Source organism: Falco biarmicus, chromosome 1 (genome assembly GCF_023638135.1).
Source record: "Falco biarmicus isolate bFalBia1 chromosome 1, bFalBia1.pri, whole genome shotgun sequence".
NCBI classification, from domain to species: Eukaryota; Metazoa; Chordata; class Aves; order Falconiformes; family Falconidae; genus Falco; species Falco biarmicus.
This window is the reverse complement of record NC_079288.1, coordinates 114,197,339-114,481,291: the sequence shown is the minus strand read 5'-3', so window position 1 is coordinate 114,481,291 and position 283,953 is coordinate 114,197,339. Positions and strand designations below refer to the sequence as shown.

Here is a 283,953-nt window from a genome sequence, read left to right as displayed (position 1 = left end):
TTGCTCTAACAAGCTTTCTGCTTTCATGCATCATTAGCCATTTTAAATTTTTACTGGATGTCTTCAGAGAACATTTCTCTCTCTTACACTGCCTACTGCAGGACAGTGACTGGGCTTCATTATACTCTAGATGATCTTCCTAGCAGTAGATATCAGGCATTTGGATAAGGTAACATCCAAAATCCCTTGGCTGTACTGTATTTTTATCACTTGACATAATTTCTTCTTAGGACCTCATCCTCTACTACTTTATGTCACTAATAAGTTACGAAGGTATACCTGGGACAACTTAGAATCCGTTGCATTTCTGAAATTGTTCATAAGTTTTACGTTCCCCAGCTATGACATATAAGGTGCAGATATTAACTATTGGCTTAACAACATAAAGGGGTTTTTTTGCCAGTTTAGTGTCCCCCTTTTTTCCCTCGTGGTCTTCTGAAAGCTCTGATAACTGGATAGTTTACGTTTGTTTCAGCATTGCTGAAGGAATCTCAAGCAGATAAACTTCCACAAAGCAGGCATCAATTGTGTCAGCAGGTGGCACATAAGCTTTTCCAGATATGTGCTTGTACAGGATCTCTGTTTTCTGGTGACTGACAGTAATACCAAGCTATGGAAATGATGCCTTGTCCTCCTCAATGCATGGGAAAAGGACACAATTACCAACAGCCAATGGCTCCTGAAACAGTTCTTTGGAAGTCAGAATTTCTGACTGTGCTGTGAAGCTTCTAGAAGTCTCATTAGCAAGTGAGTAGGATGGTGGTGATAGCTATCACTACCATAGAACATGGGGTTTATGCAGGTTCTTTTCCTCTAGGCAAGCTGTGTTAAAATAACAATTCCAAAGTCCTGCTTTCCTGACTTTATCAAAGGCCTCTGTGCCTATACAAACAAAAAGAATGCGTAAGGAATTATTCCTTGGCCCCAGGGCCAACTGGCACAGCACAACTTATTTGAGGGTGACCACATGAATGAATGAATCTGCGTCTAGTGCCAGAAAGCAAGGAATATTTTTAAGCTGCAGTGACATAAAGAAACAGCACAAAAATGATAGTACCACTGACATCTATGCCATAAGGAGTCACAAGGAAGGGGTGAAGGTGTAGAAAGTAATTTTTTTCTTCCTCTGGTCTTTCAAGTTATTGTAACCACTAAATATTAAAGCTGACAAGATTTGGAACTTAGACACGCTGGTATTTGTGACTCCTCTCACTAAGCTGTTGGCTACACTCTCCAAGACTGCAAATCACGACCAACTCAAGGTGTACGGTATGTTGATACCAAAGCCTCCTTTCTTCCTGGCCAGCTACAAGGAGCATTTCAAGTGCAAACCATCTTGCTAACAATGATCTCTAACACCTAAAGGTATTCTGTAACCTAACAATCAACAAAACCCTGGGAAATTGAGAGATAAAAGAATAATGCACAGTTATTTCCTTAGCTGAATATCATATCTGTGAATGCTAAGACTGGCAAATCTCAAGGTTCTGGGAAGCAGAAAGTAAGAATTAAGTAGCATATGCATTCAGACACTGTTTTCAACAAACAGCCCATACCATGAATACCTTTGTTTATGAACAATATCAAACAAGATCTGCCTTTCCCTTCCCACACTAAAACACTTGCTTGCTTCATGGTATAAAATGTTATATGTGCTTCATTTTACAGCCCTCTTCTCCTTAAGGGTGTTAGACTTTTCTTCCCTCTCTCATTAAACACTTAAGCTACACTCATTTCCAACCTAATTGCTGTCAACAGCAAGGCCACATTTGGTTCCGCTGCTGAAGCAGTACCGAGCAAGAGACATATTAAATCCCTTGAGATGCATATCCACTCCTTTCTTCTTGCATTCCCATGCAAGAAAAAAGTTTCACTCAATTCCATCACAGTGAAGTCCTTCCAGACTGCACCATTCCCACACTGACCAACTGCTTTAAATTAAGCCCTCCAATATCACAACAGCTACGCCTAAGACAGTGAATACAGCTTCAGTGCAGGCAAATCTCCTTTGGCTATGAGATCTGTAGTGCTTAAGGTCATCTGTGCATTCCTGGTCATCAGAGTGAGTTTTGTTGAACAAGCGATTCCAGAAGGGCATGATTATGTCTCCAGCCAACTCTAACTCTGTATCAAAATTTTCTGTTAATAAACTACAGGGTATCAGATCAGTTATAACTACAGTTATAGCAAACGGATCTTGGAATTAGTCAAACAAAGCAAAAAGCCTTACAAATGTCTTTTATTGCCCAAAAAGGTGAAACTATGCTCAGCCAAAAACTTGTTTTAACTCTTTAGACACTGCCAGAAAGTATTCCAGGCCAGGTTTTCACAATAGTTAGGACACTGGGACATATGTTGTAACTTGAACAGTGCAGCTGGACAACATTTCTGCAAGGAAAAGATGTTTACTTTAAATAATATTCACCCACAGCTGTTTCTGCAACAAAAGCATATCAAGAGACCTCAGAAATCTATTCATGCTAAAGATTTTTATGGTCTGTTTTCTGGTTGTAAGCAGAGTTACAAATTATTTTTTTACTTGAAAATATTGTCTAACAGAGAAACTTATTAAGTCTTCAGAAAGAGTATTTTAAGCAACTTCTTGAATTACAGCTTTATTGTAAGACTACTGACATCCCTGTGAGAAGAGGATAACAAGTGTATTTCAAAAACTGTATTGAAGTAGTTTGCATTTTTCTCATGCCATAGGATAATACTGTGTGCAATACTAGCACTTATAGAGAGTATATAGATTACACTCTTAAACTTTCTCAGGACTTCAGGGAAATTTACAATGTTTTTTATTCTGTATTCCAGAAAGAATTTCTGAAATTTTCAACCTTCACTATCTAAAAAAAATGCCAACTTAGTTAGTCTGAAATGGCTCTCAATTAATCCAGTAAGATCAGCTCAACAGTAAAAATCTTGGCAATATCTAAAGTGATTAAGAATTTCCTAAAATACATTATTTGTGTAAAGTTAAAACTACAAACTCTTTTAAATACAAGACACTGTTTCTGTGTGGGTTTTTTTCAAGATTGCTCAAATACTGATATGTACCTTTGGACCTACTTCTATAAACTCATTCTTGTTTTGCAAATATAATGGTGAAACTCACCTTATGCTTGAGACTGCCTATATTTTTCCTTGATGAAAGAAGTGAAAGTGTCTTTTACTTATTAAAGTCAGAGAGTTGAGTCCATATATGTACCAGTGATCTTAGAATGGAGTGAGTTTTTAACCCCGTTTTTATCCCACCTAAAAATAGTCAAAACTTTCTCAGAATATATTCTAACAGGGAATGTTACTATAAAACTTAGGTCAAAATTTCTGTAATTTCACTGTAAGCATCCCAACTGTTAGCAATTAAATACATTTCTGGGAAGAAACCCTACAACATCCTGGGTGAGGGTAGAGGGTTAAGTAAAGAATGAAAAGAAAATGTTTAAAAAATAATTTATAAGCAAAGTATATTAAACATATCTCAATTTGAACGTGAGTCAGATGACTATAATTTAATTCTATTATCTTGCATTTTGTACATTACTTTTATGTCTATCACCTCCTTTATACTCCCCCTCCATTTCTTTCAGTTATGGATTAGGCTTTTAAAGAGAACTCTTAAAATGGATGGTTACACCTTCAGGGTTAGACTGTCTCCAGGACACAGACTTCAGTTGGGGTTGTAGAGAATGCCAAGATCCTGCTTAGCATAACAAGGAAGATGTAAAGCAGTGAGGTGAAAATTCCTTGGGTTGAAAAGCAGAATTTACAGAAGGCTGTGCATCATCTCTGCTCTTCTGCTGTCATCAACAGCCTTCAACTGCTGTGGACAGCTTAAAGTAGAAAGTTTGATAAGTTGATACATTGTTTCAGTCCCTTCTTTTCAGGAATTTGAAAGAACTTTATGAAAGTAAGAAGAAAAGATTATGAGAGAGAGTAACCGAAATGAGGCAGTGTTAGCAACTCTTATGCTGTAAGGCTACAATTTCAGACTGAGATACAACTCTCAGTTAAAAGGATGATCCCAACTACAAAAAACCGGGAAACTCACTTGTGGCCAGACTCTTCATCCTAGCATCAAAAGAAGGGACAACTAGTATTTCCATTAATTAAAATAATTATTTTTTCTTTGCTATTTAACCTCAAAGATATTTATAAAGGTCAAAATTAGTCATCATCTGTGTATCTCTAATGATATATGTACATCACTTCCCTACTTATTCTAATAGCCATTCTTTGCAATACAGAATTGATATATGTGTAAATTCTTTCTCGGAGATTCATGTAAACATACATGAGAGTCAATATTAAAGGACAGACAACAGATAAATCAAATACTAGAAGTTCTTGCCAGCTGTATACTAGCTGTAACCAATTAACAAAGAACCACTAAGCATCTTTAATCCCTTGCTATTAAAAAAACCTAGCTAGCTCTCCGTCCGTCTAGCTAGATAAGAACCTATATTTCAGGTAAACAGTTTTTTAACTTAAATTCAGATACATTGTTTAGTTACAAAAATAGGGCACTAAAACCAGTTTTATACTAGCACCAAATTTAAAACCTGGCATTTCTGACCCAGCAGTGCTACAGATGGAAATTTCAATTAGTGGTTGGAAGAACTTCCCCCTTTTTTAAGCTTAGGACTTGCTTCTGGATCAAAAGTCTCATCATAGAGGGGACTACTTCCATGGTAGAAACTGAGTGGATAACCTGCAGACCATCTTCTAAGGATCCTTTCTGAGCCCATCTGTACGGTTCTCAGGCAGGACACAGCTGTCCAGATAAAACTTGTATCTTGGGAGGGCATGGGAAATCCCCATGAAACTGCACCTAAACTTAATCTCATTCCTTCCTGCCCTGGCAACTTCTCTGCTCTCTCTCCACAGATACTCTCTCTGCAGATCACGTGATGAGCACAAGTGGGTTGTGTGCCCATGGCAGCTGCTGTCTGGCCAGCTAAAGGGCTGCCTCCCTTTGCTGTCCCCTCCCATGCCTCTACAAAATGGCAAGGCAAACGAGGTACGCAAATTTCACACAACTTTGGTAACATCAGCAGCACAAGCACTCAATGCATAGACGTTTTCTCTACCTCTGCAACAGACCCACCACAGGCTGAACCCATCATCCAAGTGTGTGGCACCTCTTTGAAAACATATTTAAGAAAGAGGAGGGAGGGAAAGACAGGGAGAAGGGAGGTAGGAACAGAAAGCATGAGACACAGCAGAGGGAACACCAAGGTCAAAGAAGGAGGAGGAGGTGCTCTGTGGCACAAGTATCCCCTGCAGCTCATGGAGGGCCCTACAATGGAGCTGCTGGATGTTTCCTGAAGGAACTGTGGCCCATGCAGAGTCCACACTGAAGCATGTTTTTCCTGAAGGACTGTAGCCCATGGGAAGAGTCCATGCCAGAGCAGGGGAACAGTGTGAGAGGGAAGGAACAGCAGAGAGAACCCACTATGCACTGACAATCCTACCCCCAGGCACCTTGCCGGCTGCTACTCATGGGTGGGTGTAAAGGAGTCCAGAGTGATGGAATCAAGTTGATTATGGTAAAGCGGGGAGGAAAGGTGTTTTAAAGTTTGTATTTGGTTCTAACACTGAGATCTATTTTAATTGGCAATAAATTAGATTAGTTTTCCCCAATTTGAGTCTGTATTGCCCTCTATAGTAATTGGTAAGCAACTTGCCTGTCTTTATCTTGGCCCATAAGCTTTCCCATCCTATTTTCTGTTCCTGCCCTGCTAAGGAGGGGGAGTAAATGAGAAGATGGGGGGAGTTCAGCCCTTAGCTGAGGTTACCCCACTGTACCCGTGCTATGCACTTTCAATATAGAACTGTTGCCAGTAGGTATCTGAGCTCAGAGGCATGCAAATTACAGAGATCCCTAATCATACTTCACTGCACACAAATGACCTTTTAATTTATTATTCCATCCTCGACATGTACCAATCAATATATTCAGTGCACTAAATACATTTGGGAGTTGCTGTGGATTAAAGATTAGCTGTGACAAACTGAACTTTTCAACCGAGTAACCAAGGGGGAAAATACTAATTAAGCAATGCTGTAGTTCCACACAGACAAAGCATGCCTTCAAGCAGCTGTCCAAACTACATGGCCAGAAGTAATTCCTAGGCTCTACTACTAGGTTAACAAACTGAATATGGATTTCCCCCTGTGCTCCTGTTTCTATGTGCATGCAGTCCCAAAGAGGGCATCTTTCTGTAGCCAAAGAATCAGGGTTAATGAACAAATGTGTGCAGTCCTTTCCTCCCTACAGAGCCATCACACTATCACAGAAGAAAACACAAATGATTTATGACTGTGAGTATCCTCTGACTATCAAAAGAAAACCAACTCTGAAAGATTAGTCTGTTCTAGCTCTCAACAGCACTTGAGGCTTAAGAAGTTGCACATTAGAGTTTAATAATTTCGTAGAACAGTTAAAAAACCCAACAGGCTATGTTGGAATAATCCTAACAGGATTAGGATTAGGAATCAGTTTCAACCACATATATAACAGAGGCAATATCAGCCAGAAAACTGCTCAGTTGTAAACAGTGACTAATACTTCCCTGGAATATTGTATTTTATAACAAGAACTCTTCACGTGCAGATCTACTGAGTCCTCTCTTCTGTGCAAAAAAGGTCAAATTCTGCATTAGTGTGTCATTGACAGGCATTTACACCAACACAGCCAAGACCAAATTTCAGCTCAGTGACTTACCAGTCAAGTATAAAGGCCCATTTTATGTTGAATATAATATTATATGAAAATTCATTTACAACTTAAAATCAATGCTAGTACCTATGAAAAAAAAATGTTTAATGTTAGATGTATTGTAATGCATGATGAAAAATAGCTGGAAGAGACATTATTTTTATCCAATATGCTTAGTGTCTTTTCACAAATGACCCGCCTGAAATAAATTTTTAAATCTAGGGTAGTTCAAGATTGCAAGACCTCACCACTTGCTTGTCTGTCATGGGTGTGTAGCAAACTAGAAAAAATAGTATTACCAGCAAACACTGCACCCATGTTATGTCAAAGATTTCATTGAAAGGGAGAGTTTAAGATGATCTGTCAGAGAAGACAGACATTTTTACCAGATCACAGGACAGAGATGAAAGGGCTCACAACCCATGTTTTTAGGATAATGTCATGCTCTAAGGCCAAGCTAAACAGAGGAATTTAGACTTCTCTTCCAGGAAAAGAGACCAAAGAGAAATCAGCAGTCACCAAAGGAAAACCACTGCCCCTCACCAACCCCCCAGTTGCTTTAAATATACAAAATAGGTCTGTAGAAGAGAAGTAGCTACCACCTGATTACCTTCTAAGAGATTTTGGGGGATATAATGACAGTGCTGAAGTAATACTTAGAAGTTATGACACAGCAGTAAGCACCAAATATTGTGGTAAGCCATTTTCAGAGGTTTTGGTATATCTTTCATCACAGAAAATTAGATTAAAAGATAAATTATCAGTCAGCAGTAATAGCCATTTTTCTTTTAAATTCTCTGCTTTGCTGCTTCGTGACACTTATATGATTTATAACCATAGTCCTGTTTATTACCAAGTCCTCTGTTCAGAAGTACGCTACATACCTTCTCTGTTGCACTTGGCTATAGGCTTACTACAGAAGCCCATGAATAATTCTAGAGCAAGGGATTTTGATAATGAAGTGATCCTCATAGTATATTTTTCAGAGCACAGTTTGACTTCCTAATGATGCAGATATTCTGCAAATCGCAATACCACAAGTAAGATATGTATGTCTCTGAAGAAATTTCTGAAAAGAGAAGTGGGGAAATTTAATGGCACATTCATCACCAACAGGTCTCTCTTATTCCAGAGATGGCACTGGCAGTTCCATAATTACATACACTTGAAAACCCATTTTACATACATAGAGCAATAATTCAATTAGGAAAAGAAAATCAGTGTTTCCAGCACAAGGTCACATTTTCTTTAATATGGTTATCTCAAAAACATCTTCCTTGAAGCTTATCAGACTAAACTTTTTCCAACAACATCTAGACCTAGGACAGGGACCCCAAACAAGAATTGGCACTTTCTGAAGTAGAACTTTGTCTTGATCTTCCAACAGAATCTGTGCCTGATGAGCAAGCTGTCTTAGTTTTTGTTTTGGATTTCAACAAAGGGATCAAAATTCTCCTTAAACTTACAGTTGTAAGTCAAAGACTGAAAATAACGCTTGTGTTTCAGTCCTCACACACTTTATCTTTTCCTACTATTCCATTTTTAGCATATGCTTCAGCTGCTCTGTGATAGGTGACGAATTCCCAAAGGTGTGTGCAGTGCTGTACTTAGTAGAAGTTTCATTACTCAGTAAGAATTTTCATTACTAGACTGAATTTCTGCCGGATCAAAGTTCTCATGAAAACTCATTTAAGGTAATAAAGAACTTTATAATTTTTTTTTTTAGCAAATTTTAATTAAAGTTAATAAAAATACAATTTTTTTTTAGTTGTATTGGGCATGCAATAGCAACATGCAAGCCTTATAGCTCTGCAGGTGTAAGCAAGCCCCAGAGCTGAGACTTTTTTATTGTCTGTAGAGAAGCATATAAATGTATTGTCTATCTAATAAAGCATGCAAAGGAAGCAGGTAACTATCACAGGACTGGACAGAGAAATTTACATCTTCAGAGTTTGAAAATGCCATGAAACATTTGTCTGTTAGCCTTCAAGCATAACAAACATTTGTCTTTCAATTCCATTTAGGTAAAGGCTTCATCTTCATAAACTCTGTTTTAGGAATCACAGAATGGTTGAGACTGAAGGGACCTCTAGAAGCCACCTGGTCCAACACTGCTGCTCAAGCAGAGGCATCTAGAGGAGGTTGGCCATAACCATGCACAGTTACCTTTTGAGTATCAGGTTAGTTCAACTGTAGCTAAGAAAGAACTAGAGCTGCTAGTGGATAGTGTCCTGGTTTAGTTCTGTGGTGATCACCGAGAAATTATTCTTTTCATGCAGGACAGGAAAACAAATAGTTATACTTTGTGTGAAATTTGTCCTGATTCCTACAGAATCCTGGAAACAGCATTCTGACACACTCTGGTCATTTAGCTTAGCCTAAGAACAGTATGCCAACATTGCTATGACTGTGGATACAGTAGTATGTGTGTGATACGTGCTCTCAATTTTAAGGAACAGGTTTTAAGAAAACTAATTTTTTCATATCATATTCTATGCATTTTAACTAGGCTGCACATCTGCTTGATGGTCAATAAAACCCGGTATAAAGAATTTCAGATTTTAATGGTCACACCTGGATTAATATTTTGATAGAGAACTGCAACATTTTAAATGTAAGGGTAGATCGGAAATTCACCATTTAATAGCTTAGCATAGTCTTTCCAGATTCAGTCAAAACCCCTTGACTTTGTTAGGTACTTAACAGCAATATGGAAGTAAATAAACAACAATATTAAGCAAAATGGAATAGTACAGAGAAAATAGCTCACTGTGCATTAAAACACAGTGTAGGAATCAAAGACAGAATGATCTATAATTTCAAGACGGTTCATTACTAGAATGTAACCAACAAACAGTTGATACTTTATATCTGATAATGGAATATTCCACCTTGGCATAAGTTCCTCTAGCTAGACACTGGGAAGAGCTTCCTTTGGGATCACACTTAAAACTGCTCACTTTTTCCATGTACTTTCCTTTGAGCAAGCTGTACTTGAGAAAACTTGAACACATTTCATCATAAGATAACTTTCCAGTCACACCCAAATAAAAAAAAAAAAGTATTTACTGTTCAGCAAACACTTACTGAGCAAACAAGAAATGCCTTTACCCTTTGCTAGCACTCTATTTCCCTGAAGTCTGATTTAAAGAATGTTGAAGGAATAAGCAGCTCTTAAAAGTATTTTTTCAGGATCCCTATTTTCTAGCCTGAAGTCAGCCTGTAACTCCTTGTCTCCTATCAGAATATTTCTTATAGTAGGAAAGAAGTTAGCAGAGTGTTTTAAGTACCATACGTATTAACATTATGATTCCCCACTTAAACTCTTGGATTACCTTACAGCAGAGAAGACTCAAAGCTGCATAGCTATGAAAGTAAAATTGAATATTGCTGTCCTGAGGCAGAAAAAGGATTGTATTTTTAAGGGGTGGAAGAGATGGGGGGACAGAAAAGGCTGGGACAAGTCAGAAGAGTATTAAGAAGGTACTTAGATTTAACTGAGTAGCCCTGGGAGCAAGCAGTCAGATATGGGGAAAGACTATATGTAAAAATGGAGGCTTAGGTCTTACGTCTGATGGACACTTTGAAAGATGCAGAGAGGGACAGGGTTTTTCCCCCCCTCTTCTTCAGCCTACTCCCCTTCTGGCATGTTCTTTTTCCACTCCACCTCATGCCATACCCCCCAACCCATCCAAGACACAGAACTCCACCCTCCCCAACTCAAAAGGCATCTTCCTAACATCCACCTCCCATTCCCTACCTCAGATAAACTAGTTTTCCTTTCCAGCAGCTTCCCTAACAAAGGAAGGGCAAAGACAGACTCTTGATAATATGGGTTGAAGACAAGATAGGACCAGAAGCAGAACCCAAAGGATCCGGAGATCCCAGAGAGTGAAGTTTTCTGACCCTTTCTTAGCAGATCTGAAGCAGATGTAGTGACAGAGACAATGTCTACTTTGGACTGGGGCTGCTTACATGGGCTGCCGTTCTCTTCCTCATCCTCACATAAGGTGACCCTCTCTAAGCAGCTGCAGATGGGGTAAGGATGGATTGTTCAGATTATAGCAGTCCGTCTCTGCTGCCTCAGCCACAAGCTAAACACAGTTTGCAGCATCCTACGGACTCACATTGTAGAAAATTATGATAAAACCTTGCTTGGGAAAACTATTTGTATATACAAGATGTTGTTTTCATCCTGAAATAGTGTTAAATTTTCTCATTTTATCTTGGGAGAGGGTGACTGTTGAAAAGTAGTAGTGCATGGAAATTTGATAGCAACTGTATCACATTTCAGGCCTTGAAGGCAAGCACGCATACAAGTGTGGTTATTATTAAGGGAGTATGTTACCATGGAGAGGTCACCTAAGACATATACTGACAGATGTCATACTTGCTTCATCAGAAATAAATAATAGACATCAAAACCCATTAACAATTGCAGACAATTGTATATGGTCATGGTAAGTGTCCTTGACAAACACAGATTCTTAAGACTTGAAGTTCAATATGTGTTACTCACTTTGCTTTGACAGCTATTGAGGATCTCTGCCCTGGATTTTCCGGGCTATTTCCTTTGATAGCTGGGTGTGTGTCTGAGACTGAAGTCTGAGTTGCAAAGAGCTCCAGGTGAATCCAACCTCTGAGTCAGTTTTTGCCCTGTTCCTAAACATTCCTACCTAGGGAATCAGCTTTCACCCCAAATGGGCTAGAGAAGGGGCTAACATGCAAACAGCAGACATGGCACAGAAGCTGTGACCTGAGGCACAAGTCTACGTGACAGTGGAAGAGTTGCCTCAACATCACTATCAAGTTGCTTCCCTGAAAATTGTATCACTGCATTTTGTTTTTCTCTAGTGACTGAAAGATGGAGCTACATGGTTCACTTCAGCAGGGGTGTTTCTGTATTGCGCTGAACAGGCTTTCCAAAGCTAAGTTTGGATATTTTCCTCTCTCACTCCCAAACACTGAACAATATCAAACTTCTTTCTTAGTATTTTAAAAATACTGTGTTGTGGCTGCTAAAGCACTTCCTGGAATATGAAGAAAGCATGATTCCTGTTAGAGCTATTTCAGTTTTCTTTGGTTTGCTATTTAGTTAGGATAAAGATTACTGCAGCATAGCAAGACAATTAACAGAGAAGTTAGGAAAGTTGGTTTCAGGAGGATGTGTAGGTTTACCACTTATGCTTTTATTTCTCTCAGACCTTGTTTCCCATGTGTTCAGATGTGAGTCTTGCCCTCTTGTCTTCAGCACTTACAGCTCTGCTTCATAACATGCCATTCTCCACTCTGTCCAAGCACAGTTTCAGGACAGGCAGAGAAAAAGCTCATCACATCTGAAGCAGGATTTAATCAGGCATCTAACTTGGGACACCCTGAAAATTCTCAATATTCAGCACTGAATGTAACAGTTCACTGAAGGGCAAAAAAAGACAGCAAGAAGTAAGAAATTATTCTTTTTGTGGGAGAATGAAAGAGATATAATTAACAGTAACGCCTCTACAGTACTTTGAATATTTAAAATGCTAGATACTTTATTTATTTATGAGATTGACTAAAAAAATCACCAGCAGAACAAGTAATGGAAATGTTGTTTGCAGACCAGTCTCAAAACTTGGGACTCAAATTCTGAATGTCTACAAATCATGGTCTGAGTCTTGATTTCATCTTGGTCTCCTATGAACTTGCTCACCAGAGTACCAATAAGACTGCTTGTATAGGGAAATGTACTCCCATTTAATAATGATTACATATTATTTATTGTCAGTATTGATGCTATTACTGCTATAATTATGCAAAGCATGTTCATGAATTTAGAATTCACAATTTATAGTGATGATATTTTGAGCCAATAGGCTTACTTCAAATGTATTTGTGTCCAGGCTTCCACAATAACCTTCTAGACTTCAGCATCAGTAGAACTCATGGTTCATTACCTGGTCTGCTAATGCCCATGACCCATTTTACTCACCTAAGTGACACAAATGTTAGAGATTACTCTCCTCTATTTTAGGACTGCACTACCTGCCACAGAGCCACATAAATTATAAATAGCAAACGACCTTTCAAAGGTCTTAAATTTTACTTTTAGCAGGGGACTCCTTTTCAGACGGAAGAACAGTGCTTCTTGTTGCTGTCAGTTCTCATATTATGGCTAACGCAGTGATAATTCTGAGCCTTAGTGATGTAATTTTGTGAATTGTGCCAAAACTGGTTACAAGAAGGAAATATGATGGAATCATAATGATGTTACTTATTTTGTATTGAGCTAGCACTGGGAAGGCAACCAAGGATAGAGGTACATTATGCTACGTGTTATGCAAATGCACCACAGTAGACAGTGACTGCCCTGAAGAGATTACAGCCAAGATTAGAGTAATTGATATTGAATACTATGATTCTCTTTCTGGATTTATTGATACAGGATGACAGTATATCTCATCTAACTTATTTCAGTTGATGAAGAAATACTTCAAATCACTAATGCAAAGGAGAGAATTTTTGGTGATCCAACAATTCCTAAACTTCAAGCCCCAGTCAACACCTATCACAAAAAATGCTGTTTCTCATACAGAACAGTTACTGTTATCTTCCAGCTTCTATTCAGGGGTGAGTAACTGGGAGATATGCTTAAAATAACTTGTTTAACATCATCAGTTACATTTCATGCTTTCATTTTTCAGCAGACTAGAAGGCCAACATGAAAAAGTTAATAGCTCATTTCAAACATCTCTGTCCTAAAGAGAACATTGCTAGTCTCATCAACCCGCTTACATCTGTAAAAAAGTTTTCTATCCCTTTTCTGTCACCTCTAGTATTATAAACAGCACTGCTAGTACAAAAAATGCCATGTTTTGTTTGAAATACAAATAGAGGAAGGTCACATATTTTTTGTACAGGAAGTTTGATCAGTGCCTCATGTGTAAAGGAAAACAGCCAATACTGCAGCTGCAGACGGACCACAATGTTGTTAGACTTCTTGAAGATCACAGTTACACCAATGAAACCTTTTATTGCTCATTACATACCTCATTGTTTTCCTCATAAATAAAAAGCAAACAACAACGTGAGCAGCTGGGCCTGAGCACACGACCTTATGGTCGGTGGGAACTTTGCCACTGACATTAGTGAGCCCAGCAGGAATAAATCCAATGCACACATGATTTCTGTTGCTTTTCACTCCTTACCACTGAAGCTGCTGGTATCTTCTTAAACACTGTACAAATCCGAAACACTGATTTCCCTCAGTTCCTAAGTCAACATCTGTAATGACTTAATTACAAACTTACTCTCTGAGGAGTTTTCTGTCAGTGATTATATCCTCCTGCTCTGTTATTCCTCTTCTCACATCTTGAGCTGAATAGTGACCACATCAATGCAATAGTTCCTCTAGAAACCTAAAGAAAGTAATAACCTTCAGACTTCTAAAAACAGAAGTTTCTAACAATATCATCATTCTCTATTAAATCAAACAACATCTATAGAAAATTAAATTTATCTCAGATGGTCTGATTCTTTACTGAGGAATAAGGTTCTCTTCCTCTGACTTAGCTGCTTCTGTTACCTACAGACAGCTTAGTCATCATTTAAGTATAACAGTTACAATATCCCTACTATGGCACTATGCATTTTGTGAAACAAGTGAAAGATGGAAATTTCACAATTTGTACTGTTTTGTCTCTCAATCTCAATTGCTTTCTTTATTTTAAAATACGTTTGACTATCTTACTAATATCAAATCATCATCATATCAAAGACATCAAATTAAAAAGAGCAATGAGGCTGTGAATAAACTGCATTGCTTTGCTTTTCATGTGCCCACAGCTGAATTCTTCAGAAGGTCCCAATTTCACAGTCAGGCTTAGCCTCTGCCCTCATTCATGTCACCAAACACAGCTGTGTCAAATCCAACGAAAAATTCTTTATTTTATCCCTTTTGAAAAAGAAACGTGTGAGAAAATTAAGGGATGGTTTAACTTAAGTTTAACCTAAGATTTCTTGGCAAAAACCTGCAAAAAAGTTATAGTCAAAAGCAAAAATCAAATTACCAAAACAAAAATTTTATACTAATCTGATATGGATTGTTCTTACCTGAAGCAAAAAGCTACCATGATTTTCAATGCGGTCATGTTTTGAAGGAAAACAAACCAAAATATTTTGAACTGAAATATAAGGGAAACCCCACAACTTCTCTCTCTCTCCTTATTGGGCATTAAGCCTGAAAGTTTCCTCAAAAAGATAAATCACAGACAAAAGTCTGACATAGGCGAAAAAACCTGCATGTGGGTTGCATAGCAGGAACACATAAAACCTATAATACTCAGTGGATTATGACTCCTATTTCTTCAAATGTTCCAAAAAATATCATAAAGACCCAAGAACATACCTAGAATACTAAAAGATGGAATTAAAAAAATTAATGGTGTGCTCAAGGAAAGCTTAGTTAGCTGTTCACTATTATTTTTAGAAAGCTTAAGTTGCTGAACCAATGTGGAAGAGCTATTCTTAGTAACCCTTAACCCACTTAATCTAACAAAAAAATATTTCTCATTACCATAAATTTAGCTCACTGACCCTTGCAGGGCCTAACTTTAATCATAACCCTGTCTGTCCAGAAGGTTTTATCAGAGTTGGAAAAGTGTATCATAACACCAGGTTTAGCCAGAAGCTGCTGATTCTTCCAGCCTCCCTCTGTCTCAGTGTTTACCAGTAGCTACTAGCATCAACACTAGTCTCAATCCTAATAGCATCCTTAACCTTATCAAAAAAGTCTTTTGGAGCCACATCCACACCTAACTAGACAGCCTATGTCAGATCAGTTCTGAATTTAGCCTGGCAGCTTCTTCTGGACCATAATTTACTTTTGCTTTGCTTGGAGTCCTACCCCTAAAAGGGAGAGGCAAAACAGAAGCAAAAAAATATCCATGTGGGGTGGACCTAGTTATGAAAGTGAGAAAGCTCATATTGGAGGGAAATGGGTATTTTTTTACTCAGCAGTATATGTCAAGGCCCTTTTAACCCATGCCCTGTGGAAAGAGGAAAAGTATTCTAAGGGGAAAAGCAGTCCTTTGAATAAAGCTGAAGGACCAGCAGAGTACCTTCTTTGGAATATATGATATGGAGACAACTCGCAATTTTTTATAATCAAAATTTGAACTTTTTTTTTTCTAACAGTTTTGTATTACTCAAATTCCTCTGCTTGTAGAACAAATTCGACATTCACTGATGCCCTGTTTAAGAAAAAACACAACTCACCCACCCCACCCCCATCAACATGAGGAGGAAGGTGCTGAATTAGCTCCCATTATCCTTGAACTGGTAGTTTCTCTTGTGATAATGGTACTTAACTGGCTGCAACTGTGTATCAAGATATCTGTAGTCTGAAAAAGTCAGCTGTAAACTACACTAATCCTGTATTTCCTCTTATTTTTGTTGAAATAAAACAAGTAGTAAGAAGAAGCCTTCCATCCCTAAGGAAACGAGAAAGAGCATACTAATACATTAGTAAAAAAGCATATTGTTTAATCTTGCATTCTTTTATGATACAGTAACTTTATGATACAGTAATTTTCTGAGCTATTGTGAAATGATGCTGGAAACAGGCTATCTGATCTCTGACGTTTCCACAGACTTTGGGTCTACATGCCTCTCTAACTGGGATCTTAGTCAAGTTCATTCACTGGATGCCTGCTAAAACGTAAGTTTTGCAGCTGCATCTGAGAGGTGAGTGAATGGTAAGTCCAGCCCTATTTGTAGTCACGTATCAAATCTGAGAGGAAAAGCAGCAACTCTCCATAGAGGGGCAGTTAAAACTGCCCTCCCACTATAAGGGACAATGAGATCATAACTCCCTTTATCAGCCAGAGAGGTTAGCACATCATTTTGCACCTGAGCACTGGCAGAGGGGTGCTAGAAATGTAAGTTCACACACAGTATCGTACTGATACAAGCTCAGACATCTTGGCAAATGACACTCTATAAACAGTACTACTGCTTTATGAATGTGTGTTGCCTTAGCTATGTTTTCAAGGACGGCATGTTTTCCTGAATGTACTCTACAGAAGCAATATAGTCAGCTCAGTCAAGTCTGTATTCAGAGAAAGCAGTTTACACAGACTACATTAAATCACTTGAAGAAAGGCAATCCTTTGAAGCCCGCTGCCAGCTATATAAAGTCTGCACCAGAGAGGATCAAGAAAGTTTCCAGCAAATCAGTCTCTTACTTTCTTACCCCCACAGCAGGAAATTCAGGCAGATGGCTAATATTCATCCAAATATCTTACTCTTACAATATTCATGTATGAAATCTCTGTTCTGTCTGGGTAAGGAGAAAGCAGAATACAGGGTCTAGAGGACTCCCCATTTTGCTCCCAGAAAGTGCTGTTCGTTATGCTCTGTCTTGAAAATCACAATGTGTTCTGGGTTAAGGTTCTCAAATTCAGTGAATCCTTTGACTCTTCCTTGTCCAGAGGCTGGAAAGCATTTCACATTGCAGAGAAGTCTGATGTTGTATAGCAGACTTTTACAGGTCATAAAATAAATCTGTAAATATATTCCCCACTTCTAGGGATTACTGTGCTGATTCTGTGCTACCTTTCAAGTTGAAAAGTGATGACATTCTGGAAATAACATACTTCCATGGTCCCTGAATGAATGACAAAAGCCCTTATAGAAACCAGAGGCCTTAGAATAATCAATGTGATCTGAACTATTTGCAGGCTAATTTTATCCTTTGCAGCTTTCCAAGATTAAGATAATAGGAGACTTATCCAGCCTCAGACACTATCCTGCTTAGATTGATTTTTTGTTCTTCAGAGAATCTGAGGCCCTGTCTCTTTTAACTGCCTTTAAAAATAAAATTATTGACTTTATCTCATAAAGAAGAAAATGCTTATGCTTATTTACATCCTCTAAGGATCTAGGCCAACATCTTGTCTAAAAAGTTCACTTTATTCTAGCTGGAAAACACTGTCCGTTTAAATTATCTATGATTTTCTTTGCTATTTCACTGCTTAACATATTTTCCTATGAAGAGATTTTGGGGGGCATGTGGTTTTTTTTCTTTGTTCAACTGAGTTCGTGGTAATAGCAAAGTACCTGTTCCATCTGGTGACAACCTCAGATAATTTCAGACAGTAGTAAAGGCAAGGGTCACAAGTTTATGCATCAATTTTCTTTTTAAGAAAAGTGTTCTCCCAGAGCCATCTTCTAAAAATTAATACACATCAATTATGGTAACTGAGGGAAATAGGGAACATTTCTTGAATAACACCAGTTTCTCTTAATTTCTGTTTTACACATAGATGTAATGCTTTCCGATGTTATTAGCATGGAACTGTATTACTGTAGTATATGATAGAAAAGTCACTTAATGATGAAAGTTTAAGCTTTCTTGTGGAAAAAAAGACTATTGGCATGAAAGTGAAGGGGGTCTTTAAAAAAGGAAGTTAAAAGGGCATTGTATTACACTCCAGAATGGTCTTAATGATCTTAATTTTTACCATCTTAATGCAGTTCTTGAGATTCTTACACTTCCCTCTCCATTCCCTCTTCTCAGAAGTACTCCCTCCTGTGAGTTTCAGAGTCCTGCTGTGTTTTATCTTCTACAATATCCATTTTTTCACAAAATGTCGTGTCACAGCATTTGCTTCAAATAGATAGGCATATTATCAGAGCTTAATTAATAGAATCAGGATAACAAGTATATAGATCTCAGCAAGACAGATAATGTACTGGAATTGCCCTTCAGAAACCTGATTTAATGCTTTCCAAATTATCATTCCCTTTATGTTTCAGAAAAGTAAAAATCATGATAGCTTGAACACATGAAAACTCTGGGAGTTTCACTCCCAGAAGCCCTCAAGCAGAATGGCATAAGCCCTGCTTCAAGTCATTCTTTAAAGGAGCTCAGTTATAATCTATACCAGCCAGATCCCTTCCTAACAGAAGAACCATGTAGGTATTGTAAATGTAATCCAAAGTTGTTTTTCTTTTAGAATTTAACATGCAATTCACAAATCTCCTATGTGAAACTGAGTTGGTTGTATGAAGTTCAACAAGAAGTGCTGGGTCCTGCACTTAGGTCACAACAACCCCAGGCAACACTACAGGCTGGGGAAGGAGTAACTGGAAAGCTGCCTGGAGGAAAAGGACCTGGGGGTGCTGGTCGACAGCCAGCTGAACTTGATGAGCCAGCAGTGTGCCCAGGTTTCCAAGAAGGCCAACAGCATCTGGGCTTGTATCAGAAACGATGTGGCCAGCAGGACTAGGGAGTGATCGTCCCCCTGTACTCAGCACTGGTGAGGCTGCACCTCGAATCTTGTGTTCAGTTTCAGGCCCCTCGCTGCAAGACAGACATTGAGGTCCTGGAGCGTATCCAGAGATGGGCAATGAAGCTGGTGAAGAGTCTGGAGCACAAGTCTGATGAGAAGTAGCTGAGGGAACTGGGGTTGTTTAGCGTGGAGAAAAGGAGGCTCAGGGGGGACCTTATCGCTCCCTGCAACTCCCTGACAGGAGGCTGTAGGCAGGTGGGGGTTGGTCTCTTCTCCCGAGTAACAAGTGACAGGATGAAAGGAAATGGCCTCAAGTTGTGCCAGGGGAGTTTTAGACTGGATATTAGGAGGAAAGTCTTCACTGAAAGGGTGGTCGAGCATTGGAACAGGCTGCCCAGGGAAGTGGTTGAGTCACCATCCCCGGAGGTGTTTAAAAGATGTGTAGATGTGGTGCTTAAGAACATGGTTTAGTGGTGGACTTGACAGTGGTATGTTAAAGGTTGGACTCTATGATCTTAAAGGTCTTTTCCAACCTAAACTATTATATGATTCTCTGACAAATAGAGTAATTATTATGTTGATCGATTTGGTTTTGATCTCTAGTGTGAGATTTTTTTTCTCATACTAGAAGGAAGTGATGCTACACCTCTTGAAGGAATCCTGGGTTGGTTTTTTTCCCCCTCTTTTTCTTTCATGTATTGTTCCAAGTGCAATAATGGCTTTTCTATCCTAAGCTATGGTTATTCTAGACAGGAAACAAGAAGAAGAACTTTGGCTTCATATGTTTTGTCCTTGTCATGCTCAGCTGCTAGAAGCTGTGTCAATACTGTGACCCACACAGCCAATCTCCAAAAATTGGGTGATCAGTCACCCAATCTCCAAAATACTCAGCTGGGATTGCAAAGGGAAAATATTTCAAAAATACTTACTTCCTGCTTCCCTACCACTCCCTCAGCTTGGGGTTGTTTCACTTACCTGGCTGTTCCCCAATCTGCTCGACCTAACATAAAATAGAGCTGGTAACACACAACAAGAAATGAAAACAATCTGTTTTCTGCTGCTTTTGTGGGGCAGTCCCCAGGTCTGACCAAGATTTTAAAAAGAAGACCATTGAAGCAAAGATAGCTGCCCATATTCTATGCAGGAGGAGGACCTGGAAACACCTCTGCAGGCTGTTCTTGGAAGAAAGTATTTCCACTTAGTCCTTGACAATTCAGAAGGCAAGGAGGAGTCTTTCTAAAAGATACCTGGTATCTGTTCCTCCTTGTCCCCAAGCAGTGTTTTTTTTTTTTTCAAAATGCCTCACAGTCTCAGCAGTTGGGTGGCCAACACCGGGAAGCTGGGTAAGTCTGAACCTGCACCAGAGCTCCCTTCATTGTACTTGAAGAAAATTCTTCTGAGCTCTAAAACCTAGGCAAGAAATTTAACAACAGCTTTATCTTCCCAGCTAAAGGCAGAATTAAGTAAAAGGCAAACTCCCAACTCGAAGTCTTAATTACAGTGCTATGAGCTGTAATTCAAGTCCCCTGAAGGCCCTGCTGGAAACACTGCAGGATTGTTTTCCTGCCTCTAGATAGCAGAGGAATCTAGGAATAAAAAAGTTAACAATCTGTCATATATCAGAAGCCCCATTCATATAAAAGGGATACTGGCACTGTGACTCTTTTTCATTACAAAAATAAACCTCAGTAAGGATCACCTGTTGATTAATTTATATCACAGCTGGTTGCGTTAGGCTTCCAGAATAGACCAAGCTTTGTGGAGTTTTTTTCCACTCTTCATTTACAAATTAAGCAGACACAAATGGAGCTGCAACATGCCACCTGACAACATCCTTTCTCATACTATTGGCCAACCCTAAGAAAACTTTATCACCTACAGTTTTCCTATCATTTGTGGCAAGTCTCTTCTCTTTTGGGTGGTCTCAACTCCTAACTTCCCATTTAAAATTGTAACTGGAGCAGTCATTGTCATTTTCTGACATGAAGTGGTCTGCGGAGCCAGTAAAACATTAGAAGATGACCTACATAGAAAACCTGCAGAGCCAGCACAAGGGCACAGCTGAATGCTTTGACATACCTGTGTCAGTTCTTGTAAAGGAATTGGTGTTACCACTTCACATGGAGTTAGTGTTTTGCAGAAGCAAAGGCGCACACATCATGCAGAACTGGGAACAATTTCTGTGGTGAATTATTATTTGCCTTTGCTTACCTTAACTGAAAATCCCTGTTTGATGACTTGCTGGTACCTACACAGAAAAAGAATATATAGGGTAAGCCCTCATTCAGCCATCCCTTTTCAGAATCAGGTGTGCTTAGGGTCATAGAGAAGAGCAGACCGCTGCTGACAGTTACAAAAAACTAAAATGAATCTTCAGTGAACCTTTTCTTTTCACTTTTCGACAGGCACACAACTTGAAAGGAATGCTAGTGCAAGCTAATCTCTTCAGGTGAAGTTATTTGTGTGACACGCCTTTTCCGGTTGTCAGCTTCTCATGTGTCAGAGGCAGTAGCTTATATAGGGAAGCACAGGCTGTACGTTTGTGTGGGATATGGGCAGCCCCCTTTGCTTTAATGCTTTTCAAGAATGTGTATTTCTTTTTAGAATATTCATCGGACTTGGAGAAAATCCAAAACTATTTATTGGTACATTCAACAAGGTATTTGTACTGAATTATTACTTTCCTCTGTAATACTAGTTTCTATATGAAAATATTACATGAAACTGAAAATCAAACCCCAAAAACCCACACTAAACCCTGAAACATATATTACAAATTGAAAGAAAAATGTTTTCTTTATAATTCTTCTATCGATTGCCTAATTTATCTATTAATCCAGTTTAGACAGTTCTTGTTTTACTCTGAGAGGCCACCAGCAGAAATTTTTGTGCACTGGTCAATCATACCTACTCTTGGAAATCTTTGGTGAAATCATGCAGGGAAAAGAAACTACCCACAAAATAAAAATATTTTATGTATTTACCATAGGTAAATGAAGATGGATTTTTACATCATCTTCATGGAATCCTTTCTAAAACCAGTGGGTGCTGGAGAAACACAAAGGTTTAGTTGCACAGATTGAACATCAAAATGGAGTCCCAGTGCTAGCAAGCAGAGAAAAGATGAAAACACTTGTTTCTGAATGTTACTCTACTCTGACTCCTTATTAATTAATAAGGAGAAATACAGCATTGTTCAGATAATTTTCAGTAAAAACTATCACCAAGATTCTGTATCAATAGGATCACATGCTGTTTTTTCTATTACATGAGGAGTTTTTGTAGCCCATGTGTTATATTGATTTTCTCCTGAGAACTCATATTGTAGCTTTGGTATGACATTGCATTGCACTGATTTTGAAATCAATGTGTAAATGAATGGGCAATGATTTGCTTTGTCAGTGAACCAAGGTTGGACGACTTACTAGCCTTACTAGGATCCAGAGAAGGATTGATGCAACACATTAGGTGATGATGGAACACAGTTACTGACATTTTCTTGCTCATATTCTTTTCTAAAAAGAAAATATTTTCTAAGCAGTGACAATTGGATGTTCTGTATCAGCTTGGCATGTTTTGTGAAAACAGATGTTATGGCCATGAGATTAAAAAGACATAAATCTAGTAAGCCATAATAACCAAATGGATTCATTTCATCTGAAAGATAAATGGTAGCATTCACAGAATAATTAACATAATATATATATTTTTAAATACCCATTCAAATAATCAAAATTACCATCATAGAGTTTGCTGCAGAAAAAAGATGGAGTAAAATTAATGTGATTTAAAAAAAATAGGGCCAGGGAGTAAACTTGAAAACTGTATTGAAATGCTATGAAACACTCACAGTTGGCGAATAGGACAAAGATTTTATATGAAGCTGTTTCTTTTTACATTAGTTTTCCACATGAGGATCATAGCTCCTCAGTTGATTAATTTTCATTTTATGATCAAAAGCAGCACCCTGTATGATTTTCACAGTTATTTTGTCCCCTCGTGGTAGGCATGGTACTAAGTGATGGTTTTAGCTAACATTAGGAATTTGCTGTGATAGATCCAAACCTTTCTAGAATATAGCACATTCTTCTTTTAAGTGCACAACCTTTGAGACACCATAGAGAAATATCTGTTTGAAAAATGTAGATCTGATAGATCCAGATCTCCTTTTCCATTGGGAAAATAGATTTTTATGTTTCTTGTAGTTCATGATCACAAGATGGATATTACTCTATTAACAGTTTTTTTTAACTACACAAGAAAGTTCTATTGCATAACCAATGGTGTAGGGCCAGGGTAAACTGCATAGGAGAGCTTTGGCTTCCAATTAAATAAAGCCTGAGGGCAGTGCCAGATCATCAGACCTGACCTCTTCACATGCCAGTCAATTACCTATTATGGAAATGACCCGTAACTTATCTAAATCTTCCAGTTATAGCAAGAATGTTAGTCCTTAAAAAGAAAGAGTGGCCACGCTGTTGGTAGACAACAGGAAAGATGAGACCTGAAAGCCTTGCAAGATTAGGAATTTACTTGAAATATACCAAGATAATCCCAGAAAAAAATACTATATAAAAAGCCAAAGGCAACTGAGTACCTCTGTGGATCATGGCTCTAAAGATTTTGAGAGACATGTATCTTTGGATGGATTCCTTGGTGCCTGCCACAATGGTTGCCACAGAGAAAGCTCTCACTGGTGAAAGCAACTTCTGCCACTGCATTCTTCAGCACTCCATGTTGTCCACTGGAAATATAACACAGCAGAGAGGAAATAGTCTAGGAGGTTCCTGGAGTGTGTGAAGGATAACTTCCTGACACAGATGGTCAGCGAGCCAACCACAGGAGATGCCCTGCTGGACCTGTTGTTTACAAACAGGGAAGGACTTGTGGGTGATGGGGGTTGGAGGATGTCTTGGGCATAGAGTGTTTTCAGTTCTCAGAGAAGCAAGGAGGAAGGGCAGCAGAACCATTACCTTGGACTTTCAGAGGGCTGAGTTTGCCTGTTTAAGAGCTTGGTCAACTGAGTCCCTTGGGAGACAGTTCCGAAGGGCAAAGGGGTCCAGGAAAGCTGGACACTCTTCAAGAAGATAGTCTTAAAAGCACAGGAGAAGGCCATCCTCATGTGCCAAAAGATGAGCCAGCAGGGAAGACCGCTGGCCTGGATGAACTGAGAGCTCTGGCTGGAACTCAGGGAAAAAAAGGAGTTTATGACCATCAGAAGAAGGGGCAGGCAACTTGGGAGGACTATAAGGAAGTTGTAAGGTTATACAGGGTGAAGACTGGAGAGATGAAAGGCCAGATAGAACTCAAGCTGGCCACTGCTGTAAAAGATAACAAAAAATGTTTTTACAATACATTAGAAACTAAAGGAGGGCCAAGGATAATCTGCATCCTTTATTGGATGCCATGAGGAACATTGCCATAAGGGATGAGGAAAAGGCTGAGGTACTTAATGTTTTCTTTTCCTCAGTCTTTAATAGTAAGACCAGTTAGCTACCTTCAGGGTACTCAGCCCCCTGAGCTTGAAGGCATGGATGAGAAGGAGCAGAATGAAGTCCCCATAGCCCAGGAAGAAACAGTTAGTGAGCTGCTGCTCCACTTAGACATGCACAAGTCTGTGGGGCCGGGTAGGATCCACCCAAGGGAGCCAGCAGAAGAGCTTTGCCAAGCTGCTTTCCATCATTTATAGACAGTCCTGGCTAACCGTGGGGGTCCCAGAAAACTGGTAGTTAGCCGATGTGACAGCCATCTACAGGAAGGGCAGGAAGGAGGATCTGAGGAACTACAGGCCTGTCAGCCTGACCTTGGTGCTGGGGAAGCTTACAGAGCAGATCATCTCAAGCACCATCACATAGACCATGCAGGACAACTGGGGGATCAGGCCCAGCCAGCAGGGGTTTATGAAAGGCAGGTCCTACTTAACTACACTAATCTCCTTCTATGACAAGGTGACTTGCCCAGTGGATAAGGGAAAGGCCGTGGATGTGGTCTACCTGGACCTTACTAAAGCCTTTGACACCATTCCCCACAGCATCCTCCTGCTTGTGGATTGGACGGGTGTATGCTACTCTGAGTTAAAAGCTGGTTGATGGGTGAACCTAAAGAGTTCTAGTGAACGGAGTTAGGTCCAGCTGGTGACTGGTTACGAGTGGTATTCTCCAGGGCTCAGCACTGGGGACAGTCCTTTTAATATCTTTATCGATGATCTGGATGAGGGGTTTGAGTGCACCCTCAGTAAGTTTGCAGATGACACCAAGTGAGAACTGTTTGTGAGGAGTGACTGAGGGAACTAGGATTGTTTAGTCTGAAGAGGAGAAGATTCATGGAGGACCGTATTGCTCTCTGCAGCTACCTGAAAGGAGGTTGGCAGGTGGGGGTAGGTCTCTTCTCCCAGATAGCTAGTGACAGGACAAGAGGAAACAGCCTCAAGCTATGCCAGGGCAAGTTTAGATTGGATATTTCCAAAAAATTCTTCACCAAAAGGGTTGTCAAGCATTGGAACAGGCTGCCCAGGGAGGTGGTGGAATCACCATCCCTGGAGGTATTTGAAAGGCTTGTAGATGTGGTGCTTAGGGACATGGTTTAGTGATGGACTTGGAAGTCCTGAGTTAACAGTTGAACCTGATCTCAAAGGTCTTTTCAAACCTAAATGATTCTATGATTAACCCAGTTGTCCAAAATCCATAGAAACTTAATGTCTCTGATACTACGATTTTCCTGTCATTTCACTAAAATTAGCCAGTAACTCCTAAACTTATTGGAGGCAAAAACCTGCCCTGACTACAGAAACCTTTTTTTCTTAGGGAAGTAGACAAAAACATTTTAAAAGGTGCCTGGCAGTCTGACCTGTGGAAAAAACCCTAGCTCAGGCATTCAAGGTCACTGAACATATTAGTAGGGCATACAGCCAAGGCATTTGAGAGAGGCCTCTGTCCCATCTCCCAGCTTGCTTGCCCTATTCAGTATGCTATCTGCAACTCTAAGTTATCTTGGATATTTCAGAGGAAGAAAAACAAAAATACAGAAGCCAAGTTAAGCATGACAGGAAGGAGGATTACTTCAGGCACCTGACTGAAGTCCTGACACATGACAATTAATTGCAGTCATTATTTCAATGTGGAGACAGAAGAGTTTCATCCATGGTCAAGACCTGTGAAGAAGGGGAATGAGCGCAGCTACTCAAATCCTCCATACATAGCAAAGCAAGTAGAACCATCTTAGCCTCTCTCCAACAGGAGGAATAAACTTGTCTAAGAGATTCCAATAGCCGGCAAGATCATTACATTACTCTGCAGCCCCAAGATATTGCTAGGCTCCTGTTGAGATCAAAAAGCCCATCCTTCTCCCTTGACCTGCTATAACGTATCTCTTAACTCTGTAGTCAAAGACATCTACATATAATAAAACTCTATCCAGCCTTATTGATAGATGAGAAATAAAGCACACTGAATTCTGTAAGATTCACATAGCTCTTCTTCTGCCTAATCTGTTAGCCCAGAACAGAGCCCTGCATTTTTAGTTTATGCTGTTCACACAGACAAGGCACTTCCATTGTTTCTACCTAAAAATTTCTCATGTGTTCATTCCAGGATGGCAACAGATCTTTTCCCAGAGCATTGCACTGAAAGCAAATGTTGAGGTGATTACCTACAACGACTTAAAGAAAAAAACAAAGCAAAACCCAAACCCAAACCAAATGTTTCCACATACCCTTTTGCACAGTTCCAACACTGCAGGTTTATAAGCTGATTCAAGTAATTCATGCAGCACACAATCTTGTTCAGCCAAGCCCTTCTCAAGTCCATGACTTCAGAACAATACAAGTCAAGATGAACAAATAAACTGAAGCAAGATTCAAACCTGCACAAAGCATGCCTGCCAACGTCAATTGTCACCAGGTGCCCCTCCAAGTCAACATACCTGATTTTCAATTATGGAATACCATCATCTTTACAGCACTTATCAGAGTCAAAGTTCCACTGCATTTGAGAATCTGAACTTTCTTCTGCTATGTGTTATACTGAAATCAGTCTGTTTCTAGGATGGGTGCTTTCAAGAAGACAATGTATCAAAATGAGATGAATGGAAAAAAAAGTTAAAGAACTTTCTGTTGGCATTAGAGGTGAAAGGGGAAAATGTGTTAAACATTTCATCTTTACACTCCAAAATTTGTAGTATTTTCTTAGCTTGCGTTCCTTTGGTATGGAATCTATCTCAACTGCTTACATACTTCATTAAGTCAGCATGTGAGAGTTCCCCCACCCCAAGAGCTTTCATCTTAAAATCCCTGTGAGAGTAACAGAAGAGTCATGCCAGTGGGAATATTGGCACAGAAAAGGCTACCTGGCATAAGCTTGCAAATAGGAACAAAAAATTTTGAACCTAACTGTCTCGGTTTTGTCTGGGATGGAGTTAATTTTTTTCTTGGTAGCTGGTACAGTGCTGTGTTTTGGGTTTAGTATGAGGATAATGTTTATAACACACTGATGTTTTAATTGTGGTGAAGTAGTGCTTACTCTAAATCAAGGACTTCAAATTTCCCATGCTCTGCTGGAGGACAGGTGCACAATAAGCTGCAAGGGAGCAGAGCCAGGACAGCTGACACAAAGTAGCAAAAGGGATATTCCATACCACAGAATGTCATGCTGAGTATGTAAACTGGGTGAGTTGGCCAGGAGCTGCTGATCGCTGCTTGGTAACTAGCTGGGATCGGTCAGGGGGTGGTTAGCAGCTGTACTGTGCATCACTTGTTTGGGTTTTTTCCCTTGGGTTTTATTTCTCTTTCTCCCTCTCCTCTTCATTACAATTATTATTGTTGTTGTTATTATTAATACTTTATTTCAATTATTAAACTGCTCTTATCGCAACCCACAGGTTTCACCTTTTTCCAGTTCTGCTCCCCATTCCACCGGGGCAGCAGGGTAGTAAGCGAGCAGCTTTGTGGTACTTAGTTGCTGGCTGGGGATAAATCATGACACTAACACACAAAGTGAGGTGTCGTGGTTTAACCCCGGCCGGGAACCAAGCACAACGCAGCCGCTTGCTCACTCCCCCACACCCAGAGGGATGGGGAGGAGGATCAGAAAGGAATGTAAAACTCAAGGGTTGAGATAAGAACAATTTAATAGGTAAAGCAAAAGCCACACATGCAAGCAAAGCAAAACACGGATTTGCTACTTCCCACGGGCAGGCAGGTGCTCAGCCATCCCCAGGACAGCAGGGCTCCATCACGCATAATGGTTACCCGGGAAGACACACGCCATAATGCCAAATGTCCCCACCTCCCTCCTCCTTCCCCCAGTTCATACACTCAGCACGACGTCATATGGTATGGAATACCTCTTTGACTAGCTTGGCTCACCTGTCCTGGCTGTGTCCTCTCCCAGTTTCCTTCACCCCTCCAGCCCTCTGGCTGGCAGGGCCCAAGGAACTGAAAAGTCCCTGACAGTATAAACATTACCCAGTAACAACAAAAAACATCAGCGTCCTATCAACACTGTTCTCACATCAGAGCCAAAATACAGCACTGTACTAGCTACTAAGAAGAAAATTAACTCTATCCCAGCTGAAACCAGGACATGGGGCCACAGTAGCAGAACGTAGTAACAGAGACAAGAAAACAAGAAAATCAAAGCACAGTCTGTATGGCAGCACCCCAGGCGTGTGAGCTGAGGCGTTGTTTATGGAGGGTAATACTGTTCTGCTGCAGATTACTTATAGCTTTGGAGGCAAGAAATGGGAAAAGATGGTTCCTTTCAACTCAGTTAGAGCAACACTGAATAGTTTAATTGTCTGAGCTGTAAAACAGTCCTTTTGTCAAAAGCACTTCCAACTAATTACTTGCCTGCCAAAAATACATTGCTCATTCCATTCTTTGTCAGATGTAATTGATGCAAATTCAGTTTTATACCAAAGTATTTGTTGTATATCTTTTGTGACATCTCAGTTTGACAGCATACTATTCAATGACAAGTGCTGTGGTATAAATGGAATAGTTATAATGAGTATTCATAACCTTTGTATAAACTTATCATATCTGAAGCCATATATTTTGGAGAACATGAAAATCATCTTCTTTCACCTGCCTCCTATCAAACAGAGATCTGAGCCAGGTGAGTAGTCAGAGTCACTGTCACAACTCGTCAAGCAGAGGTTAATGGACTCAAGGGCACAGGAATGCCTTCTTGCACTCAGTTGTCTGCTGCTATGAGGGTTGTCACTTGGGAAGCATACTGTGATGATCTCTAAACTTTTTTGTCTCAGTGTGTCAGTACAGTGTATCAATGTGTGCTTGGCTAGGGCTTACTGCCTGTTCACAGCATCGTGGGCATGTTTCCCATACAGCCTTCTGCCCTCCTGTCAGGGATTACTCTGTTGTTGGCCTGCTCTTAATTTTTTCTAGGCCTGTTCTTAATCTCTCTGTAGCTATTCCTGTCCCATGATTTCAGAGCTTAGTCCTTTTCCATCACCCACATTTGATATTAAAATTTTCCACTTGACACTTGCCATCTTTTGAAGAATTCTCACCTGCCCTGCCTACAGCCTTCTCGTGTCTGTTTTACTTGATTCATCACCTTCCACTCCAGAGAGTAATACTATTAGTGCACTGTCTGGATAAAGCTTCTTTGATATCAAATGCAATGCTTTATTATACTGTGATTTTGTCAGTTTCTGCAGCACTTAACAGTTAAGAGGTATCTTTTTCTCATCTCTGTTGGCTGAAGCATCAGAGCTTACCAAGCCCCCTGGATGCCCCCATGGGTCAGTCTTATTCTGCTATTTTTTGGCTGAGGCATTTCAATATCCTATATTTTTTCCTAGTTGCAACCACTTGATCTTCTTGATGCTTATAGTAAGTACAGTAATCCAACTACATGATTTACTATCTAAATCGAATCCGGTTTTCTAAGAATTATCACAAAGAATTAAATGTGTCTTTAACTTATACTTGGGGATTGGTCCAGCTTTGATAACTGGAATAGAAGACTAGAAAGAGAGGAGAGCATAGGCTGAGTTCCTAGCTGGTGGAGGGATTTTATGTAGTGAGGAGGTGAGAATGTGGTACAATACAGAGTTATATATTTTGTTTTAGAAAATGAGGGGGTACACATGTCCAATAACTAGAAGAAACACCTGCTGCTGCTGTTGCCAGTGAAAAGAGTATCTATGCAATCTGAGTTTAAGGTTTCTCCACCAGCTCATCCAACACCACATTCTCTAACCTGCCCACATTTCTTTCTATATACTTGCAGAGTACAGAGAAAATCCAGTTTTCTGGATTTTCAGAAATCTAATCTAATAATAACAGAAAATCTAATATCACATCAGATCAATCGTATCACACCAAACTTTTCAGCTGTTGATTTTTGCCTTGTGGTTCTACTGGCCCTGCAGTTATTTCTTATAGTTTTTTGTACCAGTAGTGATCTTACTCAGAAGACATCCTATTGCTTTATTATTTCTATAGCACACCCCACCTGAAGTGCATCCAGAGAAACAAGATCGCAAACACCTTAATCTTCATTCTCACTTTTAATCCTATTCAAATCATGATGCTGCATTTTCTTTACACCTGCCCCTCTCTATAAAAGACTATTTTACTATAACTCCTTGATAATGACTTTCATAAATTTTAAAAAATATTAATACTGAACTATAAAGATAGACACCTGTATTATTTGCATCAGCAGAAACACTACCCACACAGTTAGCACAAATGTTGCTTTTTTCTAGCCATCCACCACTACTTCCTGATCTTCATCTTTTTTATTGCCTGAATTCTTTATACTTTGTTTAGAAAGGTGTTCCATGCCTGCATTAGACGATTCATCATCTTCCATCACACAGAGAGAATGTGGGCTTCTGGTTTCATCACAGGAGGCAGTGTGTTTTGAGAAGGATTGAAAACAGATACACAAGCAAGTACATATGATTCAATGCTTTGCTAATGTTTATCTAACTAGCTTTTAAGAATTCAGCTATTGTGGTTTTACCCTGTTTTTAACTTCTCCCTTGCTCTTTCTGTTCTTTTTTCTGATAGTGGAACAGTATTGGCAGCTGCTCTGTGCCAGGCTGCTCTGTTCATCTAGCTGCACAGCAGTAATTTGCCTTCACCTCACAGAAAAATCTTGCTTTTTGTCAAAATAGTGACTCCTTTAGTATTCATCAGAAGTCTTTCTTCCTTAACCATTTGCATTACTAACAAATGTTTGAATACAGTCTAACTTTTTGTATGTTTTAAGACCTTGATTTCTTTCCTGTCTCCTCTAGTCTGTTGAGCATCACCTTCCTAGCATCAGCTTTGGTGGACCAAACTTTTTTCTTTGCAGCTTTGTACGATGTTTGAGGAATTTTCACTTCCTCAGGAACGCTCTTTGCTTATTATTTGTGTGCTTTCTACCCCAACTGCTTCCTCTGCTACGTTATGTGTTAGACTGCATGTTTTTATAACAATACATGTATTGAGGGCAATGAGTGAGGCTTTGGCAAGTTAGTACTCAAAATGGCTGCATGATGCTGGTGGTTAAACAGGCATTACCCCTCATTGCACAGGGAGGCAGGGCAGGTGTTGAAAGAAAGCTGGAAGGGGTTGAGACAGGCCCTACACACAGTGGATAGTGGAAGCAGAATGAGAATTTGGAACTCCCTGGCTGCTAGCTGTCTGCTTGCTCTGACAAGCCATGGTGCTTTCCAGCTATACTGGATTACACTAGGGAGACTGAATGGCATCGTTAAATTGTGTACAGTTGAAGCAACTGTGGGACAATTACCCTCAGCTGTTGAATCTTCCAGTACAACACTCCCTATCAGCACCACTGCACATGTCAGCAAGGTCCCAGGAAGGAGGTAGAGACAGATCTCTTAGTACGCCATCCTCTAAAAGAGACAGGGAGGTGGTGAGTTAGGGCATTCTGAGTACCTCACATCCCCAGAGACGAAATAAACCTCAAAAGCTAATCGGAAAAGGAAGGTTTTTAAAGTCATTTTGACCTTTGCAGAATACATGCCGTCAGTACAATTGCTTCTAACTGAAAGCATCAAATACAGTTTATACCACAAATTGTAATTCCATTTAACAGCAAAAGTTTTGTCTCTCTGTAATGCAAAATGGAAAAGTAATTAGCTTGTCATTTTTAAAATTGAAAGGTATTTACTAGGCAATTGCTTCATTTAATTAAAAACTACAATGTTAAAAAGAAAAAAAGAAAGAAAAGAATTTGTCTTAAAAGTATGAAGCTATTCATTGAACATCTGTTTCTCAAAGCAAACAAAACCCTGAAAATGAGGTCAAATGCACCAGAATTTTGTTTCATAATGCTAAGGAGCCAAATGTTCTCACACAGTTCTTGAAAAAAGTTGATCGTTTGTGAGCAAAAACTTAGTAGGCAGAAGTAGCATGCAAAATAGCAAATACAAAATAGATCCTGTCATTCCTGGCTGCATGTGTTTATGCTGCAGACTGGAAAACCAGAGCTAGTTGTTAATTGGCCAACTTGAGGAATTCCAAACTTCCAGTAATCTCAGAAGTTATTTTAGTGGCTGGTCATATTTCAGGGTAGATTTCTAAGATTAAAAACTGTAGCCTACTATATGAAACAGTTGTAAATTGACAGGCAATCACTGAGAAAGATGATCCTATATTAAACAATTAGATAGCAGGTTACTTGGAAAAACGGGTGATAAAGCAGCAGGATCAGAAAAAAAAAAAAGACAAAAAAAAAAGAAAAAGACAAAAAAAAAAAAAAAAAGACAATGCATGCCCAAGTTCTCCAGCCTGCACTGAGAAAGACTGTTTTCGCCTCCAGTGTTCATTTGATCTGGTAGACAGGCCCTGAAAACAATCTGGTAGAGTAATCTGTAGAATTTGTGAAGTTCCTAATTCAAAATACAGTTTCAAACATTAAGCAACTAAGATAAGTATGTCAGTGATATAGGAAGCTCCTGAGAAGAGAAATTTTAGGTGATGCACCGTGGAATGGAAGGATTGGCATTCCAAAAAACTTGGAAAAATACTGATCTTGAACCTCAGAACACCGAAAAATGCACTTATTAGCTACTTTGAAGATACTTCAATATGCAGAATTGGTAAGGGATTTCCTGTCTTACATCTAAGGCACAGAAGTGTTATACCAACCAGAAAAATAGCATAAGAGCTTGTTCAAGACTTGCTGTGCAGAAGGTCTACTACAAGCACAAACATTATTGCTTTCTCCAGCAACACCTCCAGAAAAACTTGCAAACAAATGTCCTGATTAATCTGTTGTGAATTCTGTAAGAAATTTAACAGTGACAGAAACCTGAAAAATTCCTACTCATTTTGGGGGCATCATTTGGATCAAACCATGCTCAGGCATAAATGGGAGGAAAAGGCAAACTGTTCACCTGAAGAGCATTACATGCTTTCTCATCCCTCTCACCATAAATCAAGCAAAGAGTTACCTGACTTGTACTTTGAGACCTCTCTACCCAACAGTAGTTACAGATACGTCAAAAGGTAAGTGTGCTTGACAGAAAAGGAGCTTCAGGGAAAGCAGTCAGCTGTATCCTGACATGTGTCAGATCCCTTATAACACTCTTGGGTATGCCAGCTCCATGCATTAATTACCTGCAACAGACAACTGCTTCTCAGAGGTTCCAGCCGCCTTCCCTACCACTCTCCACAGACTTTTCAACAAACCAAGAGAAGGAAACCAGAAATAATTGTGCCCACTGTTATGTGGTTTCTCATCATAAGGGTCCAACAAAGAACAAGAGCTTTCCTACGAACCAACTACCAGCTGTAAAAAGGATAAGCTGCTGAGTGGATACTGCCAACAAAATCAGTTTGCCTGAGGGAATGACAATGTCAAAGTCAAAAGGAATATAAAATGTCTAGACTTAAACACAGCCTGACCAACACTGAATGTCTCCAGGTATTTCATTTGGAGGAAACACTTGCTCATAATATTAGACTTGGCCTGTTATTTTAAGCAGAAGTGCCAGCCAGGAAGTCCAAAGAGCTAGATTTCTCATAAGGAAAAATCCACTTTTCTATCCTTACTCCTGGAAACTCTGCTTCCCTTTCAGTTTAGATAGGCTGAGTAAAGATGGAGAAAACTACATAAGGAGTTTCACTAATGGGCTTTCAAGGTAGTTACGCAGATTTTCAAGAAGACAGCTTCTCAGCTAGCTCTTGTTAAGAGGCAGAACATCAAACAGAGATTACTGTACTGAGGAGTTACTGAGGTACAGAGCAGGCCCTTGAAAGTCTTCTGCCCATTTAACTCATTAGAAAAATAATTCCCACTGCTGGAAAGAAGATAGACTGTTGCTTTTTCCAGTGCTGCAAAGATAAGACTGCTGTTTGTACAACTCCATGACTGGGTAAAAAATGCCACTGCTTACAGCAACTGACCTATTGCCAGTCTCACTTTATCCAAGAAGACGGAACACATCATCCCAGGAATCTTCACTTACCCAATCAGCTTTCTGAAATGGATTTTTTAAATGGCACAACAGCAAGAGTTGAAATAGTAGAGTTATGCACTATGGAGCAGCTTCCAGTGGGGGAATTAAGCAGACAAAGTAAGGGGAAAATTCCAAATAGTTTAATGCAAATTTGGGACAGATCCAGCCCCAGTATTATCATTCTGAAGCACAAGATTTTCCTTGTCCAGTGTCAGAGGTATGACTTCTTTCTTCTCAGAAAATACTTAGTCTATGAAAGCAGAGGTAGATTCAAGTTGCTCAGCAGTTCCAAATAGCAGACATCAGAGAAACAGCTGCTGCTTTACACCAGTTAATAATAAAAGACCCATGGATGCATTCACTTCTGTGTCCCTCATACATTATGGCTTGCAAGTGATTCTTTGGCAAGGTTTCTTAGTCCTCCTACCTTTTAAAGTACAACGGACTCCACAGAGCAATTAAGAGGGGTTAATTAAGAAGTCCTATGCAAGCATTCAGCTGTTTTATAAGATTCTTAAATGCACATTCACCTGTGAACTTATTTCAAATGCAGAAATATCCTGAGCTGGAAGTTAAGCATGATATTTTGATAAACCACCGAGTCTATTCCTCTGGCATCATTCATGCAGATGAAAAGCAATCGTTATTTCATACCCTCCATGGAAGGGCAGTGCTGCTCAAGTGTAAGCCAGCTTTTACCTCTTACTGTCAGCTAGACATGGGGCAATGTCCAGCCCCACGAAATCTGCCCTCTGACACTCCCAAAAGCCTGTAACCCCTGCACGTGCTCCTCAGATCTCAAGAAAGGTCTCAAGCTGCACTCAGGCACTGAGTTTTCATGCCAGTGCTGGGGTATGAGTAAGCTTATTATTCCAAGAGGATTAACTTGGTATTATTAACATTGCGATTACTCCTTAGATAATGTTCCTTTTCAGTATGCAGAGTTTCTGTTTGTGGATTAGCCTGATTTTTTATTATTATTCTTGCTGTTATGGACAGCACTATTTAATTATTTTTATTAAGTCTCCATCTCAAAGGTCCAGAGAATACCATAATAAACAAATAATACAATAATAGTAAATCCATATACTATTGGGAGTACACGATACAAATTTGGTTTATGTTAGAACATAAACCAGCATGCTACTAACAACAATTAAATTCTAGGATGCTTTTCTAGACTCTCCAACATATATTAGTACCAGGGAAACTATTAAATACAGGGTTAATTTGTAATTAACCTCTCAGTCTGGGCATTACAGTCGGTGCAAGTTACATCTAACAGCTATGGATTTACTGGCAGAGGACTAGGGGAATGCAGTCTCATTTCCTGCCGTCCACCACTAGACACAGTACTAACCTGGTTATGACACATGGCCAAGTAATGAAGTGAGAAAATGGTTTTATGAAATCAAAGGTCGTAAGACACCGACCGATCCATTTCATGAGATTTACAGTTTACTCTCTTCCCTTCCTGTTGAAATTCAGGACTTGTGAAAAAAACTCCCTATCCATAAAATTCAAATACCAACCCATCCCCCCTTACATTCAAGTACTGGAAAGGTACTCCAAGTTTTTCAAATTCAGCACAATGTATATTTATTAATCAATGTTCCATATGGAAACCGTAAATTCTCATACAAGCTCCTGGACAACACTACAAGACATTTTTTAAAGCTGACAGCTATATGCATTCTTCACCCTTTGTTCCCCTAACTTTTAAATGAGTATATCAATTTTAGCACAACATATTTTCCATGTTAGTTCTTCTATGTAACCTTTGAATGCCCTGTACTGAAACTTCATATTCACTCTATTTTATGGCATGCAGTGATTCCTTTCTACTATTACAATACAATTGGAGAGAAAGTGAATACAAACTTACTTTCATGAATGTTGAGAAATTAGCAAACCAGAACTTGACAGAAATGCACTAACTACAACACAACTCATGCTAAATTGCAAGAACTCATTATCCTTGGTCTTTATTAAAAAAAAAAAAAAAAAAAAAAAAGCCACCTTAAATAAAGAAGGAATGCCAAATTAGCGGAACCATGCCCAACTGCTGACAGACTGTATCTGTTCTATGCAGTTTCATGCTCTTTGATGGAGAAAGTCTCAAATCATCCTACAAACATGCTTCCCTGCGAGGAACAGAAAAGTCATAGCGCTTTGATGAAAGGAGTCCTGAATTTGGTACTGGTGTCACACCACTTCTACATAAGATGCTCCTTTCAGCTTGAGGGGGAGGCGGTGGTTGGTGAGGCCATGGGGAGAGAGAGAATACAGCAATCTTATTTATTTGATTTAATTACACTCCGTCTGGGAGTTACTACATCTGGTCAGTCTCTTCACCATGGAAATCCATCCTACAAATGCTTAAAAAAGAAGTGGAGAGGACTATAACACCAAAAGAGTGCCTGTCAAACCAGTGCCACTTAGTTTGGTTTGTGGCTAAACAGGAAATCATACACAGGCAGGGTGATGGGTTTATGTATTGTTCATTATCAAGTGTATCATTATAAAAACCCAACACCTTCAACAACTCAGAACTGGGGAAGTAGTTTTTAGAGATTAAAATTGTTATGTATGTTTCAAAACAAATACTTTGAAAACAAAAATTTACAAAAGAATTACAGTATTTCCTTCTATCACAAAACATCAACATAGACTGAACAAGAGAAAAACTTCATCCCAATGTTGGACACCGTGACCAGTCAAGTCAGTTAGAACCTGGCCTCACAATCCAGTTTGTTTTAGCACCATTTCTGCAGGCTTTTTGGTACAAGGACTCTCTCTTTATTATATATAAAGTATAAAGTGGTAGGAAAAGAATGGTCTTAATTTCTGAGCAGGGTCAGTAGGAGTTACCACACTACAAATAAAAGCAGCTGAATTATCTTGGGGGGAAAATGGTGGCATATTCCTCTGGAGTTTACTTGATGATTTAGTTAAGTTTTATTTAATGCTGGCACATCTGAAAGTCAGAACCAAAGAATTTTCAACTGGATACTGCTCAGACATGGCTACATTTTTTTATAGTCCATTTATGTGGGTGGATACAACAGACACTTATATCAGACTTTGCTGGCTGTCAGTAGCCAGTTTAACATCCACACAGCTCTACAGGTTTTACACAGCTATAGCTTATATTAGTGGAACCTCTATGCCCACAGGTTCTGGTAATTCTGAATTTACATATCTGACTCCTGTGAAATTATACCATACTGTAAATAAAAACCCTAGTCCCAGAAAAATAAATTAAATAGAATATTATATATGGGAAAGGAAGAGCCAGGATTTACAGTTAAGAATAGACTATCAGAAAATGCTACCCTGAAGGGAAGCAGCAGTTGATACAGCATACTAGAGACTCTGGGAAACAAAGTGGAGTAAAATGACCCAAAGATAGCACTGACATTACAAACTGTCAAAACTCGGCAGCTTCACTGCACAAAGACAGTAGTTGCTAAAGTGAATAACTTTCTCTGTTGACAGGTGACTTCCTGAAGAACATGTTAGCATCTCGTAAGGACAGCTTTCTTTTCCAATCTCCTTTTTTTCCTTTGGTCTCCCTTCCCTTTTACTAGGACTCTGCTAAAACATCAGGGGGGTGTGGAGGTGGGAATAAAACAGTTGAGATAGATAACATACCAGTTGCATGTGTTCTTACCTTTCTTTTTTACCCTTGGAGAATATTTACATAAAAGAAAGTCTCTCTTTGTCCCAATAATGGCAGCACTTCAACAAAAGTATATAATGGTTCTAGTTTGTCAAACAGTGTAATGTATTCCCATTCTAAAAGGCTGTTTGCTTACAGTTCTCCACAAAGTCTTTGCTGTTCGTCTCATACAGACCATTAAAACTCTTGATTGTCACAGCATAGACAACCTTCAAAGATAGTGTTTGTTCTTAACTAAAAATAATGTTTAACAGCTTAGCTTATTGTGTGGTTCTGTTTCTGCTGGTCAAATCTTTATATCCTTACTCACAAGGTAACTCATTTAAAAGCCATGATAAATTTACATTTAAGCTTTAAAAGGTAAAAACCTGATGCCCTTGGTAATTTTTTATTCAGACTTTATTCAAGAAAGACACATATACTTATGTGTAGAAGAAAAAATCCAAAATCAATTAAATAAAACAGAGTAATCACTGTATAAAAACTCCCACTTCATTGAAAACTATTAAAATTGTGGCCCTAACTGGTTTTACTTACTGATCTGAAACCACAATAAGGCTGGCTTAAAATGAGAGTACACATAGCCTTCCATGAAGGCTTATCTGTATCGGTTAAAACACAGCTCATGCTGAGTAACAATCTGTGCAGGAGGGCCTGTAGCCTATTAAGGAAACATCCTACCTGAAAGTGAATGTAGCACTTGAGGAAAAGAATGTACTGGCTACACAATTTCAGCCGCATCAGGAACCTGCTTGCTTCCATCTGGGAATGTGTTTAAACCCACACTGACAAGAACAACATAACTCGGGAAGGAGGTTCAGTTCCACCAGCAGCTCACCGCTCTCTATCTGGTACACTCCTGTTTTGTCCTATATTGGAGTCTGATTCTTCTCTCTGACATACTTGGGTACTAAAAATGACTCAACTGCTTTGTGCCATGCTAGGAAGTTTGTGCATCAATCTCCCTTAGTGCAGGCTAGCAAGGAGAAGGAATCAGGTGCTCCCACACAAAAAGGTGTATTTGCATTTTACAAGGAAACATTACCATTAGCTGGTTATTAGGGCTTATGCACTGAGCGATAATAAAAAGTATATATAGAAAAATGTTGGACTACATTTAGAGCAGTTTAGTTAGTGCAAGGAAATCCAACTTAAATTGTTTATTCAGGAAAAGCTGCCAAGAGAGAAAATACTTAACTATATACACCATTAGCAAATATCTTTTAACCAGCTCCAGTTGACAGCAGCTATAGAATACCAGGGATATTTTTGTTGCCATTATTTATTCCTCTAAGGGAACCGGTAAGCTCAGAATGCATCCTATCCTAGTCTTCTCTCCTTTTAACACCCTTGAAACTAGAGTGAACTTTCTTGCAACCTCTTTGTTTTAGCTTGTGGCAGCTGAGTAGCAATAGAGAATATGACCTCCTGTGCTACATTTTCCCTCCAAACATCCTTCCCAGGCCATTTCTGCTGCAGCTCATTTGTTCCAGGAAGATTCAGGTGGACATTAGGAAAATCTTTCCAAGATTAAAGATAGGAAGGCACTGGGATAAATTTGCCGGGATTTTTTTTTTGGCGGTTTTATTTTGGGTGTGTGTGTGGTGCAGGATGTGAGGAGGGAGGCTGCATTAGTTTTTTGGATTTTCTTCCTTCTGGAATCACAATGATATGACAGTGAGTTAAACATCACTGAGGGGTGAAACCGGGAGGGAGATGGGCTCTGTAAGCCCCGATTTTCTATGATTCAATATGTTCTCCCATCCAAATGAGAAGTTATTCAAGGAAGATTCGCAGCTGCTTAGCAAGGATAAAAATAGGACCAATCTGCAAAACTCAGATCCATCATTTACATACTGCAAAAGCTAAAGTGGACAGAGATGCAGAAACCTGGGTTCAGGGACCCAGCTGTAAGAAAATTTTTGTTGTATGATATCAAGTCCTACAAATACTAGTATCAGTTCAATGAAAAACCCAAAACTTGCAGGTAAAGGACATATTTTTATGGCCCAGAACCAATTGGGTAGAAAATCAAAATGTTCCCAGTGGCCCTAGATAAAAACGATGAATGAGCTGTACTAATCAGCTTTAACTTACAAGTGCAAATCAGGTTAATTAAAAATAAACTTTACTATGTTACAGCACTGAACACATCCCTTTTCTTAATTCAAGTACAGATGAATGGATACAACAAATCTGATCTATATGCATTCACTGGGTTAATTAAAAGTCAGGCATTCATCTGCAGAACCAGACAGAATTTTTTATTTCTACAAGGGCTGTTGGCAACTCAGAATTAAGAAGAAGATGAAGAACTAAAAAAACATCTGATCTCTGTTGAAATTAAAAGGTACTTTACACCCACCAGGAAATCTAAAACGCTGATGTGAGAAATGTTGCCTCTCAAGTAAAGGAGCATTATAGCCTGCCACACCCCTTTCTCTGCACTGTCTTTTTTTTTTTCTTTTTCTGCTGAGGCTAATGTGTCTACGGTATGAACAAGTTTAATTAAGCATGCTGAAGTAGCCTAATATCAGCGCAATTTTACCTGTAATACACTGAGCTACAACCTGCAGAGGTTCAGCTGCATCACGCACAATTAAGAGCCCTGTGGCAGGGAGCTCAGGCCACAGACAGGGCAGACAGCTGGATGCAGTGCCCTCACCACCCCCTCCGAGTTCGTGGGCTCTTGCTGAGACACGTCACTACTGTCCACTTGAGGAAAATCTATGCTCCAGACTCAGCCTTTTAGCTGTGAGCAGCCTTCTTGCCAGGATGCTGGAACTTGTCTTTGCAGAGACTCTAGCACGCAGCTGAAGCAGTTTTGCTACACTTTGTTCTTATTTCTGCACCACGGGCATTTGCCTGCAGGCATAAACCCATTCCTCAATTACTTTATTATCAGCCTCTTGCTTAGGAAAGTCAGAAATGCTGGATGCAAAATGGCCAAGTAAATCTACATCATTTTTAAGATTTTTACATTATCTTGTTGGCAGAGGCTTTAAATACACCTTCACAACTACTGGATTCTCTCTCACCTTTCCAGGAATACAAGCAATGCATTCCCTAATGTGCTACGTAATCTCTTCATAGGGGAATTGTGTGTCAGGAAAAATGTTAGACAGATCTCCTCTATGTGGGGAAGCCCTTAAATCACCTATTTGGGCAAAAATTTAAGTACAGCCATGTCTTAACTGGCCTCACTTCCCTCCAAGGGAAAGCTGATCTAACAGAGGCAGCAATTTTATTATAGTGCTTCTGCAACCTTCCCCCCTAAGTGCACGAAATAGTAACTTAGATGCAAGAAAACACAACCTGTATGATTAAATATTTTTCAAGAATGCATCCTCCATAACAGTTTTGACAAATACTATGTTGTGCACTCACACTGGTGGGCTCCAAGGCAGTGCCAAGCAGAACATCTGAACATTTTTGGACAAAGAGGCTGAAGATGGGTGGTTAAACTGGGCTACTACCTAGGGGTCCCCCATTGCCTTCAGTCTGAGCAACTTAATGCAACAGTCAAAATGGCGAAATTCACATCTAGAACTGGAGACCGTGCATTCTGGCTGGATTTTTGTCTTTATAATGTGGATGTCATTATAATGCTCAAAGTACACAGGAACGGGAAATCTGCATGAGGTCAATACAGTGTGAAAGCAAGAAGTTGGCTTTCTGTGCAACCTGCTCTGGGAGAACCTGCTTTAGCAGGTGGTTGGACTGTGGATCTCCACAGGTGCCTTCCATCCCTGACCATTCTGTGATTCTGTGATCCGTAAACTCTGTCCCAAGCTTAGTGATTCCAGTGGACTATGAGGGCTCTGTCCTGACAAGGATACAAAATCTGTGCTAGTTTATTTATACAGCTGAAAGAATTAAGCAATAATTCCTTTTATATTTCAGCCCCTACTTTGCCTATAAAACCTGCTGATTAATTTAACGTACCCCAGAATGCAGAAAACCAGTGCAAAATAACCTTCTTTAAAGTCATACCCTTCACTTAAAGGAAATATATTGGGGAGTACAGAACTAATTCTATCACTAAGTACAAGTGAAGAACAAACTTAATTATCTCACTGTTACAGTTTTTAATAAAGACTTATTAGCAATCAGTTAGCATGACAGCAGGTTCCAAATATTCCAGTGCTGACGTTAGGACAAAGAAATCTACAATCTATTTGATTCCAAGGGAAAAAAGAGAATTTTAAACAAAATCATAGGTCCAGTATACCCTGCATACCCACAAGCTGAATTTTTTTTAAAAAAAGACACACGCACACCCCCCACATACAAGGCAACATAGTCTAACTGCAAGTACCTGAATCATGAGTATACTTAAATTGTGTGTTTATCATTAGCAACCTAAAGTTGATAACCTAAAGCTAAATAAATAATGTATGTGGGTTTGCAGCATCTATTTTGAGGGAGAGTCAAACTTGTTGGAACTGAACTTTATCACGTTTGGGAGACAGATTAGATCATGGTTTCAGGTAAAATCTTTCCTCATCAGAAAGCACCTGACATTCCAAATTAACTCTGTATCAGATTACATCAACTCAGCATTCAGCGCTGAATTTTGACTTATTCAGAACTCATCACTTCAATGCCAAAACAAAATCACCTAGCTAGGTTCCTACTCACGGCAAGTGAGTGAGTGTGGCTGAAACTGTTCTGAAAATTCACTGACAGTGTATTTTGGCATTAATAGACATCTCTTGTTGAAGACATTCTGATTTCCTTTCACACTCCTGTCTTGCTTTTATGTCAGAGGAAGAAATATGCCACTGTCAGATTGGTAACTGCAACTTTGTTTCAAGAGAGTGAATGCAACTAAATTCTGAGAGAAAAGCCTTATTTTTGGTCAAATTACATGCAATTCTAAGAGACAGAGAAGGAAACTCTATAGTCTAGCCAGTCTATCTGCAAAATCTATAAAGCAGCATTGCAATTTTTTCAGAATTTCAACTTCAGAATTATAAATATGTGAAGAAGTGATCTATTTTGACATGTTTTAGAATGTGGGTTTACTTGAAGCAGATTCTTATTTACCTTTTGATGTGGAATCATTTTGAACTGAAAGATGGAAGAGTTTGACTCTATCACACTTGCTGAGATATGAATACGAGTAAGAGAAAGGGGGAAAAGTGACACAGGAATAGTTTCTCTTCCATCCTTTGGAAGTTTTAACACATTTTAACACTTCAAGTAAACTACTGTGTTTGTATTATACCTGAATTCTCATTTGCAATCTTGTGCTGAGCAGTTCCATTTGCATCTTCCACAATGGTGATACCTCCCATTGTATTAAAATATCAAATAATAATAATAACTAAAAAGTATTTTGCTGTTATTAAGACACTGGACAAGGGTTCGGTGTCATTTCAGCCAGCTGGTCAGGAAAAGCAAGAGGAAGTTTATCTCTGTCTCCTCCCATTACTGTCTATTCCCCAGAAGTTTTGATCTTACTGGAAGGCTGGAGTTGTCCCCTTAAAACTTCCCCTACTGGAGACAGCAGCCTAAGGTCCTATGGGAATCAGTCACAGGAACAATCTTTCCCCCACCCACTTCTTCTCTGCAACATGAAGACCACTCTGCACCTCTGCTCTGCTCCAGCACTTAGTGGAAAGAGTGGGGTGTGCTTCCAGATGGCAGAGCAAAGATGGAGCACGACCAACCAGAAGCCCCGTCACAAGCCCTCTGCTGAAGCCGAGAAGACACACAAGCAGCATTGCCCTCCTCTGAGAAGGAAGTGGTCAAGGAAGAGGCAGAGAAGAGACAGGCAGTGAAAAGCAGGGTCAAGAAATGGATATCCTGGTAGCATTGGCTGCAAGTGTCATTGCGTATAACTTAGAAATTTAAAGCTGCAGTAATTTGTGTAGTGGCAGGATATCAATGCTGCCACACTCCACTGGTTACCTAGAAGAAATTTGCTTAGTTTATACAACACTGGAATATTCACTGACATGGGGGGGAGAGAGGTGTGTGAAGCAGGCAACAGATGTGAAAATCCTGGCTCTACAGGAGTTACGGATGCCAAATTCAGGCTTTAGGAGACTCCAGACTTTGTTATTGGTTGAAACAGTTGTAAAGACATTGGAATATATAAAATATAAAAATACCTTAAACCCCCCTACATCTTGATCGATTTTTTTTTTCCAGTATAGAGATCTCAGCTGAGAGAGAAACTGCACTGTGGAGCTCACTATTGGTCTGTTGTTAATAATTGATTGTTGAATTAATTGTTGTTGATTTTATCTTTAAAATTTAAATACTTAATTTATTGAATCAATATCAATTAATTACAATAAATGATAATTTATAATAATAATTTATTATAAATAATTAACAAGTATTTGTATCTTAAAATATATAAAATATGCTTACTATACGTATTATTAATAATAAAATAATAAATAAAATATATTTATTAAATAAATATTGATAGTTAATGAATTATTATTAATAATGAAATTAATATTTCAAGTAAAATATTTAATTTATTAAATTATTTAAGAATATGATAAATTTTTAAAATAAAAATTAATATTGTTGAATTAATGCTCACTTCTGCTTCAGCACTAGAGAAGTGTGTGACAGAGCACTGGCAACAGATTTTCTCTTTTGAAATAGCACTATACAATTTCACTAGGCTAAAGACCTCAATAGCATTTAAAATACAAATGCATTCACATTTAATTCTTAAATTATTTCCTCACCAGGCAATTTTTTCTCTAATGAGAACTTCAGAAACAGTTATGCAGTCGTTATGAATGCTTTAAACAGAGGAGAAATGCCAGGAAAGGTAAAGTAATTAGGTCCTTGGTGTGAAATTAGCTGCTAGACTGTAGCCATGGAACAAAGGAGAAAGTAAAAGTTCTGGACAAAGTCAATTGTCTCTCATATGCAGTGATCAAGGATAAAAGCTCCATAGCACCAGGTGATAGAAAACTTCAAGCTAGTGGGAGTAAAAAATACAATGATCGTAACTGCTAATGACATATCCATCTCTATATGTGAAACTGAAGGCAGAGAAATTGCTGCCTTAATAGTAGCTCACTCTAAGGAAGAATGGTCAATACCAAACTAAACTATCAATTGTCAATTATCTGCTTAATTGTCCTGTATGTCTCACTACATACACCTTTTAAAGGGTTGCAAACAAATTTTTGCCAGTTGTTTCCTTCAGCAAACAGACCTGTCTATGTCACAACACATTTTCCCCTGGTTTTCACTGCCTTTCATACAAAGTAATAGTTAAATTTCATAGCTCGGGTGACTGCTTTCTCATTTCTCTCTCCTCCACAGCTAACGGCAAATTCTTCATTACTTATACGTGATAATTGAAACAAGCATCTCCATTGTCTGTTAAATACAGCAACACACATTGATCGATAATTGAATTAAATGAGAATCAATTTTCCTTTGTTTGTACAGATAAGTAGAACCAAGAACTCTTCTGAGAAAAGCAGAAAAGATTTCTAAAGGCGATGAGAAAAACAGTTAAAGTGGCCCCTCAGGACACATTGCAGCTTCAGAAAATACTCTTGAACTGCTAGACTCAATAGGATATTTTAACAGACCTCTGCACAGGCTTCATGAATTTCTAGCTGTGTAGTCTCAAGCTATGCTGTGCATGGGGCATGGAGGGTGCACAAAACCAAGGCTGCACAAAACCATACAATTAATGTTGTAGAAGCCACGCTACAGAGGCTACTTCTGGAATTCTGTGCACAGATGTTAATGTGCACTTCCCCTTTTCCCAGCATGTCTGTACTTCCACTTGAAAATACTGTCCATTGCAAATTTCTGTGCTTGGTTTGCATCTCTGGACCTGAGACTGCTCTATCCTTAATCAAAAATCGTGATGCTACAGTACCAGTGCTATAGTTGTACATTTGCCTATTAATGTGGGTCACAGCATCAAGAACTTTACACACTTTAAAGACCTGCATGTCTAGTACAGGCACGTTTTCAGCACATACTGTGTTCACTGCACATGTGTAATAAAATTGTTTTATCAGATATGTTAGCTAAGCATGTCACAGCATGGCTGAAAGGAAAATAACCATTGATAAATGCTAACTCTAAAATGCCTTAACTTTGTAAACCTGGTGGCATTATAAAGACTATTTCATTCCCATGAATAGTCATGGGGTTATACAGAGTCCTCAGACCCAGGGCACCTGAGGAATCCTTTCATTCACTGGTGAACTCTGGTGACATTGCCAGAGCTCTGGTAGTCCACGTGACTAAAAGCCATTCCAGAATCTTGGCCTAAAAGTAGCGTCACACAGCAATTGATCATAGATAACAGCAGAACAGGAGATTCTCAAGCACTTCTTTTCTGTGACCTCAAATTCCTGAGCTGCTGCCAGAAAGGGGTACCAGAAGTCTTCATTACATCAGAGTCCTCTGAACAAAATAAGGACAAGATTGCTTCCAGATCAGCAAGGGTTTACAACCATTTCAAGGGAGAACAAAAGGATAGATAGCACCATTGTGTTTAATATACCATCACTTTGCATTTTTATCACATAGCCCAGCAATGTTTTCAAACACAAGAATCTTAACTTGTGAGGGTGCCTAACTTGTATGGTAACTGCTGTCTAACTACAGTGACTTATTTGCTCTTATGCAATTATGACAGCCTGTGCATGATAAGAATCAGTAGTCAGTGTAAGAAACTTTCAATGCATTGCTCTGTTTTGCACTAGAATACAAACTCTGGCTTCCAGCCCTGGAAAAAGTTAATCTAATTTCAAGAAAGCAAAAATTAAGCCTTAAATATTTGTTCTAGATTCCATATATTTAAGGTCATTACAGTTTGTATGTCATACAGTGATTTAATAGACTGTATATGCAAAAGAAAAGGCACCACTATACAGAAATGTTCACTAAATTCTAGTGCCTGAACAAACATTTTATATAAGTTTTACATTTGATATGTCACATGTGTGTTCACCTGAGGCAATATGTCCAGGAAATGTGAAAAAACAGCATAACAGTGTTTAAAATCCACATACCTTGTCAGGCAACAATTATTCTGTAACCAGGCTTACAAGGAACTAAAACCGAGGACCACCACTGCCTGAAGAGACAGATAGGGCTATTTAAATCCCACATGCCAAAGGACCCTGATTTGGTTCCTGACAATGCAGTATCAGGAAAGTGGCAATAAGATAACATTTTCCTCTACAGTGCTTGCTGAAACATGATGCCCTGCTGTTAAGCTACAGACCAAGTGGTTTCAAACACAAAGCAAGTACACAATAGTCTGATCCGGAAAAGACTTTGCCCAGTGTAAACTTTTCCTTGCCTTGATATGTAAATGCTAAGTGAACCTTCACCATGACACTCAAGGAAAAACTGATTCATCCAGGTAACACAATAAGTGCTCCTGTGAACACTAGAAACTCCGGAGCATGAAATCAGGGTGGAGAAAAAGTTACAGATCTAGAGATTTTTAAGCACTCAATCCTTAACAATAGTTTCCTTTGCCATCTTGTATCTCATATTTGTTGGGTAAAGCAAATATTTGAAAACCAGGGTGCAAACAATGTCAAGGATGCAACATTTTCAGTTTATACTTCCTGATGTAGCATATTTGTTGGAAAAGAGCCCATGGACCATGGCAGGAGAAGCTGCCAGGTTTTGCTGCAAAAGCCAGCAAAGTCTGTAACCCTGCGAGGGTGGTATTCCAGTAGTTCAAGAAACTTAAATGCTGCTGGCTTTGTAGCCAAAACTACTACCCACCTATATATATTTCTTTGAATCTCCCATAGGCAGGTTGCTCTTGATTGTTCTTTTTCATTCTGTAAGAGGGTTTTAAAGAAGGAAAGATATGTAAAGGTACTCACTTTTGCATGCCATTAAGTTACAAAATGAAGGACTCTGAAGTTGTGAAGCAAGTCAGTTAGTTTTCCTTGCAGCGTTGCCATCCACGACCGAGCTGCACAAGCAGGCTTGATGCAGATTCCCTTGGGAATGCTAACTCCCTGCTAAAATGCCCACCTTCTGACCCCACAGGGAAGGCACAGACCCCCCAGGGAGAGCAGCTCTGCACCCCCCCACCATAGCCAGCCCCCCGACCCTGTCATGGCTCTGAAGGGGGGCCGGCGGCCTGCGCCTCCCCTCAAAACAAACACCACAGCAGCAGCAGAAAGACCTTGTGCCACAAGTTTCACTAGAAAAAGCTGGGGTTTTTTTGGTTTTTGGTTTGGTTTTTTTTTTGTTTGTTTGTTTGTTTTGTTTTTTTTTTTTTAAATAGAGTACTTAAAGCTCTGATTTTTAAAGCCAAAGGAAGAAACAACATTGAAAAAAGATCTCCCCTTCCTGCCCAGTTGGTCCTGACAAGATGGACCCTTTCCCTCAGTGATCATACCTCACTGATGGATGGCCATTTCCTGGGCGGGAACGCCTCACTGCCCTCCCGGCCCCTCCAGGGAGAAGCCTTGTTCCTGTCACAGCCTCAGAGGCTCCAGGCCTCCTGCAGCCCCCTGCCCCAAGTCTCGGAGCTCATGCGGAGGAGCTACCTCACGCACACGCACACACACACTGCAGAGCTTCCCGAAGGTTCCCCCCACCTCCCCCTGCCTTCCAGAAGGTTCTCCTGCCCCTGCAGTGAAACAGCCCTGAGGAGCTTTGGCAAGAGGGTGACAGCTAGGCGTGCCCACCTGCAGGGTGCACCCCTCAGCGAAGAGTAAGGCTGAGCTTTGGAAATCCCTCTCAGCCGGTCCCTAACGCACAGTGCCTGTCTTTGAGAAAGGTGGGTCACAGAGCTCCCCACGCGACGGCCGCTATGTGCTGGGGTAGGGTGGTGCGGAGGAGGGTGAAATGTCGGCTAGGAGCTTTTTCTTTCCATGTATCTGATGACCTCTCAAGCTACAAATTAATTTACCAAGGTATATCCGAAAGACACCAGCTCTCTAGAAATTAACGACGTGCCTGCCTGCTCGCACTGTCTATGGCGAGGCGGCTCTCCATGAGGCACTGAGGAAAGCGCCCGCCTGGATCAGCATTTTTCCTCCGCTGTGCCACTGCCTCTGGCACTGGACCCACCATGCTGTGCTCCGGTGGCCCTTGCGGGGATTAAACCCAAGGCTGCTTTCATTAGTGATTACAATTGAAATATATCTGGGAGAGCTAAGAAACAAAAACAGCCCCTACCCTAACAAAAAAACAACCTTTCTGTGTTCAATCCCAAGACGTTTAATATTCCTAGAGGGAATTAATTCTAGGGGGAATTGATTTTGTTTGGGATTCTCGCTAAAACCCCCTGTTTCAATAGCTATTCCACTGCTGTTCCAGTTCTTAGCATTTAAACAACTAAGAAGTAGAGGTCATTAAAAGAGGTTTCTCAGAACTGCTGAATATTCACTATTTCACCGACAGGCAGCAACCTCCAAAAAGTGAATCTCCTCATTTATCTTTCTTCCTTCAACACGAAAGGAAGCCATTTTGGCAGGGCACAGGCCAGGGGAGATTTCGGGCAGCCAACCTGTTGCCATATATTTGAATGCCACCGATTTTTATGGCTGTGCAGATATGAAAACTGCCAACAAATTTCTTGTTGGCACTGCTGTAAATATCCTATAATTTCAGTGCAAGTCTAGCCAGCTTCTTACTCTTCCTGGAGACTCAGAGAAGTAGGTCCCCAAGGAAAGGAATTCAGTAAGTGGTATTCATGCAGCTGCTTTATTTGCTGGTTTAATCTCACAATCCAGACATTTAAAGCAGTGTGGCTGCTTGCTCTTTCTCTTAAAATGGCGGTGATGCATTCCCTCCCACTGCCTCTCAGGGTCGTGGCACTGGAGGCGTCTGTCTGATCACCATACCTGCTGTGCTGTCCACATAACTTTCAATAACAACAATTTTTAACCTTTACAGGTTAAAAAGCTCGGCATTACAGCTCGGCACATGCTTTGCTGTTGAATTAGCACACAGAGAAGGAGCCAATAGAGTCCCTACATGAAACTGAAAAGCATGTATTAGTTTATTTACCTTTCATTTGGAAACTGCCTTTCACTGAGTAAAAATTAAAGTAGATAAGCAGTTTGACCAATACCCAACTTTCAATGTCTTGTCTGCAAACGGATTAAGGGCTACAGTCATAAATTACTTATTATTAATGTCACTCCAGAGTGAATGTTGTTGCTGGCTAAATGCAAGAAGTGCTTCCTGATTATTAAAAAGGGATTTTTGGTACTGAATTTTTGCAGACTAGCAATAGAATGCAGACTTATCCAGACAACCCCATGTTCACTTCCTTAAAACAGTGTTTATCTTGCTTTTCCATACCTTCAGGACTCTTGAAAATACCTATTCTAATACATTTTAGGCTCCTCCTTGCTTTTTTAATGACAGATTTTCTTTTTTTTTTTTTCCTCCCCACAGCTGAACAACACTGACAGCTGGCAGTTGCCATGGCTAGGATTCAGACACCCTAACTTCGACTGCAGGTGTCTAATCTAAACAATTTTTCAGAACTCTCCATCTAGTCCCCTCCTAACTAGGGAGAGATCAGCATCTTTAGAGGACAGTTCACACATTCCTCAGAGAGTCTGATTTAGTGTGTTTGCTGTGGCCATTTCTCTCCTGGGAATGTAAATGACAACTAGACTAAAATTAGATAAAAGTTAGGTGACATAAACCCATGTCTCAGTCTCCACTTTAACATAAACCCCTTGATGATGTATTTCAATTTGTTGGTTTTGAATTACCTATCCCAAAACTAAGGGTTACCTCACATGAACCTGATCTGAGCTATACTGCCCAGTGCTCCTTCCTTTATCCAAAGATGGTCAAGCTTCAGGTCCTGTTTCTTATGATAAATAGTTTGGATTCAGTAGTCAACACTGAATAAAATAACCATGGCTGGTAAAGAACAGTATATGGGACCTATGCTCTAAGAATGCTCACAGGTGCTTCTTAACATACTCCACTAATGAGCCTTCACTCACGCATGGGGACTCATTCATGATCAGATGGGAATTTCCCTGGCAACGGCCTTCAGATTTTTCTTGCTCTCTACTATATGGCATTATCTGGGCATATTTTACCTGATCTATGACATACTACATCAAGGGCCCAAGGCACTTAAGATAAATGCTGAGTGTTACAAACAGTTAATTTTATGTTTCTGAAGAGTAAAATCCTTTAGCCTAAGTAAAGTATTTTGGTTTAAAGTAGAAGTACACCTTATAATATAAAGCATGGAGGAGTTAATAATGTCTTCTGGCTTCAAGCCCCAGGAAACTCTATAAAATAAAGCTGATTTTCTTGAGTGGGGTTTTGTACTTGGATAACCAGATTCTTCAGCAGTTACGGAGACTATGATTAATTCAATCATTCAATTATTTTTATGATTTAACTTCAATCCAGCAACAAGTTACTGTAAAAGGGGTTTGATCATGGTATTGTTTTCAGTCTAGAGTAATTATAACAGTAGAATACCTTCACAAATATGCTTTCTTGATTTTACCATTGCTTTGTAACAACCAGCTCCTTCCAGACAGGTACGGTTGGATTATAAGCATTTACTTTGACCTTCCCCACTTATGGACATAATGGAAAACTTGTCAGTTTTGCTTAAGGTAGCTGGATACACATGTAAAATTAAATCCTTTGCTTTTAATTTATGTTCTTCTATCAGTTGTGATAGCATCCAACAGGACATAGAAGAAGTTCACAATTTTTTTCCCCATATCTATTTGAACTATCTTTTGACTTGTTCTCTTTGTTGTGATTAGTTCAGATATAAATAACCTGTTATAAAACTCTCTTCAGGGAAAAGAAAGAGTGAATGAGTTATCAACTACCTACAAACATAACTAATAAAATAAGGAAGTATAATAAAGAAAAGATCCATCTTAAACAAACCATGTCATTTAAAAATTTGATAGTCTTAATGATACCTAATTTATCATTGAAAGAAATGCGAACATCTAATTTTCTTTTGGAAAACTTATATTGATGTGTGGAATTCACATTTCCTTCAGCTGATCAAACAAAATGAAGTAACATTAGATTTATATTGCAGTCTCAGAACTGCGATGGCAATATATTAGATCTTGCATCATTTGCAAATTCTCAGTACAGTTAGCAACTTGGAAAACTGATCAGTAGTATTTTCACTGCTGAAGTCTATATCTCAACCTCAAGAATATATCATCACAATGATGGTAATTTGCTGTAGAATAAAGCACAGAGAAAAATGTGTGGTGTCTCTGTATTCCCACTGGTGTACAGAATATATATATTTATATACATAATTACGAAGGAAAAAAATATATTACTGTGCACTACACTGATCCCCTTATACTTTTTGTCCTTTTTCTTTATGTCCTTTTCTAGACAGTGGAAGAGGATGAAAATTATCAGCCAATAAAAACTACCAAATACCAGACAAAGTAATAGAAGAGTTTAACATACCACCACCATTCCAAGGTCAAGCTCCTGTGACATGGATTGCTTTAGGAAATCAAAGTTGTGTAAGTACAAATACCCAACTGCTTAAAATAGCAATAGATATAACACACTTCTATCTACCTTGTGTGCTGAACTAGAATTTAAGTTGCCTTAATTGCTATTCATCTTCATTTTGGTGTTTCAATAATACATTACACTAATAGCAGATATTATGACACATTTCCTTGTCAAACATAGTCATGTACTAAGCAGTGCACTGAGAGAAAATGATTGAGGAAACTGTTGAAGTGGAAAAAAAAGTCTTTACTACCCTGCAAGAGGGCTGAGTTTGCTATTCTAGTTTTCAAATTTTGAGTGTGCTGATCAAAAATGCCAACACCCAGGATACTCAAAGTTTTCCTGATAGATTTGGCTAATTTTCCTAACTTTTTTTTTTTTTCATTTGTTTAATATCTGATTTCAGATGGAATGAGAAGTGAAAGGTTTTTTTTCCCAAGTAAGAAGTACATTAGGTATAAATTCTCCACTGACTTACAGCTCTATCACAAATTGAAAATGGGAAGTCTACCAGAAAAACTGTAACAGTTGTCCCCCACCTGTAACACCACCACCACCCCACCACCCCCAACAAAACCCAAACCAAAACAATAACTTCCAAAATGAAATTTAGGACAAAAATAGAATACTGAAAAGTGACGTACCTTGTGTTCCAAAATTTACATAAAGACTTCACCAAAATCCTGGGTTGGGTTGTGTTACAAATAATATTGTAAGAATGCTGTTTACAAAGAGCTTTTTTTTTTCCTGTTGTCATATTTATTGTACTATTTGTGTACCATAAGCATAGATTAATTTCATATTTGTGGTTACACACTTTATTCTTACAGCATATGTTACTTCAAAATTTTACTGGAGGACCCAGTAATTCTCTACTAAAGGGTAAATGAAGTGTGCTCCCACAAACATGAAATTTATCTATGTTCATCCTGCCTTGGATGCAAGATGCAAGCCTGAGTTAAAAAAGTGGAACAAAAGTCAGAACAAAATGTGCTCTGTACCTGATAGATAAAACAAATTCGCATTTTGAAGAAGGTAAGTGGCAATTTTACCTGACATTTCCTGAACTGCATTTGATTATCCTGCAGAAGATTATGTGAATAGTTTCTGATCTTTCTGGCTCCAATTTAGAGTAATTTTGTTACGGGTTCCAGGCTTTGGTTCTCTCACTGGAATCCACATCATAACCTTGCCTTCTTAACAAAGTTTTGTGAAAACTCATTTTAAAACAATTTTTTCAGGCCTTGGAGAAGCAGGTGTTCTACTTAACATAGTCTACATCTGAAAAGGCTAATCTTTTATTTTTAAATAATAACCATATTATGCCTACATTTTACCGAAGCCTCCTATATTTGCAGTTGGCTAGGTATATCAAAAGCAAAGCGGTCATGCAGAATTTTCTGTTGGTGAATTTTATCTCTGCTTTGGAGGTGTCACCTAGTAGCATGACTTGTACATAATATTCACTGAGCCCACATTTACTGAATTTTTAAAGAGCACTCTCTTGAGCAGTTCTGCAAGGGCTCAAAGGGCAAAGCTTGTACAACAGTTCTCCTAACCTGGTTCTCCATCTAGGTCCCCAAGTTATTACATGAATAAGAAACAAAAGCAGGAAGCTAGATTATAAAATATTCCATAGAGGAAAACTAGGTACAAGAAGATACAAGTCGCATCATATCCCTGTATTGCTGACAGTGTTTAGGTTTTACTGAAAGATGGATGATTCAGATTCAGACTCACCAGAGTATCTATTCAAAAAAGGTACAAAAGATAACCAGATACCTGAGAAGTAATACCATCTTTTCTGAGAACATGAACTCATACTGCTTGAGTAAATCATTAATTAAAAATAAGCCAAGAGAAGGCAGAACAAGACAAAAAGGTCAGGATATTTAGCAGACCACAGGGTTATGACAGCTTTTACAATCCCAGGAGGTGCAATCACGAACTGTGGAAATATTCAAAGATTACTGGATCCACACAGTTCCAGGCCCAGTTAATATGCCACCACCCTTCTCCCAGACCTGAGCAGGGCATGCAGAGCAATTAGTTAACCTGTGTTCAAGCCCATAGTCTTGTTTACTGCCATTACTGAGGCTCCATGACATCAGTGGCTCAAGGGCCTTATGCAATCCATCTGCTTTTGCAGGTATTTAAACCCTCGGTGCTCAAACTGATGCAAGGATCCAAACAGGGGTCTGGCTGCTGCAAGTGGAGCACACCAATGAGAACAAAGATCTGTTCATAGGGTCCTCACTAAATAGCACTGGACTACTAGTTTTCTAACTAAAAAAAAAAAAAAAAAAAATCTACTGAAGTATAATCACAGCATGATGAATAATTGAAATATTTTAAACATGTTATGATTATCATCATAGAAACATGTAAGCAGCATGAAAACCCTAGTCCCAAAGAAATGCATTATTTATGTACAAAACACTCTATATGGACTTGGCAGTCCTGGGTTAATGGTTGGACTTGATGATCTTAAAGGTCTTTTCCAACCTAAATGGTTCTATGATTCTAAGTAGTAGTTGGCTGGAAAAAGAAGCCATAGTTAGGAAATGTGCCTTTCAGGGCACTACTTGTAGTAAAGGATAGTTTTGAGTTAGTGTCACTGTAATTTCAAGACAAATCCATTGACTCAGTCACAAAAGCTTCCCTTCAAAACCTGTCACTTCATAGCAGTCTCTTTCTCCAGGCATTGAACAACCATGGTAACTGGAAGAGGCACTTTGAGCATAGAAATTAGTGAGTTACCTGAGATGCTGACTTTCCCTAAGTCAGTATCAGTCTGCTTTCTGGACATTTTTCTTAACTCTAATATTTGCCTTTGTGTGAATGGCTATTTCTGTGTGTGCGTATACGGACAGTTAACAACCTGACAGGCATTTTAGTGCCTTAGTACTGCTAGCTGTTGTAGTATTTTCTTTTTAATGATGTCCGAACAAATTATCTGTTAAAAATAAACTGCATGGTAGCACAGTGGGAAACAGAATTTAGCAGGCGGAAGATCAAAAGGAATTAAGTGCCAGAGCCCTGGCCTATATGCTTATAAAAATTGATTTGACTTAATAAGTTTAATGCAAAAGGGAATTGCATTGTGTGCACTACTTTCCTGTTGATTTTTAAAAAGTGAGGGAGCACATCTTCCCTGCTGATGGCTGTTAACTATGCCCATGAATATATAAATATAAACTGGGTGTTTATTTTTTTTTTAAACTAACTTATCAGCATTTTATAGATAGGCACACTAACTGGCTTCACACAAAAAACATGTTAACAGTGCTACTTTCCACTCATATGAAATGCTCACTTTTTTCCCCATATTAATATTAAAAAAGTAAAAGCTCTTATTTTTATTTTTATTTTAAATCACCCCCTGTTTCAACAATGTGGGGAGGTGGTCTGCCAAAAGAAGGTAAAGGTAGCTGGTGAAAGTACTGTTTAATATTACTTAATGGTGTTTTGTGAGTTTTGGGGTTTGGGTTTTTTTCAGGGTGAAAATTAGCTTGGTTTGGATCAAACATTCCTCTGGAACAGTGTTAATATTTAAACAAGGAAGTACTTTCTGTTTCTATTAGGTCTTGTAATGAGTCTCTGAATGGTCTTTTAATCTTTTGATGTGAAATCCAGAGACACAATGCATCTCAATCATAAAAGGATTGCCTTGATGCATTCTTGCACTCATTTCTTACCTTCTCAGTTAAACACTGTCTTGGTTCCTTGCTTTTGCGAGACTCTTTGAAGCGGTATGACCATTTTCTGCAAAATCGTTTTGCCTGTGTGAAAATGTATGTGCATGATACCTGCTTGGCCGAGCAGCCACGGCTCTTAAACAATCCTGTCATTTATTCAAGGACATTTTTCATATTTATGGTGATAAACCAGTAGTCTATTTCCACTGTAGCTCCCACCACCATCACGAAGCAACAAAGTGTTCCAACTCCAAGAATATTTGAGGTAAAGATAAAAGTTGAATGCAGTCTAAAATGCAGAGCTCAGGCTAAGACATGGCCTTCCTTATCTGTCCCTGCCTAGTTGGAGATGTCTTTGCTCCTTGCTTTTATTACATCTGTTTATCTGATGGGTGTTTGATATACATCCCATAAATTTAACTCCAAGTTCTATCACTTAACCATCTAGCCATACAGCTGCTATACCTAATGAGAATCCAGGTACCATGAGACAGTATTGGGGCAGGGGGGGGTTGTGCTTGCCCGTTGCTCCCCAACACTGAAATGTTACGCATGGCAACGAGTGGCAAGAAGGGTGGGTTTATTGAGAAGTTTCTTTTGGGATTACTGAGCTCCAGTTGAACCTGATTGACAGCTGCTGTATTGCAGAGCAGACAGCAGAATTCAGCTGCTAGAAATCATCCCTGTGCACGCCACACAGTAGCATCAGTCTTATCTTTGTCACAGAAACTCTTAAGTCTTCATCTGGAAACTGAACCAAGTCAGATGATGCAATTTATGAACATTCTTCTGACACATCCTTGTCACTATTTCCTGGTATTCTGGTCTTGTTTGAAAAATACTAAGAGCCAGACTATAACATTTCATTAACCTGGGCTTCTCAAACCTTTCCCTTAGTACCTGCCATACCAGAAACTAAATTCAGATAGAAAGTGTTGAGAATCTACCTGGATTTAAGTAGCACCAGGGAAAACAGAATTAAGCTCTTACTTACACAATGTATTTCTTCCTTTGATAAATGCCCAAACAAGTTGGAAATCTGTCTCAGTATCAAAACCAGATCCCATTCAGATGCTTTTGTTTTACTGCACATATCCCTTCTAAAGAGACCGTGTTAAAGGCATGTGTTTGCTTCTGTGTGCAAGTTCATTAGAGAGCAAGCTATTTAATATAATAATTTACAGGAAACTGCCATCAACTTTTATGTGTACTAAAAGTATTCACATGTCCACGACCAAGAATCTTCTTGTGTGGAGCCTCGTAAAAACAAAATGTTTTTGTCATTCACAGTTCTGAACCAAAGTCCAGGAATGTGAATGCTTCTGCATCCTTTCTCAAAATCTTGCCCTTGGAGTTTCTCACCTGAAGTGCCCCATTTCTGATCCTTTGCTTGTGAATAATAACTTCTGGATCAGACCTTAAACTTTTCTGTGTTTCAAAATATGTTAAGCTTTACACTGAAAGAAATTCTCTAAGGAGTGATATTACCCAAGGGGCAAATTCTGCTGTGGCAATCAGTGCTTATGTATGACAGTTGTTCTAATTCTGTTCAAGTCAGCAGTTTGAACTGCTTTGTCCTGTAAATTACAGCAATCACAAATTATTCTTGCATGAAAAATGGATATCCACATGGACTTTGCTAGGGAAAGATAAAAAGAAAACAGCAGGATTTTCCCCTTGTTCTTATGCTGTTGTTCTCACAGCCTTGCATCTGCAGCCCGGTACTGTTAGGGCGGGTGCTTAGAAGAACTGATTGCCACTGGCACAGAATTCACCCCTTCCCCCTCTTCCTGCCCTTCAGTTGCAGTCTTCGGTGTTCATTGCAGACTCAAAGACACACAAGCACAAAGCCTCACGACCTGTCAGCAGACAGAACTGCCCTCATCCCAGCCCACTTTGGTCAGTGCCAACAGCGTTACAAGCAGGAACAACCTGCCAAAATTTGAGGTCTTAGGGCTCCTGGCAGGAATGGTGACAGTCTGGGAAACACCCCCCAGTGAGAGCCACTGGGAAACATCTTCCTTTTCCCTTTTCTTTCTCTCTCCATTTTTTTTCCCAGAAATAACTTTAACCATTAGAGTCAATGTATGCCATCAGGCATACTACAGACTCTGCTAAAGCTTTATTCCTGTGAACCTATCTTTTATGCGACACTTCCAACAGCAAAAAACTGTATTCAACTGCTAGAAACATAACGAGTTCAATTTTTAACTGATCTTATTTAACTGTCTTTTCCCATCCTACCATATATAAATAATATGCACATGTGTATATAATATGCATGTGTATACATATATATATACACACATATGAAAAAAATCTCAGCTACTTTTTCCATTCAACTTCTTATCCCAGTTTATTTAGAAGCAGTTTACATCACCTTCACTAACAATGCCAGAAATCTTCCCTGCTGCAGAGAAGCGATACTTCTCATTTATGTACTGGGCTAGGACTGCACGAACAGCCTACACAGAAATGCAGAGGGTCTGCTTATATGGGCAGAACAAGCAGCATGCAGGCCAGTTTGCATCTAGAACCCTACTGCCCTTAATTCCATTAACAACAGCTGCCACAGAACCACTAAAGGCTGTGATCCGTACAAGATTCAACACAAAGTGCACAGGAGAGCTCTCGCTGACTTGCCCAGCAGAAGCAGCATTTGTGAACACACATTCTCAGTGCCAGCAATGGACAGCCTAGCGCAGACCACTGCAGCCTATGGTTCAGAAACATCAGGTCATAGTTCTACTCAAACATGTCCCAGAATAACATTGGAAGGGGAACTGGTGAAAATATATTTTTACTATCATACTATTCTATCACCTCATTACAATTGTACGTTCTTTCTCCTTTTCTCTCTTACGCTGTCATGAGAAAAAAGTGATTCCAAGTTGACATGGAAGATAAAATTCTGTAAGCATGTAAAGTGAGACAAAGTATTTATTAAAGACTGTCACTTTTATTAGTAAGAGACAAAATTCCTAGGCTGAATGCTAACAGCTTTTTAACTTATATCCATAATAACCATTAGTTCCTAGTGCTTTCTAAAGGTTATCAAGAACCTTGCAGGTAATTAACATGTCACTGAATATATCACAGTAACACAACTAAACATACTAACAGAAAAACAGAGAAGGTAAATTATGCAACAAGCTTTAATCATAGCACTAATAACAGAGAAGGCAAGCCACATTTTATCATATACCCCAAAAGAAGGTCTATTTGCTACATTTCAGCCAACCACAGAGAACTTACCTTTCATTGTAATGACAGATTATATAATAAATCTAGTTATAAACAGCAGCTCAAAAAACCAGAACAGAAGCAATCCTTACTTATTTCCCAAGGTCTAGCCTCCAGCATTAAGATGATGAAGACAAAATACTAGCCAAAGCGTGCCACCTCACCTTTCTAATAGTATTTATTATGAAAGATGTTGATTCCACCTCTGTTACCTTGAATAACTCTCTACAGATCAATAGTTATGTGAATGGGGTTTCCTTATAGGTATGTGAATGTTTTGTTTCTTTTTAGTTAGAAAATTTGGGACCCACCTGGTTCCGAGATGGAAGTTGTAGTAAGACTAGGAACAATAGGAACAAATTAACTTATGGCCATTGCAGGCTTTTTACTCTTGTATCACAGCTTTTCTTAAATACTTGCTCCTAGCAGCGATGAGACCTGTGGATGGGCTTCATCCAAACTGGATCCTTTAGGAGGGAACCCACTCTCAGCATCGTGTACAATCTGCCCTCTGGGCAACACCACCATAATGAAAATGAAAAATGAATAACAAACAAAAAAGTCAGAAACATAAAAAATAAACATCACATTTATTTAAATAAAAATATACACACAGTGTACAATGGACATGGCTTACAGACAGCAATGAAATAAAAATGCTAAATCCTGAAATAGAAAAAAGAGTTGAATTGCTATAGTTGTGCTTCGTTTCTCTGAACAATCACATACTATGAAGTCCTGTAATGTTACTTATACATAGCCTCATGTGCTCCAGAGTGTGAGACAGGAACATTACAAGGAACAGCTACACGAAATGAGAACAAGTACCAAAGTAATTTGGGATTTTAGAAATTGTAAAGTCGGACTGTTCATAAGCAAAACAGAAGTGCTGAAAACTTTTGAAGTACTTTGCATGCACGGAACGAGTACAAAACACCACTGCCAATAGTTACAGATCTAAGTTAAGAGCAGCATGGTCCAAATCTCACCACTCCAGACTCCACAGATCCAGGGCGCTCTATTATCACAGTCAGGTTTCCACCATAACTCTTTCTCCCTGTCAGCACGCAAACCCCATACTTTATGTTTCAGCTCTTTGAAATATGGATACATTGGTTCACAAGTGTTCTCCATTTTATTTATTCTGATGTATTAAGCTTCATGCTTATTTGAGCAAATGCAAGTTTTTAATCTTGGATCATGAGTATCATGCTGAAATTCATTGTTGTTATGTTATATTATTCAGCAGACGCTATGAGAAAAAGAGCAAATAAATGTTTGAGTGCTGCAGAGTGTAAGCTGAATGCTTTGGCAACACAACAGTTGATGTGTTACTAAGGAAAAATGTTCTAAAGACTGAAGTCTGGGATTTTTTTTTCCTTTTTGCTTTACAAAAACATTTGTGTGTGTGGTTTTTTTTTAAACATGCAATTTACAAGGTAGTTTTGTGTTTTGAAGAACAGTAAATTATTTCAAAGCTCTCTGATTGTGAACATTTGTTTTTAAGCTTCAAATAAGTGAAAAGCAAGATGCAAATTCATGTCTCATGGCATCACCTGTACAGCACACTTCTTTACAATACAAAACCCCCATAAATATAGATATCAGTGCTTTCAAGTTTACAACATAGCCAACTGAAAAAATATACATTAAAGACTGTTAACTGATTAGATACATTATTTCATGCAAGTAATTTTTCTGCATAGTTTTAAATGCAATTTATTTATTACACTTGTTGATGTTCAGCACATTTTCTGCTTTTTTTAAGTGGACCATAGGATTTCCTGGAAAATGTGTTTAAACTAGAAATAAAAATTAGCTTATTTTCTGAAGCTCTTTATAGGCATATTATACAGTGGGCTTCAAAATGATATGGTGCACTTCTTTATACCTAAATTACTCATGATGATTTATAATATCATTACAATGCATTTCACTGCAAATAAGTGCATTTTCATCAGGACTGAATGATTTAGACACAGAAAGTGTTTGTTAATTTCCTTATTTCACTTACGTAATGCCAAAATTCAGACAGTACAAAAATCAACATTGCAAAGGACTTCATTAAGGCTCTTTCTCGGTTCATATTTTGTTTCAGCTGTCCTCCTACATTATTTGTTCTTTATGACACATACATTGCTAGTACTCCATCAAAATACACAGCTTCACATACACAAAAATCAGATAACATAATTAAAAATTCCCGTTTCCTAGTTGCTCCATAAAAGCCAAAGTACAAACATTAACAAGAATGTATTTCAAATTCCCCAAAAGAAGACTTCAGAAAAAAAAGACTTGCCTCCTTAATAATGTCAGGCCTATGCATGTTATGTATTATAACAGTATTAATCTCTGAGAAAAAAATTACTTTAACCTTCTGTTCCTTATTTTTTTTTAGGTATTTTATACCAGCTCTCTACTTAGACACTGGTCTGTGGTACAAAACCCCCATATAAGCACATAATGTATTGTACAAATAGTCAAAGCTAGAAGCCCTTATTTCAGGATTCCTTGATGCAGATCCTGACGACCTTATTTCTACAAATAATGTCCTCTGTAAGACAGGAATTGGCTTTAGATGCCAGCTATATTTCTGAATGTTCATCTTCTAGCCCTTGAGAACTGCCCTCCCCTCAAAGCAGCTTATTTTATGCCTTACAAAAGTTTTAAGAGAGAAGATATAGAACATTTTTCTGTGCATCCGCCATCAAAATCATTATGCTTCCCATAACCCTTTGCAAAACAAATTGTGTAGCTTGCTCATAAAAATTCATTTGCTTAATTTTGCTCCTTTGATATTCACAGTGAACTACAAGGATATGTGCAAGACCTTTGGGATAATTTAACTCCTCTGTTAGGTATTCAAACAATGCACAGGGTTTGAAGCAGCTTCTACAAAGAGTAAATGTACTCCAAGTAATGTAACTATCAACCTGCAGCAAAACCCTCTTTGTTTCTTCATAAAAGGCAAACCAGAAAAAACACTAGTTTTGAGTCCATGCTTAGCTGACACATCAGCTTTGATGATGCAGCCTTTGCCGGTACAGTAGCCCACTGAAGGCAATGACCAAACAAGGAATCATTTGAGCCTGTTTCAGTACTGAAGCAACACAGCTCTTCAAGCAGGCTTGCAACCACACCACCGGGTTTTACAACGGTCTTGTATCCTACAAAAAGATGTTCCAATCAAAAAACTAGCTTGAAAAAGTTCAGCCTTATTGAGCACAAAACTCAGCCTACTCTTCTGTAATGGCCCAAGCTCAATGAAGTTTCACTGCAGCACACTGATGTGGGTTTTGGTTTTTCTTCTCAATTATCTTTAACAAATAACAGATTATTTAATTTTACAAAATCATACTGGGATTGGCTGCTAAAACAAAAAGTATAGTAATCCAATGCCTATTTTGCCTTCATCAAAAAAGTGGCTTTGACATGGAAAACATTTTCAATATAAAAGTAACGTGATAGTGACAGTGGCAATTTAGAACCCAAGTAGGATTGAAATGCTGAGAGGAGATCTTGGAAGACTATTTGCCTGATAAGAAAGTCTATAGAATTTCATATTTTGAACTTGAAAGAATGTCCACGGGACTAAGATAAGGAATTATAGGAACCTATAGTACCACCAGTGAATACCATCCCCACGTAGACTTTTACAGATTGTTTCAGAATAACTGTAGGAAGGGCAGCATTCTCTGTCATACTTCTGTGGGATTAGTTCAGAGGTGCATGAGGAGTTTATCACTATTTCTAAACTGTACATGTAGGGGTTTTTTAAGCTAATGATAAACGTGGCAGATACCGAGGGCTAGTGCGGCAGTCTGACAGAACAAAACATCACTTTCCTAGGCAGATTTATGTTCTATAAATCCACAAAAAAGTTTTGTACAGAACAGCTCTGTTACAGTTAAAGACTCAAACACAAATTTATGCAAGCATTCAACCCACCCAATGAGTAATACCCACTTCTACTGGTACACACCAGGAAAAAATCAAGGCATTATATTCTCATCTACCTGAGCTCATCTGTGATGCAATGCTAACTCTTCTGACATCTATTGCTGAAGTAATACATACCAGAAGGACAAATAAGTCATTCATGATAGCACATAACTGAAATAAACAACAAATGTACCAAAACACTATTTAAATTACCTACTTTACTTTCAAAAAAAGTTTGAATTAGTTAGATAAATATGTTGTATAGGTGAATTCCTGGCTTCACTGAAGTACATGATCATTGGGAATGAGGATTTCTCTAAGGCCCAAAGCCTGATCTTGCAAATACACAAGATGGGTTTAATTTTATTCACACAATAGATCATTTCCATGCAATCACCCAATTAGAGTTTTCAGAATCAGGCTCTTAAATATGTATTTTCATTAGTATAGTTACAGATTTATACCAAGTCATGGGCTTATGGATTAAAAAGAACAAATTGTAACTCATGGTGCATCAAGGTTTCTTTGACTTTCATAGGAGTAAGCAAACATTAACTTCTTTATCCATGGCAATTACAGATGCTCAAATTCCTAGTGCAGTTTCATTAGGATAAAATTCTCACACTTCTGCTCTAGATATTTTTTTCTCAAAATGAATGCATTACATAAAGGTCAGTAACCAGTGAATACTTGAGGTTTTTAAACTGTATTACTCACTGGGAGGCAGAAGGCGGCAATAAATAGATACAATTAGAAAACACAAATGTTCTTTACAAGACAAATTTCAGGACTAACACAAGCTGGCAGAAGCATTAACATTCATTTTTAAAGCTGATAGTTCTTCATCGTAGAGTGTCTACACACAGCATTACAAATTTGATATAAATCAGCTGCAGTGGCTAACTAGCCCTAATACAGTAGGTTACTCGTAATATTTATCTTAGGCTCTGTAATAACATACATGTTTTTATAGCCTAAAGATACTTTAAGTCCTCTATATACAACTTATTTTCCCTACCACTAAAGAAAATTTAGTTCTAAGGGTTTACAAAAGATGGGAGTATGACAGGTCAGGTTCAGGTCACCTTACTTGAAGAATTAATTCCCCTGATTTCAACGTGATTTATGTGAAAGTGAAGTGAAATAAGGGGTATTTGACTGTGGTACAGAAAGCCAAGAATGACACATCCAAATGAACTGCAAAGAATCAGAATGGAATTACTGATATTACAGGCTTTAATTACTAAAAACATATTATGAAGTTACCATTCTTATGTAAAGAAGCTAAATACAACTACCAAAATCATATTTAGCCCAGGTATTAACATGAGCATCTTTCATAAACACTTCTGTGAAGGATTTAATTGTTAGTGATCAAGACCTCAGTGCTATGCTGGCACCAGAAAAAACTATTTCCAGCAGTAAGAGACCCCTTATATCAAATCTCAGGTTTTGGTTTGGAGTCTGAATGCCACCTTCCAGATGGCTAACCTCAGTTCCTACAGCAAACGACATCTCCCTTCTTAATCTTTGATCAAACAACCCAGATAACTAATTCCAGCTGGCTTATGAGTCACTAAGCTTCAACTTCACAAAGAACAGTTGAATATATTTGGTTTTGAGATTATCCAGTCCATTGCTTTTTCATGATATTTTATTCCATAAAAACTAACCGGACTTATTTTAATGTAAAACGATAAAACCTGATAAAAATAATACCTCATCTGGTTACACATTCCCAATTAATAAGTCATAAACAGTGAGTTTTATATTCACTAATTAGCGTGATGTATGTTCCTGATTACACTTTTGTTAAACTTAGGTGTCAGCTTTTCCATATGTCCCTTCTGGAGGTCTGTAGTACTTTGGGAAAGCCATCAGCTGTATCATGTTGAATGCATACTTTCTGCATTTGACATTCTTCAGTACATTCTCTATGCGGCATCCTTCTCTAGTGAAAGGGGGAAAAAGTACAACTTCATGAAACACAGAATAAATAAATATGCTTTATTTGTTCATTGCAGAGTTTCAGCAACAGTTGAAGTAAAAATAACAAAGATTCAACTCTACATTTTTGTTCTCCACAAGTGATGATACATCTTACAAAATTAAATCCAAGGCCAGGCCCAGTACAGTTATTGCCCTCAGAAATAGGTGATAAGATTTTTTCCCCCCTAATATATTTGTCCTTGAGGTTTAAAGTTTAGTTTAAAAAAATTAAATACTTTAATGATACATTTTGTTCTAATTCCAGAAATATATTTGCCTTTTAAACCTTCTCATACTTTTTTTCCAAATTGTTTGCTATATACGTGAGAGTACACTTTGCTCTAAAAATGCGTATTCTAGGAATAAGGCATTTTATTAAGTCTGGCCCTAGAGATCTGCGAATGAAAGTTTCATCTCTGCTTCATTTCCCATATGTTCAGCTTTGCAATGAAAAAAAAGAGAGAATGGCTTTTCAAACAGCCCAATCCAACTCTCTGCTTTATAAAGGAAGGATGTTTGTTCACATACAGTACAAAAGTCACAAGTGCCAAAGTGGTGCATCAAGACATAAACAGGACTTTGTTAAAAAGAATATAAAAGTGTCTTGAAAGCAAAAGAAACTAAAGCAACAATTACAAACAGGTTAATTTCATTACAAAACAGAACTTACTCTATTCCATTTAGTTACTTGACCAAAGAGGGTTAGTTGTAGCAAAGAAATAATCATTAGTTAAACAAAAAAAGATCCCATCAGCTAGTAACAATGAAAATAACACAATGGAAGTTAAGTCTCACAAACCACAACCCCGTAATATTTATCTAGGGGTTAGTTCGCTCTGTGCAATTTTTTTTTTTTTTTTTTTTATTTGTCAGACTAATTACTCTGGAAAGAGGGGTTCAAGCATTCAGGATTCCACATCTTCTTGTATACAGTGACAGCATTGTAAGTGGGCTTTCTTTGAGCTAATTACAGTGGGAAAACTTTACCATGAACAGAAAGAGCAAATCAATTCACTCAATGCATAGTATACTTCTTAGAGTTCAGAAAAAAATGATCAAAACATAGTACATTTCAGACATTTGTATCTTAAGGATGAATCCTTGGGGTCTGAGATTGTAGAAATATTACAGCATAATTCCTTTTTCTAAAGTTAATTTGTTGCTGTTTGTAGAAAAGAAAGGAACACAAGTGAAGTTTATTGATATTTGGCTAATAGCAAAGCAAGACTTAAAATAAGCCACACAACCAGCAAGTGTGAGCTGACAAGCAGCAAGGCGACAGGATAGAAGTGTCGAGAAGTTGGCTTGTTATCAGTTAGACAGCCTGTTTCGGGATCATCCGATTCATTCAGTGCTCCCTGGGTTTGTCTGCTGTTAAACAGGGGAAGTTAGGAACAAATAGAAGAGCATTTAAACAGCAAAGAAAGCCAACACGTAGGTATTTTGACAAAGTGAAACTATATAGTAATTTCGATGAAATAGATATATGCTAAGTACTTCCAATATCTTTATTGTGTTCTACAGCTGACACGAGAAGCACGATGACTAGGTGGCTGCTGTTAAGCTTTCTAGGTGTCTCAGAGCAGCGTTCATAAGTTAATGTTAAATAACTTATGAGATGAACTATACTATCACTAAAATGAACACGCACACCGAACAGAAATGAAATTAAGTTTAAAAAAAAAATAAATTAAGGAAGCAAAGAAAAAAGATCACAAATATGTCACAATGCAACACTGACAAAATAGTGTCTCCATGGTGTTCACAGGCTTTTCAGTCCTGCTTCACTATCTATTAGGAAATATATAGGCAGAAATAGAAAGGGCACATACTCTTTTTGGAATTAACAACTATTCTAAAATAGTTTTAAATAACGGTAAATTGACTCCTTCAAAAATTCATCAGTGCTAGTGACTCAGTTTTGAAGTCAACATCAGTTTGTTTTCTTTAAAGGCTCACACCTACACTCCTGTAAGAAAATTACCTGTATCTTGTTCAGTCAACTCAGCTAGGCACTAATCTGCTAACAGCAAAGTGCTACTGAACCACTGTAAGCTGCGTGGTCACTTTTCTACCAGAGCAGCAGGGATATTTAAATATCACTGCCAATCTTTCCTATTGTAGTCTTGGTAGCTTCTCTACAATTAGAATTATGCATATTTCAACTATATGTCTTAAATCCCTTTGAACTTAATTTTATTTGCATACACTCAGGAGACCTGTTTGTGGACTTCCTTTAGGCAGTAAGGACTAATATTTTTATTTTTCTATTTACTATGAATATTCTGGGATGAAAAGATAACTCACTGTTTTTCTCTGTGGATTTAAGAATATACAAATATATCAGATTACAGCATAGCGCTTTTTCAGAAGCACATGTCCCAGATATGCTGTTTTTTCAAGAACGAAAAAGCTGGCAGGCCATAAAGAGGCTGTAGGACAGTAAAGGCAGTATCACAGATCCCCAGGTAAAATGAGAAGAGTACATCAAAGACAGCAGCAGTCACTTCATCTACAGAAAGCCTGCCTTTCTGACTCGCGCGTTAAAAGACAACGTTGAGCTTCTTGAGCTTGGATAGCAAGAGAGGTGCAAGAACTGCATTTAAAGGTGGGATCCTAGGAACAGGGCTGCAAAAAAAACATTCCTTGCATGATTTTCCTTTTAAAAAAGCCTTCCATAGGTTGTTTTTAATGTCTTTCTTTGCTTTGAATATTCAATCTGTATGTCACACTAATAATAGAGGACAACCCATACTATTTTAAATAGCAAAATAAAGATAAAAAATAAAATCCCTAACACTTGAATCTAGGTCAAAAAAAAAAATTGGTGTCAGTGCGTCTGCTGCTTTTGGTTTACAGTTTTCAAGTGTCCATGGATAGAACTTGGACAGACCTCAAACAGCATTTTAGACAAAATCATCTCAGAAACTGTCAAGGAATGAATCTGTCTGGTATGCTGACTTTGTCAACACTGTGGCTTACGCTGAAAGAAATAATTCTGTATTCCGTATCAAGACCACTCCAGTTAATGCCTTTGCCCAAGGGTCCACCCCCAGACCTTTCTTCCTCTTCTGCTCACAGTGATAACGTTACCCTTCGTGATCAGTTGCGAGGACTAACTGTATTACTCTGATAATTTTCTCCTTTATTGTGTATTTCAACTTTTGAAACACGCTGCTTGCTGTTTTTCCTTTTCTTAATCTCTACAGGACCCCACAAGTCTGCCTCTTTCATATTTTTGCGCCATCCCCTCAGCCCTCTTCTACTCTTCCAGGTAAGCCTGCTGGTTTCAGCTTACCCCCATTACGCCCACAACTGAGAGCTCTAGCTCATCGCTCAGAGCCCCACGCACGGCCACCACATTAGCCACTGTTCAGTACTTCATTCTGGAGAGCCTTAGCTTTGCACGCCAATGGTTTATTCTAAGCAGGCTGAGTTACTTGCAGGTTGCCCCAACAGGGATGAACCCTCCTATTTCTGTGGTGTGCCTTGTTCTGTTTTGCTCCACGTCTCATTGACAGACTGACTGTCTTTTATCTGTTGCTACAAGTCCCATTAGCATCGGTGAGATTTATGCAGATGCAATGATGGAAATAAGAGATAAAAGCCATTTGTTCTTTCTTTCTTTTTTTTTTTTTTTTTTTTCAATAGAAAAGCCTACAGTACACTTATTCTTTGATATGCTGAAAAGAATGATCAGTGTCTTTCAACATAAGAAGTCCTATCTTCCTGCCAGGAAAACCACAGTGAACAGCTGATGCACAGGGACTTCTGTTCCACAAATTAGTCACATCACTCTATGCATGATTCAATAAGACATCCTCAAAATAGAGCAAGAGGATCTAAGTCCATTATTAGCTACCTAAGAACAGGCTGAGCAGAATACCTAAACACGCTTTTAATTTAAGAGGAATATTTGATCACGGTCAGATGCCTTGCTAAGCTCTGCTAATGCTTTTCAATGCACTGCAGTGACAATGTCTTCTAACACATCTTAAAGTGTTCTCCGCAGTGACTAATGTATCTAGTTAAACAAAGCGAGGCCCTACACCCTGCTGTCAGCGGCATGACAACACTGCTTCCCCTGGCTCATCAAAACCTGTACAAGTATTACTGCAAACAGCATGAATGCAGCTGCTGCCATGTCAGCTGGATTTATTTGGTTTCTGACTGACACTCATCACAACCAGAACAGAATGACGGCTGACCCTATTATAGCGTGAAGGTACAGCCATCGTTTTGGATGTTCTCTCCATCACAAACTAACGGCTCTGAACTCACACCAAAGGAAAGGAAGATGAATCCCAAAATACCCAGCAAGTTTTTAGTTCACACACGCAATTTTAAGGGGAATAGTGAAAGCTTCTAAATCCATAACATCTGGGGTCACGAACACCCCTCTAACCTATAGTAATATTTTTATTCATTTACTTTCAAGTTGTTCATTTGAGGCTTACAACACAGCAGAATACATCTTAAGAGCCAAGGGTGCTGTAAGTTTAATGACGATATAACCATTTCAGTCTGTCTTCTACCCCACTTGCTGTTTTATCATCTTAAACTCCTATTGGGATAATGCTGCATGCCTATCAAATGAGACAAAGGCAAAACAGCAGGTATTTTCTGTTGTTTTTAAATTCAGATGACAGATCGTTCGAACCTCTAAGCAGTGGAGCAGAGACAATGAAATGGTGTAAGGAAGAAGCCTCTCAAGAGCCCTTATAAAGTCAAGCACACATCCGAGGGCACAGTCTGGCTTTTGATTATAAGTCACACTGACATCCCCGTGCAAGGTTTTTGCAGATGTATTTTAACACTTTGGATATATGCTTCTCTTGTTAGAACTTTTCCAGCTCCAGCTATTAATGATACTGGAAATGCTATGTTGTCCTAAAGCAGTGCTTCACGTAGAATAGATAGGCAGCTTTCTATCAATGCAAGGATCCCGTGTGCTAGCAGTGACTTCAGTCTGAATTCACGTCTTACAGCACGCGTACTTTGGGGGAATTTTCCTTTTTTTTGCAGACAGACTCAAGCAAGCAGTTTCTGGGCCTACTGGGTTTTTCTTGTCAAACTCCAGTGCTGACACAGAAAAATGGCAAAAGTGAGATGCTTCTTTTTAATCCCTTCCAACAATAGCAGCACAGATGTTTCTGCAAATAGAAGGGATTGCTAACAGTTCTCTATGTTACACAATTTTGCTTACTTACCTGTTTTTTTATTCAAGACTATCACAATCCAGAACTTCTAAGAAGCAGCTTCTCTAAAGAGTGTTTTCAGCCCTCTCAAAGATTTTAAGCAGAATACTGTCTTGGAGAGAAAGCAGCTTTATTTCTACGTTAACACATTACTGTGATTCACCAAAATGCTTCAAAGAAAAATCAACTGTTTCAACATGCAGCACTACAGTTCTAGATGGTCGCCTTGACTTTTTCAAAGGGGAAAGATGAGATTCTTGTGAACATCTCCTGGCCGTTATAAAGATGCTGTACTATTAGATCTAGAAGAGTAAAACATGACTCAGAAGGACATAAATAGATCTCAGCCTAGTCCTGGAGGATTGCTGAATCAGAGCAGAACTCAGATAAAATATATAAAGGAATATTGTGTAACAACCTTTTATGTTGAAAGATCAAGTTGATACAATGAAACCTCCAACAATTTGTAAAAAAAAATATAAAAATGTTTCTGCATTGTTTCAAAATGGAAAACATAGGAAGGGAACCATCAGAGAAATTCTTCTGTATCAATGATCTTTACAATAATTCTTTTTCTGATGCATATTGTTGTCACTAACAAACAATTTGTTCCTCAAATCTAGATGGCATTAAATAAAGTCAAAGATGCTAGAAATCAATTTTTGCTGCTTATGTGTTCCTATAATCTCTAATCTGGTCCAAAACAAACAACTGGCATTACTGAAATTGTCAAGCAGTCTCAGATCTAAGAATACTGATGAATTCAGTCAGTGATTTGGAGACAGCTGATGTTTAAACACATACCAACAATACAAACAATCTGTTTATCAGATTGTCATACTAATGCCTCTCTTTTTGTTTTTCCTTTTGTACTGCAACTTTTTTTCCTTATTCTTTTTGCTTTTGCCAGCACCCTCTATGTCCCTATTCCTTTCTTCTCTCCCTTGTTTAGTTAAAACACATTACTTTTCTAATGCCATTGTTTAGGAAATAAAAAAGAGAGCACATCATATAACATGAAGCTTGTCCACTGAGTTTGACCAAGCAGTAGATTCATGATTTAGCCACCTAGATCTTGAAAAACAGTTGATACGCAGTAATTCAGTTTTTTGTGCTCAAAACTATAGCACTGTATATGGGTTGGTTCTCAGTCTGTCCAGAGAAAAAGATTCCATTTTGAGGAGCTGGTCAGAAACAGCAGGGTACTGGAGGCTCAGCGATGGTCACGGTACAGATTTAAACAGCACAATGGTTCAGTAAAGAGCAACAGATTATTCAACACACTATCTTGCAGAAGAACTTAATAGGAGGCAAGCAGACACTTGGTCTTACACTCCCACAACAACATCCAGGAAAATCCTGTTATTTTATGCTATCACACTGATAGACACAGATTCTTTGGAAGAAATGGTGAAGACAAAATTAAATTTAAACAGTTGCTCTCTTTCCCTCTGTTAAGTATGTGTTCTCATTGCAGTCAAACTAACTTTAAATGTCCAAAGTTCCGACCAATTTCATCAGCTTAGCTATTCTTGAATTTCCAGGGGCAAGTGCAAGAGAGGCACACCCTGCACCTGCAGGCAATAAACCAGTACAGCTCACTCCTGCTTTGGGCTATGGAAACATCTCCCTGCAATCCTGCTCTGCGGCATCTTTTCTGAAAGATGCGGAGTCTTACAGATTGAACCGGGTATTCACAATTCGTTATCTGATCGTGTGTCCTCTCTAGATTAAGATAAGGACATTTAGTTAACTCTGAGACAAAATTTAGAAACATATCCATACTTTAAAAAAAAAAAAAAGGCATAAAAGCATGTGCTCATCTATTGTTTACTAGCGTGCAATGATAAAACATCACAGCATCATTTGTTTGTTCACACGATTACAATTTCATAATAACAAGAATTGTTCCCAAGTTAGATATTCTGTTATTTGCCAAAACTTGCGAATTTAGCTAGAGCTTGACTGTTGTTTGGCAAACAATACATTTCCTGAAAATACAGCACAGGTTAACCAGGACCTATTCATAACATCAGACCACACCTGGCAGTTTCAGCCCAAGAAGGAGGAAAGTTTAAGAGAAATATTTTGACTTCTTGTTTATGAAAGCAATTTTTGTTTCAATATTTTCCTACACTAGAGAAAGTCAGAGAGAAAATGCTGAAATATTAAATGCTAGGTTACACAGTTTTAGTTTGTCTAGATAGCATTTCAGACAGATGTGAAAAACAAAAATTTCCAAATTGGTTCATTCTGTCTCAGCATTTTTGGCTCACCACAGAGCAAACCCCCTACTGTTTGTCCATGTTTACTTTTAACATAGCAGAAGAATAACTCTGAAGAATAGACGAAAGGGCAGCTTCAAGCTTTATATCTAATATGCACAAAACATATGCTATTTGATAATATACATCTCCATCAGTGTTAATCCCAGAACTTCAGAAATCTCTGCTGATTGCAGAAGAGTGAATATTTTTATTTGTGACTGATAAAGAACACCTGCAAGAATGTTTTTCTCTCGCAACATTAAAGAGTAACTATGTGGTAAAATAGTAACATTGACAAAATTGATACAGTGAAACATAACAAAAATAAACAAAAGATTCCAGTTAGAATCACAAACCATTTTCCTCACTGCTGCTTTCAAGACACCTACGCTAGCAGTTTAAATCCACACTCAGCAGTTCCCCACTGCTGCAGCTGAACAGCAAAACCAAGTTGACGTTCTGTGCCTATGTCCCCTTGTCTGCCAAAAGAGATTGCCGACCAGAGGCTGCCACACAGGAACAGTCCCTTGGTCATGCCAGCTCCCCAGCTGCCTGGGAGCCACCCAGGAGAGTGCTAAAATCTGCCAAAATAATACCAGGAAACATTTAATAATTTCACTATATAAAATCACTGAGATCATGTCCTAGAAACATTCCCCAGTGGTTTTAATTTACAAATACAGGCAGAGGCTTCAAGTCCTGCAAAGTCATTCTGGTAACTGTGTGAGATTAGCTTCAGAACTGGAAAGAGATGGGTTTGTAGGAGAGATTCTTCTTTACCTGTCAAGACAGCTGAGTGGTTTTTGAAACACGATTTTCACCTCTATTATACTCCAAGCAAAGGATTTGCTCTTTCATTCTGCTAGTTACCAATACTGCTGTGCAGTATTACACATCGATTCTACAAAGTTTTCTCTTTTTATCAAAAAATATGGTTCTAATAATCTTCACAGACACTTTTCTGTAAAGTATTAGGATTACATATATATTGGAAATTCTCGGGACAAAATTGCAAAACTTTTCCTGACAAACTTCTCTTGCAAGGTTTGAAATTCAATCCAATGTGCAACCAATATTAAAGCAGATGTGATCTATCTCTTTGTGCAAGAAAACAACCAAACAAAAAATCACAACCAAATCTCAGGCTTCTTAGTGACCTGAGTATGTGTGAAGTGATGATGACTACATTCTTCAAGTAAGTTCTGAATACACAAAGTATTTCCCTTCCATAAGGGTATGGCACTAATATAATTGGCTAGTGAGTCACACTTACTTCCAGTCTGTTTCTGTCATAGTAAGGAAGTTTTACTAAGGATGTGATTATACATTTAGCTCACATAGCACAGTGAAACATAAACCCATGATAAATTCCCTCTTTCATATGTCTAATCAGGTTTTAAATACTTTCTGTTGACCATGAAAAATCTTCATGAATCATTCCTTTTCTTTCGACAAAGATTTTTTTTTAGCTTTTTTTCCCCCCATGGTTAAGGGCAAGTGGCAAAGCTGATTTAAGAGGCAGAAGAGGCTTGCTGTACAGCTAAACAGTCATGCATGAAGAATGATGCTTAAAATCTGACATTAATTTCCAGATGTTCAAATCTATGGGTAAGGTGACAAAATTAAGGTCAGAGAGAACTGTTTTCTTGCATTTGTAATTCGGGTCATTTTAAGTGAAGAGGGTATTGAACAGCAATAAGTATAAATTTCAATATTGTAACTTACTGTTTTATATCTGCAACTTCAGTTTGAGATACACAAAAGGAGAAATGTGACCGCTTCTGATTAATGACACCAATTCACATAATCTCTTCATGGGATTAACCAATGCGTGAGTCATAGCATAAATCACGGGAAATTATTTTCCCATTTCAAGTCTATAATGCCAGTTCATTAATTACTTTCAATAAACATACTGACAGTTTTTTTTAAAACACATCAACAGTTTGAGATCTGATCTGTTCTCATCCCAGCCATTCTTTGAGCACTAGTATCACACACAGTACATGGGTGTATTTATGCAAGGGGAGTTAGCGCACATGTAGATTGCCCAAACACGAAAAATGCACCTAAACCTGATTTTAGCTGGTGCACGACTGCTGCTACCAGGAACACTAAATGCAGCAAAGAAAGCTCCCCTACTCAGGCTAGGTAGGTGGCTAACCAAAATGACCTACCCAAAAACTTATAGGCTGGTATGCATGCTGTAGCAATCTGGAGATTGCACCATGACAGTCCTACCAGTAAACCACCTTCCCTTTTCTTTAGCAGGTTGATTTTAGTCAGAAGTAAGAGAGTTTTAGAAAATGCAAGCAACATCCTATTGGAATCCCAGATACACTATGTTTTCCATCCACTTCCTTCAGAGCAAATGACAAGGCTGGGTTGAAATTCTCATGAAGTGCCTTAAAAGATTTTGTTGTCCTCTCTAGTAATAGGTAGTATGTAGAGAATTTGAAGAACAATCCCTTTCTATGGGAAATCAAGAGAGTGGGTATGACTGTTTTCTTTTTACTTGTTTTAGCATCTGTTTACAAGACAGCCAAAGTTTTTTGGAGCATGACCTCAGAAGGAAGTACTTTTCTTGCCCAAATACCAAGGATGAGGACCAAAGCTGGAATCTTTTAAACAACATATTTGCGTATTTTACAAGCTTTTTCTCTTTGTTTGTTGTCACTAAACATTTGTAAGGAAATGTTTATGTTGAATGTGACTGCAGGTTTCTCAGTAAGTTTCAGACACACTCTTCCAGCTCCCTTCATCATATCTCAGAAAGTGAATATTAGCACAGACCATCACTTTTTAAGCAAAAATAGCACTGCATTGATGGGGAGAGTGGAAAGATGAAACCCCATACGGTTTCGCTCCTACAATTTCCTGAACAAAATGACCTTCTTTTTGATTTGATTTGAGATCACTGCAGACTAAAGATTTGATAAGCAGTGTATTTACCTCCTGCATCTCTAAGCCTTTGCTAGCAGCAAGGGGAAAATAAACAAATTATAACACAGGGAGAAATATCTTCTTCTTATAGTAATGCTGTATTTCCCTTACTGTTATAAAGAAAAAAAGACATGGTTTGGTTTAGCACAGTCACGGTAATTCAGAGTTTGCCAAAGATCAAAGATACAGCTCTCAGGATATGCTCTATGAACCATGTTCAGGACTCCCTGAACAGAAGAGTTCACTACACTGGCAGTATCACTTAATGATGAGGTAAGTCACTGACAGATGAAAAAAAAAATAAAATATTGCCCATTTACTTCTTGACCTGGACTGAACTATCAGATACATACTATTTAAAAAAAAAATAAAAATATCAGGTTTTTTTTTCTGTATTGCAGACTATTCTCTCAAATGCACACTCAGTAGTGAGGAAACATTTTCACCAGAGATATCACTGCAATGCCTTGGGAACTGCAGCTTGCAAAAAGCTATAGAAATTTGCCAATTCCTGTGACTTTGGAGTCTCTGGGATAGAGATACTTTAGGAATTAATGTCCCCAAGCATACCTGCAGCAAGTTGCATATGGGAATTCCAAGCACTATAGCACTGGGGCTTTCCGCTAATGGTGGAAATTGCCATCACTTACAAGTAGGCAGAATGTATAGTATTTTTAAAATGCTTATAATTGGGGAAAAGAAGGTGTTTTACTATGAAAATTCTAAACCATGTAACATAAAATTGGAAACATCCAAAACTGGAAACATCCACCTATAATTATTATTATTTTTTTCTGAAGCAGCAAGCCAGTAGCAATGTTTTGACTCTTTCCTTCCTTTCTTCCCTAAGATGCCACATGGAAGGTGGCAGGAGAGTATAAATCTTCCTGCACTGGATGATGGAGAATTATCTCTGTCTACAGTGCTTTCTTCTACTCTATTATGTACACTGGTTATTTTGCATGCTGGAAGGAAAACAGTTTAAGAAATGTTTCAGTAAGACATCATCTCATGGTGCTCCCACTTTAGATAAACATTGCACCAATTTTCCAGAAAAACCCTATCTTTTGAAATAACTTGTGTCCCTAGAAAACAACACTGCATGAGACTGTGCAATTTCAGCATCTCCTGTTTTACACTTTTTATAAGAATGCAGTTCTCAACCCAGTCAAGTCCGAGAGACATTAATCTTGGTATTGCTCATGTTTCTGGTCATGTTTTTCTTTAATCAATAAGAAAAACAGTAACACTTACATGCTTGAAGTGTTTGGCTTGAGTAACTGTGAGCCAGAGGCCAGGTGGTCAAACAGAAAAAATATACAGTGCAGCCAAAAAGCAGATAAGCTGTTAATTTATCCTCTCCAAATGCCTATTACAATGGCAGGCCTTAAGGAATTCTGCTACCCATTTTATTTCTAACAAATGCTAATGCCCTTCAATTACCTTGTAACACATCCCACATTAACCTCACGGGGAATGACATTGCCTTTCCAGGCCCAGTGAGATGTGTCAGCATTCATAGTTGTCCCTTAGCACTTGCTCATGGCCAATGAACTATGAAAAAGTGCAGCCACCTACTCTAGTCTGAGTGGGCTGCTGCTCTCCTTCGCTTTCGGTTGATACTGCATTGCTGTGGCTGTTGGACAGCACTTACAGGCTTCTAGTAACTAAACAATTTCCCTTTTTAGCGTATATCTACTGCACTGGTAAGAACAGAGCAGAGACCAAGACTCATACAATCACAGAGTGGTTTGGGCTGGAAGCAACCTTAAAGCTCACCTAGTTCCACCCCTTTGCCATGGGCAGGGACACCTTCCAGTATCCCAGGTTGCTCCCAGCCCCGTCCAGCCTGGCCTTGAGCACTGCCAGGGATGGGGCACCCACAGCTGCTCTGGGCAACCCGTGCTAGTGTCTCACCACCTTCATAATGCAGAATTTCTTCCTAATATGTAATCTAAATCTACCCTCTTCCAGTTTCAAGCCATTCCCCCTTGTCCTATCCCTACATGCCTTTGTAAAAAGTCCCTCTCCAGCTTTCTTGTAGGCCCCTTCAGGTACTGGCAGGCTGCTATAAGGTCTCCCTGGAACCTTCTCTTCTCCAGGCTGAACAACCCCAGCCCTCCCAGCCTGTCTTCACAGGAGAGGTGTTCCAGCCCTCTGATCATCTTTGTGGCCCTCCTCTGGACTCACTCCAATACGTCCACGTCCTTCTTATGCTGGGGGCTGCAAAGCTGAACATGGGACTCCAGGTGGGGTCTCATGAAAGTGGAGCAGAGGGGGAGAATCACCTCTCTTGACCAGCTGGCCACGCTTCTTTTGATGCAGCCCTGGGTACAGTGGCTTTCTGGGCTGCAAACGCATACTGCTGGGTCATGTTGAACTTCTCATCCACCAATACCCCCAAGTCCTCAGGGTGGCTCTTAATCCATTCTCCACTCAGCCTGTTTTTATGCTTGGGATTTCCCTGACCCACATGCAGGACCTTGCACTTGGCCTTCTTGAACTTTATGAGGTTCGCATGGGCCCAGCTCTCAAGCCTGTCAAGGTCCCTCTGGACAGCATCCCTTCCCTCCGGAGTGTTGACTGCACCACTCAGCTCAGTGTCATCAGCAAACTTGCTGTGGGTGCGCTCACTCCCACTGTCCATGTCACAAACAAAGGTGTTAAATAGTGCTGGTCCCAGTACCGAGCCCCAGAGAAACGCCACTTGTCACTGTTGTCCCCTTGGACATTGAGCTGTTGACCACAACTCTTTAAGTGTGACCATCCAGCCAATTCCTTATCCACAGAGTTGTTCATCCATCAAATCCATGTGTCTCCAGTTAAGAGACAAGGATGTTGTGCTTTTAAACTGCTTAAATTACCCTCTGCCATGGACACAAATATATATGGACAGGTATGCGATGTTCTTTTTTTCAAAGATCTCAACCATTATCATAGTTTTACTCTCAATTAACCTTTACTAGAAACTAAAACAGCCTCACAACATCTCACTGGAGCCCAGCCTACACACGGAAAGGATGCTGGAATCATGCTTGTCTCCTTTTATTAGTATTTAATTATGTGTTAGTTGAAAATAAATTCTGTAATATGCTATTAATGGACTGCTGCTGACAGCTTAAATAAAATCAATAAAACACAGAATCTGCAATCAAACAGCAAAAGTAATGTTTAAAAGTTATTACTGCCAAGCTGCAGATGTCTCTTATCTCACTAACATACACAGGGGGCAGAGTTGGCTTGTGAACCGTTTATGTACCACTAGGTTAATAATATCCTTCCTACTCTCTTACAACATGGTTAAAGCAAACAAGTAGCAGAAATGCTCTAAAATATTTTTTTCAGTATTGTTCTTTGCATTAATCCTCAATGATGGTTGATACAAGATTCAAACAAAGCTAAAGGCATGTGTGTGCTTGCACTTGCCAGATGAGTACGTACATCAATGCAGACAGGCTATTTTGGTGCATGAAATAATAAATGACCTTTTCACAGGTATGGTATCTAGTAATAAAATACATGCAGAACACCATAGAAAATGTAAACCACAATAATCCATCCATCCTATGTGGGAATTACAGCTAATGAAAATTTCAGTGGAGAAATTAGTTTTACATTGGCCCAATAATATTCTCTTTAGTTCAGAATAATTAACAACTGAAGAAGTAATAGACAACCTGAGGGCAAGGTAAGAGTTTTCTACCAAACATCTGCTTCCCTAAAGAGCAGATACTTTATTTAGAAAGCTGCTTCTCCCTCCCGTTCATTCAAATTATTAGCTGCGTATTTTTACTAAAGAATACTAGCTATAAATAAGTTTTTTCAAAAATAAATGCCTCAAATCACACTGGCAGAACAATTAAAACAGCATTTACTGAAACACTCAAGAACGTTTCGAAAAACACCCCAACTTCTACATATCAATCTACTTAAAATAGCTAAATATTTGCAGAATTCATAGTGTTCCTAAAATTATGCAAGCTAACAAAACTTTATGTCCAGAAGAGCTATCAAATTAAAAACTTTATATATAAAAATATATGTAAACAGCAGTTTAGGATAATGGCACTTTAAGTACTTTTCTTAATAGCTGGTACTCTTTATATAAACAAGGAAACTAACAACAGCGGACTTTTACCCCCAAAATACCAAAGCATGCACTAGTTATTTTTTCATATAAACTAAGCAGATCAACAAAGGAAGCTGCCCAAATGTTGTAGCAGCTGAAGATTAAACAGCAATTTAACAGTGCACTTTTAAGTTCTGTTTCTTTTTTGACTTCCCTGACCCCATGTGAATAAATACATTGGTGTCTACTGACAAGTTCATGTTTAAAACACAACAGGTAGTGTGCTCATGCCAGCAAAATCTCCCTCATGCTCAGTTTTCCCCTCCTACCTTTATTTTACCTTCAGCTGTTTGCTAGGATAACTACAAAATACACTTCCAAGATCTGATCCAAGTCTTTCAAAAGGCAACAAGTCATATACTCCCTAACTCAGAGTGGCAATTCTTTAGGCGCCAAATTTAACAGCCAGGCTTCCCATATGTCTACAGAACATCCACAGGATGATTCAGAGCCCCTAAATCAGGTAGTTAACCATCCTTCAAGGTGTGCACTGGGAGCGTGAATTGTTAACCTAGACATTGATACAGTATGTATCTAAAGTTTTATGACAGGAACAGCTTGATTATGAGCATTGCACTGAATTCAATAGGTTTTGGGAAAAAAATTATCCAATGGTTAATTGCCCGATGTTTCCCCCCTCCCCCCCCCCCCCCCATCTTTACAGAGCTTTATGATCTCTAGCCAATTCTTGTGGTACCACTGCATCACTTAGAAAATGAACGACACAAGCCTCAGATTTTCTTTCCAGCACCATAAATATGGTCCAACATGATGGCTAACAACATAAAGTTTCAAGCTCACTTGACTACAGGCTATTTTTAAAGGACAATCTTGATTTTTCTCTGTAATGTGAATAAAAGAAAAAAAAGATTTATGAGCAAGTAATTGTCTGTTTTGGGCTATGATACAATGTGGTACAGAACATTAAGCTTTGCAACAAGATTAAATGTCTTTTTATTTCTCTTTTGGCATTTCATACCCATTGGAGTATGGTTAGCAAGTTGAAAGTTTTTGGGTTTTGCCGTGCAATATCATTTGACTTTTCCCTCTCCGTTGTAATACGTATTTCATTTAATAAACATTATAATTAAAAAAAAAACCCCTACTAAAACCACTTCTCTATTCAAGGATTACAATTCAGAGGGGGTTCATTTACTTCCATTAGTTTTAACATCTGTGTTTGAAGTTGCAGATAGCTTCAAAAGTAGCTATTGAGGTAATACATTGCTTCATTTACCAAGGAAATTGGATGCTTAATGTATTTTGCAATGCAGTAATAACAAAATGGCAGTATTTGCATAAAGCAGCCCACCATAATAGCAGGTGTTGGTCCTGTCTGGGAAAAGGTCTTTTGACTTCTGCTAGCCCAGTGTAGGCTCGTTATTCCGCCTGATGATATATTGTCATAGAGACCAGTGAAGTCCATGCTACAGAAAGCCGCATTTGGGAAGGTTTGTTACCTGCCTGTGCCTAGAAGAGTAAAATGCGTGGGGAGGGGACACTTTTCAATTTCACTAATTGTGTCGACTGTTACTGGAGAACTGACTGGCTAGAAAGGACCGATCAAAGCATCATAAAGATCTGCATTCCCTTCCGTGCTTGCGATACAGCTGCTGTGGCTGCTTGGAGCAAGGGATGGGACAGGGCTCACCAGAGACCTCTGATGGCAAATTTCTAGCCAACGTTTGTTGGTGTAGTTCTTTTTGGCTTTGCTAGAGCTATTCCAGTTTTATTTTAGGTAAACGCTGTTCATCAATGAGTATTGTATGGGGCACAAATTAGTGTTTTAGAAAAGACATACATGTCCAAATTCAAAGAATTTGTGGGAGATGATGGCTGTTATCACCACAGCACCCACACTACCAGGCTGCACAGCTGAGATTGTGAAACAAGTTTGTGAGTTTTGCTTTCCAAATGGTTTTAACATTCTCTTTTTCAAAGGATCAGTCTCTTTCTCTTAGTAACTCATCATTTCCGAGAATTATCACATCATGATAGTCACAATGATTATCTTTTCTTTTTGGGGGTATGCATTTAGGTAGGTCTGAATCAAACCTAAGAGCTGAATTCCAAATGTTCTTACTATATTAATTGCAAAGCAGAAAATTTCAGATTTTAATCAGCTCAAGAGACAAACACTCTCAGAACAGAACCATGTCTGGAAAATACCTGTACTGTATCTTGAGCACTTGTTTAAACATGCAGTTCAAGTTCATTACCAGCTCATTTCAAGTTTTCACTTGGAATTAAACTTAAATGGAGACTGAAATGAGTTTTGTTATCCCTGTTGTGCTGCATGGAGAAAAATTCTTCATGACAGCTGGAAGAATGATTGCCTTTGGGACTGAAAACAGAATTTGAGATACCTCTGTCACAAAATAATTTTTTTTAAAAAAATCTGCTAAGGCTACAAATAACTTTCTAGACTACCGTGCTATGTATTTGCTCAGCACCCTCTTACCACTGAATACCCATTGCCTGAAAGTCAGAAAAAGTGTCTGATTTGAAAAATGCTAGTACACTCCAGTTTCATTATCCTCCCTGAAAGCAGCAATAGCTCCATCACATTATATGAAGTGACCAAATTTCCCCACCACTTCTACCTCAGTAAATTCTTCATCTACAAACAAGTGTCTTCACCTGAAGATACTAAACCTACAGGGCAACACAAAACATGAAGGTCTCAAATTTTAAATGCCAGTCAAAGCATGCAAAACCATCAGAAATCACAGTGATAAAGAAGTACTCTAAAAACGGTTTCTTGGAAAAATATTTGTATGGTTTGTAAGCCATTTTTAAACATTCATTTCATTAAGTCCATAATAAAACAGCAACATGCGACAAAATGAAATGCATCTGTTCCTACATTTCTACATTTTACTGGACTATAATTACCAATGTGCTATACCACACAGACCAACATACTTAGGAGGCAAAACTTTGCTGTGTGCAATGTTGCCTTGTCAACAAGGCACCATCAAAAGGTGATTTCAATCTTCTTTAGTCAGAAAAATACTTTAAAGGCTTTTAATCTACTGGATTAAAATTATACAGATTACACGACCGACAACCACCTTGGTCACAGAAAATACCCTAATACTTCTGTAGAGCAAAGTAAGCATGAAGCATAAGGCCATATCTGCCCTTAAGGGCTTCATGAAACAACATAATTTTCTCTTCCAGAAAGAGCAGAAGGAAGTAAATTGCAGGGAGAACACAAGACAGTATCCTACAGAAGGCAGATTAACAGGCAAAACCAATCCTACAGAAGTAAACCGAATACCCCTCTACTTAGCAGCACCTCTTGGGCCAGTTCCACTGCACAAGAGGGAAAATAAACAGCATAGTAGTGGTCTGACATGCACTGGCTCACTTTAAGAATGAATTAAAGTAGCATCTTCACATGGCAAATGATGTTAATCTGTGTTAACAGAAACATCAAATTCTATCTCCAGCAATTGTCTACAAATCTGCTGATAATACCATTGTAAGCAGCAAATTTTTACAGTGAAAGAGGACACAGGGAGCAGCCTTCTGCCCCAGGCAGCAACGGATGAAGAAAGCAGGAGAGAGCTTTATTCAGTATGATGTTGAGGGAGGACTATCCACCAACACTCTGGCACTTCACACACCAGTTCAGCAGTGTCCAGGAGGGAAAGAGGCTTTAATTGTGCAGCCAGCCCTGCTGCCTGTGGTACATCAGCATGAACCCAAGTAGCAAAAAGGGAAAAGAGAATTATTAACATGCAGAATAGTGAATGTCAGTAAGGCAATAAACCTTATTTATGAGCATTGCTATTGCACATTCAAATACAGCAGCACAACTGTTATTTAAAACAAGCCAGACAATGAAAAGAGTCTCTGTTTAAGAAAAAAGTAGATCCAAATTCAATTTCCAGAGGAGGACTGTGGGGGTACAACTAAGTGACTTAACTTCTCTATACAATCTTTCTCCCATTGAAAAGTGAAAAACATACAAGTGCATTTCCTTATCACCCTCTGCTTTTCAATTATAAGCTTTTTGAGTCGAGAACATTTGACATTAAGAAGTGTTTGCACATCTGCTCAAATCTCAGCTCTTGACCTAATTCTAATATGTTTAAGTAGTGATTATTAAATGAAAGAGTACATGTGCAGCTTACCACATTAGCAGTCGCTACACAGGTCAGGAAGTGAAGAATACAATATAAATAAAAAGCAATAAGGTATTAGAAAGCTTCTCATTTTCTTGAGGAAACAAACTCCTGTTACATCTTTTTTATAGAAAGATCTTAAATAAGAGAAAAGAGATCTTAGAATGTGCTCTGTCCTACTGGTATGCTGCTACTAGTTTATGTTGCTAGGTATTTCTAAGTGCATACTGATTACAACAAATGGTGAAACAGCAAACACTGAACATGTCAGACACCTTTTAAAAAACTCATGAATAAATATTCTAACCAGTTACAACCGGTATTATCAAAGAGGACTCTTCTGGACTTCCAGAATCAATTTGTGGACCTTTGAGAATGAGATATTACAGTAATTACTTGCCTTTGCCTGATGCTACTTTGATCATTTCAAAACCAGCCGATAACGCCTTTGACAGAGTGCCAATTTAGCCATTTTTATTAGCCTTCCTGAGGCATTCCATGTAACAGCCATTTTATTAGCTGAAATAAACTCTGAACAGAGATCACGCCAGTCTTGGTTAAACTAAGTGAGCTAAAACTCCAAAACAAACAAAATCCCCAAACAAACCAGACTAAAGGTGTTGATTATTATTTCCTATCTGAAATGTATTACAAAAAGCATTCCACCACAACCTACTGTGGATGCTCCCATCTTCTGCTTATCGCAGCACCACAAGGCAATTTGCCAGAAGTTGATCAGCAAACATTTCTGTTGCTAATTATTTTGTATTCTGTAGCTTCTCCACTGCCAACAGTTATGAATGAGTTATAAATGAATTTAAATAAATAAAAAAAAAACCAGCCCAACAAATTTGGAGCAGCAAGGAGTAATTTTTGCAAAATGCATATAACAAACAACATTATTTTGACAGGAACGATACATTTTCATCAGAATTGCCAGTTCACCTAAGACACAAACTATTAATCAGATGATCCTAAAGTAAGGCGACTAAGTGATCACATTGCTCCTTAATCCTTTCTCTTTTTAGTAATCTAAATAAGTTCAGACAATGCTGACTGTTGACTGGAATAAGTCTGTGAGGAGAAAATATGTATTTTTTCAAAGCAATGTGCAGCTCATTGATCTACTGCTGAAAATAATTAGCTGCCACCTTTTTAGTCTGTCTTCCTATAGAAGCAAAGGTTACAATTTGAGTGCCTGGTGTAAGGGGAAGGAAGATTCATCTGTGCATCCTCACAGCCTTTGGGGGCACATTGACCAAGTTCAGCTAAATTGTAATGAGGGATAAGAAACCTCAAAGAAAGTTATATTCTCACCAGTGGAAGGATATACACAGTCAAGCTGCAGCGAGACACGATCAAAGGGGGAGGCTGTAGCACGAAACTGAAGCTGCTTATGTATCAGGAAGCCCATACGATGAATGAGTGGAGTAGAAAGAGAAAGAGATTTCTTACAAATGCCCAACTGTGGAAACCTTCAGTTGGGCCTCAGGCAATCATTCCCCCAGGAAGTCTATAAGCTGTGGAAGGATACAGAAAACTTCTAATCAATCTAAAAAGAGACACAAATATGACCTCGTACTCCTTCACTGAGCTAACTATATCAGTATGGTAAGCTTTAGTCCTGTCAATAACAGTATTTATATTAAAATTACAGATGTTCAGAATATTTCAAGAGTTATCAAATTATTCCCCAACAGTGCTATTTTCTCCTTTAAGAAATAAAAAAAGAAAGGCTACAAATTATCTGATTCAAAAAAAGAACAATGACCCGCCTAATGCCACAATACTATGAAATCTTTTACAGAAGGGTAAATGAAGTTTCTGAGTACCACAGGCAGAAGTATCTCCTGCTTCATAAACAGGCAATCTAACCAGGAGGCTGGGTCATATACCCGAAATATTTCATGACAGAAGTTACAAGGAACAGTGATTCCCTTCCCAACCTCTGACCTCCCTGGTCCATGGGACTTTAACCACAGCTAAGCTTTGCCTGGGATCCTAGGAGCCTGCACAGGTAGAAACTCTGCTGCGGCACCTTCCTGGAGCATTAGGAACATTTCCAACAGAGGCGAAAAGCCAGGTGCTTTTGCCACTGCTGGAAGACAATACACACATGGCAACATCCAGGCTGGGGAGAGAAGCAAGGTTTGGCAGGGAAGTCAGTCCACAGCACAGTCCACAAAACCAGCACTGCAGATGCACAGCGTTTGGCTGTGCCCAGTGATTTTAGCATTAGGTATGTTTAGAGTCACAACACAGCTACAGCACCGTTAAGTCCCAGGGCTGCAGAAACTGTTGTAACAGTAGGAGTCAGCTGTGATTTGGCTGCGTCTTTTGGGAGGACTCCAACCTTTGCTTTGCATTAATGTCCTTATAAACACATACTTCCTATCGTGCAGATTATAGTAGAGGCTTAGGCTATTAAGAACGCAGGTTCCCAAAATTATCTCCCAAATTTATCTCTGAATGATCCAGAGAACAGGATAGCAATATAATGCTGCTGGCTCTGTTACTGGGGGTAGTTCCAGCCAATTACAGATAACATCATGGAAGTAGGAAATCCATAATAAGTACATCGTAGCCCAAATGGAAACTCCTTTGGTCACTGTCAGCAACCAGGACTTGTACTGCAAGGAAACACTGAGAAACAGCTTGCTGCTGCTAGCTACGCTAGTGGTTGCTGTAATGATGAGGGCACATTTATGAAATGTCACTCACCAAATCAGAGCTGCCACAGAAAGTAACAGCCAGAAACCACTACTAAAACTCACTCCTGAACTGAGCTGAGCAAGGCTACTGTCAAAGGAGTTATTCAAAATATCATACACCAAGGGCATACTGCAGCAGAGAAAGAAACAGGGAAACCCTCACTGAAAAGAGGAAAGAGAGCAGTAGACTGAAGTGAGGGTGGGGAAAGGCATGGACCTTATAGAAGAAAACTGGAACAGGGTGGATGAGAAGAGGTGATGATTTTCTGAGCAGGGAGTATTCCTACAAAAGAAACTAAGTTGGATGAGGGAATTATAGGAGCCTAAAATGAGAGTAAAAATAGACCTAGACGTGTCTGTTACCTGCTTTCTACAGAATCCAGCTGAAGCTGTAGCCTGACACTGCACCACCTTTCTCCTGAAGGAATGCGAAATCTTCTATTACAAAACAACGCTTCCAGAATAGCAGCTAGTTGCTACTCTTTTCTGTGTTCCTTCCAACTTGCCCACAGTCTGTTCATGGCTGCGACTGCAGGAAGGAAGTTATGAGCTCTCCCTGCCCATGTTATATTATTCTGAGAAGAATTACATCTGTTTTAGGGGCAGATAAATTCTTGTAGAGATTGGATCCATGATAATTTTAACCAGCTATTGTATGCTATTACTACCTGCTTATTCTCATTTCCTGTTCCTTTCTTATCTAAATTTTAGACTCGGCAGTGTTGCTTTTCCTGAGAGATTTAGCTGTACATGGTGAAAGCCATGGTAATTCAGCTGTGGCACGTGGAGTTTTAACAGATAATAAATATGCATACAGGACTTTCCCACACACTCTCCCAGAAAGTCTTAATAGAGGTAAAATATAATAGGAAGAAACCTAGTACAACTCAGCCTGGAGAGTATAACACATCCGGTTTCTGATTTCACGTAAGACCCAGTCTTTCATGGAAGTTCTGAATAAGCAATAGCATAAGCACTAAAGCACCACATGAATGAAGCAATTAATGAAGTCTTCCATGGGCAACTAGAAAAATCTCAAAAGTGAACACTAAACAATATTTTCAGATAATCTGACTGCGTGCACACTAGATTGGCCTAACCATGGCAGGCGAAGTCCAGGAAGGTCCTTTAATTTATGTATGACAAAAAAACACCCCAGGGACATTACATTAGAAGAGTTTTTTTAGGAGTGGAAATAGTGTAACCACTTTTTCTTTTCTTTTTAATTAATCAGGATGCAGTGTTTAAATTCACTGCTGCACTATTAAGGATCCAAACACAGACTGTGGTACTGAATCAGAAAGCAAATTTATTGGATAAGGTTTTTTTGTTTGGCTGGTCTTGAAAACTAAGTGATCATAGTGTGCACCTGGTAATTAATTACACACCTTTGTCACTGCCTATGTGGAATAATTAAAACATTCACTGAGAAGAAAGGCGTAGCTCAATTCCCTGTACTCTCATATGGGTCAAGATATGGCAAATACTAATATTGGCTAGTTAACGGATCATTTACCCTTTCGATATCTCTGAGAAACAAAAAGTACAGTTCAGAGCAGAAGAACTCAGAGCAGGGTGAGTTTTTGATTGGAATTCCATTAAATCTGGCTTTTCTTTGGAGAACTGTGTCACAGACATCCTGAAGTCAAAGGGCAAGGACTCTCTCTTCAGCGAAATGATCACAGGGAATCAAGGTTTCTTTCTTGTTGTCAGAGAGCTAAAACCCACACATGGCCAACCATTTTCTTTTTCAATGGAAAAGCAGCATATAATTTTCTGTAATACACTGAAATTGATATATTAGTATGTTTTACTACTTGGTAGTTAAGATTTACTGTAAGCTTCTGAGTTCTCCTGAAGCAGCCCCCTTGCCTGTGTCACCACTGGAGGAGAAGCAGGTGCATTTCAAGGACTCACCCACCTAACGCTGGTGTCAAAATTTGCAGACAATACAGATTGCTTACGGTACTACCTTCCCCCCCATGGACTGTCAGGAAAACTAAGTACTTACTTCAGAAATTCTGGTTTACTGCCTGCTGAAAAGCTCAGTGTTTCAGTAACACAGCCTGGGTCACATCTTTAAATATTCCTTGCAAAGAGTGGCAAAGGTTTTTACTGTTTTCCCTTGAACACTCCCTTCCTCCCCAGTGATTAGTCCAGGAATATGGTTATAGGTTCCAGCAGAAGGGCAACTATAATGAAGGTTATACAATGCTTTCCATTACAACTCTACTTTCAATTGTTAGTTCATTTTGAATGGATCAAATTCAAACTTACAATGTCATTTAAAGAAGAAAAAAAATACAGTTGTTGTTTTGGGGTTTTTTTTTGAGAGGATTACTAGTACCTCCATGCTGAAGAGCAGGATTTGATCTTTTACACCAAGGTAATAAAGGTATGAGAGATGTAACTATTGTAAAAGCCTGCTCCTTCAATAATCTCAAATCACCTCTTCGTAAGAAAGACTTGTTAAAATTCAGCAGGTACACTCTTTGAGGATTCAATCTATGCTGAACGTCTGCCAGGTCAAGGGGTTAGACAAGACTTTTCCTTGGTGTTCTTCTCCGTGGCAGATGGTGACCGCTGCAATATGAAGCAAAAGCAACGAGGCATGGGGACTGTCTCTGCTGTTCTCTCTATATTGTTACTGAGGCCAGTGCCCAAGCTCTGAGCAGAAGACAGACAAAAGGCAGCCACACACATCGAAGAGGAGGAAGGAGCAATCAGAGGGAAATATTCAAGCAATGCTCTGGTGAAAAAGAGGGGACAAGAAAGCTCTCGAAAGAGTTCTCAGGACTCTGACTGGGACGTTGACCAGAAAGAAGCCCGAAATCAGTATTTGGGAAGTTGGAGAAATGAGGCACAGCAGAAATTAAACTTCTGTAGTCAGCTAGGAAACATGCTCCTGCAAAACATGGACTTGAACATCTGATCCCAGTGAAACAGACAAAATGTGTGAGACTATATTACTAAACAACCGCCAATGTTACTTAATTTGTCCATGTAGAAGCCTGAATCTCACCAGTGACCTTCCTAAGCCTGATATGGTGCAAATGAAGTGTGTTTGGGTTTCCTGTGGGTTTTTTCTTGGCTTCGTAAAAATTTTTTTAAAGCCTTAAAAACAGAGAACTGCTTTAAAGACACATTAAAAAGATTAATTCTGTGAAACTGAGTACTTACATTAGAAAACCTTAGATTTAACACAGCCTTTTCAAGCTACTGTTTGATATTTTGTCCTCAATTGTTGTCTGAAATTCTGCTCTTCCCAGAAGGATGCTTAGAAATAGACTTTTACTCAAAAGACTCCAACAAGGTGCCAACAGCATTGATTCTTATTACACCTTGTGACACCTCTCTCCACTTTTTCCTTCCCTCTGTGCACTCTTGCTGTTTTAAAAAGTAGTAATTTAGTTTTAGAGAACAAAATTGATGGTAGTTCAAGGCACCAAAATTGGACTTTCCTGTTGTTTAATGCCAGGCGTCTTTCAATATATTAGGTGACGTAAATCTTTCCATCTAAAGCCTGTACCTCAAAACATAAATGTTAAGTTTCTAAAGAACCACAGAATGATGGGAAAATCTATGTTGGAAGCCAGGCTCTCCCTTCTCTTTACACTGCACTAACACACTCAGAAAAAAAAAAAATGACGGAGAAGGTCAGATGGGTTGGAAAAAGCAAAGGTTAGAAGACAACATGTGCCTCCTCTTCCGTGTGACCCCTCACGCACTGCATCTATTGCCACAAGCTCGCAGGGGCAGGGTGAAACCTGGGAGATAAGCAGAGGAAGATCTGCATGTGGATCCCAGTCTCTCATCCAGTCCCTTTACTCCTGCTTCCCAGTCCATGTAGCAACCACAACACTGTGGTGTTTGGCATAGGCCCTTCCACGGCCAAGGTCCATCTCGGCCCGAATCTGTGGATTCCGCCCAGGGATTCTGAAAGTCCCTGAACAGAGAGCTGTTATAGCTATCCCTCCTTCTCAACACACAGATCTTTGAGATGATCTTTAAGAAAGATGCCCTCAAACAGCTCTTTAAAAAGGAGCTACTTGTGTCATAATTGGGCCATCAAAAGTCCATACGTTGTTGCCCAGACCATTCGTTCTTTGTGTTTGTGCTTCAATCATATTTTTGACAGGCAATTTATGTAAAATAATCTGAAATATCCTTGACTGCTGTTTCAAGTAAAAATAGCGTGTCCTACATTGAGTCAAATTTTGTATTCAATGTCTGAAATATCTGACAGGTATTGTGCCCTGCTAAGGATGATGATAAGGCTAAAAGCCCGGAGGCTTCACCATAAACCACGAATTTGTCATTTCATTTACTTGTTTTTACTTTTGAGGCTTTATTGCAACCATGCTCAAAACCCAGAAGATTCTGAGGTTACTCACTACCCAAGGCCCCCAAAAGGGGCCCAGTCATTGAAACATTAAAATTAAATAGATTCAGAAAATAAAGAGAAAAAAATCAGAAAAAAAAAAGAAAAGTTTTACGGAACTACTTCACACTGTGTTGCCTACCCAGGGTCCAACTCCCTTAAGCAGTGGCCAGCTCAAAAGAATAAAAGTAGAATTGTGTGACAGATACTGCAACGAACTTGGGTAAATCAGCTTTGTCTCTCCGCTGTCTCTTGGAATATAGTTAACATTGAATGATAGGAAATATTCACATATCAGTGAAGGGAAAAATAAGGAAAGAATATTGATGATTGCAAAAGTGATGATTTGAAACTGGCAGCATCATAATAAATATGATTTTAATATGATGTGAATTGCAAGCACTCGATACAGAGGGGATAATATATTGATTTTCCTCATTCTGCACTATGCATGTCACTAAGATCAATGGAAGTCACATATATATACACCAAGGAAACTATAAGATGTAGAATTATTTCCTGAACAGCCACTTCACATACACATCAATTGCAGCATCATAATGGCTAGAGTTACACCCAGAAGACAAAACCATATATTACATATTGTAAGTGATAAAGCTTGAACTCCTATCATCATGTCACCGCATTTTTCATAAGCTAAAGGGACATGTAATGGAAGGATTTTTGTACAGCTTCTTTGTCGTTGTTGTTTAAGAAGAGATATATACCATACAGTTTATCACTGCAAGACACTGATTTCACTTACAAACTAAGTCAATGAATAACAGCTACTGGCAGTATTTTCCAAAACAGTGTTATGCAACGGACATTGAAGCAAACACACTGAAACATCTGAAATTGCCTCAGTTTGCTCAAAATTCTAGGGACATCAAGAAGCTGAAAAGCAGCAGCACACAGAAGTCCAGCATCTCCAAACTTCTGCTGGCAAGAAAGCATGAACCCGTAAGCACACCCTTCCCTTTTGCAACAGCCAGCAAAGCTGTGTCAGCACTGGCAGGAAAAGAAAAAGCTTTACAGCTACACAGGCACCTTTATAATTTTTATATCTCAAGATTAAGACATTTCCAATAAAGGCTGCTTTTGAATTGCCATTTACTTTTACAACTCACTTTGTTTCACAGTACTCTCTATCTCCTACTGTTAACTCTTGAAAGAAGCCTTTCAAAGATCAATCCAGTCTGTTAGGATTCTGGATGTTAAAATTGAATTTTTCTTGTCTACTCATTCTTTTGAAAGGCTTAAAAGCGATTTTTGGCAATCAGCATAAAGGGATTTGATTGACAGAGTTTAACTAAGTGATCTAGAGATTCATCGTGAGAAAACTGCTAAAGTTACAAATTAAATGGCAAACAGTTTTTCTCTGCTCTTAAAACAGAATAGGTTCTTTTAGACGTGAAAATCATTTTAAAAGCTTCTACAAGTAGTTACTGAAAAGCTTAGAAATGCACAGCATAATCTTTCAAATAACAATCTGCAATAGTAATCAAATAAAAAGAAAGAATAAAAGGGCAAGCATTACAATGACTACCAACCAAGTCTGTTGACCTCCTTCACACAAGCCTCAAAAATGTAGGTACCAAACTTCCCTCAAGTAAAATACACGAGATTTAGTTGAAATGCCATTATATATCTTCCTGTGGAAATTAGGGCTTTTTTCCCCCCTCTCTTTTGCCTGGCTGTTTTTCCCTCCCACTTTGCTCTTTCAAATTGCCTTTCTCCGCAATTCACTGTTCTCCATCTGCCTACAAGACAGCCCAGCTGCAGGTCCTTGCCACACTCCCTAGTCAGTGGTCGAAAGGGAGGAAAGCTCGCACCACTTCCAGCACTGCTCCATAGGCACCTCCAGCAGCAGGCTGGCAGTGGGGAGGGAGAAATAGTCCCCGCTGAATGTCTGTAGCACTAAAGAGAACCAAAAAAGCACCCAAAACCAGCTCTTAAAACTGTATGACCAACTCCTAAGGGGAGTACCATAGAGTTAAGAACTATGTGTCTCCAGCTGACATTTTTATTCTGTTCTTGAACATTTGGGCTTTCACTCACAAGCTCATGAGGGGGGGGGGGGAAAAAAAAAAGTTGGCTGCTCATTGCTTTTTTTAACCTCCAGTTGTGTGAACAGTGTTATACAGATAGAAACTAGCGCAGGTGAAAGATCTATTTATTTATTATCCTGATGGTGCAGGTTCTTTTGCATGCTACTGCCGCTACTTGCAAGGCCCTTGCTTTACATTCCAGTCCTACCACCCAAGTCAAAACTATTACCGTCCATCCAACATCGCATCTACTTCAGTTCAAGGTTGTTTGAAATTCATTTACAGGATATTAGCAGGATAAAGCTTTTCTCTGTTTAAAACTACAGCAGAAACACAGAATTAACATTTTTCTGATAGTGCTTCAACCTCATATACCCGTCTGCTCATTTCTTTTTTAAGTTTTATCTAGATTTTCTGGGCTTTGGACCATTCTTTTGTGACTCCAATTTATTGTTACCTGCAAATATAAGTGATTTGTTAATCTTCTCAGCTTTCAGATCAGTTATGTGATATAAAAACCACTCAAAGTTGCTTACATTTTAGTTCACAAAAACTTACTACACTTTTAACTACCAAATTAGTTTGAATAAATATCAGTTTTTTTATTTATTTTTTTTAAATCAGGTTTATAAATGTGAAAATTTTACATCTACTACTCAATGCTACTCTAACATAATAATGATTTGATATAATTAGTTTGCCCTAATCTGGTAACGTTCTGTAAGTTATACATGTTTCTATTTATTGGAGACATAAAAGAAAAAAAAAACATATTTGAAGATGCCAACACAAATGAAATTTAACACAGAAAACTCAAATTTTTCATTAACGATAAAACATGTAGTTATGAAAGACTGCACACAAGTCATTCACTCACTGAAATACTGCAGAGACTAAGAGATTTATGCAAGCTAATGATACATACATAATGATATACATCAGTTTAATACATCACACCACACTAGCACCTTGCAAACCAACTCTACATCTAAGACGTCTCAGTCCTCTGCTCAATTACTCTTCATAAACATTACCTTTTTCCTTTAGAATTATCTACCTTTGCCAAAAAACAAAAGGACCCTACACATGTAAACCTACAGTATTAATCTAGAGATTAAACACCTAATCTGACAATACTAAATGGTCAGGTCAAGAATTATCAATTACAGACTTTAAACATGATTGTTTGCTTAGTATGAACTTTGTAAATCCAACACACAATTTGTGTATCACCTAAGTGCAAGATATGATTCAGTTACTCCTTTGTAGGCTGACCAGAATATTTTCTATTAGTTTTGCAGTGCCCTTTGTTATATATTATTTGAATGTTGTGGATACATTTTTTTAATTCTTATAGAAAATAAAATGCAGTATTCATTAAAGCCAATGATGAAAGTTTCTTTAGAGAATATAGCATCTGGACTGATTTTCTGAAAACTTGTTTGCTCAATGAGTTTTTATTAATCAAAGATTCAAGTAATTAGAAATCTACAACTTTTAATTACACATTCCTGATAACATCAGCCTCAATTTCTACATAGCTTTAATTTAGAATAAAACATTTAATAAAACCTTTAAGAACAGTAAAGAATTTTATCAGATATTAGTGGCAACCACCATTAGTCCAAACCTACTTGCCTGTTTCTTTTATTTTTAATAACATGAGCTAATAAGAATTGCCATCTGTAAAAAATGCTTCCTCTGCTTTCATAATATTTGTCTAAATTTTATAGAATGACTTAATGAGCGTGTAAACATTTGAAAAATATTCTTAAAACAGAAAATAACTTTTTTTTTATACTGTTATAGAATGTTTTTAAAATTTTAAGCCTTATGAAAGCCTAATTGTTAGGTTTAAAAAGAAATTGTTAAAATAACTGTGGGGTTTTTTTTTTACCTTGGACAAATTCTATAGTCAGTGAAGTGACACAATGTTTCACATATCTATCTCAGAAACTGTTCATTGGTGACAAAACACACAGTTTTAAAGACCTTGCATGCAAAAGTGACTTACCAGCTGGCATGCTGCTGGTCAATTCTCTGCTAAATCACGACTGGGGCTTATCAAACATTTGCAACCGACTTTAGACCGTTCTCTACCATTGTTTCTGGCTTAGATCAAAATGCAAGGGATGTGCAAAAATCTCCACATACCTTCTCATACAATCCAGTGCCCGAATAAAGAAGTCTTTGTGAAGCTGATGTTCATCCCTCAAGATGGAGCACTGCTCCAGCGTCACTGACATGGATGTCCGGTCTTTGGCACTTTTGCAACAGGTGAAACGGACTCCATTCAGCTTACGGCAAATCTGAAACAAAGGCAGACATCAAAGGATTGCCTTTTCACACCTTGTGTTCTCTACACACTAGGCAGACTGTGAAACTCCCACAGTTTTGCAATTATGGACAGTGAATACACAGAGCCACAGTATTTTCCTCCAGAAAACTAACAAAAAAGCTCATGAAAGGTAGTAACTCCAATCTGAATAATACAACTGATATGCGTCATGGAATCATAGAATCATTTAGGCTGGAAAAGACCTTTGAGATCAAGTCCAACCATTAACCCAGGACTTCCAAGTCCACCACTAAACCATGTCCCTAAGCACCGCACCTACCTGTTTTTTAAAGACCTACAGGGAAGGTGATACCATCACCTCCCTGGGCAACTTGGGCCAATGCTTGACCACCCTCTCAGTGAAGAAATTTTTCCCAATACCCAGTCTAAACCTTCCCTGGCACAACTTTAGACTGTTTCTTCTCATTCTGTTGCTTGTTACTCAGGAGACTGACACCCCCCACCCGCCTACAGCCTCCTGTCAGGCAGTCGCAGAGAGCGATAAGCCCCCCCAGGCTCCTTTTCTCCAGGCTAAACACTGCAGCTCCCTCAGCCGCCCCTCACAGCACTTGTGCCCCAGCCCCTTCCCCAGCCCCGCTGCCCGTCTCTGGACACGCTCCAGCCCCTCAGTGTCCCTCCTGTAGCGAGGGGCCCAAACCTGAACACAGGATTCCAGGGGTGGCCTCACCAGTGCCCCGTGCAGGGGGACGGTCACTGCCCTGGTCCCGCTGGCCACGCTGTTGCTGACACAAGCCGGGATGCTGCTTGGCCTGGGCACTGTGCTGGCTCATGTTCAGCTGGCTGTTGACCAGCACCCCCAGGGCCTTTTCCTCCAGGCAGCTTTCCAGCCACTCCTTCCCCCAGCCTGCAGTGTTGCCTGGGGTTGCTGTGACCCAAGTGCAGGACCTGGCACTGAGCCTTGTTGAACCTCATGCAATTGGCCTTGGCTGATGGATCAGCCTGCCCAGACCCCTCTGCAGAGCCTTCCTGCCCTCCAGCAGATCAACGCTCCGCCCTAGCCTGGTGTCATCTACAAACTTACTGAGGGTACACTGGATTCCCCCATCCAGATCATTGATAAAGATATTACACAGACACATCAGTTATTAGTGCTGCCTTGGGAATTTTTATATTCTAAGAATTATGCCTGTGCTGGCCTGACACAGTGCCACAAAGGGTGAAAATGTTGTGCTGAAAAGGACTGTAAATTTTTCTTTTGTTTATAAATTTGCAGCATTAAAAGTCTACAAAAAATAGCACCAAAAGGTTATAGCTACTGATCTATAGCCCACTTCCTATTTGTCCAAGTTACACATTTTAAAAGCAGATCTTCAGGGCTTTCATTAGCAGGACAAGCCTACAAATAATCTGCCCGCTGAGGAAAGAGGAGCCTTTATTGATTTTGAGAGCTGAACACACCCTTGTACTGCAGAGTCACAATCAAGTCTCTCTCCTGCCCACCCCAACACCCCCCCTTCAAGTGAGGCAAAAAATTGACGGTGGACCCAACTAAAAAAAAAATAAAATATCTATTATTCTTAGTCCTAAACATTTTAAGCAAGTCACTAAAATGTATAATCGTACTAGAGCTTACCAAACCATTACGTCCAATTTCCTGAATTTGAAATAAAAAGTATTCGTGTTAGCATAGACTATAAAAGGAAAAGTTGCTTCATTTTTTTCTCACTTTCTATGACAACCACCCTATTCAATTAAAGCTTAACTGTCTAACCGCCTAGCAAATGTTGACAAAATGAAGAAAAACTTCGACAAGCCTTAAATCACAGTTGTGAACGCAGAGGACTGGCTTCTCGACTAACTTCTCACAAGGGTATGGATTCAGACACATCTGAATGTAAATATAGTCTGTATTTTCAACAGGTAAACTGTTCAATGCCTGACCCAGAAAAATTAAAGCTTAACACCAATGAATGCCATGGACTATCTACCTTCACTGTACATTTTGACAAAACTCTAAGGGAAACATGATATATTTTTAAGGATAATTTCTCACCTTTAGAATCATACTGTGGTTGTACCAGCTCATTAGTTTATACTTTGAGTTAAACCAACATTATACTAGAAAAAGAAAAATTTGAAGGAGATCTGGTGTGCCCAAGTATGAGTCTACCTTTCCCCTGATATAATTTGTCCCAAGAAAAGGTAGTACTATGCTTGGCTTGCTCCTGTCCCTGGACATTCATAGGTATAAAAGTATCAAAAAAGAAAACAAGAGTAGGTAGGGCAAGGCAATAAATTACAGCAGGAACTTCCCAGCGTGGCTACGTTTACTTGGGATCTTGCAGGATGAAACTGGAACATGATCTTCATAATCTCACTTCAGCAGATAAGTACTTCTTTATCTGTTAATTGCATTCTTGGAAATTTTATTAAAATTAATGCCCCCCAAAAATACTTACAGTCTTTAAGGTCTCTGCAATATTGTGGTAAGAGTGATGTCAAAAGATGAATCCAGGGAATTAATTGAACCTAACTTGAACCCAAAGAAGTACAGGCTAGTAAGGGAGAACCTGTAAGTGTTTCTTCCCTCCTATAATTCCAAATCTTAAAATTTAAATCTGTTTAAAAATTTGGAAAGTTGCATTGGGATTTAAATAAAGTACTACAAGACAATTTTTTTAAAATAACACTGTGAAAGAAGTTAACTGCTTGGCTGAAGAAGTCTCTTTTGAAGTCCATGAGTCACTGTGACTATCTGAAGTGAATCACAGAATCAGAGAACAATCGGGGTTGGGTGGCACCTCTGGAGACCTCCCAGCCCAACCCCTGCCAAAGCAGGGTCACCCAGAGCGGGCTGCACGGGATCACGTCCAGGCGGGTTCTGAGTGTCTCCAGAGAAGGAGACCCCCCGGCCCCTCTGGGCAGCCTGCCCCAGTGCTCTGCCACCCTCACGGTGAAGAAGTTCTTCCTCACGTTCAGAGGGAGCTGCCTGTGCCTCAGCGTGTGCCCGTTGCCCCTCGCCCTGTCGCTGGGCACCGCTGAAAGAGCCTGGCCCCGTCCTCCTGCCGCTGGCCCTGAAGATGTCTGCAGCCATCGATCAGAGCCCTCTCAGCCCTCCCTTCCCCAGGCTGAGCAGCCGCGGGTGTCCCAGCCTGCCCTCCCCCGGGAGGTGCCCAGGCCCCTCACCCCCTGCGCAGCCCCCGCCGGGCCCTCCCCAGCAGCTCCCTGTCTCTGGAACTGGGGAGCCCAGCGCTGGGCACAGCACTCCCGGGGCGGCCTCCCCAGGGCCGAGCCGAGGGGCAGGATCCCCTCCCTGCGCCTGCTGGCCACGCTCCTCCTCACGCCCCCCAGGGCGCCACCGGCCTCCTGGGCCACCGGGGCTGGCTGCCGGCCCAGGGGCAGCTGCTGTGCCCCGGCACTGCCCGGCCCTTCCCCGCAGAGCTGCCTCCCCGCAGGCAGCCCCCAGCCCCTGCTGGTGCGTGGGGCTGTGCCCCCCCGGGGCAGGGCCTGGCACCGGCCTCTGCTGGGCTCCATGAGGAGTGAGTCATAAGGAAAAACCAGACAATTCCGGATGAGTGATGGCCTCTGATGCAGGGAAGGGAGAAATTCCCGATCTGGGCTGACAGCATACATGTAAAGCGCTGGCTAGTGACGGCAGCATTCTAGGCACAACAAGCAAATGACCATAACCACAAGCTTACTTTGCATTGAAATTCAGTACAGATGTCTCAATCATTTTAAAGTGGATTAAATAGAAAACAATCTGTTAACTTAAATAAACAGATTAAAAAACCTTAGACTCTGATATAAGGAAAAATGTAGGTTAACCTGGTACGCTGGCCCAAATACATCCTCTGAATAACTCAGTTCACTAAGCAGCAGCAGTTAAACAAAGTAAATAATTAAAATGGGCAAACAATGATCTGGTGCTCTAGAAATCTAATAAGGGGCAATACCAAATACGTAGTGTTACCAGAATACACAGCTTACGATTAGTGTCCAGCCTGAATTTTATCCTCAATTTTGCTTACTTCTTCCAGCAGTATATTAAAGATATCGGAGGAGGAGGAATAGACTTAATATTTATCAGAGCCTTAGAAAGTCTCCCTTATGATCACAAATTCAAATGATTAGGATTGTGATTAAGTTTAAAGCAAGGATGATAAAAGCACATAAAACCATGAGGACTAAACCAAGGATAAATCAATACTCCTTATTTCTCTTGATATAAGACAGAAGATGAAGGGTGAAGCTTAGCAAATAAAAATATATAACATTTAAATCTTTGTCCCATTATATTTAGAATAAGAAATGCTTGTGATACCAGTTATGCAAAAGATGACTTTCAAAATGCAGATGTATTCTCACAGTCTCATTACAACAGGGATTACATGCAGGTGCAGACACATATGCACATCCATGTAGAATCTCATACATCTACTGCAATAACAAGGTGATACCCTCACATCCCTTCCAATAAATAGCACTGTATTACAGTATATAGATCAATGGGTCCAGAAATACTAATTTCAGAAGGTTAAAGTAGAGTAGCATAAAGAGAAATAGAATACAGTGAAGGAAAAAATCTGAAACAGTTTGTATGTCCAAAGAATGCTTTTTACTCATGAAATAATTTTCAGGTAATCCAGAGTAGATGGTAGAAGACAACTTTCTATATCCAAAGATTAAGTAAGTTCTGTCATAGTCTTTGTAGCTCATTTTACATTATTCTGTACTGATTTATCTTTTACTTCTTTAAAAACAACGTTCATGGTAATTGCAGAACTGGTACTGCAAGAAAAGCTTATATTTTTATTCACAACAGATTTATAGTGCAATAGCATGTGATAATACTTATCAACCACAAGGAAAAATGCTATTTAGCGATATAAAAAATTACAGCAGTATTATTAATACAAAGACTTAGTTAATATTGTCTTGTTCCTGCTGTTAAGGAAAAGTGGTGGAAAATTTTATTAATATTTTCTTATCAAATATTTATTTGCATTGAAGGGTATATGCATTTGAAAGTTCCTCAAAACACAAGGTCTTGCTTCAATTTCAGTGGATACCAAAGACTCCAGTCTTTGCTTATATACATGAGCAGACACCAAGGGTACTTTTGTAATCTAGAAGGACTACTTGGTTGAATTTCACATTCCTGAAAAGCTTAAGCTCTTTATAAACATGTAAAGCTTGGGGGTGGTGGTGTTGTTGTTTGTTTGTTTGTTTATTTTTTTAACATGTAAGTGCAAAACCTACAGAATTGGGAAACAAAATGCAATTATATGAATAAAGCAAAGTTAGTTGTCCTGGCTTCAGCTGGGATAGATTTCATTTTCTTCTTAGTAGCTGGTGCAGTGATGTCTTCGATTTGGTGTGAGAATAATGTTAATACACTGATTTTTTAGTTGGTGCTAAGTAATATTTATACTAGTCAGTATATACTAGTCATATGTAAGTACTAGTCAGAAAATAGTTCAGTTTCTCAGGCCCTGCCAGTGAGAAGGGTGGACAGGCACAAGAAATTGGGAAGTGACACAGCCAGGACAACTGACCCAAAGTAGCCAAAGGGATATCCCATACCATGGGATGTCATGCTCAGCTTACGAAGCTGGGGGAAGAATGAAGGGGATAACATTCGGAGTGATGGCATTTGTAATCCCAAGTCACTGTTATGCGTGACAGAGCCCTGCTTTTCTGGAGATGGCTGAGCACCTGCCTGCCCATGGGCAGTGGTGAATGAATTCCTTGTTTTGCTTTGCTTGTGTGCGTGGCTTTTGCTTTACCTATTAAACTGTCTTTAGCTCAAACCTTGAGTTTTCTCACTTCTCTCTTTCTGATCCTGTCCCCCATCCAACCAGGGGGCATGTGGCTGAGTTGCCAGCCGGGGTTAAACCAAGACATAAGTATGATTCATTATTCAATAAACGTTTTTATTTGTGTTCTCCTTCTGTCTGAATGTCTGTCCTTTGTATATCTAGCTTATTTCATGTTGCTTATCAGTGCCCTTGGAGTGGCTGTCATGGTGACACTAGCTAAAGAAACCCCATAAAACATGACTGACTAGAAGTTGTACTGATATAATTAAACACTTATTTATAAAACCTAAGTACCTTAATTACAGAAAATAAAAAGTTGAGTGCAGCAGTATTAAAAGCCAGAGCAAGTAATCATGTCCTGCATCATACCTCAAGGTTTATGGAAACTAAAATAAAAGGAAGATATTTTGAATAACGAAATTCTATATTATCAAAGAATAGATATGATTTTAAACAAACAAACAAAAATGTTAGATACTGTAGCTGAATACTCTATTGTCTCTCTCATATGAGGTGATACATTTACATCTATGTGTGATCACCTAAGGAATTGATTCTGCCCATACTGAGGGTGAAGGGATTCCTCTGCCTAAAACCAGACTTAGTTAGTTCAAGAAAAAAGCATGCCCCAAACAAAAAGCAAACCTCTTTTACCCTGTTACACAACTCACTCAGATAAATGAAAAATCCTGTTTCTGGGACAAAACAACCCCATGCAAAAGCACAGGCCACGGATGGCCTGGCTAGGAGGTCTGCAGAAAAGAGCTTGGAGCATATAGGGGACAACAAAGTGACCAAGACCATCTCTGGACTTGAATTCTAGGCAGTTCTACCAGTAAAGAAAGTGGAAAAAAGAAAGTATCTGGTTTAAGTGTAGGAAGAAGAGATATAGTCACGAGTGGGATGACAGACAATCAGAATGGAAATGTTAGAGAGCCATTTCAGCATATCTCTGCACTTTAATAATTGAGTTTTCCAATCATATCTTTAAAATTCATTGCACTTACAGTATCAGCAGGCATGTGAAAATTAGTTTATCATGTGAACGTATTTGAAATAAGAGAGCTTACCGTTGCAGCCAGCCACATGATTTCTACATTCTTTCTCTTTTTGGCCTGGATATTTTGATGGAGATTTTCTAGCAATCCCTTTAAATCATTTTGTTCTTGAAAATGTGGTAGACCTGGAAAAAAAGGATGATAAGGTGGCTTGTTATGATAAGGCCAATGATACGGCTGTGCTGACTAAAGAATGCCCATAGCAGAGAACAGGTCTATTATTTATTGCCTTATTTGGGAACACAGGATGGAAACCACCAGCTTAATATTTAGGGAATAAGCAAACCTTATTTCTTTCTAAGTATTGGGTTTTCCTCCCTAAGACCTTCACCATGGAAAATTACAGTGTCTTCAACTTCTAGCTTGTAAATGGATGGTGAAAACATTCAAATCTCTGCTGTAGTTCTGTTCAGCAACTATTATAGACATTCGGTGGCACTGAGTAGAAAAACAACTGAGTGTATTAAAACCTGCTTTGATAGGATGATTTTTTTTAGTTTTGAGTCAAAATGTTTTACTTCTGTCTTCAAGACAGAACATCTCAATTATTTCCTAATATAACATAACAGGAGGGTTAAATAGCACTAAGTATCTCCCCCAAAACTAACAAAGGATATTTCTCAGTCTGAAATTAAATGGGACTTTTATATTGAAATAAAAAATAATTCCAAGTTTACTTTAAATCCAGAATTTTACCTGCTTTCCCTGAGTATGGCAGATGAGCTGAAGTTTTATTAATCATAGATGACAATTCAAAAGGAGCCAATTTAATTTATGCCTGTTTTGCGTGTGTGTATATATGAAGGTTTTGTTCTAACGTTACCTTTATCTTCATTAGTTTAAAAAAATCAGTAGAGAGAACCAAAATCTGTTTTTTGAAATTATTTCTTCTTATGGTAGTGAAGTAGAAAGAAATTGAATCACAGTTATCACCAAAGAAAGGCTCAGAACCAGTTGAAACAAAACTAAACCAAATTAATAATACCTTTTGTCAACAAGAAAAAGTAGGATATTTCATTCAACAGGAAAAAAATTTCCAACCCCAGCCTCAAATCCAAAACCTAAAATTCAGTTCAAAGAGGAGAAATGAGGCAACTATTAACACAGGTTTATATCCATTCTCCTAACCTGATCACAGCTGGAATGATCCCTCTTATTATCAGGCTTTTACCTTTTATCTCTAATGAATTGTGTAGTTTCCCTTATGCATGATTCATAGAAGTAATTTAAATATACTGAAAAATAACTACTTTAAAAATGTCTATGTTGCCTTACTCATACTGTGCTACCAAAAAGAAAAAAAATGCAGAAAAAGCACATTTGAACTAGTTTTGTAATGATCTTAATGAGGATTGGTTTATCTGTGTATTACAAGTCCTGATCATACAATTAGATAATGCAGAGCATATAAAAATACATCACAGCCTACTAGACTATTATACTTATCCCATATCTGTTTCTTTGTACTCTAAAAAGATGCTTCCAGATTATGAGAATGTATCACTAGGGAAACACTGTATTGTTGTGGGAGCACATTGTTATTTATTGTTTTCAGAGTTTCCTATTAGAGAATTAAAGAGATTAAGAAACAGGTGAGTGACAGAGGGCATATTGATCTAAAAGAAGATAGAAAGTCAGCATTTGGTGTAGGCAGTTACATGCAGCTGAAGGCTTTTAATAATTGGGAATAAAAGAGAAAGCTAGTATATTATTGGCAATCAGAATTACAGAGATAAGAGAAAAAACTGACAGCAAAAGTGGCAACACCTTTATAGGAGTGGAAAATTGAATTCTTTGAAATGGAATACATGAAGGAAGCAGCAAGCAAGTGAGGCTGCCTAAAGAGGGTTGATGCACCAGCCTGGCTAACAGGGCTGTGAGTCCTCCAATCCTGCCTGGCTTTACGAGCACTATGTGTAACCAGCATCTTTGTGAACCGGGTCCTGCATTAATTTTGTGGCACAGCTCTGGTCGTTTAGGAAACTGTCTGCAAAGGTGTGGCAAAACCATCACAGAGCCATCAATACTGAATCGCTCTCACCTGGCTACAACACCAGGGCTGCTGCCAGCTTGGATGGAGGTTTATCTTCCTAGGAACTTGAGCACAAGAGGTGGGGGAACAGGGGAGGAACTGAAGTTCTCCCCCAGCTGGGCAAATTGAAAAGCTTAACTTCTTTCCAGGGAGCTGCTTTAAAAGGCATATTCCTCCAAGCCAGAAGAGTGATTCCATATAATGGCAGGGAGATACTGGGAAGGGGAATGGAACCAGAAGGTGATTCGTGTTCTGTAAAAATTTGGACACAGAACAGACTCAGATCTTAGAGGTAGACAAAAGGCAGGAAGGTAATAATAACCAGAAAAGACCTGATGAATTAGACAAACATAGCTCTCAAAAGCCTGCACAATCTGGAAGAAGTCCAGGAAGATCACATGGCCCACTAATAGCCCTTTTGCAGGAAGGCAGTACAAAGTTAGTTTCTGTTAATGAAAAGCAGCCAGTACTATCTGCATGCAAATCTTGCTTTTATACAATCAGATCCATTTATGAGGTAGCAGATCTACCTGAGACCTAACCCCAGATGAGGTTAGCTTTTCAGGATGCTTTCTTGGCAGGATTCCCCTAAATTAATTACTAACTTCTTGTAGTGGGTGGATGGATGGAGATACTGCACACCGTTTAGGAACAGAGTTTTCATTTCTGTCAAAATTATTAACAAATGAAAATCATCCTGGTATAAAAGACCAACATGTACACATATACAATGACACATCAGATATAACTACAAGTACATATACGTAATGGATAATTTGCAAAACTAATCAAGACAAGGTGCTCTGCAAGAGAACAGCAGCTTTGCATGGTATTTTAACCAGCAGTAGTCAACCATGAGGAGTTACACATATGTCCTGTAGGATGATAGACATTCAGATTCAAAAGATTCACCCCTCCTCTACCCAAAGGGAAGGAGCACAGACCTAAATCTGAGCTATTTAAAATCAGGCTGTAAACTCTGCAGCATTTGGGAACATAGTTTAGGCATTAAGGCTACTTTAACAGCATTAGATTGATACAAATGGTCTTTTCAGTGTTTGCTTTCAACAATCAGTGTAACAGAATAGTAATGTTTATGATACTGAACTTCTATAAAATTGGAATATGGGCCTATTCTAATGGAACAGTGTTATTCATATCAGTGACATTATGATGTGGCTCATTGCTTGCATTTGCATCTGCAGATTTCTCAGTGTTTTGCCATCCCTTAATACATTTTCAAAGTAAGAATGGAGAGAATTACTGAAACTGATGAAAATTCCCACCGAGTATTTCTGTAAAAATGTAGTATGTACAGAATGTCCTCTACTTGAAATATTAAAAAGCATATAATAATAATAATAATAATAATTTAAAATAGCTGTTTAGTTCATCATGACTCTGTTTCACTCTCCCTGTAGTTTCTACTGGGGCTTTGGGCCTGCAATCACTATTGACTTTAGCAGGGTACAGGCTCAAAGTGTGTAACCTTACGGAACAAGTTATGGGACCGAGGCCTAAATCTAAAAGCTGCATACTAATATTGTGCTAATATTAGTTTCTTATATTTCACCTATCAAATCTTTTCAAAGCCATTTGGATATTGCATTATTTTGTACTCACAATCACGAGGCATTTTTTCTGTAAACAGCTTGTAATATTCTTTCAGAAGTTCCAAGTTTTCTTGGTTAATGTTTTCCTGCAGACTGGTATCTCCAAACCTGTAAAAAACCACAATAAAATGATGATAAAAAAACCCCAAACAAACCCAAAACAAAGCTAAATTATCCTTCAGACTGATTTCTTTGCATAAAGAAATAACTTGATTTTTTTTTCTAGTATCAAATGTACTAGATTTTGTCAAACATACAGTTGTTAATCTCTCATGTGCTTTGAAACTAATATTTGGGAATGAGGCCATCAATCAGGGATAATTCTTCCAAAAACTTATGGACAAAGTAATCCATTAACAGACAAACATTCAGTAAGGCACATATTCTTTTTTCTCTTCACAGATCCTGAATAAATAAATGCTCTTTATGGGAATTTCAAATGGCACCGCAGGCAGAGAACACCAACTCCTACAGCTCTTACTGCTGCTGTTGCTTAGGTATATTAATTCCTACCAGACTTGGACAATATTGAAGCCACACAAGATGGAAAAGATGCAAGTGTCGTGTAGAAAACCTTCTGAAGAACTAATTTCTGCTCCGGTCTGAGAATATTTGCTATAAATAGCCAAACTGATTACTTCTCTGGGCCCTTTCTGCCCTACGCTGCTCCTGAGCTGTTAGTTATCTTGGTTTCTTGTATCTGAAAATAATGAGAGAACAGTTTCTCTGCTATTGAGCAGTGATTTCACTATTAAGCTTCACAGAGTTATGACCCACGGGCTAGCTGGCATCAGTCATCTGCATTTAAGCTTGCTGCAGCACACAGACCTCAGCAGTCACTCTGCAGTGCTGCGGCTGGCTCAGGAGCATGTCCTGGTGTTTCGTGCAGCAGTCAGATCTGCTGGGAACACGTAGTCCAAATCCTCTTTATCCTGCACCTCACAGAAAATCCAGACATCAGGATGCCATTATGCTTATCCATGAACTGACTATAGCTATACAGACAAGTATCTTTCTGAGACCAAAATGTCTACAACAGCCAAGTTTCACATAGGCTAAATAAATAAATAAATAAAAAAACCTCCTGGTACCTCTGCTATGAGAGGTATGAATGTAAAGGCAGGAATGTCCCTTAGACAGTTAGGACCAAGTTTTGCGACTGATCTTGAAATGAAGAAAAGGAAATGGAAGAGTATAGAAAGAGAGGCATGGGCAGGTTAAGTGAGAAATTCAGGTAGAGAACAGGGGACACAAATCAGAAGATACCAAATGTACTGCTACTTCATGCAGAATGAAATCAAATATCTAAATGGGCCAAAGAAAGAAAAGACTCAGCTAATTCCTCAGTAGCCATTGCTGCACTGTGACATGAGAATATTTCTTTTACATCAGATATATTCTGAACTGTGCTTTACTGAGAGAAGAGATGTTTTCATCTAATTAAGTAACATTTTCTAGAAATTTAACACAAAACTTTATTTCTACTCTTATGTTCATTTTCCCACAAACCCCCCCCTTTTTTACCAAAAAGCACGTGCACTATTTCCAATCTCAAAGACAAGTGTGCAGCTTTAGGAGTCAAGCAATATTTTGAATTAAGGCTAATGTTTACACCTGTAAGTGCATGCAGAAAAGCTGTTTCTACATGGAATAATCCAACCTGATTTGCTTGACAGATATAGTTATTAATATATATCTACATTTATAGATATACAGATACTAACTTTTCATTCATGGCTTTCTTTGGGCACAATGCAACCATTCTTCTGCCACTCATCTGCAAGCCAGACACCTTTTCACAATGACTGCCCTGCAAGTCCCCGTATATCCAGGCCATTTCTAAATCTTGTCAAAACTTTCTTCAAGGCATCTGTAATATTTAGTCCTTCCTGTTTATCCCACCCATGTAAGCACTCACAAACTTTGTTCCTGGTTACTGCATATTCCTTTGCTCTGATTCTGGAGAAACATGATGCGTCCTAGCCACAATTGTCATGACTGATTTTGTTGGTTTTCTATGCTACCACTTTGGCCATGTCACTCCTCTCATAGCATTACTTTTCCCTTCTTTATGGCATCAAGAATAAGCTATTTTCATTTTCAAGAATGTTTCAAGTTCTCAAACCAACTACTCAACCCTTTCACCAGTAAAATGCCAGTTTTTACTGTGTTCTGATTCAGCCTGTCTCCCATTTAAATTTTCTACCTACATTTTCTCACACATCACCACTCAGAACTCCCATAAACATCCGCGAAGCCACCTGATGGCACCCCTTAGAAGTCTTCCTTAAAAGACTGCTTTCACTCTGCTGTCTACAAAGAACAGGAGGTGAAACTCCTGTTGTGCTTAACTTCTTGCCTATTGCCCAGTTAACACTTTTTCTCTGTCTCCCTCTATTTCACCAGCTATAATTTTGCTTTTGGTTTTCAGTTTGTAATGAATGGAATCTAAAGATAGGTATTATGTCTCTTGTATGCTCTGTTAATAGAACCAGTTAAAAAAGAAAAAAAAAAGTAGCTGTCTCGTTGATGTCTACCTTGCAGTTTTAGTATTGCACAAACTTGGTAATTTAACATGACTGACAGATACCCTTCTCTTGAAAGAGAAAATTAATAGGTTGATGAATCTTTGACTGTTATTGTACTAATTAATTAGTTTCCAGCAATCTTTTCAGAGGAGCAATATTAACACATCAGAACTTTAACATCAGCCTTCATGTTCCAACAAACACATTACTAACACATTCCCTATTATTAAGTACCACTCCCTCAGCCCTGGAAAAAAGCCCTAAAAAGCTGAGAAATACAATCTCTTTCTAGATTATGACTTGTCCAGCATCTTCAACCTCACCTTTAAGTTAATAAAAATTCCAAAATTTCAAACTCATGTTTCAGAAGACCAAAGTACTGTATACAAATTTCTACATCCGTGAAATAGAAACCCATTTTATAACTGTATCCAAAGGAAACTTTGTGTTGATTGTGTGAAATAAAGTCTTGCATATGGTCATATCTTCACTTGGACTATTTCATTATTTTGCACGGCTTCATAGCTTGTGCTTATTTCCTTTAACACTTTTTAAAATACACACTGAGTCAACATGAGATGGTCCAAGAGCAAACAATAGAAGATTTATTTTTAATCCTGAAGACAGCGTGTAACTAGCATGGCTTATTTGGACAGAAAATGAAACTTATTTTTTCCTTACCTCTCTGCAAGTGTTTGCTGTTCATTGATTCCAACATTAAAGAGTACTGGATACATGCGAATCAGCTTTCCTTCTTTAATCTCTTGTGGCAGCAATTCAAACATCTTTGCTGGAAGCTGGACCTCTATAATGTAATGTTCACTAGGAAAAATAAAAAGGAATAAGGATGGTAATATTGATTTATTTGCTTAAAATTATAACCCTCCTAAATTATAGAGAACATGTAGACTCATAAATCAGTTCCCCCCTTTTCCCCTTAATTATATTGAACCACAAAGTGTGATGATTCAATTTGCTTGTTTTAAAAGCATAACCAAGCTATAGGAAAAAAGGCAGGTATATGTAATTCTACACTCTTGATACTGACTTGTTTACTGAAGTGAAAATAGGACTAAAGATGAAAGCAGTAAAAAAGTCTTCTGCTACCAAAATATCAATGAGAACACCTCAACTCTCAAAATGCATCTTTGCAGGGTTTCAGAAACAACTTCCTTTCAGAAGTCATAACTTAATTCTGTATCCACTCTAAATGTAATATGAGCAAAATCCTTTCACAAAAGCCCAATGCAAAATTCCCATTTTCTTCAGTGGCTGGTATTTCTCCCTGGGGATAGAAAGCATCACCAATAACAACATTGGCTTTGTGAAGATAATAATTGAAGGCTCATTACACAAACATGAATCCTACCTTAGGAGAAAGGATATGATATATAGAAGTACTGGTTTTATGTTTGTGTTTAGTCTGACTTTTTGAAAAACATGTTATTGTGGCTGTCAGTCCAAATTCCGATCGTGTGGAACCCTCAAGTTGAATTGTCTTTGAGGATTGATGCCTGACCTCGCAACAGAAACAATGGGATGCTGTTAACTTAGCTTTTGTTAGCTTTTTTTCTGTTATTAGAACTATCAGTCTAATAAAAAAGAATAGACTAGAAGCAAGTCCATTTGTCTCCAGGACTTGGCATTTTAATCATTCAGAGGGCCAACTGATAATGAAGACTGAAATTTTCTCTTCTGTAAAGCTTATTTGGTATACCACCAAGAAGGAAGAATATTACAGCAACAGGAGAGAAGGAGGATCTTTATCCTACCTACAGAAACCAGGCCTAGGAAGTCACACAACTTTTGTGTCTAAACTTAAGATGGAAAACTGTTTGCACCTATTAAAATAATCTATCATGAAGCCCTTCCAACCCTTATCTTAATCAATCAGGTTACTGCTGAAGAATTAAAATACAATCTGGATTACCCATGTGTAGAATTTGGGTGAGAAAAAGCAGAAAACCTTGAAGAAAAAGGGCAGCTTCTGCAGTAGCTATGACACCCTTGGTAAGCTGGAGGGATGAGTGGCACTATCTCAGAGCAGGTGCCTGGATAAACAGCTTCAGCTTAGAAGAGCTAGTGGCTGTGTCTGAACCTCTATCCTGCCCACATATCTGAGAAAAAAAGAAAATGGACCCAGTACAGACTTGTGACTGGAATGTGATTATGTCCAGCTAGGGCAACAGCATATGCCTTGGTATGGGCTAGAACTAGTGTGTAATCTTTGAGTAAATGCCAGATGCTCCTACTGAAGGGGTTATCCATTTTGAATGGAGGATACATGTCTCAGAGAGAAAAGAAAAAAAAAAAAGGGGGGAAAAAAAATAGTTCTACTCCCCAGATAAGTCTATTTGGTTTGTGTTTTAATTAAATCACCCATATGAAGGAAATAGACTTAGTAAGTATGACAGTAAAGGACTCCATTCACATGATTTGTGCATAGCAGCAATCATTCTCTACCTGGATGTGATCGTTCTGAGCTGATGTCAAGTGGTACCAGAACATTTATCTGTGATGGAGTGCTTTCATGAGGTTGAGAAGAAAAGTTGGTTTAGTCTAATTCAAAGAGCATACACTACTGAACCAAAATGCCACCAAATCACTGCATTGCTACACTTCACACCCTCAAAACTACAACTTTCAGTGTGTGAAAGAACACTGGGAAATGCCGATCTTTAGGCATGATAAACAAACATCAGTACCATCTGAAAGAGTCCCCTTGTAATATTTTGTGTTTTATTTTTTAAAATATTTTTTTTTATAATCTCAGAGATAATCCCTGGTAACTTAAAAATCTATAACCAACTGCACAATGAAAACAACCCATTTCTGATCACGTAAAGAAAAGACTATTAAGCTGTGACAGAGAGCTGTCTATAAAGTCCAGGAATGGTACTGAAGTTGGGTGGGGAAAAGAAAAAAAGAATTTGGAGTACTGAAATCTAGAGGACTTGTTTGACATCAATTTACAAAAAATCTTAAAGGTCCTATGCTTCTACTTCAACAAGAAACAGTTATACAGCAGTAAATTTTATCACCATGTGGTTTCTCTCTTTAATGGCTAGAGTCAGTGCAGAGATAAGAGCTGATCCTAGCATGAGATGCATAATGCAGCTACTACATTCTCCAATGAGAAGGAAAAATCAGTACATCATTTTTAACATTTAATGATCTCTCAGGAAAACAGGGTGGAGAAGTCCAGTGTTCTTAAGAGAGTAAATAATAAATCATCATCTCTTCCAAAACAAATGGTGTAAATTTAAATATTTAAATGTATATGATTTCACTAAAACCAGACTGGTTAAGAATATCTCTTTCTTTTACTTTATTTGCCTTATTCTCTTAATATTTGTCATCATCATGTATGAAGACAGACAAACACTTGCAGTCCTGTCAGAAGGCTTCTAAAAATTACCCCCATGCAGCTGTGGGTCATAGATCCTGCAGCCACTAGCAGTTGGCTGAAATCGCACACTCTTGTTTCATTACAACAAACAGAACAAGTAATTTACATGCATAGAATCACAGAATCATTTAGGCTGGAAAAGACCTTTGAGATCAAGTCCAACCATTAACCCAGGACTTCCAAGTCCACCACTAAACCATGTCCCTAAGCACCGCACCTACCTGTTTTTTAAAGACCTACAGGGAAGGTGATACCATCACCTCCCTGGGCAACTTGGGCCAATGCTTGACCACCCTCTCAGTGAAGAAATTTTTCCCAATACCCAGTCTAAACCTTCCCTGGCACAACTTTAGACTGTTTCTTCTCATTCTGTTGCTTGTTACTCAGGAGACTGACACCCCCCACCTGCCTACAGCCTCCTGTCAGGCAGTCGCAGAGAGCGATAAGCCCCCCCAGGCTCCTTTTCTCCAGGCTAAACACCCCGGCTCCCTCAGCCGCCCCTCACAGCACTTGTGCCCCAGCCCCTTCCCCAGCCCCGCTGCCCGTCTCTGGACACGCTCCAGCCCCTCAGTGTCCCTCCTGCAGCGAGGGGCCCAAACCTGAACACAGGATTCCAGGGGTGGCCTCACCAGTGCCCCGTGCAGGGGGACGGTCACTGCCCTGGTCCCGCTGGCCACACTGCTTCTGACACAAGCAAGGATGGTGTTGGCCTACTTGGGCACTGTGCTGGCTCATGTTCAGCTGGCTGTGGACCAGCACCGCCAGGGCCTTTTCCTCCATGCAGCTTTCCAGCCGCTCTTCCCCCAGCCTGTAGCATGCACTTTTGCTTTGGTTTGTAACACAAAGAAAACACACACGTGGTCAGCCACTGTGTCTCAGCTGGGAGATGCTTTACCCAGCTCTTCTTTCAGCTGAAGTGAAAACTTTTTAGATCGCTTCAACATGGCTCTAAGTGACAGTCTGATGGTACCAAACCCCGTGATGCCTCAAAGTTCATCTGCACAATCAAATACACTTTATCAAAGAATTTTATAAAATTAAGTATTAAATACCTTTGCCTATAATAAAAGAACCTGAGTGCCCGAAGACAATTTTATTTCACTTGGATGGCTGGGGTCAGCCACCCACATCAGCAGGTCAGCACAATGCTAGTCAATGCCATGCTCTTTGGGTTGATCTGTTTGTGTGCCTAGAATCTCAGTTTCAAGCACTTCCCTAGGAAAACAATTACAAGTGAATACTCTGACTCTGCAAGATAGAAATTTGTAGCTTATTTTTCTGTCTTGCATTTCTACAGCCTTTTAGCTTCATTTGATCGAGCCACACTATGTTACAACCGAAGTAATCTAAAAATTGTGGGGTTCTTAAATATTAATTAGAAAATAACTAGTTTTTCCACTGTCTTCTCCTTTTATGGTTGACTAACAATGTTGTCTGATAGGAGCTGTCTAATCACAGCTCCAACAGGAAAGGGGCTCCCCCACATAAGCCTTAAAGATTTTTTTCTCTGATACCAATTCTATCCAGTGAATACCTGCCAGTAAGTACAGTACAGCAATCACAGGCAGTAACTCTTCTTTCTGAAGACGGACTACTACATCGATCCAGAATGCCTGCAGCAGCTTAAAGCTCAAGTCTCCTTCAAAGCCAGGACCTCCTAGCATGACAGTTCAGTGTACCGCAGTAATGGCAGCAAGCCAGTAAATGTAGCTGCTGGATTTTTCAAGACTTTTGACTGCTGTGATTTTCAAAAGATGTATTTCTTCTGTTTTATCTACACACCACAATTATTCTTAATTATTCCTGACGTGTTGCCTATCATACTTCGGCCTTCCTGCTATTTATTTCAATCCTTTCTCGGAAGGCCCATAGGATGAGAGTGAATCATCCAGAATAATTAAGTAAATCACTGGTGAAAGCCCCCTTCAGAGAAAACATCTTTTCTAAAAGTTGCTGCTTTTAGCTGAATTTAATTTACAGCCATCTTAAGACTAATGATACTATTAAGGAAGGGATTTCTGCAAAAGTAAAAACATTTGTAGCTTCAGACTAGAATAATAATGAAGATGAAAAACCCATTCCTCCTCTGTAACAATCTTGTTAGCACTCTTACAGCCACAATTAATGAAATATTTCAGTTTATGTCCTGATATTCAGCAGTGCTTATGTGAAATGCACAATGTATTAGTGTAGTGGCTTTGTCCAAGGGTTTCTGAGGTTGCGTATGTCCTTTGTAATCTTCAGCAACTAAGAGAGGCATAATTTTTCAGTGACCACTAAGTTTTGGCATCTGAGTGTTTCAGCTTCCATCTTAAGACAATCAAGGCCTAACTCTTAGAAATGCAATTTCATTTGTCATACTGAAATACAAGATCTGGACACCTCAGAATTAAGGTTTCTTCAGTTAGAGGCCGCTTTTGTAAATATTAACCTTGTCACTTCTCTTTGATTCAGTATCTATACATGAAAAATGCAGCAGAAACTCTGCAGAACCCACATTTGATTAATTTGTATTAATAATTGGAACTTTTAGTTTTTCATCAGGAAAGTAACCCAGAGCCAATATTACTACTAGCTTTACTAAACCCTACTACCTCATTACACCTCCATTCACCTCAAGAAAAGCAAAGCTACTGCCCTTTCCATATAATATAATTCAGCAACAGGAAAACCATTACCTGGGTTTTCGTGTGCTACAGATTACAACTACATGCCATGGGCTCCAGGAAACAAAGTTCTTACCGCCTTCCAGTTATAATAGGCAAAAAATCTTCTGATTTGGCTTCAATTACTTTAAACATTACTTTCTGCAAATCTGAAATTCCCACAGCCATGTCTTCTAGCATCCCTGCTTCTTCACCTATATGGAAAGATTACAGAGGCTATTAAGAGAGTAGACAGATCAGTCACTGAATAGGTTATAGTAAAGCAATACAGGGATTATATTTTCCAGTCTGTGCATCTAAAAATCACAGCCCTAAATCCACATTCAAGTAACCTACATAAAAGCAGACTGATTTTTAGAACTGCTGACAATTCTCTGTGCCTAAATGACAACTATGAGTATTAAGCACCTCTGAAAATCAGCCTGCTCTATATGTGCATAGAATAACCTCAGAAAAGCCATTTTTGTCTACTCTGATAGTGTTTTTAAAGACTGTCCTGCTGATGGAGGACAAAGGTTTTGAGAATAACAACAATGAGCATCATGCAAAAGGGAGCCTGACAGCAATCTCCAAGCGAGGATCTGCAATTGCCTGTGCATTAAAGAGCTTCACAAATGCTAAATCCTTCCACTTTGGTCAAAATCTCTAATTTGGGGAAGGATTCCAATACATCTAGTTCAAAGCATTTTGAAACATACAGCAGTTTTCCCCTCCAAATGTCCTTTTTAATACCTGTCAAATAATGGCATCTGTAACAAGCTAGGAATTAAACAGTTTTCAAGCCATCTTCACATGACAAGTACTGGTGTGGTCAGTGCAGAGGCTGATACAGTCAGTAACACTAAGTCTGCTGTTTGGGTTCGCTTTATAAACCTGCTATTTTGGGTCAGGGAATATACCTATATAAATGGAGACAGTTTTTATTAAAACCAAAAGTTCCACTAGCTGTACTGAGGAAGGAGTCTCCTGCATTTAAGACAACGTAGTTCAGCATTCTGCATGGAATCATTAGCAACTACTGTTCTAAGAGGAACGGAGAATAAAATAAATGAGTAATTTTTAATGCAGAATTGACAATGCAGTATCAATGACGTCACATGTGCTATTATTTGGAAGCCAACTAAGGATAGTATTTATTGATTCAATAAGCCAAATTGCTGGAAGCAGAACAGAGGTTAAAATAAGAACCTTCTGAGTAAACTTCTGGTCTGGATGCATAAGGAACGTAATTACCCAAGAACAATACTTACTATATGTACTAAGTAGTCCTTCATATTGCACAAGCAATCCAACAGTATGAAGCTGTTGTAAAAATCCTTGATCATGTAAACTTGTGTGCAATTTGATTATAAACCCACAGACCAATCCAGCAAGCTATAAAGACAAAGAAAAAATGTGAAATTAACTGAGGTACTGTTATAACATAGTTAAAATGAGGCTTGCTATCATTATACACAACAGAATTTATATTTAGATATTGAGAAAACAGCACAGATATTTCTGTTTAGTGACTACTTGTATAATTTCATATTAATATATTAGTGAAGCATTTTTGGGGTGTAAAAAGCAGTGAAATATTCCCTTATTTTACATTAGATAAGCTTCATTTGTTTCGTGGTGTTGTGTGCTACACTAACATAAGTGAAAGCAGAACCTTTGTTGGCAGGCTATAAACACATAAGGCTGTGAATTATGATGGATTTGAAAGCAGTTCGGTACCTAATGCAACTGAATCTCTTCAGCAGTTGCACCTGAACTCCTTACTTATGTTAGGAAAACCATATAACTTCAGGGAGAAATTAGATCATTTATAGAAAAATCTATCTGGAAAACATGATGTACAGGAGAAGATCAAAAGACCTGCAGTTATTTACCAAGACAAGCCAAGTCTGAGAAAAGACATGCTAATAGTCTTCAAACACATAAAATGCTGGTACAAACTGAAAAAACCCCTTCCAAATGTTCTTCATTTCCAAGGTGACCTTACCTAGTTTGAACAGAAGCAAGGAAAACTCAAGGCTAGGTGAGAACATCACCTGCAGGTGAGGAAACTGGCATATAATCTGGGAAGACTAAAAATAGCTTTGTGGTTCATACTTTGTGCAAAAAGGAGTTTAGGTAACATTTTCCAGTCCATTGCAGACCTACTTCTCTGACTCAGTGATACCGTTACTGTGGACTTCCATTTACTATAATTTTCCCTATCAAATTACAAAATATTTAAATGGATGTAATGGAAAACACATTAAAAACTTGTGTTAAATTGCAAAAAGAAAAAAAAAAAACAAAAAGGAAAACCACAAACACTGGCATGAATAGTATGGTTAATTACAGCAACAGTAGAAGATAAATGACACAAGACAACCTACTGCTTGACTAAAGACGATGTCTCTTCTTAGAGTCAGCATCAAACACTGTGGCAAGCCACAGGCAAGCTCCTGGAGCAGAACAAATGCCATCGATTGCTTCGCCCTGGTCACCACCTCTCCCATGCAGTCCTTCAGGGTAATCACCAGGGGATAAAGCTGTTCATACCAGTCATCTAAAACAAGAGAGAAATCCTTTTCAGAATGGAAAGACAGCTGCAGTGGCTGCATAGAGCACCCTACACTTTACAACAACCTTGCAGCTCTATCCTCACCACAGTGGTACAGCAAATGTCACTGGAGAATATGCTTAGAGGTAGGACTCCAGCTTACCAGCAAGGCTGGGGCTAAATCCTTGGCCTCAAACCAACTATGCCCTGAAACAGTAACTTCTAAACAGTCCTAACTTCTCTGTAAAACTTGCATTAAAGTGTCATAAACAGAGCACACAGCGATACATGTGAAAACTTGTTTAGCACAAGATTAATACAGTCAAGATGAAGATGTCCTGTTCTTTCCTGCACTGAAAACTTGCTGTCTAAACATATGAAACACTACCTGTGGGATAGAGTTAATTTTTGTCTTAGTAGCTGGTGCAGTGATGTCTTTTGGATTTGGTGTGAGAACAATGTTGACAGCACATCTTTGCTGGGTAAAGTTTATACTTAGTCAAGGACTTTTGGAGGGGCACAAGGAATTGGGAGGCAGCACAGCTGACCCGAACTAGTCAAAGGGATATCCCATACCATGGGATGTCATGCTGAGTATGAGAAGAAGGGGGACACACACACAGACACACAGAGACACACACACTCTCTCTCTCTCTCTCTCTCGGTGGTATGGCGTTTGTCTTCCTAAGTAACCATTACATGTGCTGGAGCCCTGCTTTCCTGGAGACAGCTGAACACCTGCCTGCTGATGCGAAGCGGTGAAGGAATTCCTCAGTTTACTTTCCTTGAGTGAGCGGCTTTTGCTTTACCTATTAAACTGTCTTGATCTCAACCCATGAGTTTTCTCACTTCTACCCTTCTGATCCTCTGACCCATCCCCCACTGCAGGGGAAGCGAGTGAGCAGCTGTGTGATGCTCAGCCACTGGCCGGTGTCAAACCATAACACTGACATAAAAAAAGGTGTGGAGAGCCTATATTTAAGAAAAAGTGGGTGCCGGAAGGCAAAACAGAAGAACAAACAGATATCTCAAAGGATATTATCTGTTTCATGATTAGGCTGGAAAAACACTAACCTTCAGGTCACACTCCTTTTTCTTTTTAGCTTCTTTCTATATTGTTCTCTTTAAATATTTAGAGATATTGAACTCATTATTTTTTTAGCTACTTCGAGCAGAGAGATTTAGAACTATTTTGTAATATGTTTTGCTGTGTTAAAATATATGCTAGGAATATCAGAAAAAAAAGCTAATGAAATGCTTGAAAAATGGCACTCTAATACATTATAAATAAAAAAAGTGGTAACAAGGAATGGAAGAAAATCAGAAGAGCTTACTCAGACTTGCCCAATTAACCAAGTTGTTCCTGAATTTTTCCAGATTTAAGAAAATCAAACCTGCATTGTAGTTGCATATGGTTTTACCTAAGTTGAGCAAATATTAATAATAAAAAAATCACCCTCCTTCAGAATCTGCATCTCAGTTTTGTTGTTATAGTTTAAAATGAAAGAGAAATCAACACTCCAGAAGAATCTATATAAAACCAGGGAATATAACTGACTTAATACAGTCCATCACCGACTCATATTTCTGTAGATTAGTGTAATTAAGAATCAATGATAATTAAAATCTATTCCATTTAAGTTGTAATTAGGTGGAAGATAGCAGCACATTCTTTCAGGTAACATTCTTAGTCAGGCCAATGAAAGACTCATTAGTATTGAAGAAGTTCTTCAGTCAGGAAAACATAGCTGTCTGTTACAAAGTCAGTTTGGTTATGCTCCAGAAAAATGTGTAAATGAATAAAACTGTAGCCCGGAAGACTGGAGAGAGCTCTGAAAGCCAGGAGAAAATGGAAAAAAATAAGGCACAGGAGAAGAAAGAGGAACAAGGACAAAGCAGTCACAGAGAACAACCTGGGTTTCTTTGCAAATAATGTCTTTGCAGTCAGACAAGGTGTGTTTTAATAGAGTCATACATATTTAAGTGTGAGTAATACAGACCGAAGAACTGTTCCCTGGAAAACAGCAGTTACGAAGTTAGAGCCATCGTGAACAAAACAGAACATAAGCCACCCCCAATTTCATGTTCCAGCAAAAAGAGGTGATTTTATACATGCCATTGACTAAGAGAGTACTGATACACCGCGTGCCAAGGTCTGGCATACACATTTTAAATACACCACTCTAAAAAACTGAGAGCTTGCAGGGGAGAGCTACTAAGATTTAGAGTTTAATCTCCTTAAGCCTATGAAAAAGGCCAAGCAGCAACTGGAATTTCCCTCTTCATGAGGAGAAAATAATAAGTACTAACAGGGTTGTTTATTCTAGGGAATAAAAGCAGAACAACCAAATGCCAGAGGCTTCTGTGAGACGCAGTCAAATTTAGAAATAAGGTAGAACACAAGGTGTGACATACTGGAAGTCAGACTAGAAAGACCAGACAATTTAAACTCTCATTTTGCATCTTAAGTTACAGCAATTTATTAAATTAATCAATAAATAAATGTCAAGGCAGGCAACCGCAGCAGAATGAGATCAAAAGATGCAAGGCATACTGAACCAGCGAACAAGGCTGTGTGCGTTAAGAACAGAGTTCGTTGTCTGCTTCTGACTCGAGCAAATAATGAAAAAGGTCATACTTGGCCACTTTAAAGTAGACCTGAAGGCACAGCTAATAGACATCTGTTCCATTTTCATGGGAAAGCAGAGCTGGATACAGACACAGACAAGGATCTTGCAAGTACACTGACAGCCAGGGCAAGGCAGAAAAAGCAGAATTTCTAGAATCAACACACTTTGTGAACCTGCTCTTACAATTTCAGGGTATGGGGATAGGGCTAAAGAGCTTCACTGACACTCTTTTTCATAAAAGAAGGGGTCACATACTGGCCACAAGTCACATAACACTTAGATCTGTTTCTACCAAGCTGCCTCTTTACTGGTCAATCTGCACTGTATATTTCTGCTTCTTTAGGAACATAACTTTGTACTTGTTCTTACTGTACCGCATCCTAATATTTCAGTGCTCCATTTCATCAAGATCCATTCTAATCCCGCTCCCATGGTGCTTAAAGCCTCTCCCAGCTTTAAGCATCTGCAATTTTTATAAGCATCATCCATATTTCATAAGCCAAGTCAGTAATGAAAATATTTAATAATACTGGACCCAGAACAAATCTAAGTCGATTCTACTTCATGCAGCCTTCCAGGTTGGCAGTAAACAACTGATAACTACTTTCTATTATGATATTCCAAATTATTTTGCACATAATTTGTAGTAGTTTCAGGATCGTTTTCTCACAAGGATTTTTGGGGGGACACTACATGTTTGGAATACTAACTAACATAAGTAAGTTTTTACAGTAATAGTTGTATTAAGACAGAATTCAAAGATTTGAAATTCTTATGGCCATTTTTTCATTAAAGGATATTCATGCTAAATATATTAAAAATAAATCCTACTGAGTATTTAATGTCCCAAAGAATCCAGAGCTTTACCTACACATGCATTTTGCTTTGTAGAAAACAATAAAAAATGTAAGTTTGTAGGAAACCTTACTCTAATGACTGAGAAAGGATAAATTATTTTATTATAGAATATAAATAGAATTGTACTCGCTCAAAGGAAAGAAGATAAAGCCACACCCTAAGTCATCCGTAACAATCATCTACTACTTGCTCAGCCTGAAAATTCTTGTTCCCAATTAGTAAGGATGTCCAGTCCCCAGAAGGTGGAGCTAGATAGCAAATCTAAGACAGGGATTGACTTGTTTCTTGAGAGCAGAATATTTATGAATGGACCGGTATAGTCTCACGCTTAACCTTTTATTATAAGGCAAGTTTTGTGTGTGAAGATCAAAATAAGAGGTGTATCACAGACTGAGGTCTCAGTAAAGACAACTCTAGAAAAAAATCGATACAGATGCTCAATCTTTGGTCTGTTAAAATTGCCACGTTACCTATTATGCAGGATATCCTGTTGCAAATACTCCAGCAAGAATATAAATCGTAGTCATTCATCAACAATGCACAAAGCTCCAGATATCCCTCAGAAGCACCTACTTATAGCAAATACTGCAGCTTTTAAGTTGCTCCTTGAAACTGAGAAGCACTGTGAAACTGAAGCTTATGAAACATAAAAAAAGCATTGTATGTTGAAGCTTGCAAGTAAATTCAGTAGAATTTGGAAAATAAAATTGTCTTGTATGCAAGGGCTAAATATGGAATATTAATAAAATTCATAAGGAGATATTATTTGTAAAGGGACCTTTAAAATACTGGTCTAAATTCAGGTTGACATTATCCTGATCAAACTCGCCACAACATTGTTGATATGTGAGGATACTGCTTGGTTACACGTCAATGCTTACATGTCTAAAAGAGTGGAGAGAGGTGCAAGATGCCCTACAAGTCCCCCTTCATGAGAAACCTGGCAGCCAGCTCAGAATCAGTTGTAAACAAGATGCGGGGGGCCAACCACAGCTCAGGATCTCTACTCCCACAGAGACTGACGACAGCTTTGTAGAATCTTCGTAGAGTCCCTACAACTCCCTTTGTAGAGAAGGGAATAGTACAAATTATTGCTTGTGTGTTTAACACATTCAAGGACTTAAACACATGTTGACACTTGAGGTGTCAAATTGAAGTTAAAATTGCATGATTTGCATCCTCAGCACAGTGGAAATACTTTGGAAAATACTGAAGAATTAAATGAATGAGTAAACATATCAAAAAAGACATTAGGAGCAAGAAAAGAAGCAACAAGGAGACTACAGCATGTCTGTCAGGTCACTACAATTATAAAGGCAGCCTGTCCTGTTTGGAATATTTAGCATTCAAGCAAGAGTGAAAGCCTACAGATGAAGCAAGGAAACTCAATTAAAAAAATGTGCTAATCAGCTGTTGGAAAGGAAACTAAAACAAGGCATAAAAGCCAAACATATTAACATGGAAAATGGAAGGATGAAATTAAAGGTAGTAGTATCATCACTATGTAGTTAGTGTAAGATTAAAACAGGAGTATGTGCAGCAAAGCACTGAGTAAATAACCTCACTTCCATTGTTGACAGAGAGTTGTGGAAGTTCATTTAATGATGGGATTTGCCCTTTGGCTGCTGGAAAAAGCTCTTCAGTCCTATGTTCTCTTCATCAACATGCCTGCACAGGCAAATGACCTGCTTCGCACCTAACTAGTCATTTCTACATGCTAATATTCAAGTTTCAATATGTCAAACTGCATGTTAAATTTGATAAAGTTTGGCACAAAAGCAAGCTCCTGCTCTTTTCAAAGTCAGGCCCATTGAAGTGCTTATTAGAATGTGCTGGTAATCAAACAGAAGCTCTAAAGCTTTGGAATAGCACTCCTATCTCCTTTTGCCCTGGTAACAGAGAAAAATGTCAATTCTGTCACTGCTGTCTGCATCATCTAAAAATCAGTGGAAAGCATTGATAGGTTCAAGTCATCTCAATAAATACATGGTATTAAGTTAAAAAGTAAACATGGAATTAAAAGCAGAAGAAAGCATAATGTCATACTCTTAAAGGAACAGAAGGCCCTGCAGACGGTCAGTGATAAATGTAACAGCAGCTACCCACGACTTAACTTTTCACTGCAGCTAACCACTTATTCCCTTATACCTGAACACACAGGCAATTCATGATACGATCAAAATAATAAAACTCAAACAACGTAAATGAGTTGTCTTGATATCACAAATCTAACATTAGACAAACTCTCTCTTACAAAGAAAAGGCAAGCAAAACAAACCAAGCAACACAAAAGAGCAGTAAACCCCTCAAAACCAGCATGAAATAATTAACCCACAGAGTCTGAATTTATTTACCTAGGATAGGAATATTCTTCTGAATTTGTTTGTTTGTTTTTTAAGAAAAGTTAAAAACAGACTTCATAGAGTTCGTGTATTCAACTGTACACCGTAAAAAGGTCAGCCTTGTACTTCTTCCCCTTGCTACTCAGCTCTAGGAGCTCAGTTTAACTCTGGTATGAGGGCTAAGCTCTTTGAGAAAGAATGAGGTTGTATGCTCATAATTCTGCAGCATTTCTCACAGGAACACCAAAAAACCTGCGTAAGTCTCCCTGGTATTTCTGCAGTTCACGTAACAGCAGTTTACTTTGCGCAGTTTGGGTGTCCAGGAGAACAATTTTGAATTCATCAAGGTTTATTATTCCATTGTAATCATCTGAGATTTTCTACACTGTCATATAGATTAATAGTGAAAATGGAAACCATCTAATCATACATATATAAAGTGTCTCAGCAGCTTTAGTCACAACAAAAACTAAAAAAGAAGGTGATGGCAATAACAGACATAAGCCTGCAGAAATCTAATATACTCCAAACATAGCAGTATTGCATAAACCTCACTCTAGAAGTGTTGTGCAACTAAATAATCTGATATCTTGTTTAAAAAAGTTTGTTGATTCAGTTAAATAGTCTTTCCTTCCCTTACACATTTTTAAGCTTCCATCAATAACTAAACTACTTGGAGAAAGTACTGCTGAAGGGGTTGTTTCACATGCTGAGCTACATATAGCCCAGTTAAGAACCCTATCAAAAAAAGAAGGATAGAACAAAAGTGAAAGGGGCGGGGGGGGAAAAGTGCAGAAATAGAGTTGATGTGAAGACACACTTAAGAGAATGGGAGAAAAAATGTCAGGAAAAGGAAGGGAAGAGAAAGTTTTTTAGAAGCATTTTGTTTCCTTAAAAGAATAATGCTTGCCACTCAAGCAAACACAGACCAAGGGAGAATTTTTCATCTTCCTGACTAAATGATCACTCACAGTAAAAGCTCTTCTTCTGATAATGCAAACAAAAGCAGAATACAGTTTTATTTCTCATTTATACCAGCATTGCATGGGGAGGGATGCACTGAAAGGATGTAGTGCCAATCCCTAGGGCACTGAAAAACAGAGCAGTTTAATCTAGACTTATGATGCCCCGTCAGGTATCAGATTCCTCAAGAAAAATTAACCCATATATGCCTATAGCAATGTGGATATGAACAGACGTTCTCCTTCATTCTAGCTAGGAAATATGGCACCAGGTGCTTTTTGCTACCTGTGCTGAAGGTTACCTTTGGCCAATTCATCTGCCCATAAACATAGTTTATGATTCCATCATTTACTTAAGGCAGAATCCAGGCACAACCACACTGCCAACTTAAATTGTTTGAGATAATGTGGTGGATTTTGCATGTAGCAAATTAGGGAGTACTCACACAGAGCCAGCGGAGGAATGGCTGGGTGATAGTTCTGATGTTGTGGTACAAGGAGCAGATGGGAACAACTGCCTCTTTTAGCAGCACAGCTAAAGATGGAGATCTGTCAGGGGCTGTGTAAACATAAGAGCAAACTACTGTGTTTCACTGGCACCTCTAATGCTGCAGGACAGGCTTTCACATTCTGACTCCCACGGAAAATGAAAAGGCAAAATAAGAATTTAATGTTGTTAAGTAGTTCTTCAAGGCAAATTGGCCTAGAGTTACAAGAATACACACACACCCTTTTCAAATCCATCTACTCTTCCTGATTTATCCTGCACAGAAGTCATAATCCTGCAACTGATGAAACCATAGCATGTTACCTTGGTAACTGATAACTCAAATTCAGTCTTAAGAATACACTCAAAGGTCAGACTGCCTGAAAAGTTAGGCTACGGAGGGTATAATTCATGTTGAAAGGTAAGTACAAGAAAAAAGTGCTACTGATATTTCTGATTACAAAGATTCTGTAACAATAAATATAACCATGTTGGGAAAAGAAGAATAAGATCACATGATATCAACACAGATTGCAAATATAAACCTATCTTAGGAATGTCTGAATATATGTTATGGCAACATCTATAGTTACAGGGATATGCTATTGCATCAAATTATTGTCATAACATTTTCTGTCATTTAAAATGAGCATGCATGCATGCATTGACATCTTTTTCATTGTTATATTCTAGAAAAAAAGATTAGTATTAAACCCGTCAGGTTTACTAATATAAGCATACGTTTCATCCCATACTTTACAGCATACTTTTCAATGTTTAGGTCAAAACCCTGGGTATTCCCCATTTTTCTTACAAACAGCAGCACAACTTTCCTTAGGGTCAACTCCAGCACTTGAGGCAGTTTCAGACTCAGAAATCCATCTGTGCCCATACATTTGCAGTGTTAATGAAATACATTATGCTCAAATTATGGTATAATATATAATCGCAAGGTAAGGCAAAATTTTCACGTACATAATGCTTGTGAAATGTATGTAGCATAAAATTCTGTAATTTTAGAAATTTCTTTAGGAAAGAGTTATGAACTCACACAGGCGAGCTTTAAATATAAAATGGAGTAGAATTAAGGCAGAATTATAACCCTAAACTTAGAATCTCAGCCCCTATGTAGATGTTTCACCATGAGTCCTCGGGGCTTCATGCCAAACTTCAGAGAGGGAGATGCAGAGAAAAACAAACATATAAACCCACACTCTCATAGAGAAGTCAAGCATGAAAAATTCCAGCCCCAAAGACAATAGTTTTGAAAACCATTAGGCAACCAACTTTGGCACACACCTGGATGGTTCTTCAGAAAGTTCCATCTTGTAATCTAGTCCTATAAATAAAACTTATTTTAAAACATCTCCATTTCTACATGACCTTGATAGTCCTATAAGCTGTCAAAGGCACTGCACAACACCCTCATGAAAACATCATTAGGAAAGACGTCTTCGTCAAAAAGCAGAACATGAAAACAAAGTGATCTGCCCCACAAATCTCCTGCAGTGTCCATGTGATGGGGTGTTACCAAACACCCAGCACAACTCAGCAGAAGCACTGATTCTGCTCTCACAGAAGGGCACTTGTACTGGTTCAAGAGAAATAGAGAAGGCCATGAAATGAGGGGAAAAAGAAAAGAATTTATTCCAGTGCCATAACTTCTCGGTATTTTTTTGTCCTTGGCCTGTCAGCTCCAAAAGACAACTCCTCAGCTGAATAAATCACATCTATAATTTTATAACCATTACAATTACTATTATTGCTTAGCAAGAGGTACTTTTCATTCTATTTGATGACTATTATAGCACACAAAAGGAAGTAACTTCTAAGGTTTTTTGGCTTTGTAGGGTGTGAGCCTGAATCAAAGCTAAGAGCACACCTTTTTATAACTAAAATGAAAGACTCAAATGGACTGGTTAAACATATTTCACAGCTTAAACAGACCAACAGAGGACATGGTCAGGGGGCTGAAGAGAGTGAAGGAAAAATCTGTAAACATTCATGTCGCTAAGCATGTCAGAAAGCATCCAAAAAGAATTATCCTAAATCATGAGGTTTTTTAAGACTGGGGGGGGAGGTGGAAATCTGAAGTTTTTTTCCATAACTATGGAATACAGATAAACCCCAGTACATGCATAGCTATATATACACACACACAAATGCACTGCAGTAACTTCAGGGAAGTCTGGGTGAAAGTGTACTACTGCTTTAGCTGCAAAACATTTCTAATAGACATACTCGCTTTCTGCTAACAATAGCAGAAAAGCTTGTTAGCACCAGGAGAAGGGAAGGGAGTTAGACACAAGAATAAATATTCAATTCTGTTCTTTTAATCAAAATCAGTATGCTTGGGTTCACTTTCCAGAGGTTCTTTCAAGTTGACAACTAAACCTACCCCACTGTTGAGTATTTGTACCTTCTTATCTGAAAAAGGTCAGAAAAATGTAGAAAGCTAACTGTGTTGATACTTAGCACCTGCAAGCCTTCACTAGAGAACGAAGATGGTATCATCTATCTAACATTGCAGGAATACTGGCCTGGTAGACAGAAATTCAGAGAAGCAAACAGATGAGAAATACTGTGGTCTCTGGACTATTCATACAAAACCAAGTCCAACATGTTTGGCACTGAAAGCAAGAATTCCAGGATGGCAGCAAAAATCTCTCATGCTGGTAAAAATATTGACCTTGCAGCTGCATTAAAAATCAGTACTACAACCAAAATCTGTTGCACGAAGCTCATCAGTTTCTACAGTTTCAACTACACAGATGATATACAGATTAAAAAATAGTATTAATTCTTGTTACGTAAGAAAGAAATTAGAAATTAGTTTTAATAACTTTACAGTCCTTGATATTACATCTGAGGGGGGTGGGGGAAGAACATATAAAGGAAAATATAGGATAAAATACACAATTTTTTAAAAAAAAGCCAAAATTATACAAAGCTCCATAAAATAAAGTGGTTGTGGCATTTTTTGTAGGTTTTATGGGTTTTTTGGTTGGTTGTTTTAACTGAAGAGTGGCACAAGGGCTGGTTCTGATTTCCTTGTATTTGGACTGCTGCCATTATCACTAGGGAGCTGTTTCATTTATTGCAACACACTTGCCCATCAGAAAGTCTTCTCAGACTTACGAAGCAGATCTAATCTAAGCTTAGAGAAAGCAACAAGGAATGCAGCCATAGGAAATCAGAAGATTTGGTGATAAGGACCTGCTGTGGACAAAGTCCTACTCACATCATCTCATGGAATCACTCTGCTTAGCTGTCAGTATTAACACAGACTGACAACTGTATTCAGGGAAGAATGAATTTTAGCAAGTCAGAAGACAAAAATCAGTGTACCACTTCAGAAAAGTGGAAGGGTTTACAGAAGAATGACACTGAAACAGAATGTTCACCTTTTCTTACAAGTTTCCTATGGGGTAAGATACACTCCATTATTTTTTTTCCCTTAAAATGATATATTCTAGTAAAATCTAAAATAAATTAAACTACATCAGCTTTCAAAGAAAAACACTGTGGTTTCAAAAGGTTTTCATTGTAGCACAAAAAACTGAGCACTGCAAGCAGTTTGAGCAGACAATGGAGCTGTAATTTGATAAATAGCCTTCCATCATACAAGGCTACAGCTGTGCAAAACCTTGCTATCAGAACCCTCATCAAAGATGCTATTGATGCTTCTCTGTATTGTTTTTGTGTAACTTTTCAATTTTTAGTCTAGTCAATGATTTAAAAATAATAATAAAAAAAGGATTGCTTACCACCTGCATGTAACACCTTGCAATCTGCTGCTGAAGGGTCATTTTCACCCTCTTTAACGTTGCTGATGTCTTTTTCGAGGAGTCTGTCCACCATGGCAATAACGCAGTTTAAACTCTTTCCCACATTGGCCCAAACCCTGTCCTGAAAAGAGCATCATTATCACTGCACATTACTGAATAAGAAAAAAAAGAGACAATACTAACTCCTTATTAAACACCTTACCATAAAGTGGAGACAGAGGCATGCAAATTACTAGAAATATTAAGCGTCAGCATATTACTATTTTTCTCATTCTTCACCTGCTACCAACATAAGCCTTTTTCATAGAGTTTTTTCTTGCAGTGTAAATGAGTGAACTGAAACCGTTTGGGGTTTTTTAGACACTGGACAACACATATGATTCAAATTCTACATGAAAATGCATGCAAAGTTTCAGATACAATCACAAGAAACTGAGCAGTTAGTCTATTTGAAATAATACAGCAAAAATGTAGATCTTCAAAGCCTTGCCAAATCAAATCTTGTGTGCAACTGCCAGTTTTGCCATAGTACTTGACAATCTATTTTTGATAATTTAACATACCCTCTATTTTATCACATCAGTTATTCTGATCAGGCAAATGTAAAAATCAGACTGGAATTAGAAACTTGCTGTCATGACATGTTTACTAGGTAATCTCTTGTTTCGTTCTTCACCTTTCACACAAACTACAACCATCACACTTAACTGTGTTTATAATAAATATGAGAATTACAATAGATTGACAGAAGAAATTCTGCACAAGCCCAGGACAAAAGAGATAATGTGGAGTGAAAGAGCGAGCTGTTATGGAACACAGATACAGAAAAAGTCCTTCAGGTGCTGGATGCTGCAGAAATTGAAGGTCTTGCACCTACTTTTGTGGGGCTGAGTAAGAAAAAGCAAAAAAACCCAAGCTGTACAAGAAATGAAGCTGTGCAAAAGGCTAGCAATCAGACTAAACCCAAAACACAACAAAGGCACAACACCCCCCCCCCCATGTGTATGTTTCAATGTTGAGTCATTCTGAAACTGATGCAGAGCAACCAGTTCGCTTGAGCATTAAACATGGGAAGATAATATCACTGCTTTTCTTCCTACTTTATGACATAATAGCCAGAAGCATTATGTAAACATCAGGCCTTGAGGTTTAAGAATGGAGTTGCAAAAGACAACAAGAGAGAAGGTTAAAGAAAACTGAAAACTCAGAGAAATACCACTGCTCCATGGAAATGGTAACACCTGGGAGTTGGGTGAAGGCAAAGTCAGAACTACTCTCAAGGCAAACATTTAATCTAAGGTTTATCTTTAATCACATGCCACACTTCTTAGGCCATTATCCTGACTAAGGGATCTGATCTTTCCCCGTTCCCTCCACTTGAGAGCACACCCTGAGACAAGCAGGCATCCTGCCCTGAGGGACATGACACAGGCCTGCAGACAGAAGCGTGTACTTGCAGAATCTGTACAGCAACACAGATCCTCTCCTCCAGCTCCCCAAACTTGATTCCTGGAAAGTTCTTGTAGGGCTGCCTTAAGGACAAGTGAGCATCTAGTGTTGTAGCTGGATGTAGAAACTATGGTTTGATCCTGTCCCTTCATAAACCCATGACTTCCCCACACTATGAAAAAGGTATTGATTTAAAAGAGGCAAGAAGCTGGTCACTCTCATGAAGAACTGCATTTAATTCACAGATTGTTTAAGTACTGCATGTACAATGTAACAAGTGGAAATATCTGCACGGGTATGCACAAAACAAACCATTAGACACATGACTATCATTCACATGCATAAATACAATTTAAAGCCAAAGACAGAGGAGAGATATAGATGCCTTTAAAAGTTTCATCCTGTATGTACCTCAAGCATTCCTGAAAAACATCTAGAATGTGGGTGAAATGATTGATTTCCACCACCCACAAGTACTATTTTGGGAAGGATTCTATGAAGAGCAATGAAATACTGCAAACAGCAGAAATTCTGGCCCCAGGTAGCTGCAAGTTTTACTAGAGAGTAGCAGGGAACTTCAGGTTTTCTAGTCACTGAAGTTGCTGAGGTATATGAACTCAAGTTGCTTAGCGTGGCTTCAGCAACGTAATTTCCCTTGCCTCCCTCTGCTGGGGGAGTTTAATCCCAACACAAAGAGTGTTAAGCTCTTAATGAGCATCTGGAGTTATTGCACAAGCAACACAAATACGAGTCTTTGTTTCATTTTGGAAAGAACACTTTTCTCTCTTCAAACCAACTATTAACCCAGCATTGAGATGATGTCTATACAATATTCACACAAACATTCCCCGAGGGTTTAGAAGCAAATTCATAAACATCTGTTGCCAGAAAGCTCACTCTTATTATCATATAGCTGGCTTTTTTACATATGGGCAAGTGAGAGGGAGCCAGCTCTTTTTCTCCACATAGAAGGTTCCTGGGATTAGAAGCCATCATAGGAGGACAGAAAAAGTAGACGTGTCTATCGTTAATTGTGACTTTATTCTGTCTGAACCAAAGATGCCCACATTTTTCCAAGAGAGCTGCTGAAATTCTGCAGTTTGTTAAGAATGATTCTTGAGTAAAAAAGCAGTTTCCAATCAACGAAAATCAAGTGACTCCATATTATTCTCTGTGATAAAATATCCATCCAGTTCACACTCTTTGCCATCCTTACTACTCCCATAACGTTTTCCTGTAGCCTAGCACACTTTCCACGCGCCTTTCACCTTCCCAAGTGGTCTATTTTCAATTTGCTTAAGAACTACCTCACAAATGTTCATTTTGCTGCATGTGCCAGGTTAAAGGACAAAATCAACCACAGCCTCTCAAGTAAGCAGTCCTATAAGGCCTCTGTGTGAGCTGAGGGATCAGAAGAAAATGTCTTATTTCTTGGTATGCTGAAGTACTAAGACCTTAGATTCCCAAGCAGGATGCTTCTCCCCTGACACCAGTTTTCCCACCAGTTGCTTTGGAGCTAACTGGATGGTAAGTTTACGACTGTGGTGTGAAAGAACAAGAGAAACAAGGTCTCTGGCTCCCTCTCGTTACTGCTTCTTTAAGCTCAAAAGTCAAACACATGACAGGGAATGTGGAAATCTGTAACAGGGCTTGACCCTCTTGGGACAAGGCAACAACATATTGACATCATCTACTTCTTCCAACTTTCAGGAGCCATTTAGGATGTTAAGAAGTCCCAGCACATGTGGCTAGGTGTTACTAGTTAGAAATGGCCATAGTTGCTCTTCTCTTGCCACCTCTGCTGTAGCACTGGCACACGTGCATGCATACTTATAGTGATCTCCATGAAGAGCTAGGCCTTGCCATCACAGAAGGATGGACGCTTTTCTTAGGACATTCTGCAAAAGAATTCTATTTCATCCACCCAATTAAAAAAAAAAGTAATTAATTTCCATTTGCTCTGTAAGTATTGTTCAAGGGCAATTCAACTCCCTCATTTCACCGAACAGGAGTAGAAACTGTTTTCCTGTCATTGCACCTGACTGGATGTCTTCCTCCTAAGCACTGCGGGTCAGTGGAGTCCCAGAGGCTGTTTTTCTGTTTTTAAAGGATTCTCAGGCTTTCTAAATTCACTACAGAGCTCCTTAGACATCTCTTTTCCCTCTACATACACCACTGCAGTTGCATGCTTTAGTTGTGCCAAGTATGAGAGAGCAACTGCATTCCCCAGTGCTATGAAGATACCGTGTCCTGCCTCCTTCATATGGGTTGATAGCCCCATATTGCCTTAAGGTCTTTTTGAGGTATGCTTATAAATAAAGCAAATATCTTAACTAATGTGCATGACTAACACCCTTTTTTGATGTGACAGTGCTTTGGAGTAGAATGTATTGCACACAGGTCAGTATTCAAGATGCCTGTCTGAGTACCACGTCAGTATTTGTACATTACTTGTTGGAAATGCCATTTTGCCTGTTCTTTGTAGCTCCAACCATGGCGAGCAGCCAGTCAGAAATGAGAGCAGAAATAGCTCCACATGGCAACGTGCCTAACTTTTCTTGTGCTATACAGGACAACATGCTTTGTTCCCTCCTGCAGGGAGGTTCTAGGATAGTGGAATCAGCTGGCTAAGGAAGAGACTATCTACCCAGAGGCAATCTAAAACTCTCAAGTTAATTGTTTTTCCTTCAACAGCAATGCTTTGTACTGATGTAAACAGCTGAAACCATACTGCTGTCAGTTACCCTGGGATGAGTATTTGTACTTGGCATCAAGGAGAGGTACAACAAAGTATTGCTATGAAGAAATCGGCTTTTTGGAAAACACTCGTCACTCAGTGAAAGGGTACCCTGCACAGTTAAGCAAATGGGAATTATTCCTTAGATACAACTTTGGATGCCAGAGAAGTGAGTGGATCTCACCTAGTTTTTGAACGCTGCCTTGTATTCGTTTTCATGATGGTTGTAAGGTAATGCAGTCATTGGAAGTGGATGGAACAGGGTCAGCTTAAAGAGTTCTTGATGTCACTGATTAGATTTCAGGCAAAATTAAAATTGAAATTCCAATTGCAAACTGCAACTCTAGTGCTTGATAATAGTGTGTGTGGAAAACAACAGAGGAGGATATAGTACTGTGCATACAAAGCAATGTATCTTGAAGTTTTTTTCCTTTATAGTTAACTTTCAGAGTAGATGAAGCATTTTTTCAAATTTTAAACTCATTTATTCTTTCTCTTTTCATCATGCTAATGACAATTTGATCATTAAAACTCATATTATTCATTACCACCATTGACAGAAAGAACTGAAAAATAATGGAAGCGTGATCTTTCATATGAGAAAAAAACAAATTTTCTCTAAGATTTATACTGTCTCAAGTTTGACAGTGACTCTGACTCAGTTTAACTCAGAAAATACTTAGATACACTTAACTTTGATCAAGCAGGTAATCTTATTAATTCAGCAGAAAAAATATTTACACTTTAAACTAATATGCTTATATGTTTTAATAGATGAGGACCAAGTACCTGGCAGAAATATTTTTTTTAAAAAAAATTGATAATGAAACACAGTGAAGTTAGTTTCTCTGCAGAAAAGCTCAATTAAAGTACTAAATTAAAATACAACTTGCACAAAAATGCCATTTTTCCAATGCAAAATTTCTGCCTTTTATTAAATCTATGGTGGTATTTATTTTTCTGACTGTTTCAACAGCTGGAAACAAACATTTTGGCTTTGATTTCAAGGAAAGATGAACCATTCTAGCCCCTCAGGTTGTTGAGAAAACACGAAAAAGTGAATTCAAGCCTCTAAAACCAGATGACATAAAAGAATGAGTTAGTTATTGTTTAAATCTAATGACTACTTAATGCATGGGGGGTTGGAAATATTTCTCTTTTCTCTAGAAGAAATATATTTATCTTCCATTATTTGTGGTATGGATAGAAATTACAGTTCAGGTGTAAGTACTGTAGTGCACAAGTAATTAATTATATAGAAAAGAGATTCATATGCTTGCATTCTTTACATTTATGAGAATGCAGTGATGAACTGAAAGTATGAGCCTGAACCAAGTAAAAATAGCTTAAGTTCAGGGTGTATGTAAAAAAGAAGCAGATCCATCAAACACATCCATCAAAATAATTTACAAAATTTCAGCCATATACATAATATAAATCTTTGAAAGATATGCTACGAATCTAAAAGCCATGTTTAATTCTTTTACACAGTCTCAGACATCCTCTAAGAACAGTCTTAAGGGAAAAGAGCTCTGTTTTGCTAAGGGCTAATTCATGTGTATTTTAAACCATTTATGTTCAGCCTTGGGGGGTGGGGGGAAAGAATTTTCCTTCCTAATAGCACATGTTGTTCCAGTATTCTTAAATCTGCCTAACTTGCAAAAGGAACTAAAGAGCAAAGAAAGGCTATTTTCCTCTCTGGGCAAGAAATACTCCTCATCCTCACTGCTACATGTACAACCAAGCAGCCACTCAGAAGCACACCGTACTTACAAAAATCCTTTCAAGTTCATTTCAAAACATATAATGCATCTGAAAAATATTATTTCACGGTTTTGCTCCCCTCTTGCCACACCCCCTCCCCACTCCCTGCCACCCCCGCCCCACCCCCCATAAGAAATGACCGGGACATTTAAGGCTTTTATTTGTTTATGCTGATTTGTAAGGTTAAGGATTGAATACCAACCAAGAGTGTCTGACTACTTACCCACTCCTCCTCATCATACTCGGAATGATGGGGTATAGAGTCCTGTCTTTTAATCTGAGAAGGATGACCCTGATGCTGCGAATCACCCTCCTCTTCTGCACTGTTTCTAGGCACAGCTGGTTTCTTGAGGACACAGCCAGGCCGGGCTGTGTATAGTGCTAAAAGGGCACTTCTGACCAGCTGATCCTTAAATGCATGCACAAATAACTCTGTCTAGAAAAAAAACCCAATGAATGAAAAGGTTAGACCAAAGAATGCAATACTGCAACACAGCTATAACACCGAACTGCCCTTAGGCAGAGCGGTTATTTGTTTCAGGCTGGCCTGAGAGGCAGAAAACAAAGCAGACCAACAAACAATGAGGAACAATTCAAAAGTTTCAGGGACATCATCACATTCTACAAAGCCAGAGTTTGAAGGATTAACACAAAAGTACAGTATCTGTCATAGATATCATCAATTTTTTCACACAATCCTATTCTATTTGAGTTCCAAATTTTGCCTGCAGAGATGAGCCTCTACAAGAACAAGTTCCAAGACTAACCAACCACTGCTCAATAATTTCCAAGTAAGTGTCAGATAAAATGTGATTAACAAATTTAAGGATCTTCTTAAAACCAGACCATTCTACACTGCTGAGATTGCAGTAGCGGCAAATGCAGGGTTTCCAGAGATAAATGTTCGTACCTGTAGGTATCAACCCAGAAATCAAGGCAGGTGATGACAACCAATTTCTACATTTATTTTACTCATTTTTAAAGAAAGGAAACCTTGAAGTAGTTTTTCCGGGCTCTCTGAAGATGTTATTCAATCACTGTATCATTTTTCTAAATCCTTCTGGTTGACTGTGACAGCAGGAAGTTTACTGTATTTTTAAAAACCTCCAACCTCCCCTGCATGATTTTTCTCCCTTCCACCCCAACAGGAAAAGGAAAATGCTTTCTGCATATGGTCTTTAGCATCTCTGTACTGTATCTATGCAACAGCACTTGCAGTTGCCGCCATTCTGCCATGCACGCCCATCTGGGGCAGTCACACAACACGTGGCCCTGTCTCCACCATGCCTCTTACTTCGGAGTTGGCTGGCACGACTTACTGAACAGGAGAGGGTGAGCGCAAAGATGTTTCCTTTCACTTCAGGGTGGCAATCAGTAGCAAAGCCACAGTGACAGACAGCTGGGGCGAGTCACATTTTTGAACATTTGACAGGGTTCATCTGTCCAAGCAGGGGGAGCATGCACCCTGACACTATACCACATCTACCACACCTGACCCAGGCTACCAGAGCTCCTCTCCTCAGTCAGAGGCCCTGGTTCACAGATGATGATGAAACAGTTTCACATTTCTCTCACAGCCCAATTACCTGAATTTATTTATTGCAGAGTAGTGGGATTTAGCTGCCTTCCTATTTACCCAAAACATAGTGGATTGTCATGTGCAGATTCAGATGCTGAACTGCCTTTATGCACACAATCTTAATTAAATGGGCATGCGGAAACATATGTAGCTAAGAGTCAGAGCAACCAGCCTGAACAAGCAGTCACACAAAGCTAGGAAATTATAGAAATAAAGGTTGCCCAGCCAAGCTTCATTCAGCCCTTTCATGCTTCTTATGCAAAACCTGGAGGAGAAGAGCAAAAAAAACCCCAAACCAAACAAGTTTCAAGTGTCAGCATCTATCTCCCTGTAAATCTTTCTCAAAGTTTTTCTGCACTTCTTACTTCTGTTCTTAGCCCATCCCTTTTTGCTAGTACTTACTCCCCTTTTGGGCACCTCTACTCCTATGCCAATTTATTTTTCTGGCTTTCCTACCTCAATATGCCCTCAGAAGTTTACTGACATTTAGACCACAATGCTCTAAATAACTGGTGTCTTAAAGCTCCAGCTGCTGGGTTAGGCACATGCCTGAGAAGTTTCTCCTTCTTCCTGTTTTCATGATGTTTAGGACATGGTTGCACATAGAAAGGCTGAAAATTTGCTACAAATAAAACTCCAAAGTCTTAAAAGTAAGAATCTCAGGGATATCTAAGCAAAGTTATGGTTTTTTTAAACCAACATCAGGACTTCCTTCAGAGTTCAGCTGGGATTCTTTAGTGATTAGGCTTGGTGACACTATTCATCTCCCCAGCAATTTCACCAGACCTATTCTGTGTCCTCCTTGCTAACTTGGTGCCTGAGGGAATGGGTGCTTAAACAGCTGCAGTTTTCTTATACATAGCCCTGCAGGTCTGCCTTATGGTTGCCCTGAAACGCATCATAGGACAATTTCACTTTTCTACATTTCTAGCCTTCACATGTTGTGTGCTTAGATAATAGGTACTCTTTGGGGAGTACTGCTATAAAACCTTATCAAACTTCTATAAAGCAGAGGCAAAGTGAGACTTGTGGAGTTGACTTTTCTTGCATGGTAACAACAGAGCTTCTCTTCAAGATGGTTCTACAGTTCGTCGCGGTTTTGCTGAGGGTCTGTACCTCCCCCCCTCAAAGTCTGCTTGAGATCATTTCAGGTCTCTGCACCAGGCATGGTAGACTCAAAAAAGCTTTAAATTTCAGAAAAAAATTAAGTATTGGACACCTTGAAGTAAGGAATGCCCACTATGGCTGTAATGCATATTAGGTAACTAGCTGTTTAAGTAATTTAATCTAATATCAATATTTTATAGGGAAAAATAATTTTAAAAAGCAAACTGGCATGGAAGTGAACCTCCTTTTTTTCATATAAAAACTAAAGTGCTTCCCTAATTAAATTCCATTCAGGGATTCCATTGGTTTAACAACAAACTACATTTTAACTGCATTTTCTTACAGCTCAGTACAGCTAAATTTGCAGAACATCACTATTTATAAAATCATATTGAAATCACGAAATGAGTCTATACAAAGAAATGAAAACTTTGCAAATTCTTTTAGATACTTGACTAAAGAATATTTCTGCAAACAAAGATAGGCATAGCTGGAAAATGAATTTATCAAGCCTTCTGCAAGCTGCAAATGCTGATATACTTGTCGACAGCTAAAGGCTTCCTTAATCAATTAACAGAAAGTGTTGATAAAAGGTTAGTCTCAGGAAAACACTACAGTACACTGCAAATCATCTATGGAGCAGTAAAACCATGCTTAATATGAGAGAATAAGCTCAATTTATGAAGCAGCAGTGGAATTACTTGATTTAATTTTCCACTTTCAATACATGGAGCCAGTCCTTCCATTTCTAAAGTAAATCCTTAACTGTAATTGACATTATTGATAGCTCAGATGTACTCGCTGCTACCTAATGTTTTTAGAAAGATTTATTATATATATATATATATATCTCAGATGTACTCGCTGCTACCTAATGTTTTTAGAAAGAATTATTCTATATATCAAGCTTAACATTATTTTCAAATAAAAAGTGATATGCTTTTTAATAAACTTGAGGGATTTAATCACCAGGCAAATCATTTTTATGATTTCTTCAAACACTGGTTTAATTTCTAAATTTCTATCAAGTTAAAACTATGAGAACATTTTTTTTTTAAATAGAAAGTATACAAAAGGTGCAAGAGCAGAAGCACCTCATATGCCTCAAGCATACAGGTAAGCATCATGTAATTCTAGTCAGAAGAGCATGCCAACCTATCTTAAATATAACCAGGAACACTCTGTTGGTCTTGATTCTCCCACACTGAACCAGAGAGTATACCTATACAGATAACCTATATAGACAGGTTATCTTAGGATATCAAGATGATGCTTTGTTTTATATATGAGGGATCTAATTGCAGAACTATGTGGGTTCACACAATTTGGGTTTTTGAAACTTAATAGTGCCCTTCTCTAAAGTTGCTTCTCGGCCTTTCCTTTCCTCCCCAACTCTCTTCCCTTCTTTACAAGCAGATATCCCTCCACACTAGTTTCTTGAGCAGCTGTTCCACCTTCTTTCTCAATTATCTGCCTTCTCCTCAGAGTGCATTTGGGAATAGACAGGGAAGCAGATACTCAACTGTTCATTCAGCAGCTGTCCAGACAACTGCATTCATCTCTTCCAATCAAAAGGTGGAGGCTGGATAGATAGCATGGGCTGTCAGGTGGACTACATCAGGTGAGACTCCTGCTTCCACATCTGGGAAGCTGTGCTCATGTACTAACCAGCAATTTAATCCTGGCCCTGAAAAGTTGATATGAACATTTACAACTAAATCACCAGCTATAAATTTAAAAGATCTGTGACTTTTCCAAACTGAATTGATTGTCTTTGTTGGCCCTTTTCTGTAGTCAGGCTCTCCAATAGGCCACGGTTCAAATGGCAGGTTAGTATCATAGCTCCTTGCAGCCGCTCTGAAATCATCCGCTCCTCCTGCTCAGACAGGCAAAGATGGGAAGCGCAAAGCAAACGGCTATAGCTAATATATGAATTCCCCAGCAAACCAGGTCTTGAATCTTCAGAACAAACACTTCTTCGATTTGTTTTACTTGTGCATGCATATTTCTTTGAACTAACCACTAATAGAGCAGCTCCACCTATTCTATGCACAATAAAGAACGGCCTCCAGTACTACATGGGAAGGTACACTATAATTGCCACAACCCCCTCCTAAATTCCTCCCTTTCTTTTCCAGGCTGGATTCTACTTTCTTATATCATTCCTGTAATTCACAGTGACTTCAGTGTTCTCAGAGTTACTTTGGATTTAACATCTGTAACTGAGAGCAACGTTTATCTCCCCCGTGGCTCCAATGCAATGCCTTCACAGTATGCAGCTGAGCTCAATATTCAGGTTTGAAACTCTCCCATTGAACAATGTACTGCTGGGATAATAGTGCTCAACAGACCACAGGGGTTGCCACTTCCCAATAGCTGAAGATATATTGAAATGGTTATTGATAGTGTTATTAAGTCATATTGAGATCACATTACAGAAGGTACTGCCCATGAAGCAATGGGAAACTTTTTTCAAGCCCTCTGGTCATAGCTATAGTGCCTAATATTTTTATAGGCTAACATATGCTTAGAAGTACTTTAGACTTCAGCTAATCTCTCATATCACTCTGTGAGACAAGTGGAAAATACTATCTTCCTTAATTTAGAGCTAAAGAAACTAAGATGAGGAAGAGCCTACAGCTACAGAGGAATATAATAGGAGAAAAAGAATTAAAATTTGAGACCTCCTGGTGCCAACTTCCTAGCTTCTCCTTCCAGACTATATCACCATTTTTGATAATGCTGTATTGTTCTAAAGCTTATGCACAAACCTGGCTTGAACTACATCCCACAAGTAGCAGTTTGATGTATCACAGAAAGAGAAACAAAATAAACTTTTATCATAACACAAAATTAATTACAATAATCTATTTTCTATAAACCCCAGTATGTGAACACTAGAGGATAACAATGACACATGAAATTAAATTAATTATACTTTCAAATAAAGACAATCTTTATAGATTTCCTTAATTTTTCTATGCAAAAAGCCTACAGAAATGCTAAATAACATTCTTTTTCTAATAGCAACGTTTTGAAGTTCATTTTAGCAGAGCTTATTTAACATTTCCTGATGCTGTGAAAGTCAATTTATGCAGAAAAAAACTCAGCAGTTAGAGACTTGGTTATTCCATTTTCCATTGCAGCGAAGATTTGAATCTTACTTTTTCTGAAAGCATCTTTAAAGAATTCTTCAAGCTGTCTGGAGAACGCTGGCTTGCAGAATTAAGCAGCAGGTCTGCATGGCTTGATATGAGAGGTTGTAGATGATTGATGTTGCTGAGAACTTCTTTTGCCTTGGCTGTGTTTTCAGGTGAATAGTAAATACACTGGTATCCAGTACTGTAATAACAGAGAGAGAGTCACATAATGTCAAAATAATTTCTGCTATTAATAACAATGCTTAATGTGCTAAAAATCTTAGTCCTAGTTTTGCAAAAAAATTACAGATACCTGAACTTCACTGATTTCATTGAAACCCTCTTTCCTTTAATGGTAAAACCAAATCCTTGCTTGAACAGTAAAGGGTAACAGACTGCCCACCATCAAACACTCCAAGTAGTACTGTTCAACCTAATCACGTAATCAGCAATTAATATTAACATAAGAAAAATGGGGTTTTATTTATTTATTTTCAAAAATGTAATTCTAGAGAAACAGGTTTCACCAAGTCAGGTAATAATCACAAAGAGCATAAGGCTCTTTGTTTTTCCAGTGAATTGCCCATCACATTATTAATTACCTCACTAGGTCTTTCAAAATGAGCCATTAATGTTTAATTGATCAATGGCCACACTATGTTTCAATAACCAGATAACCAGTTATCTGCAATAAAAAACCCCCGTGTTTAGTTTGCAAGAAAAGACACAGAAATGGCGTGTGAGAGTTAATTACTACAAAACCACACAAGTGCACACTGAAAACTTCCTACTTCCCTTTTAACTGTTCAGAAACTACAGGAATTCTTTTGCACAACTTCTTTTGTTTCCCTTGTTTTTTCCCCCCAACACTTACTAACTATGCGATATCCTTTTATACCTTTATTCCAAAATTCCATTTTAGACAGCATGCATACACCTACTGGTTCTTTGCTGTAATATACATTTCCCCACCTAAAACTCTTGTCCATAATCCTTCTCTTTATAAAGCCCTGCTTCAGTCTTTCAGAGAAACTAACAAAAATCTTTTGCAGTTTCAGATCAACCCATAATGCAGGAAAAAAATGCAACTGTGAAACTTCTGGAACATTACCAATGCCAAAGCAATGTAGATACTACTCCCCAGTTGGTTCTGTATCTCTTTTCTTTCCTTGTGTCTATTTGTCATACATCTTTCAGCCTCTTCCACCCTTTCCCCAATGACTTCAGTTTTTCTTAATTTCATATATCAAGACCTGAATTTTGACACTCATCCAATCCTTTGAACTTCACGTATTGCTTTTCATTTGTCTTTTTCCAGACCTCTTCACTCCCCCATTTCCCCTTTGTGTCCTCTAGTGTCCCTTCCAGTTTCTCCTCAATGGTTTTCTACAATTTAGAAATTAAATTTAATTCAATAAAGGACATATGCAATACACATTCAGAAGTCCAAATGAAGTCACCTCCATAAAACTTAAAAGGCTTAACTTTTGGCAAAAACAGACAGATTCACGCCATCTTAAAACTAAGCCTCTTGCTTAGATACTTGGCCGAGTTACAGTCCCAAGTTCCACAATACTCCATCCTGTTTTTCTGTCTTTCACCAGTGCCTCCGTTTTTAGATACAATTCCTTGTAGAGGCAGTCAGAATGAATGGCATCTGAATCAGCAAAGCTTTGCCATGATCAGTCATGCTACCAGCCACATTAAAATCACTATGTCTCCAACACACAATCCATTATATGAGTTGCTAGACTGATGAGTGCAGTGGTCAGAATCATGAATATTTCAACAAAATTAATTGTATAAACTGTCTGTCCTAATAAATTGAGCAAAAAAAAAAAAAAATAAAAATCACCGTCCCTCTGAGAAATGAGGAAATGGACACAGCTCTGGCTTCAAGGTGGCAACACTGTTAGTGAAATTCCCTTCCAAAGTTACATCTATCTCTACATTCACTGCAACCCTCAAGCTGTCAGACTCCCTAGACAGGGCAGGGATGAAGAGTAACAGTCTATGTTAATTGTAGCAAAGACACAGTCTTAAAAGTCTTGATACTTGGCAGCATGGAAGAATTTTCTCCAATTCCCCATCAGGCTTCTCTCTCCCTCTATTAAAGAGCCTTTTTGCAGGCTGAATCTGGCTTACACTGTTACCAAGTTCACCATGCACATACTCCTTTCTGGGATTCCCCTCAACCTTTAATTCCCAGATAATTTTCACTGATCTCCCACAGCTCTAAGCTTCACTGAATATTGCAGCAGAAAAGCTACAGCCAATTCTGTAAGAAAAGAGGAAAGATTCTAAACCTGTGGGTAGTTCTCATTTTAATAGAGCCAATCACAGCTTTTAACTGAAAGACATAGTGAAGAGAAGGACTCTTTCTTCAGAATGTTCTACCAGACCTCATTATTTAGCTAATATTAACATTTCCTGAGCCTCAGAAAGCATGAGACAACTCCAAATATTCAGTTTCTTTCAGAATTTGAGGGCAGCTTCCCCCTCTCCCCAAGAAAATGCACAATTATTTTTCAAAAAGAACAGGTTTGGGAGTACCTGAAATTTCTAATTGTTGTGTCTCAACACTGTTAAGGCTGACTACCCTGAGATTTTCTGTGGCCTTCACATTTGTGAAAAGACATTACTAACTTCCAATTCAATTAAATTAGTTTCCTTATAAATAATAATTTTTAGAGCTTGCTGATACACGTAGCTATGATATATAAGTAGTATTACTTAAAAGAAGTAGGTGGTGATAAAATATATGGAGAAATGTTTCACAGGTGTCCTAATGCAGAAACTAGATGAAGGGAATTACAAGAAAGAAGAAACTTTTGCATTAGGACAAAGGCCACATGGGTAGGTCCAGTGCAGGAAATCAGCAGCACTATGAAAACCTACCTTTGATATGTAAAATATGTTATTAGTCATGCACCTTTTGAAAAACTCTATAATAATGTCTTCTGGGTTAAGTTTCAAAGCTTCTACTAAGCATATAAACCCACACTTAATCGTTTCCATATATTGGCACCATCATTAACTATGTACACAGGACTGCCAGTGGTCATTTCAGTTTTAAAATTGCTTTAATGACATAGTCATGTAATTTTAATAAAGATGACATTGACTACATCTGCGATTTTAACTCTAAATTAACAAAGTTTTTGCCTGAGAATAAATACTGCAATACGCTAAATGTCTAATTTTTAATGACACTCCATGTAACTCCACTCCTGCTGTTAACTGAGTAATTTCTGTGACTGAGTTAAATTGTCACCATCTGGGACTGGGTTAAAATCTTTGAACAATGAACATTTGACCTCACATTTTTCATGGTCAAAACTGCAGACGTTAACATCAAGAACACAGTTAAAGCATACACAGCATGAACATCTAGCCCCAGATAACCTCGAGCTTATGACATTACTGAAGATACCAATTTGGTGGCTTATTTATGCATCACATGTATTCTGTCTAAAGTGGGAAGTTATGATTAAAAATAAATTGCTACATAAAAAAAAAAAAAAAAAAAAACCAACCCAAACCTCAGAGTTTTCACTGCCTCACGAAACAAAAATAAACCATATGATCAGTACTGAAGTTTGGAAAACAAGCCTGAGAGAGATCAGAAGTTCGAATTTATTTTTTTCCCTAAGATTCCCTTGCAAACTTAGAAATTCTAATTTTGAATACTGAGGAAAATGAAATTATGTTATTACTTCTGTCTAATCTATATTTACTTGTGAAGCCCAAATCTCCACAAATCCTTATCTTGAAGAAATGGCTAAGGTTGTATGCACAGACCTTCTATTGCTGCTCTTCTGTTTCCTCTTCACTCCTAACTGACCCTTGGAATAACTCTGCATCAATGCCTTCAGCTGGCAATGGGACATGAGCTTCAGTGAAAAGAAAGGTCAACATGCCCATCATCAGCTTTCTAGAGACCCAGGTAGGACAGATGCCACAGTGGATACATTAATCTCACAGCAAATCTTTCTAGGAAGACTCCCTACAGGAAGGCTGAATGCCTAGGGAAAGCCTTCCACAGTTCTTCAAATCAGTTTTAGAGTGTCTTACATAGGTGGAAAGATGCAAACAGCCTTTAAAATAGGGGAGAATTTCATGCCTGGTAACTGAGCACAGTTCTTATAGAAGGAAAAAGGTACTGTGCCCCACCATAAGCCTGAGGCTAAACAGTGCCTTTCAGTGCAGCCTCTTCCTGGCCACCAGCTGAAATGTGTTAAAAGAAACAATGGCAAAGCCAGGATCCACTCTCCTCCTGCCACTCCTAGAGTCTGTGTAGATGGAACAGTTTCTTGCTCTCCAAAACTTGCAATCCTTGCCAACCTTTGCATGCAAATCTCCCCCAACTCCTCCTTCTCTTCTTTGTCCAGCCCCAGTCCCCTTTCTTTTGTGTATGCTTAAGGAAATACTTCAGGCAATTCTGTTCAGAGAGCCTAGCGGCTGGAAAGTACTGTGATGAGATTTTTCTGTCTCAATGAATAGCACAAACTTCGGCAGTTTCTCAACAAAACTTCCAACGACCTTAATACATTGATTTTATGGTCAGTGAAAAGTTGTTCATATTCATAAAGTCTAATTTTCCTTCTCACACGCACATAGATATACACAGAGACACAAAAAATGGGAAGTGAGCAAAGAATAATGTCTCTGTGAGAAATGCTGTGCTTGACAGGCTGTGGTTTCCCTTTCAGAATAAAGGTTGCAATTAGATCAACACAAATCATTACTATTTCAACTTCTCTGTGACTTTCTGTGAAATAGTACCATTTCAGGTTCCTCAGAGAATGGAAATGGGTTGAAGGCTATGAAACTCTGGAAACAGGAACCCTGAAGATCTCGGCATTAATAAAATCTCTAGTAACAAGCACGTTAGCAAAGGAGCACACCTTGACCAAAAATCTAGGCCTTGTCAAACAAAAAAGGGTCCTTCTAGACAGTTCAAACCCAAATTAGTATGGCTTTAAAAAAAAAAAAAAAAGATCAACAGAAAATCCTTTTCAGTACTATTCCAGCTTTAAGTTTGTGCTAATTGAAAGTAGGATAATTTCTGAAGAACTTGCCAGAAATGGTGTACAAAACCATAACAAATCACAGCACCTAATATAGCTTGTGGGACACCTCTGTTTTTCTTGATGGTTAGTACTGGGGCATTAAAAATCTTGTAATCATAAGTCTATGTGTTTTGGCTGAAGCAGAGATCATCAAATTAGATTTTAAATCAGAAAATATTCTTTGATGTACACCGAAAGTGATTTATGAACACTTCAATCAGTGAGTCATTGTATGGGTATAACTTACAGAATATCTGCCTTAAATGTTCCTGCACAACTGAACTCTAAAAGTAATAATTTGGTGTGCCATCTAGACTGATGAGAAGACAAGCCCTTCCATTTGCTGGAAGGAGAAGTAATCCATGCTTGTGTGCAGGCCAACAGAAGACTGAATCTGAACAACTGACTGACTTTCTCTTTTAGCTAGAAATAAGGAAGGAAAAAAATAAAAAGAACAAACTAATGCAGCATTATGAAAAAAATTCTAAAATAAATGTGTATCATACACAGGTAAACACAGGTAATTACTATTCAGCAATGATTTAGCATCCTTTATTCGTCATACTTCATTTAGCTCAATTTAAATACTATCATGCCTAAACAAGATTTAAAAATAGCATTCATTGTTCTTACTGGTCTTATGAAGTTCACTACTAGTTACTAAAGGGACATACTAAAGTCATGCCTTATAGACATGCCTGATGTTTGTAGTGGTAAAGCCCTTTATCTGTCCCTTTGTTGCAGATAAAGAATAGTACAGATTGTGAATGTGTTATAAAGCAACGGACCTGGCTTCAGATCACATACCATCAAGCCTTGCTTTCACCTGAAAGAAGAACTTTTCTCCTCCTTATCTGAGATCATATTTTCAAAAAATAACTTTTTTTTCCCTTTTAATGTGACTTTTTTGGTGGTAACAAATGAGAGAAGAATTGGAAAAATATTGCATTTTTAATAAACATTATACACCACCTTCCCTTCTTTCATCTGCATAGAAATGTATATTCTGTGTAATAGAAAATATGCCAGAGCTATCTTCAGATACATTTTCCACATTCTTCTGTCTGATAAGCTTTCATGAAACCTATGTTTCAATCATGTTTTGGTTTGGCAATTGCAAATGCAATTATGCTCTTGCAAGATGGAGTATAACCTTGCTACCAGTTAACAGTTCCTTTTTTTTTTGTTAATTGCTTAAGTATAGGTTTGAGCATGGACTATTTTATGATATGCTGACACCGTTGAATATTTCAATAAACTGTTCTAATAATCAGCCTGAAGGTCAAAGGCATTCAAGGCATTCTGTCATGTGCACTGACAATGTTTTGAAAGCTACCAGGACTGGCTTGAGAAACAATCTCTTCCCACATCTTCCTCTAGGTCTTCAGCTCAGTTAGCCTAAAGGCAACAGCTGCTAAATCTGCATTTTTTTCTGTTCATTTTGTATTCTGACTGATATCTCAAGGTGTCACTTCTTCCTTCAACCAAACCTACAGAAAAGCTGTTCCCATTCTACAACAGAAAATTTAAATTGTAAAAGCTGCCCCTGGAAATGCTATGTGTCCTCAAAGCATCCTCATGCAGCTAAACAAACAGGTGCATACAATATAAAGTTGTCATTGCCACAGTGAAAGAAGTTTCTCCGTGGTAAGAATGAGAATGGTCCTTTTATGTATCTATTTAAGGTAGACTCACTTTGAATATTCAAATAAGTGAGATCACATTCAGAGCTTGCTTGCTCCAGCCTTTTGACTCACAAAAGTTCTTCTCGTTGAGGAAATAAAAAAACATCATGTGGACTTTTCTCTGAGCTGCCCTCAAAGATAAAGAGAAGATGAATTTTGGAGGTTTCCTCCTTTCTAATTCATGGGAATTCATACATTAAGTGACCACTTTCTTCAGGTCTGGCAAGCAATTAGCGAAAAATTGCAGTCCCCTGTTTTCAGTGCTTAAACTTTAGTTTGTTAGCCTGACTAAGGATCTTTTTTTAGGAAGAGTCTGACGTGACAGTAAATGTCGTTATTCTGGCTGTATCATCCTAAAGACAGACTTGTGCTCTTCCAGGGGAACAAAAAAACACAAAGAAAACTGCACTGTCAGAGTAAAGGTCCAGCATCTTGTCCTCCAAAGTCACCAAAATACAGGTGCTTCAAAGGGATGCAGAAAAGTCTACGCAGCAGGGAAGATATAAGGTGATGTATAAGGTGATGTGTATGCACTGTGAAATAGGTTCAAATGCCTTAGTAAAACCTGCACAAAGGTTTACCCAGTGCTCCTGAACACAATCCTCTATCAACCCAGAGGTCTACATGGTTGAGTCAGTGAAATAGGAATGAATGAAAATGAGAAGAGGCTCTGCTGCACTGAGTATCCTTTGCCATCTTAGCCTTCTGACAGGTGACATTGTGCAGGATCCAAAGAACAGTCTGGCCCATCATCTCCTCCTCTCCCCTGTTATGGGCAACTAAGAAACAAGGGTATTATCCATTCATTCCTATGAGATACTGCAATACATGTTCTCCCAGGAAGACCTCAAGACAGACTGTCTCTTCCCTATAAGGCATTTCCCCTTTTTTTCTCCAATGAGCAGAAATCACAGATAATTATTTCAAGTTTGCCTCACAGCTATCCTCCACTTTGGGAAACCACGTTGAGCCAATGCGGATATGCTGCAGAACTGTGCAAATGAGAAACTGTTCATTTTCTGAAAGATGAACACTGTGAGGACTGGAACTGCAAAGGACTTTTTATCACTTATGACTTCAATTTCTTACAAAATGTAATAAACCCCCACTAAATACTATCACAACTATACTAATCAGATAGTTAAGTTGCAGATAATTTATGAAATGTCTTTAGACATTTTTTCAATCAAGAAACACGTACTTCATAGGCCTCCATATCATGGGGATAAGGCTGCCTATACCAGTCTGCTGACAGCAGAATAGGTACTTGTGGTTAACACAAAGTCCATTTGTAGGTCTAACAATCAATGATATTCGTGCTTCATTAGCAGGTTTCATCACCAGAGGTGACCAGGGAAATGAAAGATTTTAGAAGATTTAATAGGGGTTTTATGCCATGCAGTACAAACAGGGGGAAAAAAAAGTTTTCAAAGGAAATGTATCTGCTGGGTTTTATTTGGTTTTAGCATTAATGCCAACTTCTAGTTAACGGAGAAATCAACAGTAGATTTTTATAATTTCTTCTTTTATTCTTTATGATAATGTACCTGTGAAACTTTTTAAAGCATTAACTATAATGGGATTCATTTCCTATGGAGTGTCGTGATGATTTAGATCAGTATACATACAGTACTTCCTGCATTCCTTTTCGAATGCTGTGTCACTGACTGCATGGGGTTGGCACAGTTAGTCCAAGTGTTGAGCAGTCACAGCTGCGGGTGCTGCCAGTGTCAGCTGTGGCTGCTTGAAACTTCTTAACAGCCATAGCAACAAACACAAATATGCTCAATACTGAGATAGAAAAACATACAACTAACACTTCTGTATGTGTTCAGTGGTTACCAAAGCATTTGAGTACAGCAATAAACTGAAACTCCAGTTAAGGCCTGTCTCTTTGCCTAGTCTTATTTTGGCTTTCTGAAGAATAAGAGTAGTTTTTTATTTATTTCACAGGCACGCTAAAAAGATTTTTGTCCACATATGCCAACGGCTGTCAGAAAAGAAGATGCTATATTAAGCTGCTGTTTCTTTATTGAAAAATTGTGTATAGCTATTTTGCACTTAGCACAAGAATTACCAAAGACATATCTCATTCTGAACCATGTGTTTTCAAGCACTGATATTCCTCCAGCTTCTTATAGTATGGAAAGACAATTTCACAGTTTTTAGTATGTGTTTAAAACAAGTCTTGACACTGAAAGTAAACTGTGCTACAATTTTACTGTCCAGCAAAGGAGGGAAGATAAAGGAAAAATTTCATGAATGCATGCTTGTCCAGTTCTAGTAGATTTTAACCTAGTATTCCACGTATTCAGCAGGGTAAACTGTTTTGTTACTCAGTGAGTTCATAACATTGTAATGCAACTTTAGTATTTTCCTAGCTACTTAGAAAATACTTACTTCCGTCTTTCTGCCTCAAATTTACTCAGCAGTTTTCGGAGACCACCATTCTTAAATCCTTGGAAATGCGCTGCTGGGGCTCCCACAGTGATGACATCATACAGAGCATCTGGAAGGGGAACAGACAAGCACAGAGATTTGCATGCGTCTATGTCCAAGGTATGGCAACACTATGATACCTACCTTACAAGACGTGAGAACAAGTCTGTATTATTTCCAAGGAATAACAGAGAATCTGTGTCTCAAGGAGGCCCAAGAGCTAATCAATCTTTCCATACAGCCATCTGCACACCTAAGAAATTTTATCTGATTTATTGCTACACCTAAATTATATGCCACAGTGTAGAACAACATTCTAGCTCTGCAGTTTACAAAGCTGCCAAGTAAATTGGCCCTTCATATATTTCACTTTACTACCCCTTTCATTATTTAACTTGTAGTCATGTTAAGATGCACGGATTCATGCATTTTAGAGTCAAAAGAGACCACTATGATGGAATAGTCTGCCTGCCTGAATAATACAGGCTTACAGAATTACAGCTAATGATTTCTGCATCAAGCTTGTATCTTCTGGTTGAGTGAAGCCATTTATTTTTTTCCCTAAAAAAAAAAAAAAAAAAAAAAAAAAAACTACATTTAATCTTGATTTAAAGATTTCAAATGACAATGAATTCATTGCATTCCCAGAGAAGTTGCTCCAATGGTTAATCAGACTAGTAAAAATCTCCACTTCTTTTCTAGTTTCAATTTGTTTAGCTTCCACTTCCAGATATAACTACCTGTTTAATGCTAAACTGAAGCGCCCTGTTCTATGACATATACTTAGTCTTTATATATGTTTAGAAACAAGTCAGTTGTTTTCAGCCAAAAAGCTACCAGAAATAAACTATACTATTGAAATTCTTGCTGATACAACAAACTGTTCTTACTCTCTGTATGTACCTGATATATATATATATATATATGTATGTACCTGATTGATATATATATTTATATGGGATGAACTTTTTCTGTGGATGTATGCTTACAGAACTGGAGAGATGGAACATCTTTTTCAAAAACAATATCTCATTTTTTGCCTGTGATTGATTGCCAGTGCAGAGATGAAGATTCAGCTACATCCCAAACCACAATAACTACCCCTTCAAAGTTTAAATTTACATTTTCAGAATTTACGTTTGTCCTAAGCAGTAATTGTTTTGTGCCCAAGCTTACTGAAGGTATAAAAATACAGGTCAGAATGTCTCATTCTTGAAATGTATTTCTATAGGAAATATTAGAGGATATATTTTTTTTTAGTGAACTATTTTATTCAGCAAGGAAGCTTTCCATGTAAATTAAAATCTAATCCTCTCCTAAAATAGAAATTTTCTTGCATTCTGATGATAAATATCCCTAGAAGCAAGAACACTGTACAAATGATTCACAGTTAATGAACTATGTTTTACTTCTAGAGCTGAATCTCAAAGCATATTTGCTCAAATTAATTTGAACTCCAATGAAATGGTGACTCTTCAATTTCCACTTAAAAGGAGAAGTGACATAATTTCATTAGCCTAAGGTGAGCTTCAAGATTCTTAAATAGCCTATTCTTTCAGCTCTTCATAGAAATGTATCCATCATAAATAATCTTGGGCTATTGGAGCTCCACCGGTACTTGACAATAAGTAGTTCTATTGCTTAAAACAGCGTTGTCTTGAAACGAAAATAAGAGATGAACCCATCAGGTTAACTGAATAATGGCTTCTGAATATATTTACAGATAACTTATGAAACTAAAGGAACACATTTGAAAGACTAAACCCTAGTGCTTTTTATGACTCTGTTTTAAAAATAAATAGTGACCCTGCTTACAGCTACTCTGGGGGCGGTGGTGGTGGCTGTATTTACCTAGAAGGAAGCTTTCATTCAGCCTGTGGCCTCTTCTCAGCATGGTCAAGGGGCAGCTGTTTGAGACACAGACACACCCAGAACAGCTGAGCACCTACCCCATGCAAGTGAACATGGGAGAGTGAGGATGGCGAAGAAGAAAATGTCTACAACCCTGCTGATGGGCATGGGGCAGCCTCATTCCCACTCTCCAGAGCATAGTACACTGGAAAGTGCTGCAAGACTCGGGAGGAATGCCTTGTGACGTACTCCACTTACACATCAATGCAGGTCCCTGTGAAGGACATGCAGCATGAATGCACTGGTACAGGAATGTTTCAGGAACTCACAACCATCACCCACTTCATGAACAGACTACTGCTGACAACTGTTTACAGTTGAGGTAAAGCTTAAAATGCAGCAGTCATAGGAGCTGCATCATATTATCAGTGTGCTCCCCCCAAATGATTAATTAGTAGATGTTAAAAAAAACCCTCAATCCTTCCTCAAATACTTACTTCAGAATTTGAAGAAAGAAAATGCAAACAGTGCAAGGAAACTGAACTCTAAATCAACCATCATTTCATGCTAATTGTGACCCAGAGATACACTCACCTCCTACTTATACAAGTGAAACACTAACACCTGTTACACACTTGCCAAAACCCAACAATTCCTTCACCATGCAGAAATATAAACTAACTGCTCATCACTTCTTCAGAATAAAGCATAGAGCTTTTGCAACACGGTGGCAGCCACAGTGACACGGTAGAAGTTCCATAAACCTAAGCTTTGTCAGATCAATTTAAAGAGCTAAGGGATTTTTATGTCAAGCACAGCTCAGTCTCAAATTTGAAGCAACCTTCTTGCCTTCACAGCAGGCAGTGAGTGTCTCACACTGGTCAGAAGCAAAATAAAAATATCTTCAGTCCCCTGAATTTATTTAAAACAACCACACTTAATGTATAAACAGGGACAAAAGCAAAGCTATGGAAATACATAAATTTAACTTCTGTAGGATGATGAACAAAGCAAAATGTAGTGTTCGCCAAATGGAGAGGGATAGTTATCCTATAATGAAATAATATTTTTCTCAAAGTGTTCCTACTAGAAGTTTAAACACACAGGTATTTTCTATTCCATGTCAGTACCCAGTACCAACCCAAATCAAAGTTCAGTAAAAGTAAACCTGTTACTGAACATGTTGAACAAAAAAAGCATACACACGACAGATGGGATGGGATTAAAACCTATCTTGCATTCCAAAATCAAGACATTCGACAGCGTAAGGGTTAATGACAGCTTTACGGCTCATCAGTTTGTTTAATGACCGCCTCTGTGAATGTTCACATGCTTTCTTTTTATCTTTTCTCCCCGCCCCCAGCAGTCTCCAGGTTATATTCCAGGTGCCCTTTGATATAGGCCAAGCAAAGCATGAGATGAGAAAGACCAACTTGATGTCAGTGCTGCTTACTCCAGAATGATTAGCAACTACAAAACCTGTTCAAACCGTATATATCTAATACAAGACACAGCTCTTTAGTGCTCATAAAATGAGACTTATTTCTGTAGACTAAATAGATTGGACGGTGGCTATGTAATAGATACAGAAATCATTTATCCAACTAAAGGTGAACATAATAACAATTATCAATTACTTTTTCTTATATTTATCCTATAGTGCTACCAAAATATCCTAAGCATATTGAGGAACCCATTTTGTATACAAAGACATGAAAAGAGCTCCCCGTAACTAAGGTGTCAGTCTTCCAAGAATATGTGTAAGCAGAAATTCCCTGATTTTAACACAAGTTCTCTTTATTATTAATATTTCAAAATCTCTAAAATTGAGCATAACAAAAACCATGTTATCTAATTCTCAGGTCAGTAAACAACAGCAAAAGAAAAAAAGGGAGAGTTTTGTAATTTAAACAAAGTTCTAAATTCAGAAGATGATTCTAACATTTATCTCTTTTTGTACCCTTTGAAATTATGCACTAATTAACCATACATCACAAGCAAAGTGGTTTTGGAGGACAAAGGAGAAAACTCATTAAAAACAAAACAAAACTCAGGTAGTGTAAAAGTCATGGGTGATTAAATGGAATATTTCATTCCAGTTTTTTATTTAGGAAATAAACATACAATGCCCTCTTCCCAGAGAGGTTTTCTTGAAAAGACGTAAAATTAAGGTTCTGACCACCTGTCGTCATTAGAAATCTAAAAATGCTTTTGAACAATCAATTAACTTCAAAACATTAGCTAAACTAAAACAGTGCTGTCATATTCTATTACTATAAATCCCCATCTTGTTAAAATGTTTGGAGGCACTGTTGTTCATTAAAAGAAGTAACAAAATATTGAACCAATATAGTATCTAACAGACAATCAGAAGTCCCTGTGTTCCAACTTGGAAGTGGATGAACATCAGTATAATACTCCTATAATCACTGCTTGTACTTACTGTTTTACAATCTGCTTAGATGCAGTGTATTTATAAGGCAAAAACCTTACAGAGTGTAATTTCCCTGTTTCTAGTGACAGCAAATTTAATAGATCTCAAATTATCATCAAATTATTCACCATACTATGATTTGCTTATATGTTTTTGTATCATTACAATCTTTTATCTGTAAATGACGCTGCTAAAATTATATGCAAGCAGCAGCAACAGAATTCTGCATTAAACAGAATCACAAACATTACAAAAAATTATCACCCTTCCCGACAGTATTAGAAGTTCAAAGTATTTTCAGTGTTATCAGTGAGATGTTTCCACTTAACACTAAGCAAATGCTTACGTGGCACAGGGTAGCACTGAATAAGTTGACTTAGGCACAAGCAGCACTGAGCTCATTAAGGCTTCCTAAGAAATAGGACACACTAAGTTCAAAAGTAGCACTGTCCTTAATGTCCACGCAACTCGCATCACAGGCTGGCGAGTGCATCCCCGCAATCTCTGGGAGGAAATGCATTGTGCTCTATCACCATCTCTGGTGGCACAGTGGGGAAAAAATACCCACACCACCTTAGAAACAAGACAGGTAAGCCTGGCTTTTAGACTACACTGACACTATGGATCACAATGAAAAATTAAGCCAATGCCCTAGAACAACGTGACTCTTACTAAACATTGTGCAGTGTGTCAGTATGAATTATGGCAGTATTAGTTCTGCATTGCCATAACAGAATACTTTTAACCACACACAGGTTACCAATACATTTCAGTCAACATATATTCTGCATTTAATTATTTGTTTGAGGTATCACAGAAACAAAATGAGCACAACACTCCTGATACTTATTTTAAAAAAAGAACTCAAAAGAAATTTAGATAACCACTTCACAGTTTTCCAAGAGCTGCAGTCAGTAACCAAAACCTGTGGTGTCAAAAGGTGAGGCAGAGAAATCCCTTGCACAGCTTTAACTTTGGACCTGACGCCTAAGTTTCAGCACAGACTCAGGACTTCTGATCAATCTCAGCGGCACTATGTCCGGGGGCAGGTTACAGAACTTGTAGAGAAAAGTGGAGGATGGGCAAGCTGGTCACTTCTTTGATCTCATGATTTACTTCAGTGTGGTCCTCCATGGACAGTACACACACAGTTGCTCTAGAAATATTCCAAAGAACATCCAAAACAGAAAGCTTAGGTTTTAGAAGCAAGTACACAGGCCTGAGAGAATAAAATCAAATCCTTCAGGAAGACAGGCAGGTTCCCGATAAGTACACAAAACAAAGGCAGGAAATAACCACACAGTAAGTTTCTTGAACCCATCAAAATGAAAAATTAAACACTTTAAGCCTGTGCAGCAGTATGCATTCTTAAATAAAGAATCTGGAAGCTTGATTTTGATTTTATTAAAAAAATAAGACAACCACCAAACAAACAAAAAAAAAGCGCCACAATCTAGTCATACAAGAAACCTTCTGTATCAAGCCATACTGCATGAATCTTGTGAACAAGCTAATTTCACTGATTGGCAAAACACATTCAACATGAAATGAATCTTAGAATTTTCTTTAAAAGTCAAGTGTACTTTTTGATATTCTTTTCTCCTCAACCTTCTTCCAAATCCACGTAAGCCCAAATTGCACATGAATTTACTAAAATATAAAATCAATTCAATACTATTACTTTCTGTGTTTTTTTATCTGCAGCACCTTTATGTCCTACCTACAAAGTTTAATAAGACTGTTACCAATATCCTACTATTAAGTGAAAAACTCAAAAATACCAAGATTCAGCTCTCTAAACAGCATACCTTTCAGTTCTATCGCGGTTTTAAATTTCACGTGAAAGCATGTCCACCTAATGTTCATCCTTGAAACTGGATATGTAAATCAAGATATTTACATCTTTACAAGGGCTAAAATGGAAACCATACCTCTCAGCTGCAACTTTAATTGTATTTCAATGCATACTTTGTCATACTTGGGGAATTTCTCTGCAGAATATACTTTACCTTTCAATCGAGGACTATGCACGTGCATTCTTTGCAGATGAAGATTTATTGGGATGAATTCTAATGTTTTTTCTCCTTTGCTACAGCTTGATTTGAAGGAAGAACCTGAAAAACAAAAGTTTAAAGAATCATTATCTTAAGCACCCAGCAGATGTTTTGTCTTCTTTTCAATGTGAGGACAATGTTTGTATGTTAGGAGTCGTCTTTAATTTACTTTTAATGTGCGACTGTATATTAGGAGAAGAATGGTTCACTAACTTGAGTCTCAGCATGTATCCATATTGAAAGCAACAACACAGCTTTTAATTCACAGAACAATGTGATTTTTTTAATTCTAGGTGGTAGACGTTTTTTCCCTCTGTATGAAATCGGTCTATAGCCTGCTGAAGCAATGTCACAGTTAATGTGCATTATGTTTATTCTGTGCTAAGGACACATGGGTACAGAGCTATGATGGTAATGCATTTTCACCAAGTAACATTTTTTTATTCAAACTAAAGTATTGAAGTATTACATTCACTAGGCTATGCATTCTTCCTATTAATTCAAATAAAGAAACAAACTAGCTTAAGAAAAATTGTAAATTAGTTTTCTTTCTAAAAAGCCAGAATCACAAGCAGCACAGCACTATGGAAAAGAAAAAATCATCCGGTTGCATACTTCAAAAGTATGAGATTATTATATTATATACCCTATGGTGGTATATAGGAATATAATTAAAGCCTGACAGTATGAAAAAGTAATTTACCTGGAGATATTTGATACAGCATATATATAAAAAGAAAGGGTGCAGGTTAGGAAAGAGAGGTGGTCCCATCCTCTCACTCAGTCAGCCCATACTTAGACCATTTTTTCAGCACCCTATCATTTTGCCAAGCATTAATCATTTGGACTAAAATTCCTCTGATTCAGATAGGATTAAAAATAAAATATCTTTGGAAAGGTTCAACCTTTTCTTGCAAACAACAACAACAACAAAAAGACAAATTCTTTTTGACTTGCTCAGTGAAGACTTGCTAGAGGTTATCTGTTGAAACGGCCAAAGATTCCAACAGGACTAACATTGAGTCTCCCAATGCAAATCACATTGCCAAAGTGAACCAGTGATGCTCCAGACCAGTCAACCCTGCTTAGGCTGCCACCTAAGTTTAGTAACTGAAAGCAATACATGAACAAGATTAAGAGCAGAGGTAGCAAAAAAAGCAATTGACAGGAGTCAAAGATTCAGATTTGATAGGAAACCTGGGGATACAGGCAGGAACCAGGAGTCACTGATGATGAGGAACAGCAGTGGGAAACCTGTACTTGGACAGTGCAGAAAAGCAAAATTATGGGAGCAGTGAAAGGAACTCGAACTATATCAAAAACAAAATGGGAATAGTGCAGGTGAGAAGACTGTAAATAATTAGGAAAGAAAACAGAAAAGGGGCAGATTATTTATGAGAATTTAGCTGAGATCAAGGTCAAAGCTTAAGGAATGATAACTGGGTCTGAAACAAGGAAGCACTGGCAGACTAAGAGAATAAAATGACAGCAGATTAAAAGGGACAGGCAAAAGAAGAGTAGGAGGGAGGAGGTCTGCTCTCCCTGGAGTACACATCTATCCTGAACTGGAGTAGAACACATGCAGCATTGCTGAGTCTTGTTATTCTTCTTTTCAGAAAAGATCTGTGAAACAAGAGTCCGTCCCCATCCAGTGAGTGCCAGAAACATATGGGATAATAACCACCCACTGCTATTGGTTATTCTGTTTACCCAGGTATGAGAGATCCATGCAGTGGAATTAATATCTCAATCTGCATATTATAAAACTAATTTTCAGTATAGTTTGTTTTCATATAACCTGGTAAGTTGTACTGAAGGACCAAGAAAAATAGATTCCTTCTATTAAAATAGTTGTTGTTATTGTTGCAAGATTAAACTCTTCAGAGTTAGGAAATACCAGAATACAGATGCAACCTTCATTTGACATCCACCCGAAGAGGTGCTGTGATACAGCCTTCAATGACATATCACATACTAGTTTTTTGCAGCTCATTGAATGCTTAGGGTCTTTGCTGCTCACTTTAGAAGCAGTGTTTCATATTTTCTTTCCAACTTTTACTTTGCTATCTGGATTCACATATATTGCTCAAGGATCCAACAAAACCAGGATTATTAATTTCCTCAAACCTGTCTACCACATGCATAACACAGTTTCTAATGGCTTTACAAATATTTATAGAATAATTTTAACTGACTGAATAAAAGGGATATAATTTTATCCATTCTAATGGCAGAGAATAACTAAGGTCAAAGCATTTAGGAAACAATGCATCATTATGAGATACAGGGGATCTCATTCTACAGAGCATGCATTATAAAGCAACATCACATTCCATTTTGGAAGCACAGCTCCCACCGAGCTGAATTACATCCATAAGTACTGAATACTCCTGCAAAACATCTTGCTTCTATTTCTAGGCTTCCAAAAAGGAACACCATACCCTAACCACTTCTGAAGTCTGACTTGCCTAGTGTCACATAGGAACTTTGTGACAGAGGCAGGGATAGTGTCCAATTCTCCACAGCAATATTAAATTGCCTTAACCTCAATTGTCTTTTCTTCTCCTTCTAGGGCTGGATGAATGAAAAAAATTCAGTTTGATGACTGAAGTGAAAAAAAAAAAAATACTCTCTGTGTGTGTAAACTATTTCAGGTCAAACTAAAACAAAACAATTTCAAAGTTCTACTCCCTTCCAAAACCACAAATCCATGTTTTAGATTAACCTGAAATTATTTGTTTTGATGTTACCTAACCCTTTCAGACTCCTGTTATGTTTCCTTGAAATAAAAATACTTAGCATTCTCTATAATTCTACCCATTTCTGAGGATAAAAGTGTTTGTCAAAACAACTTAAATTAGAAATAGTCTTAATTTGCTTAAACCTCAATTTTAAGTAAATATGCTGCTAAACCAAAATTGCTAATACTAATGCAGTCACCTGATTCTTTTAAAAATTGAGAGATTGGAATGAAAGTAATTAATTGTTCTACTAACAACAGTTTTCTCCATTAAATTCCACAAATAGCTCAGTTGAGCGTGAAAGTAGGTATCTCTTGGAAAACACAATTTGGGAACGGTTTGGAAAAATTTTAGCTGCAGATGCTATCTCCCCTTCTATACTCTGCTTACTTATGAGTGAACAGTATCTTTCCTAGCACTGATACAAAAGCAGATCGGAGATATGTGTACCTAGACGACTTACATGGAGTTGGTCCTTCAGAATTGTTTGACAAGATACGTGTAAAATACTGCTTGTTAAAGGAAAGCAATTTTTCAGTGAGTAGCAGAGCAAAAATGCTAAACATGTTAACATTAACCCTGCTTTTGATGCACCAAGGAAGGAGAACAATGTCAATGAGTTTGTGCTTCCACATATCTCTGGCTGCCAACACGGCAGTGAAGCAAAGGCAGCGGCAAAAGCACTCCTTGGCTTTCCTAGAAGAATGTAGCCAGTTGGCATTGTCTTAAAATGAGGCTTCCTGAAATAGCAACCTGACTCAGGAATTTTGCATCTGAGGCCAGGTAACAAAAGCCTGGTCTAGTTTAGAAATCAACCTTACCGAGTTCTTAAGTAGAAGTACTGCTGATTGCAACTACCCCTACTAGGATGGCTGCTTGTTTCTGAGCAGATCTGGATCTCCAGTGCAGATGCACAGGTACTCCAGAGCACTGAAATTTTCAAGCTGTTTCAGAATGGAGAGAACTGCTTCAACACAAACTCGGGTAACGTGCTAACTATGATAAAGTAGAGAAGCTTAGTGGTACAGGCTGAACTGTAAAGCAAAATATTTTTTGGCATGAATCTTTGACAATGGCAAAGTAAACACCATTGATACACTGACCTGAAAAGTCTGAATTGAAGTTATACTCACATCTCTCCTCTTAGCATCTGCTATCTTGTACTTAAATTTCCTGTCTTTACAATGTTCTGTCAACATTATTTTTTTAGCAACTACAGAATGAAGTCAAATATATGTCTGTCTTGCTTTTCTTATCAAACACTATAATCTTGCTTTTAAAAGTATAATGTGTACTGTTTATAGAGAAAAAAAATCCCAAATGGGAATGGAAGAGGAACCGGGACACTGCATCCTAAAACATGCAATGAATTTTATCCACATCCCCTCCATTCCTTTTGAAAAAAAAATAAGTAGGGACAAGTTTCTGAAAATTGTATGCAGGGAGATTAATCTCTGTCTCTGTTCTACACAGAACTGCAATTACTTGTGGCAAATGATCTAGGCAGAAAAAAATCTGGTTAAAGACAAGTAATGGACAGCAGAAGCATATAAGAATCTCTTCTAGATTTTGTTTTACTTTTGGGCAGCCAATCCTACATTGCCTATAGGATCAAAATGCAGATTTGAGGTTTTAGTCTAGCTCTACATACATATACACAACAGACACCCCCCCTTTATATTTATAATTAAAAATCATAGTGCATTTTTATGCAAATATAGTGCAGGGTTAAAACTAAATACTGTCTTCATTAGAAGGACTGGACTATTATTTGGCTTTAGAATGTACACATACATATCATGCTGATCACAATAAAATAAGTTTTCAAATGTTAAAGTAACTTTTCACACAAGATGCACAATCGGGGTTTTCCAAGTATAAACCAAGTATTTTACCAGCACTACATTAGTAAGGGGGGGAAAAAGGGTTGTTGAAAAAATGAGCTTTAGGTATGTACCTGACTGTTCACCTCCAAATTAACACCTCTTCATTATTTCTCATCCTCACTACAATTACCAGGTTGATTTGGTTTTCTGCTCTGGTTTGTTTTTCGAGAAATGTTCGTACTCTTTTGTATATGTGCTGGTACTGTCTTCCTCAACAATCTCAAGTTCCCTGGTCCACTGCTGTTCTTTCAAATCACAGCACAGACAGGTCATTTAAAAATCACCAACTCTTTTTAAATTCACTTGGCACAATACGGGTCTTGAAGGATTTGGGCTTAATAGATTACATTGTCTTTTTTTTTTTTATCTCAAAAGTTAATTTCAAGATTTCCCTGCAAATTATTATTATTACATTGATGCCTTGATAATCTGTATGTATTGCCTTATACATGATACTTTAGAGTGCCTTCAAAGTGTAATCAGCAAAGTATGAAAGATATATATATATATTTGTTAAAGCAGAGGAACATAAGAAGTGTCATACTGGATCAGACTGCCAAAATCGGAACTGGAATATTCTGATGATGGTAAACAAATATAAATAAAAGAAATTCCACTTTTGCAACCAAAATGCAAATTATCAGATAACATTTAGTGTAACAGATGAGATTTTTTTCCCCATAAATTTAAGCAGGTGATCAACTGCTCCCAAAATGCTTAGTGTTTCAGTTAGAGGCTGTTTTTAGTTCATACACTGAAACACAATTTCTCTTTTCCTGTGACCAAGAAAGCTATCCCAGAGCGATCTCGAATGAGAAATACCATGCTTAGTCCTGTATTAGAAGATGGTGGCTATAGGATAAAAGTATAGATTTAATACTTGTTTTGGAAAAGAAAGATTTGTGCCTCACCTACTAAATGCAGCAGATTATAATAAAAGTAAATGTACCCAATTCTCTATAAGAAGAAATTATTCTGCTATGCACTTTAGTTATATATTGAACTAAACCCAAATTGCTCCATTTCTTGGTACACACAAAGTTTTGTTTGGACTATGTAGAAAGCTAGAATTAATTAAGAAAATACTGCAAATTCTCCATAAATATATATACCAGATATTTCAAAAGCTGTTATCATTCTTTATACCTCTATTTTTACAAACATTCATGACCAAAACATATCTCTTTTTTTTTCCAGAAATATTCTAGGTTGTAAACCTATATATATGTAACATAATGCCCAGTATTTACCTCTGACATGCACTGCTATGCCTACACACACACACTTACAGGAGTAAGGCCACAGTGAGAACATCTAATAGTGAAAATATAGAGTGAAAGAGCATATGCAAGCAACAGTGGCAAGCATGGTCATCGAAAACGCGTATTTGAGATGGTGACTCTGAGGACTGGAGTTACAAATCTGACACCAGCAACAAAGAAGCAATAAGGCCTCTGTAGGAATACAGAACAAATGTGCCCATTTCCTTCCAAAACACCTCTAAAACAAGGGGAGAGGAAGAAAGGCATCCTATAAAAAGACAGAAATCTTTGTTTTCTCAAAATACAGCTGTTATTCAGGAAATAATTCCAGTAGTCTCACAACATAGAAAAGAATTACAGTAAGTTTCTTGAATGATTTGTGATCAAAACAAAAGAAATTCAAAGGGAGAAATAATTTCTTCTGCAGTCTTTTTCTTTTTATGAGTAAGAATTACTACAGGAGGAAAAGACTTGCTGTCTTTTCTGAACATTTGTCACTGATGATGTCTTACTCCACTGGCATGCAGACACTATGATACATTATAGACCCTGACCACAGGCCTATGGCAGATATTAGCAGAACAAACACCCAGTGCACATCAGAATATAAGACCTCTGTCCCCACAGGAAAAAGCAAGGCAGCACGTACTGCTGTTTCTAGGCTGAGGACAGACTGCTTATCCCATATTAATTCTGTGTTTACCTGGCACAATGTGGGCAATGACAACTATTGTGCTGAGGATATGCAAAGCATAGCTAGGTGTTATGTTACCCTGCAGAGTGTTAAATGTAACTGAAGTTTCAAGAAAAATTGACGAAACTACCTCTAAGGTTGGTTTCAAGTGCCAGATGGTATTCAATACTAGAAGAGCAGTGTATTCAAGGGAACGTGCAACTAAAACACCCACCCACCCCCACCCTCCACCCCCATTTCTCCAACTTTTTTGGCTGCTGTGTAACCATGTACCATGTTAACTGTGAAAAACTGCTGGAACGCATGGAAATTATTTAGATAAGGAAACAGGGCAGCTGTGAGTATCTCAGAAATACAATTACAAATATTTCATATTTCATTTTTATGTGGCTGAATATGCCAGTATTTAATAACAATCAATCTAGTTAATTCTTACCTGCTCCAGAAGAGGAGAGGCTACTTTCATAGAAGCATAGGTTCATACCTGTATGCTTTCCAAGCTCTGCAAGAGTATCCTGGTACATGCTCAGCATCTGATCACAATGAGCAATAACACTTTTGCGCATATTGTCCCAGTGAGGAGCAAGTTCTCCCAAGTCTTTAAGTTCCTGATTCCTGTATCAAAAGACAAAAAGAGAAGGTGCTAATAAAGTCATTAATCTATTAACATCCATTCAAATTAACCCAAAATCAGTTTGTTAAAAAAACCCACACCACAAAATCACTTCCTAATTGAAATAAAATCTGTTTTCAGGGTGCTTGTAAAATCTGTTGATTTCGCCTACACAATAAAGAATGCCAAATCAGTGAATAATACAGTAATTTGTGTTCAAAACTCATCTGGTACAAATGCAATAGCCTGCGAACTGAAATATTATTTCTTCCCTGGGGGTAAGAATGCTTTCAGGTTCGAGAGAGCTATGTTCACAGCAAGTAACTTTTTGCGAGGAAATATTAAACACAGTTGTAAAGAATACAAAGCTTGCTCCTTTTCCAACACCTGCAACATAGGTGTTATGATAAACTCTGCTCTGCTCTCTGGATACTTTCCTACACATCATAAACACAGTTCTAGCAGCATTTCTACAATGGTCTGTTTAACCAACACACCAGCCCTCACCACATTTCTTTTGTGTTCAAAAAAACCCCAAACAAAGCAACACCCCCCCACCCCCCCATCAGTCCCCTAGAACTCAGGTCAAAACAGCAGTATTATGGTAACCAAACATGTCACTGAAAATCCAAAAGGAAATCCTTTAACAAATTATCAGTTTTCCTGTACACCCTTGAGAGCTGACCTGGGTGAAATAGAGATCACTCTAATTTCCTACACAAACAAGCATAGTTAACAGTACACTGGGCTTTCTGTTAGTTTTCTTCACTTGCAAATTAAGTTCATCCTGTATCTACCTCAAAGCCACTTGGAGGACTTGCTTTTAAAGAACTGGAATTGTTCAGGAGAAAACTCGTGCAACACAATCAACTAGTTTTTCTCAATTTCTTCAAAGCAGCAAGCAGACTGTTTCACTGCAATTCTTGGAAGACCCCCAAAAGACTTGCAGAGGACAGCTCTTACATATAGGAAAAATTACTCAAGTAAAAGGAAAAACAGGAGGAGAGGGGGCAGAAAGTGGGACAAAAAGACCAACAAGTCTGCAGCACAGGAACATAGAGCTACACTTACCAAAACAGCTCTGACCACCAGCCAAAAAGTCTTAAAATTATTTGCTAAACAGAAAACCCCCACATTGATACACTGAAGTCTTCCCCATCATTATTAGCTTTGCATTAGAGTGAACAGTATTAAAATCAGAGCACCACAGAATGGTCAGGGTTTGGAAGTGACCTCTGACCATCACCCAGCCCAACCCCTGCCAAAGCAGGGTCACCCAGAGCGGGCTGCACGGGATCACGTCCAGGCGGGTTCTGAGTGTCTCCAGAGAAGGAGACCCCCCGGCCCCTCTGGGCAGCCTGCCCCAGTGCTCTGCCACCCTCACGGTGAAGAAGTTCTTCCTCACGTTCAGGGGGAGCTGCCTGTGCCTCAGCGTGTGCCCGTTGCCCCTCGCCCTGTCGCTGGGCACCGCTGAAAGAGCCTGGCCCCGTCCTCCTGCCGCTGGCCCTGAAGATGTCTGCAGCCATCGATCAGAGCCCTCTCAGCCCTCCCTTCCCCGGGCTGAGCAGCCGCGGGTGTCCCAGCCTGCCCTCCCCCGGGAGGTGCCCAGGCCCCTCACCCCCTGCGCAGCCCCCGCCGGGCCCTCCCCAGCAGCTCCCTGTCTCTGGAACTGGGGAGCCCAGCGCTGGGCACAGCACTCCCGGGGCGGCCTCCCCAGGGCCGAGCCGAGGGGCAGGATCCCCTCCCTGCGCCTGCTGGCCACGCTCCTCCTCACGCCCCCCAGGGCGCCACCGGCCTCCTGGGCCACCGGGGCTGGCTGCCGGCCCAGGGGCAGCTGCTGTGCCCCGGCACTGCCCGGCCCTTCCCCGCAGAGCTGCCTCCCCGCAGGCAGCCCCCAGCCCCTGCTGGTGCGTGGGGCTGTGCCCCCCCGGGGCAGGGCCTGGCACCGGCCTCTGCTGGGCTCCATCAGGTCCCTCCTGCCCAGCTCTCCAGCCTGCCCAGCTCTCGCTGGATGGCAGCGCAGCCTCTGGGGCATCAGCCGCTCCTCCCGCCTTTGTACCAGCCACCAGCCTGCTGAGGGGACGCTCTGTGCCTTCGCCCAGGTCACCGGTGAATCAGCTGAACGGGACTGGGCCCGGCGCTGAGCCCTGGGCAGCACCGCTGGCCACAGGCCTCCAGCTGGGCTCTGCGCTGCTGGTCGCAGCCCTCTCAGCTCCGCCGTTCAGCCAGTTCCCAATCTACCTCACTGTACGCTCATTTAGCCCACACTTCCCAAATTTATGTATGATTATGTTATGGGAGACGGTATCAAAAGCCTTGCTGAGGTCAAGGTAGACAACATGTACAACTCTCCCCTCATCTACCCAGCCAGTCATTCCATCCATCCAGGCTATCAGGTTGGTCAGGCATGATTTCTTTATTTCCCCTTGGTGAATCCATGTTGATTGTCCTGATAACGTTCTATTCCTCCACATGCTTCAAGATGACCTCCAGGATGAGCCGTTCCATCACCTTTCCAGGGACAGAGGTGAGGGTGACTGGCCTGTATTTTCCTGGGTCCTTCTTGGGCTTTTGGGAGACTGGAGTGACACTGGCTTTCCTGCAGTCCTCAGCCACCTCTCCTGTTCTCCATGACCTTTCAAAGATGATGGAGAGTGACTTGGCAATAACATCTGCCAGCTCCTTCAGCACTCAGGGATGCATCCCATTGGGGCCCATGGATCTGTCAAGTTAGCTTAAGTGATCTCTAACATGATTTTCCTCTACCAAAGGGAAGTTGTCTTTTCTTCAGACTTTCTCTCGTGCCTCCAGGGTCTGGGAAACTGGAGGGCCAGCCTTGGCAGTGAAGACTGAAGCAAAGAAGGCATTCAATAGTCCACCTTCTCTGTGTCCTTTGTCACCAGGACACCCATCTCATTCAGCAGTGGGATCACATTTTCTCTAGTCATCCTTTTCCTACTGATGTACTTGAAGAAGCCCTATATAGTTTTTTGAATAAGCTATATAGGCATAATTCTGCTCCTTGTTAATATGACAACCGAAATCATACGATTGCACTGGAAGCAGAATTAAGATGTTTTGTTCATACATGTCCTTAAAAGTAACAAAATAGAAACAAAGATTACAACACATTAACTTGGGTTTACTAATGATGTACAGTTACTTTTTTCCATTTCATTCAACCTGAAGAACAGAAGTAGATGAATCAAATCAACTTTCTTCCATCAATACAAACGGGCAATGCTGTGACATGTCAATCAGCAGCAGTAACAGGACAAAATCATCATTTTCAACCACCCTTTACTTCAAAATTTGTAGGAGCTTAAAATAAGACATCCCATTAAATGAAAATCTCAGGGCTTCCTCCTATGAAAAGCTCATAAGATTTGTCAGGGTATACAATTTTATTTATTAGCAGTGAAGATATCTTGGCCCTTAATATTTAGGTTTTTTTATTTAATAGTTTCAGCAACAATGTTTGGACCTGGCTGAGCTCCTAAACTTTACTGTTCCTCCTATACAGAAATATTCTGCAAAGACTGCAGAAATACTACACAGCGAGAGGTGGGCACATCAAAGCACAACATTCAGAGCCCTCTATCCCATGGAAAACCCACTGCTGGGCCTCTGCTCTCCTGCCTCTAAGCCCACTCCTGGAGCTGTTGGTCCTGTACTCAACTCAAGCAACAGCAGGAGTAGAAACCCCTTATCTCAGATTAAAATACGCAACCAAAACCCAAAACTGGTTTAACCAGCTATGAGTGAACTCCATTGATGCCAACAGCAACGGGAAGGGAAAGCCCAAATCCCACCATTTTAACTTTAACATGTTTTCAAGGAATGTGAAATCCTGCTCTTATTGTCGACAAGGCTTTCATCTCAGAAACACATATGCCGTCACTGAAGTCTAAATACAGCCACTAGTATGTCATAAAAAGACACATCTTATCTGCATTTTTTTAATAAAGCAAGCACGCAGTTTTATAGTAACCTACAGCATATATATCATAGAAACTTTAAATAGCACATTTTCTAAATTTATTTCAATTTAAAAATACAGTATAACAGGATTACATGGCATAGGCACTGTTACTCCAAAACCAGCCTTCTTGCACACTTTCCACCTTTTTTTCCAAGTGCAAATATATAAGGCATCGGATTTAGATAGTATTTGTGTCTCGTGATTTCTTACTAATTGTCACTGTTGTTGTTTACTTGGTATAACTCTGAGTTATGGCTGAAAAAAGAATTATCTTTTCTGTATCTAAGCTCCATCAAGACTATTCTGTAGTATCAAGCTTTATTATCATTACTGTGAAGGGCTCCTCCCAAAAGTAAACAAACAGATTGAAGTAACATAATATTTTTGAAATTTGAAAGTTTATAGTTTGTACCAACACCCACAACAACAATCTTAAAAAACTCCTTTGTTTTAATAATACTATAATACTTGTGCCATAACCGTATACCTCTAAAAACGCACTTTGACCGGTAACTGTGTCAAACAACAATTGCACTATACAAGAAAATTAATAATTATAATAAATATTGGTTCTACAGTGGACAAATCAGTTATTTATGCACCTTTTCAGTGTAGCCATGGAATTTTGAATAGGTTGTCAACAGAGCAGTAAGCTCTGAGCAAACTCACTAGTGTTAGAACTATTTATCATCTGCTCTCACCCCAAATCCCCTCTTAAAGACTTTTCCGAGTCTTTTCCAGGTAATTGCACCCATCACCATGACAGGTCCTGTGCTCAGCATCAGTTTCAACTCTTCTTACAGAATCAAATCCAAGCTTTGTCTACATCTTGCTGTTCAGCTCTTCAGACTGTCTCCTGGATAGCCTTTTCTGTCAATGCACAACAGAAACTCCCACCCAGGAGCACATCTCAACTTTCATTGTCTCCTGCCTCAATTTACTTCACTGGCTTCCTTGATGGCCTTGACCATCTTGCCACGCTTGTATCTAACCACAATGTGGATGTAAACGATCTGTCCCATCCCTCTTCCTCCACTTCAAATGTTAGCTAGTTCAATTATTTTTAAGCCTTTCTCAGGTACTTTCTGTTTTTCACATCCATTCTTCCCTTTAGTAGACTAATTATGCCAGCTTTCACTAAACACGTCTCATTACAGTTGAAAGCAGTTCCCCACTAAAAAAATCTAAAATCTACCTGTTAGCCTTTCTTCAAAACTCTTTTCTGCTATTATGGCAGAAAAATCCAATATTGGATCCTGATCTACTGAAGGCACTATATAACACACTGATTGTTAAAGATTAATTATCATTGGTGTTAACACAACACAATTTCAAAGAGATGAAAAATTCTAAGAACAAGTTATGAGACTTCTCAGGATCCCACAGAACAACTAGAAATGTCATGAACCTTCATTTCAGGCTCCTACTTAAAAGCCAACAACTTATTTTTCTTGGAATGATATACTAATTTACATAGCTACAATTTGTGGGGACTCGGCCCTTTAGGGGATTGAGTTTTACCCAGCCTTCCTCTCCTGATGGAAAGCACAGTCATTGTACAAGCTGTTACACTGATATGCCGGATGGTTTAGATAGATCTGTGCCTGGATTGAAATATCTGTGCTTTTCTTTATGAACAACACATCAAAGCAACTAGGGATCCGTAAACACTATGTGACTGGATAAATTTCTGACATTACTAGCAGTTAAATACTGCTGCTATTGAAGTAAAACTACATGCAATTTTTTTGTTCTAAGAAACTCAATGAAGCCCATTACCAAATGACGGCTGAGCACCTAAGGCTCAGATTAATATTCTGCCTTCTAATTTATCAACTCATGCGTTTAGGTTTTTTTATTTTTAGGAACACCTTAGCTGCATGATTATAGCAAACTACTGAAAGTACTTGCAAGAGGCACAAATAATTTCCTGTATTATTAATGTTGATAATTTCTACTTAAACAGTTTCTGCTTTGTGCCACGTGCTGTAATAATCATAAACCAAACAGACTCTTTCTCATCACTGGATATAAGGATATAGGAACAGCTTAGAAGTCTGAAGGAAACTTATTCAATGCTGAAAATGCAAAATACTGAATTCTATAGGGAGTACTTTGAATTAATGGCATGCACCATGTCCAAAAAGTATGTTAAGAAAGTCCTAATACTGAAACCATGTTCCAAATAAACTTGTTTTTGCATAACTAATGCTACCTTCAACAGTACAGACACCACTGTGGAAAGCACACTGGAAAGCTGTGGTCAGTGACAATAAAATCAAAATCAAGCAAAACCAGCAGCAAGTTATTAAGATGAGCAAGATGAGTCAGAAGGGGGCATTTTCTCAACGAACTTTTCTGGATCTGATTACTCTGTCTTAGACAAGGGAACAGCAGGAATAGCCATTTGCATCATTAAGGACACAGCACAAACCTTTACAACTTCTAAGATGAAGCTGAAAAAATCAGTGCAATTATATGAAGAAGAGAACATTACGAGGACATACGATAAAAGCACATAAACCACAAAATGAAGATGAAGTAGTGATTTTTGATTCATTCAGCTTCAAAAATCCAGTACTGCAATTCCCAGCAAAGCAAACATGACAAATTCAAAACTGTAAAAAGGAAGTGATTTTTACCTCTGCCAAGCAAAATTAGCTTCTGAAATCGACTTTCACAAAACATCAGAAGCAAAGTGCTTAGGAGGATTCAAAACAAGATGAGACATTTCTGAGATAATATTTGTAAAAGTTTTATAATATTCTAAAGGTGATAAAGTTCTGAATATTTATCAAACAGGAGCCTTGGAGCAAATATAAACCATAAGCTTTGGGCCATGACTCAATCACTCATAAGTAAAGGAAGCTTAGAAGCTTCCTTTTAAGGAGAGCGCACAGAAATTATTTTTCCTAACAAATTTTACTTTAAACTCTACATGTTTATGGATAGGCATATAATCTTTTTTTTGTAGAATAGAAGCAGATAAAGTTACTCTCATTTTTCTTTACCACAAGTTATGGTCCTGTGATATACAGGCATTAACCCATCAAAACAACTTAACATTCTCTCCAGAAATAAAAGAATCATAGTCTTTTTACTCTATAGTTTCTAAAACAGACAAATAATTACTAAGGAGGATTTAATCTCTTCTGGGGAAGCTACCACAAAGACAAATAAATGGATATTTTCCTTTCTTTCCTAATAGTTTTAATTTAGAACCTCTTAAAAACAGTTGGCATTTTTTCTTTTCTTACAGAGCTTCCCAAAGCTATTTCAGATTCTGCTAAGTCTGATCTGACAGGTTACTAAAAACTCAATTGTAGCTTGTGCCTACCTTTTGCATGCCTTAAACATTTGTTTAAAAAAAAAACAAAACCCAAACTAATCAAACAAAATCAACTAAACAAATCATCCCAAAAAGCCAAGCCACGAAACACATCAAAAATATTTAAAACCCTGTTTCTTCTATGTGTATTTGGAAAATGGACTGAGATTTGCCAAGGTTTGAGAATATTTTATATTGTTCCTGAGAGCCGAGTTTTTAAGTTCTTTTTGCATTTCTATCCACCACCATCTCCTTTTTATTACCCAAAAGCGTAGACAATATATAAGCTATATATCCCATTTCTTCCTTCCTGCCTTAAAACTTTCCTTTCCTTCAATAGTTTCTTACTGGGTATATCTCTGAAAGACTCAAGATTTTCAAACAGCATGATCATTTGAGGTTAATTCTATGATTTGCATTTAATAGCAGAAGATAATTCTCCTGCATTACACAATTGCAGAGAGTATCAAATTCAGTAATACTCAGAATGGCATCTGTGGAATTTACACTTGAATCTTAAATTATATTTTAGTAACTAGCAATGGTGTATAGAATTGGTTTAGGGTTGGGTTTTTTTGTTGTTGTTTTTAAATTTTACTGTTCATCAGGAAACAGTGGAATCCGCTTACAACAATGTTGCATGAGCCCTATGGTATAAGAAAAACATTTTACTCTCCTAGTTTATAACTTCATTTCTTTCTTTCAGCTTGCAATGATCTATGTGGCAAGATTAATCACATTATTAATTGCATGATTACTCAAGTATTTAAACAGTTTTGTAAGTTTCTGTTTTCTTTTTTCCCCAATTTATTAATCAGAGTACATCATTCAAAATAAACAGTGAGGATCTTTATGACATGAGCAACATAATAAAACCATACAAAGCTTTTTAAATCACTTTAATGCCTCTAATTTATATTCTCTGCACCCCCACTGACATGAACTGACAAAATTACACTCAACTTAGTGCTATTAGAACCACAGATAAGTACTGGTAAGTGCAAAATCCCTAGTTAACAACATAGTAATTCAAATGCTTTTTGTGATGACAGAATCTGAGTGTGTTAAAATAATTATAATCTTGAGAACAAGATTATTTTTTCCTTTGGTTTTGTATTGTCCTTCACCATGAAGTGGGAGGCTCTAATAACACTTACATGTTATATCATTTGCTCAATATGGACTTCTTTAAGACCAGAGCATGCTGTGCACAAATATAACATCTGGAAATTTTAGCAGCCAGTCTCTGAGAAGCATTGCTGACTGGTACAGAATGATTTTCTGGACTCTTAAAACCTGGGTGGATTTTGCAGAAAACAACAACAGAAACCCCTCCCTGACGGGACAGTCAGAATGTAAGTTAACATTTTGTAGCTTTCAGCACTGCTGAATAATAGGTAATGTTGTGCAGAGGTAACTATCACAAAACAAACCAGGTAATGTTACTCCTTTCCAATGCACTACCACTTTAAATATCCAGTAACAAAGTAAAGCCCAGCAAATTTTACTTCATTTAGTTTAATACGAAAACTCCTCTTAGACTTTCACGGAGACCATCTTTTCCAAAATTAGTTATGAACAGCAAGATCAAGAGGACAGAGAATTAAATAGTGTTCATACATGACAATATATTCTATCCTTTAGTTTATAAATTAATGTATTTTAAACTGATCATGTTTGAGGAGGGCTCAAATTGTCTAAACACCATTCACAAAAGTTCAGGTTACACTTACATTCATACACTTGTATTCCTCTATGGAGTAACTGATAGAGAATAAGAAAATAAAGTTTTTACATACTTTTTGATGCACAATGGGGTAAATACTGCATCTGCCTGTATTTGAACTACATTTTACTGACACACTTTTAAGTGTTAAAAAAAATTACTTCTTTGAACATTTGTGCTAGGTAGTTATTTGAAGTAAGGTTTTACAAGTCATTAAGTGGATAGAATGTTAACAGTGCCCGTCAAAATGTGGTTGATTCAGCTTCAGAAGTCATGGTCAGTTTACTCAGAATAACTTCTGTTATGCTATTACCTCTTATCAATACAATGTTTTTGCAGTGCAATTGCTCAAAAATAAGTAATGTAAAAAATAACACACAAACGTCTGGAAAATTCAATGCCTGCTCCCAACATGTAGCATTTCTGCCTGGGGCTCCATTTCTCTATAGAAGTCGCATATTAAAAGGTAGTAGAAAAAACATCCATCTCTCGGACAGTCTGAACTTTGTCCTCATTCTGTAATGTTACGTGAAAGAAATCAGAAAACAGACAAACAACATAGATTTGCACAAGAAAAGGCTGCTGGAGTTGGGACAGGACAGCCATCCCTGATGCAGGAGGAAAGCCTGAGTGTGCTTTATACTCCAGAGAGAGGGTTCAAGGAAAGTTCAGCAATTTATCCCTGAAATTTGTTTATGGGTTGTGACCACAAATGCCATGGGCTAAATTGAGCTGTAAGTAGGTGGAATTGCCTTCCAGCCCAAGGTGAGTTTGGTTCCAAGGGACTCAAAAGAGCTTTAGTGGCAAATCAGAGACACGTGTACTGCAGCTTCTACTACAGCCTCCTAATTCTCTTGCTGTGCTGATCGAGTGCAACACAAGTTATACCTGCAACTCCAAGCTTAGATTATATGGGTCAACTAACTTTCTGAACATTTACTGTAAACTACTAAGTTTTTTTTATAATCGTTAGGTTTGAAGAACTACTGGGCTAATCTGGCATGATAGATGCAAAATATCTGGACAAGATTTGTGTGAAGAAATATTAAAAACAGAGGAAAGGACTCACTGGAAAACCTTGAAGAGGAAACAGAAATAATTTCTTCATAAAAAAACATCAAAGAGGGCTACATGACTCTTACTAAAACAATAAAAATGACTGATCATATAGCTCCTATTAAAACTTCTTCCAGGGAGGTTTGAAGGATAAAATCTTTAATGCCTGCATATCTTTAAAAACATTTTTCCATGCTGAAATAAAAAGTCAAAAAATCATAGAGGTTACATATTTCAGAGTATCATGTCAGTAAATGAAAAAGTTTGGTTAAGAATGAACACTGCAGTTGTATCAAGAGATGAACGATCTTAAGAGCTATGAGAAAAGGGAATTTAAATGATAATTTAAAATACAATACTGAATGGCATTAACACTTCGCTTGGATATTTTTTCTAGGTAATTGTTTCAGACCTGACTTCACTGAAGCCACAATAGGAATAAAATGAAACAGGCTGATAAGAAGTGGCCTCTGAGACAAAAATATTTGTTCTTTTATACTAACTGGCGAAAAAAGATGCAGAGAACAATACTTCAAAAGAGAACAGCCTCAAGGTAAGTGTAGGTTTTATACAAGTTCAAGAACTAACATAACAATATCCTGCTAACATTGTTTTTCTAGTTTACAAATGTAAGAAGTCCACAAGAACACGCATCTTTGTGATTATTTCAAAAGGCAAAGCCCATACAAAGCTGAAGCTCAAACCTACACCCTTACACAATGATTGGTGACACAGATGCCTGTATTCTCGCCATTCGCTAATACTCTACCACAAGTTGTTGCTCCTCTTGGCTGGTCTTACCTTATCACTCAGATTGATACAATCACTTTGTGTCTCTCCCTCTCACGCCCGCACTTTCTACTAGGCTTGAACAGCTAACGACAATGGCAGTCAGGAAAATCAGAACCACTTGCCTCAAACTTAGAGCAACTTTCATTCTGTTTCTTTCTCAAAGCTTTTCTTTATTTTGGTGAGTATTGAATAATCATTAAAAAAACAAACCACGGTGATTCTTTACTATGCCTTCATCCAAGGAGGTGAATGCTATAATATGAAATAACAGCAAGCACTACTACTTGCATTATGCCTTTGGAGAGAATAATGCAGTAGTAGTAAAAGTGGTTAAAGTAATCCTCTAACATTTAAAAGGCATTTACCCAGGGGGCAAATTAAAATCTGGGAAGTGGATGAACTGTGCAAGTCACCATAATCTATTTTTACTACTTACTAAAAAATCCTCACACATTAGTATTCTCAAACAAGATCATGCCATAAATGCCTAAACACAGTATTAAATTAATAAAATGAAGTATTATAACAATTCATATGATTTTTATAAGCCGTCATCACCATGCATAAGTATGTATCAGCCCGTTGACTTCATTAAAAGCAAGATTCTGGTCTCCCACATGCTGTTCTATTGGCATAAAAAGATCATACAGAAGCAGCAGATGGGGTAAACGGAAAAGAAAAGAAGCTCCTTTTGCAGGACAAACCACCACTGTAAACAGCCACAGGCAACCCCCTCTGATGGAGGGAGCTGCCTGAAAGTACACAGGATGGCTTTGGGATGCAGCAGTAGCTCACAGTGTTACTCTTATACGTGAGGCCAGATGCCCACCCATGTGTGAGGCAGCTTGCATGGGGTAATAGGCATTATCTCCTACCTCATCCAGTGTCATTGGAAAAAGAACATATGCTTTTAAGGAAGCCCTGGACTGCCTAAAGTACTTTTTTCCCCACAGTTGTATCAGCACAGCTTACAAGCATTCAAGGACAGGCTGCCATTTTAGTCGTTAGAGTGGGAATTCAGACATAAAAAGGATTTTGGGACACCTGTGCTCACTATCCTCTTTTTTCCTAGGCCATACATATTATAGTGATCCTCAGATATCCCTGCTGGTTACAAGGCCAATCCAGCAAAGTTTTCAAACTTACGTTACTTGGTATCCTTTTCTTATGCAGACCGATTTACATTAGTTAAAGGAATGTGATTTATATTCTCATTGCTCATCTATTAACTACAAACATGTCATTTTCCATTGTTTGCATGATGTCTGTATGTGACATTAGCACTGCCCAGTCACAAAGCCAAACACACTACAATATAGTTCACACCCTTGTCATGTTGTTTCTTTATAAAATGTTAACTTTTCAGAGTATTCATAATGGTAACCAAATGTTGATGCTTACACATTTAAAGACCACTCTGTAGCACAGTTCATTGCTCAGAACTCATGAAGTCACTGGAGTCCTAAAAATTCTGAGGCATCAATTCTGTTGTTCAGTTACAGCTGTAAATTCTTAGCAGCCCAAAAGAACACTTTTACCTATTTCATACCACAAACTGATATTTTAGCTCATCACTTAAACTATTCCAACTCAGAAAAATAAAATTTAGTATTTACTATTGCTACTTCTTCTTCCTTACCTTCTCATATCCTCCTTTATGTGCAGATTGATCAGTTCTTTAGGAACATGGAAAGAGAGGGTGGTCTCAGCCATCTGTTCTCGGATCCGCATCCACTTGTTGTCAGAAGTAGGGAATCTGTATAACTTACTGATTGGGTTTTTTAACACTGCAGAGAGGAAAAATTATATCATTGCTTTACTGTGGTTATATGACTCTTTGAAAATTTATGACAACAATTTCATCCAAAAATAATACATTATTTCCCCCCTTGCTTCCAGAATTAATTTTAGAACCATTAAAATTCTATTAAAAACATTAATTTTTTATTTAATTTATTATAGCAGCATGTGGAGGACAAAGTATTACTATTACAGTATAAATCACATTTTACCCGCACAGTAGGTATCCTGTGAATTTAGCATTTCAGTATAGTGAGAATGTAAATTATGCTCTCTATTCTTACACTTCAGGCACAGTTAGGAAAAACAGAATGCACAAACAATGAATTCACATACAGTCAATACCATCACTTACCATCTGCTAGAATCACTCACGTTGCTAATAAATTACATGGGACAAGTGAAGCATGCCTCAGAGTTTAGCTGTATCTGATGCATCTTCTCCATGATATGCACACAAAGTCATTAATACAAAGAGATGGTGTGCATCTACATTAAAGGAAACTTGACTACTGACATGGTCAAAAGGACACCATTATAAAGTCAACTTGAACATTGACATGGTCTGCCACTACACAAAAATAAATATAACAATCCTGTAAATACATCACACACACTGCTCTCAGATCACTATTGTAACTTGATGTAGGAAAATCATGTTACTTGATGTCTTGGAAGGTTATGCTTAAAACCCACCATGTATTTTATCTTAAACTCTCACATGTTGGCTATGTTTCCATTCCGATCTTACAATGATGCTTTATAATAAACGTGGGAAATTTCTACTCTTTCCTTTCCTTCTGTTCCCTCCACACACACACCCCCCAACCCTCCCCCTTCTTAATTAATTTTTCAGAAAGTGCAAATGGGGGAAAAGCTGAGAAAGAAAAGTTTTGTTTAACTATTTGACAAGCTTACTTGGAGACAAATGACTGTCATTTAGCACATGCATCCACTGCTTCCTAACTCAGAATGCCTTTGGACAGCCATCCAAATTCTCCAAGAGTACCCTTCTATCAGCCTTCTGGAAAAAGCTGCCATAGAGCAGGCTCCCATTGATCTGCCACTGAATGGCCTATAACTCAAAGGAATGCATTTCCCATGTGTGTTGCGAGGAAACTGCTACTGTCAAAACGACATCTACTAATAGGAATTTCAGCTTCACAACTCACTGTCACCGTTACTGCTTATGTACGATGATTTATAGGGAATGAAAAACATAGACCAAGTTACTGAAGATATACAAACTGTCTTCCCTATCTAATCAAACTGCTTTTTAACAGAAGTCCTTTAGGAAAGGCCTAAAACAAGACCTCAGATTCAAGGATACCTGCGATAACATTTATTGTTCATAAAGAAAGGAATGTTGTAAATAATGTTTAAGTCATTATAGATGAATTCTGTTCTCACCACCCTACTGAGATCTCTTTAATCACTGGTCTGATGAGAAATTAGAAGCCTTTTTAGAGTAGTTTTGCCTTTATTAGTGATTTTACTTACAAAACCGAAATTCTGACTTAGGGTGATAAAATAAGCCTAATAGATCCTTATAGCTACAGCATATAAAACCCAGCAATTTTTCGTTACTACTAACAACCAAAATACCTCAATGCTCAAGCATCTTTACACACATGTTATGGCTTCAGAATCCTCACCACACAGACTAACTATCATCCCCTACTAAAAAAAAAGCATCTCCAAGTCCTGTACCTATGATCAACTTATACCCAGTGCCTGGCCTTTATTATATTACTTAATTAACATCTGCTGTAATGCTTTCCTTATTTTCCTCCTCTTTTGCTGAGATTCTTCTAATTAACAAAATCAGTTTTGTCAATAATATTGAAAGCTTCTGTCAATCCGCAAAGTAGATAAATGGCACTGAAAATCTTCCATTAACAAAATAGGGAATGACAATCAGGAAGAGCTCAAGAAACTAAGGGCTTATTCAGGTCTGCCCTTAAAAAGAAACCTGCCAAAACAGATGATAATTTTGAGTTAGTTTTTTGTTGTTGTTGTTGTGCCACCTGTTTGCTAAGAAGCAGGCTGACCGTTTTTACCAGGACATTTCACCAGGACATTTTACCAGGACACAAAAGGCTCTTTTCTCTATTCTACCTTTTTATATCTACTTCCTAAGAAGATATTAAAGGATGTTATTCCAAGAACAGCCCTTAAATTTGCACTCAGAAACTATTACATTAAAAAATTGACATTTGTCTGTGAGAACATAATGCACATGTTCAGCTCCACAATCTCTTTCCTCCCATCTCCTCACTATTACCACCACCATCATGGGAAAAAAACAAAACCAGACAAAAAAAAACAAACAAACACCTGACAGGACTGCAGGATAATAGCCAGGGAGACTAGGAATCACTTTGAAAATGTGGATCCAAAGTCGTGACTTCTCTTATTGTCAGAATTATTAAACTACTTTTCAGGTATTACCTCCGAGCCTGAATTTTCTGATGAGGATAATTTCAAGTGTGTTGCAAGTTTTAAAAAATGGCCAAAACATTTCTCCATGCGTTTATAAAGAAAATTGCATTTACAAAGTCAGAAAAAAAGCCTGGGAATTTTGTTTTCGCAAGGAATCCAAATAATTCCCATTTGCAGTATTGGTAAAGCTTGAGATTGTCGATGAGAGTAGCACAGTATGTTTTTCTTATATACCAAACTACTGAAGTCATGTGAGTCCGTAAAAATCTCAGATGTGTTTTGCTTTCAAATTACAACAGAACTGCTTTCTAATTATAATTGTCTAGAATAGTCTAAAACATAAAATAATTAAAATTGTCTAAAAAAGAAATCCAGAAGTCATGTAAAACCACCCAAAGAGTAAGGATGGCAAGACTAGATCTTGTTTTTATAAAAGATAGTTATTAAAATGAGTGAAAGTTTCATAAAGGTAATCCTTCCTGTATTTAGACAGCGATCATGAAAGGCACTGGGGGGAAAAAAAAAATCCAGATGAACTGCAGTGGTTAAAAAGAGAAAAAACTATTTTAAAAGCCTTTCTCTGTAGCATGAAACCTAAAAGCCAATGCCATATATTTAACCATCCATATTTTTTGACATTCCCATTTTTAAATTTAAAGACCTCTGTGCTTTTTATTCCATGCAATATCTTTTATACTGCTTCCCCGCAAGTAAAATCAAAAATTAATAAAAGATTGAATACTCTGTTTTCATTTTTGTTCCCTATCAAGCATAGATCAAAGTATACCACCACCATATACTAATTTATTAGCAGTGTTTCTATTTATATCTTCCTTTGTAGCACAGGTGTATTATGAATATCATTTCATGAAGATAAATTTCAACTTACTTAATCTTTGCTTAATTTCAATTACCTTATTCTTTTTTTTAATTGTAAAGTGCAATTTGTTTACATGCAAACAATTGGCAAACTCTCCAGTGTTATAAATAAATAACTGAATTTTGAGACACATAAATATAATCTCTTGGGGTATAAATGGAACAGAGAGAAGCCTCTGTGAAATACGGTACTCATTCCCACTCACTCAATAAGTGCCTCATAACTCACTTGAGGGCTGCGAGTTCCTTGTATTAAGATTTAAATTTCAGAAGAATGCCAATGTGCATCTATGCCTACAGGCTTAAAGATTCACACAGGGGTATTTTTTCAGTTTCATAGTTTTGAAGGCCTGATAAACAACATGAAACAGAAAGAACCAGAAATACAACAGTATACACATGTACTAAATACATATGTATATGGAATACATACTGTACTGTAGATAGTTCTGTATGTACACAGCAGGGAAAGTAGTGTAGGCAATATTGATGTTATCAGGTTGCCTGTAACATACTTCTAGCACATGACTGATCTTATTCTTTTCCCTTCAGTCCTAGTTTTTGATTGCCTTCAATTTTGCCACACTGAAATTTGGCTTAAACTGATTATTTTTAAAAATTTTCAGTTAAGATGGTCCAGCTGCACCAAATGAGGCCAGAAACCTGCAAAGAAAGGTCTGTGCTTCATAAACTTGAATACTGACAGTAAATCTTTAACAGATATATGCATTTTTCTATGATACCATGGCAATCCACCCAGACCTGAGAACAACATAAGCCTTGGGAAAGAAATCTCAGGATGTGAAAAACTTAAAACTTGAACTTAACACCTCATACATGCACCAATGATCTACCTTTATTGAAAGTTATTGCATGCTTCCCAGCTTCTAACACCAACAAAACTGTGCACATGTCATGGTACAGAGTGGATGAATACATTTTTGGGCAGAGCTAGCATGTGGTACAATATGCTTAAGGGCAGTGCTGGTACTCAAATGAGAAAGTCAGTCTTCAAGAAACACAGACAGCTTGATGCACATGAAGCCCAGTCATGGAGGCATGTTGGGGAAGAAGTATGAAAAAGTCAGAAGTCTAACAAAGTCTGGGAAAAGGCTGAGGAGAGCTAAAATTTTCTGAGAAAAGGAATTGGGAATTCAATAAAAACAGTGGGACCGACAAAACCTGGAACTAGTGCCAGGTGTCAGCAGGGAAGTGGAGGCAACGCTGGGGTGAGAAGAGGAAGTCACAAGTACAGGAAACAGACTGGAGAATAAGTATTTATTAGAACAAACTTCCTGTGACTGCAAACTCTTTCCAATATCCTGCGTGCTGTCACTTCTTGCATACGCATGTGCAGTTCTGCTCTCTCCCCTCTGCTTTTTTAAAAAACAAAAAATGGCAAAAACCTTCAGGGGTTGTTTGACTTTATAAGCCCTACCAATGTTGGGTGGGGTGGAGGTTTTGGTTTTTATATTGTGTGTTTGTATATGAGAACATTAAACATAGAAATGTTAAGCACTGTCTTGATATACTGTAGAATCATGTGCAAATACTTTTGACGAAGTGATCTAGACTTCATTATCCATAAAACTGACATCTACTTTGGAAGTTCAAACAGTTCTGACAAAATACATTTCCCAAACTACAGCACTTCCCCATTCAAAAAACCTCAATAGAAATCCTGAGACAAACTCACCCAAACAGAGGCAGCAAACTGAAGAAAAAAAAATAATCAGTCGTGAATCTAACATTTTCTCTGAACAGAAATGTCATTTCTTTAAGACCCACTTATCTGGATGACATACAGGATCAGAATCAAAGAACGACTGCACTGAATTAGACCAAACCATTCAACTGGCTCTGTATCTTTTCTCCAAGAAGAGCCATAAATAGATACCTAGAGATGCAAGACACTCTCCCTGCCTCCAGCTATTTTCAGTTCAGGAATTTCCGGAGCCAGATGTAGTTCCTGTGCATTTAGTAATCCTCAATGAATAACTTTTCCACAAACATATCTAGCCTCACACTGAACCGATGAAAAGAAACGGCAGTTCTGAAGAAGGAATTTTTCACTACTTCTAATCTAGTCTCAACAAATCACGGAGAAAAATTACAGCATTCATACATACATGGAAAACCCTATTTTTTGGAGGTTTCTAGTGCTTCCTTCAGACTACAAAATTCATCTAATAATGCTGTCCTATCAGTGAGGCCATATGAAAAAGTTTCACTAAAGGTTTTAAAACTTCAGTAACATTTCTCCTCAACTGTATGCAACAAATACACAGAATTCTTGACAGCGCTGTGGTTTCAGATGACCCATATAACTTATTTGTGACATTGTTACTGCAGAGTAATGGAGATTCAGAAACTTGGGCTAATAAAACTTTTATGGTCCAGCATATCAGCATGTAATATTTCTCAGTATGATGAAAGAGAAATAGATCTAGTTCAACACCATACACTCAAGCACAGAGTTGACCTAGAATTGAGAATACCTTGCCAACAGCTTCCTTCATTTTAGGACATATACCTTCCAGATCAAACTGAAATTGCTACTTCATCAGCTATAACAGAGATTAATTCTCCAGGGTATTCAGTTACCAATAATGTATAATTACTTTAACAGAATGTCACACAATGACATGACAAAAAATTATGAGGTTAATGCCATGCCCACTGAAGTCACTGACAGTCTCGAAAATCATTAAACAGTAAAGATGTAGGAGTGGGAGATTTTAGCAGTGTTTCAGAAAGCATAATTGACATACGTTTCCAGAAGTTTTCCTCACAATTCTCAGTAAAATAATATTGTTAAATATGTATAAAACATTAAAATATTAAACTTTGTAAATTTTTTTTTGAAAAGTGTATTATTTGAAGAGTATTTTTAGAGCCCTGCCCCAAAACTTTGTGATTTCTTCAGAATGTGACATCACATTGCAACAGTCATCTTTTACAAACGTTATACTTACCTGCATTTAACGAAGGCAAGTTGTCTTTACCACTTATGCCTTCACTGGCTGTACATTCACGAACCAATGCACACTACAAAAGAAATGCAACCACACATGTAACACATTCAGTTGTTACAAGGAAATTCAGAACAGTTTATAAATGGCAGACTGAAAAATATCACTATCACTGATATTATAACTTCTCAACCCTTAATTATAATTTACATTTTTCTCCTTATATTTCTTTCCCAATATACTTCAACATAATGAGAATTAAAGCAGAGAAAATGGCAAGATCAGCTATTCCATAATAAACCAGAAAGGTTTCCTACCAATGCAATGGCAGAGGTTAAAATAATTTCTTACAGGTTCTGTGCTTTCAGAGTTGTCTTTAGACAAGGCAGTTTGCACATGCACAGTGTCAGTAAGCACTCCATGAATTTTTAAACAAGGGCAAAGCAGAAACCACAAAAAGTCTTTAAAATGTGCTTGCAGTTTGTGATTAAAGTAATTTGTTATAGAAGTGAATTGGAAGATTTCTTTTATGAGATTAGTGTATAAAATAAAAGTATAACAAGTTTATGGGAAAATCAACTGGTGCAATCCTATGTTAAATGTAGTAGGAAGTGTATTTTTAATGCCCCACCTCCCCCCACTCAGAAAAGACACCAGATAGCTTCTAAAGATGATAGGGAGCTCTGTTCCCAGGGCTTCCCCAGTTTCTGGATGTTCTGTTGCAGAGCTTGAAGCAGAGAACAAGATGTAGGATCACATAATCATTTAAGTTGGAAAAGACCTTTGAGATCATCGAGTCCAACCGTTAACCTCACATTGCCAAGCCCATCACTAAACTATATCCCTAAATGCTACACCTACGCGTCTATTAAACACCTTCAGGGATGGTGAGTCAACAACTTCCCTGGGCAGCCTGTTCCGATGCTGGAAAACCCTTCTGGTGAGGAAATTTTTCCTAATATCCAATTTAATCCTCCCCTGGTGGCAGTTGATATCTGAGATTGAATTTAACTATCACCTTACTCTTCCAGGAGTAATTCCCTGCATATAGTTTATCTAATGAGTTAGCAAAGCTAATTCAGAACTTATTTCTTAGAAATAATTCATGAACTCTACACTCTCACAATCTCATCCTCACTACGAACATATAAACCAAGACTCCATAAAACTAAAGATTCCTTTAAAGATCACAGAAAATAGAGCTGTCACAAGGTTGGTCTTTCCTGACAAGTATTAGAAACCCCTAGAAAGACACTATTAAAGCCTTCTTGCTCCCCAAGCTAGACACAGCTCATTAATCACATCTCAAATAACTGTGAATAGTCCCATTCTACATTTTGAAATCAAAGAACAGGGAAATGAAAGAGAAGGCTGAAAAAACAGTTCATGCTGCATATTGTAGTGGGTTTGTGTGGCAAGGTTTTGGTAGCAGGGGGGCTACAGGGGTGGCTTCTGTGAGAAGGTGCTAGAAGCTTCCCCCATGTCTGATGGAGCCAATGACAGATGGCTCCAAGAGGGACCTGCTGTTGGCCAAGGCTGAGCCCGTCAGTGAGGGTGGTAGATAATGTATTTAAGAAGAGGAAGAAGTTACTGTGCCACAGCGGCCAGAGAGAAGAGTGAGACTATGTGAGAACAACAACTCTGCAGCCCCCCAGCTGGGGCAGGAGGAGGCCGTGGGGGCTCCAGGCACTAAAGCAGCGATTCCCTGGCAGTGCCTGGTGGGGCAGGCTGTGCCTCTCAGCCCACGAGGGGCAGATCCCCCCCCAGCAGCCCCTGGGACCCCAAACCAGAACAGGGGGTGCCCGAAGGAGGCTGTGATACATGGGAGGGACCCACACTGGAGCAGTTTGTGAAGAACTGCAGCCCATGGGAAGGACTCACGTTGGAGAAGTCCATGGAGGACTGTCTCCTGTGGGAGGGACCCCACGCTGGAGCAGAGGTAGAGTGTGAGGAGGAGGAAGAAGTGGCAGAGACAACGTGTGATGAACTGACCGTAACCCCTGTTCCCCATGCCCCTGCACCACTGGAGGGGAGAGGGTAGAGAAATCAGGAGTGAAGTTTAGCCTGGGAAGAGGGGAGGTGTACGGGGAAGGTGGTTTTAAGTTTTGGTTTTATTTCTCATTATCCTACTCTGATTTGATTGGTAATAAATAAAACAAATTTCCTCATGTCAAGTTTGGTTTGCCTGTGACAGTAACTGGTGAGTGATCTCTCCCTGTCCTTATTTCAGCTCATGAGCTTTTAGTTATATTTTCGCTCCCCTGTCCAGCTGAGGAGGGCAGTGATGGAGCTGCTTCAGGGGGCACCTGGCCTCCAGCCAGGGTCAACCCACCACACATATCTTGTGGAAGTTTTATAGCATAAAACCAGAAAGATTTCATAGTGATTGTTGGCTTCTTTGGAACTGGTCCCACTGGTCCCTTGTTTTAAAAGGGCATTGAAGTACTCTGAGAAGAACGGTGAAAAAAAGTGTAAAAACTATCCTCAGAGTTTGGCCCAAAAAAGGAGACTGTTTTGGCTGAGTAGAAAAGATATTCAGAACAATGCCCTTTTCTCCAAAAATACATTCTTATATGTTACTTCCATACAAAAAAAATTGCAGTCCTTAATTTTACATTCCCTGTAGCATTATGTAAAATATCTTTTTTTTTTTTTTTTTCCCATGAAAAGCAGAATACACCATAGTGTATAGCAGTACACCATATTATTAGAGCTGCAAAAATTCTGTCAGTAAGAACAGGGCTGCAGAGGCAGACACCAGGAGGAAGCAACTCTGTACAGGTATGTCAGTTGCCATCAGTCAGGGATGCAGTTAAAGAGACCTTTTTATTAACTGCAAATCATTCAAACCCTGATGTCCTCATTCTGAGCAGTCATTTCTGAATCTCTCCCAAGCCCAAATCTCTTGCCATCATAGAGACCGCCCACCTGTTTCACCCTCCCTCCTTTGGTTCTCCATTCCTCTCAAATCCACTCCCTCCATATCTTCTCCAGCTCCAGCCTCCACTGCTTTTGCCTGCAACAGCTTGCCTATTTAAGAGCATTTTTGCTCTTTTTGAGCCCTTCTGTCCTTCTCTTGTCCTGAACCATGAGCACCCCAACTCAGAATCCCTACATACACCCTCCAGTCAATTCTGTCTTATGCTAGCACACTGAGGCACCATTGCTGCGCCACCCTTCCCACTGATTTTCCCCACCACTGTGTGCTCCCATGAAATGCAGCAGAACCTGCCCCTTTGGAAGGGGATTCACCTCTTCTTTGGCTTGCCTGTCTGTCATTCTTTCCAGGTTTTCAGTATTGTGGGCAGAGGTTGCACGTAAAAATCCACATGAACAGGACTTCAAGGGCAGAAAACAGAGCAACTGTCCAAGGGAAAAATAAGTCAGATTTATGTCATCTCTGGATGGACAGTTTTTTGATCAGGATTGATTAAATATGATCAGTTGAGGTCAAAGCAAGCTCTTTTCTTCCTAAAGAAGGGGAGGGACTAGGAAACTGAGGATAGAATATTACTGTGTACATTTTCATGAAAAACTATTTTTAGTTTAGGAAGATCAGGGAATTTTTTGTTTAAATTCTTAACCCAATTTGGAATTAGTAATGTAGGCATTTGGTACAGCTGATCATTCTAATTAACTTTGTGCAACGAACTGAGTTTCTACCTTTTGATCCTGGGCATCTGTTGTGATGTGGTCCGTTTCCCCATCTTCTAGCTCACCCATCTTCACAAGATTGACTTCAATGGTACCAACTGTCCTTCCACCATCAGAAGTCCTAGAAAAAAAACAACCCATGACATTGGGTCATTTGCAGTACTTTATTCCTTCAGTAAAAATATTGTCAGTAAACACTTAGTCCCCTCTCCATTCTGTATAGCTGCAGTCACCTGTATTGAACTTATTATTGACAGTCAAAAAAACAAATGCTAACAATAAGGCATGTTATATTTTCTCCAAGTTCCTTATAGCAATGAAAGTTTTCATCACGGAACTGAGGATGGGCAAGTGCTATAAATGGTGGAAGAATCCACGAACATTGCCAGTTTTCATTCTAGCCATTACTCTGTCTGTGGACCATCAGAGAAAGGACTGTAACGCTGTACCCGTATGCCACTTATGAACTGCAATCTCACTGCACAGTACACTGCTTTGTTTCCCAACATAATCTGCAAAGGAAGGACGTGCTTAGTATATTAATAAACCTCCTGCTAAACCAAAATAATGAAACTAATCTCAATATCACTTTTCCTTTTCTAGTCCCTCCACAGAGTAATTATTCAGCATCAGTCCCATGTCTTTAACTATATAGCAGAAAATAATATAGTTCCAGGTGAATTCCTTTATTATTACCTCCACAAATGGTTCAATTAAGCAAAAATAAGTAGCAATTCAGATTTCCAAACAAAAGCACTTCTCACTATCTTTTAGAAGAAACAAGGGTTTAAACTCCAAACAGATTTCACTGGCAGCTAAACATCAAGATTAATGGCACAGTCTATCTCCCCTGGCTTTTTTGAACAGCTGGAATTTTTGAAAGGAAGGAAAGAAGGGTAACAGATCATTTAATAATAATGAGGAAAGTATGACAACAGTCACCAAGCAAAAATCATCAAAAGGAAATGATGAGAGTAAGTTTAGCAGAATTGCAAAAGCACGGAGAGGAAGAAAAATGAAAAATGAGTTTGGGGCAATACTGTGTATAATCTCAGAAGCGAAGATGAGAAGTGATGAAGCAAGACGAAGGAATACATAGAAAAGAGACTAGAGGGCTGCCAATAAAAAAGAAAAAATTACCTTCACAAGCAGTAATACTAGAAAAAAAGTGTTTCCATTAAAATCTGCCACATACGTAGGGCAATCCTCGCTGGCAGGAAAGCATTAAACCCCCTCCAACTCAGACACCTTTCCAGAGCTTCAAAGAATAGTCCTCACGTTATATTAGTAAAAGAAGGAAATATTCCCCAACCACCCTCCTCCCCATTTCACCAGCCGGGAGACAGACTGCAGCCCGAGCAGCGGCTGCCAGACACCCCGACGCACAGCGCAATGCTGCATGGAGGTGCCCCCCCCAGTTCTGCTGGTGCAGGATGGCTCCATGCACCAGGTCCTGCTGGGAGCCCCCCAGCAGCACCATGCTGGCGCCCACCATCGTCGCCCGCTCTCAGGCAGGGCAGGTTCAGCTCAGCTTTGCCACGCTGACTTCTGCCATGCGCAGGCTTTCCCAGGGTACTTGCTCATGCCCCAGGACCCTGTCTCTGCACTGAAGTCCCCCAATTTTACACAATCTGTATTTCTGCATGCAGTATAAGGCCTTAATTAAGTCAAAGTATGCCGGCTCTTTACACTGACTAAAGTTAAGTGCATAGGTTAGGCTTTTCAGGCATGGCTACTTATTTATCATGCTAAATCAAAATTTTCATTTTTTACAGTAGAGTCTCAAAATATAGCTACCCCCAAGCTTCAAATTAAAATAATTATTTTGGTTGCAAATCATTATGCTTGAGTGTGCAACTCAGTAGAATACACTCATCTTGCAACTACACAAATTAAATACATTCTTATATAAAACCTTGCAAAATACACAATTCTTCATATTTTACATGTTTCACTACTTTATTTGCTATAAGCCAAATTTATTACCGAGACTAGAATAAAGGAATAATTAAAAATAAACCAATTCCAGATAGCCTTGCAACCAAAGGAGCCACATGAATTAGCAAAATGTACAAAAGAAAAGTAATGAGGAAGAAAGGGTTCGATGTCCAAAGGGTGTTTATGAGCAAAAAGACGTAATAATTTTGAAATACATGAGAACAACTTAAGCTTCTTCTGAAGGAAGAACATTCCTCTGAGTTGCTAATACTTAGTTATTTGACTTCGTTTTCTCTTTCATATGTCAAACCAGCACGCAAACTAGGCTACCTCAAAAAATGGACTACCACATTTCCAAGGAGAAAGGGAATACAACAGATGTTAGCCAGTCACATACACCTTTAAAAGTCAGAGTAGATGTGTGGTGATAAGACTGAATTTTTTTCAACAGCTTAACGTGTCCTGATCAAAGTGTCAGGTGGGTGACCTCATTGCTAGGCTGACTTCAGTACGCAACAGCATTGTGCTGTTACCCTGGTCTGAAACGAAAACATTGCATACATCTGACACCCAGAAGCAAAACCCTACCCATCCTTTTTTTAGGAAAGACATTTTTATAAGGCCAAAGAGACCTGAAAGTCTGAGACTGACCTACATAAAACAGATCTGATTTAAAATTACATCAGGGTAAGTTAAGATTATAAACAAATGTTGAGCAAAACAGCTGAATTTAAAAATGAGCTGATACAAGCCAACAAGGCATGTTGCTTGAGTAAAACAAAACAAAAATGGAAATGCCAATTATGTTTTCTCAGTCCTTGTCTCCCTTTCTTTAGAACATTAAATATTCCCAGTCATTGCTGTTATTAGAGGCTTGGCCTCAGTACAGCAGTGAGCACTGTACTGCTTGCCTGCACGAGTAGCAATACGTATTTGGAAGCTTTCTCCATACACATTTAGAAAAATGTGATTGATCTAATTTAACTTTATGGATTTTTTTTTCAATCATTTTTTTCTCAAAATCACTCCTGTTCTGGTCTAATACATACATAATATTACAATCTGAAACATGCAGTATCTGCAAGAGAAGGTAATGCAACAGAATAAACAGTGGGACTGTTGCATTGTAGTTGTACTCCCTCCTCCATTTCTCTTATTTTTGCACATGGAAGTATGAAACCACAGATTAAAAACAAAAAAACCCGGAGTTTCTTTTGAATTGTTACAGGCACATAAATCAACAAAGAGCTCTATAAATGCCCAGGGAGAAACCGCCATTAGCTGTGTCAGATGCTGTGAATTTAAAACACCACTGGTGCATGACAGTCTTCAAACTGACATGCCATGCATTTAAAACTTGCAAGCAACACCTCAAGATTAAAATTTCACTTGAAAGAAAATTAAAAGTGAGAAACCTAAGTGATGCAGTGGGAAAAATAATAATAATAATAAAAAAGCCTAGCAATCATACTTCAATAAGGTGAACATCTGTATTTTACTTTGCACTAGCAGAAAAAGTACTGCGCACACACACAAGCGTGTGTATGTATACACTTCACGCCATTTGCCTGGACAAACACGAAGAGACAATCTCACACATACACACCGTTCAACCGAGCATCAGGAGAATCATTAATTAGTTTTAGGATACTTCATAATGCATTAGGATAGAATCATCTTATTTGTTGTGGTTTAATAAAGCTGAAAAGCACACTCTGCACTCACATGGTGCAGTGCAGCCTGTCCCTACATCAAATTGCTTACAGTCATGAGCCACTATAGACCCGCAGGACAAAGGACTGCACCTTGACAAACCTGCATAGTATGGGACAGTGGCAATGGGGAATATGGCAGTAAGATTCAAAAAGAAGTGTCACTGTGCAGAAGGCCATACATGGGGCAAATTCTAGCTGGTTTACGGAGCTGGAAAATTACTCATTTTTTTAGCAGCTTGGCACAAGGAGCAACAATCACCTCATACCTTTCCACAGTGCATCCGCATTTGGAATATGGCTAAAGAAAAGAACACAAAGTGTTAGAACAGTGATTTCTAAACCAGATTTAGAATCCAGTGTCATCGGATGCAGACTTCGGCAGCAAAGCTGGCAATATTTCAGTCTATCCCTAACCCTTCAGTCCAACACGTCTGCATCCTGCGGTGCTCACTCCACCTACCACAGCCATATTCCTGTGACAGTCCACTTTTACCTAAGCTGGAGTCACCAAGGATTCATCTTCTGATGCACCTTGCAGAGGTGTTTCTGAGTGAAACAGTATATTTTGAACTTAAAAAAAAAATAAAATACTTCTATCAGTGTTAAAAACAGCATAGTTGCTCTACTCACTGAGCCAAACCCAGAGACTTTTGAAGCTATCATTGAAATCTGCTTAGGTTTACAACTGTAATTACTTACTAATGACTCTAATATTAAAGTTTATTATACACATGGCTTTCCTTACCACCTCAAGTCCTTAAAGGATCACCAGGTCAGTATCAGTTCCCTCAAATGTGAGGGAAGGAGCTAGCCAGCACTATCATGAGCAGCAGGAATATGTGCCCACCTTAATACTTTTGTTGATAAAAGCTCAACCCAGGCATCAAGAGAGAAAGAGCGGAAAAGCAAGTGAGTTATATGGACTGAGAGTAGCAGTCATTTGCCTCCAATGATGTTCTCATCAAATCTCATTGCTGCACATTGAATATGCAAATTTACGCCTGCTAATTGGTTCCCATGGCCATACCTTTCTTCCAAAAACAAAAACTCAAAAAAGGCTCGAGAACACAAAGAAAAATAAAGCAGACTGTGTACTTCCATAGCGACGTTAATTATAAATGACAAGGTGAGTGACTGCCTGAAAAGCAAACTGCATGCTTTCAGCCTACCAGGCAGCCCCTTTCTCCAATGCATAATACACAATAAATGTGATTAGTACAGACTAGCATACAGATTGTCATAAAATTAATTTCTCCACTGATTCTGAAATATTCAAGCACAAAACTACTATACTTGCATAGAAAAGTTTATTCCATGAAACGACAGTGGAGCCTATTGCAATCAATACTGTTCTTGAACAAGTCCACCGGTAAATAACATACTGTTGCATTCAAAGGTAAATAAAGTTTTGCGCTGTTCAACTCCACTCAGTTCTCATTATCTCAATGTATGGTTGATTAAGCTTCATGTCAAAACAAGTTTCACCAAAACTGTACAGGAGATTTGCCTGGCTTATAAAGCCAAGCCATTTTTTACTTGCTTCCTGCGGTGGGTGGATGATATGACATGAAGTAGCCAAGAAACAATTTCAGCACGGAGACCAAGTAAAACTAGTTGTAGGCAGACTTGCACTGAATTTTAATAGGGAAAAGCAGCTAAATATATAGTATTTTATAGTCATCATTTGCTAAGGAAGTTATATGTACATAAACGACTGCAAAATTTAGTGTGCTGCTCTCAAATTCTCTCTAGTTAAACACTGTGAATGTAACTACTACTGAAGTGCAGCTACACGTCTTCTGGCCCGCTGAACTACAAGGTACTTGGACAACAGTCTTAGGAGGGAGGGAAATTGGGGGGACTTTCTTTAATGGAGTCTTGGAGGGTTTCTTTTTAACTTTTCAAAAATAGCTATGGTTTATCTCCTTTATTTAAAGGTAAATAGGTTTGGTCTTTCCCTAGATTAATGAAAATAAGACAGCAAAAAAAAATTAATCAGATTGACAGATATTGTCCAAGAGGTCAAGTAGAGCCACGTGTTTAAAGAAAGTCTATATTGTACACAATTGACAGACACCCACAGGCACACTATCTTAAATAATCTGTATAATTCATGCACTTCATCCTAGTTCTTGTTTTTGTATGGTTAGCTCCATTGCTATAAAGTTCCTGCTTACAGGGGCCAAGAGAGGCAAGTGGTATTGATATTACCCTTGTTTCATATTGAAGTAGCCTATTTACACTTTTGAACTGTCTAAGAGGAGTATCTCAGATATCTCAGACCGATGGACTTTATTTTTACAGAAAGCACAAAAGAGCACTATTATCTTTTTTCTTTGCTGCTTCTTACATGTAACTTACTGGAAATCATACCAAAATCAGCCAAGCTAAAAGGGACCTTTCCTGGAAACATGGCAAACTACCACCACAGGGGAAGCAGCTAATGGAAGTTCTAACTGCTAGCCCTTTACAAAAGGCCATAGACCTCAACCAAGCCAAAAACACATTATACTGTTCTTAAAAGAAAGTTATGGCAAAAAGATTCTCTAACCTGAACTTAAAATACAAAGCAACTATAAAAAAATCCCAAACATAAAACTGGAGAAGGCCTTTTTACAAGGGCATGAAGGGATAGGACAAGGGGGAATAGCTTGAAACTGAAAGAGGGTAGATCTAGATTAGATATTAGAAAGAAGTTCTTCACTGTGAGGGTGGTGAGGCACTGTCCCAGGTTGCCCAGAGCAGCTGTGGGTGCCCCATCCCTGGCAGTGCTCACGGCCAGGCTGGATGGGGCTGGGAGCAACCTGGGCTGGTGGGGGGTGTCCCTGCCCGTGGCAGGGGGCTGGAACTAGACAATCTTTAAGGTTCCTTCCAACCCAACCCACTCTATGACTTTATGATTCTAATTACTAAATTAGCAATCAGTATACCTAACTCTCATTTACAAAGAAAAAAGGATGTATGATAGCTTTTTTTTTGTAATTGGATACACTGCAACATATAGTCAAGAAAAATTCTGCTACTGAATATGGCTTTTGTTTTACTGAATAGCCCATTTCATCCTGTTCTCCATCATAATCCTTTGAGAAAGCTCGAAACAAATGGCATTGCATTACCGTTATAAAATGAAACATTTAGGCCTATAGAATGTATTTCTGATTTCTGTTTTTATAAATTTCATACTGGAAACTGCAATCCCATGTCTCTAGTAACTAAATTCCTCTGCCAACAACGGTTGTGTACATTGTGAACATCGGAGCAATCCTACAAATTGACTTGTTCAGGTTTTGATGATTAGATATAGGTGCACACATCTAAAGTAAACACTCAGCCATCAGTTTAGGGCACCTTTATAGAGAAGAAATGACAATCAAAATAAAAACTTCTTTTGCAGTGGTTTCGTAACTTGTGTCCCTAAGCACTATTAAGGTACAATGGTGGGGAAAGGGAAAACATAGACTACAGTTTGTAAAGGAATTGTACATATATGCCAGCCCCCCAGAAAATAACTGAGAAAAATGCAAGAATATTCCTTTACAAACACTTTTATATTGTTACATTGTGCCTCAGAAAGACAATGGCAAGATAATATCAACTGGGGAAAAAAAAAAAAAGTGAAAAAGTAATCAGATTCTATAATTGAGCCAATATTTACAGGGCACACCACAGAGCTATTTCCAGATCCTTAAATCTCTACTTCAGATCTAACAAAGGAGGATCTCAAGGCCTTTGGTATATTCTCTGTCCTCCTGAAGTGTACTAACATAATAGGACAATTAGAAAAAAGCAAGTTTAGGTTAGTAGACTGCTCTGGTTAAACTGCCATTGAAGAAACGTGGATCATTTCTACTGATTTTGTGCTGCTGAATATCCATGATCAGGAAACAATCCCACATTTAAAACGTTAGGATTTTTTTCTTTAAAAAAAATGTAACTAAATAAAACCTGCAACATAATGTGTCTGCAAATTAATTTGAGTTGGCACAATATTTGTCTTCTAGTGTTAGCTGCACGAAGAGGACATACAGTACTAAAAATATTAATTAAAAGCAAATCTGAAAAGGCTTAGAAGTTCAGCTGAAATTAACCTGGCAATCTGTCATCTATTGCTTATAAGTTATCTATCCGAACTTCTTGTTTACAAATTAGATGAGTGAGATACAAAATACTTATTCTGAAACTTTCCTGAAATTTTACATTCTGTCAATTATTATGACATCTGTCAGAGGCATTCTTTCACATCAGGTTTTCAATCTGTCAATGAGAGAGGCAAAGTCTGTCCTAAAGAACTTGAGACAACTCGAAATTCTATAAGAACACTAAGTTAGTGTTTGTTTTCCTAGCCATACATTTCCACAGAGACTAGTCAATTCACATTTTATCCCATCGGGTTTGTTTGTTAGAAAACAAAGGTATCTGCTTTTTAGGCAGGGCATTTTCTGCGTTTGGGAGAAATTAAAATCAAGGCATTTTGTTAACTTTGCCCTGTAAACTGCACACACACGCAAACACTATTGTTATGATAGGGAGACAGGTGCAGTACTAAACCAAAATACTTCAAGAAGTTTCTGTTTCCAGAAAAATGCAGTGTCCTTGACATAGCGACAGTACTACAACATCACTGAATGGACTGTAAATTGGGCTTTCAGTGAAATCAAGGCTGGCTTTGTGTGCACAGGATAAAGAACATAACACAACTTTTCTACAGAGCATAAGTACAATACCCCTGGCAGAACACATCCCAATATCTCATTTTTCCTAGTCACAGCTTCTTTCCTCCCAAAATTTTGCCTATGTAGAAACAGGGTGAGTTTAGGCAGTTGCTCTGTGAAGCTTACCTGTGCCTACCCAGTAATCCCAAATAAGCCTCCACTGTGGTTGCAAAAATGAGCTCACCAAAATCCCTGCACTGTATAAAGCCCAATTAATTCATTCTGAAAATCACCACCTAAACGGTTTCCCCTAACCTTCAAAAAGTTTTGATTTGTGTCTTGATTCATCTTAAGCCGCGCATATCAGCATCAGGGGTGAAACCAGGACTTTCTTCTTCGGTGCACAGCTTTAAGAAATATTAGCCCAGCCCTAGTTTTTGAGTACTGGCTCTGACTCTCCTGTAGCTCTGTGTCACTAACTGGAATTGCACATCCACTCCCTCTGCTCTTTGAGTTTGGCTGCATATAAGAATGAGTTTAGGATACTGCAACCAATTCCACATGAAAGAAGCCTTGAGTCATTAAGTCCACCATCTTTAAATATGCTTAGTCATCAAGCCAGCAAACTGTACAATGTTAATTCTTTAAATCACACGCATCAAATGAAAGTGAGAACCTATTCTCCTTTCTAAAGGAAACTCTGAAAGAACATCCCCCTACTTCAAGTTCTCTGCAATTCTTGTAACCTTTTCTAATCTGACACATGGCAAGCTCCAGCCTAAAGAACTGGTATTTCATTTTGACTTTGCACATGGTATAAATAGAGGCACTTCAAGCTGACATCTAATGTACCTGAAGTAATACCAAGTTTCAAACACAGTTAAGCAGCAATCACAGAATCATGGAATCACTTAGGTTGGAAAAGAGGTTTAAGATTACCAAGTCCAACTGTTAACCTCGCATTGTCAAGTCCACCACTAAACCATGTCCCCAAGTGCTACATCTACATGTCTTTTAAATACCTCTAGGGATGGTGACCCAACCACTTCCCCGGGCAGCCTGTGCCAATGCTTGATAACCCTTTCAACAAATAATTTTTTCCTAATATCCAATCTAAACCTCCTCCAGTGCAAAATGAGATAATTTCCTCTTATCCTACCTCTTCTTACCTGGGAGACGAGACTGCCACCCACCTTGCTACAACCTCCTTTCAGGTAGCTGTGTAAAGCAATAAGTTCCCCCATGAGCCTCCTTTTCTCCAGGACAACTCCAATTCCCTCAGCCACTGCCCATATCAATTGTTCTCTAGACCCTTCACCTTTTTTGCTTTTTGGCTCTTCTTTAGATGCAAAATGCCATGGGTTATTAATTCAACACAGTTTACAACAGAGGAAAAACATTTACCTGAGGGTAAGGGTCAACTGTTGCTCCTTTGACTTTACCAAGTCTCCTACTCTAAAAGTTGTACAGCCCAGGAAGCTTCTCTACAAAACAAAGCAGAAAGAAAAGATAACAACTCCATTAGTTTTTGAAGTTTTAATTGTTTTCTTATTTGGTCTCACACTTTGAAATCTTTCTTTGGTACACAGAAAAATATTACATTCCAATATACTAGTTTGACACACTACCCAGCAGAAATTTTTTATGCACCTGTAGCATGATTATCAGCAAATTGTTAAACTCTGGTTTTATGGACAGGAACCTCTCTCTTTTTCATTAAGCACAGTCTCACAACCTGACAAAATAACAGGTTGTAAAATGTATAGTCACAGGAAAACTATTCAGTGCACTTGCATTCTGCATCTTCTTTCTGTATTTCTCTAGGTTACAAGAAATGCTAAATTTTCAGCGTGTTACCGAAGTTGTTCTTGCTATGGTTTTTCCTCAAGCCTTAGGCACTACCGTCTATGTATTCCAAAGACGAATGTATTTACTAAGAAGGTATTTTTACACTGAGTTCAGCACAAGTTTATTAATAGAAATGTTACATTCCTCTAGCTTACAGCAGTGCCTTTTTCCTTTATTTCCATTGTAAGGTGGACCTATTCATTGCAGTACAAGTGCAGAGAAATGTGCTAGTGAAATTAGAATGTCTACAGTTTAATTAAGCTACACCACTGTATCTTCTCCTTCTATCAAAATCACCTTCACACATTACCAAGAAAACAATGCAAAGACGAAAACAAATGCATCTTCTTTTCCGTTTTTGCTATTTTTTAACCCCTGTTCACATCCCACTGCACATTGCTAAAATCTCATTTGGTCAACATGGCCAACAGTAGTATTCTTGCCCTGGGAACAACAGGAAAGAAAACTGGTGCACAGCCAACTTCTATCCATTTATCTTTCAAATATACAACTCAATATCACTAGCTCTGAACAAATAATAATGAGGTCATAAAACTACATTGAATTTTTGCAAGAATACGATAAGAAGTACCCGAAGACTGGTTTTATTACATTACACTAATTTTACTCTACTGTTGGACTGGCAAAGCAAAATTCCAGGCTAAACCATATATGTTCTTGGATATACAATTTAAAGAAGAATCAAGTTGCTCTGAGTCAACACAGGCTGCATGCAGAAAGCAACTATCCCCTTCAGGGAAAAAGAGAATTTGTTGCTACTGAGAAGCGTAACTTACTCTGGAGAAAAAGCCCTGCAGCCTGCTTGATAGATAATGAGTGTTTGAATGCTAACAATAAAGCTTTACAATAAGATAGGTTTTCTTGCATATAAAATGTACAGTTCAAATGACAGTTCTTATTTTAGGTAAGCATCAACACTGGTCTCCAGTTTGGTAAACTAAGTGACCTGTTATGGCCCATTCCTATCAATGACACAGGCTTAAATTTCCTGTGCGCTTTGGTTGGCACTTAAGCAGCAAAGGAAAAAAAATGAAGTGGAGAGTCTAGGGAAAGCTGGGAAAACAGTGGACTTGGGAAGTGCTGAACAGGAAGTAACAGGGGGAAAAAACCGTATAGGAAATACATAGAGAAAAATACTGCAGCTGTACAAGCAAAGATCATGGTTAGTTTTCACTGCCAAAATGAAACAAGTATTTTTACAAGAAATATGTCAGGTGTGACACATGATGACGCACAGCCTTGCTAAAGTGAACATACAGGTATTCTGTTTTCCTTTAGATCAGTCAACATGACTGTTTTTTCACTAAAACTTTATGGTGGCACATTTAGCTCAGATTAGTTATCTCCTTAGAAAAGTATATCCTTAGTCTAATAAGAACCCTTCCTACAGCACAACATCTGTAAAGCAGCCTTTATTCTGGCATTTTGTGGCACGTGATTGCTTGTATTTGCAACCTTACCATTTGGAAAGAGGGAGAGGAATATTTGGAATGAAACTGATTAGGAGTTATTTGCAAAATTAAATAAAATCATGAATGATCCCATGACCCAAATGAAGAGAGTTATGCTAATGTTCAAGGGGTCTAATTTCAAACAATGCTGGAGAATACTTTTTCCATACCGATATAGATACAAATAGTCTACCCTGGGGCCTGAACTGGCAGCCTACAAACCAATCTAACTTTGCACAGGTGACTTGGAGAGGCTTCAAAAGTAGGCTTTAAACAGAACTGGTGCCATAATACTAATTACAGAGTAATGCTCCTCTTTAATTTTGCTAGTGGGGTACTTAAAATTATACATCTTAAAATATGTGCCTTGAGTAGTTTGATGAATAATCTCAGTCAGCCAAGGAGAAAAGTCTCTACAATAGCGATATGAGAAGTTGAAACACAGTGATTATTTCACTTAGATTGAACTTGCTGCCAAGCTATAGATTTTTCAAACACTAGCTGAAGTCCAGGAAAATATGCCAAGGAAGCCCTGGTAATGCAGGAAAGTTAACACCTTAGGCTAAAAATGTTAAATTCCAGTTATTTTAAATGTTTGCAGACACACGTCTTGACACCTGCACCAGATGGTGTTTGTTCTTTTATTCAGCTCTAGCAGGACCAACATTTCCCACCCTAGGAAGTTCTAGCCTTCTCAAACCCAGAAATGACAACCCAATACCTTTGCCAGAATTTCTACAGACCTACACTGAAAAATTGGCTCTCCGTACGTCACCAGTGTAATTTCTTAAGGCAAACCCAAAGCCAACCCCCACAGCAGAACTTTTTATACTCTGCACATGAAAACCATAAGGCCAGGCTCATTGAGGCAAAGTGATTCCAAGCTCAATCTTGTCCAGACTGCTTGTATGGCAGTAGCAGGAAGTCTAGATAGTGATGCTCGCCACAGGATAATTTCCATTGAAAAAGATTTTGAAGAAATACGTGAATGGGATTACATCAATCACTGAGACTATTTCTTCTGCCTCATTTTTTTTATTCATTTTACCCAGCTTCTGCTATTAAAAAAGCTAGCCAACTCCTGTTTAGCAGTTAGGCAGAACACCATTTCACTTCATTGGGTGTCTGTATCTACTGATGAGGTTAAAAAGGTCAATTAATGAAAAAAATTTGCTTACTCCAACATCAGCTCGTGGCTCCTTGTGATCAGGTAGGACACTGGTGCGGACCTGAGAGGGGGAGAGGAAAAAAAAGGCAAAAGAAACATTACTCTTTTGTTGTTACTTTCCAATAAGAACGAGATAAGTGCTCATGCACCTTTTTCCTCCTCATACCTTCTGCATTTTGGAGGTAAATTTAAAGGGAGGTATATATAATCAAAACCCAATTAATTAATAATTTAAGCACAATATTCTTCCAGTTCCTGTGGAGAAAGTCTCTCACCACTACCCATTTATCATTCTGAACTTTCTTGATTCTCTAAAGGGAGAAAAGTTGTGCTCAGTTGTTCCTTTCCTAAAATAAGACTCTTTGGCTCTAACTTGAATGCCAGAGTCTTTCATCTAGAGTTGTTATCTCGAACCAAAATTTTCAACCACAAATGAAAGAACAAAGTACATAAAAAATATTTCCCAAAATACAGTACAGGTTTTCAGGGGGGTAGGTTTAGTGTCTACATGATTTTACTGTTGAATTTTGAGTTGTTGAATGAGAACAGAGAACTGATTAAACAGTAAAATTGAGACAGAAAAAGTACAAGGCAACCTCTGTAACACCCCCTGACGTGGCCTGCCTGAGCCAAAACAGCCCGTTGCATTAGCTTGCTGGTAAAAAGGATGCCAGCTTCAGCAACACACAAGGGAGGCATGTACTGAGCATTCACATCTGTTTGATTACCTAGCCTAAATAACAGATATTCATTTACAGCACGGCCACCTAAGGACAAATTTTTGGCTTGATTTCAAAACAAAACTCAAACTCATTTTGCAAATCTTTCAGCGAAAGACTTGTTTTGTCCCATGCCCTCAAACGTGTCCCTCAATAATTTTATTCTAGCTGCAACTTACCACACAAAAAAGAAAACCCTCCCTCAAAACAAAGATAATTTTGTCTCTTTGTTATCCTAAATACAACATATTGTTAGAAACAGCTAAGCAAAAATCTACCACAGAGACATGACCAAAGAGAACCATAGCTTTTCTCAGTCAGTTCTTATTCCTTGATTCTCTACAGTGAGAAATATAGTTTTCCCCCCCAAAAGCCTGAAGATAGTAAAGAAATGCTATAATCAATTTAATGAGGATCAGCATATTTTAGAAATTTGTGGGAGTCCTCATTTGGATGTAATTTTACATTTAGATTTTTTTCCACTAGTATAACATTAGCAACTCCAATATTTGGCTACAGAACACTAGCACAAACTTTTTTAAAATACCTTAGGGCACGAATGAAAATACAATTACTGATATTTCCTTGTTGGTGATACTTGACTTGCCCTTTTGGGGACTGGGGAAATTGGGGAAATAACTTACAGCAAATGTGTTTCTTAAAAAAACAGAAGGAGTATCAACGCCACTCCACAAATTCTACATCATTTTAAGATGCTAAAAAGCTGTTCTATACGCTAGCCTCAAATAGGTAACATACAGCCCAACATGGAAGTGTGGTATTTCCATTTTCTAGTTATTATGGATATTTATTCCAGAAACATGAACAAATGAGGAAGATTCATTCTTAAATTATCATCACTGTTTATAAGATGCGTTTGTAAGGCAGTAGTAGTTCAGTAAGTATTTTAAAACATGTGTAATTGTTTTTGCATGATCCTAAGGCGTGCTTTAAAGCAAGAGGAAGTCCAAGTATCTTTTATGCTTATTGGAATCAATGGAATACACATACATTTAGAACTATAGAAAATTCATTCTTTCATTCATTCATTCTTTTGCTGAATAAAGTCTCAGTTCAGGAGAACTTATTTTTGTTTTTCTGACCCAGCAGAGAAGTGGAAAAGGATGGCAACACCTGAAAAACCTACAGTATAAGCCTTCCATATAAGAAAAACTTATTTCATAATTCCAAATGGAGTTAAATATGGAAAGAAATTCTGTTGCCTGTTTGAAGTTCCAAGCTCAATTTCATTAGTGTCACAATGAGAAGAGTAAAAAAAGTATCCACAAGCTTCAGTTTTCATTTCTAAAACACTTTTCAGTTCAGTTACATGGTTGTTTGTTTATTTTCATTTGGTTTTAACCACTTTATAATCAGTAGTCATATAGCCAAACGTACAGAAATACTACATTTAGTGGGACTGGCATTACACTGTGCCTCTCTTCTCCCTGAAATATGCTTCTTTTGAAAGCAAACTGGAATTTTTAATCCATGTGTGTGTAAATATATTTTATTTAGAAACAGGTTTAAAATACTCATTAAAAAGAGAAGTCGTACATGTGTATGTACATACATATATGGGAGTTATAACCTGGTCTGTTCCATGTTGTCTGTTGATTTGAGTTTCCAAACATACTTTAACTCTCAGAATACTGCAGTTATCAGAGTCCCATTATGAGATGCCCACATATGCCCAAGTAAGCATCACTACACATGCACAAAGACAGCTTGGCACCAAATAAAAAACATAAGAAACAGCTCAACTCAGGTCCCGATCAACAAAATGAAAGAGGAAGAAAAAGAGAAATACAGGGATTTGAAGGAGTAAATATTCTCCTAGTGCATTACCTGATTAAACAAGCTACTGTACTTTTTAAAAGTCTGCCATAAACCAACTTTTTCCTAATGGCCCCAACAGTATTCTAAAACAACTACAAAACATATATACAAACAAAAAGTCAGATTTTAATCTCAAGCATCTGTTATTCTGATAGAATTTCAGTTTTCTCATTATTTGCTCTAAATTTTCCTCAGCTAAATGCAAACCTCTGAACTGTGAGTTTATTCAGAACTGGGGTAAGACTGAACTTCCCTGAAACAACACACGTTACAGCCCTATCTTCCCAGACAAGAGATGTATGAAGAGATCAAAAACGAAAGCAAGAAAGACAGCTTGTGACCTAGGTCAAACGCAAAATATTTTTGACAAATATTCATTCCAGTGATTTAGCTTGTAGAACAATACGGTTATCTTGTATACAACAGCCTGTCGTACCAGGAAGAACTCTCATGCACTAGAGTGGATATTCATGATACATTTCATTTTCTTTAAATCTCATGTAGAAGAATATAAAATGAGTAGCTATCCTTACACTTCTAGCGTATTTATCACAGACCTACCTAAGTGTCAAATTTCACCAGGCCTAAATGTTAAATTCAGCTTTAATTAACTGTCCTTTCTATAAGGCAGCTTTATATGATTAAAAAGAACATTTTTTTCAGTCATTCATGGTAGTCTAAGCCACTTCTACACAGGCTGTCAAAGTTCAGAAGACTGAATCACTACTGAAACTTTTGTGCCTGCCCTTAAAGCGTTTGCATTTCAGTTTATGCTCAAAGGCCACATTCAGAAGGCACTTCAATTTTGCAAAGAAATAATGCTAGATCCTTTTATCACTTATTCTAGATTTACCTCATCAGATCACTAGTGGCTTCCAGGGACTGCCCAGTACTTACCTTACTGCTGTTGGCTGCTCAAATGCACTATTCTGTCACCACTGTTATATGCTCCCAGCATCTAACAAGAACTAGGTACACACCACATCAGGCAAAGCACAGGGTAAGAGAGACTACTGAGTCACTGAAAATTGACTTACACTCTTTTCATATGCACCTTCCAGGAAAGTATTCACAATTTCACTCCCTCAGTATAACTCTGGCAGTTGTATAGGAATGCAACGTGTGGAGGCGACTTTACCTTTATGTTACCTGGAAGCGCTCTGGGACAGTGACCATCTGCACTTTTCCTCTCCCCCACAGGCCCTTTTGCACAGAAAGCAAGCACTGAACTCTGCTAACACAGCCACCACAGCTCCACAGATGACTGCTATGGATGGTCCCCATCCTCACCACCACCTTCTGCCTGCCAGCCATGGGGCACCACTCATCAGAGTTGGGGAGTAACTATATTTATCGTAGATTCTCAGTCAGAGAAGTTGTAGCTTCATGTGTATGTGCTGGATGAGCCAAGAACACTGAAATTGTTACTAGGTTCTGCAACAACATTGATCAGCTTTTATAGGATAGATCCCATTCCGGTGCATGCAGCAAATTCATTTTTAGAAGATATTGATGAGACACTGCACATTTACCAGCTATTTATTTTCATCATATAGATTAACAGTTTGCTAAATAGTTCAATCAACGTAGCATAGTCAGCAAAGTAAAACACTTCCATCAATATTTTGTTGGATACCTGCTTAGTGGATGGACAACAATGCCAGCGGAGTAATTTTCCAGCCTGCAGTGCATAATTATTTCTAAGAGTCCATATAAAGCAGAAAATAAAATCTTTTTCCAATAGGCATATATGTGGTATTGCATGGTTTACAGTTCCAGTGGAAAAGTTGCTATGTGGAGACATGAGCAAATGTTAAAATTAAATTAAAGATGAAAAGTAAAGGGAACATAAGCTATATCGACTCCACAGCAATGCTTTTGCAGCAGTATAATATATATAATGTTGATTATAAAATAATAAAAGAGAAAATAAAATTTATAAAAGAATATGTATCTATTTCCCTGCTATATGTATGTCCTTATTATTTGCTGTATACCAAGTGACAGTTTCAGCTGTTTATCTGAAAGGGTCAATAGAAGGGCAGGCGTATCTGCATACGGCTGGATACTTTTTATAGGCAGTGCTTGATTGTGACTCGTGGAGTGTGGAGTCAGAATCATTCATCTGTGCAGCACTGAGACTATGTACTACCTCCAGGCACACTTTTCAAGAACTAATATGAGGACAATGGAAAAGACGAACTCCTCCGTCTCTAAGAATCATCATAAACCTGCTTTGCTTGCCATCTTCTCTACAAGTATCTTTCTCTTCTCTGCATAGGCTGCATCTTGGTACGCTTTCTAGAGAAGAGTACAGACACATGGCACAAAACAAACATGAGGAGATCCCCCTGAGCAAAGTCTGAGGTTAGAAGAATTTAACAGCTTATGTAGGTACATAACTAGGTGTATGAATAACAAGCAGAAAACCACCTAAGCCTTGAGTATTTGATTACAAATACAGTTTTGTTTATTTTTTACAGCTTGTGCATATGAGCAGAACTGCCTTCAAAAAACTGAAAACCACCATTCAGAAATAAGATTACATTGGAACTCTCTCTGTATTGAGTGCATCACAAAAAACCTTTGCAATTTCCAAATGGAAGCTGGAATAGCCCAAGTGTCAGAAAAATCTATATATTATGAGTGCTTCGGGACATGCTACAGAGAGTCAGATCACATCCAGCAAGGCTTATTAACTCGGCATAATTGCCAGCCATACCCGAGCTGAACTACCTTGCACTGCGCCTCCACGCAAAACGATACCGACCGTATCCATACAGCGTCCCACTATAGCTCATGTGCCAGGAGGAAGTTACAGTGTGGGTACAGGGCCCAAGTCAGCATGGCTCAAAGCTTCAGCTGCTGACACTCAAGTCTGCAAATTACCAAACACTAATATAAGGACTGTGCAGAAGCTGTGCTAGGAGGGAAAAAGGCAGCTCCTGTTAATGGTCTTTCCTCCACAAAGCATTAAGATCACATACACTGCTGCTTCCGCAATATGTTCCAAAGCTGAAATACACAGGTGAAAACCACACATTTTAAACAACCTCCCTAGGTCTGGGTCTATTCTCTTCCACAGCTATTCATAAGATAAATAACTAGTCCCTGAGGGCAAAGTCCTAAGTTTGATTTATCTCTTGGAGTCAACGTAAATATGAAGAAGCTATCAAATCTGTCCATATAAATCTAAATAACCTTCAATATGTTTTCAGCGTATGCAATCAAAAAATGAAAGGAAGAAATTGTTTATTTACCTTGTTAATGTAGTACACAGCATGAGCACAAGAATCAATTTTTTTAACCTATTTGAGACAGCTTTTTTTTCAATTCCACTCAGAAAGATCTGTCAACTGTAAGGTTATGCGTGAGATTAAAAGTGACAAAGGAAACCAGACTTTATAAATTAGAGATAATTAACATTTAAACCCTAGCATCATTAAAAATAGATGCTCTTCTGCTACTAATACTTAATTTGCTCTTTATTGAATCTTGGGGTACAGATACTCCGCCAGTACCATTTGCTGCAGTACACTGCTTTTCAGGGAGAAGAAAAAGCCATGTATTGCTGCACTCCGTTAACTCTCGGTTAAGAATTAATGCAGACCTATGCTGCAAAGCATTCTTGTTTTGCATGATGAGATTGTTGTCACTCCCCTTGTGACCAGCTGCTAGCAAAAGGTAACCTGTGCACTGTGTCTTCTGTGCACAGGGTTTGCACCCATTAAGAAACCCCTACAAGTGATGGTTCAAGCATTGCAGGGGTCTGAAACACCATAACACCATCCACGCACTGCAGTGGCCGTGACAGGGAACCAATACAGCACTCACCTGCTCAGAGTCCCCCGCAGTGGTAAGTGCTCACTGACAGAGACAGCATTGCATTGCAGTTTGGTTCGTTGCTTATTAGTCAACCTTTTGTTTTAAAAGGTCAGGTCTTTGCAGTCATTATAATGACCACTGGTAGTGAAATAATGAAATACAGGGTTTTTTCCTCCACCTCACAGTTATTTTGAACAAAGCCCAATCATGTGAAGAGATCTTCTGTAGTGTTATAGAGGTACTAAATATTCTCGGCATTTCCCCAGTTATAATTTTTATATAATATAATATAACATTGTGTTTGAAGTTCTTTATCTTTACAATCAGCCAGTATGCTGGTTGCTCTTTTCCCTTCCCATCATAATTTCCAGGAATCACCCCTTTAAAGTCTGTTGCATACTGGGAACAACCTGCAAAATCTCAAGAGTAAAAACCCCCTTCAAAGGGCTTGTGACACCTGCTCTTCACTGCTTGCTTTGACTGTGAAATACAAGTCACAGAAGCCAAATTCCAGCTTCTGTCAGCAAGCTACTGATGGAGCATTCCTAAGCTTTTTTGGCTATTCAGCTAGACAGGCCAGCCAACAGGGAGATGTTGCTCAAGTCTGAATACCTCAGGCTGGTTATTACAATCCCACTATCTAAAGATCACTGAGACTCCAGAATCGAAAAAAACCAGCAGTTAACTGCAGCCGGAGAAACCCAGATGTTCTGACAAATTATAACCCAAAGAATACTCACCCCAGAATGATTAAGAAAATAGGCTATAGAAATACCTGTATTGGTTTTTCCCTCACGCTTTTTCTTCCCCTCCCCTCTCCATTTAATTGTGCATATCGCTTGAGCAAAACATGACGGATTTACGGATTTGGCAATCTCTCAGTTTGTCTGTCTGTGCATCTTGCTCCCCTGAAGCAGCAGACTATAACCCAAGCATGCAAGCTGTAGTTTCAGGGGAAAATGCCTTCCTAGAATGGAAGTATTCAGCAGTGCTCACAGTGCCTGAGGCAGTTGGATAGGGGAAAAAAAAAAAATAATTAAAAGAATCTCATTTCCATATGAGTACCAGAGAACCTGTGCCAAAAAAACCATGCTAGAGAAGCCAAGGAAAGAACTTGTACTTGAAACACTTACTTCAGAGGACACTTGAGAGGATACAAGCAGAGGGTCAAAAGCACCTATAGTTGTCTGATGAACCGCCAGTCAACACAGCCTTGCATCAGTACATGATGCACGACATAAATTAAGACAAAAATTGCTGGACCAACCAGATTATGAGCTCAATGGCAATATAAAATTACCAGAACACAATCTTCTGCATCAAAACTTGTGTAAAAATTGCACTATGACTCTATCTTGAAAAATGAATTGAAAGTCCCTTTTTTTCTTTACCGAATAAAGTTTACTGAGTATGCCAAAATCTGCATTTCATAATCTGTTATCTAATGCCATAAAAAAAAATTGCATTAAGTTCTTCAGAAACCTTACTGTAGATTAAAATTGACACCATTTACACTGATGAGCCAGTTACTTACATGAAATAAAGTTTGTATTTGTGTCTAGTATAAGTAATTCCAACACTGGAACTGGGAATTCCTCAACAGATAGCAACATTTACTCAAATAGCAGAAGGTTTTTCACATATTAGACATAGAAAAAAATAAATGCTGCTGCCTTAAATAAGTCCAGACTTTTCAATACTGTATACAAAATATCCCTCAGTATTCTGACTTCAGGGAACATCTGAAAACGAGAACTCAGACTTTAAAACACTCCACAGCTGGAGCAGTCACATCCCCAGTACACACTCTCCACCTAAGTTCCCTCTAGAAGCTGGTATCACCCCTCTGCCAACACCTGAATGCTTTGCCTGTCGGGGGCCTTACATTCAGTATTTTGAATGAGTTATTTTTATGTGAGGTACAGAACTAACCAACTGTAAGCTCCCACAGAAGCAGAAAATTGTCCTAAGATTACCCAAAAAGAAAGTTAAAGATTTTCTCCTCTCCTCCTTGTTTTAAGGTAATTTCTTCACATGCGTTTTTAAATTTTAAAGTGAACATTTTAAAGCAATTCTGCTCAGCCAGTCAGTCTCGACCTTCATTTCCCACTGGGTGTCTCCCTCAGGGAATACAGCAGAGGATTTTCCCTGCAGTTACTGCTGCATGCAGCTGCAGCAGTAGCACAACCAGAAAGAAATTCTGTGAACACTTAAGATAAATAACATCATTTCCCTGAAGCCTGTGCCATGTTTACAAGCAGCGCCCATTCGTCAGTATTTCTGACATCTGTAGGAGATGTTGAGAGAAGCAGAGAAAGGTGCTTCAGCTCTACTGTACGAAAGACTATGTGTAGAGTACGTATTTTCTGACCAACCCCACTACCCTCAAAAGTGGTTGTAAAAGTTTGAAAAGCAGTCAAGAGCCTGGTAATTTAATAAAAAGAAGTATTAACAACACAGAGCTGTAAGAACCTCCAGATCATTTGTTTCAATACTTTACTGTCACAGACACCATGTAATAAAAACACCTTCACACATTTTTGAATTACACCTTGAAATTATTTGAATTTCTTCTCCTACATGACTGGAAGGTCATTTAAAAAAATGATTGCTATGATAGTTCAGAGTAATTTTCTGATTTGCAGGCCAGCATTATTCATAGAGTTTACACTCATTTGCTCTTCTGCCAACATGGTCTTTTAGCTAAGTAATTATTTTGTGTTCCTCATACTGGTCTCCTGATGTACTCGTAAGAAAGGGATCATATGCCCTCTCATACTTCATTTTGTTAGGACAATAAGGCAAGCTTTTACAATACAATGTCATACAATAGGCTCCCCATTTCCCAGATCACTCTGTCTGATCCTAATTCATCTTCCTTCAACGTGAAGGATCACATTATTGACAGCTTTCCAGAAAAGGCCTACCTTATATATATTGAACATAGTTCCCCGGATTCATCTGGTAATCATTTGCCTCCCTCAGCTGCCTTAGACCTGGTGCTCAGTCACACTTTGATCAACTAATTTACCTTCACTTAACTTGTTTACACTGCATTAAGTCTTAGTTCATTCAAAAAGTTCACATTAGTAGAAAATATAGGGTCATGTACTTCGAGACCACTGTTTTTCATCCCATTTCTATTATTCCATACTGAGTGTCTTGAAACAGATCTGTGGGTAAAAGAATTGTCCCAGCCTGCAATCCCTTTTTCCTTTAGCAGATCAGGAGCTTTTTTCTCTAACAAGTGGAAGCTTGAAGGACTCTCACATATATTTCCAGAAAAGCAGGGAAAATAAGATTTATCAATAAGGATTTTTTTTTTTTTTGTTCTTATAACACTTTGTGATTATGTTTAAAAAATAAGGGAGTCTAAGGTCTGATGGCAGTACTACCTAATGGAAGGTAATTCCCTTCTGGTTTGGGAAACTCTGGGTAAAATTGCTTATCAGTTTTACTGTGGTAGAAGGCATAAATATAGATTAGACAGATAAGAGGGAGAACATAACGGGGGCTTGCTACAAGCACTACTTTCTTTATTTTAGTAGACAGGATCCATCTGTTAATAAATGTCCATTTTAGCAAGCTTATAGCTGTACTTCCATAGATAACGTCCCTTCCAACCTGTAGAACTGCAGTACTGTCATGAGAATTACAATTGTGTCTAGGGCTCGCACATGCTTAGTCCTCATTGCTGACAAACCCTGCATGAGGAGAACAAGGAATTTTTCTCACAGGAACCTCTGGAAGTTCCTGGGAAAATAAACATTCTCAACTATCCAAACACAAACATTCCCAGCTATCCAAATATAAACATTTCCAAAACTATCTACAAAGAAAAGAGGTACAAATTCATTTTTTGGTTTGAGAAAGCATTTTGTTCTTGGACTGGAACAGCTAAACCTGCATAACTGGAATTAAATTTCTAAGTATATAAATACTCAAGCAAATAACCTACTGGTCACCCATCTTTAAACAAGCAGACAATCTCCGATAGTGCTCTGACCTTTGCAGAACCTCCCTCTCTTCTGAGATGAGAAACTGAAAGGGGTTTTATACATTTATTTATTTATTTATTAAATTCACTGCTGGCTTCAGAATCGATTTCAAGATAAGCATCTCATCTTTCTCACAATCTAAATTAGTTTCTGCTTTAAAGGCAAGAGGTAGGTATCACTGGAAGCAGGTATCAACACGGGCCTATTTTACTCTGCAGCAACCTAAACATAGCTTTGTACCTACAAGACAAGGCAAAAGGCAGGTATCACAGACTTCCTCCACTTCTCAATACAAAGTTGTAACAGAGACAAGTTCATATTAAGAGTACTTCACGGTTTTATCAGTGAAACTACATTCATAGTCACTTCTATATGAAATGCACATGATTTTGATCTCAAAACCATTTTACAGAAAGACTAGTTTTCCTCACCTCAGTATGTGCCAATGTGCTTAATTGCCATACTAAGATAAACCCTTTTTTCCCCCACTACTTTGTCAATTTTGTTTTCTTTTAAAGCATAACTGTAATCTGCAAGACGTGGTAATCCTTTTCTATAAGCATGATCAAGCTTTTGCGGAGATCTTAAGTTAAAACTGAATAAGCTATGAGCACCCTACTTTCAGACTCATAAGTAGAGTCAGGAAAGTTGATAGTCATGGCTGTCTTTGGTACGTAATTAAATTCTGATTCTTACGAGTCACAAAGTGTGAATAAGGACATTAGGCAAATAAAGTAATTTTTTCTTTCAGAATTTATATACTGATGATGCAAAAAGATCCTAAGGTTCAGAGTAAACACCAAATACAGTTAAATATCTGAACTATTTTTTTACTTTTCATTTCCACGATATAGAATAGATTAACTTTTTCTCAAACTGAAAAGCACTAATTTTCCAGGATTGTTTCAATCATGGTTTATCAGCAAATAACAAGAAAAAATTAGGAACAGTATTCTTAGAAAAGATGTTTAGGTCTGAAATTTGACCAGGCTTCTATTTCTAGAAGTCAGTTATAGACTCTGTCTTGCTTTTATCTTCCAACTTCTTATTTGGAAATTCAGCAAGATAATGTTTTCTGGGCAAGATAGTATCTGTTATTAGACAGGCTGATACTAGATTGAAAGAAAGGGATAACTTTTTTTTTGGCATATGAAGTCTCGTTCAGAAACTCAAGAAAGCTTGTGCTCCAGAAAACTTGTTTCCTCCATCACATCTGCTTGTCTAGCAAAAGTCTGCCTACACCTGTGGACCCTCAGACCACCCCCAAATTGCCATAAGTATGTAAGAAAACAGACACGCTGTCATCTGTTCTGAAGTTTCGAAGCCAAGTAAGTCATCTCCATTCTAGCCCACTAGACATATTTTCTGTGAGATATTCAAATGCCAGCCACAACACTACAGCTCATTAAATGAAGGTGCCACAGCCAGGAAAGTTATAGCACAAATTCTGGTGACAGCTTTCCCCCCTTTCATATTTTACACACTGCTCTTTCACTTCTGATGCACAGAATAATTTTTCACTATCACATCCTTTGTTGCTTCCAAAAGTGCTCTGCCAAGATGACAGCGCTTGCTGACTCACCCTTTGCTTCTTCAGCAGATGACATGAAATATTGTAGGATGCAGAGATTTAAAGCCTGTATCATATCTCAGGATACATACCAACTGACACCAGGAATGGGAATTGGAAATTTCAAAAAGGCATGTATTTCAATGCCACTGAACAGAAACTCCAATTTTAAAAAATACTCTGTCAATAAATAACCTTAGCTAATATTCTCCCAAAAACAGTCAACTCAAAGTCAAGTGGGTTTGGGAAGGTGTATGAGATTCTGTTTAATTTGGGTTCAGGTCTAGGTAAACTAGTTTACAGAAGATACCTGCATTTTAGACAATTAACAGTTCTCAGAAGGATCAAAATTAATGTTAGCAATACAAAGTAAGAATACAACAAGAGCAGGGGATAAAAAAAGCGCATGCACATTTTAGCAGGTATGATTTTATGTCATGTAGATTAGATGACACAGATTTGATTTCTGTCTAAATAAATCAAATGAACAGATATGTCTTGCAATAGATGATGTAAATTTGCATAACTTTTAATGGCTGACTACAGATACTGCAACATCTTGAGAAGGCATTTTGAAAACAAGTAGATTTTATGTACAGCACAAAGGCTGTACTTCCAAAAATGTGTTAGTACCCTTACATACCAAAATAATTTAATTCATCAGTTTCACAGGAACAGCACTAGTTGCACTGAAGCACAAGTAATACAGTAGAGCCTAGCAAATACATGCCTTAATACAGTGAAGTGGTGTTCATTTTCACTTCAAGTACAGAGCAGCCTACAATTTCTCCTCACTGCTTGCCCCAACACTCAGTAGAATTTTTTCCCCACACAGGGAATAATTCTTTCTAAAAGAAAAGCATTTTAATACAAGATGTGTTATATGAATGGTAGTTATACATGTAAAAATATGGTAATCTCTTCAGCTTGAGGACAGGTTGTGATACAGCGCCCTGAATTGCACAGCATCCCATGTGCTGACAGGATGGTGACAGTTCTAGAAAATTAATGTTTAGAGGTTTTCCCTTCTACAATTCATATCTAAAAGTGAAAAAGATATATGCAACAAAGAATAGCTTATATGTGAAATAACGTTGTATTCATTCAGCATCTTACAACTCATACAATAAATTCTGTTTAAGTTATTACAGTCCCTCTGCATCCAATGTGATTATTACAGTAGTTGCCCGAACTCAGCCATCTTGCAGATTGACCCTTTTAAACAAAAATCAGAAGCAAGACAAAACCCCACTGGATAAAATGCATGTATCTTTATCTAACCAATTCTAGCAAGCATTTCAAGATGTGAACTAATTTAGCATGAATGTCAAGGCACATGTGCCTAGTTTTCTAATAAAATCCATGCAATTTCCAATGTTAAAAAATCCACATCCAGCAGCTGAACTGTACAATTCCATTCAGAAGCAAACCCAAAAAATAAAACCCAAAAAGGCCAAACCAAAACCAAGTGTGAACACCACACCCCCACATCTATGACTTTTATTTCTTCTGCTACAGGTAAGCAAGCAGTCGGGATGCTTATCTAGAACAGTAACAGCCACATTTACACATGACAAAAAAAGAATATGAAAATATAACAAGGGCAATTAATACTGGAGGTATTGGGACAAACTCTGCTTAACATCTGTAATTCATTCCACCTGTGAGTGGAATTAATGACAATAAAACAGCTGACAAGAAAGTGGATACATAGAAAATTTAATTCAGAATCAGTCATGTTAGACTAGTTATAAGACCTGTGTGTTATACTCTTCTAGCATTAACTACTCAAAATGCACATGTATGCATGAGATCAGCTTATTTTTTGATACTATAAATTTAGTCAGTCTCACCAAGTGATATGGTATTTTTGAGTAATACTATTTCATTTATTGCTTTCATGTCAGATCATCTTAAATTACTAATAAAATGCAAGAACAAATCATTTGCTGCACTGTAATATGGGTTGTGTTAAGTATTTTCTTAGTTGGTGGCTTTTCAACAAGAATTCCCAATACAATTTTTTAACTGAAGACCACAAAGAAACCTGGATACAGGATAGATAAAATTAACCAGAAAAATATGCTACAAAAAGTTATTTATATTGCAAACTGAAGTTGAGGAACATGAGAAGTGGGATAAGGAACCGAGGGAAAGGTACTGATTCAAAAAAGCATTCCATTTTGAGGTATCATTTCAGCAGCTCCCTACATACTGTTGCTACCCCAAATGAAAGCAAAGGAGTACTTAAAACAAAGATAATAAAAAAGGAATTTTTCAGTTCTACAGGCAATGGATTAATCTGAATAAAAAAACTTGATGATAATACTTTTTAAGACTATACATAATATAGTGCAGAGAGAGTATAACTTAAGGAGGTAAATAAGTTTTATAAACATGACTTGAAACTGCCTATATAACAGATTATTACATCTTTCTGAAGACCAAAAAAATCCCACCTTCACATGTGTTTCCCAACTTGGTGTTTATTTTGCACAGCAGTAGTATCATCAGATTTTTTTTGAAATGAATACTGAAACAGTTCTCCCTATCTTAAAATCTCCCATAAAGCATGCCAAGATTTAGTAATTTATACACAGTTAATTTCTCAAAAGAAGGAATAAAAGGGGTCAAAATGCTTTTCAGTATTTTGTCTAAAAAAAGTTTATTAAATGGAAAATATTTTAAAAATCTAATAGGTGAACAATTTAATTGCAAAATAAAAAAATCAGCAAAATCAAAAGAAATATTCCCATATATATTTGTAAAATTTACTGTAATTTCTGCTATTTGCACATAAATGTAAGCATCATAAGAAATCGTCTTCACTCAGAGGTACAAGAATGAAAATGAGAGGTTAAACCAAAGTATACAAATTCTTTTCTTTGTACACCTTCAGTGGACACAGTCTAACATTGATTTCTTTCTGTTGCATTCTGTGATTTCATGAAGTAACTCTGCTCAGTTTTAAGCACTAAAGATCTTGAAATAGTACCTATTTTAATACTGTTGCAAGAACGTATGTTGCAAGCATAATCATATTTAATAAAAAGCACCTTATTAAATTCTGTATCTCTTGGTTTTGAAAAGATCAGAGTAGAATAAAACAAGCATTAATGATCTTCAGTACACCACTCCCTGCAAAAACTAAGACATACTTGGACTTATTTGAAACTCCACATTTAAAAATAATAGCTGAAGACTCTTTTAAAAGGAGAGCCCAGCACTGATTCAAGTTGCATGTGAGGCTTCAGCTCAAGATAATATTTGGATTAACAAAATGTGCATGACACGTCTGATTTAAACACTGCAGCTTAAAATTCTCATCCTCCTACACAGAGATCATGGCACTGAAAGGCAGTGAATTATGCACTGCTCTCTACACCATCATCCCTCCACAAACCTGTGAGCAATCTGCAATTGCATATATCTCAAGAGGGACAGTTTAAGGGCATATGAAGGTCCCCTAGAATCCCAAGAAATCTCAGGGTTGCTCTGAGTTAACAATACTGGCCTTCTGTCTTGTATACAAGAGAAGAAACCAAAGGCCCTTCAAATGAAATTCATGAAGAATTTAATGAAAAAACACAAAAGCTACAGAATTCCAGCCCTCTGCAGGGAGAGGGGAAGCCTACTCATCATGCAAAACAGCAAGTACTTAAAACCTAGAAGCCTTTTATCTGTGACCTCATGGAAATTATTTTCTGATCTACATTCATATCTGGAAAGGCACTGAACATCTATATAAAACTAAATAACTTTGCCCTACAGAACACCTAGGCTACTGGAGTCCATACTGTAAGTTCTGGTCATCAACACTCTGCTCCCCATGCCCTTTCATTGCTGTCATGGTAATTTTTGTTTCCACCATCACAATTTAATTCAGCTGTTAATTTCCTTTCCTATATAGCATCTTTCTTCTTAGCATGTATCCATTTCTTCTCATGACAGCTGTGTACAAGAAATGCTGCCACAGTGAAACATGCAGTTCCTGAAACAGCACCTCGCTTAACATCTTGCCATCGCTCACAAGACACAAGGAATGCTATTTTCAGCCTCTGTCTGAGAGAATCGATTCAGATTCCACAATACCCAGAAAACACCCAGACCCTGCTTTTCTTCAAGGCTCATATACCAACTGCAGCGTGTCTACTTCCTGGGGTCTTTTTCTCCTAGAAAAAGAGAATGATTTTCTTTCCCTCAGTGAGACAAATGCAGAGAGCCGTGAGCCCCTGCAGAGAAAAGCTGATTTTTACATCTCAGCATTGACAGTACTAGCAAGGATCCATACCAGAAGTAATTTTCCAGGATATATGCACTGCCCCTGAACAGAAAGTTTCCTGAGCTCATATGCCAAACTTCTGCTCTTTTACATTCTTTGCTACCAAGAATTGAACACTGAAGTTTGCTGTAGAGGTTTTCTTTTCATATAATTTATTATGAAGTTTTACAACTGAGGTGTAAAACAGAAGTTAAACATTTTCCCCTTTTTTATATTATAGGTATAAGGAGGAAACAATGCAAAGAAGTCCCTTCATGAAAAAAAAAATTACCATTTCCCTTTTTGTAGCTTTATTTGTAAACACAGCTGGTAGAAGCCTTTGAAAAAGCCTCACTGCCACTGAAGTGGATCCAAAAGCGGACATCATTTTGTAACTTCCATGGATTACCCAAATGAACAGAGCCTATTTTACTTCTAACTTCAGGCTTCTAGTTAAAAATACTAGTACTCCATAATTTACATTCAAACAAACTTTGTTCTTCCAAAGACAATGTTAGGAAGCAGCAGTTGGAAGTGTCAACATCACTATTAGCATCATTAGTTCTCTCGCCAAAGATCTTCCATTAATCTTTCTGTGTTCCTCTGTGGATTGAAGATCATTTTATAATCGTGCACTTCATTTGACAAATGCCAACACTCAAGAGATCTCCTGCCAGTACTACAGCTACCATCAACAGCCAAATAAAATAAACTTAAGAAAAAAACTGTTCAAGAAGTCAAGTATGGTAGATAAAATTATTCACGGTTCTAATCTTTTGTTAATCTACTGTGTTATAGATGCTAAAGATCTCTCAAGAGCAGAGCTACTATTCCTGTTTCATTTCATCTAAAAAAATAGTGTCATCTCAGTAAACTATTCATTCCAAGAAAGAAAATCTGCAGACTGACCATCACTTTGTCTTGAAAATATTCCTCTGCAAAGCACCAGTACCTAATGAATACCATTTAAGAAAACCACACTTCCTGAGCACATACTCAGTTTATTTCCAGCAGTGCCTCCATATAGAAGAGCAACAACAAAAGCCACTTCCAATTACGCAGTTCAATTGTATTAACAGCAATATTTTTTCCTCTCACTTTTTTCTCCCCTAACTTTCCCACATCCTCCACTGATAACAAACAGTCCCAAGACATTCTTTATAAATCCTGCTCCGCTGGCAACCCATGAATCATCTGGCAAAATAATTCCTCTTCTGTGGAGGGCAAAGCTAAAGGTTGCCCTGTGGCACAGGGCCAATGTAGCACAAATACTTGCTCTTGAGACACTAGGAGTCAGCATGGTTACACTGAACCTCTTCTCAGAAAAGAGCTCTACTCCTTTATGCTCACCGCAGCATGGGGCCAAACATATACCTGGGTGTTATATTCCAACGTTTATAATAGGGTTCCATAGAAATTATTTGTTATATGAACATATAACTGCTGTACTTGTACTATATAAGTAATTTTCCATGAAAACACACACACACACGTTTGAATTAAGTGATTGTTCTGTAATCTAGTCCTGACTTTCCTGCTTTTTACTTACAGAGAATAAGATCTGTTCTCTCCATGTGTGAAAAAAATTTTCTCACAAATGGCTTTGTGCTCCTGCAAATTACAGGAATTCCTGTACAATAGATCAGAGGAGTCTAACACCCACATCTCAAGTTTAAATAAATAAATAAATAAATCATCTCCATATGTTTGCATATTAAATGAGCAACAACATGACACTCAAAAAAAGTGAAAACAAGCTGTAGCCAATAAGTAAAGTGAAGTCCCCAGGGGCTAACTGGCTACAAAGTAGGACAACACAAAATATTTCAGTACAGGTTATAGCACAGTAACATTTAAATTAAAGGTAGCCCAGTGAGGTAACTAAATTAAATGCCAGCTCAAATCACATTTCTCTTCTTCATCCACAGTAATAATTTGTGGAACTATCACCTCAACATAGCCCTTCCTGCAACAAAGGGTTAATAAACCCAGAAGCTACAGCACAGTAACAATTTAAATTAAAGGTAGCTGAACGAGGTAACTAAATTAAATGCCAGCTCAAATCGCATTCTTCTTCCTCATCCACAGCAATAATCTGTGGAGCTCCCACTCCAACATATCCCACTTCCTGCAACAAAGGGTTAATAAACCCAGAAGCTACAGCAACACTTTGGGTACCAATTCTCTGTGACAGATAGATCCCAGTTCATTTCAGGCAGACAAATGAACTCTAGCCATCAAACCATTAATGGAAAAATTCTGCTTCTACTATCTTTATTACTATGAGCTTTAAACCTTTGAGGAAGAAAATGTTACAGTCCTGTTACTTGGTTTAGCTGTTGAGAACTCTTACTCCATCCCGGCCAGCACTCTGCACATCAAAGAGGTGGGTGAAAATCAGTAACTTTCCCTTCTCCATACAACCCAAGACTGCCAGAGATACAATGAGCTACTTACGGGGAATTTAGCTACAGCAAACTAAAAACCTATTCCTTTCTGTCACTGATACTTTTACAAGGAACATGAACAGTGCCATTTCAAAACTCGCTAGTCAACGCAGTCAGAAAGCCACCTTTTGGCAGCAGTATGCATATTGCATTTAAGAAGAGGTGAAAAAAGTATGCCCAGCCATGTGCAAGCAAGTTGTCGCACCAGGACGACAGCTCAATACTGATGCCACTGGTAGCCAGCCCACTGGCATCCTGAGGAAGAAAGAACACTTAATTTTTCCACTCGGTTAGAATACAGAACTTTAATATCAGAGTAGCTACCAGCGTTATCTAAAAGCAGGGATATCCTTTAACCAAGAACAAAGGACTCAAGCTGAAGCTTTTGAAACATCTCTGACTTCATGCAACAGCTGCATGTAGGAACAACCAAACAAGACGAGCAGTAGTGTACTAAAAACTCCAAACAGTTCTAAGCTTTTCAGCATTCCTCTGTTTAAAATGATTGATGACAATAAAAATGACAGAATTTTATTAGGCAAGAGAGCTTCCATGTAACCAGGCATGGTTAGAAAATAAAAATGGATACATGGGTGGAAGAAGCTTGGCATTCTTTACAGTATCTTCTGTTAAAAACGAAAGTGAACTATATAACATCCCGTGCATTTCTTTGTAAAACACCTTGGTATTTCTCCCCTGTTTATAGCTCCTCTTTACCTAGCCACTATGTTGGTGCTTAGCATCTTCAGACATTAACCGTGGTAACCCAACACACTGATCCTAGCAATGTACACAGACTTACTTCATCTCACACACTGGGGGTAATTTCATAAAAATAAAAGCCTTTGCTGAACAGAAATAAAACATTTGTGACTTGCCTATGATAACACAGTAAGCCTGGAGCAAGATGAAGAACATAGGCTCTTGTCTCCCATTCCTTATACCACAGGATTACTCAGCTTCCTTCCTCTCTTCACAGCTGGGGGTATCCCCCTAACGAACACATTCCTGTATTCCACCCACTGTACTATTTTAATACCTCTTCAAAGCCCAAAACCTAATTGAAACCATCCCCAAGAAGCAGTCATATAATCCAGCTGGGCAGAGCTACATTAAGAGCCTGGCTATTCAGAGACTTCTGATGTGTAACTCTCATTCTCTCATCCAGCATGCTATTCAAGTGATTTATCTCCTCAGAGGATTTAGAAATATGGTTAGCAAAACATAGTGGGCCCCTCAGAGCTACGAGCACCTTCTTGTTCTGAAGAATTTGGGTGCCGACTCAGAAGAGAAGATAGACTACATATGAAATTATTTAAAGAGCCATGCTTGCTTAACCACCTTTCCTTTATAACCTCAGATCTTGTTAACACACTGAAACCAGTTACTTAACTGGTTTTACTACTAAACCTGTAGTCTACATTTTTTTAATAGCAAATTTTAAATTATTTTGGAAACCAGAAGCACTGAAGTTAGCTTCAGTGAAAGAAATTGTTACTTTGTACATTACTTTTTCAAACCTTTTTCATTCAGGTTGTACAACAGAAAAAAATTCAAGGCAGATAAAAGCACTATTTTTCACTCACAGTTCAAAATTTTGAGATCTGAAAGCTGGGTCCCATGCCGATTGGTGTCAATGAGAGTTTATGCACTAGCTACATACTTTATTTCTCTTCTTCAGTAAAAGAAGCAGGAAATACAATGTCAACACTTCAAGAAGTGAAAAATGTCTTAATTTCTTGTATCTAACAAGGCTCTTTTTGATACTTCTTTTATAATAATGCCTGATTTTGGCATATCCACATTAAACTGAGCACCTTAACTCTTAATTTCACTTCCACCTCCCACTTCCCTAGACTCAATACTAAACACCAAACAATGCATTAACATCACTGTCATTGGAACAAATTGTGCAACTGCAATTATTTACTGCTACGGTAACACACACGGTTTCTGCAATGGTTTCCATTCTAGGAACACAAATACACCAGCACAATGTCTGCCCTAATAATGTCTAAGCTGCTAATGGCTATTTTCTTCAAAGCCAGCAAAACAAGGGGAAAAGTATAAAAGGAGATAAGAAATTGCTATTGAAACTTCTGAATTTGTAGACCATAACAAAAAGAATAAAATTACACTATAATTTTAATTAACTGTGATACATTTAATTGGAATAACCCTTTCACCAAGATACCTCAAAGGAAAATGGACTCAGCTAAGTGCTAGATGGCAGCAATTTAGTAAGGAAAATACAAGTCTGAACAAAAATTGTGCTTAATAGGGAAAGACTCAATAAGTGTAATGACAAATGTGCTGTTTAACAGGTATTTTCAAACATTAATATAAATACTTCATGCTTTCTTGTAAAACAGATACTGCTCAAAATAATTAAGGGCCACTCCTAGCTGTGTCAATGCAAATTAGAAGCAAATCCATGTCACTGAAGTAACACCACTAGAAAACCAGGGGCTTCGGCTCTATAAAAGAGAACCTAGTGCAAAAAAGGAACTTTATTAAAATTAAACCCAACAGTAAATTTTTATTTTAACAGCTAGAAAAAATGGTATTTGCATGGCTTAAAATGGCTTAAAAAAATTTGGGGAAAACATTGAATAGAATTTTATTGCAATATCCAGTACGTCTACTGCACATTAAGTGTACAATGTGAAATCACGACAGAAATTAATACAATGAATTGTTGGTCTTTTTTTTCAACCTCATCTTAAGAGTTTTGTTACTTCAATGCTGTGTCTTACATGAAAAAAAAAAATCTAACTTAGAAGGGAAAGGGGAGGACATATTCTGAGGACCCATGATGAAAATTTGGGATTCTCTTTTCTTAATAGATGGGTTTAACTCTGAGCAAAATCGACCCATTCTTTCCTTTAGATACAAGAGCAGAAGCTTTGTCTTTGAGAACTCCAAAACTGCAAAGGAGAAATGCTTCACACCAGAAATCTACCAAAAGCTTGAAAGTTCTATTTTCTCCACAGAAAAAAATTGTTAAACAAAATTATGCAACAAACTGAGACCCCATAAAATGCCTTTTCTGCAGTAATCGAGGTACATCCTGAGGTTATTAAAAAGTTTGCTGCTGCCCATTTAAAATTGTCATGAGAGAACAGTGTTTCAAATGTACATAAACCAAATTTGACCATAATAGTTTCATTAACTCATGAAGATAACTTAAAGTTAGGACTGTCCAAAGGAGATTTTCTATCACTTGACTAGACTTCCAGCAAAATTAATGCAATTTTGTGCTTTAAAGAAATATGCGTTACCTTAAGACATGTTACTCTAGCTCAGTGTTAACACTAAAGCTGCCTGAAGAATCATAAAACTGAGAAGAAAAAAGCTAAAGACTGAACAGCACTGATATGTAGCAGCATCTAAGATCACCTCATGCTTTTGATAACTGTGAGCCACCTAGAACCACCTGCTGCCATTTGGAACCCACTAACATGCCGAGATCCAAACAGATTTAAAGTTGCTGTCAGAAACACTTTGCAAATAAACTGTGGTAAGTACTAAAAGGAAATACAGCTATGTTGCACAACGTGAAAAGAAAACCAAAACAATGAGTGACATGTTTGACCTATAAAGTATTTAGGAATATAAACTACCGATTAATATAAAATAATGAAATCGGAAGCTAAACCTGTGTGAGACTTAAGATCTCACAGATGTGAAGCCTCTCAAATATGCTAAAGGAGAAAAGAAAAACACCCACCGCTCCAGAACCTCATCAGTTATGATTCAGACCTTTGTTAATGAAGTTCTGCATCTTCTTTTCCCTTAAGTCCCATCAGTTCACAATGTTTCATGCTCTTCATAGTTAGATTTCTCCAGTATCAGTAGGCTGACAACAGTAGTGGATAGTCTAGTTGGCATCTTAGTAAAAACTGCAAGTTATTCTAGACCTTTCCAGTAATTTAAGATTTAGTCATGGTTTTACATTCCCTGACTAGAATGACTGTACTTCCGATGGCTGCCACAGTATTTATGCATACATATATATTCTTGTTCAAAAAACACGTGTTCATTAAATGGAGATGAAGCAGACTGATTTATTTTCCTTCAGTAAGATAACTGATTGCCTAGACAAAGGAAATGCAGTAGCTCTTATCTTCTAGACTTCAATAAAGCAATTGATATAATATCTTTTCAAAAATTATTAGCCCATTGGAAAGAAATTAGAGAGATTAACAGACTGGCCAATCAGGAAATGGTAGGGTTAAAACAGTAATGAGAGTTCCTCGAGACTCAGTGGCAGGGCTAATTTATTTCAGATTTTCATTGAACACTAAAGCAAAAATTGTAGAAGCTTTATAATGAATTTAAAAAGCAGAATCTATAAGAAGTAAAACCCGCAATGGGATACAGAAAGAATTACACATGGAAGATCTGAGTAACAGAAACATAACCATATTAAGTACAAGGCGATACATTCAATTAGTAACAACTAGCACTTCCTTTACAAACTAGAAGCGCGTTAGTTCAGAAAACACAGTGGCAGAAAGACTTAAGCATATCATTAATAAGCAGTCTGAGTATGAGGATCAAAAACTTTGAAAAAAGCAAATAGGCTTTTCAGATAAAATGGAAATACCTTTCCTGATCTATCAGCAATACTGTGTACACTTGCCATTCATATTCAAGAAACAGTATTAAGAATGCTGGTAAGAATGGAGAACCAATTTTAGGTAAGACTAAAATGATTCAAATCTATTTAGCATCAGAAAACAAGAGGTATAAGGAAGGAGGATTATTTTAAATTAATGTAACTGCATTAAAATCAAAGGAAGGAGATGAGCTTTTTAAACCAAGGAAGTATTCCCCAGACTTTAAATCCAGGGCTATTGAAAATTAGATAGAGAAGGGCAATGGACCTTCCAATTTCATGTTCTCACTTATATTTTACACAAAAGGCATTCTTAGCATACACTGATAAAATAGATAAAAGTCACTGTCTGGACACTGGATAATACCAAAACCATTCAACAACAGATCACCTTGTGACTCAGCACAATTCTTTTTCAGAAAAAGATTAATTTTTAACTTAACTGAACACTCCTCTCCAAAAGGCCATATTTTTGAATGTAATTGAAAAATTGTAAATCTCCTTTGCGCTTTACTCCTCTTGAATTCATTTGGGCACCACTTGACTGCCATTACGCTTGCATTGCGCTGAGGGCTATGACTGCTATTCTGCGCCAGAGCAGAGATACCCTGCTATGAAGCCTGCATCATTTTTAACCACCTAGTCTGTGTACATCCACATTCAGTGGGACAGATTCAGACAAATCCAAATTCCTGTTTGGTTCTGCAGTGCATGAGTGAGTACGAGTACTGTCCTGCTTGTAATAGTTATTGTTGTATTTACATACATCCATATGTGTACGGGATCGGTATTCTATCCTATACACCATTTTCCTCGTTTCTTCTTATCAGCATATTCTTCCTTTCTAAATACTTTAAATGGAAAGTTAAAAAAAAAAAAAAACAAAAACCCAAAACAACCCCCCAAGAATCCCCACACAAAACCAAACCATCACAACTGAGCACCTAAAAAAAGACTACCTGCTTGAAAATTCATTCAGAAAAATATTCATCATGACATATATTCACACTGTCATAGTAAGAGATTCCTGCCTCAAAATTCCCATATAATTGTAAGAGTTTAGCCTTAAATCTTTATATATTCATAGCCTGAAGCTAGTTTTTATGCCCAGCAAAACTCAGAGAACAGGAATTTAGGAAGGACATGCTGACAGAGCTGAACTTCCATAAATGTATTCTCACTGCTGTATTATACACTTAATTTCCTTTCCAGTGGTCCTGTATAAAAAAGATTTAGAAGCAAAGGATCACAGCCTTCACAGACTTCCCTGTGACTCTAAGAACAGGAGTAATGAGTATTATTTATATCTCAGTTCAAAATTTTAGCCTGCTAAGTTGTTCATTAAAAAACAAGGGCAAAGGTTGAATCCAAATTTCTTAATTGCCTTTAACTTTTTTATTTATTGAAATCCCACTTTGTCACATATTTACTGTTGCTTTATCTCTTTCAAAACAAAAATCTTAATTCTTTTTCCAAGACTGAAAAATCATTCAGATTCAATGCACCTGTTCTCATTGTTCTGAATGGTCAGTTCAACTTCAATTTTACAATGGTTTCAACCCACTGAATTAACCAACATAAATCTTCATCCCCTCCAGAACACAAAACCACAGTGTGAAAACACAATTTTTACATAGTAAAAAAAACAAAAACAAGTTTTTTGAATGTCCATTTACAAAATACAGAAGATAACATGTAATACCTAATTGTGAAATTAAAACTAAATTGAACAATATTTTTGTCTCTAGGCATGTAAGACAAAATTATGTTATAGTAACCATCTGTGTATTCAAGTACAAAGAATAGTAAACAGAATTTTAGAAAACAAACTAGATACAGTGATATCCATTCCGTTTCTCAACAGAAATATGAGGGAAGCTGCATATCACATTAGTAACATTTTGGAATTAATTCAAAAATGTTTCAGTGGAAACAGTCTCTTCTGAATTACTACTTCATTACATTTAAAGCAACTTTTTTCTGAAAATAATTTCTCTTGACACCATGTTGCTGACTGTCTAAAAGCCTACCAGACATCCAGGTTCTATACCCCAAAGGTGCTCCTACCTGATCGTCAATCCTCACAGTATTTGTCTCACTGTACATGCACCTGGGGCAACTGCATTGAAACCTGTGTTCCTCCCCTTTTTTTTTTCCAGGGCCTAACAACCATATGACTGAATTTATTCCCTTGATTTTATAAAATAACCACCAAGGCAAGGATTGGTCACTGAGACATCTCTCTCCCCCAGCCTACCCAAAGACTCCCTGAAAACATATATCATTGTGTACCATGCGGCCGCTTATGAGATGGGGAGAACTGGAAAAAGGTAAAACACATGGGTTGAGATAAGAACAGATTAATAATTGAAATAAATTAAAAATAATAATAAATAATAATAACAATAATAATTGTGATGAAGAGGAGAGGGAGAAAGAGAGAAATACAACCAAAGTATGCAAGTGCTGCATCATACAATTGCTTGCTGCCTGCTGACCCATGCCCAGCCAGTCCCTGAGTAGCAATTGGCGGTTCCCGGCTAACTCCTCCCAGTTTATACACGGAGCATGACATTCTATGGTATGGAATATCCCTTTGGCTAGTTCCTTCAGGTCAACTGTCCTGGATCTGCTCTCTCCCAGCTTCTTGTGCACCTCCATGTTGACAGAGCATGGAAAGCTGAAAAATCCGTGACTTTAAGTAAGCACTACTTAGCAACAACTAAAACATCAGAATGTCAACATTATTCTCATGCTAAATCCAAAACACAGCACTGTACCAGCTACTAAGAAGAAAATTTACTCTATCCCAGCTGAAACCAGGAGAAGTAGACACAAAACTGGAGAAGTTAGGGTCACATTTTTTAAATGTATGTAAAGTCTGAAAAAGGCGCTGACAGATTTCTTCAGGCTGCTTTGAAAGTGCCTAAAGTAGGTACAGGGAAACTTAAAGTACCTCAAGTAGCTAAAAAACTAAAAATTGGATGCCTAACTTGATTAGAAACCATACAGCATCCCACTGGCACCTTTAGATATATAAATATCTCCAGTCTGAGTATCTTTATAAATTCAACCCATAAGCCTTAACATAATCTTCAGCTACAGTAAAAGTTCTAATATGGAGGGGAAAAAAAAAGAAAGAAAAGAAAAATGCATGCTTGATTCCTATAAAGCACCTCAGACATTCCAGTACCATTCCAGACCTTTTAATTATTTCTTTCCAGTCCAGCATATAAGCTATGATTTCCTCCACGACTACTATAGCATATGCATAGCAACAGTCTACATAGGTCAGTTGAATTCTCTCTCTGTTAAGGGAGTAATTTTGTCCTATCAGGAAATGCCTTTTTTAGTCTTTTTTTTTTCTTTTTTTTCTTTTTACCAGTGTGGTATATCTATGCTAAAACACAAAAAGTAACAAAGCAACATGAAACAGAGCCTATCACGAATTACGAAAATCTGAAGGTGAACAAAAATTATTTAAGAATCAACTCTCCTTGTCTTTGCAGTTGCCAACTTAACAAAAAATATTCAATGAAATCCATGCCTAAAAGTTCTCTTTTGTTCAAGGGTAACATGTCTTGTGCTTTGAAAGACTACCTAAAAAGGTAGGAGCATGAAACAGAGGCTTTCAAAGACTATAAAGCCACCGAAAAGAAATTGTTATTGTTAAAGCACTTTTCAGAATTCTTAGACATTTTCCAGAAGACCAAATAGAGCTGACTAAAACCCTTTTTTAATTCCTCTAGGCAAGCCTTTAGAGCTGCTGCTTCTGTACCACCAGCTTCCCGCCGTGCTGGTTGCCCCAGTGCAAGCTGCACTAGCCAAATGGGGCCCCTACACCACCAGAAAGTGCTGAGGAGGCCATGGCAAAATCAGGTTTGATTCACTGTTGAACTAACCCTCCAAGTTCCTGGAACTGAAAGATAGGAACACGACCACCAAGCAACATGAACGTATCAAAAGTTCATAGGGAATTTAATGATTCCCATGAAGATGAGTGAGGCACCCATCCTCCTTTTTTCTCTTTGCTTTTTTCAACCAATTCCTTTTCAGTTCCAAATAAGGACAGACTGCTGATTAAGTATCCTGTTATCTCTGAAAACACTGGATTCAAATAGTATTTCTGGAGACATAATTAGGTAAACTTTCATATACATTTACAATACAGAAAATTTCCATTAAGAAGAAATATTAAGAAATAAATTGCACCCAGAGTTCAATTCAGATCCTATAAAAATACTAACAGCCTGGGGGGTGGGGGGGTAGGGAATGTAGCTTGTACTAACATACTGCAAACATCATGTTCCATCATAAAGGCCACTGTGCATAATACTATCTTTAAGATTGCCAGGTGAATCCAGTTAAACAGAATGTCACTGTTTATTCTAGAAGAATTTTACTTCAGTACATCTTTGCTCATTGTGAGGATTTACTCCCAAACCAGAAGTCCGATTGCATTTGTTCCATCTGCATTCTTGATTCAGACAGCTACACCTGCCTGTCAAAAGCCTCCCAGTACCTTCAAGAAGCTATGGCTTCAGCTCTTACCTTCAGGCAGTGTGTAGTGTTGCCATCTGTTCAAGTCAAACAGTTGTTAACTCCAGAGGTGAGTACATTTAACTTAATTTTAAGTGTCTCTCTCCCTCTTTCTGTATAGAAACTACATTCACACATGACAAGAGGGTCTGTTTCCCTGGCGCGATACTGTCACGCAGATGCACCGTCTGCTGGAGGTCTGACAGCATACCAAAGACAATGTCTCTGTTTGCAAAATACTTCTGAGAGTTTTCCTAAAAATAACAAGCACTACACCAAAATCTCATTTCTTGCTATGTATACAGACATGGCTGGGTCTCTTCAACAGAAATTCTAACAGACTCCCCTGCTTTCCACAGTGTAAGCACACCAACCTATCCCACAGACACACTTGTCTGTACTCCAAATCTGTCTGAACAGATCAAGCACGAAGGGAAAAGCACTATGGCCTTTTCCTCAGGTACCCTGCCCCACTGAGTAATTTCTGTGTAGCACTGACACTTTGAGCCTGAATTAGAGCTTGACTGCTAGAAGCAATGCAGGCAGGAGTTGAAGCGCCATGCAGATCACAGGTTCAGCATCCTCTGGCTTAATCTCAAGGCATGTCATTCTCTTCCAGTCTACACATTCTATATAAGGATTTATGCAAAAGGGAGTACAGAAAGCTTGCAATCAAGAGGCATGCACAGAGCCTGCACACTTAGCAAAATTTTGCAACGGTGCTACACACAAGATACAACATCATAAGAACCACCACAATTACAGATCACTTTCATTCAGTTATACCTTCAACATCAAAATAATTACCTGCTGCCATGAGGCTTCTATCTGAAAAATAGGAGAATATGCATGCGGATTTCTTCAGACTAAAAGGGTAGTTGCTGTCCTTCCCTGCACGAATACTTCCCAGTGAATAAATTGCTGCAAATTAATATTCAGTATCAAAATTTTCTGAACAAAGGAATACTTTCACAGAACCCCAGAAAAGACAAGTGGGAGCATTCAGTACATGCTGCAAACATTTCTGTGTTTGAACTAATACCATCAGAGAAATACTGCAGTCACACATCACCTCCACTTTCAGATACAAAGAAAAGGATTGATTAACAGAACTGTAAAATACCAACCCTGGATCTGAAGCTAACCAAATATAACAGTATAAGCCCTACTTCTTCAATTTTCCTTAATCTTTCCATTTCCAGAATTTCCAGAGAGGAAAGACAGTTAACCTAATTAGTGGTTACAAGGACTATATAGATTGAGATAGAAAAAAACCCCACAAATAAATAAATAAACAAACATACTTGATATGGTAGCCTACATTTCAGCTTTTTTCTTTAAACATCCTGAAGAAATTATATCTCAAGAAGTGGCACCTTTTCTAAAAGACTATGTGACTGTAAATACATGTATACAAGTTTGTCCTGGTTTCAGCTGGGAGAGAGTTAATTTTCTTCTCAGTAGCTGGGCAGTGCTGTGCTTTAGATTTGGTGTGAGAACAATGTTGACAGCACACTGATGGTTTGGGTTGTTGCTGGGTAAGGTTTATATGAAGTCAAGGAGTTTTCAGTGTCTCAGGCCCTGTCAGCCAGAGGGCTGGAGGGGCACGGAAAATTGGGAGGGGGCACAGCCAGGACAGCTGACCCAAACTAGCGAAAGGGATGTTCCATACCATGGGACATCATTCTCAGTATATAAACTGGGGGAAGGAGGAGGGAGGTGGGGACATTTGGCATTATGGCGTGTGTCTTCCCGAGTAACCATTACACATGGTGGAGCCCTGCTGTCCTGGGGATGGCTGAGCACCTGCCTGCCCATGGGAAGTAGAAAATTAATTCCTTGTTTTGCTTTGTTTGCATGCGCAGCTTTTGCTTTACCTATTAAATTGTTCTTATCTCAACTCTTGAGTTTTACATTCCTTTCCGATTCTTCTCCCCATCCTGATGGGTGAGGGGGAGTGAGCAAGTGGCTGCGCAGTGCTTGGTTGCCAGCTGGGGTTAAACCATGACAAAGTTCCTTCTGTATATCTTGGAACTGTTCCATTAACATGCAGCAGACCTTCAATGTTATTTAGAATTTCCATACAGACTGTTTTCATTTTCCTTGCGATTTTGTTACTATTGACTCTAGAAGCAACATACAGAAAAAAGTCAGAGCATTAAACAGCACACACTGCTCTTTTAGACCACGGGGGGCAAACTCCAAACTTTTCATCCAATTTATAAAATAAACCACTAAAACACAATCTTCTCAGTGATGTGAAAACTGGGAGAAGGAGGAAAAGAATAAAAAGGCCTTCTTCTAAAAATGAATTTTTAAAACTTCTTGTAAATAAGTTCACCTTTCAGAAATTCAGCCTTCTCTCTTGCAGACATATTATTGCTCAGACACTAACCTATATTCCAGGCTGCAAGCAGTACCCCACCCTCAGACTCCCTGCCAGCTCAAGCTCCAGAATTTATGCGATGTGGAAATTTTGACTCACCCAGTCAGCTAGACCAGACAAGTTTAAAATACCATCACACCAAGGACCTTAGTAGAAATAGTCACTTTTCCCCTAAAAACATCCTCCCAACCAAACCAAACGAAACCCACCTCAAGAGAAGTCTAACATATAAGGTGAATATTCTTGGACCTTTTTTTCAAACACTTAAAGGCTGTTTTGTCTAATATCACTTTTTAAAACAGGTTTCATTTCATGGAAGTCAAGAAAATAAATTAACTTTAGAATTTTGAGCGAGACCAAATGTCCCTCCAAAACCACTGTATTCTTCCAGAAGGGGAATGGTCTTAGAGCATCAGCGTAGGCTAATTTGGTAGAAACTATTTATCCACTTAAAATAAGCGCTACTAATAATGTAGTATTATTACATTAATACAATAGTAATTAAAATTATTCTGTTTTTGAAAAAGGCAACTTAAATATTCCATTGAAAAATTAAGTGGCTTTAATAAAGTATTATAAGCTTTTTCTCATGGTTTGTAGGACTAAATCTGAATGAGCCATGAATAAATCACATGAATCAGAAACCATAAATAAAATTAGATAAATTTACTTGAATTTTCTATTTTGGTATAGGTAAGCAAACTACACACAATTCAATATTCTGTGAATATGATTTGAGAAAAAAATAGTAAGAAATACACTTTCAAAAGTCAGCATACTGTGCTTGCTAGTAATACCAGCATATATTGGCTCCATTTTTCAAGGAAAATAAAACATGCAATTTACTTACAGTTGTTGTAGTTACTAATGCTTTAAGTTCCATGTTTATAGAGGCTGAATTTGAATTTGTTCCCCCTCCCCCAACTTTCACACTCAACATTGCACACAAAAAAACCCCATTACAACTTAATAAATTAAGTGTTACTACATAGTGACTATGGAAGCAAATGACACTACCACCACTTAACCTGAAAGCCTTAGGCACAGAAAATAAAGATTGTGCAGGTATACTGTATAATTACATGAACTTTGGATTAGCAAAGCAATTGTAGGGAAGCATGTGGTCTTCTCTTCATTTTACCTGAGCTTTGTACTTCTACTGCACAACTTCTTAGTCTTTGCATTATTCATATTTTAGCTAATTCTCTACTTTGCGCTACAAACTCAAAACCAAAGATGTACCATCTTGAGGCTCCACGGTATTGATAGTTATTTCTCCAGTAACTCCCTCCATTTTCCAACAGCTAATAGCAAAGGAACTAGGACTTGAAGCCCGCTTAGGAGATCCGGCTCTATTTGTATGCAAACAAATCCAGCCCTAACTGCCTGTAAACCTGGGATAGAAAGGGATGGGCTGTTTAAGTTCTTAACATATCAAAGTTTGGCAACACTTTCTACTTCAATCTCTCTGCATCTGAGCATCTGAGCCTGGCCCCTACCTGCCCCCTTATGTTCCTACTAATCTTTGTGCTTGGCCAGCTACTTGCTGTCTCCCACACATCATGTGCCCAAATCAAATTTCAGCAGCCATGAAACAGACAAATGACTTCAGTGTGTTACCTAAGACAGCAATGATAGGATTACCTTGCTATGCACTATTAGATTGGTCCTCTAGAACACATCTAAAATCGAGACCCCGAGATTCTTCCTAATATCTGCCTGCTAATATGCACTTCGTATTGGGATGCTTGCCAGACACTCACCACATCTCTCCTCCCAGACTTCCATATCAGTGGAGAAGGGCTACAGGATGTTACTGCAAAGCATATCTGCCCCACAGTCCAGAGATTGCCTCAGAATCTCACTTTCAAAATGAAGTTTCTTATTTCCAGGGCAAATTCTTGAGCTCTGGTCACTTGGTGGGGAAGATGGTAGAGAAAAACATCTATACACACCCCAAACCACATACGTTTAGTTTTACCATCTCTAAACTAGAATCATAGTAAGTGTGAAAACCACCTGGAAATGTTTGCTTTTCTTTATAAAACACAGTTTTGCTTTTTATCTCCAATAAAACTTTGTAATTAGTTTAAAACCTGTAACTTTTTCCCAATCCCTAGACTCATATTAAACCTGTTGCCGTTGTCATATAAAGTACCTATTGCATCTGATTTCAGATTGTGCAATCTCAGTTGTGGGAAGTGCCAAGCAGACAGGATACAAGACACCTGGTCTTTAAACAGCCAGGACCTAGAGTGCTGAACTCCCAAGTCAGAACCAACCACTTCCATTTTAATCAAATGTCAAGTGTAATGCTGTGCTGGTTAATTTGCAGCATGTCAATAATCTGCTCTAAATGACAGCCACTCACTGAAGAAGCAAAGAATTTATTGCCCCTTCTGTTTGTAGTAATTCAAACATACCCACAATTGTAACCTAATCAAGAGGAGTGACTAAGCTATACAGTCTCATAAGATTCACTGCAATTTTATCACAGATGCAAATATAGTAAAAACAAATTTCATGACAATTTCTCTTAAAAAGGAGATTGACAGTCCAGAATATTTTATGCTGCTTCAGCAAAGTGTTCAAATCATAAGAGGCATGGACTACTTTGTGTAAATAACCTGAATTTCCAGCTTTTCCTGGGTAAAGGACAGATTAGTCACACTCAATAGTATTTCAGTTGATATGTCCAGCATGTCTAACTAAAGGTGAAAAAAAAAATAAAATATCAGGTAACTCTAGAAACAGCTTCACGTAAGAGTTTCAGAACCACTAAGAAAACAGCATGGTCCTTCTCAGGCATACAAATCAGGCTGCACACCGAACTGAAAACTAAATAGAAAACAAAACTGCAAATCTGCAAAACAGTAAACTGGCAGGGGGAACACAAACCAAAACCAAGGCAAATAATAGTTTGCCTTTTCAAACTATATGATGTCCCTTCACTTCTTGTTACTGTCTCTCTAACTCCTTCAATAGATAGCTCATGGAGTTTGAGGGACAATAGTTAAGATAGATGCTTAAAAATGCCTGTATCCTGTTCCTGTGGGGTTTAATACAACAGCAGTCAACAGGCTTTTTATCTTCTTCATACCAAATGTACTGCTGATCATGATGTTTCATGTGTCTTAAAAAAAAAAAAAAAAAAAAAAAAAAAAGACATTAAAACTTTAAGCCCTCTGGTTTATCCTGCAGGAGCCTGTTCTTGGGGCCAATGAGCTACAACTTGAGGAATTGAGGAACACTCCAAGGAGCAGGGGAAAGGAATGCACTACTACAAAATACTCCATACTAGGGTTAATTCTAAATCAAGACAGATTTACCCACCAAAAGAGGATTGCTAACTGATACAGCAAGGTTGTCTTAATGGACAATGAAACTCTGGACACAAGTCTTGCACAGTATTATACATACACAGAAAAAGTCTTTCAGGAAGTCTCTCAATGGAACAGTGTGTATGTACCCTTACTTTAATTTATACTGCAAGGACAGTCTTTCTTCTGTCATGCCCAAGCCTGAAAGCCATTTGGGCACAGCTGATTATTCAGAAACTTCCTTGTCACAGGGGTGATGTTATTTCAGATCAGGGTAGCAATAATTGGGCAGTAACTGTCCAGAGCTTCCACATTCAGAGATAATTTCTTGAGCGAGAGCCTTGCAATTACTTCTTTTTGAAAAGCTGCCAAGTTATTCCCCAGGAATAGAGGCAGTGAGAATCTATAGCTATAACAAATCAAGGACCTCCATGCTCGATTTCACTAAGGCAGCTGTGTGTCAAAATCCAAGTCTTCTAAGCATCTCAAAGACACACTGACTCCTGCCTTCTACAGGAAATAAATCATGTTTGTCCCACATGACACAAACTTCTGTCAGGAAGCAGACAATCTCGGCTGAAGTAATCTCAACAGACAAATGGTTTTCTCATAACACAAATTTATGAATCTGTATTTTAAGACAAAACATATCCATACAACTGCTAGTGGTGCAGATGCTGTTGCAATCAAAGGAATTAGCTTTTATCTCTCAATGCATGTAGAAAAAGAGTTTAGTACTATTGGCCACTTCTGACACTCCCAGTAAAAATTCTGAAGGGTGAAGTAGGGAACATAAAGCCAGGGAGCTGCAGTCCAGTGCTGCCTCTAGTCCTGTTCCCACCTGAATACTTCTGTGCTAATAGATCCAGGAAAGATAAGGTAGTATACTCCGTTCTTACTTCTACTCCACAGAGATCCAGTGATTTTGTTTGTTTTGCCTAACACTAGTGACACATGCCCATAGTCTTACCGTAGAGCCAAAAACCTGAACAATGTAGACAACCATATGTAACAGTGAGACACGCAAAGTAAGACAACCTCAGCCTCCACCAGAAACAATTGAACATAATCAAGTCAGACCAATGTAATACACATATCCTCAAAAAAATTTCATTTTATCTCACAAGAACACAGAGACTGGAATTGGTGCAAATCTATTACTCCTTGGCCTGTATAACAACATGCTTGCTTATCAACTTCTAGACAAAATGCATTTCTCTAATTACTTTCCAGTGAGAGCCCTCTGAGTTTCACTTGAAGATGACTCAGGTGTAAGTTTTACAATCAAAACTAATAGAAGAGTCTTTTCAAATTGGTATATTTGGTTTTGCTCTAAACTAAATTACCTTGATAGCTCTATGAACCATTACAATTGTTATATTTTAAATGCTGTGCCTTACTGAGATATGCTGAAGGCTGCAGAGAAAGATGGGGAAGAAAAAACTTCGGGGAAGAAACTATAAATAAAATAGAAACCTATAGTGCTTCCTACTCTGAATTTGAATTAAAAAAAAAAAGAAGAAAAAAAATCTTATGAAAGTGGTTTATATAATTGTGACTTGCAGCTTTTTCCTTTCACATTAGTGAGACTGCATACATGACAAAGGATTTAAGGGTAATAAGACTGTGAGAATAAACATCAACAGCTGCATGTTACTATAAAAATCTTCAACTATTCTTGCTTTAAAAATACCGTGACTGTGAAGAAAAGAACTCCAGGGGGAAACAAAATCCACCAAATTCTCAACACCCCAAAATACTGAAAAAACCCCACCAAAAAGACCAACTATAATCATACCTAATGTCACTGTGCGAGTGATTGCTTGGTAATGATCCATTATCTCAGTAAGAAATAAATTTAAGGTAAGGGAAGTCAGTTTACTCCCCAGTGAAAGGAATTGTCTCTCGTATACCACAAAGTGCTATAACACTACAAAGCAGATGATACTCTGTTCAATAACATAACCATTTTGTACACCAAAACCTTGAGTTCAGTTGTTGGTATTCATAATGTTTGTTCACATTTATGCTATTGAGATTTTGAAAGAACAAAATGCACTAAATTTTGACCATGCTACAAACCATATTTGTCCTTTGTTCTCCTGGCTTTCCAGCTGTCACTAAAAAAATGCAAACAGTTTCTTAAAAAAATGCATGTTAGAAAACAGATTTTTTTCCTCTCCCTTCCTGATCATGCAACCCATGGTGAACAAGACAAAATTAAGAACAGATCAAAACAAAGTCCTCAGTTCTGGCATGAAGAAAGCAAAGCATGGAGAATTTCAACCAAATGGGAATTTGCTTCTGTAATATACTGCATAATGATTACAAAAAAAGGCTTTGATTACTGTAAAATTCAATGATACGTGCATTTCTAACAGCACTGGAATTCCTAAGTGATTACACAAGCCTTTCATGTTTATTCATCAAATATTTAAAATACAGCATAAAACAAAACATTTAACTAGTTTACTCTGAAAGCACTTTACTTTGCTCTTCTAACAAGAACTCAAGAAGATCAAATCTCACATTATGTCCAACAGATATGACTCTTACTTGATTTTTAAATAGAATTATTTGCTCAGCTTTACTTTAAGTACAAAATTTCACATGCAAACATTTATTGATACAAGCATATCCATACGTGTAAAGAACACTTTTGTGAGATCTGTAATAGAGGAAGAAAAATCTGTTCCTATAAACTGAATTTATTGTTTTCAATTTCCAAGACGTAACACCCCAAAATCTTAAAAACAAAAATATGTTTCTAAACTCTTTTTAACTGCCCGCTTTCATATAACACAAAAGCAAGAGCACTTACCACTGCACCATATATGTTTCTTCTATTTTTTTCAATCCTTATCTCATCTAAATATATGAAATACTACACAGAAATATTTTTAGCATTGAAGAAATAGGTTTAAAATGTACTGTACCTTCTTTTTCACATCAGTATTTTTAAGTGCCTTTCTATGAAGGGAGATGGAGGAATTAGCTAGCAAAGTTTGCCTTTGCACAGGAGTTAGCAGGGCTCATTATAAGAGCTTTAAATTGGATTTGAAGGGGGAAAGGGCTAAAACCAGGCTCGCTAGACAGGCCTGGGGGTGGTACACCAGTGTTTGAGGGACAGTGTGCTACAAAGGTCCTTGGGTCTGCTCTCTCAGCCGAGGTAGGGGATGGAGACCCATATGGCAGCAAAGAGGCAGGGGTTAGTGACGTGTTAGAGACCATGGAAGTGCCTGAGAACGGTCGCGCAAGCAGCAGGGCTTCTCCCCCAGAAAGGAGGCGGGATCGCTCGCCCAGCTGAAGTGCCCCCACACCAATGCACGCGGCACGGGCAGCAAGCGGGAGGGGCTGGAAGGCACCGTGCAGCGGGGAAACTGTGATGTAGTTGCCATCACGGAAACACGGTGGGATGACTTGCACAACTGGAGTGCCGCAATGGATGGCTATAAGCCCCTCGGAGGGCAGAGGCAAGGAAGGAGAGGCGGTGGGGGAGCCCTGTGTGTCAGGGAGGGTTTGATTGTCTAGAGCTGAATGACGATGATGACGGGGTTGAGTGCTTATGGGTACCAATCGGGGGGAAGGCCAACAAGGCCGATAGCGTGGTGGGAGTCAGTTATAGACCACCCAACCAAAATGAAGAGGCAGGTGAAATATTCTAGAAGCAGCTGGGAGAAGTGTCACAATTGCTAGCCCTTGTTCTCATGGGAGACTGGAACTTAACGGATTTCTGCTGGCAAAACAACTGCACCACAGAAGTGGAGAGGAAACGGCCTGGGAGGTTCCTGCAGCGTGTGGGAGCTAACTTCTGACACAGCTGGTCAGGGAGCCAGCTAGGGAGGGTGGACCACAGAAGAAGAACAGAGAAGGACTTGTGGGTGATGTGGTGGCTGGGGGTCGCCTTGGGCATAGCGATCACGAAATGATAGACAGAGTTATTGATTCTCAGAGAAGTAAGGAGGGGAGGTAGCGGAACTGCTACCTTGGACTTCCATGGGGCAGATTGTGGCCTGTTTAGGAGCCTGGCTGACAGAGTCCCTCGGGAAGCAGCTGTGAAGGGCGAAGGAGTCCAGGAAGGCTGGGCGCTCTTCCGGAAGGAAATCTTAAAGGCGCAGGAGCAGGCGGTCCCCATGTGCCAAAGGACAAGCCAGCCGGGAAGAGCAGCACCCTGGCCGAACAGAGAGCTTTGGCTGGAACTCAGGGAAAAAAGGAGAGTTAGTGACCTTTGGAAGAAGGGGCCGGCAACTCAGGATGACTATAAGGGTGTCATGAGGTTATGCAGGGAGAAAATTAGAAGGGCCAAAGTCCAATTACAATGCAATCTGGCTACTGCCATGAAAGACAATAAAAAAATGTTTCTACAAATACATTAGCAACAACAGACGGGCTAAGGAGAATCTTCATCCTTTATTGGAGGGGGGGGGGGGGGAAGGGGGGGAAACATAGTGACAAAGGATAAGGAAAAGGCCAAGGTTTGTTAATGCCTTCTTAACTTCAGTCTTTAACAGTAAGACCAGTTGTTCCATGAGTACCCAGCCTCTTGAAGGGGAGACCAGGGCAGGGAGCAGAACGAAGCTCCCATAATCCAAGGGGAAAATGATCAGTGACCTGCTACACCCATTTAGACGCACATAAGTCTATGGGGCTGATGGGATCCACCTAAGGGTACTGGGGGAGCTGGCAGAAGTGCTCACCGAGGCACTTTCAATCACTTACCAGCAATCCTGGCTAACCGGGGAGGTCCCAGTTGACTGGAAGTTAGCAAGTGTGGTGGCCATCTACAAGAAAGGCTGGAAGGAGGATCCAGTGAGCTACAGGCCGGTCAACCTGACCTTGGTGCTGGGGAAGGTTACGGAGCAGATCATCCTGAGCACCATCATGCAGCATGTGCATGACAACTGGGGGATTGGGTGCAGCCAGCAGGGGTTGACGAAAGGAAGGTCCTGGGTTGTCTACCTGAACTTTTGTAAAGCCTTTGACACCATTTTCCACAGCATTCTCCTGGAGAAACTGGCTGCTCATGGCTTGGAGAAGTATACTCTTCGCTGGGTAAAAAAAACAGCTGGATGGCAAAACCCAAAGCATAGTGGTGAATGGAGCTACATCCAGTTGGCAGCCAGTCACAAGTGGTGTTCCCCAGGGCTCAGTACTGGGGCCAGTCCTGTTTAATATCCTTATCAATAATCTTGACAAAGGGATTGAGTGTATCCTCGGTAAGCTTGCAGGCAACACCAAACTGAGAGGGAGTGTTGATCTGCTTGAGGGCAGGAAGGCTCTACAGACGGGTCTGGACAGGCTGGATCCATCAGCCAAGGCCAATTGCATGAGGTTCAGCAAGGCTCAGTGCAGTTGGGTCCTACACTTGGGTCACAACAACATCATGCAACACTACAGGCTGGGGGAAGAGAGAGCAACTAGAAAGCTGCATGGAGGAAAAGGCCCTGGGGGTGCTGGTTGACAGCTGGCTGAACATGAGCCAGCACAGTGCCCAGGTGGCCAAGAGGGCCAACATCACCTGGCTTGTGTCAGAAACAGCGTGGCCAGCGGGACCAGGGCAGTGACCGTCCCCCTGCACTGGGCACTGGTGAGGCCAGTACTCAATACTCAAATCCCGTGTTCAGGTTTGGGCCCCTTGCTGCAGGAGGGACACTGAGGGGCTGGAGCGTGTCCAGAGACGGGCAGCGGGGCTGGGGAAGGGGCTGGGGCACAAGTGTTGTGAGGAGTGGCTGAGGGAACTGGGGTGTTTAGCCTGAAAAAAAGGAGGCTCAGGGGAGACCTTACCGCTCTGTACAACTACCTGACAGGAGGTTGTAGCGAAGTGAGCATCAGACTCTTCTCCCGAGAAACAAGTCACAGGACAAGAAGAAATGGCCTAAAGCTTTGCCAGAGGAGTATTAGACTGGATATTAAGGAAAAATGTCTTCACTGAAAGGGTTGTCTAGCATTGGAACAGGCTGCCCAGGGAAGTGGTTGAGTCATCAGCCCTGAAGGTATTTAAAAGATGTGTAGTTAGGGACTTGTTTAGTGGTGGACCCTGAAGTACTAGGCTGATGGTTGGACTTGATGGTCTTGAAGGCTTTTTCCAACCTAAACAATTCTATGACTCTGTGGTTGGACTCTGTGAGAACAGATATGTCAGATTTTCAAGATACTAAAAAATTAAGATAACAAATATTATAAAGCAAAAATCAAAATAATTTCAGGAAGTCACTGAACTATTTCCATTAGTACTGAACCAGGCTTTGAGAAAAATGGAAGTTCCTTAGTGAAGATTAAGAGGCAGATGCTACGCTATAAGCATTTCTTATTCTTTTTTTCCCCCCCTCAATATTTAACACATTTCCTACAGTTAATTCATTTCTGTTAATGTAAAATTATAAATGCTGCAAGTAAAGGATGGCACATGAACATTTTTTCCTGCAGTATAAATACAATTACTTGTAATAGATTATTCTAAAGTCTTATTTGACAGAAACCCACAGAACATGAAGCATTGAACAGAAGTTCACAATTGCAATTTTTCAAGGAGTTCAATGTGTCCACTTAAAGTTAGAAGTGCTTCTACATGAACAAGAGAGGCATTGATTTGATGAATTATTTTCCAGGTAAAGAAACTACCAAAAAATGAGTTCAACAGGCAAAACTACAGCTTTCCATACTAGAAAAAACATCTTAAGTCTTCTGCTTTTTTTTCATCTGCAGGAAGCCCCTCTCATTTATAAACTACCCATCAACTATAGGTAAACATGCCATCTGTTGTGTGTATAATTTTAAGTAGCTACAGCTAAAGGCAAACATCACTATTTTCTTGAATGTCAGCTCCCCTTTGTACTTTTTAGAATTTGTGTTGGTGTGATGGGACTAACTGATCATTCACCTGATAAAAAAGGGAAATCATCAATGAGAACAGACAAATCTTATCCTTTGAGCCATTCAACATTCCCATGTTGCTGTGTTTAGTACAAGAAAATCCTTCATGCTTGCAGTGCCTGGGCTGCCCAGGAGGGCTGCAGTACCCAGCCTACCAGGGCACCAGCCACCCCTCCTGAGAAGCTGCACCCCCAGTGCCTTGTCCAGGTGATGCCAGGGTCAAAGGCACTGGGAAGGAAAGCAGATCAACCCTTTGAAAGGACAGAGGAATATTCTTCAACTTGAGGCCATGTTCTCACAGTCCAGTTGCTCCACACTGACTAAAGAAACACTGTGCCATGCTCTTCTTCCTCTATTCACTGCAGCATGCATATTTCAGAGGAAAACAACCCTGCCTTCTGTACTAGGCACGTGTCCCTTGAACCCTGCAAGTCATCATTAGAAATGATACAGCAGTGCAATAACCACCTTGGATTTGTTTGACTATTCTGATGTGGTCTGTGCTGGTCTAGTTAGGGATGAAGCAATGAAAGATATCTATGAATACATACATACAAAGTACTCATGGAAGAACGCTACATTTGCAAGCTTTTTGGAGCATGCTACAGAGATTGGAACAACCATGCCTATGTTACTGAAATTCTTAGCTGGTTAAAATAAAATCTACAGGAAAATGTTATCTTTTCTGTTTTTCTGTTATTCACTATTTGGTTCCCTTAGAACCCTTTACATTTGTACAGAATACAATTGGTCTCATCACTACGTAGTTTTACAGCAGTTTTCCGTAAAGTCAGCTCTTGGAGCAAACCTTTGACTGATGTGAGGCAGCAATAGCATTTGATTGACAGAGTAGGTAGAAAAGGAAAAGAAAATGGAAAATTAATGAACAGTAAATTACAACTTTCCCTGAAGACAGCAATAGGGAAGAATTTGCCTCAATTAGTAAAAAAAATAATAAAACGGTAGGAGGAAAAGTAGGATGCTTTCAAAGAGAGAAAATTTTTGCAAAGTCAAATCCTCCCACTGAATTTTCAAGGGCTAGGCACAAAGAGCAGCAAGGCTACAAATGGACTTTAGGTCTATACCTGTAACTTTCCTGGTCTTGACACTTATCCCCAACTCTCTCGCAGATACACTAAGATATAGAAAACCTTATTACACCCTCAGCCACTTCAAAGAAAGAATGTATTTCAGTATAAACCCAAATGAAAGTTAGCAGTTTGAATTTCCCTTTATGTGTCCAGACTTCTAAAAAATACTGAGAAAGATGGACAATAATGTTTTAAGTGGATTCCACATGCATGTTCCCAGAAGAATAAAAAGTATTCCTCTGCTCAATATTTCCAATAATGGCTTTTAGTAAGAATATATAATTTGATGCAAAAGGAAAACTAAATTTATCATCAAATATATATTTGTGAAAAAAACATATGATATTGAAAAGAAACATGAATATCTAAAGCTTTAGTGCAAATATTTCTTTGGGTAGGACCATGGTACCGTACAATACTGCTCTGTTCAGAAGAATGAGATAATAAGAGTTTCTAACTTAAAGCAATATTTCTCTAAAAATTCTGCAGAGATGACAGTGAATGGAACTGTTAAAAGGAAGAATTTGAAGTGCTTTTTCTCTAAACAAAATAGAGCATTTTCAACATCGCTTCAAGTTTTAAAGTAAAACAGCTTCAGTAGTTCTAGTGTTCACAAGAGTGAGGGACTAAGAGCACTCTGCTACAGGCAGAGTGCAAGTAGGTGACGTGCAAGCTTTTACATTTATCTCTGCTAATGCATTTCACATACTGCTCTGCAGCGTTCCTAATAGTCAAGCCATGGGCCTCTTCAGCAGAGGTGGCAAACCCCACTTAACTGCACGGTGGTTTTGTGTTACAGATCAATGCCCACAAGGGGACATGAAACGCTGCTGCCACTTCAGGTTTGGCTTCACAACTGAACTCAAAATGCTTCTTTCATGACAGACAGTCTTCATTTTCCACTCCCCCTGGTGTGATTCAGTTTTAATAGGGATACTTGCAATATCAAGAAACATACAAAGAAAAACCCTTTGCAAATTTTCATTTATGGTGAGTACGTTCAATAGAAAATTCAAACCTCAAAAGCTAAAAGGTGTAATTTGAAGCCTAAATAATCTAAAATTGTCACTTTATAACAAATTCCCATATCTAATACTGTGTTTCCATGCCTACCACTCCTAAAATTACCATGTTAATCTGACTTTATTCTCACTGATTAAGAGAAAATTTGGGAAGTAAGCAATGCAAGACCAGACAGTAGAACCTGTAATATTCCAACTGCCTTGTATACATCCGGTTTCTCCTAGTTCTCAGGAGCTTTAGCACAGTTGGTTATATCTTCAATATCACATGTGTATTCCAGTAGTTACATCCATCTAAAGGAGACTGTATCTACCTGCTGGTGTTTAAGATAAACAGCAAAAAAACCTGTTAAATAATCTAACCCTAGTTGGTATTCAAAATCTATGCTTTTGAAGCTTCTTCTCGGGCTTCCCAATTTCCATTTCCTCCTATAAATAAGGGGAATCTGTGAAGGGGTGATGCAGGGACTACATACAGAAAGTTGTAACCAGATAAAGTTGCTAATTTCCTCTGCTTCCAACACTTCTTCATGTGTGGATCAAAAGGAGGTGGCCCAACTCACTGCATGTCATACAAGAACAGTGTTTACCTCAAGATCTTGTTGCATTAAAACAAAAGTAATCCCATCACACAAGATACAAACACTTTCAAACCCACTTTACAGATAGAAAAGTCGGTATAGTAAGAATCTAAGCAGTAGGTGTAACTGCATGAAATAAACACAAATCAGATGAAGATTGGGCCACAGAAGAATCGATCTTGGAAAAAAAGCAAAGAAAAGCCTCACCATAGCTAAATGTTATGTACTTGCCCAAAAATATAACCATAGTGCTCTACACAATGAAGTTCAGAATGCTCGCTGCAGGACGCAAGTAGTATACACTCCGAACGCAGGACAGACAGACTGTTGCCTCCCAAATTAGTCACTAGGCATCCCCGCCTCTTAGTGTAACACAAATTCATGTATTTTGTATTTTCTCCAGGTCTGTCATGGCAGTGGTACCTAATTTGTGCAAAGCAGTATTTTCAAAGATAATTAATCCAGTTTTAGCTTTAAAATTTGCTAGACCAAACTGGGCAAACCTGCATGCTTATAGGAAATATAAGAATAGCATGCCTGTACAGAAGTGGTACAGAGGTAATACTTTAACAGCATATGAGCCTCTAATTTTGATTTTTTTGGACAATGACTTAAACAGGTGCAGCCTCAGCATTATGACAAAACCCAAATATCTAAAAATCTTAAAGACAGTGCAAATCAAGCCAGTGAAACATAAATTTGCTCACGGCAATATCAGATGAAAATTTTTGTGATGTAGAAACAGATGTCACAGTACATTTTTCAGACTATGCATTACCTACTGCTTTGTATGCATGGCTTCACTGGATATATTTAAATTACATTTCATAAACACACTATTAACTTCTTTATTCCAACTATATCAAAGTAAAGTAGGAATAGCATAGTCTTTATTAAAAGTTTCTATTTACATGAAAATTTACAGTAACCAATCACCCTAATTTAAGAAGACTAGGCAAAACAAAAAAACCAATTGTTTCATTATATTAAAAAGCCTCAATTACAGAAAGCTTGACACAGCCAAAATATAATTATAATCAACATCAGACAGAGATGCATAAAAAGTGAAAAGTGCAGTTAGAACATTCACTGTATCAACCACAGTCAATGTGATACCAGCTGCACAGTAGTTTAATATAATTAAACTTCACTCCTTATATAATCTAAGTTAAATGACAGGCAAGAGTGAAGTTAACTATCCGCTTTCTGGTACAGGGATGCAAGAATTGCAGGGTTATTTTGAAATTTTTAAAAAGAGCAGCCCAAGTAGCATGTCACAAGTGCCAAAAAACATTCTGGTTGTGTCACACTGGGAAGCATCCCCTTTCACTTTAGCATTATGACCGGTGTGCATAAACCAAGCAGTATATAATTGTTTTTGTATTATGGTAAAAATCTAGTGGGTTTGAAAAAGAGACCTAATTCTCTTGTACAGAAAGAGGCAGGTTTAGGCAAAAAAACACAAAAATGCTTCACCCTGTGATGCAGTCACTGCCCTTTTCCCTCCTTCTCTACAGTCTTGTATTTGCGGCAGTAAAATCCTGCCGAGTTTAATTAATGCATAGAATTCACTTCCTTTAGTTTCATTTTAATTACAAGGGAAATAACAAAAGAATAAGTACATATTTAGGACGAGGGATATTAGCTATTTTGAATTGGTTAACTGAAGTAACCAGTAGTAGTATAGCCCTGATGCTGTGGGAATTTTATTACTGTAGCTCTTTGCTCAATTTCTCCAAACTATTTTGCAGTCAGATCCAAAGTTGATTCTGCCATAAATGCTCCCCTGTACGAGCTGGTGACTGCTCTGGAAGCATGACCTAGAAGAGCAGAAGCATACCTAACACCCTTGGATTCACCTCTACCCCCAAGTGGATTACCTGTCTGGAGAAATGGTGGGGCTCCATGTTGTGGCTATAATCTGTGGCAGCATTTTTTGAGAAACAAGAAAGTCAGCTTTGTTGTAGCCTGGATAATAGAACTGTGAAGCCACAGCACTTGGAACAGGCTTACTGCCCACTTCTTGGATCATGAAGCAAAGACTGAGGTCTGTGCAGCTGCAGCTACGCTAGTAATAGTAACAAACATAGCTCATTTAAACCTGACTTTTATGAATCTATATACACCTCCAGACACAAAAAGGTCACCTGAATTAATAGAAAAGTGCGATGGCTTCCAATTATAGTAAAGAAAGTCAAACCATTAAATTTATTGTTGCTGATATTCTAGGATATAAACAGAAGTCCAAATATTGCCACAAATGAAGTCACAACCTGGATGGCCCAGGGTCGTTGACACTTGCAGTAGTCTACCTTAACTCAAATTCTAAAGCTTATTTAATTTTTTCTTATCTACATCCTGTTTTAAAATGGCTTAATACTGGAAAAAAAAAGCTAAATATATATAAACCAGGGGTGGGATTAACGTCTTCCCTTACAAAAAGATATGATAATCTAGGTGTTTTACATAGGAGCTACATAACTACTATGACAAAAGTAGTAGTTCTCTCTTGTGACTTATGAGCTACATTAACGGGATTCTCTGGGAGAGACTCTAATCCTGTACTACAATTTTAAAGAAGAGTTATAAAAAGTTACTAAAAGTTTGTAAATTATCAAATTTTATCGATTCTCGAGGCTAGATCTTGTCCTGTATAAGAGGCAGCATCAAGACCTCCAACTGGAAGAGTAGTAGTACAGGGATAGCTCTATGAATCAAGTCCACTCTTTTTGCTTACAGACAGGATATTATTTTCCATCATCTGTCAGTCACAACAGAAACTGGAAGGGAAGGGACAAAGTCAAACTGCTTTCACTCAATTCCTGTATCTGTCCAAGGGTGACAATTCTATTGAATAAATAGCAGATCCCATTTTAAGCCCCTGTAGTCTAAACCATAAGCAAAAATTAAAACATAAACATTCTGAAAATGTGTGTATATGCCCCCTCCCTGGTTATTCTTAAACAGAAAAAATACTTTAGTCTATAAACCGAAAGTAGTACAGATTCAGTGTCTGAAATATTCCATACATTCCCATTAAAGAGGACAGTAAGGAGACAGATCCAACGTGTTTGCTCACAAAGGTCCAGAACATAAACAAACACATAAACTATTTTCTACCTGAAAAAAAATTACAAGTCCTCTAAATCTGTAACTTTGTAACTATACTTTTGTAAGCAAAGACAGTCTGAAGTTGTAAGTTATGCCTTTAATTTCCGTCTTATGGGTAATGAACGCATATAAAGTCATTGAATGAGCTTGCACAGTCTTTAATCGTAATGGGGGCCAATTACAGATGTGTAAAGAGCATTTCAGCTAATTAAATACAGGCATCAAGGACCATTCTTGATGCCCAAGAGAAAGCTATCAGCTGGACTCCAGCTGCCACAGAAGACAAATGCAGATCTCCCATAGGTCCTATGGTATCTTCTAGCTCTGCAAGTCTGTCTTAGATCACCTGGAGCACATAAACTGGTACTCATGGTCTATGTTTGGCAGTTAAATCACTCAGATCACCCCACTGACCTCCATATATCATCTCAAGTGAATAACTGTTTGTCAAGTAAAAAGCTGACAGTGTAACCAGAAATGCACACTGCAACCCAAAATTATTGACCTTTAGCAGTGACACAGATGATCTTGGGCCCTTACAAATAGATAATAGCAGCAGCCACAAGAGAACTGCGGGTATGCAAGAGATCAAAAATAAAATGTGGTTACCTCTCTCAAACATCAGGTTACATGGCCCTATTATTATTATATGCCCAAACCAGAATCATATCAGAAACATATTTCTGGAAAATTATTCACAGTGGTGTTATCTCAGTGTATTTCATAAGTTCTCTGCCATCAAAAAGCACAGAAAAGTATTTTTTATTTGCCAGGAATACCCGTGCTGATTCATGTAACCAATTAAACAATAGCAAAGGGTCTATCTTAAGTGCATAGCTCTCTTTCTCTATTCTCTAATACAACAACAAAAAATACAGTACATTTAAGGTATAAGAAATAAGCAAAACCAATTGTACATAAACCTATTTCCCCAATTGGAAAACTTTCTAAAGAGAACCAAAGAACAATATAGTGACAAACTTAAATCCTCAGTACGATTTATGCAAGAATGAAGCAAAGCACTTACCGTGTCTTGAGATTTATCTTTGACATCATAGACTGCTAGTTTTATTTTGGTTTCCTCATAGATGGGGTATTCCGGTGGGAATGTCACACCAGTCAAAAACAGTGGATCTCTTGTACCCTGTGTAACATGAGTAAACATTCAGTAAGGTAACAGCTGTGCAATGTGTAGTAAGCCATTATGGATGTACAGAAACTGTGGGCTCTTTATAACAAATTAGCTTTTTACTGTGGAGAGATGTGAACAGCTAAGTATTACCCAAGCAGTCAGAAAATCAGAGAACTTCAAAACTTTGTTAGGAAAGTTTCAAAAAGATTTCTGAAAAGTTTTTTAACTGGAAAAGATATTGAGTGCTTCTGCAACAAAAACTAGCAACATGCCCCTAAACAGCTCAGCCAGCAGGTCTTAGTATGTGCAATGAAACCTGTAATAAACAAACCTGATCTTTATCCCAGAATATTTTCTGAAATCTCATAATAATTTAAATGAACTGAAGACACAACTCACACACACACAGAAAATGAGAGATCTTCATTAAGTCACAATAAAATGTCTACAGAAATGCTATAAAGACTCCCTGTATTACATTAAGGATACTGATTTGCAGGGAGGGGATTACAACACCCCTCTTCAGGCAGTAGAGGAATAAGATAATATTCCTTTATGTTGTAGCACTATGATTATATCTAAAAGGTGAACACAGAAGTAACCTTATCATAGCCTCAGATATATGAACAATTCAATGAATCATGTAAAACGTTGGCTAGAATTTCTCAATGTTTAATTATACTTAGTTTCCAAAGATTCTTAGGCTAGTATCCTTAAATTTTCTATTAAGTAAAATAAAGGATTTTGCATGATAAGTGTAATTTCTCTTAAGGAAAATAACTTTTCTGTGCCCCTGCCTTCCCCTCCCCCAAAGCTTGACCATGAAGCTGAGAGCCTTGACAACAAATTCAGGGATTTATTCAGATCTAGGACATTGTGTCAGGAAATGCATCAACTTCTATTCAATAAATAAATAAATAAATAAATAAATAATCTATTCCATCTTCTGCATGACACCATTCCAGTTTGCAATGAAACACCCCAATCAGAAACAAGATGTTTGAATTAAGAAGTTTCAGTATGGTTGATGCCTGAAACTATAACAATTTAATTAGTAGTTAGTTGAAACTGACCACACAAAGAGCTCATGAAATATTCTCATTGTATTTAACAGTTAAAACAAGCCTTTCGCAAATTCATCTCTGTTTACAATAAGACTTCCCCATTCTTAATGAATCTCTACAGTAAATTAAGCAAGTTACACCTACATTGCCTGCCCACACTTAATTTTCCTCTGTGAACCACTTTAGCTGTTTCTGACATGATGCTTACAGGGCAAAGTGAAGACTCGCAAAGCAGCCTCAGACAACTTTTGCTGTAATGTGATGCAAGTTACTAATTATTTCACATAAAGTCACAGACATTACGTACACACACACACTTTTCCCTAATTATAAAAGTAGGCTAATATTTTTCAAATTGCAAAAGCATCAACTTTCCAATGTAAAAAATAGAACAAGAAACAGATAGGATATATAGGATATAACAGACCATATAATACACCTATGTTCTTCTGTAATTTAAAAATACTTTACAAATACCTTACTCACTGTACTCTAATTTTACTTTGCAGTGCCTTGTCCTTTCATGAAAGCAGCTATTCCCTGTTTCATTCTAGATCTATGTCTGGAGAACTGGAGTATTCCCTATGCCTCTACTTGGAACAACAGAGCTTTCATGAAAAGCCAAGCTCATTTCTAACCGTTTATCCTGGTTAAATGCCAAGAACTACAGCACATTCAGGTATGCTTTATTAACTGGCAGAGTGTGCTTGTCTTACCTAAGACTGTGCACAAACTTGTTTTACTTCTCGTTCACTAAGGAAGAAATGAGCAATTCATTAATGACCATGTTAATTGAATAAGAAAGACTCTCACCTCCACGATTTCAGTGCTTGAATACCTCGTCAAAATGTGCTCTGCTGGATGTACCACTGAGACTTGTATAAACGTATTCAGCTTCCGATCACGGGTAGCAGCCACTAGATCCTTGCATGCTGAAGACAGTACAAAATAAAAATAAAATACTCAAAAGAAAACTCTGGGAAAATGCTGTCACAGGCACAGGACAAAGCAGACTACACTCCGGCTCCAGATTAAATCTCTAGAGACAAGCCGATTTAACAGAGGAAGTCCCTTGGAAGTAACTTACAGAAATAGGAAGTCACATGCTGCATAACTGAACTGAGATTTTGTTTCCACTAAAAATACTTGCAGCTTCTGCAAAGCTCCCTGCCAGAGGCTCATCAGCTCCAGTATATGAATTTACACTCACTGCAATAGTAGGTAATTTTACATAAGCACTCATTTAATCTGCCACAAAATCTCTCTTAGCCGCTTAATTTGATCATCTCTTGTTTGACAGTTTTCACTGTACATGACCATTTTAAACACATTCTGAACCAGTTAAATGCTACCAGTGATTAGGTTAGTTTATATAGCCTAATACTACATTTTGAACTTTTGAGCAGAATTCATCGAATAAAAATCCACATAACTAAAAGCAGATAGCAAAATAACCAATTCTTTTGTCAGTGACTTGCATATAAATGAGAAAAATAATTGTATTCTGGCTATGTGACATTATTATTAAAACTCGTTTTACCTAATAAAAATATAGAAATTCAGTTATTGTTTCATAATTCATTTTTATCCTGGGGTCACAGTCATGCAGGTAGGTGATGGAGTTCACTCTTTAGACTAACACACCTCATGCCCTCTAACCAAAAGGACAAAAGCACCAAAGAAAACAGAAGAGGCAGAGGAAAGACACAAATGCACCATTAGCTGCTCTGCAGAAGGGACGTGCACTAACAGGGCATGCGCGGGTTCCCAAGCAAAACCCATCCACCTTACGTTCTTCAATATGGAATATGCAACCGTGAATACTGCGACAGGATCTACCCAGTGCTTTCTGCAGTGCATCAAACTACACTAGGAACTTAGAAGCCCGATGGAACAAAAGAAAAGCCTCTGGTTTCAGAGAGGCTAATTGACAAGAAAGAGCCAAGAACATTTTCTAGGAGTCACTGCCAACGGGGGCTTCATCAAGTGCAGCTGACCTTTAACATTGTAAAAGATGAGTCAGATTATCCTCACAGCAAGCAAACCTGGTTTGTTGAGAAGCCAAGGAAAGGAAAGCTCTGATACATACAAAAGGCCAACTCAGCTTGGTTTATACTTTTTTTTTTTCCTTTGGGCTTGGACCTGCTGCTTGAGGAAATAAAAGGAAAACTGGCTGAAGCTTTTTTACTGCTCTCCCATAGTTATAAAGGAACAAGGAAACAATTACATCTAACCTTCAAAGAATATTTTGTAGTTTTACTTTAGCCCAAATTGCTAATGAAATCTTTTGGTAGATAGTCTCAAGCTGACCCTATCATAATTTGCAGGTAAAAGTGCAATAAGAATAAAAGGTTTTGCATTATTAAGTCTTTATGAAACAGGTGATGTAACAGCACCAGAGTTGAATAGCAATTCCTTGCTACTAAGGCTCACCATATTATTGAAATTACTCTAAATATTAGCACTACTTGATATGACCTGAATATAAATATGAGCAGATTTATGGGAAAACTGTTACCAAAGCACAACAGGTTGGGCAGATACCTAGCTGTTTGAACTATATCCTCTTTAAAGCTCACCACAAATGCAGAATCAGACCATTGAAATTTCCATATAGAGCCATTTTCCCCCACAAACCCTGATCTTATGCCACCACCCAATCTTCAAATGCTCCACTCTAATCATGTTTTTAGAACACAGCACAGTAAAGCACAGTTTCAGAGGAATGGCAAGAGAGCTAATTTTCAATATGAGAAGCTGGAACATTGACAGATGTAGTCGAATTTTTCACATCCACCACAGAGGAAGGCTAGCCAGCTCACAATTCAATAGACCTCCAAAGATGACAGGAATACATCAAAAAGGAAAAAAACAGAAAGAGACAGAAACCTAGTAGAAACAAAAATAAATAAATAAACGCACCAGTGACTATGGCAGGAACCCTACAGCTGAACTTGTAAAAAGTACTAGTGCATGATGAATGGAGGTAAATCCCCTATAAATAATGCTTTTATTTACTTGTGACATGTCTCAGATACATGAACTAGATGTGACTAATTCTTTTAGCAGCCAAAAGCATAGGCTTTTTTCCTATTGATAAAACTTTAACAATAGGAAGAAGATTTGCACTAAGTGGTCACCACCTTGATGATATCTGAACATAGGAGACAATGTGGTAATTTTTGTGGTCATAGCCAGTCATTAGATCATTTTCCTGTAAAAAGACAGCTTAGCAATACGATCTTAATGTCAGCTCTACCCAATGAAATTTAAGATAATTCATCTGCATATCCCCAATGGGGAGGGATCAGCACAAAGTATTAGAACTCTTTGGGAGATCCCAGTGCAGAGGGATAAATGAAACCTGCATCTACTTCGATGACAGAATTATTTGTCTCTACTGGACACTGGGCTACTACTGTTCACAACTACCATTTCAATCAGAAAGGATATTCAATAAGGTTGTCACCAGCAGACAACTGAATACTTGGTGTGACACAGAATTTGTCAGTTTGAGCCACAGTGCATCACCTCCCTTAAAAACAGCCCAACTGAAATGTTTAAGAATACATAAGGATTACTTTAAAGCTGATGACAAAGAACAGGAGAAGTTTGTTATACCCTGTTCAGAGCCTAGAAAGTTCCACAGCTCCACACTGCATTACTGCCCTTTAAACTATCTTACTAGCAGTATGTTTGAAAATCGGGTCTTCTCAAACAAACAGTCAACCATGTTTGACTATGTGAAACATGACATGGTTGTGAAAGTGGAATACCAGCTATAAGTTACATATTTAGACACATCTCTTGGGCATTATTGACATACTCCTCAAAAAGAAACTGATGAAAATGCAAACATGAAAGGCGTGCCAAGGCTGGTTTCTTAGCTGCAAATGTAACACAGTGAAAGCAGGTAACAACATCAACATGCTTTCCATCATGACCTATGCCCAAGCAGACCATATACATAGGTCACATAACTTTTCAATACTTCACTATGCTTGAATTAATTCTGGAAAAACTCATCAACAAAACTCAGTGAAATGAAGTGACAGCTTGTACTTACACACCAGAAGTATATGAATCTACTCATTGTGACTGTTGACTCAGTGTGTAAAAGCCTGAGTCATCCATTCCCCCGGTAATCCCATCTCTGCTAAGCCTATCAGCGTACAATGAATGTTTAAGGAAGAACTACATTAGGAATAATTTATGCTTTTAAATCAGAGAAAAAGAAGTTAAGATGGCTGAAAGAAACAACTTCTCTACATATTAAAGAAAGAAATACAGCAAAGTAATCACTATGTGTAAAGCAAGATGAACGGCTGCAAGGAATAAGAATTTCTTTAGAATGTAGTTACAAATACTCATTTATTTTGCAAACCTACGTGGTCTACATGTAGATCTCTTGCCATTTAAAATGCCTTGAAATAAATGATGTTATCCTTCAACAGTTATTTTCTAAAGAATAAAAGCAAAAAGAATATTAATTATGTCATTTCCATTACTGTTCTACTATCAAAACCATGGTATTATTCTTACATGAATCACAGTAAACAAGTCTTCCTTCTCTATCAGTCATGCTACATATTGCCCTGTACATGTCAGTACTGCTACAATGCACACAAATCACGTGTGCTGTAAATGCAAAGCGCATAAGTAGATATTTGACTCCAGAGTCCTGCCACATTCAGTATTTCACTGTTCTCTATGCTGCACTAGCGTGCCGCCTCTGCTCTTCTTCTGGGTGTGTACACACACACACGTGAAGACAGCTGAAGAGAAAGGCGGGTTACTGTTTCCTCAAAACTGGGCTAAAGTGTAAACACAGCCAGAATGTTGCTTCATGATTTCAGTGACCAATTCATGGCACCAGGGAGAATTTTGTGAAACATTACCTGTATGGAGGAATAGAGCACTGAGAGAAAGATTAAAAAATCCCAATGACTATATAACAATAAAAAGTGGGAAAACAAACAAAACAAACAACAACAACAAAGAGAAATAGTCTGGAAATTCATCATCTACGTTCCCTGAAACTGTAACAATTCTGACCAGGCATTCAGCAGGGCTCCAAGCACTAAGCCAACTGGAGCCAGCAGAAGTTAATCTGGCAGAGAAACAGGGAGATGCAGCATCCCCCAGAACTGAAAAAGATCCAGTAGCTGGAACAAATGACATGGGCAGAGGGACTGAAAGACATTCTTTGCTCAGAGTTCACAGAGCTGTTTGGGAAGAAAACCAAGCACTAGCCCCAGAATTGGGAAATGGCATTCAAATGGCAACATTTATTTTTGTTAGTGGGGGAAATTAGAGCACATCAGTGAATGTCTTCCCAGACCACAGATTCACACGATGCATGTATTGGCCTACATGGCAATTTGCGAGGTAGCTTTTTCTTTAACCAGTGACAGAAACACCATTTAACACAGCTTCATTCCTTCCCATTTTCAAACCAAAAGAGATTCCAGGGGTCTGGCGAGGGAAAAGAATTAACCACCATAGCCCCATTGTCTCCAGAGCACACTATTTTGTACGCTGTCAAAACAGAACGGAAAATTAGTAGCATCTAAAGACAAGGGGCATGGGAGAAGCCTGCATGTCTCACACACCTGTATGTGTGAACATGATGTTCAAAATTTTTTTCTTTTTCATTTCATTGGCATTGCAGCAGCATTATTATCCCAAAGCAACCTAGTTTATAAATAATATTGTACAGTCTGTCAAGACAGACTAATTAACTGAGGTGCAGCTATTCCTTAGTGGGCAAAAGGACACATTAAATAAGAGAACACTACATTCAGACCTGTGCTACATGCAGAACACTAAACAGTACGCAGTTTTCTTTCCTCCACCCTGGAGCAGATGTTGAGGAGGGCAGGAAGAAGAAAGTGCACATCACCGCTGCTTCTGCCTCCACTGAACACAGTGCTAATCAAGCTTGCTGAAAACAATACCTTCAGTCAGGCACACATAAAGGCTTAGGAATAATCCAGCTTTAGAACATACAGGAAAGCTTTGGTCGTACTTTTAAATTAGGAGTGTAAATTCAACTGTAAGAGGGATGAGAACAGGACAGCAATGTGTTCTCTGCATGGCAAAACATGCCTGAAAGCAAATGAGACAAACATTTGAAGACTGGTATTAGCACTGAACGGTGTTAATGAGTACTCCTCCAGCTACTGCTCCATAATAAATATTACTAATTGGTTTATCATGAATACTACTAATTGATTGTCCCATTCATGTGTCAGCAGGAATGCTTCAGTATACTGGTGGGTAAAGAGCACCTCTACCCAGAGACCAAAAGAACAGAGAAGTTACTCCCGCAAAAATTTGCAGAGTGGATTCCCAGTAAAATTCACCTTACAACACTAAATATTGAAGGACACAGCCACAGAAATTATAATATCCATGTTATTGCAAAATGAGGGCATAGTTACATGGTCATGAAACAGGTATGTATTAGGAGGAACACTCATCAACAGTAGTCACTAAAACAGATACTCAGACTCTGGTAAACTGCAATGGAAAGAATCTCTACAGATTAGAGGTCCAAAACATTTGGACCACATGTAAGTAAAGATCCACTGATTTTTACCTAAGAGAAGCTCCAAGATCACTCTTCCTGTCTCTGGGGATGACAGGCTTGTATAAAAATAAAATACATCTCTGTTCTCTGGAACGTACAGCTGGTTGCTAAAGTAACCTAGTTATATCTCAAGAAAATACACATGCATAACACAATTAGTATCCTTCAGAGGATGACTGTAATTAACAGTGGGAAGAAAATTGCTACCAACAGTCCAAGGAGAAAAAGATGACAGGGCAGTCATCAGATGAAGCACAAAGAGATATATCTCTACGACATCTCTGCAAATACAGGTTGGGGGGGGGGGAGGGGGGCCGGGGCAGGAATCCCACTATACCAACAATATTAGCAATATTTACTGTAAGAAAGATCAATATGCTGTCCAGAAAAACCTCAATCATTAGCCACTTAATTTGCAGCTAAAAGAGCATGATTATCTAGGAGTCATTGAAATAAGATACACAAGTGCTGCTGGGGGAAAATGCTTTATGCTGATAGAGGGTAGGGATAAGTGATCATGCCCAGGAGTTGAGATGCCAGCTGCACTCATCATCCTATTTGCATATGAAGTGATAAATCTGGTTAGAATTACCACTGTGAAAATCGTAAGTAATCTATTTCAGAGTAAGTTCTGCCCACCCCTTGGTTTTGTAGTACTAAAGGAATTTTAAGATTTGTGTCTTTTGCGTTTTACTGAAAGCCTCATGCCGGACTAGGGCATTAAGCAGAGCACTTTCAAACTGCATACCCTTCTGCTTTCTCCAAGAAAGTAAAATAAATGCAAAGGCTTAGACTTAACTTTGCATTGCCATTACCAGCAGCAATAATAGCCATTTCCTGAGTGTGGGTTTCAATTCCTCTGACATGTTAGAGCAGGCCTATTTCATATTGCAACTTTGCTATTCAGCCTGGACAACCCCAGTTACTTACACAGTTTAGGTACAATAGATGCAAGAGCTGAATGGATCAACGAACAGCTCACAGGCATTGTATTTCCACTGCAGAAGTGAATGCACGGTTACATGTGTTAACCACCTCATCAGTGGTATTTACATTTTGATAATATGTTAATCCATTGCTAAAGTCAGACAATCTGTTTCAGCACATTCACTGCTAACAGTCACACTCCTCCAGTTTTATTTACAATTGTGTATAACTGACTTTCACCATCTCTGTGTTCTAGGCTTAAGCTACACAATGGCAACAAGGTCACAGAAGTGAGTTTCTAGCTTTGCTCAGAACAGCTGGTTCCTTAAGTTACAAACTTCTCTTGATCAATATTTTTAAACTCCTTTAATCTGTGAAACTGTATCTGAGAATTTCTATCTTTTCCATGTACTTCTATATTTAGTCATAAAAATGTAATTCTTCCAAAACAGACTGCATTTCCTCACTGAGCACACCGTGCCTCTTGACAGCACATAGAATTCTGTCTTTCTGAGATGCTGCAGTAGTCTAGTGACAGCAAGACAGAGCTCTTGCTCTTGCTCTAGATTCTCAGTTATCCTCTTTACCTTCTGTCCAAAACTATTCTGCTCATGGCACCACCTATTAATAGTATTTATACCCTGACCTGAAGGTGACTTAAGTTGTCTGGTGAGAGAAATGAAGAAAGAAGAAGAGAAAAAATGAAAATAAATGCTTAAAGTCTTAAAAAAATCTTGCTGTACATCACTATACTCCAAAATTTATTCATATCAAAATGAATTTTGATTCCAAAGCTGTAATTTAGTTCGGTATTGTTAGTATTTTAGAATACCACAAAAGGGTTTACATCTCCTGGAAACAGAGCTAAAAAACATTTCTTCCTTTACCTCTTCCTAATATTGTCATATCAATTATCTAATAAAGATGCAAACACTGTAATTTCTTTCAAAGGCTTCTCACTATCCCAAAAATAGAGTGGTTGCAGGTTTAAGTATCAGGTGAAGAATTCAAAGACTAGCAAACGGTATACAGGCCTCCTTTTTCTCGTGACTGAGTTTCTTTACACTATAAGCTCACAGGAAACATCTAGAACCTCTAACAATTTGAGATTTTTATAAATAAAATATATTCTGCTGGTTCCTAACTTTGCCCACCTCTTCAAAAATAAATGTACAAAACCGCATCAGCAATACCACAGAAAGATGAAAAGAAACAAAAGTGCCAAGTCCCTCTCAAAGTTTTCAGTCTGCCACATCTGCTTTTATTCTAACAGCACACATTTCTTCCTTTGACATAAGCACTTACACACTGCTACACCAGTTGTCAAGCATTAAGTGGTTTTGATCCTCCGTGTGCAGTATTACTTTACAACACTGTAGAGACAGTCTTTGTCTCTAATATGTAAAGAAAATGCATCTGTTGCTCAGCCTTACTCCAAATCCATGTCATCATATACATCTTTACAACATACTTTCAGATTTGGTGAGGAAAGAAGCTTCCCTTGCAGAACTAAGGCAGGCAGTCAAGCAACACAGAGTCCAGCAACTACAGCAGACAACAAGGTTCAGATACAACCTGAAGGTTCTATACAACCTGAAATCCTTTAGGGTGCTTCTTTCACTGCAGTACAGCTGCTTTGAGCAGCTGTGAGCAGCTACTCTGGCGTCTGGGTGGAAGTCCAGCTACAGGAGCCCAGACATCAGCAAGGAGTGATCCATCCTGCTTCTTCAGCATGTCGTGCAGCCTGGAGAAGACTCCAGGGCCCCACAACTATGTTGTTATTACCACCCAAGCTAGCTAATGTTAATCCAGACCCACGTACATCTCAACAACAGTGCAGTTTTAGAACCTGCAATAAGGATGTCTCTTTCACGTAAACTTCTCTGGTGCCAGCTCTTTAATTATAAGCTAATTGATTATGTGGCCATAGCCATGTTGCCCATGAGACACTGCTAGTGAATGAAACTATTCATTTCTTCTTCAATTGAAAATATTACATAATGAAGGCAATCATGATGACGGTGCCAGGACAGGACGCAGTAGACAGCTATATTAACAACAGGAACTAACAAAAGAAAAGACTAATAGTTAGACTTGCAAGCAAAACTATTGCTCAGCCGCATAACTGAACAGCCTTTAAGATTCATTTGTCTGAGAAGAGTTGGTTTCCTCCCTTTACATATGCCAAGCACAGAGCCTTCAGCGAAGGGTGAAGAAGCAACGTGGTTTTGATCAACTGCACAGATTCATAAAAAAAACAACCAAAAACAAAGGCAGAAAGGTTTGACCACAGTAGTACTCTCCACGTGTAGTGCTCAAAAGAGGCAGAACGTGGCCTTTAAAAAAGGCAGGCAGGGTACTACCGAGCAGTGTGATTGCATTGTTTCTTTATTATCCCCTTCCCCAGTACTCTAAATGATAGTCTGATTCACAATTGGTTCTCATTGCACAGGGGCTTGTCAAATGTTGAAAATTACTTGTGAGTCCCTGTCGAAAAAGAGGGTTCTCTACAAAAAAATAGAAAGCAAAGCACTGTTCCTCCAATACGCCAGAGGTCATCTTTTAGCAAGGCAAAAGCCACGCTCATTCACATGCCTAAAAGGAAACCGGACTAAAATGTACTTCAAAGTCAAGGCAAAAAGCAGCAAAACATAGTTTTAATCAAAGGAGAAAATAGATTTGTGCAATCTAGGACAATCACTTTTAGCCCTGTAATGATTAAATTTCCTAGTCAGGAAATGCATGATAAATACCAAGTAATCTGCGTGAGCTATAGTTAAAAGGAGATGTTCTAATCTAGGTAAAACTTATCTGAAAAGGTGGCAATTCTGGATTAATACCTAAATTAGAGATCTAAGTAAGAGACAGTGCTTTACTCCTCAGGGGATTTTGAAACAGCCATTCTGACAAATAAAGAATACTTTAATAGCATGGGACCTGCATGAGATAACAAAGTATAACCCCTTTATAAGGAATTACATATATATATGTGTGTGTGTGTGTGCGCGCACGCGTATATATATGTTTCTTTTCACATAAACAACAGAGTCCAGAAATAACAAAAGCTCACAGATTAAGGGTTGTGTCAGAGGACAGGTTTCAAGGAATCCATCTCCCATGAGCATTTTGGATTCGTTTACTCACACATCCTGAAAAAAATAACCTTTACTCCTAAACTTCTCCAAAACGTACATCTCAACCATCAGCACTCTGTTGGTACAGACAAACAGCCTTTAAAAAAGTACAGTGTGACAAATAACCATACTGATGGTAGTTGTGCCACACTTAGATGTCACAAAGTAACTTTTTTAAGGCAGCATATACATTTGTATTTCCAGTTTCTTCAAAATCAAGAGCGAGCTCATCTCTCTAGGATACCGGCCTGACATTATTACTCTAAATTGTTAACTCACAGATTTACAGAAAGTCTGCAGCTTGTATTTTGAGACAGATCTAAAAAAGGGGGAGATGTTAATGAGCTCTACAGAGCAGTAGGGCCCACCATACTGCATGCTAAACCAGAAAGTTGAATTCTTGTATTACAAACAGACTGTCATTTCCAGCAGGAATTTCTTCAAAGGTCAAAGACTGCTATTTACAGGTTACAATACTATGTTTTAAACCGCCTTGTTTTTGATGTGTTGACACATATGTAAAGACATAGCTGACTTCTTGCCAGAGAAATCATTTTCAATTATTTGTACTCCTTCATACAAAGAAATATTACTTAAGGATTAAAGGGGGAAAAAAAACCCAACCAAAACCAAACCTTCATTTGCCTCCCTGGCAGATTTTAGATTTAAATCCAGAATGACCTGGGCATTGCTGCTCTTCATCTCACCGGGAGCATGTTCAGATCTCAGTTGAAAACAGTGCTAGTGCATTTTACCTTTTAAAGCAGTTCATTTACAATCCTACAATCATTTACAAGCCAACAATCCTCAGCTTCTCAGGTGTGAAAAAATCTGGTCTTCAAAGAATGCTAAGCCCAGATTCTTCTTAACTCATCATAATGAAATTCTGCATTCACTCAATCCCTCGGAAATCAATCTTAAATGCAGAAGGATTTCAGATTAAAGTGTCAGCTTATACTTCTTTTGAGCATTTCAACTATATTTCACAAGATAGGCATTTTAAAAATTTAGTTCAATTTATTTAATTTTTATTTCATATACCACGTAACACAAAAAAAGGTACAAAAAATATGGTTAAACACAATAATTGAAGTGTCCGTAACTGTACTAGAAAATTTATTATCTACAGGAGGTAGGGGTTAAACAATGAAGAAAAGCATTCTTCAGCATTTTGTTTGTTTTCAGCAAAGCTGTCATAAGCACCTCAGGTCAGTCTGCTTGTCATGCTGCATTCAGTGTCTTGTGGGATTTTGTGGTACTGCATTTTTGGAGAATTTCATTTTTTTTCAGGGCCTGCAGGCGAACCTAATTTTCAAGTCAAATCTCACCGCAGGACATCCATTTCAAAAGTTCCAAAAATAAGTACATCTATAACTAATGTGTTCAAAAGCGGAGGATGACTTCAGTCTTCTCTGCTAATTAAATGTTTTGCTTTTTATGGAATGTCTGTTTCCACATATGAGGATTAAAAAAAAAAAAAAGTTCATGGGGAAATGTTTTGTAACATGAAAGTATTACTGCAATTATTTCTATAGGCATATTTAGAGATGTATTTAACAACTGCCATTTGAAAGACAACTGTTCAGTTAACACAGTGTAGTACCATTACAGTCAAAAAAGTCAAGAGCTATCATGCTTTGAGTTACTTAAAAGTGTATCAATTACTATACTATTGGCCTTACAAAACATGAATTGTTTCGTGACTGTTTAGTCATTACCATTCCGCACAACAAGCATGAACTAATTTCATTACTACTGTAACCTGTAAATAATTTGCTTGCTTTTAGTCCCCCATATTATCTATTATCTACTCTTTGGGAATTTTAAGGTGACTATCTTCAAGGAGAAGGACACACAAGGAAAGAGATGCTAGGAACTCCCTAGAGAATTCTTCCTGAAGTGTTTTACAGACTGGGCTAAAGGTTAGAAAAGACCAACTGCAGAAAGTGACAGTAAAAAGTCGAGCGTAAACTCACAAAAAGACAGAGATGTCCATGAGTGGGTTTTCAACAGAATACTCTAAGCCTCCACACACCTGCTACCTAGTTTTGGAGGTATCTAAAGTCTCCAGGTAATTAAGCTTTCAACTCTAAAAGGCCCCTAGGTATCTGCAGGTTGGCTTCTGGGCACGTCCCAGTTGCCTCAGCCTTGAGAATGCTGAGCAGCTCTGAGCCCGTATCTGGCCCTGTCAGGGTTTGCAAACCACACACCTATCTTGACAGTCGCAGGCTGGCAGGCAGTGGCAGGGCACAGCTGCTAGTGCATGCTCTGCAAAAACATCACTGCTGATTTCCTTCCTAACAGACCCAGCAGGATGGCTGAAGGAGAAATGGGGCCAGTGCCCCTTTTAATTCAACAGAGCACTGTACCAGAAAGAGGTCAGATACAGGGCAGATCCACAGGTTTAGCATTCTGCCCACCTCTAACATAGCAGCTACAAATCACAAAAAGTTGCCAATTATTACACCAGAGAGCACGTACAAGCAGACACTGAAGTCTTCCTCTTGAAGCTGTCCCACCTTGTTTTTAAAAAAAGGAAGATTTACTGGCAGCAGGTGTAGAGGGAACAAAACGTAATTTTAAAACTAATTTCTACATTTTACATATATTATTTTACATTAAATTGTTGCTGAATATGGGTCACTGTCCACAGTCATTCCACAACTCAGGTCCACCACACTAGACAAAGGGCATTAATAACTAGTCATCCTCAGCTTGCTTTGTCTTCGACCCAAATTCTTTATTTGTAGAGAAAGGGGGAAGAGTTTCAATCCAGTGTAAAAGCATCCATTTCAATTTTATCCCTGGCCAACACCACTGCTGCAAATATATATCCAATAGCCATTACACTTTAAACTTCATTTTGCAATCATTCCCACTAGTAAGTCTTCCCTTTGAGAATATACAGAAAAAATTAAACAAAACTTTCCATGCAAATGTACACAAAAAAAACCCCATAAAAATGAGCACCAATAAGATATTATTCCAGGCCAAGAACATTAACAAAATTCTAATTCCACATTGGCTAAACTCTCTCCAGTCCTAACCCATTATTTGCCCAAAAAGCAAGGCAATTCAGGTCACTGTTTAGCGCGAGGTGCACTAAACACGCTAAAGTATTTAATAATAATGCAAGAGTGGAAATTCCCTAAAATATCTTGAGTCCACATAGATGGCAACAATTTTAAACAATCTAATTTCAAATAAATATGAGGGCTTATTTAGAGATCCTGAAGAATGTCTAGAACAAGGCAACAGGTATCTTACTATCAACATATGGTACAGAACATGACAGAAGTCCGTTGCAAACCAAATAGCAAGCTCTAAGAAGCCTCAAAAATCTGTCAGAAAGTTACACGACAGATCCCTGTGCCACAGATCACAGAGTTAAGTCTTGAGCTTATCGGGTCCAACCCCCTACTAAATCAGGGTCAGCTACAACAGGTTGCCCAGGACTGCATCCAGCTGGGTTTCAACCGTTTCAAATGATGGACACTTCACAACCTCCCTAGGTCACCTGTGTCAGCGTTTGACCACCCTCGCAGTAAAAAAGTCTCTGTGTGAGGGTTGTGTTCTGAGTGAATTTCATGTGTGTTTAACTTCAGTCCATAGTCTCTTGCTTTGTCACTGAGCATAGCTGAGAAGAGTCTGGCTCCCTCACCACCTTCAACCTCTCCCTCCAGGTATTTAGACACACAGATAAGATCCCCCTTGAGCCTTCTCTTCTCCAGGCTAAGCAGTCCAAGCTCTCTCAGCCTCTCCTCATATGAAGGATGCTCCAGTTCCTTAATAATCTCCAGTCTCTTAATCATAAATGTGACTTGTGGCATCCCAGCCGATTCCAGTAATTCCAGAATACAAGCTATTTCTCATACCTGCCTAGAAGAAATCCCAGAACTGTAAGGGGCATTGGTCAGCAGCAGAGAAAACTAAGATTTCAGCCCCTGAAGCACGAAACCAGGAATGGTAAAAATGTCTCTAAAGCAAACCAACTTATTGACATACACAGTTTCTTTTTTAAAGTAGAAATATTTTAAAATTTTAATCCTACCAGACATTGCAGTTTGGTGAAAAAAAGCTCTTCTTCCAGGAGCAGCAGTGTAGTTTTAAAAGATTTATGAAAAAGTAGTTTATGCTGAAAATATTCTGCAGACAGTGTATGCCGTCTATGCCTCCTTGAGCTGCACACAGCATGGTTAAGGAATTAAAAACAAAATATAAAAAAACCAATTACATCCTGAACAGTTAAAATGTCAGCTTCCTGGGAGGTAGGGAAAGGTTGGAAGAAGGCAGCAGTGCCAGGACCGCCATCCAAATCTCTGCTGTAGGTGAGAAGTTCTTACAGAGCTTTCTGTAAGAACAAAGGAATAACTCATCTTTACTTGGCTTCTTGCTCTCTGTGTATAAATATCTGCACCAGAAATTACTCTCACTCAATAAGGATCTAAATAGTCCTCTTCATTCAGACCAGTTTCCTGGATCTACAGAAGAATCAGTTACGGATTCATTATTTATCAGGTAAGCACAAAGCCATCAGGTCATGTAAGATCTGTACCTGTGGACATGCTGGTAATGCAACAGGAGAGTGGGCTCAGTGCCAGTCTCCTTTAGGAAGATGCTGCCCATAAAAACTCCTTCCCTAGCAGAGAACTGCCCGGTAAGCCATTGTTCTCCCCTTCCCAGCTCAGCCACTGAACTCATACATACCTCTGCCGCTTGCTCTATACCATGTGTACATACACACACACATGCTCTCCCCCTCCAATGAAGTCTCACAGTATGAGATCTGAGAGACCTGTGAGACCTACATGGGAGGCATGCCAGGGAACCCGAAGAGAATCATGTGAGAGAATGAGGTTCAAAAACCAAACTGGAAAGAGCACATACATTGGCAAGACACATCGGAGAAAGCATGCACAGTACACAGTAGAAGGTGTGTTTTGGGGGAAAAGCAGGAAGAGAAAAATAATGAGGAAAAAAAAGCAGCAGAATGTGCCAAAAATAACTTCTTTCTAACTTAATGATCTTTAATCCTACATTCCTATGAACTAGCTTAAAAATACCCTGGAAACAAGTTCTCAGCTTCATCAGAATAATTTAAAAGTTTATGTCACATTCATCAGCAGACCCAATTCTTTAGAAGCCAAGCATTATGCTTGTAAAAATACCGAGTTGTTTGGGGTTTTTTAATATCTGTGTGAGAAAAATTAGTAAGATATACCAATTGTGACAGAATTGCATTAAATCTCTGCCTACATCTATAAATTCTTGAGTAACTCTGGATCCCTTTTCCTATGTAACTTTCCGTAAGACAAGTTACCATAAAGGCCTCTGACTGCTTTGAGTATTTTACGTCAGAAACTAGAACTAGTTCAGGCAGGGTAGCACGAGTATCTTCACTGGTAAGGAATAAGGTAGATGAACCCATGCTAAAACAGCTGTTGAAATTAATTTGCTTCCATTACCCAGCCTCACGGGGGCACTGAACTAGCACCAAACCTCACAGAAAACATTACAGTTTTCAGCATAGACACAACCATATCCCTTGGAGATTTTGCATAGAAGGAATTTTGCAAACATGAGACAACATTTACAGAGTCTGAGATAAATGTGAAGCAGACACAAAAGTATCATTTTCAATATCAAGAAGAAACCGATTTTACTAAAAAGCCTACCAATTTTATTGAAGATTTGCAGAAGAAAGGTTCTTCCCAGTCTGTGCCTCCTTTTTCCGTAGTCTTGTAAATGCAGCAGTTTTCTAACTCTGACAAGACTTCAGAATTTGTACATTTGTGACAGAATTAATCCTATTATCTGCTTCATCACTTGAGAACTAAGATGATAAAACCATGTTATTCAGAACTGTTAAATTCCAAAAACCCCTTTCAACTGTTAAATAGCTTTTCAAATTCAGGTATCTACGAACTCCTCTCTAAACACATTAGCCATAGCTATTCAAAATTTATCTCCAGATAAGCGTTTATATCAAAACATGCGAGAGTCACTGTGAGAATCTTTATTCTATTAGATTTGAAAGATTCCCTTAGTCACAGCCCTGAATTATACACGCTTGTATTTACAAGGCTGTCATCCACTATCTCCTGGTAGTTCAAACACAATTATTTTTTTTCTTAAAAGCAAAAGCTTCCAGAAACAGAAGATACATAAATTTCATAGAACAGAATGGAAGAAAACTGACTGAAACCCAGTTTGCACCTGGGTTTTCTAATGTTGATACCCCAACACATCCTCATGCTACTAACTACTCACATCAGTATGTCAGTGGATTCCTCTATCATACTGGAATATGCTCAATCAGTAATGATTTACTCCCTCATGCTGGTTCATCATGTGCTCTGACTCACTTCTGAGCAAATAAACATCCCTGCATTTAATGAGCCCACCATGGCAACTCACTGCTACATAGTGCAGCGTAATGCAAAATTTTAATCTCTGTAACTTACACAGAAATGGAATTTACAAAAGTCAAAGCTGTTTAATGAATATCATTATGTAGCAATGGATGCCGACAAGTCGAAAATATTTCTGTGACTACTTTCATCAAGAATTACTTCTTACTGACACAGAAACTAAGTAGACAACTCACACAATTAAAAATGAGTAACGCTATACTAGATATAATGTGTTGTCAGCAATTAAACAAATTTTCATATATATGAACTACATACATAGGCTAGATATCTATGTAACTATGTATGGATACATAGATATTCTACAAAGAACTATATTTTCTCTGTAAAGTATATTATAGTAGAAAGAAAAATTTTCAGATTCTCTCAAGATGCAAGAAGAAAGCAGAACACTATCTGAACATCTTCCGAAGTTGCATTACTGGGGTTTTTTGAGTCCTTGCATATTCAACGATACAATTAGTACAGATTAATATTTAAGGTTCGTGACAGCATGCTGCTTCTCTAGCTGCAATGCAAATGAAGACAATCCCTGCCCTAAAGGGATTGAAGGATAGATTTCTAAAATTACAGTAGTGCCTACAGATACAGATTTGAAAATCCGGCCTACTTCTCCAGGACTCAAAACCAGCATATCTGGAAAAAAACTGAATAAGGATATGAGTTTTTCAAAGGACTCTGGTCTTGAGCTTTTTGGAGTCTTGGCAAATCCATCCTCAAATTACTTTTCAGCAGTGTTCACGTGACACCTGCATATAATAAAGCAAGCTTACTATGAACAACACAGAATACAGAAGCATGGTAACAAAAACTTACTCTCCTCAGGGCTCACTAAATTCAACATCACTTAACTCTAGGTGATCCCACTTATCAGTTCGCTCGATGTGCATTATCCTGTTCCATCATCAAACACTGTCAAAAAGAGAGATGACAGCATGACATGAAAGGTGATGGGCACTCACTTTATTAGAACAGTTTTGGAAGACAGTTTCACTTTTTGACTTAACCACACTGAAACCAACTGAAGTTAGCTCAAGTTTATCTGCATAAGGTGAGGGAAAAAGGAAACTCCTCTAGGAGTTAGTTCAAAACCATAAGTCCTAAGTCAGAACGACTCAAAACATGACAACACGGTCTGTTAGACTGGGCTTGAAATTGCTACCTTTTTGGGAAGATCCTTTCTGTCAAAAAAACCCCTTCACCCTAGCAACATTAAGTTGCTAAGAATAAAATGCATTTACAGCATCTTATGCTGCTGTGCAAAAGTCTCAAAACAGGCAGAACCCAAATAAAGTCGTGGTTTAAGCCCGGCCGGCAGCCAAGTACCACGCAGCCGCTTGCTCACTCCCCCACACCCAGACGGATGGGGAGGAGAATCGGAAAGGTATGTAAAACTCAGGGGTTGAGAGAAGAACAATTTAATAGGTAAAGCAAAAGCCACGCACACATGCAAAGCAAAGCAAGGAATTCATTCACCGCTTCCCATGGGCAGGCAGGTGCTCAGCCATCCCCAGGACAGCAGGGCTCTGTCACACATAACGGTTACCTGGGAAGACACACGCCATAATGCCAAATGTCCCCACCTTCCTTCTTCTTCCCTCAGTTTGTATACTCAGCATGACATCATATGGTATGGAATACCTCTTTGACTAGCTTGGGTCAGCTGTCCTGGCTGTGTCCCCTCCCAATTTCCTGCGCCCCCCCAGCCCTCTGGCTGGCAGGGCCCAAGGAACTGAAAAGTCCTTGATTTAGTATAAACATCACCCAGCAACATCTAAAACCATCAGTGTCCTATCAACATTGATCTCACATCAGAGCCAAAATACAGCACTGTACTAACTACTAAGAAGAAAATTAACTCTATCCCAGCTGAAACCAGGACAAGTAGATATCAGAAGAAAAAAGAGCATTCTTTCTAATCACAATACCTTTTTGACTTCCTTAATTTATTCTGTCCTATTTAACTTGTCTTACATCTATTTTCTGTTGTCATTGGACAGAAACAGCATCTAATATACATCAGTAAAACCAGGAAAAAACCTGACTAGCTAGCTCGGTGGAAGATGGAATTTGTGTGGGACCAGATCAAATTCATGTAAAAATCAGCAAAGTATTTCCACAAGAAAGGGTGAAATGTAAAAGTAAAATAAAATCAAGAAAGCACAGACCCACCCTTCATTTGTATATTTTTGCTAATGTTCCTAAACATGGCGAATGCTTAAATTTTTTTGAGGGATAAATGCCCTTCAGCATGAAGCAACACACCATTTGATTCATGGAGAAACGATCACTCTTCTTAAATTTAACAGAAGTGTGATGATGACTTTTTTTTGTTTGTTTTTTTAATTTGGCTAACACAACAAAGTATCGGTTATCCATCACCTTGTAACATGATGTATCAGAAGGATAACCAAGTTACATGGGAGAATTCTGCTCCTCACTCTTCTAGGAACAGCTGCTGCTGAAAAAGCTCCAGATTATGTTTTAGAATTGGAAAAATCATTCAGTCATGGTCTTTGAGCAGCATCAATATACCATTTAGGTTCAGTATGCAGAGTTAAATCTGCTTCAAGAGCTTTTCCAAGGGTTGCCATCACAGTATTACTCTGGGAAAAAGATGACAGTGAAGAATAAAAACTTCTGCATTTATAGCTCTTGCATCAACTCACTACTTGGTAAAATGAAAAAATAAATACCCTAAAAACTTCCATTTTTAATTCTTTCAACTACTTGGTGAAGTTTTCTATGAATCATGCACTATTTAATGAGATTTTGTAGAAGGATATAACCATGATATTTACATTATTCTATACCCTGAAAAGCACCTAGAGGTTATGCACCGATAGGACAGTCCAGCAGACTTCACCGCCCTAACATAATTTCTCAAGAAACTGAAAGCTTTTGGAAATGCTTGACAGGTGCTTTCATTAAAATTAGTACTTGAATATGCCTACACGTGCAGAGATATTCCTTTCTATACAGTTATCTAGATGATTAAACTACACCCACAACTGCAGTATCCTTTGTTCTCCCTTCACAACTCTAAGCAATTAGACAAATTCAAAAAAACATCAAAATGTGTCAAAATGAATTCTACTGGTCATTGAGGGAGTAAAAAACTTTCCTTTTAGACTATTTCTCCATATTAACTTCACGTTTATTATGGAGTTCATGTTCAAGCACCTTGACTACCAACTGTGCCTTCTGCCCTGCTCCCTCATTTTTCTGACTATTGAGTTTTCCTGTGTTGCTTTGTCAGTTCATCATCAACTAAATGCAAATACCTTTAGAGGTGCAAGGTCTTAAAAACTTCACAATAATGCTCACCAATATGCATAATAAAATTTATTTCCTATAATTATTATGTAATACTTCAGCTAAGTTCACATATCACAAACTACACTGAAATCAATGTGAAGTCAGGCACCTACACCATAATTAGTTACATCTGGGACTCATGGGCTGGGATATTTAAAGCAGCAACCCAAGAATAGTAACTCCAAAATAATCATCTACGAAAGAGTTAACCCCGTGTGCTTTGAAGTCACAGGAAAGTTTCTTATCAGCTTCACTGTTTGTTAGACTGGTTTGTTCTTTAGGCCCAGGGTCTGTTTTTAGTCCTTTTCCTCTGTTCCTCTTCTCTACTCTTCACTCTGCACAGACTGACATGTGCTACCTCCTCATGCTTCATAAAACACCATGAAGAACAGAATGACTTGAAACACCAAACAACAAGATAAAGTTTGAAAAGCAAAACTTCCCAACACTTACAGTGTTCAAACCCCAGCCATATTCTCAAAGAGTCCTCAGGAATATAAAAATCAAACATCTTAGTCTAATGGGTGCTCTGACTCCAAAATAAGGAATGTTAAAAGATCAGGTATGCTCCCAAAAATGCTGAGTATATTGCAGTGGAAAGCTAGAATACAGACATTTCATCATTTGCTGTAACTTCAGGAGGCAGGGAAGGGGAAGAAAACCCCCACCAAACCCAAAACACTTCACTGAACTTTAAAATAAAATAAAAAGAAGGCAGTGTTTTTGACATTTTATGAAGAGAACGCTTTCAAGAGTATTCTGGATATAGAATGCAGCAAGTTAGCTATCACAAAAGAATACCAGCACCTAGCAACACTTTTTAATAATATTATTCCAAAATGTATTTATCACACCTTCAAACATCGAAGAACAATGTTTAGATATACTGTCCTAAAAACACCTCATATATTAGGCAGCACCCAAAAATTATCAAAAAGCTATATTATGGTTTAGCTACTGGACAGTTCAATTTCTGGCTGTTATTTATTGACCAACTAGTGACAGAAGAGTTACAAAGTACAATTACGTGATAACTGACTGTTTTTTAGTAGTTAAAACATATATATCAACTGACAAAAGCAAATGTCTATTTACATACATATATGTTACTTATCAAATATAATATTGTTGTTATATTGCATATTAATAATATCACAGATAGAAGCCATTCTTTCAAGGCTAGAGAGCAGTTTTATAGGTTATTAACTGTTATATTTGCCTTCCAAATTCTAAATGCCAAAGACCAGCCTAATCAAGCTGAAACAACTCTACAGAGCCCTAAGATTTGGTTACCTAAGTTAAGCACACATCACAGCAGTACGCTTGCTTGCAGCAAATCTCTCACTCATCCCTACTTACCATGCTTTGTTTCACCTCACAGAAAGGTCTTCAAAATCACTGATTAGCTAAAGCTAATGCCAAGTCTTTAATTTGACATAAATCAAGCCTTCAAAAGGTGAGATCAGCCAACCAGCGTCCTTGGCCTGCCAGCAGCCAAGGGGCAGCTATCTGGCTCAGCTGGCCTGGCAAGGCAGTGCATGTTTCCCAGATGCACAGACCAGCCTGTCAGAGAGAGTCCCTTCCAGCCCTCTGAATAACTAGGTGAACAGCACAAAAGGCATCTTGACTGGCTGCCTTTGTGACAGGTATTTTAACCGGTTGGTTGGGCCAAGCAGCACACACAGCCTTCCCAGATAAATCGTTCTCATCTCACTCACCAGCAAGAGGTGTGTGCTGCATGTGTGTACACTTGTACATGTATGAGTAGCACAGTGGTGGTGAGTGGGGTTGCTGGAGCTAGGAAGTATTGGCATGTGTATGTTGATATTCCAGTAAGAAGGAGAACTGTCATAATAAAATGGAAGTCTTCCATGGATGACTTAGTCACTGAAGGTATATTTCCCTCATGCAAATGTTTTATGCTTAAATATTTAGTAGTGTTTTAGGATCCAGACACTAAGAATCAGCTTTACATAGCTGTCTGTGCTGACAAATATCCCTAACTTACAACTGGGCAGGAACACCAGTCAAAAACAAGAGGTTTACACTGTTAGTCTTGTTACCTGAGCACCAGAAGTCAATGTATAAGATCATTCACAGAGCTGCAATGACTCAATCAATAATGCCGCAGAACAAGCCACAGAACATAAATTCCAACTAGAAACAACCAAAAGCAAAATGCAAATACTGACACCGTGAGTGAACAGAGCTCCATCCAGCATGAGCCTAAAGAAGTCTGGGAATGGCTTTACATTGTTTTTAGGCTTCTACCTGCTGGGGCACATTTATCACTGAAAGCAACTTCTCCTGAAGTATGGCTCATCTAATTTGCAGTCACTGCCTGTAGCACCTTTCTCCCCGTCCTACACCACACCAGGGTCATTCTGGGAGTTTGTTACTGCTGGAGCATAGCATTTACTAGCTATGCCCAAATACTACAGTTACATCACCTATAAAACGCATATAGAAAGGCACAGAAAAGTTAAAATGGTTCTTCACAATTATTATAGTATGATAATTCCCCAAGACAGAACAAGGCCTTTCTTCCATGCCAACATTTAACAATTTCAGTAGAAACAGTCCCTACAGAAAAAAAAAAAAAAAATTCCACTACTCAAACAAGCTTTTGTAATGCTATAATTGTCTAGTTTTTATAAGGCATACAGTAAAGCTACCCAGATGTAATTAAGGGAATCTAAAAATTATTGTATCAGACAGAACTGCATCTGCCCCAAAGGACACAGTTTTAGGGTATCAGCTTTTAAGTCAGCACAGTTACAGCAGTGCATAAGCCAAGTGTAACCCAGTTCAAAGGACAAGGCCAGGAAACAGGCTGCCGTGATGGAATGAGCAGGACAAGAACCTGCATGCATGTCACTGACAGCATCTTGTTTGCTTGGGGCAGGGGGTGGGGGGGGGTGGGGGAGGCGTTCTGAGGGACATTTGTTCATGGATAATTTAAATACCCCAACTAGTGCAGTCTGATTGTTTTTTATATAATGCCCTGCTTACAAATGTCTCTCCCTCATCATCTCTCTCACATACGGACACGCTTTTGCAATGGATGTTTTAAAGTGTTTCTATCAGAGTAAATATAACAGATACTGAATGGCACTGAGTAAAGTTTGTCAGTGTAGATACAATGAGATGCATATTAGCAGGCTACACAAATGCAAAAATCATAACAAATTCAACAAGTTTTAGTTATTTCAGAATGTACGCAGCATAGAGCATCAGAAATTTCCAAAGACACATTATTTGCAACTGTGTTATTTTATTGTATACAGAAGCTGGGAATAATTAGAACCATTTAGGTTGGAAAAGACCCTAAAGATCATAGAGTCCAACCATTAATCAACTAAATGTAGCTATTACTCTGATTTCTGATATGGAATTACTGTATTTAGTGCTTCTACAGCAAATAATTATTTCATTTACTATTTCAAAAGCATCACAGATTTTGTGCTGAATGAGCAATGACAAAGTTGACAATTTCCCCTTCTTTCCCCTTCTAAATGCTACAGTTTGGGTTGTAAATATTGTGCACCTTTATCTTGTATTACAAGTACACGATAAATTAGCTTGCTTGACTTACTGAGCAATCTTAATTATGCTGTACAGGTCTGAACAAAGGGAGGCTTGAGCTGATATAACACCTGAAAAAGCTCTCATATTGTATGCTATGGTAATATATAGTTTTCATGTACTAGTATACTAAGTATAAAAAGAGAAAATCAGGTATACATTTATATTGACTCCTTCCTACAAAATAATAATCAATACATTTCAATAGAAGTTTGTTCTAAACAGATAGGACTTTTATCTAAATAAAATACATTTTTAAAAACTACATCTTAAGTTTCTTGTCCCAAATAAGTAATACTTCATAAACAACATTCACAAAGCTAGCGGGCAGATATTTAGCTTGGTAGAGCAGCATAGCATTAGAGAACTCAATAGATCTTTAGATAGTTCAACCACTTAAGAATCTAAAGTCAGCATTTCAAAGACATGCGTGGCTACCTCTCCTATCTAAAGGAACCAGGGTTGTTCTGATCCTTTTAAACAGGTAACAGTTACATTGTATGACACTATATATATAAACTTTTCACACAAACAAGCCATTGCAATGCCAAGAAGTCAAAATTGTATCTTACCAAGACTGAACTCCAGCTTTGGCTCATTTGCAATTCTCTGAATACCTTTTAAGGTTAAGAAAAAGAAAAAATATTAGAAATAATATCCTAAAAAAATGTATTTTCAATACATAGTAAAACTTTCACTGGGGTAATTCATACCTCTAGCTACCTGCCATTGCCACTGGAATAACATTTTATGTTACAAACCTATAGTGAAAGAGACCTTTGCATGAAACTCTTGCCTGAAAACAAAGAGTACTTTTGAAGAAGACTTCTTTCTTGTTAATAGAAACATTCTGTTGCTGGGGAAGGAAACTAAGGGGGGAAAAAACCACCCCAATTTTTCATGTATGAGTACTCATAAGATTTTCACAACACCTAACTATTATCTGTTGGAAAAATATTAAATCTAATAACACATTTTTAAGTAGGTATGTCATCACATTAAAATAGAAACAAAAAACTGTTCTATGAAACTACATAAATCAGGTTAATACAGTAAAATATATCACCATATCATTGACCTACATATAAATTGTAATGTGACAAACCAACTTCTTTTTATTGGAAAATAGCCCATGAATTCCTTTTCTCATATACCAACGACAATAAGAACATTTTAATTCTTTCCATTACGGAATTATGTTCTAGTGCATATTTTACTGCAAAGGACAGTATTTTCTTATTGTACTAGGATAAAGGAGTGAACCACAGAGCTGCAACAAGAGAATCATAGGAAGGATAGTTAAATAATACTGAGTTGTTCACTTGCAGAAAGTAATTGCATCACAACTACAGTATCAATGAACCTTAGTGAAATTAGACAGTCTTTTTTAGACATTTACGCATTGTTTTCAGTGAATGGTATTAAGTATTTGCCAGGATTAAAGAAATTAGTCAGATGGGAAGGACCAAGTTAGTATATGAACAGAAATGCAAGATTTTTTAAATTAATAATAATAATAAACCATGAAAATTTATAGCTGTTGTGGTCCACAAAAACCTGATGTTGCTGAATAGGTCTAGTTTCACACTGTTCTCATTACTGTAGCTAACCATTCAAATCTGTGCAAGGAAAATTACAGCTGCAGGGCTCAGAAAGGCCTTGGTCAGTAAGACATAAATAAGTTGTGGGGTTTTTTTAGTGAAGTTATAAGAAATGTCCAGGTTGAATTCTGCCACTAGCAGAGATGGCATATTGATCTGGAACACCTTTATGTATATGCTGGATACAGACTGGATTAAGTAACTGGGCACCTGAAATACAGTGCCCAAACTCCAGCGCACTAAACATGACTCAACATAGAGCTGCGTTGCTTTCAAATCCCCAGAGTGCTTCTATATCACAATGAACAAACTTGTGATACTAATTTAAGTATCACTTAAGCTTTATGCATTTATCAAAGTTATTAAACTATATTTTAAACAGTAGTCTATATAGGACATAAAAGAGGAAAATAATTTTTTCCAACTATATGATTTCTAAGTCTTATGAAGAAAATATCAGAGACAAAAAGTCAGAAACACAGTAATCACACATTTGTTCCCCTGAAGTTTATCTGTATAAATCAAAATAGGTATCAGGTAATGATATTTAAAGACAATTTTAATCAGTTTACTTCCTTTACAACTGCCCTTTCTCAAGCAACAAGGCAAACAGCATTATGTACCGTTTGTGACACCATCTGTACTGCTACAGAGTGTAGGCCATCTTTATTGTATCCCCCAACAAAATGAGTATATGCACTTACTTGTAAACTGTGGCTCTCCTAGACTGTCTACTTGGGATGAAGGAAGAAACTGCCGTGCTTCATCTGATGATCTCTCCTCTCTGATTTCCATGATCAGCCTCCGGAGCTGCTGAATTTTATTCTGCAAACCTTCAGAGTTTGCTTCTCCCAGTGCCACAACCCAAAACTGACAATCTGGCTTTGATGCAGCTTCAAGGTTCTCCACCCTGAAACTCTGCGCTCAGAAAACACAAACACAGTTTTTAGCAACTCAGGTTCAAAAGGGACATTACAAAAATACTGATGTCACATACAATTAACACCACCACTCTCACATTTTATTTTTTTTTTCATGGTCACAAAACCATGCAACCCATCCACCTCTTGAATCAAAACCCCAGTTCTTTCATACTCAGGTCAGTACAAAGTCTATCCACAGAGTGGTTCCAAAAGCAATTAACATATTGCTAAACTAGGTGGCAGAATCAAACTGAAATGGGAAATCCTTGTTCAGCACACATTCTGCAGCCTAGCAGGAGCTATCAGAGCTGCTAACTTGGACAAGAATTTGATTTAGCAGGGGCAGCAGACATGGTTCTGATGGATTGTGGGATTCACCAGAAGGGCTGTGTCACTAATTTCTTCTATTAGAGCTCTCCTTTATGCTCATCCTCTCATTCATCCTTGCCAGAATACTGCTCACCAACACATACCGATAATTTAGCATGACATAGCTCCTCTGTGAAGACTCAACAGGTTGTATGAGGGAGCTTCTGACCTCATTACTATCCACATGTCATTTGCTGTTCTGCCTGAAGTCTAATTGTTAAATGATCACATTTTCTAAGAACAAAAGAAAAGGAAAAAAAAAAGGAGGAAAAGAAAAAGCTGAAGCTCCCAAGGAATCCAGCTAAGTAGCAAGGCTCAGCTATTTGATTCAGATTAGCACAGGAAGAAAAAAACCCACATCTTAGGCATTTAAAATTCTGCAGTATAGATGGCTTCACAGAGTCACAAATTTAATGTGACGTTTAGTGCAACACACACTGAGAACAACAAACTGTGAAAGAAAGAAAAATCAATGCTTCTTTAAAAGAAGTTACCAACTGATTTAGAAACATAAAACTCTATATACCTGTGCTATTGTATTAGTAAGGACTGAAGTATTTGGCTGGACATCAAAATAGTTTTGACCTAAATAAGCCATAGATCATACTCCTGGATAAAACAGAACAATTAAATGTTTTCATCCTTAGTTTGAAAAACCCAAACAACAGAAAAGTTTTTCAATACAAGGTGAACTTAAATTCCCTTTTACTAACTTCAGTACCTAACCTTGGGCACGCACTTACATGTTATTCTAAACCCATTTGCACTTCATAAACTGAGCATCTGCCACTTACGATTAACTCTGCTTTTATTGTTGCGGGGGGGACAAAACATGCAAACCTCAAGTCTGGAAGCCTCTTAAAACTGTACTGGCACAAATCCCTGTAGAGGTGGGACAGGTTTTTTGTCTGGGGGTGGATCTATGGAAATCTAACTGTGTGGCTGCAGCTGCTGCTAAGAAAGCTGGATAAGATTTCACATACCAGTTGGACTAGAGAATTCATGAGGAAAGACTGGAAAGAAGAGCAGAAAGTAGGGGAATGTTTTTCTGGCTCCACAGGCAATTTAAGAAGTACTAATAAGGATTCAAACTCTTGCCTCTAGCCCTGGCTCAATCAGAAAACAAGGTGTTCAGTTCTTGAGACAAGAATATCCAAAATCTGGAGGGAGCTGAAGATGTTCATCAGATCCTTCTTTACACACAAAATATGTACTTGAGTGACCAAACCTGAACGAGCTGAGCTTTACTGTTCGTTCACCTGTAAGCTCTCACGTGATTTGCTACTGCATCTGAGCCATGAGGGCAGTAACCTTCAAAAAGACTGGTAATTAGAAGAGCTGATAACTTTTCTGCCACTCTGGTAAAGTCTGAAACAGCATAGTGATCTACTCCCCTCTGTCACTGATCTCAGATATTCAGAAGTTTGGTTTTATTTTGTAGTATTTTAGAGCTACCAGTGGAAAAAGGAAAGGGGAAAAAAAAAAGAAATAAAAAAAAAAAGAAGAGGTGCATATTAAACCAGCATTAAGACCAGCATTCATTCTAATAAAATTTAAAAAAATATTTACAGGCATGCAAAACACCTGCTTATACCATTCAGCCTTTAAAACCACAGATAATTTTAATAACAGCAGTTTGGCTATCCAAGATACCATAGCTAAGGAAAGACTGTCAGACAAACAAGACAATACTTAACCACCAAAATACAAATATATGAAAGTGTTCTTTTCTTCTTCCTCCTTATTTTTAAATAGGAACAGTAATCTCGTCTTGAAATATCCTACCGCTAGCTAGAGAAAAAACATCTGCTTTGGGAGGAAATCAATGGCTTGCAATTGAAATCATGCTATTTATATTTACCTCTTAGCTGTGGAAATCAGACTGGCATGCACAAAAGGCACACTGAATCACCCTTAAATGCATGGAACCAAAAATGTACAGTGAAATGCAGCAGGAGTGGGCATAATTCACTGTATTCTGATCTAACAGGTGCCAATTTTGAGATCTGGAAGTTTATTCTGACCTATCACTTCAAAACACTACAGTCTGCTATATTTAGATCTTTGGAGTACACTGACAGCTAAGTTAAATCCTGAGAGTCATACAAGGATACCTGAAAAATATTCATCACTGCAAAAGTAGAAAGCTTTGTTATGCAAATTCAATGGTTAGTAAGTTAAGTATTTCCCATACTGTTTCAATGCATGTAACATTTATGTACAACAAGTTTAGATAATAGAAGAAACACAAACAATGTCCAAAATGCACATTGCTAAAATGTCTGTTGCCATAAAGAAGCACATAGGTTTATTCATGTAACAAAGATCATAATCTCTGCTCTTCCAAGGCTATTTATTTTAGATCAGCTGCATACAGTAAACCCTAACAAGCTCAGACACTGAATTCCAAGTTTCAGTAAGGAAACAAAACTTAGCTGAAATGAGTTTTTCTGAAAATAAAACTCCCAGACCCAGAAATGTAACCACGGCCTTAAATGAGTGGTGGACATATCAGCAGAATTAGATTTGTATTGAAACATCCTGAACACAGGAGTATTTCATGGGTGGACAAAAGCACTTTTTACTTTGCAGTTAAGGAGTTAGTGTAGAAAATACAAGTACACAAGCATCCTCTGTTATGCAGTTTTTGCTGACACGAGTTACCACAATTTATTTTTGGAAAAAAATCCCTACCTTTTGAGAACATTTACTACTGACTTCAACAAGAGCAGTTCTTTATCTGGTATGCACTCCTAGTTTTACCATTATGATGTATTTTTTGAATAAGAGAACACGTAAGATTTAAGAACATACAACACTAAAAAATTTTCTATCTACATGGGAATAAGCAATAGCAGAACAGAAACCTTAGTGCTGGACATCCCTGGTGGGGTTTTGAGTTCAGTGGCATAAACCCAGGGAAGACATTCACACAGTTGAACACAATGGTTTTCTTTGCAAAACAAACATTCAACTTACTAGCTCTAAATTCAAAGCAAAATGGTATATAGTGCTATCTTTATCTCTTTCTCTTCTGGAACTGAAGAAGGTCTACATAGCTACAAGAACCAACATAGGACCTTTCGATAGCTTGCATAAACACGCACAAAAAACCGCACCAAAACAGAAAGGGAAAGATTGTGACTGTTATCAGGCACTGGGATATTAAGGTAACCTAAAGTTACCTGATAGTGTTTGTCCTGACAGTAGATTTGTAGATATCCAATTAAAATCACTATCTAAATCAACATTTTACAAAGCTTTGTCCTCAGCTTTTCCTAAGATAACTAGTTTATTTCCTGGAACCTAGCAGAGTGCTTAAAAGCAGGAGTACTGCTACTGTACTACTTAGAATCACAGAATCATTTAGACTGGAAAAGACCTTTAAGATGATAAAGTCCAACTGTTAACCCTGGAATGCCTATTTAAGTTATTACAAGAAGCAAATCTAAAAACTTACGAAATCAGACATACTCTTCATATTTGCCATTAAACACTAGTCTGAAATTGCAATAAATAACCTGCTATCAAAATGATTCTTCTCATTTCTCTACACTGTTAGTTCAGTTACGAATGTTCAATTGATAACAAATTAATGGCCACAGCTACTAGCATCAGTGGGGTGTGGGGAGGGCAAATATTAATAATTTTAATGCACAAATTGGTCTCTAAATGTTAGCACTGACATTTGGATAATGCAACTGGCACTTGGATAATGGTGCAAAAGCAAGCCAACACGGAGGCACCACTGGTGAAATCTGGGGGAACAGGTTCTGTAGCAGAGCATGCTGTGTTGCTCTAGAGCAGGGGCATGTAGCGCTTGGGACTGTATCAACTCACACCCACTTGGCCAGTAGCGTTGCTATACACACATTCTGAAGGAAAGTTTTGTGGTCTAGAAGCTGCCCCACTTTTACAATGTATAACTGTGTCCAAACCCTTGACTTTCCATCCCTTGACATACAAAGTGGGCAGAAATAGACATCACTTACATTAACATTATGGAAAGCTAATGTGGTCCAGTGGCTATACCAGCATGTTTCAGACACCTTAAGTGGAGATTCCTCACTAGCAGGTGCTTAGAGGCCCTTCCAGCAGCTTGCCCACCTTGCTGCTTTTCCTTATTTCAATAGCAGAAACCCAGTTAGAAGCAAGAACTGAGGAAGCAGGTAGTGGAAAGCAAACATATCTATCCATAGAGCCTTTTCTGATCAGGACCCTATTCGCCAACAGTTCTTTTACTGAAGCATGATCTCAACAAGACTTTCTCCCACAGAAGCCAGCATAGAAAGTTACAGTCCTATAGAACTTCTGCAGCTCAAATAAAGAGTTCAACCTCCTCTGCTCAAACAGGGCTGCTGTCGAATAAGGAAATATCATAAAGAGAAGCTGAGATATCCCCAGTGGCAGTGGAAAGCCTTTTCTACTCTAACCCAACTGACTAAAGGCAGAAATGCATTTTGGTGTTAGTTCCATCATCCTCAGATAACTTTTTTTTTCCCATTATTTTGTAATGCTGCTTATATTTCCCAAGTTTTTCAATTTAACAATAGTATTTGCCTCTATTCTCGGCAAGCACTTTCATATTTCAGTTGTTTTAAAAGTGAAAACAAATTTCTTATTAAAAATGTCTTAATGACATCCCTCATTTTTTAAACTGTACTTCATTGTAACTGTACTCTAAATCTCTTGCAGAGAAAGCTGCCTTTCTATGAGGTCAGAAATAATAGTCACCAAAAAGCGTAGGCAGTTACTGGGGTTGACCCTTGTCTTTCACAAGACTGCAGTTTAATGAAAAGGCTTTTAGAATATAAAATAATAAAACAAACACATTTCCATTTAAAAGCTTTTCTATTTGTTATTGATCTTCATTTCTATCTTAAGAAGGCTTTACTGTTTTATTTTACTAAATATGTAAAATTTACAGGAAGATTGATGATCTATGGCTTGCTTAATTTTCATTAATGAGTTATAAGCATAGAATTTTGTTGAACAGAGTAAAAAAAAAAAAAGAAATTACTGACAGGATTTAAATAAAAACCATGTACAAAGCACACGGTCAATGTCCAGAATTACAGCCTCTCCCTTTTCTAGAGGATCACTATTTTTCCTCCTATGCCAATATGCAAAGAAAAAGAGTTCAAAAAGGTTAAAGGTTCTCTCTCTCTTTTTACATGCGCTAGCAAAAAGTAATTCTCAGTTGCTACCTCAGCAGTGGAAAACAGTTGTGAATATCAATGAGCCACTGCCACTCTAAAATATAAAGCACCATCACAGCTTACCACCATATGCTGTAGCAAAAGTAGAATGGAAGCTTTGATACGTAAATTATATCCGCAGGATATTTCTAATACAGACATCAGAGGCTTTTAATTCACAAAGCTGACTGAATTCTATATGCTGATGCATTTCATGTTCAAATTAGTAGTGATGAAATCATCCCATGGTTACTCATGATGCTATGCTAATCTTCCTTTGGAAGTTAAATTTTCAAAGATAAAGAATTTAATTAAAAATTTTATCTTCAGTGTTGTGGGTTTGGGTTTTTTTTATTTTATTTTGCGATGCTGGAATAAACTTATATAAGTTTCCATTATAATCTCCATTTAAGTCCCCACAGAAGCTCACAAAGAGCCTGAGGTATTTGAAATTAATACAGTGTGATACCCCAGGTTGCCTACTGCAGTATAATACTTTCTTTCTTTTAATACCTGCAGGGTTTCACACATGCCACGTTGCTGCTTCCCTCTCATTAAATAAATACCACACCTATGCTGGAAGCAAGGCAGACCACACAAATATTTAAATACCACAATGGTATCTCAAGATCACTGAACAGAAATACTGAAGCATTCAACAAAAGTACTAAGTGCAGCCTTCGCGAAGCAGTAGACTGCTTTTGCTGAAAGGAAGTATATACCACATCACAGGCTGGATCATCTGTCTACCTTTAAAAAGGCAGGATTCAGAGATATTGATTCTCTGCCTAGGTCTGCAAAACTAACCTTTGCATATGCCTTGGTTATTCCACCTCTAAAATGGGGAGTGATACTGACCTGCCTTCCCAAGCCACTACTATTGAAGGAAACAAAATACTCCAAGTGGCTGACATACTACAAACGGCAAAAGGCAATGTTTGCCATCTTAAGGGTATTCCTACATGCAAGCTTTTTTTCCCCCGATCCGCTGCAATATGTTTTAGATGACTGTGACCTTGCAACAAAAGCTTTGTCTGTTTTCTCTGTTCCCTCCCTTCCTCCTCATGCCTCACCAGCCCTACTGGGATGTTACAGCTCTTACCTCCCTACTTCTCACTAAGGGACCACACAGAGTAATGCAATTACCAGTCTTAAAGGGATATCTTATCCTGGAAAACAGTGGTCAACTTCAAATCGCTCCTGGGACTGGTTCGAACATCTAGCCTCACAGTTCTAATTACCCTACTCCAGAGAAAAATTACATGACCAAAACCTACCAACATTCACACAACTTTTTCCTCCTGATTGCCTAACTTTTTACATCTTCTGCTCAAACACTGACACATCTGGAAGCGGACAAAACAAAGAAAAATGCCTGACATAAATTAACCATGGTGTGTTGACCTTGGCCAGCCAGCTGCCAGCTGCTTGCAGGCTCCCTCTCCTCAGCAAGGCGAGAGGAGAAAAAAAAGCAACAGCTCATGGGTCGAGGTAAAGACAGAGACCACTTAGCAGTTACCATCATGGGCAAAACAGACTTCTGGGAAAAATAACATAATTTATTGCAAATAAAAAGAGTACTGACTAGAGACAAAGACCTTTACCCTCCCCACCCCCCTTCACTCCCCCCCAGCTCAGCTTCACCCCCAGCTCCTCTACCTTCCCCACACCCCGAGCGGCATGGAGGTTTGAGGGCTGGGACGGTTATTGCCAGTCCGTAACAGCTTCTCCCTGCTGTTCCTGCCTCCTCACACTTTACCCCTGGCTGCAGCATGGTTTCTTCACAAGCTGCAGGGGAATACCTGCTCTGCTGGGGTCTCTGCAGAAGCTCTGCTGGGGTGCCTGGAGCACCTCCTCCCCTCCACCTGCCCTCTGGTGCTCACAGGGCTGTTCCTCAGCCCTTCCCCCCCTCACTCCTCACTGCTGGGCAGTGTTTCACCCCAGGTGCTGCCAGCAGGGCTAAGGAGCTGAGCCGTGCCCTGTGGTGGGTCACCAGGAGCCGGCTGGAACCAGTTCAGTCCAGCACAGGCTGTGGCAGCCCAGGCCTCTCCTCACAGAGGTGCCGCCCTGCAGCCCCCTCTGACAGCACCTGGGCACATAAACCCCGCAGAGTAACCACCTCTAACAGGGTTTCCAAGGTCAACAGAGACATGGCTATTCTCTAAACAGCTATGATTATATATTTCTGTCTGGGGAGGCTACAATGCCCGCCTGTGTTGTACAAGGTGCAAGTGTAGATGACGTGAACACAGCAGTTAGTCCTGAGGAGACTCCAAGGCAAGGCAGTTAACACTGCATTGCTCAGACGCTTCAGTGCACAGCTATGGTTTCCAGGTTTAAGATCTTTTGAGGACAAAAGGGTTGGAATGCTCCCCTTATCTCACCTTCTGGGATTTCAGGAATGAATCACACTGCGTGAACTGCCACATTCAATCAGATCAGAGGGCTGGAGCACCTCTCCTGTGAAGACAGGCTGAGAGAGTTGGGGTTGTTCGGCCTGGAGAATACTCTGGGGAAACCTTACAGCCGCCTTCCAGTGCCTAAAGGGGCCTACAAGAAAGCTAGAGGAGGGGCTTTTTACAAGGGCATGTAGTGATGGGACAAGGCTTGAAACTGAAAGAGGGTAGATTTACAATAGATATTAGGAAGAAATTCTTTACTGTGAGGGTGATGAGGCACTGTCCCAGGTTGCCCAGAGCAGCTGTGGGTGCCCCATCCCTGGCAGTGCTCACGGCCAGGCTGGACGGGGCTGGGAGCAACCTGGGCTGGTGGGGGGTGTCCCTGCCCGTGGTGGGGGGTGTAACAAGATAATCTTTAAGGTCCCTTCCAATTGAAACCGTTCTATGATCTATCTCACACCAGTGTCTGATCTGTTTTACTAATAGCTACTAGTTCATGTGACAAGGGCATGCAAGCAACCCGCCACATACAGAATAGTAGATCACCTAACAAATCCTGTTTCCTTTCATGGTCTGCTCAGAAATCTTTTGAACAAGGGTGTTTTAGGAGCACTGCACTTGAAGTACTGACAGGATTATCTGCTGTGACTGCCTGACCTCTTCTGTACTCCCCTTATGTTTCAGTATCCACACGACCCTGAGGCAATGATCAGCTCTACAATATCACTAGATGCTGCATGAAAATGTCCTTATTTTTCCCTCCATGTTTACTCCCTGCATCTCATTGTGTTCTCCTCTTAGATATCCCTGCTAGTCTTCATTTCTCACTCTTGCTTACATCTCCTAGGTTTTGGCCCACCACCCAGAAGACGAAGAGACAATTGGCGAAAAGCTTACTCCAAAGCCTCCCCTCATGGTTCCAAGTTGAACCCGCAGCTGATTTTCTTCATCTTGCAGGCTGCAAGATGAAGAAAATGCCCCTTCCCAGCCACACCACAAGTTAAACCTCACAGATCAAGTCTGCCTCCTTCCTTGGAGCTTCTGCTGTGTTCTGGCACAGCTCTCCTCCATCTGCTCCACAAGAAATGGGACATTGTGAGCAGGTATGTCCTACTATCCTGCTTCCATGTGAGTCCTTTAGAGTCCCAGATGCACATTTTAGAGCTTTTTTTGGCTGCCAGTGGCCATTGGATATATTCTTGAGACAATGCAGCTAGTTCTTCATGATAGAAGCCCCATTGCCAAAGCTATCTTCTTAGTTCCTGAGGTTTGCTTTTCCCCCATTTTGTCTTCTGAATTTTTTCTTCTCCCCTACAGCACATGGATTGTTATTTCATTTACTTTAGTATTTTATCCTCATTCAGTACACAGTATATCATCTTCATTTATCTTCAGTTTTGTTCTAATACCTCATAATAGCCTGGCTTGCTTTTTCTTTTCCCATCCAACAAATCATCAGCCAGGCTGTTGTCCTTGTTCTCCAGCAAGGAAAATTGCCAAGTTTGAAATCCATTTCTCCTCTACCTGTCTGTCTCTTCCTCTGTCTTCTGTTGTATTCCCTTGGTCACCCTCCAGGCATTTATCATTATTTGTTGGCTCTGCATACCTGGAGTTTTCTATACTGTTTCATCTTTTCTCCTTTAATATGTTTTTGGTGGCTAGTCAGAATGCCACCCTTACCTCTAACCACACTACTGACCTTCAAAAACATTGTTTTCAGAAGTCTGTCTCTCAGCTAGCAATTTCTGTTCCTAACTATGCAAGCATATTTCTTCCTCCACACATATTCACAGCCTCTTTTTCTCCACAGGCAGACTGAAGCGCTTACTCAGTATTCATTATTGTCTACGTCCCCAGCTTTTGGAGTTAAAACCTGCCAATCTCACTGCCACAGAAGCTGTCCTGTTTGCAGGCTTCAAAGCTAATTGAAAGAGTCCTGTGAGCAATTACAACTGTATTCTTGGTTCAGTTCAGTAGCATTATGTTCAAGCATTGTAAAAGAAATGCCAGAAGGGAACTGACATGACTGTATTTATACTCGAATTGCAACATCACCACCTCATAAAGCTCATGATTCCAATCAATTAATTGGACTCAATAATGGCATAATTAGAAAAGTCTCAATTTGAGACTCAATGGTAATCATTCAGCTGTTATAGTTATGCAAAGCAATGCTTCCAAATACAGAAAGAAGTCCTTTTTGACGCAGTGCCTCAACATCAGGCACAAGACATAAGATTTAATGCACCTGAAGGTGCACAAGCCTAGGGGACCTTCTGAGATGCATCTGCAAGTCCTGAGGGAACTGGCAGATGCAGTTGCTAAGCCACTGTCCATCGTATTTGAGAAGTCACGGCAGTCACATGAAGTTCCCACTGACTGGAAAAGGGGAAACGTAACCCCCATTTTGAAATACCGAAATAAGGAAGACCTGGGGAACTACAGGCCAGTCCGTCTCACCTCTGTGCCCAGCAAGATCAGGGAGCAGATTCTCCTGGAAACTATGCTAAGGCACATGGAAAATGAGGTGGTGATTGGTGACAACCAATTAAGGGCAAATTGTGCCTGACAAATTTGATGGCCTTCTACAAAAGGGTTACAGCATGGATGGAGGAGGGAAGAGCAACTGAAGTCATGTACCTGGACTTGTGCCGAGTATTTGACACTGACCTGCACAACATCGTTGTCTCTAAACTGGAGAGACATGGATTTGATGGATGGACCACTTGGTGGATAAGGAATTGGCTGCATGGTCACAGTCAAAGAGTTGCGGTCAACAGCTAAATGTCCAGGCGGAGACCAGTAATGAGTAGCATTCCTCA

General features: G+C 38.5%; 1 protein-coding gene across 3 annotated transcripts; it reads right to left on the bottom strand.

The window, feature by feature from the left end:
* Window positions 1-60,121: 60,121 nt before the first annotated feature.
* INPP4B (inositol polyphosphate-4-phosphatase type II B) lies at window positions 60,122-273,138 on the bottom strand. 3 transcript variants are annotated; one of them, XM_056362789.1, is made up of 23 exons: window positions 272,947-273,138; window positions 271,214-271,258; window positions 247,468-247,586; window positions 245,486-245,602; window positions 198,266-198,316; window positions 195,172-195,251; window positions 185,472-185,583; window positions 181,812-181,884; window positions 175,355-175,502; window positions 162,703-162,833; window positions 155,591-155,695; window positions 149,258-149,366; window positions 140,125-140,302; window positions 134,498-134,710; window positions 128,304-128,445; window positions 117,091-117,263; window positions 115,972-116,095; window positions 114,798-114,915; window positions 109,328-109,468; window positions 106,129-106,226; window positions 102,486-102,598; window positions 95,449-95,603; window positions 60,122-65,443 (listed from the first exon to the last, which is right to left on the bottom strand). In XM_056362789.1, exons 1-23 carry the CDS (start codon window positions 273,035-273,037, stop codon window positions 65,311-65,313), a joined length of 2,769 nt encoding a protein of 922 aa, XP_056218764.1. In that variant the 5' UTR covers window positions 273,038-273,138; the 3' UTR covers window positions 60,122-65,310. The 3 variants fall into 3 exon arrangements, with proteins under 3 accessions (XP_056218764.1, XP_056218772.1, XP_056218762.1); XM_056362797.1 differs by having other exon boundaries at window positions 65,318-65,438; XM_056362787.1 differs by lacking the exon at window positions 60,122-65,443 and adding an exon at window positions 65,453-66,852.
* Between the last annotated feature and the right edge of the window lie 10,815 nt (window positions 273,139-283,953).

Bases quoted from the DNA above. Each gene is read 5' to 3' on its own strand.
- INPP4B (XM_056362787.1), bottom strand. From the start codon at position 273,037: ATGGAAATCAGAGAGGAGAGATCATCAGATGAAGCACGGCAGTTTCTT. The intron at 247,587-271,213 runs GTAAGATACAAT...TACTGTCTTCAG, and splicing joins AAAGCTGGAGTTCAGTCTTG to CATGCAAGGATCTAGTGGCT. The intron at 140,303-149,257 runs GTAAGTATTTTC...CTGTTATTACAG, and splicing joins TTTGAGGCAGAAAGACGGAA to TACTGGATACCAGTGTATTT.